Source organism: Linepithema humile, chromosome 8, assembly GCF_040581485.1.
Source record: "Linepithema humile isolate Giens D197 chromosome 8, Lhum_UNIL_v1.0, whole genome shotgun sequence".
In the NCBI taxonomy this organism is placed as follows: Eukaryota; Metazoa; Arthropoda; class Insecta; order Hymenoptera; family Formicidae; genus Linepithema; species Linepithema humile.
In genome coordinates, this window is record NC_090135.1 from 5,437,238 (window position 1) to 5,725,595 (window position 288,358).

Here is a 288,358-nt window from a genome sequence, read left to right on the forward strand (position 1 = left end):
CAGAAAATCATCGTAAAGAATTGTAACTCGATTACAACGCTAACTATATTCAGCCAAGTATAAATATTATTGTTCGAGGACTCGGACCGAGATCTCGGATCGAGTTCTAGCATCGTGGACACAAGGCTTTAGAGAGTTCAATGCACGGACTAAGGAATAGAGGGACTGAGTCTAAAGTCCTAGTTTAGGCGAGAGGGGATGGTAATTCAAGCGTGCGGGGGAGACTGCTTTCCGCCATATTGATGTAGCGATTCTCACACAGAGATTCTGTGTCTGTGACATGGTTACACTCGTGTAGTGGTGCCACTAGACATAACGAGTGACAAGCGTAAAGAGATTAGGCGGTTTTATTATTGTTGTACTATAAATTTTATAAAATACTTTAACTTTTATTACTCTGAGGCTCTGCATACAGTAGACAAAATATTAGAAATAGCAATAATCATTTAATATTAAAAAAAGAAATTATTTTACATCTAACAAGAGAATAAAATATATTAATTAGTTCTAATTCTTATTTCTTAATTCATGCATTAATTTTTTCTATTCTTTTTATTTTTAAAATAAATAATTCCAATTTCTTATTTCTAATATTTAATAATTATTCCTATTTCTATTTCCTATTTTGTTTATTGTGCGCAGGATTTGACTTTCATTTCTCACACATACGCAAATAGTGAGTTCTATGTGTGGTGATTACTAAACGAATATGGCGCCCCCCCTCCCCCCGCCGCAAACGTGCTCCCCCGGTACAGCTTGTGCTTCGTCCCTCTATTCCTTAGTCCGTGGTTCAATGTATAATTTACATTCTAGAATTTTCTTTTTAACATGTTTTAACATCTACCAAACCGATTTTTGATAAATTTCTGTTCTGCATTAATCAGGTAATTTTTCCCTTAGAGCGTAAACGTAAAAAATGAAAATTTTCACGTTTCCAAGGAATCATGATATCATATATCCTGACCACGTGGATTGTACAAGCTCCACGTGCCGAAATATTTGACTATTTTTTGTAAACAAATAAATCGGTTCAGCAGGAAACGCGTTAAAAAAAAATTGTAGAATAAATTGAAATACAAATAAACACTAATTGTAAGCTTTATTTAACTTACCGTTCACGAAATTTTTCCGACACCTGATTCGTAACAAGCAAATGTTCAGTTTTTTTATTTAAAATCTTATATGATATTTCACGAAATTTTCTGCATACCATTTTAATCTGTGATAAAGTATACACATCACAGAAATTGAAAATTATTATCAGTAGCTCATTCGGGAGAATGTACAAAAACGACATATTTGTCTTTCTAATGAACGTTACCACGTGAAAATATGGACGATATCACCGATGTTCGTTTCACTGAACACAATACTATACTAGAGCTTAGGGTCGAAGTTAGAGAATTATTAGAACCAGTAATGCAACTCGAGCTGGTCAGCACCGAAAACACCGTAGTGGAGGGGGCACGCACACAACCAAGAAGGCGTGCATGTGGTTGCGTTGAACGTTTGGCGCAGTTTTTCAAAGATATTGACAGCAAGAAATGAAATTAATAACGATTTTAACAATAGTTTAATTAAATTTTAACAATTATGGCTATATAGAACGTATTGTTAACTTTAAAGTGGTTCGAGCATGACAGTCTTGGTTGAAACTAATGCTTTTATAAGGGGATATGGGTTAAGAAATTCTCATTTGTACACACGAAACTTTTAGCTATGATTGTGCGAAATTCTACAGTCTCATATGTGTTTTAATTTGTACACTATGCATTGTCGTAAATGCAACAACATTGTGTCGATTTATTTATGAATTTATAATCTTTAAGGTTAAGTACTGAGTTCATACATTCTAGCATTAGAAAGATGTAAATACATAAATATTTGCTGATAATGTATTGGCATCATATCCATATCTTCATAATATAAGAGTAACAGTGTTAAAGATAAAAATATAAATATTATAAAATATTAATATATATTGATGGAATTTTAAGAATATATGAATTTTATTTATTAAAGATTTATTAAAAACATGGTAGAAAAAAGACATTTAAGAATTTAAATTTATAAAATTGAAAGTGTTTAGAATTATAAAAAGAGTTGTAGGTATATGTAAAGAGATTGCATTAAAATCTACTATAAGATTTAGAATATCATAAAGTATTATTACTCTACTGATTTTATTCAATATGGATTAAGTTTCATCAAATTAATTTAATTTTATATTCGTTTCATATCTTATACAAATATAGAAAAGATGTTAACAAAAAACATTCTAATTTAAAGTTCTTTGTCATTTAAAGAGAGTGACTTTGTCAAGAAATTTTAGATATATGATGTATTATGTAATATTCTGTTTTTTACTGGGTGATGTATTACGCAATATTCCGTTTTTATTGGGTGTAACTTTCCGTTTTTAGAAATGGATCAGATAAATGACACATGATAAAATAAGATAAAATTAAACTATAAAGATACAATAAAAGCAAAAATGCAAAAAACAAACTAAAGTGTAACCAACTAAACACATTCTTAAATAAATCTGTACGTCTCCCGACGTACGGAAATCATCATTATCTTAGCTTTGTCCGCACTTTCGACAAAAGAAAGAAAGATGTCTTAAGTATTCACAGCTATAAGAGAAATGACTAAGTGATAAAATTATTTATCTATAAACCTGACTAGCCAAGATGAACCTTCTTATACTTCTACACGATACCACTCGTTGCACAGCAATTCGTAGTCTATCGGGTTAACATTTTACACGTACATAAAAACATCCGTCGCACAACAAGCGTGGAAGTGTAGAGAACGTCGCCGTGATCAACGGATTAAGTCGTATTCTCTGAAGCCGCTTAAGAAAATACCCCATATATATAAACGAGAGCAAACTTTCGTTTACATATCTGCAGTAGTAAAAATATAGTAATTTATTATGTCACATTGTCGTAAACGCATGTAGATGTATCTTTAATAACACAATCAACTCTGACAAATTTATCTGCATTATGCTGCCAAAAGTAATGTATTTAACGTTTGCATTTTATTATAATGTAACAGAGTAGAACAATCGATAAAACGGTGACAATAGATAAAAGAGGACTAATTGAAGAATAATCTTCCGATTTAAAAATCGGAAAATAACAATTTTTATATTCTTTTAATACTGCGTTTATTTTATACTGTTATATTATTTTAATACTGCATTATATTTTCTTAATATTGCATTTAAATGAATAATTTTTTTCCATTGATTGGCGACGATCATGACACGCTCTTTTTATATAAAGAATTCCGAAATTTTGCAAATAAAAAATTTGTATTTTCTTTCTTTAATTTTCTTAGCATTAAATCCGCAATTTAAGGTTGTTTTTTTGCAAAAACAATTACATTATGGTCATTCCGAGTTGATGAAGAACATTTCGTTCGCGTGAAAAGATTCACGTGTGACATAAGCAGAGATGGGACAAGGGAGGAGGTTTCAGATCTTAACTGTTAAAATCTTACTGGTGATATGCTGTAATTGTTGACGAGATTAAGCTGACAAGTTTATACTGTTCGTAAACGTAAAAAATTTTTTGTCATATAAATCGTGAATCGTTATTATAGTTGTATTATTTTTAAAATTTAATAATATATAAATAAAATTTTCTATAATCAAATAATTTTTAATTTTAAGTCTTCTTTAGTAAAGTAGAATAGATGATGATACTTTAATTTCACATTATCTGGTTTAATTATATTTTTCAAAAAATTTTTATACTGCTTTCCAGCGAAATGTAATATTAAATTTATCGATGGTATTATCTGTAAAAAAAGTCTGTCTACATCACATCACCAAGATGGGACACATCTATGCAAGGATAGCGCAAACACAGTTTTTCTTGGATATTTCCTCGTTTTGCTTTTAGTATTTATACAATTATCTATGACAACCACGACCATAGATGATCGTCGCGACCGATGATTCTATGAAAATGGCAACGACACGTGCTTGATATACAGAATAGAGTAATACACTAGTAACATTAATAGCACTGTTAAATTTTATTTTGCATTTTGTTTCCTCAAAGAAAGTTCCTCATATATCTTAATCTGTTAATGTACAATATATTTTGAGCAACCTCTAATGCATGTTATGTAATAAATCATATTGGTGATAATAACTTGACGTAAAAATAAAAAATATTGATTTAAACTAATTAATAATTGATGACAATAATTTTATGTTCAAAGTTAATTATATTTTTGTCCTTTTAATGTGATTGACAAAATTTAAATGCCGTGGAACACGGTAATATTATTTTTTTGTTTAAACGATTTGCTTCTTGATTTTCCTCGAAGAGATGTAATGATCATCTTGTACCCTGATCGATGTTCTAACATAATTTAACACGATAAGCGGCGACATTAGACCCGGCAGTACCCGACAATAACCACTATTAAGTAATCTCGCTGTATAATAGGTTGCATAATAGGAGACATACAGTGATCTCCCGCTTTGTTAATGAGAGTAACTTCCATCGATTTTTCTGAAAGTGTTAGACAGAATTAAGGTGAAAAAAGTGAACGAGGAATAGTAATTCCCGGTTGTCGATCTCGTATTTCACAACAAGCTCTTATCAGCAGTCGTTGTAGTAGTTATGCTTGGTAGGATCCTGATTAGGCATACTATTAATTAATAGTAAGATACTATAGTAAGATTAAAGGCATAGTAATTATTTTTATCAGTTTAATTTTTCTGATACGACCCCAATACAGAGAATTCAGATATTGAACTGATTGTTCAGAAATCGGACAGATAAATGTCCGAATGAATAAAAATCGTCCTTTTATTGTATTACTTTGGATGTAGAGTCGAATTTCCATATAAATAAAATTTTATAATATAAATGATTTCAATTTAATTATCTAATTATTTAATTTTTATTATTTAATTACAATGTTTCAATGAAATTATTTTGCAATATGTCTGCAACATTTCTGTGTTGTATAAGCAGAGCCTTTTAGCGATTTGTGTGAAAATCATTTCCAAGTGTCTGAAAGTCTCTGAATATACTATAACAAATTTTGTGAAAATCTTTGAAAATTGCTGAGTTTATCAAAAAGTCTCTGAAATTACATTAAAAAATTCTCTGAAAAACTCTGCAATATGTCCGAAATTACATTTTCAGACTTTTTCAGAGAAATTCAGAGCAATTTTTTCACCAGGGAGGTTTTTTTATCCTATATACACCATAAACCAGTGCTAGACAGGATCTACACATTTCGGTCGATTTTCGTAAGCTAACATCTATCGACTCCCCACTACGCTTGAGACAACGCGCACGGTACTCTGCCTCAAAGACGGGCGCATCTGTAACGCAATGAGATTTGGTGCCCCCGACTGCCAAATCAATGTTTTACACACAATCTTTAAAATCTTTTTTTAATTTATTTTTAATTTAAAATTTATTTAAATTAAACTTTTAATTTTTTAATTTACTAAGTGAAAATATTTTAATAGATTTCCACGTTACTCATGAGGTACTAATGCTGACGCGTTTTTTTTTTTAAGTGGTTTTTCCAGTAGGCCTACTCCACTAAAGATAAAAATAACAAATTCTTAATTTAAAAAACAAGTATATAAAAAAGATTTTCTTGGCCTTTTATGAGAATGAACAATTGATGCAATATCTACATTATTGCATCAATTGTTTATTCTCATAAAAGGCCAAGAAAATCTAATTAAGACGTTATCTCAGGTAGCACATGTTCGTTTTAGAAACGTTTCACAAATGTTTCTTTAAAACGTTTTATAAAGGCTCATCTACAATGTGCTCTTTGCTTCCTATTTTTTGCTTTTTGTCTGTTATTTTTTTGCCTCTTTGAGCACTGTTTTACCGATAATCATGTTTCTTGTCACGTGTTTCTTGTTTCTTACGAAGTTCGTCAACTTTTATCTCGAGCGACAGAAAATAAAGAAACATCGTATGACGTCAATGGTATCGGATATTTATTTATTTTATTTAATCGATATTCATAGTTCATACATTAAAATTATCTTAAAATATTACCTTAAACATCATTAGTCAATAAGAGTGCTGTTGAATATTGATCTATGATTAATCAATGTGAAATAACATTTTTCTTCGGAAATTCAGAAGAAACAAATTGTACATGACAATGTTTCACAGTTCCATATGACAAAAGTACAAGAAACAAACAACAAAAAGCAGAAGGCACAATACAAGACGCAAAAAGCACATTGTAGATGAGCCTTTACAGTTCTTAAAAACGTTTCTTATTGGTTAAAATGTTAATCCGCAAAACGTTAAAAGAAACGTTATTTTTCCGACAAAAAACGTTTAAGAAACGATCAAAAAAACGTTTTTTTTTTTATCCACGCGCAAAAAAAATGTATTTTTTCTCACGGAATTAATAAAATAATACATTTGTACATATACAGGGTGTCTGGCAATAATCGCCCCACCGGTCATATACAGGTAGAGGAGGTCAAATCGAGTAGAAAAGTCCTTTACCATTTTTTGATTTTTGTAATAAGTACTAAGTAATTAACGAAAAAAGATTGGTGAATCCGTGCAAGTAAAGCGCGCGCAGCGAGAAGGACATCCCACTGCTATGCGATCACTAGGCGCGCGATGAAGCGTTGGGAGGAGCGCTCTACAAATGACAATGGCAACATACGAGCGGCGCGTAACGCTAGATCCTTGTGTCCTAGTGATCGCGTAGCAGTGGGACGTCCTTCTCACCGCGCGCGCTTTACTCGCGCGGATTCGCCGATCTTTTTTCGTTAATTACTCAGTACTTATTATAAAAATTAAAAAATGGTAAAGGACTTTTCTACTCGATTTGACCTCCTCTACCTGTATATGACCGGTGGGGCGATTATTGCCAGACACCCTGTATGAATATATTATTATGTATACAGGGTGTTTCATAATGTCCGTGCCAACGCTCGTGTGCGAATAGAGTGCGGTAAACTGAATAGAAAAGTCCTTTACCGTTTTGCAATTTTCGCAATAGTAATTGAGATATTAATTAAAAGGGATTGACGAATAATCGCGCGTTGATCGCAGCTAGATCGTAGGCTGTACGCTCTAGGCGTGACAGCAATAAGAATCGCATGGCAACGAAAAATAACAACGCATATCACTCCTGCTCTCGCTACGTGTTATTTTTCGTTGCCATGCGATCTTCGTTGTTGTCACGTTTAGAGTGTACAGCCCACGATCTAGCTACGCGCAACGCGCGATTATTCGTCAATCCCTTTTAATTAATATCTCAATTACTATTGCAAAAATTGCAAAACGGTAAAGGACTTTTCTATTCAGTTTACCGCACTCTATTCGCACACGAGTGTTGGCACGGACATTATAAAACACCCTGTATATATATATACATATATACCCAGACAGCACAAATACTTAAAGACATCTAAAAGATGTCTAAAATTTTTTAGGCACTTTTAGATATCTAAAAGACATTTGTGCTGCTTGGTACACATATACATATACAGGGTGTCCGATAATTGCTGAATCACCTCTCGGGTGCAGGTAGAGCGGGTTAAACCGAGTAGAAAAGTCCTCTATCGTTTTGCGATTTTTGCAATAATTAATGAGAAATTAATTAAAGAAGATCGGCCAATTTGCGCGAATCTAAAAGCGCGACGAGAAGAGACAGCCCGTTGTTACGTCGCTAGGACGCAAGGATCTAGCGTTACACACCGCTCGTATGTGCCGTTGTCATTTATAGAGCGCTCGTCCCAACGATTTATCGTGCGCCTAGTAACCAAATAACAATGGGCTGTATCACCACGGGTCTCTTCTCGCCGCGCTCTTAAACTCACGCAAATTAGCCGATATTTTTTAATGAATTCCTCATTAATTATTGCAAAAATCGCAAAATGATAAAGGACTTTTCTATTCGGTTTAAACCGCTCTACCTACACCCGAGAGGTGATTCAGCAATTAACGGACACCCTGTATATATATATATACACAAGGTGGCCCCGAACGTAGCGGATTTCCTCTCGATTTAATTTTAGTCGATCAAAAGCCGTGTTTATCAGTTGGATCAGACGCGGATATTCATTACATTTACGGTATTTACTGATATTTGCAAAAATGTATAATATAACCATGATTTCGAAGATTTTTGAGCGCTAACTTTTTAAGTGCATAGTTTGACAGGTTAAAATTATATTGAAGTTGACTTCCAATTGTATCAACCATATCAAATAATTTTTTTTAATTGAATAAAAAAAATTATTTAATATGGTTGATACGATTGGAAGTCAACTTTAATATAATTTTAACCTGTCAAACCATGCACTTGGATGAGCCACAAGTAGGATTATCCTTCGATCTAGACTGGGCAATAACTAATAAAAGATAATCTTACATTACTCCTGAAGAAAAAAGAAGTTTTCTTTCTTTTTTTTATCACAAAACCCATATTGAATGTGGATCTCCTGAATTCCCTAAATTGTATAATAATGAGGAATTAAAACGGTTTTGAGATTATATATACAAATGATACGTAATAGTAGTAGTATTGATTAATACATGGCAATAGTAGTATACAAAAATAATTAATAACATTTAATTATATTTTTAATTATATGCTCAACGATCTGTAACGACAACATGAACTATAACCAGTAAGCCGTTTCAATCAAAAACATCCAATTTCTTCATAGCAGGTTTACACAAAGGTAGTATGTTATTTTGGATAGGAAAGGATGGATTCAAGGTGCATTTAATACAAAATTTAAAAAAAAAAAAATAAATTTTATACGCAAAAAGTTATGACAATATTCATCTGTATATTCATAAATATCTTACACATGTAATTCAAAATTTACTAATTATTATTAAAGCAATAAAACATTGTGAGAAAAAATATTGGATTGCGTCTAATTGTTGAATATGTCTAATTGTTGGATTACATGTCTAATTGTAAGATAAATTATAATATTCTACTTCGCTATCAGAAAATTCTTCATCATTATCGTTGTAATCGCTCAAATCCGGAATAGGGTCTCTTTGGCGTTTCAGTTTGGCATGGTGATCACTGATGATTTTTTCTAATACAGAAACTGAAAAAAAAATTCAATTAAAAAGAAGAAACAAATAACATCCCATTCTTGCTTATTTTGTCAATGTAGTGTTAACGTTCTTTACCTACTTCACAATAATGTATGTTCCATAGATATTTAAAAATAAATAAGAATAAAGTAAAGTTTTCAATATAAGAGGTCTCAGATTTCTTTTTGTAAATTGAATTTAAAAATATCACAGCACTAATTATTATAAAATTAGCAAAAGCTTTTTGTAATATAATTTAAGAAACTAAAAAATAATTTTAAATTAATCTGCAAATATTTTTATATTACATAAAAAATGTGTGTAGAGCACGTGTAAATATGGGCAAGTATGGCTGAACAGCACAGCAAAAAAAAACAAAAAAGAAGTAAAGTAGATTAAGGGGCCTATTTTGTAACTTTTAATGACGTTATCTATCATTACGTATTTATTATATGATGCAAAATATCTGTGCAGTAATACATAATTTTACTAAAAAAAATCTTGCAAAGTTAAAAAAAATATAAACATAAAAAATATTCCAACTTGTACGCAACAAAAAGTTTAAAAAAAATTACCTCTAAAAAATATTATTCAAAAAAATATTACCTCTAAAAAATAATAATTAACAAATAACTTATTCTAAAAAATAGTTTGAAAAAATATTTATATCAAAAGTAAATATGAGATCAATAGTCACTTAGCCAAGTATATAGAAACAATTCAATTTGCAAGGATTTGTAATTTGAAATAATATTTGTTATAAAATCAATCTTACATTTGTAAAAATATTACACATTATAGATTCTCTTCATCAAATTAAAACTTATTTTATTTTTATTAATAGAAATCTGATTTTCAAAATAAGCTCAACTCATACAAAATAGTATTATTTTAATACAAAAACACTGTCATCACTGTAAAAAATTACTGACTGACAATTCAGACAAAAGTGTTTGAAGTTTTCTTACAGTTACATTGTCTGAATTTTCGGACAGAATATTGTCTGAATTTCTAGCGACCGTTGTTTGAATTTCTGATCACAGTTGTCTGAATTTCTAGCTACAGTTAGTCTGAATATTTTTGATCTCAATGCCTAAATATTTAAACACTTTTGTTAGAATTTCTAACCAGTTGTCTAAATATTTCTAATTTTAGTATCTAAACATTTAGACTTGTTATTTTTGTCTGAAATAGAGAAACATAAACATAGCTCATTTAAACATGGCTCCACCACTAACTTAACAGAAAGTATTAAGTGAAAAAGTAATTTATTTTATAAGCGTATAGTCCAATCAGATTTACAATAAGAAATCCTACTCTCCAGTGAAATAATAATTTGCTTTGATTAATTTGCTAAGAGGCAAGGCTTTTTATACTCTACTATAATTCCGACAAGATGTTATACAGCTGACAATATCTGAGCATATATATGAAACATAGCTATCCAAATTAAAAAAAAAGCAGAAAAATTGCAGAGAACATCCACGCATCGGGTTATAAAACCACAGCATGTTTGAAATTTTAGACAGTTGCTGCTTTCAAATATGTTGTTTAATTTTTTGGACACCAATTCTAAATATTTCAGACAGACGCGTCACTATTCTGAACTTTCAGAGAAACTACCCTGATAATTAAGACAGATTGTCTGAAATTACTTTCAGGCACCCAACTCTGAAAATTTAGACAAAAATGTGTCTGAATTTTTAGGCAATTTTTTAGTGATCTTCAAACCAAAAAACTGTTGTACAAAATAGTTGTATTAATTTTCTATTACAACGTAATTAAAATAGTAGAACATATTTAAATATAAAAAGAATTTTAATTATAAAAAGATTAATTATAAAATTTAAATATAAAATAAATTTTTAATTAAAAAAACTTGGCGCTACTATACTGAACATATGCTAATTTAATTAATGTATCTTTTATATTTTAAATTTAGCAGCGCCAAGTTTTTTTAATTAAAAATTTATTTTATATTTAAATTTGTCTTTTTATAATTAAAATTCTTTTTATATTTAAATATGTTCCACTATTTTAATCATGTTGTAACAAAAAATTAATACAACTATTTTGTATAACAGTCTTTTGGTTTAAAGATGACAGTATTTTTGTATTAAAATAATACTATTTTGTATGAGTTGAGCTTATTTTGAAAATCAGATTTCTATTAATAAAAATAAAATAAGTTTTAATTTTATGAAGAGAATCTATAATGTGTAATATTTTTGCAAATGTAAGATTGATTTTATAACAAATATTATTTCAAATTACAAATCCTCGCAAATTGAATTGCTTCTATATACTTGGCTAAGTGACTATTGATTTCATATTTAGTTTTGATATAAATATTTTTTCAAACTATTTTTTAGAATAAGTTATTTGTTAATTATTATTTTTTAAAGGTAATATTTTTTTGAATAATATTTTTTAGAGATAATTTTTTTTAAACTTTTTGTTGCGTACAAGTTGGAATATTTTTTATGTATTTGGCATATTTTTTTTACCTTTGCAAGGTTTTTTTGGTGTGATTGCACTGTTTTTTGTAAAAATTTATATTTTTTCTACAAAAAATATATATGCATCTTTAACATTTTGTATATACAAGGTAATTTAAAATAACCTGATGTCCTTGCAATGCTATATTCTTGAGCAAATTCTGAGACGATTTTTCTTTTTACAAAATTTTGTCCGAAGCTTAGTTTTCGAGTTATAATTGAAAATAGGTAGCAACTTACGAGTTCGGTACAACGGGCAGGCAGGGACGCGCAACGTATAAGACTGTCAAGTGTTTACTATCGTCTCATGACGCATTGCACCGTCCCTGCCTGTCCGTTGTATCAGACTCGTAAGTAGCAAACTATTCTCAATTATAACTCAAAAACTAAGCTTTGAACAAAATTTTGTAAAGGTCTCAAGAATATGGCATTGCAAGGACATCAGGTTATTTTGAATCACCCTGTATATACAGGGTGTCTGTCATAAGATGTCTCACCGAAAAGATACAAGTAGATCTCGTTATTTTGAACAAAAAAGTCCTATACCATTTTGCAAACAACCACGTAAAATTTTGAGTAATTAATTAAAAAAGATTGGCCAATAAGCGCGCGATCGGGCAGTGGGCTGATCGTAACGGCGGTGGCGATCACGCGTGCCGTTGTTGACACATCTGGGTGTACGGCCCATCGCCTGCCCGAAATGCGCGACTGCTGCTCGCGACGAATTGGGCGGAAGACGGCACAAAAAAGCGACGCGACAATAATAACTTTTCATCTCGCGCGCGCTGTCGTGTCCGATCCCACTACTACCGCGTCGTTTGATAACATCATTAAAAGTTACAGAAATCCTTTAGTTAGTTGTAAGTCTAATTACAAGAGGAATCCCAAAGAAAACAATAAAGGAATACTACTACTATTACATAAAGAAAGAGATAATTACTTTGATTTTTGAGAGCAAGATTTTGTCGCTTGAGATTCTTGTTACGCCGCCGTCGCTCTAGGTTCGTCTGCTGCTTTTCTTTGATAAAATCTATTGATTTCTTTAAAATTTTTTCTCTACTTGCAGTTGCTGACAGCGTTGGTACGGTGTCTCTGAGCTTGTCAAACTTGTCTTTGATGTAATCTCTCCGCTTTTTTTCCAAAGCATTGTGGTGTTCTTTTTTCTCCTAATATTATATAAAATATTCGAGAATAAGTCAACATTTTTTATTTTTAAAATAAAGGAAATAAATCATAAGCAATAAAACTAAACAATTTAATAACTTTTAATAAAGTTATTATATTGTTAATATGTATAATAGTGACTCGGCATAAACTTCCGAAAAGCTATCACCTCCGATTTGGCTGATTTTCAGCCTAAATACTTATTTTATCTAGTAAATAATATTCCCAAATGGATTTTTGGCGCAAATACCCCCTCCACCCCCAACTCCCCTCAAAGGTAAAACTGTTTTTGTTAATTATTTCAGAAAATGTTCCTTGTACGGAAAAAGTTGTCAAACAAAAAATGAAGCTCATAAAAAGCTTTACAAATAAGGTCCTATCAGGAGACACGGTAGTGTCTCCGGCCAAGTTCAAAAAATGACACTACTAACCCAAGCAACATTAGTGATTATTTGTCGATTGTAAGTCGACTTTTTCCAGTCAACTATCTGCCGACTGTCACAGTCGACTTGATGCCAACTGCTGCAGTCCTGCAATCCCTATAATCTATATACTCCTCGCTCTTGATGCCATTATTTTTAATTCTTATTCAATTCCGGTGGGTGTGAATTTCGTGTGTATTTCCGAGTATATCCCCATGCCGACTATCAGTCAATTTAAAGTCGGCTTTTAATCAATTTTATGTCGGCTGTAATTATTACTGAATTTTCATTGAATATATTGACATCCCAGCTAAAACACAAAATGTCGAAAACACCAAATGGTCAACTAATTAAATAAAAAAATTATTATTTTACTATTTGGTAACGTTTACATTTTGTGTTTTAGCTGAGATGTCAATATATTAAATTAAAAATCAGTAATAATTACAACCGACGTAAAATTGACTAAAAGCCGACCTGAAGTCGACTAAAAGTCGGCAGTTAAAGTTGACTGGCAATCGACAAGTAAGTCGATTGAGAGTCGTCGAGAAACAGTAGACTAAGAGCCGACTACACTGTCTATAAGCCGGCAATTATCGGGACATTTGCCGACTATTAGTCGACTATAAGTCGGCAATAAGTCAAAACTTACAGTCAACTGTAAGCTTTTTCTGCCGGCTTAATCGATAAACAGTCGACTCGATGTTGCTTGGGAAGTCTCTTATCCTGCGCCCTCAAAGTCGACTTTTCGGGAGTTTGTAACAACTAAAATATAAGAAATTAAAAAAAAATACATAGCATATCCTGAAAGGTGGCATCGCCACGAGTAATTTGAGCGAAAGAAAATTAAAATCGGTCTAGCTGTTCCAGAGATACAAGCGGTCAAAAAGTGATGTTGGTAATATGAAAGTAAGAAACATCGTCTCCTTATTTTTCTCCTCTGTCGGCCAGGGGCGAGTAAATAATTTGCGACGCTTAGGATATTATCATTATCATTAAAATTTACGGGGATTTTCATTTTTCTATTCATAAAAGTATTACGGTAAGATTATCGATAACACTTAATATTTTCAGAGATATTTTAGATTTTATATCGAAATATGTCAGATAAAGATATAAAATAACTCGAAAAGAATGAAAAAAACTTCTGAAAAGTATGAAAAAAAAATAATATTCTTTAATCTTGTTATTATTGTTATTATTGTCAGCTCTGGCTCAGAAGTGTTTTATATTATTATAGAAATAGGCTGAATTGTTTAGGCATCTCTCAGGAAATCGTAACATTTTCTTCGCTACATGAATAATGTTTATTTTCATTAATACATAATATATATATATATTTAATAATATATTAATAAAAATAAACATTATGTAGCGAAGAAAATGTTACGATTTCCTGAGAGATGCCTCAACAATCCAGCCTATTTCTTATATAAAACGCTCCTGAGCCAGAGCTATCGGCGGCTCGGCCGCCAGCGGCCGGGCGCCACAGTGGAACGAATACATGTAAATTCCTGGACATAAATTTAAAAAAAATATTTTTGATTTTGAATATTTCACCATTAAAAATATTAAGCAAAATAGTCATATTTTTCATTTCTATATTAGAATTAACGTTACGAGAAACAGATAAATAAACAAAATTCATCAAAGTAGACCGCTCAAGCATTTTGCTGATTTGGATAAGATACGCTACCTGATTCAATTATAAGATTCTTATGTAAATTCATTTACCTTGCAAATTAGGTTAAATTATCAAGTTATTATTACTATACTATACAATTTTCTCATATAGTTTATCAAAAATGTACACTTTCCTTTCCTTATATTAAATTTTTCTCTATCAAGAATTTCAGTCGATAATTATGACATTTAACAAAGGTTTCAAAAAAATGCCTGAGCTTACCCGTTCTGTACTCAAAATTTTATAAAAGTATAATTCCAGAACTGTTTATACCTGATAAATTCATGTGCATCTAGGTGCAGGTTTACAAAATATATATTTATGCGGATGTTTATTTACATATCATGGAACAAGATATTTCAGGCATTTATTCAAAAAAGCTCTGAATACTAATAAAATAGAAATATATTTTTATAGAGATTTATGTTTCCACTTTATTTGTTGCAAAAAAATGGAATCACATACAGAAATATTAATTTTTCTTTTTATTCCTATGACAAAATCAAAACCATTTTTACTAGGAAAGAAACAAAAAAGACACGAATTATTACAAATTACATTATTAATTGATACCAGATGAAACCAGAAATAACTAAATTTATTTTGCTAGTATATTTCTCCAAAATGTTAATATTGTAATAATAATATACAAGGTGTCCCAATTTAATTGCCCACCTTAAATATCTTGTAAATCACGCATTATTATGTAAAATGTTTCAGACAAAAGTTGTATGGTCTAAAAGGGGACAAATAATGATAAAATTAATTTTTTTTTAAATTGATTTTTCAAGGTCATATAAAGAGGTCATCATCATTTTTTTGAATAGAATAATATGATTTTTTCTACATATGATTCTTCTAATTATACTGCAATAAAAATATTAAAGTAGAGTTATCAGAAAAACAATAATTTGCAAGATATTTTATACTTTATTGTAGCATAATTTGACATAAAATATAAAATATTTCGTGAACTATTAATTTTTGGTAATTGTACTTTAATACTTTTATGCGCAGAATAATGAGATGAATTAATTGGTGTTAAAAAAACACATAGTTACTTTTCGAAAAAATTATGCAATTTGCAACATGCAACTATATATCTTTTCTAAAAAGTTTCATTTAAAAGTCAACACAATCCTATCCAATTTTCTATCCATTATTTGTATTCGTCCCGTGATTTGATAACTTTTCTTTTATAACTTGAAAAATAAGCCGCGGACAAAATTTTTGTAAAGGAAAAATCGTCTCAGAATTAACTCAGGAATACGTCTGTGCAAGGACACCTGGGTTGTTCTGAATCACCCTGTATATCACCAACATGAAAAGTAACTGATATATTATTCAAGATGCAAATTCAAAATAAACATATATGAAATATACATAAAATGTATAAATAAAACTGATCAAAATTTGATTCTAGAAAATAAGTGATATATTATTCTTAGTGCATATATAAAATTTTTAAAAATTTAATTAAAATAACAAAATATTTATTTAAAAATACAAAAAAACTTGGCGCTGCCAACGGGCTTCGCCCATCCCCTTCGAACCCTCCCCTCCTCTTCCCAGCGCAGCCCTTCGTGCCATTTCCCCCTTCCCCCCGTCGTGGGGCCCATCCACCCCTCCACCACTCTTTACACGTCAAAGTATTATGAAACAATGAAAATTAGTAATAATGCAATAATTAGCATGATTAATTGACATAATGTAATTAATTGACATTATGTAAGTTAACATGTTGTTCAGTGTGGCAGCGCCAAGTTTTTTTGTATTTTTTAATAAATATTTTGTTATTTTAATTAAATTTTTTAAAATTTTATATGTGCACTAAGAATAATATATCACTTACTTTCTAGAATCAAATTTTGATCCGTTTTATTTATACATTTTATGTATATTTCATATATGTTTATTTTGAATTTGCACCTTGAATAATATATCAGTTACTTTTCATGTTGGTAATATATTAAAAATTTAGATAATTATTAAAATATAAACATATTGGAGTGTCTTTTTTGGAACTTAGCCAGACTTTATCATTTATGAATTTTTGTGATATACATATTTTACCTAACTCCAATATTTTAGCCGTTATTATCAAAAATCTGGAGGCAGTGTGTTCCGTCTCCCTGCGCGGAGCTCCACTATCAAAAAACTATACGCATAGGGTTTGAATTAAATCTCGCTTTGCGTAGAAATTCGTAAACCCATGTAGAACCTCGTTTCGCGTGGAAAGTGTATGCGTGGAGGCAGTGTGTTCCATCCCCCTGCGGGGGGCTCCATCATCAAAACACTATACACATAGGGTCTGCATTGAATCTCGCTTTGCGTAGAAAGTAAACCTATGTGGATCCTCGCTTCGCATTGTAAAGTGCACGCGTGAATGCAATGGGTACCGCCCCTCCTACGGTGGCTTTTACAAGTTTTTTGATAACAACGACTAAAATATTGGTGTTAGGTAAAATATATATACGACCTTATTTGTAGAGCTTTTTATGAGCTTCATTTTTTGTTTGACAACTTTATCCGTACAATGAACACTTTCTGGAAAAATTAACAAAAATAGTTTTACCTTTGAAGGGGGCTGGAGGCGGAGGGAGCATTTGCGCCAAAAATCCATTTGGGAATATTATTTACTAGATAAAATAAGTATTTAGGCTGAATATCAGCCAAATCGGAGGTGATAGCTTTTTGGAAGTTTACCCGTGACTCATAAAAACTGTGTTAAAAAATGGAGAAACAGATAATTTTTTGTCAGCCATGTTTCTGTAATAAAAATTTTACACACACACACACACACACACACACACTTCAAAATTACAACAAAAAATTTAACAAAATATATTTATAAATCACATTAATTTTGCCAGTTAAAAATATCGTCAAACATTATTAATACCTTCTGTCTATTCATTTTTGCATAACTTTTTGATGAGACAACGTGTACTGCCGATAGCTTATATACTATCGTACTAAGTCCAAGCGTGTAGATAGTATTAAAAGTTACTCGACAAACGATAAAACGACTGGACAAATGTAAATCTAGTTCCGACTATAATTTAACGCTTAGAACACCGCGTGCACTGTAGCAAAATGTCCGTCACTCGTTTGAATTAAACCACGTGCTCCGATTGGTGTAACTCCGACTGTAGTAAATGTATGTCAAGAATACGAATAAATCTCTTTATTAACAGTATGATAAATGGTCTTTATTACCCGATGTAGAATACAATTATTGCAAGTTAACCGCTCGCGAGATTAGATTTAATTCACTGACGACTCTACTTCGACTGACCCTAACGCCGGCTCCGAACAGAATGCCGTTTTACATGTCGCTTCGAAAAGAAAGCCGGATTTATGTTCGAGCATGTTCTGGCACTTTCGTCGCATCCGGCTTCGTACGGAAGTAACGATTAATCATATCGCTCGAGTAGCGATACATCGATGTATCGCTGACAGCCAATTGCTGGCGCTGTCTGTCGAGCGACTATCGAAAAATCTTATGCCCCGTCTACACGTTGTCTTTAATAGCGTTTTCGAATAAACGGGGTTTGAACGATCTAGGGTTGATCAATCACTATTTTACTATAAATGCAAGTCTTTCATTGGTGGAGAGGTTGCAATGACGTCATTAACCAATCTTGGGTCGTTCAAATCCTGTATAATCGAAAACGCTATAAGAGAGTGTGTTGAAGAGATTTGATGTTAAATTGCGTGTGTAGCTGTGTCAAACTATCTTTAAGTAAAATTATCTTCAAGATGTTAAGAATCCCAGTTCAACATTATATATTAGAAAATATCGATTTATATCGATTTCTGATTTATATCGATTTATTTTTTATCTTTTAATCACTTATTATATAATTGTAGCGCCATATTATATATTTATATCCATTGCTAGTTCAGGAATTAGGAAACAATTAATTTTTGACAGGCTCAAATTCTAAAAAAAATACTTTTAGAGGTTATGTATTGCGCAAAACCATTGAACTATATACCATACTGGAAGGAGCACAGACTACCCCCTCCATTCGACAAAACGGTCAGACAAGGCGGCGACTTGGTACCGGATTTCTCTTTCTATCTCGTCTACTCTCTTAGCTGAAAACATTCGCCTTGCGCATACATATATACCATTTATATACATATAGGACAATTTGTTATTTATCTGTCAAGCATGGGAAAAATTTGTGGCCTAAAAAATTGTTTAAACAGCAGCGATAGCAATATGGAATTTTCTTTTCACAGGTATTAAAATTAAAATTGATAAATATATTATTTATATTTTATAATGTATAAATATATATAGATATATATGTATAATTATGTGCGTGTGTGCATGTGCTGTGTATGTACATTTTATAGTATTTAATAAATATTTTTCAGCTTTCCTATGAAAGATAATAAAAAATATAAAAAATGGATAATGTCTATACCAAAAGATTTGTTGGACTTGCCCTTAAAACAGCACACATATATATGTAGCAAGCATTTTTCACATGATTCCTATGTATTACGAACAGCAAAAAATGTATTATTCAAAGATGCAAGTCCGTCAATTTTTTATATAACATCTAGCAATGATGCAGATAAAGAGAATATTGAGGTATGGTTTATTGAAAATATTTTAATTTACTATTGTAAAAATAAATTTTTTCCCAGATACTGTCTATAACAGACACATTTTCAGGATCTCTAGGATCTTCTTCCAATTTTAGACATGCATTCTGTCTGGATTCTTATTATAAAATACACATACATACATATATATATATATATATATATATATATATATATATATATATATATATATATGTATGTATAATCAATGTGTGTATATAATTGAAATCGATTGTGTATATATATATATTTGAATCTGATTAATCGGGATGTATCTACGACTCAATTCAGCGATTGTTTCAATTATCTGAATATTGATATATACACAATTTTATGTATATTATATATATTTAGTTACGCTTTTATACTTGTACATATTGTAAGTTGGTAATATAATTAGAAGCATAAAAGTAAATATATTTGTCATTAAAGTTAATTTGTCATTCATTGCATCTCACAATAGACTGCTACATTTGATGTCACTGAGAAATGAACAATATTGAGAATATACACACTATAGTTTATCCAAAGAGACTGGAGTTTATTTTATGTTACAAATGCTTTGAAATGTGTTTTTTCTCTTTCTTTTCAATAAATAGAAAAGCAGTGAAAGAACGCTTTAAGGCATTTGTAACATTACGTACAGATGTGTGTGATAGCTTTAAATATATATCTTAATATTTTTAATATGTGCGTGTGTGTATAAAATATTTATTTGATTTTGGTAGAGAAAAACAACTAAAAAAATATTAGATAAACAAGTGGATGAACAAATGGATATTTGCATGCTTAATTCTAATGTAATAAAGACGGCAACAGAACAAGAGCGAAGAGAAGGTGAATTATTGAAAAAAATACACATTTTACAAAAACGTTTACATCGTCGAGAAAAAATTATTAAAACAACACGGAACATTGTTGAAACGTTTAAAACGAATCATGACACAAACACAGATCTGGAAAAAATATTACTGAATAATTTTAGTGATTCTAAGTTACAAATTATTTTAAATGAATATCATAATAATAATGTTGTTTCAACGCAAAGACGATACACGCAAGAAATGAAACAATTTGCATTAACACTATATTTTTATAGTCCTAAAGGATATGACACGCTTCGAGAAACATTGTGTTTACCACATCCGTCGATGTTACGAAAATGGCTTGGAAATTATAATTGTGAAGTAGGTTTTCTTTCGGAAATTTTTAAATATTTAGAAACAGAAATACCACAAAAGCAATTTTTGAAAGATGTAGCTTTAATATTTGACTCAATGGCAATTCGTACTCAAATTATACATGATATAAAAACCGATAAAAACAGAGGCTATGTTGATTATGGTGATATCTTAAATATTGATTCTCAAGATTTAGCTACAGAAGTATTAGTTTTTCAAATAGTTTCATATACAAATAAGTTTAAATGCCCAATTGCATTTTTTTATTAACAAAATAAATGCAAATATGCAAGCACAACTAATAAAATGTGCAATTGAAAAATTATATGAAGTAGGCGTAATAGTACGTTCATTAACATGTGATGGAACAAAAACAAACCTTTCAACGTTTAAATTACTTGGATGTAATCTATCTACTGACAATATAAAAACCTTTTTTAAACATCCACAAAATAAGTCAAATGTTTATTGTATAATGGATCCATGTCACATGGTTAAATTAGCACGTAATGCCTTAGCAGAAACAAATATTTCATCTAAAGCTGGCTTAATCTCATTCAGTTATATAAAAAAACTGCATACAATTCAAGAAGAAGCAGATTTAAAACTTGCTAACAAATTAAGTTATAATCACGTTAATTTTTCAAATAAGAAAATGAATGTACTTTTGACAGCACAGGTATTAAGTAGTGGTGTTGCTGATGCAATAGATTTTCTTAGAACAAGTGGAGATAAAAACTTTATAAATAGTGAAGCAACAACAGAATTTATTCGTATCATTGATAGATTATTTGACACGATAAATACAAGAAACGGTTTTGGTACAGGTTTTAAGTCACCTATGACGATTAACAACTTAAAATTAGTCAAACAATTTTTTGATGATAGCATCACATACATTTCGAGTTTAAAAATAAATGACATTAATATTTTTGTCCATTCTCGAAGTACTTTTGCACTAGGATTTGTTATAAATTGTCAAAGTTTTTACAATTTAGCACACGATCTATTGTACAAAGAAGTAAACGCTTTACGATATTTTTTAGCATATAAGTGTTCTCAAGATCATTTAGAATTATTTTTTTCATGCATAAGAGGACGTGGTGGATGGAATGATAATCCTAATGCATTACAGTTTAAATGGGCTTTACGGCAACTTTTGTTTCGTAATTCTGTACGTGCTAGTTTTAATGCAAATTGTTTAAGTGACAATTACGAAGTACCCTCTATTTTAAAATTTCGAACGCCAAAACGTACAATACATGATGATAACTGTATAAATATAAATGAAGAAGAATTGCAAGCCCTATCAAATTTAATAGATAATGTAAATTTATCGTTTCTTCAACAAAATATTTTATATTATATAACGGGTTCTATTATTCGTACACTTCTTACTGAAATACATTGCCATCATTGCATAAATATTTTAATAGAAAGAAATATGGAAAGATGTAATACATTTCATACTTATGCAATTAATATCAATAAATACAATTCATTCACTTCTTTTGTTAATCGAGGAAAACTTTATTATCCGTCAAATGTAGCGTTTCAAATTGTTCAAACTACAGAAAAAGCTTTCAAAATAGAATTAGCTTCAGGTCACATACAGAATAATTCTTTTAAACAAAATATTGTAATCAGAGTCATGCAATTATTATTGCCTAAAATAAAACAATTATTTATACCTGAACATCCTCTTCTTGATAATACGGGAAGTGAAGATTTGCATGAAATTCAAATAATTAAAGTAATAGCAATGAAGTATATAAAACTTCGCATTTTGACTTTTTATAAAAAAATGACAGAACGACATTTAAAAGATCGTGGAACAAAACGCGCAAAATTGCATAAAACTATTTTATTTAGTCACGTATAATCGCTTCTTGTTCATCTTTATTTTGCTTCGTTTTTCTTTAGTCACAATGTGCATTGTGCAATATTTTAATTTGAGGCAATTGTGATTTGTTATTTGATTTTATTTTAATTATATATTTTATTTTAAATGTATATTAATTTTGTTTTACTTTAATTTCAATTGTGATTTAATTGTGATATTATAATTAATAAATGTAACAAAATTATAATATATTTAAACAAATAAAATATAGAAGTGTTTAAATGTATTAAGTTTTTTTATTTAATATATATGTATACATACATGTTATATATTAACAATTTTTATTAAACAATATACATTGTTTTTATTAAATAATTTTATAATATAAAAATATATTTCAACATATAAATTTTATAATTATCCAACAATTTCATTTGAAAGCATAAAATTTTATTTTTATGAAGGCGAATGTTTGTAGAACTAATAGTAGCTGTGAACACGTGACCGAGACTGTTGGTTAGATAGAGAGATCCGGGTCCAAACAGCTATCTCCATCTGACCGGTCGAGAACAAAGGCGTGCTCGTTCCAGTATGGTATATAGTTCAATGCGCAAAACGAAACAAACTATCGATCTTTAAATACAGCGTGTAGCTGAATTGTTGTTTCAAGTGCAGTTTACTTCAGCGTACTATCTTAAGGATAGATTCTTAAAGATAGCGTGTAGACGAGGCATATAACTAGTAAAATAGTAAAAAAACAGCCAATTCCAGAAATTTCTCTCACTAGTCTATCTCAACAGCCTATTGACTGTTTAAAAAAAATTTACCTGCTCCGGATAACCATTCCTTATCTGGCACTCTATTGTCTATAGTACGTTACTTATAACAGAGCTCGGAATTATTTCATTTTTTCGGCCGATTCTCGTAGTATACGCCTCCTTTTCTCTCCTTACCGCGCACGCGGCAGCCACTACCCTAACAGCACATGTAGATACTGAGAACAATCTGAGAATATCGCAAAAGTATAATTGTAATATTCTCAGAACATTCTCAAATGTACTGCGATGTACGTAGTACATTCTAGGAATCATTGTATGTCCGCGGTACCATCTTCCATAGAATTTCGCAGGAAGGTCTATAGTTTAAAGACAGTATCAAGATAGGATAAAAATGGGAATGTTGCAGTAGATCACATATACATGCACACATTTACACAGCCAAGCGCTGAAACGCGCGCGCGTTCATATATTGTATAGGATAATTTAGATTAGGTTAATTAATCAGTCAATTTTTTATTAATTGATATTTTTATTTCAAAATTACGACCGTAAGCGTAAAAATATTTACATAAAACTTACAATATAAAATAAAGTTCTAGAAGCCTAAGCTAGAGAACTTCAAAGGAACGATACTGCGAACTGAAAACAGTTTTATGTTAAATCATCTTTTTAAGACATTGTTTAAAAAATAATTAAGAAAATGTATTGTATATTTAACCAAGAACCCTAACAGCACGAACGTCCATATGCCGACTGTGAGTCGACTTTGTCAAGTCAGACCTTCAGTAGTTGACTGCTAGTCAACTTTATTCAGACGTCTGCAGACGTCCTTCAAATGTCGACTTCAAGACGTTTTGAAGTAGACATTTTAAAGTTGACTGTGAGTAGATTGACTTAAGTCGATTAGAAGACATGGTCAAAAAGCCATCGTGAAATGTCGCTGTCGCGTATGCGCACGATGCAGTGCAAAGCAAATGGCGCGTGATTGCTAAAGTAATAAGATCTGTTCTGTATAGCTGAACTGGCTGTACTAATTCAGAGTTTATCTTTTTCCCTCCATATTGGAAGGAGAAAGATAAACTCTGAACTAGTACAGCCAGTTCAGCTATAAAGAACAGACCTATAGCTTTTGTTCGCAGATGACATCATCATTGCCCCTCTTGCCGCTCGTCCCTCTTTGCATATGAAGTAACTTCTCTCTATAGATCTTGGTGAGATCCAGAGATTCCAAAACAATATTCAGAGGTTTTCCACAGTGAATTAATTAAATCGGTGGTAAATTTATTAGAGTACAACTATGGTATGTATTTTTGCTATGAACTAATATCTTGTATTAAAATAAGGTATTAAAACATATATAGTCAAGCCGGATTTTATAGGTTACATAGTAGCTGTAAAAAGTACGATTACGATAAATCCATATTGAAAATGCCCAAATTATTTTCTGAGCTATCAAAACGTCAAAGAAACCGACAAACTTTACTTTCTTACAATTCTGATCGTGAAGTAGATTCTCAACCGGTTTCACTTTCAAATATTGACGGAAACCCAATCGATGATCCATCATGTTCATCCTTCAAATTTGAAGAACAAGAGATTGAGGATGGCATGATGGAGATCAATAATTCGCAATTTGCTTCATCAGAAACTGGTAGTAGCATTAGTTATGTGGATGATGGCGATGGTGTGTCATCATTATCGGAGACAAACATCGTTAGTGATGAATTTCAAATTAATCCGCATCCACAGGAAAATGTGAATTTGCCTTTGGCAGGTGAACTGTGCAAATGGGCAAATAAATTCAAAATTAATCAAAATGCAGTAACCTCATTATTGCATATTCTTTCGAAACATGGGCATAATAATTTACCCCGGGATGCGCGAACGCTTTTAAAAACCCCAAGACCAGGTACTCACGAAATTAAAACTCTTTCTAAAGGTCAGTACATTCACTACGGCTTATTAAAGACGCTTAAATCGATCGGTAATCGTTTTCCTCATGCTTTTGACCATCGGGATGTAATTCATTTGGATTTAAACATTGATGGCTTACCAATTGCGAAAAGCTCAAAAAGTCAGGTTTGGCCGATTTTAGGCAGAATTTCTGATTTGCCATTTGCACCATTCGTCATCGGTGTGTATCATGGCTACCAGAAAGCTTGTTTATTCGAATTTCTTCAACCATTCATCGATGAATATCTAGATTTAAAAAATAATGGATTCTCCATCAACGAACAGCCCCGACAAGTCAATATCCGTGCTGTAATCTGCGATGCTCCGGCTCGAGCATACGTTACTTGCACAAAATCGCATACTGGATACTTTGGTTGTGGAAAATGTACTGTAACCGGCGAAAGTATAAATAGGCGAATGACTTTTTTGGATATAAGTGCTCCACTTCGGACCGATATCGATTTTTCTAACAGGTCGCAACCCGAACATCACCTTGAAGGTATTTCATCGCCATTTGAACTGGTTTCAGTTCCAATGGTAAGTCATTTTCCTCTTGACTATATGCATAATTCCTGTCTTGGTGTAAATAAGCAGCTTCTGAAGTTATGGATAGACAGGTCAAAAACTTCCAGAGTAGCCAAAGTTCATCTTAACATTTTATCGGATACACTGAAAACTGTGTCAAAATGTATTCCAATGGAATTTGCTCGAAAATCTTTTGACTTGGATGAATATCACAGATGGAAAGCGACTCAACATCGCACTTTTCTTCTTTATTTAGGACCGCTGGTTCTTAAAAATGTTTTGCCGGATAAAAAATATGTACATTTTAATACTTTGAATTGTGCGATGAGAATTTTATGTAGCGTTGACGATTATGACAGAAACAACGAATATGCACATGATCTTCTTGTATATTTTGTTCAAAATATGAGCATTCTGTACAAACCATCGAGTGTTACCTATAACATACATAATTTAATACATTTAGCTGCTGATGCAAAAAGATTGGGCTCCTTAGATTCTTTTAGTGCTTTTCTATTTGAAAATTACCTTTTTATTTTGAAAAAACTTCTCAGAAAGTTTGATAAACCGTTACAACAGATCTGTAGCAGGTTAGATGAACAATCCTTGTTTCCTACTGAAAATCAGCGATTTTATGATCAGCAGTATCCTCAGCTGCAGAAAAAGGTTAATCAGAATTTACCATTGGGTTGCTGTAATGCACACAGTAAGATAAAATTTTCTTCGTTTGTCTTGACAACGAAAAAATATAACAATTGCTGTTACATCGAGGAAAATAATGCTATGCACATTGTTTGCATTTCCAATATTGGATATTATCGTGAAATTCCAATAATTATCGGTAAAAAGTTTACAAATATTTCAATGTTACCTAATTATCCCTGCGATTCAAGAAATTTAGGAATATACGTTGTTGCAGACTTATCTGCCCTGCAAATGTGGCCAGTTTCTTTAATTAAAAATAAAGCATTTCAAATGTATTTTGGAAATGACTCAACATACCTCGTACTTCCCTTATTACATAATGAATTTAATTTAAATTAAAATAAAAAGTAAAATATACATTGTACAAATGATAAAATTATAATTGTTTTGACAGAAAATTAAATAAAAGCTCGATTTTTGTAAAATTGTTGTGCCCGCTTTCTAAATATAAATCATTGTATAAATAAAAATGAATATATTGATTCTGCTCTGCGACATTACTTTTTAAGATGTGGTACGTTGTTATTAGCGACGACTGGTACTCCGTAGTTCCCGACTCGTGGGTCTTCGAAAGCGAGTCGACGATTTGGTGGCCGCCAAAAGGCATCTCCGTCACCACAGCAATATCGAAGGCACTCCAGCCCAGCGATACATGGACTGTAACTTCATACAACGAACTTATTGGCCCAATTGGTGAGTTACACTTTACATACCTATAGCAATGAATATTATATTTGAATTTCATTAGTTTGTTGTTTTTGACAGATTCATACGTCCATGAATTGCACAAATCGCAACTTTCAAAAATATGTGCAGCAATCTATAAAATAATGCATTTCATTATATTAATATTTTTTGTGTATTACCTTGTATTATTGTTCAATAGATTCCTTCCAAGAAGCTCGGCGAATCGAGAAAAAGTCAGTTTACATTTCATCGGGTGCTGACACTGATGCCATGCGTGCTGCATTCGATGAGCCATCCAAACGGCCGAAAAAAGCACAAAAAATTTCCGATCCTCCACCCTTCATTGATGACTCCGATGACAGTTCCTGTAAGTTAAGAAAAAAACCACTTTTTTATTATTTATATAAAATTTTATAATTTATATAATATATGTATTTGTAATTATATTTATATATAATTTATCAATTTTTGTATTGCAGCTAATATTTCACAAATTTCCCATCAATCTAAAGGTAAGATCACGCTAACCTTACATTTTCATTTTTAATGATACTGGGAGCTTTCCATCAAGGCATTTAGGTGACACACATCGACACGGTGTCAGACACGGTGCTTTTCCAAAATCTATAGAAAGAAAGTTATCTCAGTAAAACCGGTTGTTGGCGAGGGACGATGAAGGAAGGAGGGAGCATGATGATCTCATCAGCGAACAGTAACTAAAGTCTGCTCTTTATAGCTGAACTGGCTACACTAGTTCAGAGTTTATCTTTTTCCCTCCATATTAGAAGAAGAAAGATAAACTCTGAACTAGTGCAACCAGTTCAGCTATAAAGAACAGACCTATAGCTTCTGTTCGCAGATGACATCATCATTGCCCCTCTTGCCGCTCGTCCCTCTTTGCGTATGAGGTAACCTTCTATAGATCTTGGTGCTTTCCGACAATGACACGCTCATAGAACTTATACTACTGGAAGAGGAATAGCCCATTCAACGCATAAGAAAAATCTGAAGGAGCCGAACGAGAGAGAAAGATATATATGTGCGAAAGAGAAAGGTATATTCATCCTTTTGGTCGTAATGCGCATGTCAAAAAGCTATATAAAGCGCTCGCTTCAAATTGTTCAGAAAATCATGCAATAAAAAAATCTGAAAATTTTAAAATTGCCTGACTGCAACTCGAACTATGTTTGTAATTGTAAATAATCTCGAAATTATTAAATAAATCACTTTATATTAAAGTACAATAGTGAAGTTTTTATAACTTATAATTAAAATAATAATGCAGTTTATTTACTTGAATTAAAATATTATTAAATATTGTTATTAACCAATTGTTATCAAATAATTATATTATGAAATAGTAAAAGAAAACAATAAATAAATGTATTTAATTAAAATAAATATATATTTTGAAATTAATAATCATTCGATTCATTTTGCAAAGATTACATATGTTTAAAATGTATCATTTTCGAGTATTTGTGCCTAATGTATTCATATTGATTTCGGTGTGTTATACATTTCCCTTCATGAAATAATCTAATTTTTATATACATTTCTGCAATGCTTTTAACTAATTCTGTCTTGTGATTATCTAAAAATTCTTGTTCTGATATGTGTTCCAACATTACGGATTGGTTAAAAACTTTTTCAATGATTTTATTGTACGTTGTGTTGATTAATTTTTGTTTAACATTATTTGTTCCAAAAATAATACTTTTGTTTTCCCTAATCGTTTGTTCTGCTGCAAGTGCAACTTTAATAACATCTTCCGAAGGAATAACTAATCCTCCTCTGCTTTTTAATTCAATTAACTTCGGTGTTATTGTTGATGTTAAAAAAGTTGCACATACATGGCATATATTTTTTTGACGCATTAACTTACGTACTACAAATCCACTGATATACTTGACCACTTCTTCAATATATGGAGAAAGCGTCCACAAAGTAGATAAATAGTCGTGGTCAAATACATCAGCAGATATCGCAATAGAACTATCGTTCAATTCATTGAATAACCCATCTGACGATTTCTTTTTTGCAGAAGATACAAATAGAATCTGTATATCATTAATGAGACAATTTCCGGATTCGGATGCCGATATTTCATGCCTAAGTAGCAATCGTTTATAGCTCCATTCTAACTGTTGGGCATTCGGGTTATTATTAAATCCTCCTCTGCTTCGAAGGGCGCTGAAAAATGTCTCTAAGTGATCCTGATTTAATTTATATGTTAACAAATATTTCATGTTTAAATTTTTCAATAATTGAAACAATTCAAAAATATTTGTTAAACATATAATGAAACCAAGGAATCCTGTTTTGCGATTGCTTTCGACAATCGGCAGATTTTGTGAATCTTTAAGATTTTTAATGTAAGCTATAATGTTATTAGCATACCCTTGCAACTCGTTGAAGTTATTAGTTGTGAGAGCAACGTTAAATTTATTTTTCTTCGAAAATTGAGACCTGACATTTAATAAGTCAAATGCATTATTGAACATTGTACAAAACAATGCTGTCTCTTCGGGAGATTTGAAAGTCTGTGGAGCACATTCCTTTGCGAATCGAAGACCGCAACTAACGCTCTCACTAAGTGTTTGTGCTGCCAGTTTAACATTCATTTTGTTATGGGCATACATGATATGTTTTTTAGTTAGTTTTGTACCAGCCCTTAATCCCTCTTCATCTTGCATCTTTTGTAATTGCACAATATACTCCCAAAATATATTTTGACTGTTGCTTTGTAAAATTAATTTATCTCCCAATGTGTTTCTTACTAACTTAATCATATGACAAGGATCAAAAAAACAAAATACTTTTTTATTATTAGCGGGATTTCTAAAATAAGGTTTAAATTGTGGACCTATCTGAAAATTAGCACCCAAACTATTGCACATGCTAATGTTAACAGTTGCTCCATCAAACGTTAAAGAATGTACTCGAACTCCTGTTTCCTCGATTAATTGCAAGCATTTTTCTAATAAGCTACCTCTTTCTTTACCATTCAACGAATCAATTAAAAAGTATCCAAGAGGAATTTTCCAATGTCCGTTTAAAGCTACAGCCATAAAAAAAAGAGCATTCTTCGCCTGCGGTGGATTGTCCATATCAGTGTTGTTATTGACGCCTAAATCAACACACCCATAAAAACGATTGCCGTCATATGTAATTTGTTGACGAATCGCTATCTCGTCAACTACCAAATTACAAATAATAGGATCTTCATTCATTCTTGTTTTATACTTGAGTGCGGTGAAGACTTCATCCGTAAAACCTGGACGACCATTTATGACTGCATACCATTTGCGAATCGTTGAAGTTTCAGGTAAAAGATTATGAAAAGTTTTCCTTACATAATTGTATGCTTTCGAGGAATAAAAATTTAAAGTTAGCGCAAACGCTCTCAATTCTGCAGAGTACTTTTTTTTCATAGCTTTTCTTCGTTTCAACATTCCTTGCATAACTTCGGGCATCTGGGCCTTTATAAATAAAATACATATAACATATATTAGATTTACATGTATTTAAAATACTTTCTTTTATTAGTTTTCAAATTTCATATACACACAATGTGTTTTGTATATGATACATAGATACATTGTACATAGTAAACATGTAGCGCATAGAGAATTAAGTACAACAATTCAGTATAAAAATAACCCAGCAAACACCAAGTTACAGTTATATAATTGTTAGTTGTAACTTGGTGTTTGCTGGAAATATATAAAAAAGTACTAATAATAAAAATACATTTAAAAATGTCGAAGTGTATATAGTTGTGTATATAATCAACTATATAAAAATGTAATATAACTATATAAAAATTGTAAAAAAATTATTTGTACAAATTACATATATACAGAATTTTAGATACAAGTATATCTATTTTTGTACTTTAGATACAAGTATATTTTTCTTGGAATTTACAAATAAACAACCCAATGTAAAAAAGTATCTAATAATTAATTTTATCGAAACTTACTAATAAACTATCTGCAGCTCCATCTGACACTAAATTTTTCTGTTTTAACATTTTTATTAGGTCTTTCATATGCAATATACGTTTTCTGTATCTTCTATTTGCTTGCTGCAATACCTCAATTTTTCTTCGATACTGTACAATATTTGATTTGGCTAAATTTAATGCCCGCTTAGCTCTTCTTGGTGTAGCGAGATGTGGTGACTGAATGTCTCCAACGAATCGAGGCTCAACATATTTTGGCGGAGTTTTGAGAACATTTATTACAGCAGATGCACCTAATAATCATTACCAATAATTTGAGTTGGATCAAATATCCGATTTCAATATTTTTATTTTATAAAATGCAGAAATATCTAATTTAATTGATACTTAATTCCATTAATGCAGTATTTTAAGCAATAAACTGCAATAAATTATTATAAACTTTCATTTTTCAGTAATTATTACATTGATTTAAATAATATAAAATTATGTTATCATTCTTTAATTTATTGCAATTATTGATTTTCAATGACAATTACCTTCTACAGGTACAGGTAATGTATCTTCATCGCTGTTCGTCATTAACGTTTCATCATGCTCCATAACTAGATCATAGTTATTATCCAATCGAAGTGTTGCATCTCTGTCATTAGTAGTTAATGCATCCTTGTTTTTTACAACAGGATCATTGTTATTATCCGACAATCCAATTGGAATTTCTTTGTTACCGCCCATACTAAATGCATTTTTTACTGCAGGATCGTCGTCAAAATTCAGTTCGAAATTTTTTTCAATGAAGTCTCTGCCAGACTCTTCTTGACTTTTATCCGTTAAAGTCTGATGTTTTGACTTCTTTTTCATTTTTCTTAAGTGGAAGAAAGAAGGAATTGCATTGGGTTTTACTATGCGTTTACCCAATTGTGAAATCAAATCTTCATCCTTAAAATGACTTGAACAAATTGTGCTGACGCTTCTCAAATGATGTTCTTCCATTCCACAAAACTCGAGCCATTTCGTTCTCAACTCAAGATTTTTCGGAAACCTGTAAATTGAAAATATTGTTGAAATCTAAATTAAAAATACAGAGCAAATTTATTAATATATTATCTTCAGAAATATAACATAACCTATTTTATTTTTCATATTACAATAATTTGTATGAGATTAAGAGAATATTTACTAATTATTAATTTTATTATACACTTACCCATGATACGAAATTCCTTTTTGACGGCGACTACCGCATAAAATGCAATAATTAACCATTTCTTAAAAACTCAATAAATATTCGATTATAAACGACTAGCGTGAATATTTTGTCTTCGGCTATGTTTATTTACACAGTTCATTTATTCTCGACAGCCAGTTGAGGATCATGCGCAGAAAACAGCAAAGGAAAGAAAAAGGAGAACACTATATCTTCTGTCTCTCTGTTACACCTTCAAATGTTAAGCTGTATTCCCCTTCCAGTAGTATAAGTTCTATGGTTAAAAGAGTAAGGCTGGTATTACTCTCTATCCAAGACCTTGTTTTATAAAAAGTCAAAATGCGAAGTTTTATATACTTCATTGCTATTACTTTAATTATTTGAATTTCATGCAAATCTTCACTTCCCGTATTATCAAGAAGAGGATGTTCAGGTATAAATAATTGTTTTATTTTAGGCAATAATAATTGCATGACTCTGATTACAATATTTTGTTTAAAAGAATTATTCTGTATGTGACCTGAAGCTAATTCTATTTTGAAAGCTTTTTCTGTAGTTTGAACAATTTGAAACGCTACATTTGACGGATAATAAAGTTTTCCTCGATTAACAAAAGAAGTGAATGAATTGTATTTATTGATATTAATTGCATAAGTATGAAATGTATTACATCTTTCCATATTTCTTTCTATTAAAATATTTATGCAATGATGGCAATGTATTTCAGTAAGAAGTGTACGAATAATAGAACCCGTTATATAATATAAAATATTTTGTTGAAGAAACGATAAATTTACATTATCTATTAAATTTGATAGGGCTTGCAATTCTTCTTCATTTATATTTATACAGTTATCATCATGTATTGTACGTTTTGGCGTTCGAAATTTTAAAATAGAGGGTACTTCGTAATTGTCACTTAAACAATTTGCATTAAAACTAGCACGTACAGAATTACGAAACAAAAGTTGCCGTAAAGCCCATTTAAACTGTAATGCATTAGGATTATCATTCCATCCACCACGTCCTCTTATGCATGAAAAAAATAATTCTAAATGATCTTGAGAACACTTATATGCTAAAAAATATCGTAAAGCGTTTACTTCTTTGTACAATAGATCGTGTGCTAAATTGTAAAAACTTTGACAATTTATAACAAATCCTAGTGCAAAAGTACTTCGAGAATGGACAAAAATATTAATGTCATTTATTTTTAAACTCGAAATGTATGTGATGCTATCATCAAAAAATTGTTTGACTAATTTTAAGTTGTTAATCGTCATAGGTGACTTAAAACCTGTACCAAAACCGTTTCTTGTATTTATCGTGTCAAATAATCTATCAATGATACGAATAAATTCTGTTGTTGCTTCACTATTTATAAAGTTTTTATCTCCACTTGTTCTAAGAAAATCTATTGCATCAGCAACACCACTACTTAATACCTGTGCTGTCAAAAGTACATTCATTTTCTTATTTGAAAAATTAACGTGATTATAACTTAATTTGTTAGCAAGTTTTAAATCTGCTTCTTCTTGAATTGTATGCAGTTTTTTTATATAACTGAATGAGATTAAGCCAGCTTTAGATGAAATATTTGTTTCTGCTAAGGCATTACGTGCTAATTTAACCATGTGACATGGATCCATTATACAATAAACATTTGACTTATTTTGTGGATGTTTAAAAAAGGTTTTTATATTGTCAGTAGATAGATTACATCCAAGTAATTTAAACGTTGAAAGGTTTGTTTTTGTTCCATCACATGTTAATGAACGTACTATTACGCCTACTTCATATAATTTTTCAATTGCACATTTTATTAGTTGTGCTTGCATATTTGCATTTATTTTGTTAATAAAAAAATGCAATTGGGCATTTAAACTTATTTGTATATGAAACTATTTGAAAAACTAATACTTCTGTAGCTAAATCTTGAGAATCAATATTTAAGATATCACCATAATCAACATAGCCTCTGTTTTTATCGGTTTTTATATCATGTATAATTTGAGTACGAATTGCCATTGAGTCAAATATTAAAGCTACATCTTTCAAAAATTGCTTTTGTGGTATTTCTGTTTCTAAATATTTAAAAATTTCCGAAAGAAAACCTACTTCACAATTATAATTTCCAAGCCATTTTCGTAACATCGACGGATGTGGTAAACACAATGTTTCTCGAAGCGTGTCATATCCTTTAGGACTATAAAAATATAGTGTTAATGCAAATTGTTTCATTTCTTGCGTGTATCGTCTTTGCGTTGAAACAACATTATTATTATGATATTCATTTAAAATAATTTGTAACTTAGAATCACTAAAATTATTCAGTAATATTTTTTCCAGATCTGTGTTTGTGTCATGATTCGTTTTAAACGTTTCAACAATGTTCCGTGTTGTTTTAATAATTTTTTCTCGACGATGTAAACGTTTTTGTAAAATGTGTATTTTTTTCAATAATTCACCTTCTCTTCGCTCTTGTTCTGTTGCCGTCTTTATTACATTAGAATTAAGCATGCAAATATCCATTTGTTCATCCACTTGTTTATCTAATATTTTTTTAGTTGTTTTTCTCTACCAAAATCAAATAAATATTTTATACACACACGCACATATTAAAAATATTAAGATATATATTTAAAGCTATCACACACATCTGTACGTAATGTTACAAATGCCTTAAAGCGTTCTTTCACTGCTTTTCTATTTATTGAAAAGAAAGAGAAAAAACACATTTCAAAGCATTTGTAACATAAAATAAACTCCAGTCTCTTTGGATAAACTATAGTGTGTATATTCTCAATATTGTTCATTTCTCAGTGACATCAAATGTAGCAGTCTATTGTGAGATGCAATGAATGACAAATTAACTTTAATGACAAATATATTTACTTTTATGCTTCTAATTATATTACCAACTTACAATATGTACAAGTATAAAAGCGTAACTAAATATATATAATATACATAAAATTGTGTATATATCAATATTCAGATAATTGAAACAATCGCTGAATTGAGTCGTAGATACATCCCGATTAATCAGATTCAAATATATATATATACACAATCGATTTCAATTATATACACACATTGATTATACATACATATATATATATATATATATATATATATATATATATATATATATATATATATGTATGTATGTGTATTTTATAATAAGAATCCAGACAGAATGCATGTCTAAAATTGGAAGAAGATCCTAGAGATCCTGAAAATGTGTCTGTTATAGACAGTATCTGGGAAAAAATTTATTTTTACAATAGTAAATTAAAATATTTTCAATAAACCATACCTCAATATTCTCTTTATCTGCATCATTGCTAGATGTTATATAAAAAATTGACGGACTTGCATCTTTGAATAATACATTTTTTGCTGTTCGTAATACATAGGAATCATGTGAAAAATGCTTGCTACATATATATGTGTGCTGTTTTAGGGGCAAGTCCAACAAATCTTTTGGTATAGACATTATCCATTTTTTATATTTTTTATTATCTTTCATAGGAAAGCTGAAAAATATTTATTAAATACTATAAAATGTACATACACAGCACATGCACACACGCACATAATTATACATATATATCTATATATATTTATACATTATAAAATATAAATAATATATTTATCAATTTTAATTTTAATACCTGTGAAAAGAAAATTCCATATTGCTATCGCTGCTGTTTAAACAATTTTTTAGGCCACAAATTTTTCCCATGCTTGACAGATAAATAACAAATTGTCCTATATGTATATAAATGGTATATATGTATGCGCAAGGCGAATGTTTTCAGCTAAGAGAGTAGACGAGATAGAAAGAGAAATCCGGTACCAAGTCGCCGCCTTGTCTGACCGTTTTGTCGAATGGAGGGGGTAGTCTGTGCTCCTTCCAGTATGGTATATAGTTCAATGGTTTTGCGCAATACATAACCTCTAAAAGTATTTTTTTTAGAATTTGAGCCTGTCAAAAATTAATTGTTTCCTAATTCCTGAACTAGCAATGGATATAAATATATAATATGGCGCTACAATTATATAATAAGTGATTAAAAGATAAAAAATAAATCGATATAAATCAGAAATCGATATAAATCGATATTTTCTAATATATAATGTTGAACTGGGATTCTTAACATCTTGAAGATAATTTTACTTAAAGATAGTTTGACACAGCTACACACGCAATTTAACATCAAATCTCTTCAACACACTCTCTTATAGCGTTTTCGATTATACAGGATTTGAACGACCCAAGATTGGTTAATGACGTCATTGCAACCTCTCCACCAATGAAAGACTTGCATTTATAGTAAAATAGTGATTGATCAACCCTAGATCGTTCAAACCCCGTTTATTCGAAAACGCTATTAAAGACAACGTGTAGACGGGGCATAAGATTTTTCGATAGTCGCTCGACAGACAGCGCCAGCAATTGGCTGTCAGCGATACATCGATGTATCGCTACTCGAGCGATATGATTAATCGTTACTTCCGTACGAAGCCGGATGCGACGAAAGTGCCAGAACATGCTCGAACATAAATCCGGCTTTCTTTTCGAAGCGACATGTAAAACGGCATTCTGTTCGGAGCCGGCGTTAGGGTCAGTCGAAGTAGAGTCGTCAGTGAATTAAATCTAATCTCGCGAGCGGTTAACTTGCAATAATTGTATTCTACATCGGGTAATAAAGACCATTTATCATACTGTTAATAAAGAGATTTATTCGTATTCTTGACATACATTTACTACAGTCGGAGTTACACCAATCGGAGCACGTGGTTTAATTCAAACGAGTGACGGACATTTTGCTACAGTGCACGCGGTGTTCTAAGCGTTAAATTATAGTCGGAACTAGATTTACATTTGTCCAGTCGTTTTATCGTTTGTCGAGTAACTTTTAATACTATCTACACGCTTGGACTTAGTACGATAGTATATAAGCTATCGGCAGTACACGTTGTCTCATCAAAAAGTTATGCAAAAATGAATAGACAGAAGGTATTAATAATGTTTGACGATATTTTTAACTGGCAAAATTAATGTGATTTATAAATATATTTTGTTAAATTTTTTGTTGTAATTTTGAAGTGTGTGTGTGTGTGTGTGTGTGTGTAAAATTTTTATTACAGAAACATGGCTGACAAAAAATTATCTGTTTCTCCATTTTTTAACACAGTTTTTATGAGTCACGGGTAAACTTCCAAAAAGCTATCACCTCCGATTTGGCTGATATTCAGCCTAAATACTTATTTTATCTAGTAAATAATATTCCCAAATGGATTTTTGGCGCAAATGCTCCCTCCGCCTCCAGCCCCCTTCAAAGGTAAAACTATTTTTGTTAATTTTTCCAGAAAGTGTTCATTGTACGGATAAAGTTGTTAAACAAAAAATGAAGCTCATAAAAAGCTCTACAAATAAGGTCGTATATATATTTTACCTAACACCAATATTTTAGTCGTTGTTATCAAAAAACTTGTAAAAGCCACCGTAGGAGGGGCGGTACCCATTGCATTCACGCGTGCACTTTACAATGCGAAACGAGGATCCACATGGGTTTACTTTCTACGCAAAGCGAGATTCAATGCAGACCCTATGTGTATAGTGTTTTGATGATGGAGCCCCCCGCAGAGGGATGGAACACACTGCCTCCACGCATACACTTTCCACGCGAAACGAGGTTCTACATGGGTTTACGAATTTCTACGCAAAGCGAGATTTAATTCAAACCCTATGCGTATAGTTTTTTGATAGTGGAGCTCCGCGCAGGGAGACGGAACACACTGCCTCCAGATTTTTGATAATAACGGCTAAAATATTGGAGTTAGGTAAAATATGTATATCACAAAAATTCATAAATGATAAGGTCTGGCTAAGTTCCAAAAAAGACACTCCAATATGTTTATATTTTAATAATTATCTAAATTTTTAATATATTACCAACATGAAAAGTAACTGATATATTATTCAAGGTGCAAATTCAAAATAAACATATATGAAATATACATAAAATGTATAAATAAAACGGATCAAAATTTGATTCTAGAAAGTAAGTAATATATTATTCTTAGTGCACATATAAAATTTTAAAAAATTTAATTAAAATAACAAAATATTTATTAAAAAATACAAAAAAATTTGGCGCTGCCACACTGAACAACATGTTAACTTACATAATGTCAATTAATTACATTATGTCAATTAATCATGCTAATTATTGCATTATTACTAATTTTCATTGTTTCATAATACTTTGACGTGTAAAGAGTGGTGGAGGGGTGGATGGGCCCCACGACGGGGGGAAGGGGGAAATGGCACGAAGGGCTGCGCTGGGAAGAGGAGGGGAGGGTTCGAAGGGGATGGGCGAAGCCCGTTGGCAGCGCCAAGTTTTTTTGTATTTTTAAATAAATATTTTGTTATTTTAATTAAATTTTTAAAAATTTTATATATGCACTAAGAATAATATATCACTTATTTTCTAGAATCAAATTTTGATCAGTTTTATTTATACATTTTATGTATATTTCATATATGTTTATTTTGAATTTGCACCTTGAATAATATATCAGTTACTTTTCATGTTGGTGATATACAGGGTGATTCAGAACAACCCAGGTGTCCTTGCACAGACGTATTCCTGAGTTAATTCTGAGACGATTTTTCCTTTACAAAAATTTTGTCCGCGGCTTATTTTTCAAGTTATAAAAGAAAAGTTATCAAATCACGGGACGAATACAGAAGATAAGCAGGAGCGGCGCAACTGGGCGCAACTCCATTCGACACGGATGATTACAGGACGCACGTTGCGATCAAACACACGTGATGAAACACGCGCCACACACACACACACACACACACACACACACACACACACACACACACAACTCTCTCTCGCTTTCTTTCTCTCTCTCGCTCGCTTACTTACTTTTACAAATTCGACGTCTTCATTCTGTTTGACGGATGAATAATTTTACCGGGGATAAGCAATAAAAATTTACACAGCACTTGACATGCAACAAATCCATACCGAGATTTATAAGACATACATTTTTTTTTCGTATCACGTATCGAATTTACTCACGTAAATGAATGATTTATAAATCGATTCATTACTATTAATCACTGCCGAATAATCATATACCGCTTACTTTTATTAAGAAAAAAGTACACACTACATGCAATTACAGTAATCAATACTTTTACAGATTTACACACACTCACACACGAATCTATCGGTTTGTTATTACTACCGATTAATTATTCGGTGACTAAAAATTATTCGAAGGATACGCCTAACGTTTACACAACGCACGTAGCTCGATGCGGAGACAGTACTCGATGTAAACAATGAACCAGATTATGTTTTTATTGAAAAGTATTGTTACGCCTGTGCTTTTCGCCGCTGATGCTGTGTGTTACAGCTGACGGACCGATCGATAATATCGATCGGTCACTATAAGTTCAAGCCGTATGGCATTTGTAAATAAACAAGTTGTTGCTAAGAGAATGTAAACAATCGATATTATCGATCGGTCCGTCAGCTGTAACACACAGCATCAGCGGCGAAAAGCACAGGCGTAACAATACTTTTCAATAAAAACATAATCTGGTTCATTGTTTACATCGAGTACTGTCTTCGCATCGAGCTACGTGCGTTGTGTAAACGTTAGGCGTATCCTTCGAATAATTTTTAGTCACCGAATAATTAATCGGTAGTAATAACAAACCGATAGATTCGTGTGTGAGTGTGTGTAAATCTGTAAAAGTATTGATTACTGTAATTGCATGTAGTGTGTACTTTTTTCTTAATAAAAGTAAGCGGTATATGATTATTCGGCAGTGATTAATAGTAATGAATCGATTTATAAATCATTCATTTACGTGAGTAAATTCGATACGTGATACGAAAAAAAAATGTATGTCTTATAAATCTCGGTATGGATTTGTTGCATGTCAAGTGCTGTGTAAATTTTTATTGCTTATCCCCGGTAAAATTATTCATCCGTCAAACAGAATGAAGACGTCGAATTTGTAAAAGTAAGTGAGCGAGCGAGAGAGAGAAAGAGAGCGAGAGAGAGTTGTGTGTGTGTGTGTGCGCGCGCGCGTGTGTGTGTGTGTGTGTGTGTGTGTGGCGCGTGTTTCATCACGTGTGTTTGATCGCAACGTGCGTCCCGTAATCACCCGTGTCGAATAAAGTTGCGCCCAGTTGCGCCGCTCCTGCCTATCTTCTGTATTCGTCCCGTGATTTGATAACTTTTTTCTTTTATAACTTGAAAAATAAGCCGCGGACAAAATTTTTGTAAAGGAAAAATCGTCTCAGAATTAACTCAGGAATACGTTTGTGCAAGGACACCTGGGTTGTTCTGAATCACCCTGTATTAAAAATTTAGATAATTATTAAAATATAAACATATTGGAGTGTCTTTTTTGGAACTTGGCCAGACCTTATCATTTATGAATTTTTGTGATATATCACCTACTTTGTAGAGCATTGAAATTATTTTTCAATTATTTTTGCACATTTCGGATGTAACATTTATATTAAGTCAGTTATACAGGATGATTCAAAATAACCTGATGTCCTTGCAATGCCATATTCTTGAGTGAATTCTGAGATGATTTTTCTTTTTACAAAATTTTGTTCGAAGCTTAGTTTTCGAGTTATAATTGAAAATAATTTGCTACTTACGAGTCCGATACAACGGACAGGCAGGGACGGTGCAATGCGTCATGAGACGATAGTAAACACTTGACAGTCTCATTATACGTTGCGCGTCCTTGCCTGCCCGTTGTACCGAACTCGTAAGTTGCTACCTATTTTCAATTATAACTCGAAAATTAAGCTTTGGACAAAATTTTGTAAAAGGAAAAATCGTCTCAGAATTTGCTCAAGAATATGGCATTGCAAGGATATCAGGTTATTTTGAATCACCCTGTATATTAACTGATTTATTTTATATTCTAACACAAGTTTTTTGTTTCATATCACACTTACATTCTGTGAAACAGATGTTTTATTTCGAATATTCAAACTAAACTATTTTTTGTTGTAACATTTCTTTGTTTTTATTGCTCCATTGATATCAGCCATGGATAGCTGATATGAAATATCTTTGGTTTGATATCACAATTTCGTTAAAATTTTTACAAAATATGCGAACTAAAACTATGATATCAAATCAAAGACATGTTAAACATAAAATAATATAGTTAAAACATTCAAAATGACAGTTACTATGTTTCATATAACGTAATTGTGATATCAAACGCAAGACTTATGTAATTAGTTATTTTCTAATATTACCAATAAAACATCTATTTCACAGAACATAAGTGTAATATGAAACAAAATACTTGTGTTATAATGTGAAATATTTTGGTTAATATGTAATTAAGTTAATATAAAAATGTATAAAAATGTACAGAATTAATTATGTGACAAAATTTAAATTATTTTTCAATTATTTTTATATATTTTGGATGTAACATTTATAGTAACTTAATTACATATTAACTAAATTATTTTACATTATAAGTTTTGCGACTGGATCGACGTCGACGTCGATGAGAGGTTCTTCGTTCATTAATACCAATAAAATTTTATTACATTGCATTTTATTTGTTAATAAAACAGCGCTCGGAATTAGTTACACATTTCGGGCCGATTCCCGAAACGATGCCTCCTGTTCCCCCACTACCGCCCCACAGTGGAGCGAAACATATAAATTCTCGGACATAACAATGATACATTTTTTGTTTTATTGTTTTATATGTTTACTTTATTTTATTAGTATTTTAACTTAAGATTTTGACATAATATGATAAAATACTTTTGTTTTCTAATTTTGAGCTTAACAGATATATAAAAAACAATCGGCGATAATCTAATGAGCATAATTATAAAATATTTTATTGTTTGCATTTGGCATTACCCAGAATTAACAACGTAGTAGGAGCTAGTTCCACTTCATGTTTTTTTTTGTTAATTATGTTTTATAATTTTTTTGTATTTTGTCTTTATATTTTTTTCATCTTTATTATTTTTTTTGAATTTTTTTATCTTATTTGTTTTTATTTAATTACAAAAATAATTTATATATACTCACAGATTAGAACAAAATTATTAATTCAAAGTTCAAAGTTCAGTTTCAGACTCAGAATTTTCTGTATTATTATAACAATCTTCTTCATTTTCTAAATTTTGTCTTCTTTGAAAAAATAATTTTTGTACTTCTGGAAATATTTTTTGTTCTTTTGATTTTTTGAAATCGGGTTTTAGGCTACCTATAATTGGATCAGATGATATTAATAAATGATGCAATAAATCTTTATTTGTTGCTTTCCTACTGATTTTTCTAGTGTTTTCAAGGCGATATTTCCTAAACTGTTTATGTTTAGCTTCAATAACTTCTTCGGAGAGTTGTCCTATTGGTATAATCGCATATTTAATAATTTCTGCACCATGGAATAGAATCTTATGGACAGTAGTTGGCACATAGTACCATCCGTATTTATCAATAACAAGTTTTGCTAAATTCTTGACATAATGATCGAATTTTTGTGGATTAATTTGTCGACCTGATGCGATAGCTTGCAAAACGTCCGCGAATTTTTGTATTATTTGTTCGCCCAATCCGGTAATCTCTGCTGTTACTGAAGGCTTTTCAAAAAATTTCCTAGCAGTATTGCCATCGTTAGTGCTACCGACACCCTGCTTGATTACATCGATTAATAATCCTAATTTCTGTCTAAATTCTCCTTGAATTTTCTTCTTACGTTCTTCTTTACGAAGTTTCTCCTGCAAATCTCGGATTGACCATTTTTTTATTTCGAGATTATAAGAAACGTGTAACAAAAATTCCATACATCTAATCCATCCGTGAAGACTTGACAATCCAAATTTGTAGTGCTCTACGTTAACATTCTTTTTACAAATGAGATCAAAATTATTCATGTCCTTAGGTTTTGCACCACATATGAAACATTTCATGGATGAAAATTCCGTTAATGATGAACAAACTTTTCCATCCACCATGATGAGTAACAGTTGATGTTCCACCGAAACATTGTTCTTGTAATGTATTGGAATTAAAGCTTTTATTTCGGTTGACATTCTTTGATTTTCTTTACGAATGATTTCATCATTCTCTCTTATAAATTCGAACTTGACTGGTCGACAATATTTAATAGAAGAAGGTTTCAAATTTTTCCAAATAATAGTTGAACCATCGACCAATTTCAGAGGGACTAAGCACGTTGTGAAAATTGAATCATCTCTTGGTTTGTCGCAATCATTTGGCAGATCTGCAAATGCTTGTTTGTAAAGGCTTTGACAGCTCGCTCCGTCAACAAATCCTCATTAATTTCAACTTCCGAATTTTAGAATACGTTTCAATATTACATGTTTTAAGTAATCTATGTGTAGTCAGATCGAGGAGAGATTGTAACTTTATTGATGCAAAAGTATCTGAAAGTGTAATTGCTTCTTTTTGGGGATAACAGTCTTTTTTTGCCAATTGAATTTGATAATACGAAGGATACAAATTAATGCTTTCTTCAATAGACATTTTTCGTAGCTTTTCATATTTCGATTTCGATAATCCTAAATTCAACATTAATGCTAAAGATTTTTCTTTGGAGTACATTTTTACTTCAAGTCTTTGACTTTCACAGAAAGTTCTAAATCTTGATGTTTGTTCGGGATGTTCAATAAGAAAAGATAAAATTGCTGCACCATCTACATTACCTGAAGTTTGCATCTTCAGTTTTAAAACGAATGCTAGTTCATCTAATGTTTTCAGCTCTCAATAATTCGGTACGCCTTCTTTTTGTCTATCTGATAAATTCGAAAATGATTTTCGTTTAGATGAAGAAACATCTTGTCCTTGTTTTATATTTACTGATGTTGAAGGCTCTGGTTGGAATGGCTCTGTCTCTGTCGAAATTATAATCAAAGCTTCTTCTGGAAATCGAAATGTTGTTTGCAACCATGATTCGTTTTGTTTTAAAAAGTCTGCATATATGCGATTCGATTTACACCATCGTTCATATAAGTGAAATGAAAATTTTCTTAATGGCTTAGTTAAATGTTTTTCAGCATTTGAAACAAAATTAAATTCCTTTTTAACTAATATATATTTCAAAAGAGTTCTATAGTCTTTTAAATTTTCACCATGAGCTCGCAGAATGGAAAATAATTCAGAATACTCGATAGAATTCATTATAATATTATAAGAAAGGAAACAAGAGCAGTAAATAAAATATCGTGAGAAATAAATCGGCGAGAAGAAATCAGTTAGAGATGAAAATAAAAGAGGAACTTCTATGCACACAAGAATTATAACGTTATAGCGCGTAGTCTTCTAATGCGCGTCCATCACGTATCACAGTGAACAAACTAATTAACTGCCGAATAGCCCAACAATAATTCTATGAAAAAACAAAAGACAATATATGGACGAGGTGAATAAAAGACTGCGTGCTATGAACGTGCGATAAACAAGAATAGAGTTATTAACATGTGACGTTAAATAAAGTTACTAATACGTGCATATTAAGATATAAATAAATAATGTGCAAATAATGGATAGAAAATTGGATAGGATTGTGTTGACTTTTAAATGAAACTTTTTAGAAAAGATATATAGTTGCATGTTGCAAATTGCATAATTTTTTCGAAAAGTAACTATGTGTTTTTTTAACACCAATTAATTCATCTCATTATTCTGCGCATAAAAGTATTAAAGTACAGTTACCAAAAATTAATAGTTTACGAAATATTTTATATTTTATGTCAAATTATGCTACAATAAAGTATAAAATATCTTGCAAATTATTGTTTTTCTGATAACTCTACTTTAATATTTTTATTGCAGTATAATTAGAAGAATCATATGTAGAAAAAATCATATCATTCTATTCAAAAAAATGATGATGACCTCTATATGACCTTGAAAAATCGATTTAAAAAAAAATTAATTTTATCATTATTTGTCCCCCTTTAGACCATACAACTTTTGTCTGTAACATTTTACATAATAATGCGTGATTTACAAGATATTTAAGGTGGGCAATTAAATTGGGACACCTTGTATATTATTATTACAATATTAACATTTTGGAGAAATATACTAGCAAAATAAATTTAGTTATTTCTGGTTTCATCTGGTATCAATTAATAATGTAATTTGTAATAATTCGTGTCTTTTTTGTTTCTTTCCTAGTAAAAATGGTTTTGATTTTGTCATAGGAATAAAAAGAAAAATTAATATTTCTGTATGTGATTCCATTTTTTTGCAACAAATAAAGTGGAAACATAAATCTCTATAAAAATATATTTCTATTTTATTAGTATTCAGAGCTTTTTTGAATAAATGCCTGAAATATCTTGTTCCATGATATGTAAATAAACATCCGCATAAATATATACTTTGTAAACCTGCACCTAGATGCACATGAATTTATCAGGTATAAACAGTTCTGGAATTATACTTTTATAAAATTTTGAGTACAGAACGGGTAAGCTCAGGCATTTTTTTGAAACCTTTGTTAAATGTCATAATTATCGACTGAAATTCTTGATAGAGAAAAATTTAATATAAGGAAAGGAAAGTGTACATTTTTGATAAACTATATGAGAAAATTGTATAGTATAGTAATAATAACTTGATAATTTAACCTAATTTGCAAGGTAAATGAATTTACATAAGAATCTTATAATTGAATCAGGTAGCGTATCTTATCCAAATCAGCAAAATGCTTGAGCGGTCTACTTTTTGATGAATTTTGTTTATTTATCTGTTTCTCGTAACGTTAATTCTAATATAGAAATGAAAAATATGACTATTTTGCTTAATATTTTTAATGGTGAAATATTCAAAATCAAAAATATTTTTTTTAAATTTATGTCCAGGAATTTACATGTATTCGTTCCACTGTGGCGCCCGGCCGCTGGCGGCCGAGCCGCCGATAGCTCTGGCTCAGGAGCGTTTTATATAAGAAATAGGCTGGATTGTTGAGACATCTCTCAGGAAATCGTAACATTTTCTTCGCTACATAATGTTTATTTTTATTAATATATTATTAAATATATATATATATATTATGTATTAATGAAAATAAACATTATTCATGTAGCGAAGAAAATGTTACGATTTCCTGAGAGATGCCTAAACAATTCAGCCTATTTCTATAATAATATAAAACACTTCTGAGCCAGAGCTGACAATAATAACAATAATAACAAGATTAAAGAATATTATTTTTTTTTCATACTTTTCAGAAGTTTTTTTCATTCTTTTCGAGTTATTTTATATCTTTATCTGACATATTTCGATATAAAATCTAAAATATCTCTGAAAATATTAAGTTATCGATAATCTTACCGTAATACTTTTATGAATAGAAAAATGAAAATCCCCGTAAATTTTAATGATAATGATAATATCCTAAGCGTCGCAAATTATTTACTCGCCCCTGGCCGACAGAGGAGAAAAATAAGGAGACGATGTTTCTTACTTTCATATTACCAACATATCTTTTTGACCGCTTGTATCTCTGGAACAGCTAGACCGATTTTAATTTTCTTTCGCTCAAATTACTCGTGGCGATGCCACCTTTCAGGATATGCTATGTATTTTTTTTTAATTTCTTATATTTTAGTTGTTACAAACTCCCGAAAAGTCGACTTTGAAGGCGCAGGATAAGAGACTTCCCAAGCAACATCGAGTTGACTGTTAGTCGATTAAGCCGGCAGAAAAAGCTTACAGTTGACTGTAAGTTTTGACTTATTGCCGACTTATAGTCGACTAATAGTCGGCAAATGTCCCGATAATTGCCGGCTTATAGACAGTGTAGTCGGCTCTTAGTCTACTGTTTCTCGGCGACTCTCAATCGACTTACTTGTCGATTGCCAGTCAACTTTAACTGCCGACTTTTAGTCGACTTCAGGTCGGCTTTTAGTCAATTTTACGTCGGTTGTAATTATTACTGATTTTTAATTTAATATATTGACATCTCAGCTAAAACACAAAATGTAAACGTTACCAAATAGTAAAATAATAATTTTTTTATTTAATTAGTTGACCATTTGTGGTGTTTTCGACATTTTGTGTTTTAGCTGGGATGTCAATATATTCAATGAAAATTCAGTAATAATTACAGCCGACATAAAATTGATTAAAAGCCGACTTTAAATTGACTGATAGTCGGCATGGGGATATACTCGGAAATACACACGAAATTCACACCCACCGGAATTGAATAAGAATTAAAAATAATGGCATCAAGAGCGAGGAGTATATAGATTATAGGGATTGCAGGACTGCAGCAGTTGGCATCAAGTCGACTGTGACAGTCGGCAGATAGTTGACTGGAAAAAGTCGACTTACAATCGACAAATAATCACTAATGTTGCTTGGGTTAGTAGTGTCATTTTTTGAACTTGGCCGGAGACACTACCGTGTCTCCTGATAGAACCTTATTTGTAAAGCTTTTTATGAGCTTCATTTTTTGTTTGACAACTTTTTCCGTACAAGGAACATTTTCTGAAATAATTAACAAAAACAGTTTTACCTTTGAGGGGAGTTGGGGGTGGAGGGGGTATTTGCGCCAAAAATCCATTTGGGAATATTATTTACTAGATAAAATAAGTATTTAGGCTGAAAATCAGCCAAATCGGAGGTGATAGCTTTTCGGAAGTTTATGCCGAGTCACTATTATACATATTAACAATATAATAACTTTATTAAAAGTTATTAAATTGTTTAGTTTTATTGCTTATGATTTATTTCCTTTATTTTAAAAATAAAAAATGTTGACTTATTCTCGAATATTTTATATAATATTAGGAGAAAAAAGAACACCACAATGCTTTGGAAAAAAAGCGGAGAGATTACATCAAAGACAAGTTTGACAAGCTCAGAGACACCGTACCAACGCTGTCAGCAACTGCAAGTAGAGAAAAAATTTTAAAGAAATCAATAGATTTTATCAAAGAAAAGCAGCAGACGAACCTAGAGCGACGGCGGCGTAACAAGAATCTCAAGCGACAAAATCTTGCTCTCGAAAATCAAAGTAATTATCTCTTTCTTTATGTAATAGTAGTAATATTCCTTTATTGTTTTCTTTGGGATTCCTCTTGTAATTAGACTTACAACTAACTAAAGGATTTCTGTAACTTTTAATGATGTTATCAAACGACGCGGTAGTAGTGGGATCGGACACGACAGCGCGCGCGAGATGAAAAGTTATTATTGTCGCGTCGCTTTTTTGTGCCGTCTTCCGCCCAATTCGTCGCGAGCAGCAGTCGCGCATTTCGGGCAGGCGATGGGCCGTACACCCAGATGTGTCAACAACGGCACGCGTGATCGCCACCGCCGTTACGATCAGCCCACTGCCCGATCGCGCGCTTATTGGCCAATCTTTTTTAATTAATTACTCAAAATTTTACGTGGTTGTTTGCAAAATGGTATAGGACTTTTTTGTTCAAAATAACGAGATCTACTTGTATCTTTTCGATGAGACATCTTATGACAGACACCCTGTATATACAAGGTGATTCAAAATAACCTGATGTCCTTGCAATGCCATATTCTTGAGACCTTTACAAAATTTTGTTCAAAGCTTAGTTTTTGAGTTATAATTGAGAATAGTTTGCTACTTACGAGTCTGATACAACGGACAGGCAGGGACGGTGCAATGCGTCATGAGACGATAGTAAACACTTGACAGTCTTATACGTTGCGCGTCCCTGCCTGCCCGTTGTACCGAACTCGTAAGTTGCTACCTATTTTCAATTATAACTCGAAAACTAAGCTTCGGACAAAATTTTGTAAAAAGAAAAATCGTCTCAGAATTTGCTCAAGAATATAGCATTGCAAGGACATCAGGTTATTTTAAATTACCTTGTATATACAAAATGTTAAAGATGCATATATATTTTTTGTAGAAAAAATATAAATTTTTACAAAAAACAGTGCAATCACACTAAAAAAACCTTGCAAAGGTAAAAAAAATATGCCAAGTACATAAAAAATATTCCAACTTGTACGCAACAAAAAGTTTAAAAAAAATTATCTCTAAAAAATATTATTCAAAAAAATATTACCTTTAAAAAATAATAATTAACAAATAACTTATTCTAAAAAATAGTTTGAAAAAATATTTATATCAAAACTAAATATGAAATCAATAGTCACTTAGCCAAGTATATAGAAGCAATTCAATTTGCGAGGATTTGTAATTTGAAATAATATTTGTTATAAAATCAATCTTACATTTGCAAAAATATTACACATTATAGATTCTCTTCATAAAATTAAAACTTATTTTATTTTTATTAATAGAAATCTGATTTTCAAAATAAGCTCAACTCATACAAAATAGTATTATTTTAATACAAAAATACTGTCATCTTTAAACCAAAAGACTGTTATACAAAATAGTTGTATTAATTTTTTGTTACAACATGATTAAAATAGTGGAACATATTTAAATATAAAAAGAATTTTAATTATAAAAAGACAAATTTAAATATAAAATAAATTTTTAATTAAAAAAACTTGGCGCTGCTAAATTTAAAATATAAAAGATACATTAATTAAATTAGCATATGTTCAGTATAGTAGCGCCAAGTTTTTTTAATTAAAAATTTATTTTATATTTAAATTTTATAATTAATCTTTTTATAATTAAAATTCTTTTTATATTTAAATATGTTCTACTATTTTAATTACGTTGTAATAGAAAATTAATATAACTATTTTGTACAACAGTTTTTTGGTTTGAAGATCACTAAAAAATTGCCTAAAAATTCAGACACACACACATTTTTGTCTAAATTTTCAGAGTTGGGTGCCTGAAAGTAATTTCAGACAATCTGTCTTAATTATCAGGGTAGTTTCTCTGGAAGTTCAGAATAGTGACGCGTCTGTCCGAAATATTTAGAATTGGTGTCCAAAAAATTAAACAACATATTTGAAAGCAGCAACTGTCTAAAATTTCAAACATGTTGTGGTTTTATAACCCGATGCGTGGATGTTCTCTGCAATTTTTCTGCTTTTTTTTAAATTTGGATAGCTATGTTTCATATATATGCTCAGATATTGTCAGCTGTATAACATCTTGTCGGAATTATAGTAGAGTATAAAAAGCCTTGCCTCTTAGCAAATTAATCAAAGCAAATTATTATTTCACTGGAGAGTAGGATTTCTTATTGTAAATCTGATTGGACTATACGCTTATAAAATAAATTACTTTTTCACTTAATACTTTCTGTTAAGTTAGTGGTGGAGCCATGTTTAAATGAGCTATGTTTATGTTTCTCTATTTCAGACAAAAATAACAAGTCTAAATGTTTAGATACTAAAATTAGAAATATTTAGACAACTGGTTAGAAATTCTAACAAAAGTGTTTAAATATTTAGGCATTGAGATCAAAAATATTCAGACTAACTGTAGCTAGAAATTCAGACAACTGTGATCAGAAATTCAAACAACGGTCGCTAGAAATTCAGACAATATTCTGTCCGAAAATTCAGACAATGTAACTGTAAGAAAACTTCAAACACTTTTGTCTGAATTGTCAGTCAGTAATTTTTTACAGTGATGACAGTGTTTTTGTATTAAAATAATACTATTTTGTATGAGTTGAGCTTATTTTGAAAATCAGATTTCTATTAATAAAAATAAAATAAGTTTTAATTTGATGAAGAGAATCTATAATGTGTAATATTTTTACAAATGTAAGATTGATTTTATAACAAATATTATTTCAAATTACAAATCCTCGCAAATTGAATTGTTTCTATATACTTGGCTAAGTGACTATTGATCTCATATTTAGTTTTGATATAAATATTTTTTCAAACTATTTTTTAGAATAAGTTATTTGTTAATTATTATTTTTTAGAGGTAATATTTTTTTGAATAATATTTTTTAGAGGTAATTTTTTTTAAACTTTTTGTTGCGTACAAGTTGGAATATTTTTTATGTTTATATTTTTTTTTAACTTTGCAAGATTTTTTTTAGTAAAATTATGTATTACTGCACAGATATTTTGCATCATATAATAAATACGTAATGATAGATAACGTCATTAAAAGTTACAAAATAGGCCCCTTAATCTACTTTACTTCTTTTTTGTTTTTTTTTGCTGTGCTGTTCAGCCATACTTGCCCATATTTACACGTGCTCTACACACATTTTTTATGTAATATAAAAATATTTGCAGATTAATTTAAAATTATTTTTTAGTTTCTTAAATTATATTACAAAAAGCTTTTGTTAATTTTATAATAATTAGTGCTCTGATATTTTTAAATTCAATTTACAAAAAGAAATCTGAGACCTCTTATATTGAAAACTTTACTTTATTCTTATTTATTTTTAAATATCTATGGAACATACATTATTGTGAAGTAGGTAAAGAACGTTAACACTACATTGACAAAATAAGCAAGAATGGGATGTTATTTGTTTCTTCTTTTTAATTGAATTTTTTTTTCAGTTTCTGTATTAGAAAAAGTCATCAGTGATCACCATGCCAAACTGAAACGCCAAAGAGACCCTATTCCGGATTTGAGCGATTACAACGATAATGATGAAGAATTTTCTGATAGCGAAGTAGAATATTATAATTTATCTTACAATTAGACATGTAATCCAACAATTAGACGTATTCAACAATTAGACGTAATCCAATATTTTTTCTCATGTTTTATTGCTTTAATAATAATTAGTAAATTTTGAATTACATGTGTAAGATATTTATGAATATACAGATGAATATTGTCATAACTTTTTGCGTATAAAATTTATTTTTTTTTTTTTTAAATTTTGTATTAAATGCACCTTGAATCCATCCTTTCCTATCCAAAATAACATACTACCTTTGTGTAAACCTGCTATGAAGAAATTGGATGTTTTTGATTGAAACGGCTTACTGGTTATAGTTCATGTTGTCGTTACAGATCGTTGAGCATATAATTAAAAATATAATTAAATGTTATTAATTATTTTTGTATACTACTATTGCCATGTATTAATCAATACTACTACTATTACGTATCATTTGTATATATAATCTCAAAACCGTTTTAATTCCTCATTATTACAATTTAGGGAATTCAGGAGATCCACATTCAATATGGGTTTTGTGATAAAAAAAAAGAAAGAAAACTTCTTTTTTCTTCAGGAGTAATGTAAGATTATCTTTTATTAGTTATTGCCCAGTCTAGATCGAAGGATGATCCTACTTGTGGCTCATCCAAGTGCATGGTTTGACAGGTTAAAATTATATTAAAGTTGACTTCCAATCGTATCAACCATATTAAATAATTTTTTTTATTCAATTAAAAAAAATTATTTGATATGGTTGATACAATTGGAAGTCAACTTCAATATAATTTTAACCTGTCAAACTATGCACTTAAAAAGTTAGCGCTCAAAAATCTTCGAAATCATGGTTATATTATACATTTTTGCAAATATCAGTAAATACCGTAAATGTAATGAATATCCGCGTCTGATCCAACTGATAAACACGGCTTTTGATCGACTAAAATTAAATCGAGAGGAAATCCGCTACATTCGGGGCCACCTTGTATACATATATATATACAGGGTGTCCGTTAATTGCTGAATCACCTCTCGATAATGTTATTAGGAAATATTATATCTGTAATTCATTATTTATAATAAATAAATAATTGTATATACTATTTCATTGTAAACATGATTTTATACTAATTTTAGTGTAAAGATCAATTAGGCTTTGGTTGGAATTAGAATTGATATTAAATGAAAAATTAGTAGCTCTCAATGTTTTATATATCAATATACAATAATGTAATAATGTTTTCTGAAAATTTTATTGTATTTTTATATCCTGTTTATCTGATTATTTTATTAACAGCCATTGCTCATTTTATCGATATAATATTTAAGTGGTTAAAAGTTGTGCGATTTTTTTTATCAAGCATTGAAAATAGAGATTCGGAGCTATAAAATGTTTTTTTTTACCAAGTTAATATGGTTTTTGTTATACAAATGCAGCCTTTATTTGAAAACGTTCTACAACGTAACGCCAACGACGATGTTTTTCATATTTTTAATTGATTTTTTTTAATACATGTAGGATAACCGTGAATTAAGATATGCATAAATTTTATAATTTATTGGTGCAATGATGGCTTCATAAGAAATTCTCTAAAAACATCTGTTTTCGGCCGTCACCATTAGACCAGGGTCGGATGTACGATTTAGTGGCCCCTAAGCTATGATCTTAAGGAGGCCCCCTCTTATTAACAAAAAATACATTTTTAAAAATCTTTTCTATACTAAAGAGGCCCTCTTATAATGTGAGGCCTCTAAGCTGTAGCTTATCTAGCTTATGTGTAGATCCGGCACTGCATTAGACGGAGCCCTTGAATTCAATATAATTTGGTGTCTGACAAAAATTTAATAGAAGCTTTACGTTGCGTCTAAAGATAAGTTTCGCAAGACAAATAGAGTAAGGAATGGTTCTGAAACAATAAAATACTGACGAACAAAAAAGCCAATAAGAACCAAACGCATTAGTGTAAAAAATATTTTATCGACAAAAAAGATATCAAACAAAAAGAGACGTTTTGGTTTGATTCCCGGATTTTTCTTAGTCTGCTGGTGATGTGAACAGTAGTCACGCATAACCACGATACGATTTGCAGTCGTATCGTTTATAAACTTATTTTTTGTTAGATAAAAATAAAAATACGGTAAACGTATCACTTATCAAAAATTCTACCGCATACAGGAAGTTGGTTTTTTTCATATCTTTCCTTCATACTGTGGTTTTGTATAAGAAAATACGCAGTTTGGTAGATTTTAATTGCGCGTCAAATGCTGAAAATTACTTTAGTAAATCAAATATTATTGTCTATAAATAAAATAATTTGTTTTTGTCTCACAATGCAAATTAAACACATTTTTATATATTATATCATTCTATAATATTAAAAAGAACTATATAAGAAAGAAACATTAAGATCGGAAAGACAATGAAAAAGAAAGAAAGGAGGTGTTTGCAATCGCTCAGTGTCAGTTCGTGTCGAACCCGCTAAAGGGTAACAACTCTCCAACTTTATCCAAGACAAAAGTGTTCAGGCTTGAGTCAGCCGCATAACGGACGACTGATTGTAAGTAACGATCATTAGAATTGCATTATTTGTGAAACGCGACTACAATTTTGCAATTAGAACATAATTTTTCTATGATTGTTTGTTCTTTGCTTATTCCAAAATTTTCTAAGAAACATAGTTTACAACTGAAAGAAACATACCTATCGGAAGTTCTGTGAAACGTCGATGCTGTGCATGTAGTGATTTGAATTGCGAAATGTAATACTATTAAACATCACATTTATTACCGTTATTTTTCGTTAGAAAAAAATTAGGAAACAGAGCGTAGCTCATAAACATTTTCAACGTGTTTAATACACTGTTCAAAAAAATTATGGCATAGAAAAATTTTGGGCAAAAGTTGGTCAAATTTGACGGACGATAACTTTGCGAAAAATCATCGTAGAATCTTGATTTTCTTTTTAAATAAAAGCTTGAAATCTTTACTTTAAGATACTATTGCATGATTTTAAGTATAATGCACCCCAACAACTGTAACCCTTTAAATCTGAGGGCATGTTTGTCATATTGAAAATTGCAAAGTTAGACGGAATGCACGGACTTGCTAGAATTTTTTGGGGAAATGCCGTTTGCAGGAGCATAAAGCTGGAAACTTTTTTTTTAATTTAAAAAAGCAGGAGCCTGCGATTTTTTTTCGCAAAGTTACAGCACTTTAAAGTAACTTTAGCATTTTTTACGTGTAGAACGCATTACTGAAATTTACACACAGACTCATATAGCAGAAAGGATTTGGAGTCATTAAATACCGCAGAAGTTACGAACCACGGAGTCCTTATCTCTGCTGTGACACACACACACACACACACACACACACACACACACACACACGCGCGCGCGCGCGCGCGCGCGCGATGTTCAAAATCCGACCAGCAAACTCGCCGTGGTGCACATCCGGTAACGGTAATGCTGGTAATACATGTCAAAAATGCTGGGGTTACTTTAAAGTGCTGTAACTATGCGAAAAAATTGCAACAACCTGTTTTTTTTTTTAACTAAAGGGGAAGTTTTCAGCTTTATGCTACTGCAAACGGTATCCCCCCAAAAAATTCTAGCAAGTCCATGCATTCCGTCAAACATTGCAATTTTTAATATGACAAACACGCTCTAAGATTTAAAGGGTTATAGTCGTTGGGATTTATTTAACTTAAAATCGCGCAATAGTGTCTTAAAATAGAGATTTCAAGCTTTCATGCAAAAAAAAAATCAGGATCCTACGATGATTTTTCACGGAGTTATTGTCCGCCAAAATTAACCAATTTTTGCCGAAAATTTTTCTATGTAATAATTTTTTTTAGCAGTATATAATACAGGCAGTAAATGACGTAGATTTTATTTTTACAAATCGGTTCAGGCATCACCTTCTGTTAATGATAGGTCACGTACATACAGGATTTAATTCTGCATATTTGCGCTGTGTGCGTTTAACAAGTGCGTTTGCAAAACGTGTTCTTCAATTGTTAAGAAATAACTGTGGTTGATATATTCATATTATTCGACATATCGGTGTAATGTGTTTTCTGCAGTAATATATTTTTGTTCTTCTTCTTTTGAACGTTGTTTCTTTTCCGCTATAGTATTTTAAAAATATAAAGAAGAAAGTTGAAATTATTATTTGCATTTAAATCATTGTAATGTGTAAATATATCTTATACAGTGATTGAAAAAAATTGCCGTTTTGTTCATATAACACAGTTTACAATGTGGATAAATTAAACCCAACTATAATATAAACAATTGTCTGTGCAAAATGGTCAACAACAGTCCATTTATTATAAATATACACAATATAATACGGAATGCCATCAAGAATGTATGCATTTTAAATAAAAATTTAACGTAATAAAGCACTCAAAATGTATATTTACTGTTTGTTTTAGCAGTTGTTAAAATAACTATATCTTGGAAAATGAACATTCGTCACGAAACATGCCTTGTGATTTTCTTCATCACCATGCTGGGTGTTTTCGCTTTGGAATGTCCAAGTGCCACAAACAAGTGCCACTGTCGTTTAACAAACGACAAATTGACTGCTAGGATAAGTTGTATAACAACTAGTAATGCTTTATTCCGTATCCTTATTAAAAAAGACACAATGATAAAGGTATGTGTTTATTAAACTATGAGCGTTTTATATCGATTTATACAACATATAATTTCAAAAATATGTGCACTACTAATCAATATTACTGCAAAAATTTGATTGAAAACAATAAATATAAAAAAAATTTAGATGTAACACAGATTGTTTAGCTAGCAACATTATGAGACAGAAACATCGAATTTCTTATTAAAACAATCGTTTCTGTTATTTAATATCGTTTATAAAGTAAAGTGTTTAAAAAAAAATTTTTTTGTGTTGTCTTTTTCTGACAACTTCTTTAATATTTTACTTTAAACTATAATCTTGTACTAAATTTAAGAAGTTTTAGATTCAATTCGTTTCTTATTCTCTTAAATTTCAGTTATTTTAATCACGTTTACATCAGCGAATGTTTCTTTACACAGATTGAATGCTTGGATTCACCAGTATGGTCAGATTTCGATTTGAACATGACACCGTTGGAGAATTACAAAAATATGATGTTCGACAACTGCAATTTACCGAGTAACAACAGTTTGAGTGACATTGCACACATGCTAGGAGCTACAAGCGTAGAAAGATTACATTTTTCTTCGCACAATAACTATAACCTCACCTTGAAAAAGCATCATCTGAACGGTTTTAAGAATTTAATATATCTTAATATATTCCACAACAATTTGTTATATGTAGACAAAGATCTATTAGCCGATTTAAAAAATTTGATAACCTTTCACTTAAACAACAACAACTTACATCACTTGACCGCCGAATTTTTTGATTATACCACTAAATTAATGTATCTTAATTTAAAAGGCAACAAATTAAAATTAATAGCACCAGGCACATTTGATAAGTTGAATAATTTAATACATCTGGATCTATCAAGTAATTACTTAACCGAGCTTGAATTGGGAATTTTTGACAAACTCATCGATTTGCGGTTCCTCAGCCTTCGTCATAATTACTTAGTCTCCTTACGAGAAGACATATTTGTAAAACTGAAAAACCTTGAAGAACTTTATTTAGGTGCAAACTATTTTACAGGTTTTCCAAAAAATCTTTTACAAAATAATAAAAATTTGATTGCCATTGATATGTCAGGCAATATAAATTTAACCTTGCTGCATGGATATTTTAGTAACATGGAGAAATTAAGATTTTTGGGATTGGCAAACAATGGATTGATCGCATTGCCGGAAGATCTTATTTGGAGATCCTTTCAGCTGCTGTTTATTAATTTGAGTAAAAATTATCTTAAATCCTTGCCTAAGCATATATTTCGGGATGCAATAAATTTAAGAATGTTGTTATTGAAGTCTAACAATATCAAAGAATTGTCTGATTATATTTTCAAAAATACCAGTCTTTTAGAAACGTTGGATTTATCAGATAATCGCATTACTTCCATTTCTCGGTACGTTAAAGTCACTGTAACTTTATAAATTATAAAAATTACTTTTGTTTTATACTTTTATTAATATAAAAATTTTTTAATATTTCAGAAAATTGTTTAATGGATTGCACGAGTTGGAGGAACTATACATGCAACAAAATCACCTAAGAAACATTTCCGTCGAAAGTTTTAGTTCTTTAAAATCTTTAAAGGTTGCTAAATTCTCTAACAACCATCTCACATTACAATCTACATTTTTTTATCCAAATATTGTTTCCAAATCGTTTTTTCACTATTGCCGTTCATTGGAAGAATTATATTTATCGCACAACAACATATCTGATATTATTTTAGATGGATTGTCCAGTACAATACAGGTATGTAATTATATTACATATTATAACTAAAATAATTTCAAAAAGACATTAATAATATGTGTAACATCAAAACACATGAAAAGTATCTAAATTTATAAATTTTATCAATTAATTTTGAATTTTTTTGATTGCTATAGAATATTATACAAATAGAAATAAATTAAATTGTAAAAAAAGTTATTTTTTGGAAAATGTAAAAAAAAAAAATTGATTTAACAAGTAAAATATAAAATCGATTTGAATTCCAGATTTTGGAACTACACAGTAACAATATATCAAAAATACGCCCTAATGTATTGGAGTTTTTCCGAAATTCCACCTCTTTAATATATTTGACATTACACGATAATCCGTGGGAATGTAATTGTGATACTGTGGATTTCTTACATTTTATTCACGCTGAATATCGAGAGATTACCAACATATCTGAAGTGTCACAAGTAATGTGTCACGGAACAAATAAATCTGTATCAGATATGAGTTTCTACGATTTTTGTCCGCTTAACACAACAGCGATTATCATTATTAACGTACTGATTACTCTAACAGGATTCATCATTTGCATTTTTGGATTATATTATAAATACCAGGAACACATTAAAATATGGCTATTTGCACACGAATGGTGGTTTGTAACAAAAGATCAATTGGACGAAGAAAAATTATATGACGCGTTCGTGAGCTATTCGCATGACGATCACAGTTTTATAATAAACGAGCTGGTACCGAAGCTAGAGAACGGCCCCACACTATACAAACTGTGCCTGCATTATCGAGATTGCTCAATACATGAGTGTGCATTGGACGTTATCGCTAGATCTGTGCAAAACTCGAGGCGTACGATAATAATCCTGTCACCAAATTTCTTGGATAGCGTCTGGGGAATGATGGAATTTCGAGTCGCGTATTGTCAAGCGTTGAGTGAAGGTCGTGCAAAAATGATACTTATCTTGTACGATGACATCGGACTTTTGAGTGACTTGGATGAAGAATTGAAAGTGATTATAACTATGAGTACGTGCATTCAATGGGGTGATCCTTGGTTTTGGGATAAATTGAGATATGCGCTGCCACATCAGTCCACACGACCAAAAAGTAGCATTACTGAAGAAGTTGTCGAGAATGATGAATTGTAAACAAACAGAGATAAGAAAATGCTCATCTATCCGGTTATAGTATCTAAAACACTTGCGATCATTGTATGCCATGGTTTTCGTTTACGACAAGTACAATTTGTTTTGTTTGATAATTTACTTTGAAGAATTGTAAAACATGGAAGAAAAATTGCAATTAGTTATAACAATATAATGACATAAATATATAGTTGCAAGTTTTCAAAAGAGAACCCTTCAATTAGAAGAAATAACATCGCTAAAATTAGCGATTAAAAAAGCGAAAGTTATAAAAGAAGTGAATAAAAATAGTTTTTCTGAAAAATTTAAAAAAAACACGGAAAAGTTCAATAAAAATAAAAATAAGGACAATAATTATTTGAAAGAAATAAATAAAGAAGAAAAAGTCAAAACGGCGAGGACGCAACAATATAATAAATGAATCCAATACAACCGTACTTACCATACAATAAATTGTCCGTCAATTTTTATAATATATCGTCTTTTTGCCATTTATAATACATATATTGTTTGCTTATGCAAAAAAAAATATCGCACTTAATGCTGGTAGTACACAGTGTGACACTACACAAGATACACAGAGCGTTTAGCGCGTCATATGTGTACGGTTCTCGCTTATGTGCGCGGAAGCCGCAGTAAACGAATCTAGCAGCTCTGGCCGGAATTAAAACAAATAAAATACTTTTAATTCCTTATAAATTCTCGAAGTATTCAAAATACTGAGTCGCAAAGTGTTTATTATAATGAATTTTTGGGGAATACTTCCAGACGAACTGATTGTAGTTAATTCTTTTAGAATTCTTTAGATACTCATTTTTCTAATTTTATACGTATTCTTTAAAATGAACTCTATAAACTTCTATTCATCTCTGTGCTATCGGGTAGTTATATTTTTTGGTGATGTAATATCGGCAGGAGCTAATAAGCATAAGGATAATAAAATCGCAAAAATAAAATAACGTATATCGTAACAATTAGCTCATAAATCAACGTTTTAATTTTATTCTGCATTATTCAGATATTTTGGAAAATGCACATTTATAATAAAATAAAAATGCGAATGATAAGAAAAGTTCTGTTTCATAGTTCTTTTTTACTACAATAAGAGTCTCTACCATCATCATTTTATTGATGTATATATTTCGTTAGGTTAAAGATTAAAAGATTTCGAGCAAACTGTTCGAAGTAATTTGATAGAAGCTAGAGTTACGAATCGACAAAGTAGAAATTAAGACGACACTATTTTATGTTTCAATAATTAAAGAATTTGTATTTCGTGAAACTGTGTTTCTTAAAACATGAGCAACGAAGTAAAATTTTTACTTCTAAGGAATAAATATGGCGGAAGTTTTTCTCTATTTCTTATTTAGATTAATTTTATTATACTATTATATAGAAACATATATATTTTGTAGTAACAACGTATGTAATTTTCGTCCGTTTTAGAAACAAATACGAGAAGAGTTGGAACATACGAGTTTTAAGAAACTGATGAAGTTAAAAGAAAAATTGGAGACTAAGATATATTGAGACGGTATTTGGTAAAAATGCAAAAATAGAAAAGAATTTAATCGGGAAAATAAGAATAAGCCACGTGAGATGTCCGCTAAAAAGTCAGTTTCTAGGTTTAATCCGGCGGTATGGTTAAAAAATTTGTGTTATAATATCCTAGATTTTATAATATGCGGTGCATAGGATGAAAAGGTCTTTAGGTACTCTTATGCATTTCTTAATGAATATCGAGCAAATAATCTTAAAATTTTGCAAAAAGAGTTAAAAGATACAACTGATCTAAAAAATATAAAAAAGATGAAATATCTTATACAAAGGCTTGAAAATCAATTAAGATTAAGAAAGTAACGGAAAGAGAAAAAAGAAGAAAAGCAGCAAGAAGAGAAGGAATCGCTAAAATTTATTAAACGAGGAGAGAAACCAGTTTTTAAGATAAAATGTGGATTAATAAAATCATTAAAATTTAATACACTTCTGATTATTATTTTATTTTATTTGTTTTTTACAGCTGAAAAGGAAATTTTAAATTTAGTCTCACAGTATAAAAAATTGAAGAACACAAAGAAATTAAAGACATATATTCAGAGACTGAGGGAGAAGAATAAACACAGGGACTGAGCAAAGTTAAGAGAGAAGGAATTAGATAAAGAAAATTAAATATATTTGTATAAATGATTAATGTTATTAAGTTTAATGTTATTAAGAAATATTATATCTCTAATTCATCATTTATAATAAATAAATAATTATTTGTATATAAATAATTATGTACAAACGTATAATTATATACAAATTATATAAATAAATAATAATAAAAACAAATAATTGTTTGTATATTTTATTATTAACATAATTTTATACTAATTTTAGTGTAAAGATTAATTAGGCTTTGGTTGGAATTAGAATTGATATTAAATGAAAAATTAGTAGCTCTCAATGTTTTACATATCAATATACAATAATGTAATAACGTTTTCTGAAAGTTTTATTGTATTTTTATTTCCTGTTTATCTGATTATTTTATTAACAGCCATTGTTTTATATATCGATATAATATTTAAGTGGTTAAAAGTTATTGTGCGATCCTTTCATCAAACATTGAAAATAGAGATTTGGATATATAAAATGCTTTTTTTAGAAAATTAATATGTAATAGGTTTTTAACTGATTTTTTTATATATGCAGGACAATCATGAATAAAGATATGCACAAATTTTATAATTTATTGGTGCAATGGTTGCTTCATAAAAAATTCCCTCAAAATACCTTTGTTTTCGGCCGCCGTATTAGACGGAGCCCTTAAATTTAATATAATTTGATGTCTGCAAAATATAATAGAAGTTTTACGTTGCGTCTAAAGATGAGTTTGTCAAGACAAATAGAGAGTAAGGAAGGTTCTGTAACAAAAAAATACGGACAAAAAAGCCAATAAGAATCCAACGCATGGGTATTAGTCTGCAAAATATATTTTATTGACCAAAAAAAAAAATTAAATAAAAACAGACGTTTTAGTTTGATTACCGGATTTTCCTCAATCTGCTGGTGATGTACACGGCGGTCACGCATAACCACAATACGATTTGCTGTCGTATCGTTTATAAACTAATTTTTTGTTTGATAAAAATAAAAATACGGTAAACGTATCCCTCTGTCAAAAATTCTATTGCATACAGAAAGTTGGTTTCTTTTCATATCTTTCTTTCATACCGTGGTTTTGTAAGAAATAACGCAGTTTGGCAGATTTCAATTGCATCAAATGCTAAAAATTACTTTGGTAAATCAAGAATCATCGTCTATAAATAAAATAATTTTTTTATCTTCTGTCTCTATCTTGCAGTCTCACACTGCAAGATAAACACATTTTCTATATATTATATCATTCCACAATATTAAAAAGAACTATATAAGAGGGAAATATTAAGACCGGAAGGACAATGTAAAAGAGAAAAAGGAGGTGTTTGCTATCGCTCAGTGTCAGTTCGTGTCGAACCCGCTAAAGGGTAACAACTCTCCAACTTTATCGCAAACAAAAGTGTTCAGGCGTGGATTAGCTGCATAACAGACGACGGATTGTAAGTAACGATCATTAGAATTGCATTATTTGTGAAACGCAACTACAATTTTGCAATTAGAACATAATTTTTCTATGATGGTTTGTCCTTTACTTATTCCATAATTTTCTAAGAAACATAGTTTACAACTGAAAAAAACGGATGTATCGAAAATGCTGTGAAACACCGATGCTGTGCATGTTGTGATGCTCAACGAAATACATGCACCAATTGAAAAAAATAGTACCATTAAGCATCACATTTATTACCGTTAACTTTCGCTAGAAAAAAATTCGGGAACAGAGCATAGCTTATAAACATTTTCAATGTGTTTAATACACTACTCAAAAAAATTATGGCATAGAAAAATTTTGGGCAAAAATTGGTCAACTTTGACGAACGATAACTACGCGAAAAATAATCGTAGAATCTTGATTTTTTTTAAAATAAAAGTTTGAAATCTCTACTTTGAGATATTTTTGCTCGATTTTAAGTTTAATGAACCACAACGACTGTAACCCCTTAAATCTGGAATATGTTTGTCTTATTGAAAATTGTAAAGTTTGACGAAATGCACGGACGTGCTAGAACTTTTTTTTGGTGATGCCGTTTGCAGGGGCATAAAACTGGAAACTTCTCGAGTCGAAATTTAGCGTCTCTTTTAATGCTCATACAGCCTATATGAACCTATTTTTACGGAATTAGAACCTAGAACTCCTCTTTTAAAACTTGATCTCCTATAATTGGATGTTGAAATACTACTTTAAACCTATAGAGCCTCACAAAATAGATTGTATTACTGCGAGAACTCCTCCATTAAACCTCGAACTTTTATCTAGTATATATATATATACTAGATAAATTCGACCTATAAAAGTTATTATAATGTTTAATCATAAAGAAAAATATTTAATTCGTTGCATTTCCAACTTTTATTAATATTGATACCTTTCCGTTTCCTTCTTCAAAATAGTGATATGATATCTGAAAAAGATTCAGCGCAAAAAAATTTTTTTAAATTAATTTTTTTATTAAATGTTAACTATTTTAGATGTACTCGTTAAAATTCAAATAAGAATGAAAAACTATACGAGCAATATGCATAATGTGGTTGTATTTTGATTATTGCTTTATTAAGTGATACAATATTATCAAACGTTTCAGTCTTAATTTGGACATTTTTCTGTATAAATATTTCTGTCTGAACTTGTTTTAACGTATGTTAACTATACTTAATAATATACTCTTAACTATATGTATTACATATACTTAATAAATAATATTTAATTCAATAAATATTATGTAATGTTTTTAGTATCTTATTTTATATTTAATATCTTAATTTAATATTTTTAATATAATCACAAAGGTATATGGATTTTCAGCACTAGTTTTATGATATTATCAAGAAATTCTAATGATTGCAAAAATCTTCACAATAATAAAAAAAATTACTAACTATATAATTTTAATTGATGATAATTTTTAATAACATAGAATTTTTAAAAATATTAGAAATTAATATTCAATAGTTGAATTTTGATATTATATTTTGATATTATCAAGAAATTTCTAATAATTACAAATTTTCAAAAGATAATAAAATTCAACTAAATGGTATTGATTAATGATATTTTTAAATTGTATGCTATTAAAAATTATCGTTAATCAAAATTATAGTTAGTATTTTTCTTTATTGTGAACATTTGCAATCATTAGAATTTCTTGATAATATCATAAAAGTAGTGCTGGCAAAAAGGAATCTATATATTTTCAGGGTCTAAAGCGGGTCAACGGAGGGTTTTAACTAAACCCTACTTTGAAGCTTTAGCAGGAAAAAAGGAAATTTCGGACATATTGTAGCGCCAAAGTAGGTGCTATTATATACATACGATACAATGCATAACATCTACTTTGATTCTCTTATGCCTACCTCAAAATAAAAGATTAAGGTTCAATATAGGTGCTAAATTTCGACTCGGGTTCCTCTTCAATTTAAAAAAAAGCAGGTTACTGCGATTTTGTTTTGCAAATTTACTTTAAAGTAATGTCTGCATTTTTGACATATATCACCGGCATTACCGGTACCGGATGTGCACCACGGCGAAGTTGCTGGTCGGATTTTGCATATTTTGTGTGTGTGTGTGTGTGGGTGTGTGTATGCGTGTGTGCGTGTTTGTGTGTGTGTATGTGTGTGTATATATATGTCACAGCAGAGATAAGGACTCCGCGGTTCGTCACTTCCGCGGTATTTAATGACTCGAAACTCTCTCTGCTATGTGAGTCTGTGTGTAAATTTCAGTAATGCGTATTGCCTTCGCGTAGCCCGATTATTATTAGCAGCCGCTCTCTGTTAATGCAAGCCCCAATTTCTTCCTGCGGAATGTCAATTCAGATTTAAACTAAGGCTTGTGATAAGTAGCAGAAAGGGTTTGGAGTCATTAAATACCGCGGAAGTGACGAGCCGCGGGGTCCTTATCTCTGCTATGACACAAACATACACACACATGCACACACAAATACACACACTCGCGCGCAAGCACACACACACAATGTGCAAAATCCGACCAGCAACTTCGCCGTGGTGCACATCCGGTAACGGTAATGCCGGTAATATATGTCAAAAATGCAGAAATTACTTCAAAATGCTGTAACTTTGCAAAACAAAATTGCAGTAACCTGCTTTTTCTTTAAACTAAAAGGGAAGTTTTCAGCTTTATGCCTCTGAAAACAGCATCACCAAAAAAAGTCTAACAAGTCCGTGCATTCCGTCAAACTTTGCAATTTTCTATATGACAAACATGCCCTCAGATTTAAGGGGTTACAGTCGTTGTGGTTTATTAAACTTGAAATCGCGCAATAGTAGCTTAAAGTAGAGATTTCAAGCTTTCATGTAAAAAAAAATCAGGATCTTACAATGACTTTTCGCGGAGTTATTGCCCGTAAAAATTGACCAATTTTTGCCCAAAATTTTTCTATGCCATAATTTTTTTGGGCAATATATAAGCAGGCGGTAAATGACATGGATTTTATTTATATGAATCGGTTCAGGCATCACTTTCTGTTAATGATAAGTCAGGTTTATGCAGAATTGAATCCTACATATTTGCGCTGCGTGCATTTAACAAGTGCGTTTGCAAAACGTGTTCTTCAATTGTTGAGAAATAACTGTGGTTGATACATTCATATTTTTCGACATATCGGTGTAATCTATTTTCTGCAGTAATATATTTCTGTTTTTCTTCTTTTGAACGTTATTTCTTTTTCGCTATAGTATGTTAAAAATATAAAGAAGAAAAATGAAATTATTATTTGCATGCAAATCATTGTAATATGTAAATAAATCTTATATAATGGGCTTATATAGTGATTGAAAAAATTGCCGTTTTGTTTATATAACACAGTTTGCAATGTAGATAAATTAAACCTAACTATAATATAAACAATTGTTTGTGCAAATTGGTCAACAACAGTCCATTTATTATAAATATAAAAAATATAATACAAAATGCCATCAAGAATGTATGCATTTTTAACGTAATAAGGCACTAAAAATGTGTATTTACTGTTTGTTTTAGTAATTGTCAAAATAAACATATCTTGGAAAATGAACATTCGTTACGAAACATGTTTCGTGATTTTCTTCATCACCATGCTGGGTATTTTCGCTCTCGAATGTCCAACAAATAAGTGTCAATGTTATTTAACGAGCGACAAATTGACTGCTACGATAAGTTGTATAACAAAGAGTAATGCTGTATTCCATATCCTCATTAAAAAAGACGCAATGATAAAGGTATGTGTTTATTAAACTATGAGCGTTTTATATTGATCTATACAAATGTATAATTTCAAAAATTTGTGCACTCCTAATCAATATTACTGCAAAAATTTCATTAAAAATAAAAAAATTAAAACAATAAGTATAAACAAAAAACCAATAAATTTATACAAAATACAGATTGCTTAGCTAGTAATATCATAAGACAGAGACATCAAATTTTTTATTACAACAATTGTTTTTGTTATTTAATATTATTTATAAAGTATAGTATTTTAAAAGAATTTTTTTGTGTTCTTTTTTTCTGACAACTTCTTTAATATTTTACTTTAAACAATAATCTTGCACTAAATTTAAAAAGTTTTAAACCTAAACCGTTGTTTATTCTCTGAAATTCCACACATTTGAATCATATTTACATCAGCCAATGTTTCTTTACACAGATTTATTGCTTGGATTCACCAGATTGGTCAGATTTCGATTTGAACATGACGCCGTTGGGAAATTACAAAAATGTGATATTCGACAACTGCACTTTACCGCGTAACAACAGCTTGAGTGACATTGCACACATGCTAGGAGCTACAAGCGTAGAAAGATTATATTTTTCTTCGCACAATAACTATAACCTCACCTTGAAAAAGCATCATCTGAACGGTTTTAAGAATTTAATATATCTTTATCTATTCCACAACAATTTGATATATGTGGACAAAGATTTATTAGCCAATTTGAAAAATTTGACAACTCTTTTGTTGAACTACAACAACTTACATCACTTGACCGCCGAATTTTTTGATTATACCACTCAATTAATGCATCTTTATTTAAGAAGCAACAAATTAAAATTGATAACACCAGGCACATTTGATAAGCTAAATAATTTAATACGTCTGGATCTATCAAGTAATCACTTAACCCAGCTTGAATTGGGAATTTTTGACAAACTCATTGCTTTGCAGTTTCTCAACCTTAATTATAATTATTTAAGCACCTTACCAGAAAATATATTTGTCAAACTGAAGAACCTAAAACAACTTCATTTAGGTGCAAACTATTTTACAGATTTTCCAAGAAATCTGTTACAAAATAATCAAAATCTTATAGCCGTTGATATGTCAAGCAATAAAAATTTGACTTTGTTGCATGGATGTTTTAGCAACATGATAAAGTTAAGATTTTTGGGGCTGAAAAATAATGGATTGATCGCATTGCCGGAAGATCTTATTTGGAGATCCTTTCAGCTGCAATTTATTGATTTAAGTAAAAACTATCTTAAATCCTTGCCTGAGCATGTATTTCGGGATGCTATAAATTTAAAAACATTGCTATTAAAGTCTAACAATATCATAGCATTGTCTGATTATATTTTCAAGAATACCAGTCTTTTAAAAGTGTTGGATTTATCAGATAATCGCATTACTTCCATTTCTCGGTACGTTTAAGTCACCGTAACTTTACAAATTATAATAATTACTTTTACTTTTATACTTTTAATATTATAAAAGTCTTTTTAATATTTCAGAGAACTGTTTAATGGATTGCACGCGTTGATGGAACTAAACATGGCACAAAATCACCTAAGAACTATTTCCGCCGAAAGTTTTAGTTCTTTAAAATCATTAAAAGTTGCTATATTCTCCAATAACCATCTCACATTACAATCTACATTTTTTTATCCAAATATCGTACCCAAATTGCCTTTCCACTATTGCCATTCGTTGAAAGCACTATATTTATCTCACAATAACATATCTGATATTATCTTTGATGGATTGTCCAGTACAATAGAGGTATGTAATTATATTACATATTATAAATAAAATACTTTCAAACAGGTGTTAATAAAAGTGTAACATCAAAACAGATGAAAAGTATCCAAATTTATAAATTTTATCAATTAATTTTGGACTTTTTGGTCAGCTATAGAATATAATACAAGTAAAAATAAATTAAATTGTAAAAAAAATTAATTTTGGGAAATTGTGAATAAAAAATATTATTTTTACAAGTAAAATGTAAAATTGATTTGTATTCCAGATTTTGCAACTACACAGTAACAATATATCCAAAATACACCCTGATGTATTGGAGTTTTTCCGAAATTCCACCTCTTTAATATATTTGACATTACATGATAATCCGTGGGAATGTAATTGTGATACTGTGGATTTTTTACATTTTATTCACGCAGAATATCGAAAGATTACCGACATATTCGAAGTGTCGCAAACAATGTGTCACGGAACAAATAAATCTGTATCAGATATGACTTTCTATGATTTTTGTCCGCTTGACACAACAGCGATTATCAGTATCAGCGTACTGATCATTCTAATAGGATTTATCATCTGCATTTTTGGATTATATTATAAATACCAGGAACTCATTAAAATATGGCTATTTGCACATGAATGGTGGTTTGTAACAAAAGATCTATTAAACAAAGAAAAATTATATGACGCGTTCGTGAGCTATTCGCATGACGATCACAGTTTTATAATAAACGAGCTGGTACCGAAGCTAGAGAACGGCCCCACACTATACAAACTGTGCCTGCATTATCGAGATTGCTCAATACATGAGTGTGCATTGGACGTTATCGCTAGATCTGTGCAAAACTCGAGGCGTACGATAGTAATCCTGTCACCAAATTTCTTGGATAGCGTATGGAGAATGATGGAATTTCGAGTCGCGTATTGTCAAGCGTTGAGTGAAGGTCGTGCGAAAATGATACTTATCTTGTACGATGACATCGGACTTCTGAGTGACTTGGATGAAGAATTGAAAATGATTATAACTATGAGTACGTGCATTCAATGGGGTGATCCTTGGTTTTGGGATAAATTGAGATATGCGCTGCCACATCAGTCCACACGACCAAAAAGTAGCATTAATGAAGAAGTTGTCGAGAATGATGAATTGTAAACAAACAGAGATGAGAAAATGCTCATCTATCCGGTTATAGTATCTGAAACACTTGCGATCATTATATGCCATGGTTTTCGTTTACGACAAGTACAATTTTGTTTGATAATTTTACTTTGAAGAATTTCTAAAACATGAAAAAAAATTGTAATTAGTTATAACAATACAATGACATAAATATATGGTTGCAAGTTTTCGAAATTTCTTCACTTTTCTCTCTCTTTTCAATACATATAAAATACAATTTCACATGACTGGTCAAAAGCGATTATTTCAAATATTTTTAAATTTTAAGGTACGTACACAATGTCAAAATTAGGTTTTAAGTTCTTACATTAATGAGATAAGGAGTTCGCGCGATTTATGGCATGATTAGTGTTGCGTTTATGCGTGAAGAAAAGTTGGTAATGTTAGTTACTTTCACAGAATATGTATTTTAAGAGAAACACACGATTGAATAATAATTGAACTGGGTCCACGCTGCCCAACCAGAGAAACAAAATAAAGAGGAACGTAAGAATGTCGCTAGCTGAAGCATTCGCAAAAACATCTACCCAGATAGTACAGTATATTTGCAAAGTATTCTTCAAGTTTTTTTCTTTTCTGACTTGTAATTCTTTAGGAATTCATAGAAAAATACTGGAAGAATGATTCAGGGAGTTACATGCACCATAAATGTAATTCTTGAAAATTTCTTGAAGTATTCATATAGTATTATTCTATGCCAGCGCTCGGAATTAGTTGCACATTTCGGGCCGATTCCCGAGACGACGCCTCCTATTCCCCCACTACCGCTCGGCCGCTGGCGGCCGAGCCGCCGATAGCTCTGGCGCAGGAGCGTTTTATATAAGAAATAGGCTGGTTTGTTGAGGCACCTCTCAGAAAATAGTAATATTTTCTTTGCTACATAAATAATGTTTATTTTCATTAATACATAATATATATACACTCACCCGAAAAAAAAGCGGTACACTGAAAATGTGGGAAAAATTCATCAAATTTCAACTGACGATAACTTCGTAAATAATAAAGATAGAAAGTTCTATAAAATATGGAAATAAAGCTAAAAATCTCTACTTTAAGAATCAATTTATTTCAATGTTGCAAAATAAATTTATTGAAAATAGCGGATGACAAAGCGCGAGCATGCAAAATTGAAAAATAATGGTTCGAGTTTGCGACGGTGCACGGTATAAACAAAAAATTGTAGCTTATTGGGATCAAAAGCGTACGAAAGTACAGAGTCTCCTCTTTAAAATGCTTTTTTATGCATCTCGATACGATGATTTTTCGCCGAGAGATTCGCATTTGAAGAAAAAGGCAGATTTTTACTTCAAATGCGAATCTCTCAGCGAAAAATCATCGTATCGAGATGCATAAAAAAGCATTTTAAAGAGGAGACTCTGTACTTTCGTACGCTTTTGATCCCAATAAGCTACAATTTTTTGTTTATACCGTGCACCGTCGCAAACTCGAACCATTATTTTTCAATCAATTGTTTTGCATCCGAAGGAGATGTCTGCAGATCTTTTGTGATTTCTCCGCCCTGACTTTTTGTTTATGCTCGACCGCACATTGCGAGAAGAGTGCTTGATTTCTCTTGATCTTTTTCTTTCGAGACGCGTTACTTATTCGTACGACTTCGTCAAAGTAAACAATAATTAATCTTTTCGCATTGAAATTATTGGTCAATTATGGCGACGATAAGTCCTGAAAAAGCTGCTCAAGTTGTAGCGTTAATTGAAGATGGGAGAAGTCGAAGGTACGTTGCTGAGGCACTTGATTTATCAGTGTCAACCGTGCAACGTGCTTATGCTAGGTACTTGGAGACTAATTCTGTCCAAAGAAGACCTGGTTCGGGACGTCCTCGTTGTACGAATGAAAACGATGACCGATTTATTGTTTTAAATTCATTAAGAGACAGACATCGAACGGCTGTTCAAATTCGAAACAATTTAAGAGATGTCCGCGAATGTAATGTATCCGTTGACACTATTCGAAACAGATTAGCGGAACACGGTCTTTTTCCGCGCAGGCCAGCAAATGTACCTTTGCTTATGCGTCGCCATCGCGTAACTCGACTCAATTTTGCTGTCGAGCATGCAGGCTGGACATATGCAGAATGGAGTACCGTTCTTTTTAGCGACGAATCTCGTTTTTGTCTGTATTCTTCAGACAGACGAGAACGAGTATACCGTCGCGTTGGAGAACGATTTGCAGACTGTACTGTAAGTGAGAGGCCTAGAAGTAAGAATCTGCCTTTTTCTTCAAATGCGAATCTCTCGGCGAAAAATCATCGTATCGAGATGCATAAAAAAGCATTTTAAAGAGGAGACTCTGTACTTTCGTACGCTTTTGATCCCAATAAGCTACAATTTTTTGTCTATACCGTGCACCGTCGCAAACTCGAACCATTATTTTTCAATTTTGCATGCTCGCGCTTTGTCATCCGCCATTTTCAATAAATTTATTTTGCAACATTGAAATAAATTGATTCTTAAAGTAGAGATTTTTAGCTTTATTTCCATATTTTATAGAACTTTCTATCTTTATTATTTACGAAGTTATCGTCAGTTGAAATTTGATGAATTTTTCCCACATTTTCAGTGTACCGCTTTTTTTTCGGGTGAGTGTATATATATTATGTATTAATAAAAATAAACATTATTTATGTAGTGAAGAAAATGTTACGATTTCCCGAAAGATGCCTAAACAATCCAGCTTATTTCTAATATAAAACGCTCCTGAGCCAGAGCTATCGGCGGCTCGGCCGCCAGCGGCCGAGCGGTAGTGGGGGAATAGGAGGCGTCGTCTCGGGAATCGGCCCGAAATGTGCAACTAATTCCGAGCGCTGTATTATATCATTCTACAATATTAAAAAAAACTATATAAGATGGAAACATTAAGAGCGGAAGGACAATGTAAAAGAAAAAAAGGAAGTGTTTGCTATCGCTCAGTGTCAGTTTGAATCGAACCCGCTAAAGCAGTGTTCGGAATTAGTTGAACATTTCAGCCGATTTCCGTGGTATACGCCTCCTTTCCTGTTCTTACCGCGCACGCTGCAGCCGCTAGGGCCAGTGCCGCCGAGCGCTAGGAGCGGCACTATCTGATTATGAGTAGGTTTTTCTCCCAATTTATTAAAATTAAAAAAAATTTATTAAAATTTATTAAAAATAAATTTTTATTTTTAAATTTATTAAGTGAAAATATTTCAATAGATTTCTACGTCACCCATGAGGTACTAATGCTGACGCGTTTTTTTTTAAATAGTGGTTTCTATCTACATTATATTGCATTAATTGTTCATTCACATAAAAGGCCAAGAAAATGTAATTAAGAAAATCTCTTTTATATATATATATATATTTTTTTTTTAAATTAAGAATTTGTTATTTTTATCCTTAGTGGAATAGGCCTACTGGAAAAACCACTTTAAAAAAACGCGTCAGCATTAGTACCTTATGGGTGACGTGGAAATCTATTGAAATATTCTCACTTAATAAATTTAAAAATAAAAAATTTATTTTCAATAAATTTTAATAAATTTTTTAAAATTTTAATAAATAGGAAGAAATAGGATAAATAGGTGTGCCGCACCTAACACTCGGCGGCGCTGGCCCTAGCGGCTGCGGCACGCGCGGTAAGGAGAGGAAAAGAAGCGTATAGCGCGGAAATCGGCTGAAATGTTCAACTAATTCCGAGCACTGCGCTAAAGGGTAACAACTCTCCAACTTTATCCAAGACAAAAGTGTTCAGGCTTGGGTCAGCCGCATAACGGACGACTGATTGTAACCAACGATTATTAGAATTGCATTATTTGTGAAACGTGACTGTAATTTTGCAATTACAACTTCACTTTTTTATGATTTATCGGAAAAAACAGATTTATCGGAAGTGCTGTGGAACGTCAAAACTGTGCATACGTTGTGATGCGAATTGCGAAAAACAATATCATTAAGCATTACATTTATTACCGTTATCTTTCGCTAACAGAAAAATTCAGAAACAGAGCGTAGTTCATAAACATTTCCAACGTGTTTAATATAATGCTGAAGGTAAGTAAATGGTGTGGATTTTATTTTTATAAATCGGTTCAGGCATCACGTTTTGTTAGTGGTCAGTCACGTATATGCAGGATTTAATTCAGCATATTTGCCTTGTGTGCATTTAACAAGTGCATTTGCAAAACGTGTTTTTCAATTATTAAAAAATAACTGTGGTTGATATTCTTATCTTACGATATATCGATGTAATTTTCTGCAGTAATCGATTTCCGATTTTTTGATGTTACTTCATTTTTGCTATAGTATATTAAAAATATAAAAAAGAAAGTTAAAATTATTATTTGCATGCGAAATATTGTAATATGTATCTATATCTTGTGGCCAGTGTTCGAAAAAATTGTCGTTTTGTTTATATAACACAGTTTACATTGTAGATAAATTAAACCCAACTATAATATAAACAATTGTCTGTGCGAAATGGTCAAGAACATTTAATTTATTATAAATATACACAATATAATACAAAATGCTATCAAGAATGTATGGATCTTTAAATAAAAATTTAATGTATTAAAGCACTAAAAATGTGCATTTTCTGTTTGTTTCAGCAGTTGTCAAAATAACCATGATATCTAGGAAAATAAACATCCGTTACGAAACATGCCTTGTGATTTTCTTCATCATCATGGTGGGCATTTTTGCTCTCGAATGTCCAACAAACAAGTGTCACTGTCATTTAACAAACGACAAATTGACTGCTAGGATAAGTTGTATAACAAACAGTAATGCTATGTTCCATATCTACATTGAAAAAGATACATTGATAAAGGTATGTATTTATTAAACTAAGAGCGTTTTATATTGATCTGTACAAATGTATAATTTCAAAAATCTGTGCACTCCTAATCAATATTACTGCAAAAATTTGATTGAAAATAGAATTAAAATAATAAATATAAAGAAAAAACCAATAAATTTGGACATAACGCGGATTGTTTAGCTAGTAATATCATAAAACAAAGACATCAAATTTCTTATTACAACAATTGTTTTTGTTATTTAATATCGTTTATAAAGTAAAATATTTAAAATATTTTTTTGTGTTTTCTTTTTTTTACAACTTTTGTAATATTTTACTTTAAACTATAATATTGTACTAAATTTGAGAAGTTTTTCAATTCATTTTGTTTCTGAATTTCTTAATTTTTAGTTATTTCAATCACGTTTACATCAGCAAATGTTTCTTTACACAGATTCACTGCTTCGATTCACCAGAATGGTCAGATTTCGATTTGAACATGACACCGTTGGGCAGTTACAATGAGATAACATTCGACAACTGCAATTTACCGAGTAACAATAGCTTGAGTGACATTGCTCACATGCTAGGAGCTACAAGCGTAGAGAAATTATATTTTTCTTCGCACAATAACTTTAATCTCACCTTGAAAAAGCATCATCTGAACGGTTTTAAGAATTTAACACATTTACATCTATTCGACAACAATTTGTTTTATGCGGACAAAAATTTATTTGACGTTTTGAAAAATTTGAAAATCCTTGAACTGAACAAAAACAACAACATTCATCACTTGATGACCGCCGAATTTTTTGATTATGTCACTCAGTTAATGTATCTTGATTTAAGTCGCAACAAATTAAAATTGATAGCACCAGGCACATTTGATAAGCTGAATAATTTAATATTTTTGGATCTATCAAATAATTACTTAACCGAGCTTAAATTGGGAATTTTTGACAAACTCATCGCTTTGCAGTTTCTCAACCTTAGTTATAATTACTTAGTCACCTTACCAGAAGATATATTTGTAAAACTGAAGAACCTTAAAGAACTTTATTTAGGTGCAAACTATCTTACAGATTTTCCAAGAAATCTGTTACAAAATAATCAAAATCTTATAGCCGTTGATATGTCAAGCAATAAAAATTTGACTTTGTTGCATGGATGTTTTAGCAACATGATAAAGTTAAGATTTTTGGGGCTGAAAAATAATGGATTGATCGCATTGCCGGAAGATCTTATTTGGAGATCCTTTCAGCTGCAATTAATTGATTTGAGTAAAAATTATCTTAAATCCTTGCCTGAGCATATATTTCGGGATGCAATAAATTTAAGAATGTTGTTATTGAAGTCGAACAATATCAAAGAATTGTCTGATTATATTTTTAAGAATACCAATCTTTTAGAAGCGTTGGATTTATCAGATAATCGCATTACTTCCATTTCTCGGTACGTCTTTAAGTCACTGTAACTTTACGAATTATAAAATTTACTTTTACTGTTATATTTTTAATATTATAAAAGTTTCTTTAATATTTCAGAGAACTGTTTAATGGATTGCACGCGTTGATGGAACTAAACATGGCACAAAATCACCTAAGTACCATTTCCGCCGAAAGTTTTAGTTCTTTAAAATCTTTAAAGGTTGCTATATTCTCTAACAACTATCTCACATTACAATCTGCAATTTTTCATCCAAATATCGTATCAAAATCGCCTTTCCACAATTGCCGTTCATTGAAAGAATTATATTTATCTCACAACAACATATCTGAGATTATCTTAGATGGTTTGTCCAGAACAATAGAGGTATGTCATTATATTACATATTATAAATAAAATAATTTCAACCAGGTGTTAATAAAAGTGTAACATTAAAACAGATGAAAAGTATCCAAATTTATAAATTTTATCAATTAATTTTGGCCTTTTTGGTCAGCTATAGAATAAAATACAAGTAGAAATAAATTAAATTGTAAAAAAAATTAACTTTTGGAAATTGTGAATAAAAAATATTATTTTAACAAATAAAATATAAAATCGATTTGTATTCCAGATTTTGCAACTACACAGTAACAATATATCCAAAATACACCCTGATGTATTGGAGTTTTTCCGAAATTCCACCTCTTTAATATATTTGACATTACACGATAATCCGTGGGAATGTAATTGTGATACTGTGGATTTCTTACGTTTTATTCACACAGAATATCGAAAAATTACCAACATATCTGAAATGTCACAAGTAATGTGTCATGGAACAAATAAATCTGTATCAGATATGACTTCCTACGATTTTTGTCCGCTTGACACAACAGCGATTGTCAGTTTTAGCGTTTCGATCACTCTACTAGGATTTATCATCTGCATTCTTGGATTATATTATAAATACCAGAAACACATTAAAATATGGCTATTTGCACATGAATGGTGTTTACGGTTCGTAACAGAAGAACAACTGGACGAAGAAAAATTATATGACGCGTTCGTGAGCTACTCGCATAACGATCACAGTTTTATAATAAACGAGCTGGTACCGAAGCTAGAGAACGGCCCTACACCTTACAAACTGTGCCTGCATTATAGAGATTGCTCAATATATGAGTGTGTATCGGACGTTATCGCTAGATCCGTGCAAAATTCGAGGCGGACGATAGTGATTCTGTCGCCAAATTTTTTGAATAGTTGGGGAAAGATGGAATTTCGTGTCTCACATTGTCAAGCGTTGAGTGAAAGCCGTGCGAAAGCGATACTCATATTCTACGATGATATCGGACTCATCAATGACTTGGATGCAGAATTGAAAGCAATTATAACTATGAGTACGTGCATTCAATGGGGTGATCCTTGGTTTTGGGATAAATTGAGATACGCGCTGCCGCATCAGTCCACAATCAAGAAGCGTCCACGATCAAATAGCAGCATTAATGAAGGAGAAGTTGTCGAGAATGATGAATTGTGAACAAACAGAGATAAGAAGAAACATCCATCCGGTTATAATATCTAAGGCACTTGCGAACATTGTATGTCATAGTTTTTATTTACGACAAGTACAATTTTGTTTCATAATTTTGCTTTGAAAAATTGTGAAAGATAAAAGTGAAATTGTAATTAGTTATAACAATGCAATAACATAAATATATGGTTACAAGTTTTTGAAATTCTTTCACTTTTCTCTTTTTTTTTAATATAATACAATTATAAGATACAATTATACATCATTGGTCAAAAGCGGTTATTTCAAATATTTTCAAATTTTAATGTACGTACACAATGTCAAAAATAAAATTACATTTCTTACATTAATGAGATAAGGAGTTTGCGCAATATGTGACATGATTAGTATTACGTATGAAAGTTCAGAGGTAAAGAAAAAATGAGGATGTTAATTACTTTTACAGAATATGTAATTTAAGAGAAGCACACGAGCAAACAGCCACATGAGCAAATAACAATTGAACTGGGTCTAAGCCGCCCCAACAATAAAAAAAAAAGAAACCGTGATAGTATCGCTAGCTGACGCGTTCGCAAAGAGATTCGGAGTTTTTAAATGTTTTTTTTAGAAAGTTAATATGATTTATGTTATAAAAATGCAGCCTTTATTTGAAAACGCTCTACACAACGTAAGCACAACGATGCTATTTTTCATATTTTAAATTGACTTTTTTTTATACAAGTAAGATAACCATGAATAAAGATATGCACAAATTTTATATTTTATTGTTGCAATGCTGGCTTTGGAAAAAATTCACCAAAAACACCCGTTTTCGGCCGCTTTATTAAACGGAGCTGTTAAATTCAATATAATTTGGTGTTTCACAAAAATTTAATAGAAGTTTTACGTTGCGTCTAAAGATGAGTTTGTCAAGACAGATGGAGAGTAAGGAATGGTTCTGTGTCAAAATACTAACGGGCAAAAAAGTCTATAAGAACCATACACATTGGTATTAGTGTGCAAAAAATATGTTATTGACGAAAAGGATATCAAACAAAAAGAGACGTTTTGGTTTCATTACCGGATTTTCCTCAATCTGCTGGTGATGTAAACGGAGGTCACGCATAACCATGATATGATTTGCCGTCATATCGTTTATAAACCTATTTTTTGCTTGATAAAAATAAAAATACGATAAACGTATCACTGTATCAAAAATTCTTCCGCACACAGGAAGTTGGCTTCTTTTCATATCTTTCCTTCATATTGTGGTTTTGTATAAGAAATTACGCAGTTTGGTAGATTTTAATTGCGTCAAATGCTAAAAATTATTTTGGCAAATCAAGAATCATCGTTTAGAAATAAAATAATTTTTTATGTCCCACACGGAAAGTTAAACACATTTTCTATATATTATATCATTCTACAATATTAAAAATAACTATATAAAAGAGAAACATTAAGAGCGAAAAGTAGACAACGTAAAAGAGAAAAAGGAGGTGTTTGGCATCGCTCAGTGTCAGTTTGTGTCGAATCCTTTAAAGGGTAACAACTTTCTAACTATCGGAGACAAAAGTGTTCGGACTTGGGTCAGGCGCATAACGGACTGCTTGTAAGTAACGATTATTAGAATTGCATTATTTGAGAAACGCGACTACAATATTGCAATTGGAACATAATTTTTCTACGGTTGTTTATGCATTGCTGATTCCATAATTTTCTAAAAAACATAGTTAACAACCGAAAAAAACAGATTTATCGGAAGTGCTGCGAAACGTCGAAACTGTACATTCTGATGCAAATTGCGGAAAGTAATAACATTCTGCATCTCATTTATTATCGTTGTCTTTTGCTAGAAAAAATTTCAGAAACAAAGAGTAGCTAATAAACATTACCAACGTGTTTAATATAATGCAGGCGGTGAGTAAATGGCGTGAATTTTGTTTTTTTGGTTCAGGCATCATCTTCTATTAATGATCAGTCACATATATGCAGGATTTAATCCTGCATATTTGCGCTATGTGCATTTAACAAGTGCATTTTCAAAACGTATTCTTCAATTGTTAGAAATATCTGTGATTAATATAATCTTATTTTGCGATATATCGATGTAATTTTCTACAATAATCGTTTTCCGTTTTTTTAAACGTTACTTATTTTGCGCTATAGTAGGTTAAAAATATAAAGAAAAAAGTTAAAATTATTATATGCATGCAAATTATTGGAATGTGTATGTATATCTTATGGGCAGTGTTTGAAAAATTTGTTGTTTTGTTTATATAACACATTTTACAATGTAAGTATATTTAACCCAACTATAATATAAACAATTGTCTGTGCAAAATGGTCAAGAACACTTAATTTATTATAAATATACACAATATAATACAAAATGCCATCAAGAATGTATGCGTCCTTAAATAAAAGTTTAATGCAAAAATCATTAAAAATGTGTATTTTCTGTCTGTTTTAGCACATATCAAAATAACCATGATATCTAGGAAAATAAACATCCGTCACGAAACATGCCTCGTGATTTTCTTCATCACCATGCTGGGCATTTTCGCTCTCGAATGTCCAACAAATAAGTGCGAATGTTATTTAACGAACGACAATTTTATTGCTACGATAAGTTGTACAACAAATAGTAATTCTGTATTTCGTATCTACATTGAAGAAGACGCATTGATAGAGGTATGTGTTTATTGAACTATGAGCGTTTTATTTTGATCTATACAAATATATAATTTTAACAAATATATAATTTTGTAAATCTGCACTCCTAATCAATATTACTATAAAAATTTGATTAAAAATTATAGAAGTAAAACAATAAATATAAAGAAAAAAAAAATAAAAAATATAACTCACATTGTTTAGGTAGCAATATCATAAGACAGAGACATCAAATTTCTTATTACAATTGTTTTTTTGTTTTAATATCGTATATAAAGTAAAATATTTTCAAAAAAAATTTTTTGTGTTATCTTTGTTTGACAACTTCTTTAACATTTTACTTTAAACTGTAATCTTATACTAAATTTAAGAAGTTTTAGACTGAATTTGTTTCATATTCTCTTAAATTTTAGTTATTTAAATCACGTTTACATCAACGAATGTTTTTTTACACAGATCCACTGCTCTAATTCACCAGAATGGTCAGATTTCGATCTAAACATGACACTATTGGGGAGTTACAAAGAGATTAAATTCGACAACTGCAATTTACCGAGTAACAACAGCTTGAGTGACATTGCACACATGCTAGGAGCTACAAGCGTAGAAAAACTATATTATTCTTCGCACAATAACTTCAATCTTACCTTGAAAAAGCATCATCTGAACGGTTTTAAGAATTTAACATATCTTCGTCTATTCGACAACAACTTACACAACTTGACCAACGAATTTTTTTATTATACCACTCAGTTAATGATTCTTGATTTAAGAAACAACAAATTAAAATTGATTACACCAGGCACATTTGATAAGCTGAATAATTTAATACGTCTGGAGCTATCAAGTAATCACTTAACCCAGCTGGAATTGGGAATTTTTGACAAACTCATCGCTTTGAGATGGCTCAACCTTGGTTATAATTATTTAGTCACCTTACCAGAAGATATGTTTCTAAAACTGAAGAACCTTAACCATCTTTTTCTTTATGGAAACAATTTTACAGATTTTCCAAAAAATCTCTTACAAAATAATAAAAATCTGATGCTCATCGATATGTCAGGCAATAGAAATTTGACCTTGTTGGACAGATCTTTTAACAACATGGAGAAATTAAAAATTTTGTGGCTCCAAGTTAATGGATTGATCGCATTGCCGGAAGATCTTATTTGGGGATCCTTTCAGCTGCAATTTATTGATTTGAGGAAAAATTATCTTGAATCTTTGCCTAAGCATGTATTTCGGGATGCTATAAATTTAAAAACATTGCTATTGAAGTCTAACAATATCAAAGTATTGTCTGATTATATTTTTAAGAATACCAATCTTTTAGAGGAGTTGGATTTATCACATAATCGCATTACTTCCATTTCTCGGTACGTTTAAGTTTCTGTAACTTTACGAATTATACAAATTTCTTCTAGTTTTATGCTTTTATTATTATAAAATTTTTTTTAATTTTTCAGAAATCTGTTTAATGGATTACACGCGTTGAAGAAACTATACATGGAACAAAATCATCTAAGAACCATTTCCTTCGAAAGTTTTAGTTCTTTAAAATCTTTAAAGGTTGCTATATTCTCTAATAACCATCTCACATTACAATCTACATTTTTTTATCCAAATATCGTACCCAAATCGCCTTTTCACTATTGCCGTTCATTGAAAGAATTATATTTATCTCACAACAACATATCTGATATTATCTTTAATGGATTGTCCAGTACAATACAGGTATGTAATTATATTACATATTATAAATAAAATACTTTCAAACAGGTATTAATAAAAGTGTAACATCAAAAGAGATGGAAAATATCCAAATTTATAAATTTTATCAATTAAGTTTGGACTTTTTAGTCAGCTATAGATTATAATACAAGTAGAATTAAATTAAATTGTAAAAAAGTTACCTTTTGGAAATTAATAATAAAAAATATTAATTTAACAAGTAAAATGTATAATCGATTTAAATTCCAGATTTTGGAACTACATAGTAACAATATATCAAAAATACGCCCTGTATTGAAGTTTCTCCGAAATTCCACCAATTTAATTTATTTGACATTATATGATAATCCGTGGGAATGTAACTGTGATGCTGTGGATTTCTTACATTTTATTCACACAGAATATCGAGAGATTACTAAAATATCTAAAGTGTCGCAAGTGATATGTCACGGAATAAATAAATCCGTATCAGATATGAGTTTCTACGACTTTTGTCCGCTTGACACAACAGCGATTATTATTATAAGCGTACTAATTACTCTAACAGGATTTATCATCTGCATTCTTGGATTATATTATAAATACCAGAAACACATTAAAATATGGCTATTTGCACATGAATGGTGTTTACGGTTTGTAACAGAAGAACAACTGGACAAAGAAAAATCATATGACGCGTTCGTGAGCTACTCGCACAACGATCACAGTTTTATAATAAACGAGTTGATACCGAAGCTAGAGAACGGCCCTACACCTTACAAACTGTGCCTGCATTATAGAGATTGCTCAATATATGAGTGTGTATCGGACGTTATCGCTAAATCCGTTACAAATTCGAGGCGGACGATAGTGATTCTGTCGCCAAATTTCTTGGATAGCGTTTGGGGAAAGATGGAATTTCGTGTCTCACATTGTCAAGCGTTGAGTGAAGGCCGTGCGAAAGTTATACTCATATTCTACGATGATATCGGACCCATCAATGACTTGGATGCAGAATTAAAAGCAATTATAACTATGAGTACGTGTATTCAATGGGGTGATTCTTGGTTTTGGGATAAATTGAAATATGCGCTGCCGCATCAATCCATACGACCAAAAAGCATTGTTGAAAGAGAAGTTGTCGAGAGTGGTGAATTGTAAACAAATAGAGATAAGAAAAAGCTTATCTATCCGTTTATAGTTTCTGTGGCACTTGCAATCATTGTATGCCATTTCGATTGCGATGAAAAGTGATTTTGTGTGCGAAAAACTTGAGGCAAAAGTCACTAATAAATCATTTCTTGCAAGTATTATGTAAGTTATACTGCGGCAATAATCGTTTCTTTTGAATAATTATTAAAATACAGTCCTAAAATCAGTAATAAATGATTTACTTTGATAATGCAAAGGTAGATAAAGCCATTAAGAATATGAAAATAATTAGCGACTATTGATGAATCCATCTTTTGTAGATATACTACTACTATCGAATTTGATATATATCTTTTTCTCTCTTTTTTAAAAAAAGATGTGATTTTAGTTAAAAAGTTGTACACAAATTGATTAAAATACAAGTTAAACATAAAAAAAATACAAAAAACAAGAATAAATATGCATTAACTACCTAATATTAGGATAAATTTATATAAGTACTATTAGAATCGCAATTTTTCGTCAGCATGTAAATCTTAGTATTTTCCGCGTCATCTGCGATTTTTGTGTTCTTATATGCGTGCGCGAAAGAGAAAAGTTTTATAAGTATTTTATAAGTGAACGTATAAAATAAGTCTTTTTCTTATTAGTTTCTATTTTCTTGTCATTCTAAAGAACCCTTCGCTTGTGAGCTGTTTAATCAAAACCTCTAAAAGATATGTTATTAATATAACATAGATAACATAATTTATCAATTCTTATGAAATATCAGCAAATAAATGTATGTGCAAATTTGTAATAATATAATACTTAATGTTATTTTAGTTTTAATCGAAAAAGGTACATATGCTCGAACGTCCTTATATAGATAGACGTATATAATATTTTGAAAGAAAAATAGGAATACTAAATAACATATGTTCATATATTATACATATGTATTACTACGTAAAATGCATAGGATCTCTAGAGTACTAGAACTATTATATTGTTACGTAATAAATATTTAAAAAATAAAAATAAAAAAGTAATATGTTTAAACAGGTCACGTTTGAAAGTCTTGAGAATATACTTCCAGTTCATCGAATAATCATAAAAGAGTAACTCTAGACACATTTCGTCTCCATTGAAAAAAGATGTTATTGTTAACTAGTTCGCTTTTCGAAAAAGAGAAATACTTAAAAATGCTGCGCATTAAAGAGGATTAATCCTCTCCGTTTTTATATTCAGACTCTCATCGCAAAGTGCCTGGAGTCGCTTATGGAAACTAACAGGTGTCCTTCGGCGCGATAAAAAGCGGTAAGATGCACTCCTGATCTAGAAAAAGACGATTTTGTGGTTGAATGCGAGTGACAGTTAAAAACAACATTCCGTCTGATAAATGTTCGTTTTTTATGAAAGTTTGATAAAAGCTTTCACTTATAATGCGGCGTAAGCAGCATCTAATCGCTTCTGTTGAAAATACTTTTGTAATTTTAAGATTTAAATAGAGCAATATTTGTATATTTAATCGATAATAAAATATATAGTAATACTGTTTAGTTTTTAAATCTTTTTTAATTGAATTTCTTTTAATGTACTCTAATGCGACATGTAATATAATAATGTAGTAGTTCTCTATACATATTATTATTACATTAATAGCAATAACAAGCGAAAAGTTAATAAGCTATTTTACAACTTGACATTTGGCCTTATAAATATACATTTCCAATGATTAGTAAAATTTTAAAACTTGTTACTGATATCACAGAACAATGACATTGTTATTTAACAATTACTAATGCTATTTAAAATTATTTTAATTACACAAGTTTGTATAAATCAATACTTGTGTTTATTTAATAATAAAATTCACGTCAGCAACAGTCATGTCTAACATCATTATAGAATCAAATACTTTTAGAAATTTAATTTTGTAGTATTGGTAATAGTACGGCTAGTAAATAATGCAGCACGCATTCCAAATTTCTAAATACATATGCGCATGCAAGTATTATATGTACATTTGTTAACTTATCGCTCACTACTTACCATGTAACAGTTTTAAAATACGTATTTACAAAATCTAGAAGAAAAACAATTGCAAGAAATAAAAGTAAAAAAAAACTGCTGCGTAACAGAATACATATTGTAACATTTCAGACACATATTTATAAACGCTTCTTCGTCCAAGTCATTACATAGAATTGTTTTTTCTCAAATACGTGAGGTAATCAAAAGTACACGTAAAATTTGTATCATAGCGTGGCCACACACATTCTTGATATTTCACTCTTCTCTGATTTTTTTTCATGTAAGTAATATCTGCTAAATCATATTATTCAATCAATATATCTGTGAAAAATAATAGTCAGTAATTCCCATGAAGCCGTTTAAAAAGTTGAACAAGTTAATCGACTACAATAATGGCTTGTTAACGAACGAGGAAGAAAGACAACAATTGATGCAGTTATTAGTTTATAACATGAATGAATAAATGAATAAAGTGAAATAATTGATGAAGTGTCTGATGGAAAAGAGTTCATTTTTATACCACACAACGTAATTGATTCTGATTCGATTTGAATATATATTCGTCATTTAATTAATATGTCTATAATGTAATATATTTTTGTGATATACATAGTATATCTATTTTTTGTTATTTATATGGGTTGTATATTTATCTTTCAATTATCTCACATTTTGAATTATTAAATTTTTTTGAGAATTATAAAAAATTGAATTCCTATTATATTCCTGTATATAATAAATAGTAAATATTTTATTCCATACTGAAAACTATATGTGTTCTGTTTTTCTTGTGTAGGAGACATTTCTGTATTTATTGGGAGGTACCTCTCCACAAGAGCAGATACGGACTGCTTTGGAAAATTGTTTTCCAACAAGTTGAGAAAAAAATGTTCATGGATGGGAAGAAGCGGAAATTTCCAATTGAGTAATCTCATTATTATGGATATTTTGAAACGTATGTCTTATATATTATATTATATTTATATACTTTACGTAATATAATTATTCTTCCATTACTAATCATAATCATTTATATTTATATTTAAATTTCTGTAGTCGCAGTTTGTCGACACTTTCCTGCTGTGACTGATAAAGAATATAAAAGCTATGTGTCAGATTGGTTTCGCCATGCGAATACGTGTTACAAAAGAGATGAAAATAAGGTATATATTTATTTTTGATTCGATACTCTATTATTAACATTTTCAATATAAAAAATTTTTATTATTTACAGGAAAACCGACAGATATGAAAATTTCAAGATATATATATATATATCTCTTACATAAGGAAAAGATTGCCCCGGTAATCCTCTGCTGGCGAAACTTCATGTGCAAAGTGACTTTATTTATTTATTATGACATTTTTGTCATATTTTTTTAATTTCAGAGGTTTTTTAATTTTAGTCATATATATATAATATATATTTTATAAAAAGGTATTTTGTCATGTTTTTTTAATTTTGTAACAATAAATAAAAATTTGTTACAAATAATAACGAAATTGTTTCAATTAGTGTTTAGCTGATATATTTATTGTAATGCATTATTTTAATATATAATGAATATGATAACTAATATTTTTTCAATTACAGATAAACAAGTATTATGCCTGGTCTAGACTGAAGGATGATCCTCTACTTGTGACTAAACAGTTTAACGGGTAAAAATTATAATAAAGTTAGAGCTTTTAATCGTATCAATGTAAATAATTTTTTTAAAATAAAGATATTTAAGATAATTTATTTAAGATAAAGATATTATTTGATACAGTTGATACAATTAAAAGTCAACTTTAGTATAATTTTCACCTATCAAACTCTTTAGCCACAAGTAGGATCATCCTTCAGTCTAAACCAAGTATTATAGCAATGTTTCGTTGAGGAACGGTATTGAAATGTTTCCTGGGCATCCGATAAACGTTTCAGAAACGTTACACACAATACTGCAAAAGATGTTACGCAAGAAATGTTTTTCTAACGGTGTACCTATGTTATTGGAATGTTGTAAATGAAATGTTTCATATGAAAAGATAATAAGGCAGAAGTTTTCTAGTTGCTAGAATGTTACCTAGATATTGTTGAATTGTCATAACTGTAATGTTTCCGTAATGTTGCATAAATGTTTCCTGCATGTTACAAGCAACGTTACAAATGAAACGTTTCATAGGGGATATTGCGGAGGTAGGACATTTCGGGTTACCGAGTAGTTGCAGAAATGTTTCTGCGACTTTATGAAAAACGTTACACTGTCAACATGAGATGTTACAGAAACGTTGTTGTAACACAATTTTGTTTAGTGGGATATTAGACAAAAATAATTCTACATATTCTCTTAGATATTATAAAAACTACAAGATTTTTAACAATGCAATTGTTATCATTTAAAATCTATACATATTTATTATAGGCGGAACTGATAGAACATCAAATTTTCTACATAAAAACAGATAAAGTGCAATTCATAAGAGCAAAAGTATTGCCCATATTTACATCAAGCAAACTTAAGAACATGGTTCCTTTATTACTGCAACGCTCGGAGATTTTTACGGATTGGTTGGACACGCTGTTATTGCAAAATGAGCAAATAAATTATAGCCAAGTGGTGATAAAATATACCGCTGACTTGAGTGCTACTTGTCTGTTTGCCAACGGGCTTCGCTCCTCCCCTTTGAGTTTCCCCCCCCCCCAACCACAACGCAGCCCTTCGCACCATCCCCCCTTTCCCGTCGAGCGGCCTCTTCACCCCTCCATCCCTCTTAATATAATGTATTATGAAACAATGAAAATGAGTAACAATGTAATAATTAGCATGATTAATTGACATCATGTAATTAATTGACATTATGTAAATTAACATGTTGTTCGATATAGCAGCGCCAAGTTTTTTTGTATTTTTAAATAAATATTTTATTATTTTAATTAAATTTTTAAAAATTTTGTATCTGCACTAAGAATAACATATCACTTACTTTCTAGAATCAAATTTTGATCAGTTTTATTTATACATTTTATGTATATTTTATGTATGTTTATTCTGAATTTGCACCTTGAATAACGTATCAGTTACTTTTCATGTTGGTAATATATTAAAAATTTAGATAATTATTAAAATATAAACATATTGGAGTGTCTTTTTTGGTATTTCACCCGACCTTATCATTTATGAATATTATATTATATTCATAACATTTAAATTCATCAACCAATTAAAAGGTGACTGCTGTCCGTCAGCGTTCTCACATGCGCGAGAATTTAATACATAGAGTTTCTTGTTATATATTTGATCCAAGTCTGATGTTAGCAGTCTAGTATACATTATAAATGTCAATGATCAGGTCGGTGTACCGTTCTAGCAAATCTGGTTCTAGGTTCTAGTGTAGCGTTCAGTGCACTTACCGATTGTTATACTATAATGTTCATATTCTCGTGTGATAGCGTCCAATTAAAAAGACAAATATGTCTCTCTTAGACATTTTTCCGGACGAAATATTGCTAATAATTTTCAATTTATGTGATGTATATACTTTACTACAACTCAGAAGTGTATGCAAAAAATTTAATGTAATATCAAGAGAGGTCTTAGATAAAAAAAGTAACCATTTGCTTGTTACGAATCAGATGTCGGAAAAATTTCGTGAACGGTAAGTTAAATATAACTTAATTCTTATTTGTATTTCTATTTATTCTAGAATTTTATTGGTAACACGTAATCTATCGAACAGATTTTTCATAATTTTTGCTTTATAGTATTGTTCCTGCTCTGTCTTAAAATCACATGCTCGCTAATGATTCTCAATACTATATTTCTCCAAGTAACGACTTTTGCCAGCATATGTATTTTCGACAGTTCTTCTATCTGTCTTTGCCGCGGATTATTTACATCACATCTCCATTCTCTCATACATGCCCATCAGCAATAATATGCTTCCTTTTTCATTTTTCAATCAATCAATTTCTATCAGAAATTTATACATTATAACTGTCGACGTTACAATCTTCTCTGTACTTTTGCACAAAATAAATCGATAAAATCACACTCTTAATCTTCATTAAAGCAATTATTAAAATAAAAGTGTTCTCAGATAACAAAAATATTTCTTTTTCAAATAAAGTACAATATATGTTGATAAATCTTTTTCATGCATATAAACGTTAAGTCATAGCTTTTGTCATATTTTTAATTGTGCAAAACTTGATTTAACTTTTTAAGCATGTTTTTTTAAAATACATTTTAATATTTACATATTATCAGTACATAAAATATTCACGATTTTACACAAGATCACATTAAAGAACGTACGTCTTACTTTCTTTTACAGATGTAAACCACTATTATTTTCGTATAATTCTAAATTTTTTATGCATTACAACTGGAAAAATGAAATAGCTTATAGGCCTCTCATATATAAATTAGTTATAAATTCTACAGAAAATATGAGAGCCATGAGAATAAAGGAAAGATGCCTAAAAATGACCAAAAATGCAATTTGGTTTTATTACAACAAGACTCTTTCAGTTTGTAATCGAGCAGAGGACGGTAGCATTACGCGAAACATGATTCATGGAACTTGTAACTGTCAATTTTCAAGCATTGCTTATTGCAATGATATAACTATAAGCGGCCACGTGTAAATATTTATTTATAAATTTTGTTTTATGTTCATTTCTTTTTTTTATTTTTCACAAAAATTCTTGCAGAGATGGTAGTATTCGGCACTGGAGAATTGAATCACGGAATAACATTAATTATCTCCAACATTTAAAAGCACATTCCAATGTATATGGTGAACACGTTTCGAACATAGAAGCAACAACGCAACATATTATATCAAGTTCTTCAAATTTAATAAGAGTAAGATTGAAAATTTTTAATTATGCTATGTTAATGTAGTATGTAAAAAGTTCGTTTTTGTTTAGATACAGAAAAATACACTTGACGATGATGGTTCTGCGGAAGAAAACGAAACAATTTATAGCGGTAAGAAATTGATTTAGTCAATTTCATTAGACCCTACAGAAACAAAAGTAGCTGCTAGTGCAGAAGGATCGCTTCTAATTTATGATATTAATAAAAAGTAAGCTATGTTTCAATTAATTAATCGATTTCTACAAATGTTCGATTAAACGTTGACTATGTTTATACAAACACTATTATATAATCCAATTTAGTATTTTTAATTCGTAATTATAGCTAAATAGGTTATATAACATACTGGTGAGAGCCATAAAGGAGCGGTGGTTGTCCACTGCGGAGAAGAAAGATTTACATTAGACGAGAAAATCTGTTTGATGTCTGTCTTTTTTATAATATCTCCCATCATAATGGTGGTAAATGTGGAAAGATCACAGACGTCTGCTATTGCATTTCTTTGGCCGCAAACTACATATTAGTTCTTACGCGAAAGGCTCACTCCAGTGTATTATATAGCCCGATGACAAAATAGGAGTTTAGTCTGCTTTCTCTAGTCTTCTAGATTTTCATGTATGTTTGGAACAATATGCAATAAATTAATGTAAAGCTATTTTAGTTATCAGGTAATGGAAGACTGTATAGATGGTAATACTGTTTCCCAACTACTATGGGAAGATCCTTACGCTATTCTCATGCTGTATAAACGTCAAATAAAAAAAATGGATATAAGGTAATAAATGTTATTGTCGACATTAATTGGTTATTCAATTTAGTTATATTTGTTTCTGTGATTTTAGAACATTAAAATTTGTACGTACATGGAATGCTTCAATGCTAAACAAAAATCATGGATTATGTAGTTTCTCTTCAGATAATTTTTATACTATTATGTCAGGGACGGATATTGGTACAGTAATTTTATGGGATCAAAGATTAAGTGATTGCATTCAAGTTTGTATTACTTTTAAAATTTATGTATCTTGTAATGACCTTGATTAGTAACCTATTATTAACTGTCTTAAAAATTTTCAGACCTATAATATATATTGTATAAATCATACTTCTCTCAACCCTGTATTTTCTGTGCAATTTGATAGCACCTATATGTATGCTATTACACTACTAGAAGGTGTGTTTGAATTTAATTTTAAGAGAGAAGACTATTATAATCGCACTAAAAAAAAGAAGTAGTATTTTAGCAATTTAATTTAAATAAAAAAAGTTTAATAATTTTTCTTCTGTTTTCTTCTATATACTTTGATTGTTTACATAAATTATATACTTAATGTCATGAAATAGAAAATAAATATTAAATAATTTTATGTAATATGTTTGCTTCAAAAGTTCATATTTCTCAAGACATAATATTAGTGTGTGAAATCTATTAGTCCAAATTAAAAAAAAGATTTATAATGTTTTGCGCTGGTAATTAATTCATAGATAAGCATGTCCAATCCGCCCAAAAAATAACGTCAAAAATATTTATAAAATTAATTTAAAATAATGCAATAAACTTGTTTGTTTTAAAAAATTATTATGAAGACTACGTGTTACGCTCGTTATTTCTACATTTGGAAACAACAATTAACGTGCTATGCGCGTTATTCTCGCGTAAGAGATAAAAACAATATTTATAGTCGTACGTAGAGAATTTAAAATTTCAAATATTATAAAAATCACGCATGTTTGAAAAAAAATTTTTTTAAGAACAAATTGCTATAAAGTAATGATTGTACGTATGACGATAAAACATACTGTCAAAATTAATGTAATAAAAATTTTAAATTAATTAGACCAAAATTGACTGGAATATGTTGCACATTAATTTAATAAACATAATTTTGAAAAAAACGCGATTAAAATTTTAAGGCCGGTTATTACCGACTTTCTGGTAGACTTTAGAAACAAACATCATTAAATATCAGTAACTGGTGCATCAATAAATATCAGTAATTTGTTGATAATATTCACATACAAATTAAATTATTATTACCAAGAAATAATTTTACTTGTTATTCCAACCATCGAGTAAGGATTACTAATATTTATTTTAAGTAACCAAAAGGCAAAGTCGATCAAAAACTTGAAAAAATCGACCCTTAATCAAAAATTGTCAAACCAAACTTAACATTAAAAAGATATGTAAAGATATTAAATATTCTCCAAAGATCCTTAAGAATTGCAACATTACTGTATAACTGCGTAAACATTGCTAAATAAATACAATTCACACACAGTAATTATTTTATACATTTTAGTTTTTACCTTAAAAGTTGTATTTTTGCATTTTTAATTTTTTATTTCTTAATAGTATAAGTATAAATAAATAAATATATACTATATATATATATATATATATATATATATATATTTATTTATTATAATAAAAATAAATTATATTTTTATAATCTTGTGATTTAAATTATATTATATTCATAACATTTAGATTCATCAATCAATTAAAAGGTAACTGTTATCCATCAGCGTTTTGACATGCGCGAAAATTTAATACGTAGAGTTTTTTCTTATATATTTGACGCCAGTCTGGTATTAGCAGCCTACAGTATAGATGTCAGTGATCAGGCCCCTCGCTCTAGCAACTCTGATTCGAGGTTCTAGTGTTCAGTGCCACACCGATTGTCATACTGTAGTGTTCATATTCTCGTGTGATAACATCCAATTAAAAAGACAAATATGTCTCTCCTAGACATTTTACCGGACGAAATATTGCTAATAATTTTCAATTGTTGTGATGTATATACTTTACTACAGCTCAGAAGTATATGCAAAAAATTTGATGTAATATCAAGACAGGTCTTAGATAAAAAAAGTAACCATTTGCTTGTTACGAATCAGATGTCAGAAAAATTTCGTGAACGGTAAGTTAAATATAACTTAATTCTTATTTGTATTTCTATTTATTTTAGAATTTTATTAGTAACACGTAATCTATCAAACAGATTTTTTATAATTTTTGCTTTATAGTATTGTTCCTGCTCTTAAAATCACATGCTCGCTAATGATTCTCAATACTATATTTCTTCAAGTAACGACTTTTGCCAGCATATGTATTTTCGACAGTTCTTCTATCTGTCTCTGCCGCGGATTATTTACATCACATCTCCATTCTCTCATACATGCCCTGGTAGAAAGTGCCACGCTAGATCCTGATGTCTAGCTAGCTCCTATCTTGACTGTCATGTTGTATCCCTATTTAATATAATAAATTTAGTTTTGAAGTGGCGCGAATCAGCGTCAAGCTATTTCTAACGAGGTGCTAGAAATATACTATGTTAATAATGTCTAATTAGAAGTAGTCTGGCGCTAGTTTTTTCCAGACTACTTCTAGTCAGGGCTATTCAAGGCTGGGAAAAGATCATTTCTGACATGAAATATGACATTTCTGGCATAAAATATGACATTCGGAATTAGTTAGGCTAGGAATCGAGAGATTTATGTACTGCAGTCTGCAAATATATCTAAATAATCTAGACGTTTTAAAATGGATAAAAATTTGAAATTATTCTCTGCGAGATACAGAGCTTCCAAATATAGAAATACTTTAAAATTGAAAAGACACATTAAACAAATTAGTATTAATAGGCAAAACAAAAAATTGAGGAGCGGCGTGGAATCAAAAATAAAAGAGCATTGTGGCAATTCCAATGATTTAAGAAAAGAACCTGTATTTGACACCCAAGAATCTATTTCAGTTTCTGAAAATAAAATTAATAATCAAGACACTAATAGTGATGATTCTAGTGAGTGTAACAACGATGAGATATATGAAGAAAACGAAGATAATGATGTTAATGATCCTGAGACTCACGTAGAAACTGAACCCACTGATGCAGACAAAGAAAAAAAATTAAGAGCATGGGCTTTAGAATGTCAAGTTCCGCAATCAACTTTAGATAAGTTGTTAAATATTTTTCGGACTAGGTTAATGCCTTCATTGCCAAAATCCGCAAAAACCTTTTTGCAGACAAATACTGCAACATACAAAATAATTACAATGACAGATTCTGACGGCACTGAGGGACAATTTACTTACTTTGGTATTAAACAAGGCCTACAGTCTTGTGTAAATAACGATATACATAACAGCAATACTTTAAATTTAATTATTAATATCGATGGCATAAAACTATTTAAATCTAGTGCAAAAGTTGTATGACCTATACTCGTAAAAGTTTACTTTGAACCTGACGTTTATTCTCCATTTGTCACAGCATTATACTCAGGAAATCATAAACCGAAGGATGTAGAAGAATTTTTATGTCAATTTATTTTAGAAATTAACGATCTTAAGCATAGTGGCATAGATATTAACGGTAAACAATATGAAGTAAAAATCAAATGTTTTGTATGTGATACACCGGCTCGATCATTCTTGAAAGGTATAAAAGGACACAATGCTAAATATGGCTGTGAACGGTGTACAATTGAAGGAATAAAAATTAATAATACAATGACATATACATAACCAAAGATAATTGTGAAAAACGAACTGACGAAACTTTCAAAAATTTCAACGATATCGAACATCACACAATTGTTTCTCCGCTTGTATTAATACAGCCATCATTGAATATGATAGATCAATTTATTCTCGACTCAATGCATCTTTGTTTTTTAGGAGTCATGAAAAAAATATTGGATGCGTTGATGTCTAATGATTTAAATGTTAAATTAAGTCAAGAGCAGAGAAGCGAATTATGCAAGAAAATGGAAATTATAAAACACCAGCAGCCAATCGAGTTTGACCGAAAAATTAGACCTGTATCGTGCCATTTAAATTATAAAGTAACTGATTATAGATTTATTTTATTATTCGGCGGGCCAATTCTATTTAAAGATATTCTTGATAAAAATATGTACAAGCATTTTCTTCTTTTACATGTAGCATGTCGAATGTTATGTTCAAAAAATGCTTTAAACTATGTCGATTACGCCAGAGATCTGTTGCAAAAGTTCATTTTAATATCAAAAGAACTGTATGGTCCAGAATTTGTGATAATGAACGTACACAGCCTTCAACATATACCAGACGACGTACAGAATATGCAATGTAACTTAAATTACATAACTGCGTTTCCGTTTGAAATTTTTTTAGGAAAAATAAAAAACACATTACGTTCACCACACAATGTTGCTCCTCAATTAGCTCGAAGAATGCACGAAAAAAAATTATGTCTTAATGAAAAACCGTCTCTCCCTTCAATAGAAATTCTACAACAGACTAATGGAGAAATAAAAAAATTAAAATATAAACAAATAACCATTACAACAAAATCACCCGACAATACTGTTATTTTAAACAATAAAAATATTTGTCGTATAAAAAAAATATATGTCACAGATGGTATTTTTAAAGCAAACGTCGACATTATGAAAGTAAAGGATTTCGTGTACACATATCCGTGTAATTCTGCAAATGTAGATATTTATGAATTAAATCCTAAACCAGCATCAACAGACAAATCAATTTTAATTAATACAATTTCAACAAAATTAATGATTTTAAAACCAAATAAAGAAAATACAAAAGTCTTTGCTTTGGAACTTTTGCATTAATATAAAAGCGAATATTTAAGTTTACAATTGGCTTAGTGTGATGTGGTGCGGTGATAAGTGCAGTGTGCAAAACATGAAAATATGGATTCAAATAGAAAGGTTTATAACAATGTAGTGTGGTTGGCAGTGATAGTCGTGTAGAAGCTTGCAATTTCCAAACTTTTGCACTCTAAGCCACTACACAAAGCAAATGCTTTGTGTATACCGCAGGCTAACGTCTGCAGAATTCGAACTGAAGAAAATAGTGTCTATCTAATGTCAAAATAGACGGTGTCAATATTCATGTGTGAATGTCGACAATGTTGTCATAGAAACGCTACCAAGGCTCGAGAAACAAAAAACGTTGCAGAAAACACGAGCACGAACAAGATGGCAGGACTACTGAACGAAAAGTATTTACAAGATTGAACATTGCTATTGATAAAAATCGAATTTTCACAGTAAGTGATATTGTAACATAGCCAGTGACATAATTTTTCTACAGGTTGCTGGGTATATTTAAATTTGTTTATCTTATATTTATAGATGTCTGACACTAGTGATAGTGACGACGAAAGTCGTCCATACGTGATCGTCCAATTCGTGACAAGAGGAAGAAAAGGGTCCATAAAACAACTGGACATTGTGCCAAGAAATTGGCTCGACTGGAACGCGAAGACAAAAAAAATAAAATGTAAATTTCTTCCGCCACCATACACTGAGAGAGATTCCGAACTGTTACATAACATTGTAAAGAATTTAGACACTGCACCAACATCATGGCCGGAGTACACCGTGGAAATTAAAGCACATGGAAGTATGAATTTATGTAATTTTACTATTAATTATATAAGAAGTTAATACTGTAAAATATTACCAAATTTTTATTATTGTTATTATTGTAATAAACTTATTACAGAAACGTATGCCGATGCTCTGCTTAGATTACAATTATTAAATGACAAGGAATTTGCTTTTACAAGTAATTCAAATGAAGATCAAAATGAAAAATCAAAGAAAGTAGAAAATTCAATTCGCAAAAAAAAACTTTTAAAAAATGAAGAACAGATAAACGAACTATTCAATTCTGTCACGACAGTGGAAGAATTTCTTCACGAGGATCGTCTTCCAAACGAATGTATTTGTAAAATGTGTATTTAAAGCATAATTAATAGGATGAGATGTATTAATAATCTATTTTTATATTCAATAATAATTTATAATTATTAATTATTTTTAACATTTTCAGCTTTTAAAATATTAAAAAAGACTGGCGAAAAATCATATGCAGAAAAAATTGGTTCTTCCAAATTATCTAGCTCATCTAAATGTACTTTGTGATTGTCTAAGTTTAATAATTAATGTATCTATTTAAATTTTTACCGCATATAATTACATTTTCTTATTTTTTTAGGCGAAAATTTATCAAAAAAACTTGAGAAAAAGAATAAATGCACGGACGAATCTGCAATATGTGATACCTTATTCGAAGGTAACTTTATTTGAATGCATATGTATCATATAATTCAATTATGTATGTTACTTTTTTATTATTGCCACTACATTTACATCAATTGCTCTACATAACTATATATTATTATATTTTTATACATTACAATCCACAACGCCTGCAACATAATTAAAAATTTTTTATAATTTTATACAACATAATTTAACATTCATTTTGGTATAAAAATCATTTGATGTTGATGAATATAGTAATTCTTCCTGCTCAGTCTATTTGTTTAAGAATAATATTTTAAAATTGATTATATTGCATAATTAGTTAAATAATATATTTAATTTTCTTTACTATACGTATTATTTTAATTGTTGTAATATACAGATGAGAAATCTAATGAAGTTTGTAAAAAATGCTAGTAATTCTCAAATTAATTCACTTGAACAAACATCATTTTTCTGTGTTTACATTCGTAATTAAATACTTTGCATCATTTATTATAATTTTACACATTATTATTTTTATAATTATTTTCCAGATGAGTGTATGTCACAGCAAACCAACGACAAAAATTACACTGCAATGAAAAATGATTCTTATGAAGAATCTAGTAAAGATAAACATGACAAAGGTAATTTATAAAATTTCTTATTTATATTCGTTTACATTCAGATTAGATTTGTTCACAACATTAAATGTTGATATTCTTAATTATCTTGAATTACAGAAGTAAATGGCAAATGAGAAATCGTATAATTATAAATAATAAAATACGTTTCAATGATTTCATAATGATGAAATGTTTCTTTATAGAATACATTATTTACGAATTCTTTAATTTTATGGTGTATTTTTTTCAGATGAAAAATTCTATGACTTGGACTTGTTTTCAAATAATTTAGGTATGGTATTTTTAGATAAACTTATACTATATATTTCTTGACTAATTTTTACTAGAAGTTTGTATATTTTTCAGATCAACAGTGCCAGGAGGAAAATGTCTTACTGTTTGAAAATGAAATACCCGTCATATCAACTATTCCGAATATTTTAACAAACCAGCTAAACGAGGGTTCCGCTGATGTTATACAACAGTTGAAATCTGCGATTGAAATAAATGATACAAGTTAGTTGAAATTATAAACGCAATCGAAATTTTCCACACACACACACACACATATATATATATATATATATATATATATATATATATATAATTTTTTATGTATATATGTTTCGAAATTTTTTAAAATAAATTTTTATTTACAAAAATAAATTTGCTACTTTCAAAAGTAGAAAATATCGCATTTGATATAAAAAAAATAAAAAGTGTTCTGATTAATCAAACGGCTGCTTGTAATTTAACACAAAATTAAAAATGGAAAATTTTTGTTCTGAATTTGTAAGTGCTTCTGGTATAAGTATAATAAATCTGGTATAAGTATAATTAAAATGTGTGTAGTATGTGTGCGTGTGTGTGTGTATGTAAAATATAATAACAGTTCTTTGATAGTGTTTTGCATAGTCTAACAATTTCTATGTTTATATTTTCAGTGTGCTTATTTACGTCAGTACATCGATGTAGATCAAACATTATCGAAAAACATTAGCAACAAATTAAAAATAATTATGTCAAGAGAGATTGCATTAAAATACACGGCAATTAAAGAGATAAATGGGAAAAAAGTTTTCAAAAGAACTCGTCTGTATCAGTATATTGAAGGTAAAATAACTATATTATTTAATTATTATCAGTAAGTAACTGAACTCATACCGTGTATGTGCATAATTTATTATTTCTATTTACAATTATTTCAGACATATATATCGGATTAAATATAAAGGGAGAATATATTAAAGAATCCCACATTTTGAAGACAATCAGCAATACTTTGTCGAATGCAAAAGACTGGGAGGGACACCGAAAGGATCGAATTAAAAACCAAACTCTAAACGCCTAATAACTGTCTTTTCAAGTTGTTAATTTTTTAAAATTATTCTTAAATTATTCCTTAATTGTATTTCTCATTTTATCATCCATATAGAATAAAAAGTTCACACAATAGTTGAAACAATTTTGTTCAATGTTTTAACATATTAATACTTTCATATAACTTCCATATTTAAATGTCCAGATTAACAGTGCTTAAAAAATTTATGTTAATATAATTTTGGATATAAAACATTGAGTTTCTATTGAATATCATTTTCTGTGAACATTTAGATCTTTTCCGAACATTGCAACGTCAAATTCTATACGGACATGTGTATGTAAAAATATTAAGAGAGAATTATCGAAAATTAAATATTTTATATTTTGTTATATATATTTTTAATGAAAAATATTAAATTTTATTTTTAACGTCTGGATGTCGATTATAAAAATAAGAACTGCGTGAGAACTAGCTATCGCCACATCATGGCTAGATAGTACAACATCAGAACTACCGTGCGCCACACCACGGCTAGATAGCACTACACTAGAGCTAGCTAACGCCTGACTAGTCGATTAAATCGGGTATTAAACTGGAAGAATGTGATGATTTTATGTCTGGCGCTAGTCTGCATGCCATACTAGCTCCTTATCAGGCAGTGGGGCAAGTAAGTTAGCGCCAGCCTAGCACCATGGTGATTTTTCTACCAGGGTGCCCATCAGCAATAATATGCTTCCTTTTTCATTTTTCAATCAATAGCTATAAGAAATTTATACGTTATATCTGTCGATGTTATAGTCTTCTCTGTACTTTTGCACAAAATCAATCGATAAAATCTCACTCTTAGTCTTCATAAAAGCAGTTATTAATAGAAACGTGTTCTCAGATAACAAAAATATTTTTTTTTCAAATAAAGTACAATATATGTTGATAAATCTTTTACATACATATTAACGTTAAGTCATAGCTTTTTGTCGCATTTTTAATTTTGCAAAACTTGATTTAATTGTTTAAGCATTTCATTTTAAAATACATTTTAATATTTACATATTATCAGTACGTAAAATATTCACGATTTTACATAAAATTACAATGAAAAATGTACGTCTTATTTTCTTTTACAGATGTCAACCACTATTATCTTCGTATGATTCTAAATTTATTACGCATTACAACTGGAAAAATAAAATATATCAAAGAAATGACATATCTGCAATAAAAACAATTTTCAAAAAAGATAAGAGAGCCAACAGAATGAAGGAAAAATGCCTAAAAATGACTAAAAATACTATTTGGTTTTATTACAACAAGACTCTTTCAGCTTTTAATCGTGCAGAGGACGACGGTAACGTTACAGGAGACAAAATTATTGGAACTTGTAACAGTGAATTTTCAAGCATTGCTCATTGCAATGATATAATTATAAGCGGCCACGTGTAAATATTTATTTATAAATTTTGTTTTATGTTTATTTCTTTTTTTTATTTTTTACAAAAATTCTTGCAGAGATGGCAGTATTCGGCACTGGAGAATTGAATTATGGAATGACATTAATTATATTCAACAATTAAAAGCACATTCCAATGTATATGATGATTACGTTTAGAAGTAACAACGCAACATATTATATCAAGTTCTTCAAATTTAATAAAGGTATGATTAAAAAATCTGTAATTATGCTATGTTAATGTACTATGTAAAAAGTCCGTGTTTGTTTAGATACAGAAAAATACACTTGAAGATGATGGTTTTGCGGAAGAAAATAAAACAATTTATAAAGGCAAGAAATTGATTCAGTCAATTTCATTAGACCCTACAGAAACAAAAATTGCTGCTAGTGCAGAAGGATCACTTCTAATTTATGATATTAATAAAAAGTAAGTTATGTTTCAATTAATTAATCGATTTTTACAACTGTACAATTAAAGGTTGACTATGTTTGTACAGACACTATTATATGATTTTAATTTGTAATTATAACTTAATGAGTTATATAACATACTGGTGTGAACTTTAAAGGAGTGGTGGTGGCCACTGTGAAAAAGAGAGGGCGGTATTAGAGAAAATTTGTCTGATGTCTGTCTTCGTTTTTATAATATCTCCCATCATAACGGTAGTAAATGTGGAAAGAAAACGGATACTCTACTATTGCAATCCTTTGGCCGCAAGCTACATATTAGTTCGTACAGAACGACTCACTCCAGTATATTATATAGCCCGATGACAGGAGAGGAGTTTGTTCTCCTTTCTCCAGTCTTGTAGGTTTTTATGTATATGGAGAATAATATGCAATAAACTAATGTAAAGCTATTTTAGTTGTATGGTAACGGATGAATGCATAAGTGATGATACTTGTTCCCAACTACTATGGCAAGATACTCACACTATTCTCATGCTATATAAACGTCAGATTAGAAAAATGGATACAAGGTAATAAATCTTATTGTCGACATTAATTGGCCATTCAATTTAGTTATATTTTAGTTATATTTGTTACTGTGATTTTAGAGAATCAAAATTTGTACGTACATGGAATTCTCCATTCCAAGGCAAAAATTATGAATTGCGTTGTTTCTCTTCAGATAATTTATATAGTTTTATGACAGGGACGGGTATTGGTTCAGTAATTCTATGGGATCAAAGATCAAGTAATCGCATTAAAGTTTGTATTACTTTTAAATTTTATGTATTTTGCAATGATCTTTATTAGTAACTTATTATTAACTGTTTTAAAAATTTTCAGACGTATGGTGTATATGGTATACATGGTATGTATGTTTCTATCAACACTGTACTTTCTGTGAAATTTGATAGCACTCATATGTATGTTACCATGGACGTACTAATATCTGGACGGAGCGTTACGGCGCGGGGGGTGAAGACTTTAGGGAAGGGAGGGGTCGCCATATTGGTTTGCGACACTAGTGCTGCTTTCTAGTGGTAGAATAAAAAGACGTTCATGTTTACACGTATTAAATTTTGGATTGTGTGGCAGTTAAATAAAATATTTGCGGTATTATTAAAAATTGGAAAAATGCCACTTTGTGCAGCCATCGGTTGCCGCAATAAAAGCTACCGAAAAAGTAGAGAACAAATTAATGTTGAAGAAAATCTTGAAATAACATTTCACAAGTAAGTATTACATTATAACCTAAAAATTAAATTTGCTTTTAATAAAATAAGATTTTTTAGCAGTTAAAGTTATAAAAATTTAATGTAAAAGTTAATCCCCTCTTAATGTAAAAGTTTTTGCTGCTTATTTATTGTAGTTGCTTGCTTGTTTTATATATTATATATACCTATATTAATACTAAAAGACATAATTTTAATATTTGATATGTTGCATAATGTAATTTTATATATTTACATCTCATAACATTTTTCAATTATATTTTTCTTAACACTAAATTAAATTTATATGAAATGTATATTTGTGTAACATTAAATTGATGTATTTTACTAGATTTCCAAAAGAAAAAACTAAAAAATTAGCTTGGGCTGAAGCGATGGGCCTTCGTGTGGAATATTTACCTAAATCTGCATATTTATGCTCATTGCATTTTTTAGAAGCTGATTTTGATCGTACTTCTGTTACATGTACAAGATTAAGAGAGTTTGCGATTCCACATGTAAGTATAATTTTATTTACAATTTTATTATGCTTTAATTTTATTGTTTGAAATCTTTGAGTTTTATAAATTTAAATGCATGCATATCTTCTTAAATATTTCAATTACAAATTCGTCTGTTGAATATTGTGTTATTCTGAATATTTTTTTTTAGTATAAAATTAATTGCATTTCACTATAATTGCACATTTAATATAATTGCATCAATATAATTTTGAATATTACATTCACAGTCAAGTACTTTACATGATAAAATTGAAGATCATGAAACTAATAAAAATAATGAAGCAATGGAAAGCGAATTGCCAGTGGAAATGTCATTTGAAACAACTGAAAATAATGAAGCAATTGAAAGCGAATTGCCAATGGAAATGTCATTTGGAACATCTGTTGTCAATGATGAATTGGCAGTAAGTATATTTCAGTTACACACTCCACGTATATGTAACAAATAATTATTATGAAATTGTGTTTGTTATAATTTTGATTTTTGTATCTCTTTTGTATCTCTTTGACATTTATATAAAAAATGTTGTAAAGTGTTTTTATTTCTCGTGCACTATATAATGAATAACATTTTTAATTTTATATATAATTACAGTTGGAGTCGGAATCAGAAATTCAAACATGTCACATGGAAGAATGTGAAAGAGATACCAAAGAATTAGAGGACACACCAAGAAAAAAATTATTGCGTAAAACATTAGTCAACCAAAGAAAGTTTTATCAACGACAAGTACGAACATTAAAGCAAAAAAACAAGCGTCAAGAAGAACGAATCACAAAGTTAAATACAATATTAAAGGAGTTAAAACAAAAAAGTTTATTAACAGATGAACATGCAGATTTATTAAAAACAATTCGTAAGTGTGAAATACCATTATTTAAGCGTGTAATAGCAAAAAGTAATGCATCTATTAATAAGAAAAAGCATCTTTCTAAAGAGTATTCGCCTGAAATTAAAAAATTTGCATTAACTTTACATTATTACTCACCTAGAGCATATAATTATGTACGCAAACATTTTAATGCATGTCTGCCACACCCAAAATCTATAAGTAAGTGGTATAAATCGATCAATGGAAATCCCGGTTTTATGGAAGAAGCATTAAACAATATTTCTGAACGAGTAAAAGCTACAAATTATCCACTTTTTGGTACCTTAATTTTTGATGAAATGTTAATTAGACAACATATTGAATATGATGGTGAAAAATTTTGTGGCTATGTAGATTTTGGGGATGAAATTATAAGTGATAATACCAACATTGCTAAAGATGCTTTGGTTTTTCTTTTTGTTTGTATGAATGCTGCATGGAAAGTACCTGTCGGCTACTTTTTAATTAATGGAATAACGGCAGATCAGAAAAGTAGTCTGATTAACTGTTGCATCAGCTTGTTGCATGATACTGGTGTGAGAGTTGTTGGGTTGACTTTTGATGGTGCTAATACTAATTTAAGTACTGTAAAAAAATTGCAATGTAATTTAACACCAAGTTGTTTACAGACTTGGTTTCCTCATCCGGTTACGAAGGAAAAAATATTTATTTTTCCTAATCCATGTCACATGATAAAGCTAATTCGTAATATGTTTGGAGATTGTAAGATTATTTTAAATGGCTCCAAACAGCTTATCAAATGGCAGTACATTATACTCTAAATAATCTACAAAATAAAGAAGGTCTCCATCTAGACAATAAGTTAAGATCAGCACATATTGAATATAAAAAACAAAAAATGAAAGTTCGTTTTGCTACTCAGTTATTTAGCAAATCTGTAGCTGATGCACTTGAAGTTTGTAAAGAATACTTACGTCTTCCACAATTTCAGGATTGTTCAGCAACAATAGAATTTTTATCTATATTTAATGATTTATTTGACATATTTAACTCCAAAAATATGAGGCAATTTAATTATAAGCAACCTATTAATCGTTTAAATTATACAAAAATAATGAATAAAATAGAAGAATGTAAGACTTACATTTTAAATTTACGGCTTCAAGATGAGATTCGAGTTATTGATTCTGCAAGAAAAACTGGTTTTCTTGGATTTTTGATATGTATCGAAAGTTTAAAAGAGTTATATAACGAACTTTGTGATAAAACCAACAATTTAAATTATATTCCAACATACAAAATAAGTCAAGATCATATAGAATTGTTTTTTGGTTGCATTAGATCCAGAGGAGGTTACAATAATAATCCCACAGCTCGCCAGTTTAAGGCAGCTATGAAACAATTATTAATTCATTCTGAAATTAGCAGTTCGGGTAATGGTAATTGTATACCTCTTGAAAATATTGAAATTTTGCACGTGACTTCCTCACAAAATAGTGAGCATATAATTAACAATTCAACTCCATTGATTGATAATCTGCAACTAAATTATAATGTGTCTCCAGACATAAACGATCATGACTACTTTTCAGACATTCGTACAATCACTGAATTTTCAAGAATTTTCTTCAAGAATTATTGTATATATTGCCGGTTTTGTAGTACGACACTTAAAAAAATCATTGTATTGTGAGGAATGCGTTTATGCACTAACATCAGGTGAAAAAAATGTAAATTCTATTTTAGTACAAGTAAAAAGTCGTAATAATTTACAATATCCATCATCTAATGTGACAAAAATTTGTCATGAAGCAGAAAGAGTCATACGTTTTGCTTTAGCAGAAAGTGGAGGAAAATTTATGAAAAATAAATTTTCGAAAGCTTATCTTGTAAATTGCGTTCTTGTAAAATTCACAGAATCGAATAATTTGTTTCTAAACTTAAAAGAACATTCATACGATCAAAATCCTTTGGAAAATCATATAATACATTTAATCAAAGCAATTGCCTGTAAATATATAAAAATTAGACTTTATCATATTGGCAAACAAGCTATGGATAACGTAAGAAGTGAAAGACACTTTCGCAATAAATTAACACTGTTTCAGGGACAATAGCATTTTAAATTTACAAAAACATTCGATTTTGTTAATTTAAAAAAAATGTGCTACTTTATTTATAAAGATCTAAGAATTACAGTATACGTTTATATTTTATTATATGTTTATATTTTTATTATATGTGTATATTTTTATATCTGCATACTATACAAATATTATATAAGAATAAATATTGGAACTGTTCTATATCTAAAAAATATTATTTTAAATTATAAGACACCATGCTCTTTTTTTCTTCAAACCATGAACTTTTTTCCTCTAATTCAATAATATATAAGACAAATGTTTTTATTCAGAAAATGTTTTTACATAAAATGATATATTTACATTTGATTATATTTATATGTATTTACATTTAACCAACTAATGCAGTAATGTTAAACTACAGTTCAATTTATTGATTATTTTTTGTGTTCATTAAAATTCTATTAAAAATATATACTAATTTAATATAATAATTAGACACCACACACACATACATACACACATATTAAATATTAAACAAAAATAAAAATTATATATAAACAGAATATATGTAAAAAATATTGTATTTAATCAATTAATTTTCGTATAAATCCTATTCTCATATATTGGAAATAAAAGTAATATATTTCAAATAGGGCGCTAAAATGTCGCCAACCAATATGGCCGATCCCCCGCCCCACTGATATCATTCCCCTCGCCATGAAATGAACTTTACGCTCCGTCCAGATATTAATACGTCCATGTATGTTACTTCACTACAAAAAGGTGTGTCTGAATTTGATTTTAAGAGAAGAGACTATTATGACCGCGCTTAGATGAAGAAGTATTTGAGGAATTTTATTTAAATAAAAAAAGTTGACTAATAATTCTTCTTCTATTATACTTTGATTGTTTACATAAATTATATACTTAATGTCGTGGAACAGAAAATAAATGATATCTTTGTATGTAATATGTCTGCTTCAAAAATCCATATTTCTCAAAATATAACATTAGCGTGTGCAAAAACTATTTGTCCGAAACAAAAAGAAGATTTTGAATCAATTTTGCTGGCAATTAATTCAGAGGCAAGCATGTCCAACCCGTCCAATGAACAACGTTTAAGTATTTATAAAAATAATTTTAAATAAAAGCAACAAGTCTGTTTATTTAAAAAAATTTTTATATAAATTACGTGTTACGATCGTCATTCCTACATTTGGAACAAATAACAATTGACGTGCTATGCGCGTTATTCTCGCGTAAGAGATAAAAAACAATATCAAGAGACACGGTAGTGTCTCGCGCCAAGTTCACGCGCAGCGCGCAACGCAAGCGCAAGACCGACCGTGTATCTTTACGCGAGCCCGAAAGTTGAGACAAGCCGAGATTATCGGATCTCGATAACGGCTGGGCCGATTGAGTTGGCAATAGGCTCAATCGATAGCGCATACCCAAATTACATAAGAAAAGTCTGCTTGTTTTTGCTCTGTGTGCTTTATAAAAATAAATATATGCATTCAAAGTCGAGAAATCTAGAAAATCATCATCTCGCTAGGATGTCGCGTTGAGATGTATGTCGCTCGTGTCTTATTGGTCAGCGTCATTCTAACATGGTGGCGCTCAGACCTGTCAGCTCGCAGTTTTGATGTATATATTAATTACATTTATATATTAGTATCGGTCGTAAAATGTATAATAACGTGTTGTGGAGACGAATAAAGATAGTGTATATCAAAAATAATAGTATTCTTCATAAAAAAAATTTTTTTCGATCTTAAAGTGCAGAAGTGTACACTCTCAGTATTCTGTAGTTAGTTAATTAGTGGACAGAAAGTGTACTTTGTGCAGATGGTGGAATCTGCAAGTTTCTGACGTTAGGTGCGCTGATGGCGCTGAGAAGCCGCGCGGCGCGCGCTTACGTTTGTTTGGTCCAGAGCAGTGTAGTGCGAGTGACTAAATTTGTTAGAAATTCGTATTAAGTGAAATAAGTGTATAAGTGTATATATATATTACGAACTTCGTAATACGAGATACTAATTTTGTTACATGGTATCCTATGATTAAAGTTTTCGAATCTTTTACTTGTATGTTTCCACTTGAATATGGTAATTTGATAATGGTAGGTAATGATAGATTTCCATAAAAAAAAGTTACATTTTACATACTAAATAAAATAAAATATATTAAATAAACGAAAATAAACAGTGTTAAATTGAAGTTTAACGATTTTTAGAAAACAATGAAAAACAGAATAGATGGACTTCTTACAAAAATAGGATACTTTGACGAATGGACAGACCATACTCTCACTATATATTTAAGACAAGAAGCTGTAAAATGGGCATGTATTCTTGGTATTTCTGAGTGCCGAAGAAATGCTGCTTCGAAATTATTAGAAGAGTTTAAATATTCTGAAGACAACTCGTAAGCTACTTTATAAGTATAATATTTATTTCATCAGAATGTTGTTGCATTTTTGTATCATGCTGAATAAATTATTTTATAATTAAAATTTCAAAATGTAAGCAAATTTGTAGCAATAAGATATTTTTTTGTAATGCAGAAATTCGATGGAGATGAAACGAACATACTGTCATAATTTAATACCAATGAACCACGCTATTTGGAACGAGATATGGAAGAAATGGAATGCAACGTTTGATGAAAGATTTTTAGAATACCTATCTTGCTCTGAAGATCTTGCTATCATTCGCCATTATTTAACGGAATTAATACAGCGCAGAGCTCAGCCCGAATATGTTAATGCATTTTTTTTTAGTGTTGCAAAACATGCAAAACAAGTTGAACTGTATAATTTTGTTTTCAGTATTGTTGAAAAAGTTACTTTCGATTCAAATAGGTAATAACATTTTTCTTTAAATATACGTCTCTGTATATATTTCTTAATTATTTAAATATATTATAATAATTATTTATTAATATTTGTCACAACTATTAAATTTATCAGTTTTTTAGTTTTTCTCTGTTTTTGTAGAAGAAATGACTTAATTGCAACATTCATTGTAATTATTACACATGTGCACGAGCAAAAGCACATGAGCGAGGTATACTTTCTGCACTTTACACTAACATACCCATTTCCTGGTATCTAAATATAAAGCTTTATGTCTACATATATTTATTACATATATGACATATTTGATGTGAATTATATATACAATACTATGCACTGTACTCTATCAAATTGCAATGTAGAGATCTGTATGTATTGATATTATTCAAAAAATTTGTTTTAGATAACCAAATATTCATCGAAAAAGCGATATCAAATAGCAAGAGATGTTGAAAAAAAAATAAAGAAACGAAAATTGGAATACGTAAGACTTGTCAACAACTACGGGTATTACTTAAGTATCAGTAAATATAATAAATAGCGAAACATTTAAGAGTCAGTGGAAGACTTACTTCACTGTTTCTCAGCCATAATCATGTATCGGTAATTGTTGTAATTCTCTTTCTTCGATTTTATTAAATAATATCTAAGTATTTATAATTATTTAATTTTTGTTTTTAATTATTTTTAATACCTTTATATTATTGCTATTTCTAATACTATAAATTTTGAATAACGCAGATATTTGCATTCTTTGATGAGTAATGAAAAAGGATTACGTTAGTGACAAAAACAATTATCATTTAAAATACGTATACAAAGGACATGGACGGACATCTGACAATGATAAAATAGCCCATTTTCATTAGAATTTAATTTTATAATACATAATGTATTTGTATTATATTGTAAAAACTAAGACTATCTACGCTCTCAGTCAATAAAGAAATTGAATAAATTAAATTTTTTTGTCATGAATGATTATTTTATTATATACACAAAACGTTAATTTTATTTGAATACGTATATATGTTCATTACAAATCACGCGTATGGTATTGTTTTACTTTTCAATGTTATGTTAAATATTACATATTAAAAATAAATGTGCGTCCACCGCGCTTTTTGTAAAAATTTTTATTATTGCGTTGACCCCTACCACCTCTGTTCCATCTTGGTCCTATAAAAAGTTTGTTATTAATATTTTATTTATTTTATTATTTGTTATTTATTTAATATTATATTTATGTATTACTCACTTGTGAATCTATTTTCCATTTTACTCTTTTCTTCTTCCTTTTTTTTTTCATCTTCGTTTTCCTTCTTTCCTTTTTCTTCGTTTTCCTTCTTTCCTTTTTCTTCATTTTCCTTTTTCTTTGCTACTGTAAATTTTGAAAAAATTATTTAATTAGTTATATATACATATATATATAGTCTTGCGCAACGCGCAATTATTCGACAATTCTTCTTAATTAATATCTCAATTATTATTTTGAAAATTACAGAATAGCAAATGTAAAAATATAATAATAAATAATCATTTGCTATTCTGTAATTTTAAAAATAATAATTGAGATATTAATTAATGATTGTCGAATAATTGCGTGTTGCGCAAGACTAGATCATTGTGTGTATTAATCCTGATATTTTTTGTTATTTAACTCAATAGCAAAAAGTAAAAAATCTGTAGTTAAATAAAATGCGTTCAAACATTTGTATTAATATGTGTAATGTATTTACCTATTTTTTTTAAAGATTCTAACTCTTCTTCAAGTTTTTTTATTTTTTCAGCTGCATCGTGCAGCTGAATGTCTTGTTCCACCATGTCTACGTCTTTCAATAAGTCGTCTTCCAATAATTCTTTATCCGGATTTATTTCCAGTTTTGACATTCTGAAAAATAAAGATGTACATAATGTTGTATTATAAAATGTTGTATTATAAAAGTTGTATTGTAAAATAATATTATTATTTTACTTACTTTTTTCTTATTCCTCCCTTATTAATTTTCGAGCTGGTGGCTTGTGCGCTTTCCATGTTGATTAACAATGTTTGTTATTTTACTATGACAACATTTACTATGACAACAAATCGATAATAAACAAAATTGTTTTCGCGGACATTATTTATTCTGCTCCCTGACAATATATATTTGTCACGTCAGATTTGACACTTATTGGAGTAATTGGCGTATATATATTATATTATATATATATAATAATTAATATTTTGGAAAGAGAAAATAGAAGATAGAAAAGGGAAAAAGAGAGAGAAAGTCGAATAAAGAAGGTAAATAAAATATATGTATGTATATATATATTAGGTACCGCGGAAAGTTCGTGTCGTTTTTCTAAGAGATGTCGTTCATCGGAAAAAACGACACGAACTTTCCGCGGTACCTAATATATATTTAATAAATTAAGAATTTTAAAATTAATTTTATATTTTAAAGAAAAAAATGATATAAAATGTTAAAATGTACATTTTCTTAATTTTTTTATTAAAATCTGACAGAATATAGAAGAAAATAAAGAATATTAGTGAGAGAGAGAGAGAGAGAGAGAGAGAGAGAGAGAGAGAGAAAGAGAGAAAAAAAGAGAATAGAAGACAGAAAAAGGAGAAAAAGAAAGAAGGAGAGTCAAGTGAAAAAGGTATATAAAATTTATATATACATTTCATACAATAAAATCTTATATTTTAAATAAATACTAAAAATACTATTTTAAATTATTATACTATTTCTTTCATAATCTGACAGAGTATATAGGAGAAGACAAAGAATATTGGCGAGAGAGAGAGAGAAAGAGAGAGAGAGAGAGAGAGAGAGAGAGAAAGAAAGAGAGAGAGAGAGAGAATAGAAGATAGAAAAGGAAGAAAGAGGAAGAAGGAGAGTCAAGTAAAGTAGGTAAATAAAATTTTATATACATATATAAAGATATATATATATAAATATATATATAAAAAATACATATTTTTTAAAATATATATACATATATATAGAAATACATAATAATATACACATGTATATCGTTATCTCCAAAATAGAAAACGTCACAAATAATTTTTACATATATATAAATTACGATTTTGCAGTCAATAGAAGTTGTAAAATTACCAATCTGCGCATTTAACCTAATCTGTATTTATGAAGCCGAATTGCGTTTTGCGCGTAAAAGTTAGCCTTTCAATACAATCCTAATACAATACTAAGATTATACTTCGTCTAGAAAACTGAGTTTCTATTTCGGTTTTACGTTATTTTTTACGTTTCGTGCATCATATATAAGTTGGAGTCATGTGGAATGAAAGTTCTTCGAATCTTGGAGGCGGATTTTTGGATGACAGCACACAGGCCGAAGGATCTGGCAAAAAAAGTTCGCAAAGTAATGAAAAGAGCATCATTCCCGTATGGATAAAGCATATCACGTCTACAACGGGAGATTTGCATATTTCTAACAGAACTGTAAATACTCTGACATTCGTCGGAGTTGTACGTCATATCGAACAAGATACGACAAAGATGTTTTTCAGTATTCAGGATGATACAGGTATTTTACTTGTATAAATTATTTCAATTTTAATGTAATAATGATAACATGTAAAATTACAAATACAAATAAAAAGTTTGGTCGAGTTGCTATGCCATGTATTGCATAAATTTGTAAAAATTTTATATAATCAAGAAATCTGAATATTGCATACAATTATTATTTTCAAATTATTATCATTGCTAAGAGTAAAACTTATTTTGATTTTATTTTATATTATAGGTACTCTCACTGCTTTCATGTGGTTAGAAGCAGACAAGAATCCTGCAGAAAATGCTTGTGTACAACTTAATACATATGTAAGAGTTTATGGTTTGATACGCAATCAAAATAATGAACGACATGTGTTGATCTTGCGTATGTATCCTGTGGAAGACTTAAACGAGGTGACATGTCACTTTTTGGAAGTTATGTATTTTATATTGAATGCTGGCAAATCTGAAAAAAACCTACTGTATCTAATACATTAACGTTCGATAATACAATGAGTGGTATGTCACCTGATCAAGTGGCAATTCTTGAAATTGTTCGATCAGCAAATGAATCAGAATGCAGTATTAAGAAACATGATATTTTGAGTAAAATGCCTAAACACATCAAACCACGTATCGATGAGATATTAGATTTTCTTCTCTGTGAAGGACATATTTACACAACCAGTTCAGAAGATTTCTTTAAAGCTACATGAGTTATATATTATATGTTAAGAAGTTTACAAAACATTAAATTTTGTATCATATATATATAAAATAACATTTACAATTAAATAAAATTTATATATACATTTCATACAATGAAATCTTATATTTTAAATAAATACTAAAAATACTATTTTAAACTATTATACTATTTGTATAACCGGTATTAGGATTGTATTGAAAGGCTAACTTTTACGTGTGAAACGCAATTCGGCTTCATAAATACAGATTAGGTTAGATGCGCAGATTGGTAAAATATAAATACTAAAAATACTATTTTAAACTATTATACTATTTCTTTCATAATCTGACAGAGTATATAGGAGAAGACAAAGAATATTGGCGAGAGAGAGAGAGAGGAGGAGAGAGAGAGAGAGGGGAGGGAGAGAGAGAGAGGGGAGATAGAGAGAGAGAGAGAGAGAGAGAGAGAGAGAGAGAGAGAGAGAGAGAGAGAGAGAGAGAGAGAGAGAGAGAGAGAGAGAGAGAGAGAGAGAGAGAGAGAGAGAGAGAGAGAGAGAGAGAGAGAGAGAGAGAGAGAGAGAGAGAGAGAGAGAGAGAGAGAGAGAGAGAGAGAGAGAGAGAGAGAGAGAGAGAGAGAGAGAGAGAGAGAGAGAGAGAGAGAGAGAGAGAGAGAGAGAGAGAGAGAGAGAGAGAGAGAGAGAGAGAGAGAGAGAGAGAGAGAGAGAGAGAGAGAGAGAGAGAGAGAGAGAGAGAGAGAGAGAGAGAGAGAGAGAGAGAGAGAGAGAGAGAGAGAGAGAGAGAGAGAGAGAGAGAGAATAGAAGATAGAAAAGGGAGAAAGAGGAAGAAGGAGAGTCAAGTAGAGTAGGTAAATAAAATTTTATATACATATATAAAGATATATATATATATATATAAATACATATATAAAAGATACATATTTTTTTAAATATATATACATATATAAATATATATATATATATATATATATATATATATATATATATATATATTTTATATTTTATATAAACAATTAAATTATATTAACCAATAATTAATTAATGTTTGATAATTAATAATGAAATTAATAATTGTTTGATTCTCATGTTATTTAACTAGCATAATTACAATTTTTATGAAAAATATATTAGAAATTAAATTTTAATTTGCTCTTTATTCACCATTTAAAAAAATAGTACATTCAACATGGTGTATATCACCAAGGTCACCTTTAATTTCTTAAATGGAAATCCCCATTTTTCATTGCATACGACAGTTAGTGTTACAAATTTATATCTTGGAAACAAAGCATTTTAAAGAAATTATTTTATACAAAAGTTTTGCGACTTTAGGTGACTTTGTCCTGATCTTGAAAAGATTATTCAAGGTCATGTTTGTATTTTCATCATGTGTCCTCCTTCAAATATTTTCATCATGTATTTCCCTTCAAAATATTTAAATATTTAAATATTTTCACTGGAATTATTGTTATAATTTTTTTAATTCTTGTTTTTAAAAAATATTTTAAAAAATTGTGCTAATGTTATGATTAAGCATCTTAGAGGTAAATTATGTTGTCACATTTGTTCCAATAATTAAGTTATTTTGTTATAAGACTCTATATTCTAGTTTTTATATAGATGTTGTCTATACAGTGATGGGAGAAAGTTCTGTAACGATTAAATATCTTGGAAAATAATGATTATGGAAGAAAGTGTTCAATACAAAAGTTTTAGTATATCAAGTGGTCTATTATATATCAAGTGGTCTATTATATGGTTATATTTATTGAAATGACCTTCATGTGACCTTGAAGGACACCGCAAAGGTCAACTTTGAAATCTTAAATGGAAATGGAAATGGACTCCTATTTTTTATTACATATTCTTAAAGCTGGTGTCAAGACATTTCCGAAACACTATAATAGTTATTTTTCATTAAGTACTTTTCGAGTTATGAGGCTTGAAAGTTACAGCATTTTGACATAAAATACAAAATATATTGTAAAACATTAAATTTTCAGGAATCTTACCTTAATACTTTTATGCATAAAATAATGAGACGAATCAATTGATATAATAAAGAAAACACATTGTTGCTTTTAATAAAAAGTATGTAATTTGCAACATGTAGCTGCATATTTTTTTTTGAAAGCAACAATGTGTTTTCTTTATATTATTTTATGTATAAAAGTATTAAGATAAGATTCCCGAAAATTGAATGTTTTACAAGATATTTTGTATTTTATGTCAAAATGCTGTAACTTTCAAGCTTCATAACTAGAAAAGTACTTAATAAAAAATAACTTCAGTATAGTGTTTCGGAAATGTCTTGACACCAGCTTTAAGAATATGTAATAGAAAATAGAAGTTTCCATTTAAGATTTCAAAGTTGACCTTTGCGATGTCCTTCAAGGTCACATAAAGGTCATTTCAATATAACCACTAATATTATGTTCCGCAATCAATTTAATGTTTTTAAATAGAAGTTTGATATTATGTTTATTAACATAAATTTAACAGTTTATCTCTAAGGTGTTTATATGTATAAATATATAAAATTAATATAATTTTTTTATATTTCAGAATTTAAAAAGAAGGTGCACATTAAGAACGTTTGGTATAAAGTTTGGCTGCTGTGCGCCGATACAAGGCTGTTGTGCGCCTGTAAAGACCGGTTGCTGTGCGCCGATACAAGACTGCTGTGAGCCTGTAAAGACCGGCCGGCTGCTGTGCGCCGATACAAGGCTGCTGTGCGCCTGTAAAGACCGGCTGCTGTGCGCCCATACAAGGCTGCTGTGCGTCTATAAAGACCGGCTGCTGTGCGCCCATACAAGGCTGCTGTGCGCCTATAAAGACCGGCTGCTGTGCGCCCATACAAGGCTGCTGTGCGCCTATAAAGACCGGCTGCTGTGCGCCTATACAAGGCTGCTGTGCGCCTATAAAGACCGGCTGCTGTGCGCCCATACGAGGCTGCTGTGCGCTTATAAAAATTGGCTGCTGTGCGCCTACAAAAATCGACTGCTGTGCGTCTGTAAGACTGTTGTGTGCCTGTTAGAATATAGAAAATATAGAATAATTTTAATAATATTAATAAAACAAAAATGTCTATCAAAATAGAAAAACAGATGGTGTTAAAATCAGATCAAAAAAATATTATTGTTCAAGGTGATTGGTTAAACGATGAACATATGGATCATTTTAACCAACTTTTAAAAAATTGTTCAGATTATAGACCTGAAGAGGTATGGAAATTGCAATGCCTTGAGTATATAAAACCTATACCAGAAGATAAAAAACATATACAGATATTACATAGCACAAATCATTGGATATGCAGTTATTATGATAGAAAAAATTTATTTATCTATGATTCATTAAATAACAAAAAGTTGCACAGTGATTATGAAAAGTTTTTAAGACAATTATTTCCAACTTATCCTTTTAATGAGCGGCCTGTCAAGTTTCCTACTGTACAAAAACAACCGAATAGTAATGATTGCGGTGTTTTTGCTATAGCTTTTGCAATTTCATTATTATTTAATATTAAACCTGAAAAAGTGAGATATGATCATAGTTTAATGCGCTCTCATTTAATAAAAATTTTTGAATCTAATGTGATTGAATACTTTCCTCAGGATTTAAATAATACTCTTCAAAAAGTGCTTCCATTAGCAATGATTCAAAAGAGAGAAGCTTTAGCAACTCGTGCACGTATGAGACGTCAAAAAGAGACGGAGCAACAAAAAGCAAATTGATTGCAAAAAAATCGTGAATTTATTACAGAATTACGAAAGAAAAATGAAAATAAACATGAAAATCAAAAAGTTAGTAAGATAAAAACAGAAATTGTACAGATTACGCAGTTATCAGATCAGAAAGATATTATTGTTCAAGGCGGTTGGTTAAACGATGAACATATGGATCATTTTAACCAACTTTTAAAAAATTGTTCACATTATAGACCTGAAGAGACATGGAAATTGCAACGTCTTGAGTATATAAAACCTATACCAGAAGACAAAAAACATATACAGATATTACATAGCACAAATCATTGGATATGCAGTTATTATAATAGAAAAAATTTATTTATCTATGATTCATTAAATAACAAAAAGTTGCACAGTGATTATGAAAAGTTCTTAAGACAATTATTTCCAACTTATCCTTTTAATGAGCGGCCTGTCAAGTTTCCTACTGTACAAAAACAACCAAATAGTAATGATTGCGGTGTTTTTGCTATAGCTTTTGCAATTTCATTATTATTTAATATTAAACCTGAAAAAGTGAGATATGATCATAGTTTAATGCGTTCTCATTTAATAAAAATTTTTAAATCTAATGTGATTGAACACTTCCCTCAGGATTTAAATAATACTTTTCAAAAAGTGCTTCCATTAGCAATAATTAAAAAAAGAGAAGCTTTAGCAACTCGTGCACGTATAAAACGTCAAAAAGAGACGGAGCAACAAAAAGCAAATCGATTGCAAAAAAATCTTGAATTTAAAGAATTACGAAAGAAAAATAAAAATGAATATAAGAATCAAGATCAGTATAAACAAAATGTAGAAAATGTCTTAAAACGGCGTCAATTTGAAAATAATTTGGAAGAAAATTGCGCTAAAAAACGACGTCTATATAAAAAGAAAAATAATTTAGAAAGATGTTGCTCTGAAAAACGGTCTCAAGATAAAAGTGATTTAAAAAATGATTGCGCTAAAAAAAGATTGCGATATGAAAAAGATTTTGTTGAAAAAAGCACACAACAATGCATATTTTATGCTATAGGCTCGCAAAACAAACAAAGTAGAAAAAAAATATTACAGCGTAAATGTTGTAACAGACAATATTACGAGAACAAAAGAGAAGAAAGAAGAAAAGAGAATAAAAGCAAATTTGTAATAAATAAATGCAATGTTGCAAATAAAATTGTTAAAAAATATAAAAATTTTCGGTGTCAGAATTCAACAATAAAACTTCATACTTCTTTGACAATAATTATTAAAAATATTTTAAATAAATTAAATATTATAGGTCAGATCGAAAAACAATTAGAAGCCGAGAAAATAATACGTTGGTGTATACATATTAGGAACAGTTATATTCGTAAGATGTATAATATATTAGCTGTACTTAAAAAGAAATCAGAAGTATGCTTGACTCTTATTGATAAGTGTTGTGGAATTAATGAAAAATTAGATGTGTTATGTGGGATATCTAGACACACAGCATCATCTGAAAATTATTTTGTAGAGTCTACATATCGTAATGCAATTTTGGAAGAATCTTTAGTAATGAACATGGAAGGGCAAATTGTAAATGTGTTACCTTTGATAACAGCACTAACAAAAAAATCGTGGTCGTGCAGTACCTCATGTAAAATTGACAATCCAGTTTTGATTGAACGATATGAAAAATTTCTTGAAACTGTTAGTACATGTACTGTAAAGAATGTTCCTAGATTGATAGAAAGTATTCGTACATGTACAGTAAAAACATCAAATACGAAACTTGGTCATGCACAGAGTTGCTATATTAATTTCACTATTTGTGGAGCGATGTTTCTACCAATTCTATTGTTATCGCCCCATTTTCCGAAAGTGAGAAATATAAGGCGTTTGATTTATCAACTTATAAATTTGTATCAAAAAATGTTGAATTTAGATGAAGCATTAAATTGTGCTGATTTGGAAGCATTAAATAAAACTGTTATTGCTGCACAAGAGAAAGCAGATATATACAAACATCAACAAACCGATGCAATTATAAGTGATGATGATATCTTTTTTAAGTATAAGAATGCGTTTAAAGCCTTGAAAAAACGTCTAATGGATACACCGCGTTATGCTTGTGTATCGTGCGAAAAGCTTTGTTATAAAAAAAATGTTTCTGAAATCATTAAAGCAAAAATAGATAATCCAGTTTGGAAAGATTTAATGGTACATGTGAAGAAACAACAAATTAATGCACAATATATATGTATTTATTGTAAACAAAAATTTTGTCAAGGTTTAATGCCTGCGTATTGCATTTTGAATAATCTTTTTACAAATAATGTGCCTGAAGTAATATCATCTCTTAATACATTTGAAAAGATTCTTATACAGAGAGCTAAAGCATTTCAAACTGTTGTTAAAATGACATCTGTTATGAACAAAAAATTACCTGAAAGGCAAATGATACAAAAAGTTAAAGGTAGAACATTTCATTTACCACTTCCTATACAAGAGACATTAAACAAATTATGTTCTAATACCGATGCGATAAATATTAATCATGAATTATATATCTTAGTCAGAGGTATTCCCACAAAATCAAAAATTATATGGGAAGAGATGGTAAATGTTAAAAAAGTATTTGATGCATTAATATGGTTAAAGAATAATAATCCTTTGTATTCTGAAATAATATTACCAAATAGTCATAATGAATTATCTTTGGAAAAATTAAATAATCTGGAATTCCAGATGCAAGAGGATGAAAATGTTGCAAAAGATGTATTGGATGAGGAGCATGTGTCATTAAGTAATAATTTAGAAACCGAAATACAGGGAACAAAAAATCTTGGAGATGCTGCATTCAATCAGCATGAGGCAATGCTAACTCAGGTTATTAATGATGAAAATGATGGTTATTATGAGCAATATACTATATATCCATTATATGAAAAGAGAACAAATAAAACTGCAACAGCTTTATATCAAATGTTAAAAGTCTATGATTTACCTTTGGATAATCGTGAGAAATCTTTGGATTTATTATGTTTTCCAGATTTATATTCTTTTGGTATTAATGGACAGCACGAAACTAGGCAGGTCAAGCTTCATGATCATGAATTTGTTAAATGTCGTTTAATGTCTAAACATCCACAGTATAGATTAAATCAACAATACCTATTCTTTTTGTTAAATAATACGAATATCCGTCAATTAAATCGTGGAATTTTTCATAAGATGAATGTAACTAATCCACAAGTTCGTTATACGGCTGCGGAATATTTAGAAGCAATGTCCAAAGAATTGTTAGAATCCGATTTAACCACAATATTTTCGACACTAAGGAATACGGAACAATTTTGGAGTAAACCGCGAAATAATTTAAATTGTATGACACAACATTACGGACCTGCAACATGGTTTCTAACATTAAGTCCCGCTGAATGGTTATGGGAAGAGTTAGGTGAATATATTCGTGAAGTAAATGGATGGTGCGATTCTTCGGCATGCACCAGTGTACTTGTTGCTAGAGATCCTGTGTCAACATCGAGATTTCTCGATAATACGTTTCGTGCGATGCTTGACTTTATTTGTTCCAAAGATCATCCGATCGGAGAAGTCACTCATTATTTTTGGCGACGAGAATACCAAGGTAGAGGCATACAACATTTTCATTTATTAATTTGGATAAAAAATGCTCCAATTCTTGGTGAATCTTCTATTGAAGAAGTTTCCAAATTTATTTTAAAATATATAAGCTGTAAAATGCCAGATAAAAATATTTCACCATTATTGTATAGACGTGTTAATACGCATCAACGACACAAACATAATGATTACTGTCTCCGTTCTAAAAAAGTTGGACGTAAAGTTGTTCGGAGATGTCGTTTTGGATTTCCTCGTCCTGTCACTGAGACGTTAAGTATAAGAGATGTCACAACTGCCATAGCAGGTAGAAAGCAATTAAAACATAGAAGCAGGCTTTATGATCTTCCGCGAACTGAAGATGAAAGTAATATAAATGATTATAATCCTGTTCTTCTTACTGCATGGGAAGGAAATATGGATATACAATTTATTGGCGAAAAGTCGTCACTGCTTACCTGGTACATTACTAAATATATGAATAAAGCGGGAAAATGTGAGTTGTCTGATACTATTATTAATACGAATAAATCATTGATGAGCTATCTTTGGAGTATTGCCTTGCGATTTACGAGTAATAGAGAATGTGGAGCTCTTGAGGCTGCTGATACATTACTGGGTATTGCTTTATATGGAACTGATCCAAATACAACTATTAGATGGTTAGATGTTAATCGAATAAGATGTAGAAAATTGAAAACTCGTAAAGAGATTGAAGTACTTGATGATCAATCGACAGATATATTTTGTGAATCTTTGATAGATAACCACTATCCACAGAGACCAAAAGAATTAGAATGTATGTTTCTTTATGAGTTTGCAAAATGGTATGATATTACAAAAATCAAACCACAAAATAAGTTTGTTGAATTCTATAAATTTAAAAATGGATATCTTAGACGACGACAGCGTGGATATCTTATTAATCATTATAGATATAATGTTAATACACAACCGGAAAAGTATTTCTTTGCGTTATTACTTCTGTTCGAACCGTGGAGAGAATTAGAAGAGCTTAGAAATGGATGTGATACTTATGCAGAATCATTTCACAAGGTAAAACTACATTTAACAGAAGCATTACAATATCACGAAAAACTAGAAGAATTGCAAAAAGCATTTGAAAATGCTAAAGAGTTAGTGCAGCAACATTTAGATGAAGTACAAAAACATGAGTCGCAAGATGATCCTGACAATCCAATAGGTGTTCAAAATATAGAAGCTGGTGAAGCGATGCAAGATTTTAAGGATCTCGGTGATAAAAATATTAAAGATATTGATGTATCAGAAATGATTGCGAAATTAAATATAGATCAAAAAAGAGTATTCGATAGAGTTATTACTATTATAGAGTCAGATAAATCAATATTGCGATTATATGTTAGTGGAGAAGGTGGTACTGGAAAAAGTTATTTAATTAAAACTGTTAAGTGCTGGATAAAACAAAATCTCAAAAAAGATACTGCTGTAGCAGCACCTACTGGCATAGCAGCGTTTAATATAGACGGTTTGACAGTTCATAGATTGCTTCAATTACCTGTTGAACATGGTAGTACTCCTAAATATAAACGATTGTCTGATCATGTGTTAAAACTTTTACGAGCGAAACTTAAAGATGTTATTCTTTTTATAATCGATGAAGTATCAATGATATCTAATTTGACTTTAATGTACATACATCTTCGATTGTCTGAAATATTTGATTCAAGTGATTGTGATGATGGCTGGTTTGGTAAAAGGCATATTCTTTTGTTTGGAGATTTGCTTCAATTGCCTCCTGTACATGAAGATTCTGTCTTTAAAGATTTGTCAAATGAAAAAGTTAACAAATATATCGGTTGCCTACAGACTGTAAATTTGTGGACTACATTATTTGATTACGATGAGTTGACAATTAATATGCGCCAGCAAGAAGATGAGTCTTATCGTGAATTATTGTCAAGAATTCGTATTGGTTTATTAACAAAGTCTGATTATGAAATTTTGGAAAATAGGAAAATATCTTTTACAGAAGATTCCTTCGAATTTAGATTAAATGAATTATGTGATTTTATTAACAATTTGCCATCAGATACCGTTTGTTTATTGCCCACTTGTCACATGTGTGACGTTTTGAATGCTGCAATGTTAAGTCGTATTGCTTCGAAAGAAATATTATTAATTGCTGAAGATACAATCGAATGTATTCCATATATAAAAAAGAAAATATTAAAAGTGTTGGAAAATAATGATGATGATAATTCTAAAACAGCTGGGCTTTCGAAACAAATTGTTATAAAAATTGGGGCAAAAGTTATGATAAGGCGTAATATTGATGCTAGTTTGGGTCTTGTTAATGGTACAATTGCTAAAGTCATTTCAGTTGTACAAGATATTTCTAATGGTTATATAGAAAAAATTAAGCTTCTTTTGCCATCAGGTTTAGAATATTTAATTGAAAGAGTAAATGTCAAATTTGCGGTGATGGAGAAAGCATATGTTATTCGAAAACAATTTCCATTGTGTCTAAGTTACGGAATTACTGTTCATAAAAGCCAAAGCCTGAGTTTGCAGAATGCTATTATGGACATAGGTAATTCTGTATTTAGTCACGGCCAAGTTTATGTTGCATTGTCACGAGTAACATCTTCAGATGGATTGCATTTGATCAATTTTGACCCTTCATCTATAGAAGCTAGTGAAGAAGCTATTGTTGAATATAATCGATTAAAACGAATACACAAATCCAAAACAGATATAATTTCTGTTTCAAAAGAAAAGTATCGTAAAATAAAAGATATTTTATGGGTACAACCCAAAATAATTTGTTCTGTTCAAGAATCACATAAAAAAGTTCGAAAAAATATTACTTGGGTCACGCATGGTTTTCAAAATATAGATAAGGGTTCGTGTTATGCAAATGCAGTATTGCAATGCTTTTTACATTTAAATGTTATTAAAAAATTAATATTTGAGTATGATAAATTAAGTATTTTAGGTATTTTAATAAATCAATATGAAAACAAACTGCCTAACTTGAATACATATGTAATACGACAAAGTTTAGGAGAATTTTTCTCCAAAAATGTTAAACGAGATGCATGTGAATTTCTTATAGCTCTTTGCACGAAATACGATTATATAAAAAATTTAGTTGAGCATCAAGTCACTTCCATTAAACGATGTAAAAATTGTCATAATACGACGACTATTGTTAATAAAAATATCCTTCTTTCAATTCCTGTTAATAAACGGAAGAAAAAAAGTTTTGATCTTAATGAATTATTAAATGTAACATTTTCTCATTGGTGTCAATTACACAACGAATCATGTGAAAATTGTACAGGAAATGACATATTATGTAAAAGTGAATTAATATTAACCGGAGATATAATTGTCATGCATTTAATAGCAATTCAAGACGGTATATCAACAAAAACAGATAAGTTTACTTTACGTGCTGTCCCAACAACTAATATAAATATTGCTGGACAATTCTACAAAGTTATGAGTGCTATATTCCATCATGGATCATGTATCGAAAATGGTCATTACACAAGTATATGTAGAGAAGAAATGTCTAATACTTGGATTGAAGCTGACAATGCGCAAATTAGAAAAAAACAATGGCCTAGAGGCGCTAAAGATATCTGTATCATTTTCTTACAGAAAATTGATAAGTAATTGGTGGTATTATTTGATCATATCTTTTGATAATAAATGGTAAAAAGAATTGTCATATATAATCAAATATTTTATTAAAATATGTTCACTGATGACGAAAATCTTTATGGATAATCAAATATATGTAAAAAAAAGAAAATAAAGGAAGTTAAACCAATGACGCTTAAATTAGACAAATACAATGGCCTAGAAACGATTTGTTTGATATTTATATAATTATATATAACTTTATATTATTACAACATTAATCAAAGAGGACCGTTTTATATGACGGGGGTGGTGGTGGGACTCTTTAGCAAAATCTAATTAATTATTTCGCAATTGTTATTTCACTCTGAAATATTAATATAAAGTTTATATATTTAGTAATATTTTTACTGAAAAAAAGAAATGATATCCATCAATCAACAAATTACCTTTTTAAAAAAAGGTAAAAAAAAGGCGCCAAGTACACGCAAACCTTCCAAAAAAAAGTTGTTGTATACACGCAAACCTTCCAAAAAAAGTTGTTGTATATATAAACACGCAAACCTTACAAAAAAGTTGTATATTTTAAATCTTCCAAAAAAAAGTTGTTGTATACACGCAAACCTTCCAAAAAAAGTTATTGTATACCAAAAAAAAGTTGTTGTATACACGCAAACCTCCCAAAAAAAGTTGTTGTATATATATACACGCAAACCTTACAAAAAAGTTGTTGTGTATTTTACCCTTTACAAAAAAGTTGTTGTATATTTTAAAATCAACAAATTACCTTTTTAAAAAAGGTAAAGAAAAGGCGCCAAGTGCACGCAAATCTTCCAAAAAAAGTTGTATACACGTAAACCTTCCAAAAAAAGTTGTATATATAAACCTTTCAAAAAAAAGCTGTCGTATATATTAACCTTCCAAAAAAATTAATCTTCCAAAAAAATAAATGTCGTATATATATTAACAAACCTTCCAAAAAAAGTTGTTTATATAAACACGCAAATCTTCCAAAAAAAAAGTTGTATATATAAACCTTTCAAAAAAAAAGCTGTCGTATATATTATATATTAACCTTCCAAAAATTTATCTTCCACAAAAAAATGTATATATATTAACAAATAACAAACCTTTCAAAAAAAGTTGTTGTATATATAACCAAATAAAAATTCGCTATATATTCTGCCTATAAAAAAGGTGATATCAGATCAGAAAATGACGCCAAGTTTAAATAAAAAACCTTTCAAAAAAAAACTTGTATGTATATATTTTAAAAAGTTGTATATACCAAATAAAAATTCGCTATATATTCTGCCTATAAAAGAGGTGATATCAGAAAATGACGCCAAGTTTAAATAAAAAATCTTTCAAAAAAACTTGTATGTATATATTTTAAAAAAAGTTGTATATACCAAATAAAAATTCGCTATATATTCTGTCTATAAAAGAGGTGATATCAAAAAATGACGCCAAGTTTAAATAAAAAACCTTTAAAAAAAACTTGTATGTATATATATTACGAAAAAGGATTATATTTATTGCGCTTATTGCGCTTACAGCTTTTTAACCAATAAGCATCGATAAGATTGTATTTAGTTATTTTTGCATCTTTTTTTTTTTAAATTATATTCATATCTACAATTAGTTAATTTTTCTTAAGTATACTTTTTAAAATAATTGCATCTGTATCTAGTTATTTTTTTTATATCTGTATCTAGTTAAATAAAATAATTTGTTAAATAAAAGTATTTAATTCAAAAATAAAAAAATTTTTCAAATTTAATCAAAATAAAAAAATATTACAAAATTTCGCAAAAAACTTGGCGCTGCTGTACTGAACTACATGTTAAATACATCTTAAAATATTATAAAGAATGAAAATGAGCAATAATTTTACAATTTACATGATTAAGTGTTATAATGACTCAAACTGACCAGAGCGGCAAACGGCGACGCGATAGCCAATTAAACTCTTGTTCTTACGGTAAAATTGTAAGTTGATTGGCTATAGCATCGCCACTTGCCGCTTCGTCGCTCTAGTCTGTGGGCTTGTTCGTTTTAGCTACACTGGGGCTGCTCTGGGGGCGGTATTCATAGTCCGTTCTTATATTCAAGATCGTCTTAAGAACGAACTTATATTCGCTCTCTTCGTCAGACACAATCTATGTGTGACGAAGAGAGCGAATATAAGTCCGTGCTTAAGACGATTTTAAATATAAGAACGGACTATGAATACCGCCCTGGGTCTGCTCTACACAGGACAATAAGGACAGATAAATAGTTTGTCCTGTATTATCTTGTTTAGAGTAGACCCAAAGCTGCCCCAGTGCAGCTAAAACGAACAAGCCCTGTTTGAGCCGAAATTTGTTTGCATCGCTTGCTCTAACATGCTCCTACTCGCTCTAATACTCCAAACTAAACTATAGTATTACGTCACATATACTATAGATTAAAGTATGTTGGAATGATTAGGAGCATGTTAAAGTATTGCGATGCGAATCTTATGTAAGTTAATAGTTCAGTACAGCAGCGCCAAGTTTTTTGCGAAATTTTGTAATATTTTTTTATTTTGATTAAATTTGAAAAATTTTTTTATTTTTGAATTAAATACTTTTATTTAACAAATTATTTTATTTAACTAGATACAGATATAAAAAAAATAACTAGATACAGATGCAATTATTTTAAAAAGTATACTTAAGAAAAATTAACTAATTGTAGATATGAATATAATTTAAAAAAAAAAAGATGCAAAAATAACTAAATACAATCTTATCGATGCTTATTGGTTAAAAAGCTGTAAGCGCAATAAGCGCAATAAATATAATCCTTTTTCGTAATATATATACATACAAGTTTTTTTTAAAGGTTTTTTATTTAAACTTGGCGTCATTTTCTGATATCACCTCTTTTATAGACAGAATATATAGCGAATTTTTATTTGGTATATACAACTTTTTTTAAAATATATACATACAAGTTTTTTTGAAAGATTTTTTATTTAAACTTGGCGTCATTTTCTGATATCACCTCTTTTATAGGCAGAATATATAGCGAATTTTTATTTGGTATATACAACTTTTTTTAAAATATATACATACAAGTTTTTTTGAAAGGTTTTTTATTTAAACTTGGCGTCATTTTCTGATCTGATATCACCTTTTTTATAGGCAGAATATATAGCGAATTTTTATTTGGTTATATATACAACAACTTTTTTTGAAAGGTTTGTTATTTGTTAATATATATACATTTTTTTGTGGAAGATAAATTTTTTGGAAGGTTAATATATAATATATACGACAGCTTTTTTTGAAAGGTTTATATATACAACTTTTTTTGGAAGATTTGCGTGTTTATATAAACAACTTTTTTTTGGAAGGTTTGTTAATATATATACGACATTTATTTTTGGAAGATTAATTTTTTTGGAAGGTTAATATATACGACAGCTTTTTTTTGAAAGGTTTATATATACAACTTTTTTTGGAAGGTTTACGTGTATACAACTTTTTTTTGGAAGATTTGCGTGCACTTGGCGCCTTTTCTTTACCTTTTTTTAAAAAGGTAATTTGTTGATTTTAAAATATACAACAACTTTTTTGTAAGGTAAAATACACAACAACTTTTTTGTAAGGTTTGCGTGTATATATATACAACAACTTTTTTTGGGAGGTTTGCGTGTATACAACAACTTTTTTTTGGTATACAATAACTTTTTTTGGAAGGTTTGCGTGTATACAACAACTTTTTTTTGGAAGATTTAAAATATACAACTTTTTTGTAAGGTTTGCGTGTTTATATATACAACAACTTTTTTTGGAAGGTTTGCGTGTATACAACAACTTTTTTTTGGAAGGTTTGCGTGTACTTGGCGCCTTTTTTTTACCTTTTTTTAAAAAGGTAATTTGTTGATTGATGGATATCATTTCTTTTTTTCAGTAAAAATATTACTAAATATATAAACTTTATATTAATATTTCAGAGTGAAATAACAATTGCGAAATAATTAATTAGATTTTGCTAAAGAGTCCCACCACCACCCCCGTCATATAAAACGGTCCTCTTTGATTAATGTTGTAATAATATAAAGTTATATATAATTATATAAATATCAAACAAATCGTTTCTAGGCCATTGTATTTGTCTAATTTAAGCGTCATTGGTTTAACTTCCTTTATTTTCTTTTTTTTACATATATTTGATTATCCATAAAGATTTTCGTGATCAGAACATATTTTAATAAAATATTTGATTATATATGACAATTCTTTTTACCATTTATTATCAAAAGATATGATCAAATAATACCACCAATTACTTATCAATTTTCTGTAAGAAAATGATACAGATATCTTTAGCGCCTCTAGGCCATTGTTTTTTTCTAATTTGCGCATCGTCAGCTTCAATCCAAGTATTAGACATTTCTTCTCTACATATACTTGTGTAATGACCATTTTCGATACATGATCCATGATGGAATATAGCACTCATAACTTTGTAGAATTGTCCAGCAATATTTATATTAGTTGTTGGGACAGCACGTAAAGTAAACTTATCTGTTTTTGTTGATATACCGTCTTGAATTGCTATTAAATGCATGACAATTATATCTCCGGTTAATATTAATTCACTTTTACATAATATGTCATTTCCTGTACAATTTTCACATGATTCGTTGTGTAATTGACACCAATGAGAAAATGTTACATTTAATAATTCATTAAGATCAAAACTTTTTTTCTTCCGTTTATTAACAGGAATTGAAAGAAGGATATTTTTATTAACAATAGTCGTCGTATTATGACAATTTTTACATCGTTTAATGGAAGTGACTTGATGCTCAACTAAATTTTTTATATAATCGTATTTCGTGCAAAGAGCTATAAGAAATTCACATGCATCTCGTTTAACATTTTTGGAGAAAAATTCTCCTAAACTTTGTCGTATTACATATGTATTCAAGTTAGGCAGTTTGTTTTCATATTGATTTATTAAAATACCTAAAATACTTAATTTATCATACTCAAATATTAGTTTTCTAATAACATTTAAATGTATTGGAGTTACGTTACAGTCGTACGTTCAGCATTTAAAAAATTTAAGAATTATAAAAATTACGCATAATTGCAAAAAAATTAATTAAAAAAATTTTGTATGATTAAATTGTTATAAAGTAAAGATTGTACGTATGACGATAAAACATACTGTCAAAAATGATGTAATAAAAATTTTAAATTAATTAGACTAAAACTGACTGGAATATGTTGCACATTAGTTTCATAAACTAAATTTTGAGAAAAACGCGATTAAAATTTTAAGGCCGGTTATTACCAACTTTCTGATAGACTTTAGAAACAAACATCAATAAATATCAGTAACTGTTGCATCAATATATATCAGTAATTTGTTGATTATGCCCTGGTAGAAGTTGCCAGTTTAACGCCAAGACAGAAGTATGGGCCTCATTTGTTTGCCGAGACGTAGCCTATCCAAAATAATTTAGAAGGGCTATAGTATGGCCCAGAATGATATTTAGTCTGGCGCTATGTTTAATCAGTAGCGTTCGCCAGTCTTTGCTGCCAGGAAAAAAAAAGTTTGGACCTTACTTGTTTAACAAATCATAGCCTATCTAAGAAAATTAGAAGGGATAGATAGATAGATAGTGCCAATTCACAGCCCCAGTCGTCCCAGTATTGCGGTGAATCTGTGGCGCTAGCACAGCCATTTATGACGATTTCGTGTGTGGCCCCGACTAATTCGCCAGTATCACGCCCGAGTTGGTGACTGACGAGCTAATCAAGGCCATAATAAGACCCAGAGTGAATTTCTACCAAGGCCTGTATTGGAGTTTTTCCGAAATTCCACTAATTTATTTTATTTGACATTATACGATAATCCGTGGGAATGTAACTGTGATGCTGTGGATTTCTTACATTTTATTCACACAGAATATCGAGAGATTACTAAAATATCTAAAGTGTCGCAAGTAATATATCACGGAATAAATAAATCCGTATGAGATATGAGTTTCTATGACTTTTGTCCGCTTGACACAACAGCGATTATCATTATAAGCGTACTGATTATTCTAACAGGATTCATCATCTGCATTCTTGGATTATATTATAAATACCAGGAACACATTAAGATATGGCTATTTGCACATGAATGGTGTTCACGGTTTGTAACAGAAAAACAACTGGATGAAGAAAAGTTATATGACGCGTTCGTGAGCTACTTGTATAATGATCACAGTTTTGTAATAAACGAGCTGGTACCGAAGCTAGAGAACGACCCTACACCATACAAACTGTACCTGCATTATCGAGATTGCTCAATAGACAAATGTATATCGGACATTATCGCTAGATTCGTGCAAAATTCGAGGCGGACGATAGTGATCCTGTCGCCAAATTTCTTGGGTAGCGTCTGGGGAAAGATGGAATTTCGAGTCGCACATTGTCAAGCGTTGAGTGAAGGCCGTGCGAAAGTGATACTCATATTCTACGATGATATCGAACTCATCAATGACTTGGATGCAGAATTGAAAGCGATTATAAGTATTAAAAATTAACAGATGTCCTTTGGCGCGATAAAAAGCGGTAGGATGCACTCCTGACCTAGAAAAAGGATTTTGTGGTTGAATGCTAGCGACAGTTAAAAACAACATTCCCCTGGTAGAAATTCACTCTGGGTCTTATTATGGCTCCGACTAGCTCGTCAGTCACCAACTCGGGTCAGATACTGGCGAATTAGTCGGGACCACACACGAAATCGTCATAAATGGCTGTGCCAGCGCCACAGATTCACCGCAATACTGGGGCGACTGGGGCTGTGAATTGGCACTATCTATCTATCTATCCCTTCTAATTTTCTTAGATAGGCTATGATTTGGTAAACAAGTAAGGCCTAAACTTTTTTTTCCCTGGCAGCAAAGACTGGCGAACGCTACTGATTAAACATAGCGCCAGACTAAATATCATTCTGGGCCATACTATAGCCCTTCTAAATGTTTTTAGATAGGCTACGTCTTGGCAAACAAGTGAGACCCATACTTCTGTCTTGGCGTTAAACTGGCAATTTCTACCAGGGTCCGCCTGATAAATGTTCGTTTTTTATGAAAGCTTGATGAAAGCTTTCGCTTATAATGCAAAGTAAGCAGCATCTAACCGCTCCTGTTAAAAATACTTTTGTAATTTTAAGATTTTCACAGAGCAATATTTGTATATTTAATCAATAATAAAATATATAGTAATACTATTTAATTTTTTTATCTTTTTTAATTGAATTTTTTTTAATGTACTAATGCAACATGTAATATGATAATGTAGTAGTTCTCTATACATATTATTATTACATTGATAGCAATAACAAGCGAAAAGTCAATAAGCTATTTTACAACTTGACATTTGGCCTTATAAATATACATTTTCAATGAATAGTAAAATTTTGAAACTTGTTACTGATATCCCAAAACAATGACTTGTTATTTAACAACTAATGCTATTTAAAATTATTTTAATTACACAAGTTTGTATAAATCTATACTTGTGTTTATTTAATAATAAAATTCACGTCAGCAACAGTCATGTTTAACATAATGATAGAATCGAATACTTTTAGAAATTTAATTTTGTAGTATTGGTAATAGTACGGCTAGTAAATAATGCAGCACGCATTCCAAATTTCTAAATACATATGCGCATGCAAGTATTATATGTACATTTGTTAACTTATCACTCACTACTTACCATGTAACAGTTTTAAAATACGTATTTACAAAATCTAGAAGAAAAACAATTGCAAGAAATGAAAGTAAAAGAAAACTGTTGCGTAACAGAATACATATTGTAACATTTCAGACACATATTTATAAACGCTTCTTCGTCCAAGTCATTACATAGAATTGTTTTTTCTCAAATACGTGAGGTAGTCAAAAGTGCACGTAAAATTTGTATCATAGCGTGGCACACATTCTTGATATTTCACTTTTCTCTGAATTTTTATCGTGTAAGTAATATCTGCTAAATCATATTATTCAATCAATATATCTGTGAAAAATAATAGTGAACTATCAATAATGTAATTTAAAATCTTTGCATTTATTTTCTAATTATGACAAATTGTTTCCAACAGACATCAAAGATGTTAGGACTTCTTGAACTATTATACGGATTCATCGCCTTCTTCCTTGCGCTTTATTATTATTACAAGATAAAATTTAATTTCTGGAAGAAGCGTGGTGTACCCGGGCCCGAACCCATACTATTCTTTGGCACTATGAAGGATGTCATATTACAGAGAATGAGTAAAAAAGATTATCACAAAAAGATATACAATACGTATAAAAGTGAGCCGTTGATAGGATTTTTCGACCAAACGGTGCCGATTTTAATGGTCAACAATCCTGAATTGATCAAGGATGTCTTAATTACAGACAGTGCAATATTTTCAAGGCGAGGCTTTAATTATTCTAAAAAGGTACGTAAAGTGTTTACAATTATAATTTTTATTTACTAGCTATTACTTGTTTATTTTTTTATTAAATCTCTTAAATATTAAATTGGAAATGTAATATTAAAAAATAGTTTTCATCGCTAAAAAATTTCTTAAAGAATTTTAAAAATTTAATTTAAACCATATAGAACCATATAATGCTAGTAAGCCAAATGTTCAAATGCGATCAAATTTGCTGTCAATTAATATTCTAATGTAATTCTAATACGGCAGATTAAGAACATATTGGACAAAAATAATTCTACATATTCTCTTAGATATTATAAAAACTACAAGATTCTTAACTATAATATTGTTATCATTTAAAATTTATACATATTTATTATTAATGTTTCATCAAGACAGGATTCTTTGTCTTGAAGAACATTTCTTGTCTTGTCTCGATTTGCAAGACAAGAAATTTCGTTTTTCTTTAAATAGAATCAATAAGAAGCATAAAAAGCCAAAATGCTAGGTCTACGTGCGAAGGTTATAATATATTCTTTAAAAGTGTTTACAGACGTTTTGGCCTGTTATCAGGCCTTCTTCAATGTAACAATAAGTAACAACAAAATAACGATATATTCGCAAATATTACAAGAAAAAACGATGTAGGAGACGTAATAGCAATCCTTTCTCGACCATATTGTAGTTCGTTAATTATATAGGATTGTGTTAATACATGATGGCGAAGCGCTCGCTCGAGTAAACGAGACGAGGTGGAAAAGTTAAAAACAGAAGACTTTCCATGTTGAACTTCAATTTCATACTCCTTTTCCTAACTTTTCCAGGCCGAAACGTCTGTAAACACTTTTAAAGAATATATTATAACCTTCGCACGTAGACCTAGCATTTTGGCTCTTTATGCTTCTTATTGATTCTATTTGATTTAAAAATCACCAGAGCTTTATATTCTATTTAATTCATTTTTCTTGTTTTGATCATTTCTTGACATTTGTATTTCTTGTCTTGAATTCAAGAATCTTGAATTTCTTAAAATTTCTTGATATTTTTATACATATTACAATTTGTAAAAAAATACTTATCTATTTTATGTTAATATTATCAAAACTCCCACCATAATGTACAAAGTATAATGTACAATAATTACGTAATAATAGAAAAATAGTATTAAACACATTAATGGTATATTCTTTTCTTTGTTTTTTATAGAATAAAATGGTGTATTTAATTTTATCAAAATTTAGCTATATAGTAATGTAAATACAAAATCCTAGTAAAATATCTAAGCACGTAAAAATGACGGTTTTTTTGTAATTTTTATATTATTAAAATTGTTATCTTATGTTTTAATTTTTGATAAAAAATGGTAATGAGGTATAGATATTTTCTAGTAAAATTAACTGCACTATTTTATGATAAATACACTCCTGATAAAATATTAAAACATCTTTTTTTATTTTATTGCTTTTATGTTAAAAAAGAGGTGCTTGTGTCCATTTGATAATAGTGCAGCAGGGCCCTTCTGTGGCTCGCTACGTCGCGTTGCAAGTGTTCGACTTTTGTTTAGCGCCGAGTGGTACGCGAAAACGAAAAAACAAATAAAAATCGCAAATAGCGAGCCGTACTTTAATGTCATTTTCATTTGCTTTTTTGCTTTAATCTTCGACAAACATTCGGAGTGTCAACGTCTTGAGCGCGTAATAAAAAACGACCGAACAATGACTTCAAAAAGAAAAAAGGACAACATGAGTAGTGATAGTGAAAGTGACTCGTCAGAAAATTGTCCTTACAAGATTGCAAAAGACAATGGTACTACGCACAAGACAGTTTCAAAAAAATTACAAGAAAAAAATAATCAAGAAGAAATCAAAGAGAAAACAGTCAGTACTAACACTAGTCCTATTGATAATACATAATACATAATACAAGAAAAACGTTCTTGTAAAAAAATTAAAAATTTTTATGAAATAACAACAATGGATAAAAAACAAGACAAAATAGGATTATGCAAATTATGTGGAGAGAAAGGAGAAAATACGGTAATAAAAATGAGTGATACTTCTGGCCTTATACGGCATCTATCAGCCAAGCATGAGAAACAATTTCAAAGTTATTTTCCCAAGAAAAATTCAAGAAAAAATGACGCACAAGGAAATCGAACAATAATTCATTTATTTAACAAAGAAGACAAGGATAATGTAAGTACGCCCGTATAACTGTAAAATCGTGAATACGGTGCCTAATAAGGCTAACGCACAAACTTTGATATAAAGTTGTAGGAGTAGAATTTAGAATAATAATAATTATTATCATATTATTGATGTTGTTATTGTGTTTGTTGTATTAAAATTGATTTTTTATTTCCTTTACTTTTCAGAAAATAACAGCATTTAACCAGACAAAATTTCATGATCTTTTAGTAGAATATTTAGTTAACAAATATTTGCCATTTAATTTTTTTTAAGATAAAGCGACGAAAAATTTATTTTTGTATATAAACAATTATGCTGTTCTACCAAACAGGAATACTATGCGATTACTGATGTTAACTAAGTTTAAATATGTTCAAGACGCTGTTAAATTGATTTTCAATGACCAAGTAAATAAAAATCAAACTAAAATATCATTTACAATAGACGAATGGACAGCAATATCGAACAAATCATTTTACGGAATTACTACTCATTACATTGATTGTAATTGGAAAATCCAGTCCTTTGTATTGGATTTTGTTCCCGCAAAAGGTCGACACTCTGGTAAAGAAATTGCAGCGCTATTTCAAAACACTATGGCAGAATACAATATTAAGTCATCAAAAATTCAAGTAATAACTACGGATAATGCGTCCTCAAATTTTACATTTATGGATCATCTGAACACCTTATTAGAAGATTTTGACAGCAAAAATAAACACTTCGTGTGTTTTGCTCATATTTTAAATTTATCAGTACAAGATTTCTGAAACTACTCAAAATAAAAGATGTTGAGATTGTCTTTCTTGGACGATTCCAAGAGAATCCGGCAATGAGAGAGGATATTCCAAGACAATTATTCCGTTATAAAAACAAATATTGTTTACTATAATAGAATTCTTGACAATACTGGATAAAACAAAGTTTTATACTTAACTAGAAAAGCGGGGCACGACAGACAGACGAAAGCCCCGCAGCGCGCAGAGAGAAGAGTAAGAGTAAAAAAGGAGGGATAAAACAAAAATAACGGAAATTCACACTTAGAACCACGCTCGCATCGCAACATTAGGGCGCGTACGTAACATTATGCTTTTACAGCCTTAAGGAATATATACAGGGTGTCTGGCAATAATCGCCCCACCGGTCATATACAGGTAGAGGAGGTCAAATCGAGTAGAAAAGTCCTTTACCATTTTTTGATTTTTGTAATATGTACTAAGTAATTAACGAAAAAAGATTGGTGAATCCGTGCAAGTAAAGCGCGCGCAGCGAGAAGGACATCCCACTGCTATGCGATCACTAGGCGCGCGATGAAGCGTTGGGAGGAGCGCTCTACAAATGACAATGGCAACATACGAGCGGCGCGTAACGCTAGATCCTTGTGTCCTAGTGATCGCGTAGCAGTGGGACGTCCTTCTCACCGCGCGCGCTTTACTCGCGCGGATTCGCCGATCTTTTTTCGTTAATTACTCAGTACTTATTATGAAAATTAAAAAATGGTAAAGGACTTTTCTACTCGATTTGACCTCCTCTACCTGTATATGACCGGTGGGGCGATTATTGCCAGACACCCTGTATATATGCTTTACGGAACATGAAACAAAGAAATAGGCATGCAGAATTTAATACTCAATACTCCCACTATTCAAGTGCTTCTTTTTTTTGTAAATTTAATATTGATATCTTATGACCACTCTCGCATTCCAATTGTTCTCAACAGCGTGTTTAATCTGTCTGCACTGAGTGCTTTTGTCAAGAAATTGGCACACTGCTCATTCGTGCTGACATACTTTACAATCAATTCGCCACTGATAAATTTCTCTCTTATAAAATGAAATCGAATGTCAATGTGTTTCGTTCTTTTATGAAACTCTGGATTTTTAATCAATTTTATCGTACTTTGATTGTCCACAAATAAGACTGATGGTTCATTGCATTGACAATCGATATCACCCAATAATCGTCGCAATCACACTAATTCTCTACTAGCTGTGCTCGCCGCGATGTATTCTGCCTCAGTTGTGCTTAATGAGACCATACTTTGACGTTGCAATGTCCATGACACAGTTTGAATAAGTACAGACTTACAAATGAAGAATGGGCTCTAAACATCTTGGTAACAAACTACTTGCGTCCATTTCAATGTTTATCGATCTTACTTTCGAATGAAAAATACTGCACGCTGTCAATGGTTGTCATTGATATTAATCTATTATTAGACAAACTGGAATCATGGACTCAGAAACTGAATAATAAAAACGATAGATGTGCAGTAGATGAACAGTTGATTTTTGTCCTGCAATCGGCGAGAGATAAAATTTTAAAGCACTACAAAAAATCCAATTGGATGTATTGTGTTTCATTGATACTAAATCCTCGGCATAAAATTGAAGCTTTTGACAAAACAGCGTGGGGAAGGGACTTGAAAGATCTATCTGTGGCAAAATTTGAGGAAATTTTTAAAAAACAATATTATGTTAATTCTAATAGTACCAATGACAATAATAATGGATGTACTGATCAAACTGCAGAGACAGATGAATTTGATTTGGACATAAGTTTTTTATTTTTAAAAGAAACGGACAATGGCGACCGAAGTAATTACTGGAAAAAAGAGCTTACGCAGTATTATGCACTTTATCGAGTTGACGAAAACATCGACATTTTGAATTGGTGATCAATTCATGAAAGATCTTTCCCTCTCAAGGATGGCTAAAGATTTTTTAGCCACAATGGCAACATCGGTTCCAGCGGAGAGACTGCATTCGAAGGCTTCTCTGACAATAAAAAACAAACTAAATGCCGAGTCGTCTCGTAGTTTACTATATTTAAATTCGTGGTTTAAAAGTAAACCTATAATGTCTATTATGCACAAATTTATTAATGTTCAATAAAGATTAAAAATATTTCTCAAATTATCATTTTTCATATCATGAGGTTACTGCCAAATGTAACTATTTCAGATCTTTAGATTCCTGACATAAATCATTTCCTGTGACATTTAATGATAATTAATATAATAATAATTATTATTATAATATTATTATACTTAATATATATTTTAATCATTCCTGATTTTCATTATTCCGTCACGAAAATTCAAGAAATTTCTTGATTTTGTGTCAAGAAATCTTGATCTTGATAACAATTTCTTGTCTTATCTTGAAATCAATTTCCAATTTCTTGTCTTGGTCTTGTCTTGACTTAAGACAGGATCAAGACAAGATTTCTTGAACTTTCTTGATCTTGATGAAACACTATTTATTATAGGCAGAACCGTTAAGCCATCAAATTTTCTACATGAATACAGATGAAGTGCAACCCATAAGAGCAAAAGTATCGCCCATATTTACACCAAGCAAACTTAAGAGCATAGTTCCTTTATTACTGCAACGCTCGGAGATTTTTAAGGATTGGTTGGACACACTGTTATTGCAAAATGAGCAAATAAATTATAGCCAAGTGACGGCAAAATATACCGCTGACTTGAGTGCTACTTGCCTGTTTGGTTATGATATGCAGACTTTAGGAGATGGCGAAAGTAAAGTTTTACAATATATTAAAAAGAAGATGAACGCTAATAAATTGAAAATAATGTTGATAGATTTGCTACCAGATATAGTAATATACAACAAATTATACGATTTACTCGGTTATTATATGTTTAACAATGCGGAAGAGTTGCATTTTTTTACCGAATTAGTCAAAGATATTGACGGTTACAGAAAAAAATATGGTATTGTTAGGCACGATATTACCGATGCCGTTATGAAACTCCAAGAAAATGGAAAGTTGATTAAACCAGGTATAAAAACTTCTTATAATTCTTAAAATTTTCAGAAAAATAATAAAAGGTTGACAGAAATACTCTTATTTATTAAACATTGATGCTGTAAGTATAAATATTTAACATACAATTTTTCGCACTTTTTTCTATAGAAAGTACAAATAACTTTATTGCTGCAAATATGTTCGCATTTTTCTTTGCCGCATATGAAACATCTTCCGTAACAATGACTCACACAATGTATGAATTGGCTGTAAATCAATCGATCCAGGACAGACTCCGCAAAGAAATCAAAAGTGTACGCGCAGCCAATAACAGAAAAAAAGCAGAAGAAATAACATATGATGATATAAACACAATGTCTTACTTGGACGCAGTATTTAAAGGTAAATTTGATTATTATCTGAGAATTATTCGGTAAAAAAAACAAATATGGCAAACTCAAAAACTGTCTAATAAATAATAAATGTCTTATTTTACAAATATTTACTCATTAAATCATAATCTTGTTCATTTTTAGCTGTTTGATCTTAATAATAACTAACATAACTTCTATTTTGTTTATAACAATAAGAAATCTACTTAAAATTTTATTATCATTATCTTCAGACATTCTTTTCTATAAAAAAAGTGTCAACATTATTTACTAACAGTTAAATTTTTCCAAATTACTTAACATTGGTCAATTATTTAATAAATTGGTAGCTACATTTGCTGAACAAAAAAGAACAAACACACAAAATAGACACTTAACATATGCAAAAAAATTTACAGTTAAGAGATAAGGAAAAAAGAAGTTGGACTTCGGTTATAATTATGAATGATTTCCAGAAACGTTGCGAAAGTATCCGGTAATAGAACTATTAAAGAGACAGGCTTCATCGGCCTACACTTTTAGAAATTCTAAAGTCACTATTCCGAAAAATCAATTAATCGGTATACCTGTCCATGGCATTCATTATAACTCAGAAATATATCCGAAACCAGAAGTCTACGATCCTGAAAGATTCATGGGTGAAGCGGCCAAATCAAGACCTTCAATGTATTTTTTACCCTTCGGACATGGTCCAAGAAATTGTATTGGTATGTAAAAGCAATATTTAGTTATTTCAATAAACAGAATATTGTTGATTATTGTAATAATTGAATAATCAGCAGAGAATAATATAAAAATTATTTTCTTTTCTCTTATTAATGATATTCCGCAGGTGAACGGTTTGGCATACTGCAAACAAAAATATCGCTCATTACTATTGTGGAAAATTACAAAATTGATACTTGTGAAAACACACAAATAGTACACAACAAAGAAATAATAGTTCAACAAACAGCACGCATGTATCTTAAATTGACCAAGATCAATTGATGCTTATGCGTAATCTTTATATCTTGCACTAATGTGTCAACTATTATATTTTCAAAAAGTAATGTACTTTAAACAGATATGACAAATATAATGAGAAATTGAATATTAAAAATTTCTTATTATATATTTTTTTAATACTTTTTAAAGTACATTATTTTTAAAAATATATTATATATATTTATTCCTGAATTCTCACGTCGACAAGTTACGCTTTTAATACATTATATTTATTAATAATGGTTATTATATGCTATTATTAATAAATATAATGTATTAAAAGCGTAACTTGTCGACGTGAGAATTCAGGAATAAATCATGTCTAATTGGCTGCGTAAAAAGCAGCGTTACTATGTCAATTAATACAAATTTTATGTAGTATTTTATAAGCTATTATATCATGATAACATAATTATATAATATTATTATTAATGTCACTAAAATAATAACAAAGTATTAAAATTTCTGTTGTACACTTAATTAATTATTAATTCCGCTACATGCCAAAAATAATGTTCGCAATCAATGAGATAAACTTCTATTGTTTAAAATCTAAGCGATGAGAAATATATATTTGATAAGTACATTCGGTAAGATACATTCAAAAAATTTAATATAAGAATGAAGGATCGATATTCCAAATTTGAGTTTTGAGGGATCTTCTAATCTACGTTCTAAATTTCTTAAGCTATTCATTTCAATAATTTTAGCTCCACAAATATAACATTGCGCACTGGATGTTTCAGTCAAAGCGTTACATATCTGTAAATATAAAATTTTAATTATCAAAGCCATAAATAAAAAATAAATTACAGCTATAAAAGATAAAATTACCTTTCCATCGATCATAGTCGAAGTTAAAGAAAATTTTACTTTACAGTTATTCGATATGAAAGGTTCCAGAATATTTATTTGTTGATTTATATATTTTTCTTCTTCCTTTGATAAAACAACAGTTTCTTGAAGCCACTGTAATCTCATAGGTCTACAAAAGCGAGTGGAAGATGGACGAGGATTTTTCCATAGGATTTCTTTTGTTGTATGTATCATTGATCAATTTTAAGGGGATCCTGGAGTCTGCTTTACCAATTTGAGATTTTTAAATCTGTAGATTTAAATCTTCTTTTTGTCTCTTAATATAAAGGACTTCCGAAATTAGTCCCTTAAGATTGTTCTTCATCTAATATACGAAAATTATCCAAATCGATTTTATGCGAAGAGTTTAATCTTGAAATGACCGAAGGAGACACACCATTTTTATTTATATCCTTAGATCTGCGTTCCTTAATCCTAGTAATAAGTTTTCTCTTTGTCTTTGCCCACATAGGTAGCCTCACAATCGCGGCATAAAATCTTATATACTACCACACAATGAGAAATTGATCACAAAAAATGTACAGAGAAATTTTGATACATGTTACGTAATAACGACAATAACACAAAATGCATTTTTACATATTCCTAATGTACTAGTTTCTTCTTATATAGTCTTCTAAATAAGAAGAATACTCCATGTTAGTAAAAAAAAGTAATTACGATATTACAATACATTTTTAATAAAATAAGAGAATTTAAATTGTTTATTTCTCAAAATTAAACACTTTAACATAATATCTTAGACTCAAATGAAATAGTCGTTTTGATATCTAACAGAAATTTTTAACAGATATGATAGCAATTATTACAAATTTATAATTGGGAAACTTGTTTCTTGCATTTTGTCCTTATAAAAAATAATTTTATTGGTTTCACAAAACGTAAAAACTATTAAAGTAAAACGTTAATATTATTTAAATTTAAATTTAATTACTTATTTTCAGTTTAGTAAATCTCTCATATTTTACTGCTGTGTATTGCACAAATATGTATTATTAGATTTACAATCTTAAATGTCTGACTGCACAATAACTTAATACAATTTTACACGCAAAGTTAATATTTTTTATGTATTTATAAGTATTTTAACAATTTTGTTTGTTAGTAACTAAAAACTGTACAATTTTGGTTTCTATACGCACACTTTGATGATGAATTTTAATTTCTGTGCTCTTCTAGCGACGAGTAAAGTGTTTTCCTGTTAGGTGACCTCTTAGTAACTGTTTGTATGACATAACATATATATTATATCAGTTACGAATATGCTTCTTAGTCTTCAGAGTCTTCTCCGAGATAACAGTGAATCGCAGTTTGATTTATATACCTTTGGCATTCACGATTTGTGTGTAAAGTGATGTGAACTGTATTATTATTACAAAACTGTAAATTTTCACGTAGCGTTGAATTTTAATTGATGATTTTAATATATGTAGGTAAGTGACCGTATATAATATTTCTATTTCAAAATGTAGAAAAATTTATAAAGCACTATAAATACAACTATATCTTCTTATATCTCTTTCTGAATAAGTAATTGTGTCACTAATTTCTTTTTACTTTTACATTTTTTATCTTGTACAGTATTAGTCTCTTCATGTGTAATGATTAATCACCATTTCTGCGAAGTAACAATTAACTTTGTGTGTGGGCGTGCGCAGCATGCTTGCGAGTATTTGAGAGATAGATATCATAACTAATTAGAAACATAATAATTTAATATGTTAATGTTTCTCGGCTTACTAACACTGTCAGTTATAATTTCGTCTTTGTTTTATTTTTGTATTCTAACAGGCATTTTTAAATATTTAATATGTCTTCGATAACAGTTATGAAATTACTCATATACAATATTACTATCTTCCTAAATACTGATACTATCAGACATATTTTAACAATTTTACTTTTCCATGTTTTTTGTCACTTTATCTTACACTGAAAGAAAAGAGCAACAGCAGTAACATTAATCAATGGTGTTTTTTGGCGTCAAATAATTTTTTAAATGTTCTATAATAACTTTATAGGGTGGTCCATTTTAGTCCATCTACTAAAATATCTTAAAATCTTTAAGTTTGAGAGAAAAATGTTTCAGACCAAAGTTGTTCAGTTACTAAGGGGAAAGAAAATGGTAACATTCGTTAAGAAGATGTCCTTAAAGACAGAACAAGATCTCTTACAATTTTTTAAATTGAAATAAGGATTTGGGATGTTCTAATGGATTGATTAAAATAGACCACCCTGTATAATTGGCTATATATTTGCCAATACTATACGCATAAAATTATTATTGCTAACATTATACTGACAATTTTTATAAAATTGAGTATTGTGACTATAATTGTAGTACCATGCAATTATAGTCCAAGACATGACACACTTTTCTTTTAGTGTATCACGGTTTTTTTCTATATTTTTTCAGTCTAAATTCTAATCGTTATTATGTGCCTTTCTCTGTTATATTAAAATTAAAAACTATGTGTTGCAAATGTATATGTTTAATTGCCAACAAATATTTTTTTCAGACATTTTTTTGTACATAAAGAAAAATGAATATGATATTCCGAAAGCTTTTAACAAATGGCAAAATAATGTTAATCGCTACAATAGCACTTTGCACTGCTATTGATCCCGAAAATGAGACTGCAATTCATTTATCATATTTAACACCGGTTATAACACCACTACAATATGATGCCAAAATAAGATTTAGTTACAAAACAAATGACATTATTGGTGAATGTAATATAACTATACTTATTAATCGTCAAACAAAAAATATATCTATGCATCCAGTGATTTTTGCTATAATAAAAATTGTTTTGTGTGACAATCTTTCTAATGAACAAATTAGTATTTCAAGATATTCATTTAATAATAAACTAAACATGCTTACGATTGATTTTTCCAACACGCCAAAGCTTCCAAAATTTTTAACACCTGGAAGATACACTCTAATAATAACATATATGCGTCACATAAACAATGACAAAAAATACATCTCAGCATTTTCATACTTTAATGAAAATTCGGACAATATGTAAGTAAAAAGATATTTGAAACAAAATTATACTATACCCATACAGCACACAAAGATTGCATACACATTGCATCAATCTTTCATCGCAATGTTGCAATATTGCAAATTCACTGTAAAATGTTGTTGCATCATTGCTGTGGGATTGCAGCAACGTTAAAATGTCCGCTTTTAGGAAGATTGTAACGAAATATTACAGTAATATTGCAATGTAATGAATTTGCAATAATGCATTGTTATTGCAATCTTAGAATAATGTTGCATATATTTTTATTTATTCAGACATTTATCTGTCCGATTTTTGAACAATCAGTTCAATATCTGAATTCCCTGTGTTGAGGTCGTATCAGAAAAATTAAACTGATAAAAATAATTACTATGTCTTTAATCTTACTAGCCACTCTTTGCAAGTTTCATATAATCATAATGACTAAAACTTAAATACGAGATAGATTTTGCAACGCGCGTCGCATAGCGGTAAACAAACGAACTAGCGATTACCGAATATTGCTATTGCAATGTTATTGGAATGTTGCTGTTACATTCTCATGAAATATTACAATTACAGGTTGCAATAATGTCTCAACAATATTACATTGCAACTTGCAAGATTGTAGCATTGCTGCAATGTAATTGCAATGTTCTGTGCTGTATGGGTAAGGACTATTTTCGCTAATATTCTTTTCAAAATATATTTGTTAAATACATTCATAAACGAGATGATATCTCTAGAATTGCGTATTGCTTAAAATAGTCATAATAGTACATAAATGAATAACAATGAATCAACACTGCATTTCAAATTTATCAATTTTAAAATTTAGAAATATGTGTCAAAAATTGCTACATTCAAAACATTCTGTACAGTGTTACAAACTGTGATTTAATTTTTTTTAGTCTATCTTTAGTCGATCTTTAAATATAATTATTCTTTTTAATTTTATAATTAACATATTGTTAATGAATAATGAAAATACGATAGATTAAATGCGACAGGTGTTGATATAATGACTGCTCGACAACTATTCCCATGTTGGGACGAGATAACACTTAATTCCACCTTCAAACTTTCCATCAAGCATCATAAAAAGTACTCAGTTTTATCAAATATGCCTGTACAAAGGACAGAAAATGATGACAAACGTGACATGATGTGGACACATTTTGAGAAATCACCTTCAATGTTCATTAAACATATAAATGTTGTGATAACCACATTCACTAATATTTCTACTTCGGTTGCAAACATCACAGTTTGGGGTAGAAAAAACGTGACATACTATTTACAATTAGCAAAATCTATTGCCCAACAAGTCCTATACTTTTTGAAACGTGAAAATAGTATTGACAAATTACCAAAAATAGACTATGTTGTACTTTGGGATACTCAATACAATACCATTGTGACATCGGGACTGATTTTACAAAGGTAATATTCAAAACTAAAATGAATTAATCAAAAATAATTATTAAATAAAAAATGTAAAACTATTGAATAATGTAATTTTAAAACTGAAAGGTATACATATTTTCATGCCACAATGTATAAATTAGGAAATAACTGAAATCTATAGATTTTTATTTGCGCCATATTAAGAAGATATCATTATCTTTAGTTTAGATAAAAATTTGAAATAATTATTTTTTGTGTCAAATCAGATTTTGATTTAACTTCAGTTTAAGAAGCATGCAAAATATCTGTACGATTTAAGTTTCACAAATAAATCGATTGTATTATTTATTATATTAATTATTTTATCAAAACTCATCAGAGTTCTTGTCTTCTGTCTTTTTATATTCGTGAAATTATTACAAAGAATAAATTTTTTTATAATTGTTTCTTGCAAAAAATGTATTTTTGTAATAATTTGTTATATCTACAATACAAAGACTCATTATATTAAAGACTTATATTATTGAATTGGTTAATAACAGTAAACATTGTCGACAAACTTTTTATATTTGAAAACATTTTTCAGAGAAGTCGATATTATTTATGATGAAGACTTAGATTCTATTCGGCATAAAATAAAAGTGTCATATTTTATAACATATCAAATAGTATCTCTTTGGTATAGTGATGTGTTGCTGCGCTCGAAAATAGGTTTTGATACATTGCTTGCAACGTATATCTTCCATCAGGTTGTTATAAATTTTTATTATTAATATACTATATTTAGTAAGTATTTATATTTACGCAATTAGATCCAATCGTCTTAACTTTGACATATGCCACCAAAGTCAATTGTTTAAAGTAATAAAAAAAAAGTTTTAGTCGTCGCTCGTTATTTATAAAAAAATTATTAACAAAACAAGTTTACCGAATAGAACGTAATTTTATGACACTATTTAAATTTAATAAAACAAACTCTTATTGTTAGCAGCTTTATTTATTTAATAAATAGAAGATTAAACGTGTGGCGGAAAAGGAGCTCTGTTTCTCTCTTTCTGCATCCACATTCCCAGAAAATCTTATCCCCTATCCAACCTCTATATCTTTCGGAGAAGAGTTGAGCGCGGAGCTTCTTCCCATCTTATAACCTCGGACTTGTTTGTAATTATTAAGGCCCGTTTATACATATCCGTATTGTATCCGTACTGTATCCATACCGTACCGGCAAAATTGGATATGAATATTTACACATATCCGGATCGCATCCGTGAATGTTTTGAATGGTTTGAAACATCAGTCTTCAGACATACATCTAACTGTGAACATGGCAGAGCTATCGGTAAACAAATGGCATTAATTTTAGACGAAGAGAAATCTTAAAAAAAAAAAAAAAAAAAAAAAAGAGACGGATTTTATGGGTTCATAAAGCATGGAGAAAACAAAAAACGGAAGGTGAATTTTTCACATTATATAAAGAATTGGTTGATGATGCATCCAAATTTTATCAACATTCTAGAATGTCAGAACATGCTTTTAATGTATTACTCAATTTTATTGATAATAAAACACGATAACAATACAAGATGGAGAGAACCGGTTAGCGAAAACACGTTCCTACATTTGTATAAATTTTTGAAGAGAATTGTGTATTTTTTCTGCAAGTAAAATGATGTTTATAATAAACATAAAAATTTATATGTAAAATAATATTTATTATGAGTAAAATTACTTGGTTGGTCAAGTTCTTGAGAAATACTCTGTTACAGTTTTTCTTTATAAATTCCATCAAGATATTTTGGACCTTTAAGACCTATTTATGGTGGCAGTGTGTGCCACCGCCCTTTCCCTACGAGGAGGTTTCACTACCAGAAAACTAGACACATAGATTTGGATTGAATCGCGCTTTGCGTAAAAATTCGTAAACCCATACGGTATCTCGCTTTGCGTGAAAAATGTACGATAATATATTTAATAAATGTTTTTAATAGCTTTTAATAAACAACGAGCGACGGCCAAAATTTTTTGATTGTTACTCGGGGATATGTCCTTGACAACATATGTCAAGGTCGTTGACTTTTGAAGTTGCTGACCTTATGTGAATATTTACGATTTACATTGTATTCATTGATTTTCTTTTGTTAACTATTTCATAAACAATATATTTTATGATAAAAAACAAAAGTTTATTTGCAACGGTGGCGTATTGTTTCAAATATAATACCTTGACTAAATATTTATTTCAATATTTTAAACTTTTTAGATTCCTCCGGATTATGATATAATGAATTTATTTATCGCCGAAACACAATGGGAATCTCTTCTCTTTGATACTGCTTCGAATGCAAATGAAACGAATTCACTTAGCTATCATCTAGATCATGTAAAACGTAAGTTTAAAAAATTTATCTAAAAGCCTACGAATGATTAAAATAAATATAATTAAATAATAGTGTAGAATAATACGTCCATTTTTATATTTTATAAAAAATATAGAAAACTCTCTCTCTCTCCCTCTCTCTCTCTCTCTCTCTCTCTCTCTCTCTTTCTCTCTCTGTGAACTACACAGAATTTAATATACAATGTATTGATATATCAATTTCATTATAAAAGAAGTATATCTTAATTTTCAAAAAAAATATATATTTTAAAGTACATAACAAGCACATTATAATTTTAACTGTTTCAGCATCCAATATATGGCGCATGATACAACATTTGATAAGTGCTGATGTGTTCTGGACTGGTATCCGCACATATGTTAATAGCAAACAGTAAGTAATATCTATTTTTCTCTTTTGCTTGATAATAATTACATGAATTGAAGAAGAATGACGTATTTGAAATTCTACCATCTAAAAATATAAATCTATCTTCAAACCTATGTAGTTATTTAAAAACTGCGATTATCTTCAAACCTATCGATTTAACTTAAAATCTACAAAACATCATAACAATGATTTTTCAAAGAAAGACACCACAACAGACCATTTTGTTTTTAAAAATTACCTCTTAGCTAATAACACAAAATAAAAATTTATATACCAGACATTGCCCCCTATTAAATGTCATTGTATTTTTTATATTATTGTTTCTAACTTTTAAGAAATTAACGTTTTTCTAAAGCACACGAAAATTGAAAATATTGGATTCCAAAACCGACGTATCTACTAGAAATTATAGAGCATGTTAGAAATATAAAAATGTACTGCTATAAATTCTTGAATAATGTAATAAGTTATTTATTATTACAAATCTATTCCAAATTTTTTTGCATTACAATACATAAGAAATTCGTAACATCGTTAATATATTAATAATATAGTAATACCATTTTTTTTGTGTGTTCAAAGACATCTATAAAATACTAGATAGATACAATTCAATTTTTTGTTTTTAAAGTGAAATTTACGTATGTCAATTTATATTAATTTACATATCAATAAATCGCCCACTGTAGAATATGCTGGTTTTCGGTACACCTTAATAAAATATCCTTCTAATCGTACCAAGAGAAAAGCAATAAAAACAAAAGTTAAAGTGAAATACCTTTAAGAAGCTACTAGTATGTAGAATAACGTAATATTATTAAGAAATATAATTATTGTTATTTAGATTAAATAATTCTCCAAAAAAGTTATAAAAACGAAGATTTCAAAGTTAAAGAATATGATGTGAATATATAAATGATGTAGTACATAAATAAACAAGAAATATATACAAACTATAAATTTTGAATGAATTAACTACTTGAACAAATTACGTCTATATTATTTAAATTAGTTTTGATAAAACGTAACATTTCAATTCTGGGAAATATGTTACTTTAAGAGGCCTAAATCAATTTTGATTCTCAACCCCTCCCACTCTCTCTCTCTCTCGCTCTTTCTCTCTATCTATCTATTTACTTATCTATCTTCTAAAATCGAAATACTATTTCTATTTATGTAAATTAAAATTGATTTTGGAAGTTCGATCGAATTAACTTTGATAGTCTTTTAAAAACTAATATTCGAAATATATAGATACATAGATAGAGAAACTTTTATTCTTTATATTATAGTCAAAATTTATAATATAATTGTAAGTTCCAGTTATACAAAATATAAGTGTAAATGAAAGAAAATAAGATATTTTGATAAGTAGTGATTTTTATCTACAATTTAAAGAACAATTTTAATTTATTGCAAATATAAGACTGCATAAAAGAAGACTTTCCAAATCCAAAAGGATATATCCCACATATTATCCTTCATGTACAATTACACAAATATATTACTAATTACTAATTATACAAACATATTGTTACGTTCATCGGTTCGATTTATATCGAAGCGCATAACACAACCGTTCACTCACACTTTCACTCCGAAATAAGAGACACTTTTAAAGAATAACTATAACTTTAATAAAACTCAACGAATAAGAACAGAACAAGAATAATTACAATAGTAATAGCCGTCGTACAAACACGTCTGTACGAAACGACAGCTGTCGCGAGACTCTCTTGTCGTTGTTATCAACAACAACAACATGACAACGAGACGTTCGATGTTCTTTTAATAAATTTCCATGCTGACTCGATGAACGATCGGGAACACCGCAGGGACGTAACATTGTCCCCTCCTTATTAAATTGTCGTCCCGACAATCGCTGGGTTAATCGTTGTCCTCTCGTTCCAAGGCGTTGACTTCAAGGAGCCATAACGACTTCCTGCTCTACCCTGAGCTGCTGCTGCAGGTTACCGAGCGCCGTTATTTTTTGGCCCCAATCAAACACTCTTTAGGAATATGCAGGATACTGCCGTCGAGCCCAAGCAAGGCCGAAATTCTTTCAGCAATCTCGTCGAATCCAGAGCATCTGATGTGTCTTCTTGTCCTAACTGGACGGCACATCTTAGGCCCAATCGACTTTACTGGTTCCAGATAAATTTTTGTTGTCCCAATGTGCGATCTTCAGGCAAGAGGGGGAAAAACTTTCTGTGGACCCTCCGTCCTCCAAAGAGGACTCCTCAAGCTCCTGCCTCAGCATTTGCCCAAAGATCCCCGGAAAAACCACAGATAAAAAAAAACCGTGGATGAGGCAGTCTTCATTTAAAGATTTCAATTTCTCGTGAGTCTTTCTCTCCTCTCTTCGTTTTCTCGTTGTCATTCTTCAAACTTTTCCTGTAAAACAAATGAGTATGCAAGATATTTTTTTTTTAAATAACTTTCCTAAACTCTCCTAAACTCTTCTAAAACTCTCCTAATTCAATTTTTGTCTCATATAAAATGGAGCCAATCTATCGGCGTGGACTATTTTACTTTTATGCCTATACGATTTCTGAATTCCAAAAACAACATCACTAAGTTTTCTAATTATTTTATAGGGACCTTCCCAATTACTCTGTAGCTTCCGCTACCGTATTAGCTTTAATATTCTTTAATGGAAGAGTTTCAACCCATTTGGTAAAACAATCAATTATTACCAATAAATATCGATTTCCAACCGAAGTAGTAGGAAGAAAACCAAGTATATCCATCTGAACTCTTTCAAATGGAACTTCTACATTATAAATTTGTAGTGGGGATTTTCCTTTTCCCGAAGGACCCTTCTTTGCTACACAGATTTTGCACAAACGGCACCAATCTTCCACATCATGTTTACATGTAGCCCAATAAAAACGTTTTCGAATTTTTTCTAATGTCCTGTTAACTCCAAAATGTTCACCAGACGCGGAGTTATGAGCTACTTCCAATATTTAAAAAATACACTTTCTAGGAACAATAATCTGGAAAACAACAAATTTAAAATTTGGGGATTCCCATTTCTTAAAAAGAACACCATCTTTCACAACTAACGCATCCCAATAAGATAAATAAATTTTTGCTGAAACATCCAGCATAAAAATTTTTTGTCGAAGAGGACAATTTCCCGATTCTTTTCCTTGTAGGAAAACCGAAATAACGGGATCTTCTAATTGTTTTTGCCCCCATTCTTCCAAATTATCTTCCCCTAAAACTATTCGAGCAACTGCATTTTCTTTGGATTGTACTTTGGCACAATAAACACATCCTAATTCCTCACAAGGACGTCTTGATAGCCCATCAGCATTTTGATGTAGTCGTCTTTTCCGATAAACTATTTCGAATTTATATTGTTGTAACCTTTCCAACCATCGGGCTAGTTGGCCTTCCAAATCCTTAAAAGACATTAACCACCGAAGAGAAATGTGATCCGTCCAAATTAAGAATTTTCTTCCATATAAATAATGATGAAACGACTTCAGTGATTCAACAATAGCCAACAATTCCCGTCGTGTTACACAATAATTCCTTTCTGTCTTACTTAAGACTCGGCTGAAATAGGCAATCACTTTCTCAGTACCACCCTGAACTTGTGATAAAACTGCTCCAATTCCGTGATTCGAAGCATCAGTATCAAGAATAAACTCTCCTTGTTCCATAGAAAAAGAAAGGATCGGTGAAGAAATTAAATTCCGCTTTAACTCTTCAAAAGCCTCTTGACAAGATTGAGACCATTCAAATTTGACTTGTTCCTCGGTGAGCATAAAGAGAGGTTTTGCTATCAAAGAAAAGCTTTTTACAAACTTCCTATAGTAGGAACAAAATCCCAGAAAACTTCGAACCTGTTTCTTAGTTCGAGGGATAGGCCAGTTTTCCACGGCAGTAATTTTCTCGGGATCCGTGGTAATGCCTTGTTCAGATACAATATGTCCCAAATACTTAATTTTCTTTCCAAAGAGAGAACACTTTTTGAGATTAATCTTCAGATTTGCCAAACGTAAGCAAAGAAAAACCTTTCTTAAATTGGCCAACATTCCCTCAAATGAATTGCTGAAAACAATGACATCGTCAAGATACACTAAACAGATTTTAGATAAAATATCTCGTAAAACTGTCTCCATTAATCGCTCAAAAGTAACTGGAGCATTACACAAACCGAACGGTATAACCGTAAATTGCCATAATCCGTTCCCTACGGAAAACGCCGTCTTTTCTCTATCTTCAGAACGAACTTTTACCTGCCAATATCCACTCTTTAAATCTAGAGTGGAAAACCAGGAATTTCCTGATAACCGATCTAAAATATCTTGAATGCGTGGCAATGGATAAGAATCTTTGATTGTGACAGCATTCAACTTTCTATAGTCCACACAGAATCTTAATGTTCCATCCTTCTTTCTCACCAAAACCACAGGAGAAGTCCATGGACTTTGAGATTCTTCAATTACTCCTTGCGACTTCATTTCCTGAATAATTTGATTTACATCTTTCCTAAGATGTATAGGAACTCTACGAAGAGCTGTTTTATAGGCCTTAGGATCATTTATATTAATAGCATGTTCAAGAACCTCACAATTTCCTGAAATTAAATTCTCCGAAAATACATCTTGAAATTCATTCAAAAAATTCAGTAAAAATGTCCTTTTAAGAAAAATCAAGATTCTTAGAATTTTCCTCAAAAAATGTTTCCAAGAAACAGGGAACTTTGTCTTTAGAAATCATGCGCGAACATGGAAATTCAACCACATCTTTAGAATATTCAAAATTCCCAAAGACAGGCTCAAAAATTTTTTCCAAATTAATTTCTTGAAGAAAATCAGTGCCTAATATACAGTCATCTGAAATACTAGCAACCAGTATTGGAATATCTAAAGAATACTTTCCCAAATCTACTCTGACAATAACTTTGTAACAAATTGAAACAGTTTCTCCCGTTGGATATTTAAGAAAACAATTATTTATTTCAAATTGCCGCTTTGGCCCTTTGATTAATTTTTCATTTAAAATTGAAACATCGGAACCCGTATCTATTTTAAATTCACAATTTTTACTATCAAGTTTACCATTATAATAAAAAAAATTTTTTTTAACGCTATTTATCCTATAACAATAATTATACATTTTTTCCGGGGCAGTCATTTTATTAGTCGAACCTGCCCCGCAAAGCTCGACTAACCCTTGTTTTCCGCAACAAATGAAGGACATTCTGACCGGAAGTGCCCCTGAGCACCACATTGCCAACATTCTTTATTCCGCGGCACAAATTTATTTTTCTGATATTTATTAAATTTATTATAATTAAAAAATTTTTTTTTATTATTGTTATTCACATTATTTTTTTTAGATTCATTTTGTTTATTATATTGAAATTTATCGAATTTATTTGTGTTTTCTTGAAATTTATTTGAATTAAATTTATTTTTTGGAAAACTATTTTCCTGTATAACTTTTACGGCCATAGCTCTTTCCATCGCTAATTTAAAGGAAGTTACACTTTCCAATTGTAATGTGTGCTTTATAAATCCGTCTGATAATGCAGCGATAAATTGTGCGCAAGCTATTTTGTCTCTCACTTCATGAGTGCATTCCGGATAAGCCAGGCGAGACAATCGTTCAATGTCCGCTCCCAGAATAGCTAAATCTTCCAAAAATTTTTGTTTACGATTCGTGAACTGTGTGTAATAAGTTTGTGCCAAATGACTCTCCCCAAATCGCAATTCTAATTTTGACTTTAATTCTTCAAATTGAAGATTCTCGATTTCCAAAATTCCGTTTAATACTGAACGCGCTTTTCCCCTCAAGCACGATGCTAAAACTACCGTTTTTAACGAATTATTCCATGCGTTTGCTCGCACTATCAAATCGAATTGCGTCAAAAATTCTCTTAACGAACCCGTTCCATCAAACGTGTCTGGTTTTAATTTATAACCTAATTCTTTATTAATTGATTCGCGCGCACGGCACTCCTCAAAATTAGCTACTCTATAATCGCCTCTCTCTCTTTCTTTATTATCAGAATGACTTAGCTGGTTAATCTCCTGTTCCAAGCGATGCAGCGTCTCATCTCTCAGTCGGAGCTCCGTCTGCATCTGCTCTCGTTCCGTTTCCCGTTCTTCGCGGAGCTGTCCAAGCTCTTGCAGGATCGCACGCAACGTCTCCGACTCGGCTGTCATCGCTGGAGTTTGTGAACGAATTCTCCTCGGAGAATGAACAGTTGTCATTCCTTTCATCTATTTCGTTCTTTGCCGAACTATCCCGGACGAGCCTCCAAAATGTTACGTTTACCGGTTCGATTTATATCGAAGCGCGTAACACAACCGTTCACTCACACTTTCACTCCGAAATAAGAGACACTTTTAAAGAATAACTATAACTTTAATAAAACTCAACGAATAAGAACAGAACAAGAATAATTACAATAGTAATAGCCGTCATACAAACACGTCTGTACGAAACGACAGCTGTCGTGAGACTCTCTTGTCGTTGTTATCAACAACAACAACATGATAACGAGACGTTCGATGTTCTTTTAATAAATTTCCATGCTGACTCAATGAACGATCGGGAACACCGCAGGGACGTAACAATATAAATTGACATTTTCACCACCGTTATATATTTGGTAGTGCACAACGCTTGAAGAACTGATGTAAAATTCGATATATCATATTACAAGACCTAATACCATGATTTAAAAAACAGAAAACGTAAAATTACGTGACCGGCTGCTGACTTATAAAAAAAAATGATCGTAAAAATACGTGAGCGGTCGCGAAAGTGTTAATATCTTAATATACTAAATATACAAAATAAATAAATTTTGAGTATTACAAACAAACAATTTTTTCAAAAATTTGTACAATGCTTCTATAAAAATGTTCTACTTTACAGATATAATCAAACAAATGATTTATGGAACATGATGCAAACTATTATACCAAATAACGCAACCGCATTTATTGTAAAAAGACTTATATCTATTTGGATAGCGGAAAAATATTATCCTGTACTGTATGTGACACGAGATTATTTGACTAATACGACAATATTTGAATATCTTAATTTCGATTTTATTGACGAGGATACAGAACATCGTTCAACATTCGTGACATATACGACAAAATCAATCATGAACTTCCAAGACATTTATCACAATAATTCCTTTTGGTTATCACCGCAAAAACCGGTAAAATTAGTGCAAGAGTTTGATAAAGATGATTGGATTATAGTTAATTTACGACAAATAGGTAAATATAAAACATTACATTTATTATGTATTATCTTCGTATCTTTTTTGCTTTTTTTAATCCTACACACCTTAATACTTGTGACACACGCACTCGCACTGGCAAGTGTGCGTGTCATTCAGGAAAACATTTTTATATGCTAATCGCTCTTACATTTTTTTCAAACAAATTGCTTAAATTATTTTGTTAAAAAATAAATAATTTGAGGAAATGTTTTACAAAAAACGATACAAATTATTTAAAAACTATTTTTTGATAATTTCTATCAAGATACTTTAATGATGAAAGCTTTCTTTTTTATAATAGGGTATTATCGTGTTAATTATGATACTGAAAATTGGCTTAATCTTGCGCAATACATGAATTCTGTGAAATATGTCGACATTCATGTTCTCAATCGGGCTCAAATCATAGATGATGCATTTTACTTCTTTATGCATGAACAAATTGATTACGTTACGTTTTGGAAAATTTCTGCATTTTTATCACGAGAAATGAATTATGTAGCATGGTATCCTATGTTTAAAGCTTTTGAACATATGAGTGTTATAGTTTCAATTAAAGATACTGATGACCTAAAGGTAGATAACAGGAAGTTTCTATAAGAAGCATTGCATCAAAACATTATGTATACAGAGTAATACAAAACAATTTCCTTAAAATATCATATTGAGTGATTTTTAAGATAATTTTTCGTTTAGCAAATCTTTGTTCGAAGTTCTTAGTTTTAGAGATATAATTAAAAATTGTTTGCTACTCGTACACAGCGGACAGGCAGTAATTGTGCAATGCATCATAAAAGTAACGTAATACTTTACAGTCATAATGTGTGTGAGTGTGAGGAGTGAACCATTTTCAATTATAACAGTAAAAACTAAGTTTCGGACAAAATTTTGCAAGAAGAAAAACCGTTTTCGGAATCGCTCACATATGATATTTCAAGGACATCAGGTTTTTTGGAATTACTTTGTAAGTTCACTTTGTAATATAGAAAGTTAAAATAACTTTATATATGTATAAATATACATACATATTTTTTGCAAATAGCAATAGAAAATTAAAATTTATATTACTTACCAATTTTTAGGAAAAAATGGAAAAAATATTGGGTGAAGTTTTGTATGCAATAAGATATTTTGCACAACAATACGAAAGCGATCTCACCGAATGTTTAAGAGAGGAAGCCATAAAATGGGCATGTATTATTGGTAACAAGAAATGTAGAGAAGTAGCCAATATGGAAATGACAAGATATCTACATTCTGAAAGTGGCATGTAAGAAGTTGTACAACCACAATATTTATATAGACAATTTCTGTTGCTTTATGTATATTTATTTTCTATACATCAAATACTGTACTACATAAATTACTTTATCATAAAATGAAATAAATTTTTGCAAGAAATACTTTTTTCTGGTAAAGCAGGTTTGTAATGCAATCGGAATGGAAAAGATGGATGTATTGTAATGGTTTGGTATCAGCGAACAAAACCATATGGTACGCTGTATGGTACAAATGGGCAGTTACTGGTGATATAAAATTTTTGGAATATTCAACTTGCAGTGAAGATCCTGGAGTCATATCTCATTATTTGTGGCTAAATTTCGTTGATAGTATTTTAATAAAACACAATACACGTGCTCACATATTTCTTCTTACCGTTGCGAGACATGCAAGAAACGATATAGTTTGCAATTTTATATTGCAAAATCTCAAAAATATTACATTTATGTTTACCTCCAACACGTAATAATAATTTTTTTATAATTATATCTCTATATTTAAATATATATAATATTTTAAATTTAAATATATGTATGTATATATAATATACCGGGTGTTTCAGACCACCCGTCCCAACCTTTTAAAACGTAGAGATGTGCTTGTACAAAAAAATAGCTCAGACGAAATTTGCATGATTTCGAGGGATCTATCTGAGGGTGACCTTGACTTTGACCTCGCAGTTGATTTTCAAGGTCATTTGAAGGTCAGAGTAATTTTTTTAAATGGAAACCCCTATTTTTTATTCCAAAATCTAATAGCTGGTGTCAAGAGCTTTTCAAAACACTATAATAAAGTTATTTTTCATTAAGTACTTTTTGAGTTATGAGGCTTGTAAATTACAGTATTTTGACATAAAATACAAAATATCTTGTAAAACATTCAATTTTTGGGAATCTTACTTTAATACTTTTATGCATAAAATAATGAGACGAATCAATTGGTATAAAGAAAACACATTGGTTTTAAAAAAAAGTATGCAGTTGCATGTTTTAGTGTTTTGAAAAGCTCTTGACACCAGCTATTAAATTTTGGAATAAAAAATAGGGGTTTCCATTAAAAAAAATTACTCTGACCTTCAAATGACCTTGAAAATCAACTGCGAGGTCAAAGTCAAGGTCACCCTCAGATAGATCCCTCGAAATCATGCAAATTTTGTCTGAGCCATTTTTTTGTACAAGCACATCCCTACGTTTTAAAAGGTTGGGACGGGTAGTCTGAAACACCCGGTATATATATATATATATACATATACATACATATTTTTTAAATTTATTATATTTCTTATATTTTTTATAATTATAATTTTTATCCACCCGCGTCTTTTTTATGCTTATTGCCTTTTTGAATAATAATGTTTATCACTTTACTTTTTCGCAGGCAAGCCGACATAATTGCAACATTAATTGTTATTATTACGCATCAACATGCTGCAGAGCAATTGGCTAAGGTATATTTTTCTGACTTAAATAACACTCATTTCTTAATTACTTAATATTGAGCTTTTTATTTTACTTTTATTTGATTTTTTTGTACATGATATATCCTATCCGATTACCATTAACACAGCAACTAATGCACTCATAAACTGTACTCCGCAAAAATTTTATGTTTATTGATATTGTCGAAATAATTTGTCCTAGGTACTTGAGTTTGCGAAAGTTAATTTGAGAGAAAAGCGATTAGTTGATGCTGTTCAAAAAAAAAATAAAAAACGAATATACGAGCACGCAAAAAAAGTCAAAAACTTGGGACTAATCGGTTTGCGTCGGTTTAAATAATATTTGAATAATATTAAATTAAAAATGTTGCACTAACATCCTGCGATGGCTCTGGATGCCCCTTCTATTATATTTGTTAAATAATATTTATTTAATTTAATTATTCCTTCTTACACTGCAAATTTTTGTTGGACCAGATATTTGTCTTCTTTAATTTTCAATAAAAAAGTTATAGAAAGTTGCTTTACAACTAGAAGTGCCTTATAGTCGATGAGAACAGAATCGGCTCCGAAATACAAAATATATCTAGGAAAGTGTAATGTAACTTGCAAAAAAATTTTTGTCAAGAATAAAATAATATGGAGTAAAATATTTTGAATGTTTGTATGCTTATGTCAAAAAGTTTTAAATATCAAAAGTAGTAGGAAAGGTAATATTAATATTTGCGTTTAATTGTTTATATGGACGGTCGAAAAGCAGAGCTATCATAAATGAATTAAAACTTGTTTCTATCTTAATGATATCATATTATAAGCGTTGTTTTTATTATATTATATTGATATCATATTTTAAGCAATTTTTCACTATTGGCAATCGCCGATGTGCCGAACTAATAATTTAACATAAATAATGCATTTCTTAAGTATTATATATAATTATATATAAGTGCGCTTTATTAGATATCCAAAAAATAAAAAATTCTAATTGTAAGACATTTTGTATATGGTTATCCTTGGTGGCAATAATACTCATGGGTAGAAAATAGATAACGGTATTCTAAAGACTGAAGGATCATCTTCTTAGTGACGCCGAAAATTGCTCATAAATATACATACTTGTTGCATATTCAAGTAAATTGTACGAAGGTGTACGTGTCATTTTCGCGATAACGAAAATCATTGCAAACAAAACGCCAAATCTGTCACTATACAATATATATTTTTATATAGTGTTACGTCCTGAGTTGGAGAGGTCAGGAAGATAGTAACAGTCGCGTATCGCCGATCAGATTTCAAGGGTCTGAGCCAGTGGCCCGAACGGTTTATTTGGATCTGAAAAACGAGTCAACGGCTGAAGGTCGCTCTTACTTTGTTATTCAGTATCGCCGTTCGGATGGTTCCCTTTGGTCTGAGATAGAGATCTCAATTACCAGGGACGAAACCAGCGCAAACCCTTAAAGGAGGGATGAAAACGAGGTGTTGGTATTAATTAAAATGAAAGTCCCAATATAAGATTTAAAGTACATTTAATCAAAAAGAACATAATTTCTAAGTTTATTGATACATGTGGTAATGAGGCTATAAATACGTAACTTAATCAGGTTTATCATATTAATTAATTTTTTAAACTTATAAAAATCAATACAAATTCTGAATATATACTCATAGGTGATTATAACGTAACACAAACGAAAAATATAACTTATCATTAATGTTAACAATCTGTAAGTAAAGTTACAACTACAAGTGTGAGTGTTATGTGTGTGTGTGTGTTACTCTTCGTGGGGACTAAAGTAATTTACATGGTACTGATATTCTGGAGGTAGCGGGGAAAGGGAGGAAGGTGGAGATAAAGTGGAATATCTTATAGGTGAATTGCGGCGAGTGGGTGTCAAATGAAAGTCTGAAAAGAGGAGTTCGTTAGGAAGAAGATTCTATTACCCGATCGACATAATCGGGGAAGGGTTGATTTGGGGATGGAACCCTAGGCTCAGGAAAAACAGGTACAGGGATTATTTGTTCGAGAAACTCTACTGAAGGAACTGGAAAGAAGGACTGAAGTCATGATGCGGGGGGGGCGGAGGAGACTGTATGTCATGTCGGTTATTTGTGACTTGTGTCGATAGTTTGTGTGTGTATGTGTGATGGGTGTTGCGGAATGACGAGTGGAGCGACGGAGGCGGTCAATTCTAAATCTAAAATACGGTGACGCGAGCGATGTTAATCCGGAGATAAATAACAAATGTCTCAATGTTTGAATTACTCGAGATCGAGCCGGGCATAAACAGCGGTCGGGTAGAAAAGTTGAACTGGAATCGTAGTTTACTATAATGAAGAAAAAAAAAACTGAACTGAATCTGGTTGTATAACTCGAGGAGGAGGGGGAATGTATACAAGAATGTATAAAAGAAAAAAAATTTTGACAGAGGAACTTACTGGTTGAAGATTGTCGCAAAGTCTCGGAAGTCCACATAACGCTAATCGGTTTAGGCTCGGAGGCCTCTAGCTCCGGAAACAAAATCAGCAGTTTGTTAAGTTGCTGCTTACTGATGGTGATGTGTAAGGAAAGAGTCTAAACACGTCCACTAATATCTCCACTCGATCTTAGCCGCGAATGTTAGCTCGTTCAGCAATAGAAAAAAAGTTCAGTTTATATTTAATTGACCCTCGTAAAAAACTGATATATTATATTTATAAAAATAAAAATAATTAAGACTCGGTAAACAAAATTCATGAAAAACTTACCAAAATTTTTTAATTTAACAAGGAACAATTTTGAATAATCTACGTGATTATTTCAATATTTATTTGCTAAAATTACAGCATTTTGATTTTTTTAAGTAAATTTATGATGTAAATTCTGTTTTATCACATAAAATAAAGACGTATAAATAAAAATGTAAAATTTATTATCCACACCCTGTTTTGATGATATAACTGATGTACGATATCGATTTTATCTCGAAGAAGATATTATCGCAATAGTTTTAAGCAGAAAAACTGTTATCAAATAAAACTAAATTAATATTTACATAATAAACAAATGGCATAAATCTATATTTATATTTTTGAAACAATGCGCTGTACTGAAGAAATTTGATTTTAAATTAATTGAATTGTCAATTAAAGATTTGTAATATTATTCGGGATAAAAAATTCAGAATCTTTTGTATTACTCTACTAATAAAATCTGATTAATTGCATATTTATATTTTTCTGGTGTATTTTTTTTAACATGTGTATATCAAAACCCGTTGCTTAAATTTCTGGTTTATACATATAATTATGACAATTATTTTTAATTCAATTCTCTGCGAGAGAATCTAGTCGTACTTTTTTCTTAAAAATAAAATATTAATTTCTACTGTTTATTCCCACATTTTCAAAACGCATATTTTGGATTGTAGATTTTATCTACTACTTGTACTGTTCCTGCGTCACATGTTTTCCTTGAAACACTTTAAGACCATAGATATAACCAACCAGCTGAACGTCATGCCGATCAAAGTCAACATGAGTTTTAACGCTTGATGCCACCAATATAATCTGTAATATGAATAATCCACAAATTAAGGTATATATTTTTTTTAATTGGATAATAAAAGATTAAATATAAAGTACTATATTTAATATTACTTCCTATTTATGAAGAAACGCAGTAAAATAAAGTTTTAAATATATGGTTTAAATTTTGTTCAAATTGGACATTAAAAATTTTGTAATATTTTTACGAATTTTTGTCATAATTGCAATTCGGAAATAAATGTATATAAATTTTCATAAAAGCAAATAAAAACTAAACGGTTATTTTTTAGTTTATTATCGAGTATATGAGTAAAGATAAACTTTCGCGTAGTTTTTTGAAAAATTTTGAAAATCTCATACCTTCGCCATTTAGCGCGTGCTTGCGGCAAAGTGTGCAGAGGATCCTTAATGAGATGCACTCTCATTCCGCGCACGTATGTCTTGGAATAAACTTTCCAATTGAGATTCTTCATATTGCAATCAAAGTTTTTACGATCATTGAACGTTAACTTTGCAATCATTGCACGTACTCGATCATTAGTAAATATCCATTCTTGCATGGAGAAATAGTTCAACATATCTATGGATGTGTGTATCCTTTTGTAATACTGAAGTAGTCTTTAATAAACAATCCATAATAAACAAATGTTAAATAAACAATTATTAATATGTATTATATTTAAAAATAATTTACTTTTCCATGTAATTATCTTAAATTGCTCTAAATTATTCTAAATGATTCAATACTGTTTGATTGATTTGAAAAATTTAAACAAATTCTAATGTATAAAAAAACACTCATTTTATTTTACTTGCTATAAATATTAGCATTAATGGAATTAATTTTCTCTCATAGTGTAATAAATATATGTAACTGTTCTTAATAAAAAATTGCTTTGAGAATATATTGAATATGCAAAAATCCTATAGATTTTTTTATGTCAAATCTTTGATTTGATTTGATTATTACCTCGGTTTCTTTCCCAGACCAAAAATATAGATGTCGACCAGCAAAGCTGGGAATAAGTGGCAGAAATATATCAAAAAAAGATAAACAAATCTGTACTTCGTGCATCTGAGACTGTAATACCAAATTGCTTTGTTAGAGGGAAATTCGGAAAGCTCCTTTTCCGAGAATTTCTTCAGATCATTATAGATTATCGGGTTGTCCTTAGACACGTAATTATAAATCGGAATGTTACTAGATAAATCGTTGTTTAATCTGAAACAATGACATTACGAGATGACATCACCATGTTTACAAATGTAGTAAAATTTCTTAAACTAAATTAATTACTGTTAGTTATACATTAAAATAGGTGAATACAAATAGAAACGCAAAAATATATTAAACAAATATAATCTCTCAAAAAACCGTTTTTAACGCTGTCAAAATTAATTTGTATACGAAGATACGCTATTTTTACCCATATAATAATTCAATATTTTTAAAACTGTGTATCCTGTTTACTGACACTTTTTTAAAAAATTTTTTATTATTGTTAGTTTATGTTATAATGAAAATTATAACATAAACTAAAAATTTTAGCTTATGTTATAATAAAATGAAACGTATGCTAATTAATGGCAGGACGAAAAATACCGATCAGCCAGTCACCAGCCTGCTTCCTAATCACGTATATGAAGACGTATATGAATATTAAAATCATATGTCTAATGACACTTTTGTCGGAATGTCAAATGCCGAGTTGCATTTTCAAGCATTGAGATTAATTTATATTTGATAATATTTAATTACATCGATCGAAAATGACAATAATAAATGTACCTTATATTAGCTGTATCCCATGCGCACGCAATAAGAGCGTTGATTACTAAATCAGCGGGTACCGCATTTATGGATATCGAATCATCGCAATGAACCAGTCGCAACAATCCAATATTAGCACCAACAGCAATTCCCGTTGGACCGTATAAATTGTCAATCCAACCTTCTATAGGTTCCCGATACGTTGAAATTACTAAAAGTAACAAGATAATAATCCATAATTTTCAACTTAAGATTTATCAAATTTCTGTATGTATTATTATTATTAATTATAATTAATTACTATTGTGTGATGATAATTACTATATTTACAATCATTAATTATTAATAACATAATTAATCATTTTTATCCAAATACTAATTCAATATTTTTAAAACTGTGTATCCTGTTTGCTGACACTTTTTAAAAAAATTTTTATTAATTTTAGCTTATGTTATAATAAAAATGTTAAACTTAAGCTAACTAATAGCAGGACGAAAAATGCCGATTGGTAAGTCACCAGCCTGCTTCCTAATTACATCCTCCGCTACTGCTTTTGTAAAGGTATAGGTATTTGGCCATTTTCCTAATAATCTGTAAAAGATAAAAAAATAAGATTTTCTTTTCGAGAATTTAAACAAAGAAAAATTCACGTACTGCGGTGTTATATACTCGACTAATTTATCCTCCATGCATTTCATCAAAGTGAGTAATTTGTCGGAATCCATTGGCGCGTCGTAAAATTTTTCTTCAATCACGTTTTGTGGACAGTTTGCATACGCGGTTGATACATACACAAATGACTGAAAAAATTGAACAAGTAAAATATCAATCGCGTTGTTTTACTATAACATTTTAACTTTTAAATTTCCGAGAAAAGTCATTTGATTGAATAAATAATAAATAAATAATAAATCATAAATAATAAATAATATTATATAATAATACGGTAAAAAGGTTCAAGAGAAGCAAAACAGCCAGTGCTGGATGTATCGTGCCTATGTATTATACAAACATATAATAAACAACATTTCGACCTATATCAGGTCTTCTTCAGGTTTCAACATTAAAATAATCGTACATTAAAATTTTAAAAGAAAAGAAAAATGCTTTTGACTGAATTAAAACGCTCAAATTATCTTCGTACGCAAAGTCTTCAATATTCGTACGGTGTTTCAATTGATGGTATCCAAGATCAAATGGCCAATAATTAACTATTCTTAGTCGTAATGAATCAAAAATTGCCATCATCTCTGATTGGATTCACATGCGGCGAGAAGACATTCTTATGGAGAAGTCAGACCTCATTGTTTAGTTTCAGTGAAAACTTGAACATTACATGTCGAAAAACAGATCACGAAAAAAAATATATATATATATAATAATAAATAAATAAATAAATAATAAATCATGAAATAATTGTAAGATGCTTCTTATAGGCAATTCTTATTATTTTTTGTTTCTTAAATATATTTAAATACCTTCAGATTATGGATTTCCTTGCAAAGATTTAGAACGTCTTTCGTACCTCCGACATTAATTGTAACTGCTAATTTCAACTTCTCATTAAATTTCACTGTTGCCGCGATATGAAAGACAATGGAAACTTCTCGAATGAGAGTAGCCCGATCTTCCGAAGATATTCCGAGATTCGGCTGGCTACAATCTCCCGTTATAGCAACGATTTGATCCCGAAAGTTTGGTTGCTTGTCTTTAAGTCTTTCAAATAGCTACATAAAATAAATAATGGTAAATCCACAAATAATTAAATTTAAAAAAATTCATTATAAAAGATTAATAAAAGTTGATAACTTTTATCATTTATAATAAATCTACGACTTTAATCTTTTTTTTTTAACAAATGGTAGGAGTTTTTACTCCTGTTAGCTTTTTTTAATAAATTTTATTTTTATTAAAATCCAAGTTTGGATTTAAATTAAAAGAAATAGTTTCTTGTTATTATTGTTTTAATAACGACATTCATAATAAATGACTATATAAATAGGTTTCAAACTATTTTTGTTAATCAAAATATTAGATAACCCCAAAAACTTTTTGCCATTTTTTATTAGTCATAATTCTTGGAATTGTTTATGTCAATCATGACTAGTTGTGCAAGGAATTTGTTTTTTATCATAAAATACATACATTATTTTATTTCAAAACTTCATCACATTTTCAAGTTGTAAAGTTTAAGGTTTAAGTTAAATAAATATTTTAACTCCTTAAAATGAGCTCTATTAAGAGTGAGCGTGATTCGTGCTTATTTATTATTGTCTCGTGCGATGAATTTGGTGTTATCACCACACCGTGGAAGGAAAGAGTGATAGAAAGAGTGATAAATTGATGAATACAGAAAGAGATAATATATTAAGAAGATACACTGATAACTAAGGCACTAGATATGTAGGTATTCTTATCCGCCATTTTGGTTCCTACTAGATGGAGAATTATAGCGTATATAGTATAGCTTAGTATAATATGGCGTACATGTGTAACATGTCAATTATTTGGTAAGAGACTAATAATTATTTTGATATTTTCGTAGAATTGAGGCAATCGAAACTTTAATTATGTCATTTATATTATACTCGTTATTGTGTGCATTGTGAAACATTGATATTAATTTTTTGCAGGTCTATTTTAAAGATTGTCAGAATTGTCAATGGGCAAATTAAAATGTCAAAATGCCTTGCTGCGTTGCAATTAATTGCAGCAACAGGTCCGAACAAGGATATAAACTGTTCAGATTCCCAGAGGGTTTCCGGGGAGCAACGTGGGTGGAAAATGTGCGGCGTGGAGATAAGTGGGCACCAACGGAGACTTCGCGCTTGTGTGAGGTACATTACTGTTAAAATGTTTGTCGCTGTAAAACTAAGATGAAATATGTAACACTCCTCACATTTTTTCTAGAAACATTTTGAAGATTCACAATTTGAAGCCCGTCGAGCAGATGGTTGAAAGAAATGGAAGCCGAATGCCATCCCAACGTTATTCGATATACCAAATCCGCCATCCATCATCAATCCACTTCCGCGGAAATCACTGTGCAAGGTAATTTTATCGAACAAACTGACAGTAATCAGAGAGTAAGGTTTTGCTTTTTCCAGAATCGTAACAATAATATTGCTCCTGTCCCTTCCAAAGCAACAGTAAACGAATTTGTACCGGCAGTTGAACATAATTATTCAATTCGACCTCAGGAAACACGGAATGAAGCAAGTAATTCTCGATCCATCGACGAAACATTGGCTGTTCATTCGAAAACAGCGGAACCTATAATATTTCAACAACCGGTACATTTGCATAATTTCATTCATATGCAATACAGTATTGCGAAGAACGGAATGCATGTATGAAGATATTAATAATTTGTGTTCTAATATCTTAGAATTTGGTTAATGCTGAAAACACAATCCATAATATGATAGGACAAGAGCTCAATCCCGAGCCAGTACAAGTAGATGTATCGATAATCCCAGAAAGCGAGGTAATTCAAGAATTATTCATCGATTATGTTTGTTGTTACATGGTCGTTAAAAAATATAATAAATGACAAGGCCCAATTTGTCATGAATCTTAATAACTCTTGAGGGTACTATTTCAAAAAGCATATCAAAGTTTTGTTTCGAATAAACTTTTTATTACCATTGGAATTGATTGTTAAGTTACATTGGTTTTTTAATTCTTTTTTTTCCATCACTCTGCGTAACTCTAAAGATTTCCATGCTTCGAAACATTTTTTTTTTATTTTTATTAATCGGCAGGCAGACGAGCTAGCACGGCTGAGGTGTGAGAATCAAGAGTTGCAGACAGAACGAACAAATTTAAAAAAGTTATTGGCAGAGAACCTGAAATTACGTGACCAAATAAACGCCATGGACAGAACAAGACGATCGTTCTTAAATGACGATCAAATAAAAATGTTAGAACAAGGTCGTGTGTCCAAATGGTTTCATGATAGTATTGTAAGAGGTCTCAAATTTAGATTTGCCCTCTCTGTCCATGGCTACCAATATCTTCGCGGTACTGGTTATCCATTGCCCTCGTATGCCACAATTATGCGACGAATACAAGACTTCAAACTCGATTTCGGGATTTTTGAGGACATTTTACAACTACTTAAATTTAAAGTTGAAACTATGGACCCAACAGATAGATTTTGTGTCTTATCGTACGATGAAATCAAAATTAGCAAACAACAAGATTACAATAAAAATCTTGGTAAATTTCTTGGTCGTGCAACTTTGGGTAAAAATCTTGATGATCTCGGCGAAAAAGTATTTGCAGTTGTTGTTCGAGGAGTGAAAAACCGGTGGAAACAAATTGTTGCGTGTCATGTAACTCATACAACATCGATCGATCCCCAACTTTTAAAAGATTTCATGCTCGACTGCATCACATCTGTAGAATCATGTGGTCTTTATGTTGTAGCACTTTCGTCAGATTTAGACAGTAGGAACAGGGGGTTATGGACGTCTTTGAACATCCAGGCTTCGAGACATGGGACTATAAACAATTTTTTTGTTTTCAATAATTATCCAATATACGCTATGCCAGACGCTTGTTATGCGCTAAAAAATTTGAAAGCTGCTATGTTGAGGCAACTCATTTATTTACCTGAAGCGTATGTCGAGTTAGAGAAACTTCCAACACATAGTCGATGGGTCTTATATTAAAAAATTGTGGGAATATGAAATATCAAAAGGGTTAGAAAAGCGCCTGCTACATCATCTTCGAGCAGAAGATATTGAGCCTACGACTTTCGAAAAAATGAACGTTGGCGCAGCTATTCGATTTTTCTCCCTTAAAACTTTAAGCGCATTGAAAACTGCAGTTCAAAATGGAATATTACCTCTGGAAGCTCTAACAACTGCTCAGTTTATTCTCACAATACAGCAGTGGTTTTCTCTCATGTCCTCCAAAGTTAGGAAAACTTCGATCACTTTGCGAAACTGTGACCGGAAATTATTTTCCTGCACACGATTATTGATTTGTTCCAAAATGCTGTATTCAAACAGGGCTGGAAGCCATTGAATTACGGGTTCGTTATTGCAACTTTGACGTTTTGCGATGTTTCTGAATTCTTGATGAAAAATGGATTCGATTTTATCTTAGGGCACCGATTTACTCAAGATGTAACTGAGAACATTTTTTCGCAAATTCGACGTAAAGAAGGATCTATGCCTAGTGCACTGAAAACCTTGCAAGCGATTAGACTTATCTCTATATCGCAATATGTATCTGAGGTAAAATGCAATAGTTATATGAGTGAATCTGATGAATTTTTGTTAGACTTTTGTGAAAAGAAAAGGAAGACTGCTCGTGAAAGGTCCTCTGCTTGCATTAATAAATCTGTGGATACTTCAGTCGTAAATATTACGTCCTCACTTGTCGATTTCCAAGTGCAGACTTTCTCTCTCAGCGATTTCAGTCAAATTGTGTCCCAGTATGATGCCACTATTATATTTCATATAGCCGGTAGCACCACAAACGCTATTGCAAAGCATGTTTGTTCCGACTGTCTTGAATTTCTGTCATCAAAAAATTTGCCCGACATCGAGTTTATCAATAAAGCAAAGTCTTACACTAATGGAATGAATCAAGGTGGCCTGAGAGAACCTCGTTTACAAACATTGTCTTTGATCTTTCATTGCGAACATTTTTTCACAGTATACAAAAATTACATTTTAAGAAATTGTAACTTTGCTTTGATTAAACGTTTGGTGGAAAATATTGATATTGTCTTTCCGACGTGTTGCAATATGAAAGAAAAAATTGTTAAACATTTTTTTACCGTCCGTTCTTCTGTGTAAAAAACTTTTCAGAAAACAGCAAAAAACGACAAATTATTTTTGGAACTGCATCTGCCAAACGAAGGAAAAATTGAATTAGCTTTTACATGATATTCGGCTGTGACAAAAGTATCGTCCACGCAAAGTAAACTGATATCGATAACAGCGCAATGTACATCATGTTAATGTGCAATTTATTGAGGTGCTTATGTAGTACATATGTTGTTCCAAAGAAAACAGATAAACTTAGTTTAAGATAATATATATGTATACATATCAACATGTTATGTTTTATATTGTTCAATAAACATAAGAGTATATTGAAAATCATTTTTAATTCATTATTTCTGAGCCATTACAAAATTGATTTTTAGGTATATATAAATTCTGATTGCCTGAAAATTATATAGAAGATTACACATTTTGTTTTGATTTCAGTGATCAGTGAGTTGAAAATTCATGATCTTATATATACAATTTTAAATTTATAATTTCAATCTTACAAACACATTCACATGATTTCATTTTGATAACTTCAATTCGTTTGCATTATTAAAATAATACATTATTTGACATTGTATTTATGCAAATATTCAGCAACTTGTGGGTAAAACGAATACAATTTGAAAATAGCATGCCATCTTTCTAGCTTCTCTTTCATGGCCTGGTTTTCAGTAAATAAAGCTAATGTTTCGTCGATGGATCGAGAATTGCTTGCTTCATCCCGTGTTTCCTGAGGTCGAATTGAATAATTATGTTCAACTGCCGGTACAAATTCGTTTACTGTTGTTGCGGAAAGGACAGGAGCAACATTATTGTTACGATTCTGGAAAAAGCAAAACCTTGCTATTACTCTCTGATTACTGTCAGTTTGTTCGATAAAATTACCTTGCACAGTGATTTCCGCGGAAGTGGATTGATGATGGACGGCGGATTTGGTACATCGAATAACGTTGGGATGGCATTCGGCTTCAATTTCTTCCAACCATCTGCTCGACGGGCTTCAAATTGTGAATCTTCAAAATGTTTCTGGAAAAAATGTGAGGAGTGTTACATATTTCATCTTAGTTTTACAGCGACAAACATTTTAACAGTAAATGTACCTCACACAAGCGCGAAGTCTCCGTTGGTGCCCACTTATCTCCACGCCGCACATTTTCCACCCACGTTACTCCCCGGGAACCCTCTGGGAATCTGAACAGTTTATATCCTTGTTCGGACCTGTTGCTGCAATTAATTGCAACGCAGCAAGGCATTTTGACATTTCAATTTGCATTGACAATTCTGACAATCTTTAAAATAGACCTGCAAAAAATTAATATCAATGTTTCACAATGCACACAATAACGAGTATAATATAAATGACATAATTAAAGTTTCGATTGCCTCAATTCTACGAAAATATCAAAATAATTATTAGTCTCTTACCAAATAATTGACATGTTACACATGTACGCCATATTATACTAAGCTATACTATATACGCTATAATTCTCCATCTAGTAGGAACCAAAATGGCGGATAAGAATACCTACATATCTAGTGCCTTATGATAACTCGACGTTGCTTGCGCAAGCACATAACAGAGTCGACTGCAGGTTACAAATTGAGCCCGCAGTGTGGCGCGAGCGACGCGAGACAGAGACGGATGAGAACGGATCAGAAAAAACCCGGAAAAGAATCTACTTTAACATTTATTTTACGTATTTAAACTTGTGTCCAAGGAATTCAAACTTGTATCAGAAGCTTACTGAAAAATTTGCTCTGTATTTGAAAAGGATGCAAAAAAAAACCGGTTTGCATTGATTTTAAAAGGTGCATCAGGACATAAATCTTTAAGCATCGTTCAAAAACCACATCCGGGTGCACTCAAATACCGTTTAGAAACCAACTGACAGTACCTCAACATTACCGTAGTGCCACTATCTAAGTGGCTTGTTCAGAAACACTTCGGGTGTTCTCGAGAGACTTTTATACCCTGCGAAAAAGTTGGCACACAAAGTACGAGAAAACACAGAAAAACAATAAAAGCGAAATATGGCTACAGATAAGAATCCAATTATACAGTTAAATAATAAAAATAAAATTATGTTCTGGAATCTGAAAATATACATATTTTACATTAAAGCTGAAAGAAAATAAAAATATTTTATATTAATCGATTGTAATTTATAAATATTGAAATAGTCTATTAAAGACTATTCAACCCAGCAATGTAAAAACACAAGGTTATATTTTATACAAGTATTACGTATACAGAAAACCAAAACGAAAAAGATTGAGTATGAAATATATAAAGAACAACTAAACTAAACTAAAAAAAAAACTAGAACTCGTCGCATAGCAACAAACCTAACTAACTTTATTGCCAACTTATAATTTTAATTTTACTTTTCAACAATAAATCACATCCATCTTCATGAAAAATTAACGATAAATGCTACGCAAATAGAGACCTCAAACGAAAAGAATATGACGACAAACAAAATATATTATAAAAAATCGTAATTACTAGAAATTCTAAGCTTTTTTATTAGTGTCATGTGTGATAAAATATTTCTTTTTTGCAATTAATCTTTAACCCAAAAAACCCTCCTTTTTTCTTTTTTGTTTCTAGAATTATATATAACAGAGAGCATATTTTTCTTCACGACAGGCCCATTGCTGCCCATTGTGCGAAACACAAATAGTTATCGGGTTCGTTCCAGCGTTCCAATTCTTGTCCTGTTCATGGGCCCCTCGATTGTGAGCGTGGAGACCCAGGACGAGAATTGATAACGTTGATTCGTGCGGTTTCGTGCAATTTGAGTGAATTTTGGATAAAACATTCATCAGTTTATAATTTCTCTCGTAAAACAACATACACATACAGTTTTTAGTAAGTCGTGGCCTGTTTGAAAACTACGTGTGAGTAGCGATTGTGAGACGACAGCCTTTTTGACAACTGAAGAAATTTAATCTTCAGTTATCAAACTGATGAAATGTGTGTCGGTGTTCGATCACCATCTTCTGGCCTGCCTCTTCAAAAACTGTAAATGAGTGATTCCTTTAAGTAAAACCATCAGACATGCCATTTACATAAGTTCTTAAACAATTCCAAGAAATATAAAAATATGGAACTATCGAAGAACGGTAAGAATTTTTTTTGATTATCTAATAGTTACTAGATTGGCTTTACATGTATTTTTTTTAATTCAATTTTTCTACGTTTAATTTTAAAAAACACCAAGCTTTTAAAATACAAATTATGCAACGTCTCGTCCGGATGGATTTAATTGTAGTAGCGTTCCACCGCGCTATCCTCAACAGGACTTTATCTGAAAGTTCAAAGAGCGCGCTGCCCCACCTACAACCGTCATTGTTTTCCTGTTGTGCGTATTCTCAACACGTAGTGTATTTTTCTTCCGTACCTAATATTTTTACAGATTTCTCAGCGATGGGAAAATCATCCCATAAATCTAGAAAGAGAAGGAGGTCTCCATCCACCGACCGGATTGCAGGTCTAGAGGAGAAAATGTCACGTTTAATTGACATCCTCTCGCAAAGCGAGGTTAAGGCGCCCCGTCGCCCCTCCCCGCAGCTTACTGTCCTTCCTGCATCTCCGCAGATGAACCATGGGTCACGCACTGAGACAAATTCGCCTTTTCTGAATAGATCTCGCTTGGATACAGATCCAAGGCGGTTAACCCCTCAGGCGGTTTTAGCGGACCCACCAGGTGTGTATGAATACTGCTGGATCCGCATTTGCGAAATGCGGGCGACATGACGACATGACCTGTTTTTTCTCTCATAATCACGGATCTCTATGTTCTTCTCCAGTGGTAAATGACACAGGCGAGGGTAACACACTCCCTACGCAACCTAAGCATGTCTCAATGCTAGATAGCCCATTACCTGATATCGAGGCCTCAAGCGAAGACGACTCCGTCTCCCTGATTAGACAACTTTTTGGAGACCAAATTAGTGAAGTAGTTTCACCCTGGGACGAAATTGTGACTCAAAAATGGCGTGACTTAACGTGCGGTGGTACCCACAGATCAGCGTGAGCCACTTTTAAAAAAGTGCTCCCCTCCAGAGGCGGTGGCATTTCTCAAGGCACCGACATTGAACCAAGAATGTCGGGTGGCCCTTAAGAGTAATTCGATGCTCAAAAGGGACGATTTTGTCTGTAAGAATCAGGACCAAGTGGGTATGGCCCTCTGTGCCTTCGGCGAGGTCATTTCTGACTTCCTCAGGCCGACAACGCAGAAGTTTCTCAGCTCCGAGGCTCGCTTAGCAGTGGCTAAAGTCAATGACGGTGCCAAGATCCTGGCTGATCTTTTTCACCAGCTGTCTCGGACCAGGCGGGCACAAATCACGCCTGCCCTTAATATCATTACCAAGAGCACTGCGGATGCCATTCCGTCAGATGAACTCCTCTTCGGCTCTTCTTTCGGTGAGCAAATAAAGAAAGCAGCCTCCATGCAAAGATCATTCAAAGAAATTATCAGACCTCCACTGCAGCCGTCTAGAAGGCTGCAACAACCTATCACGCAGCCGTTACAGGTGGCCCCTACTAAGTCGGGAAACACCCGAGCCCCTGCGTCTCGCCCAAGAACGGCGACAAGGAGACCAGGGGCAAACGAAAGCCGCCGATCATACCGGACCAGATTCCAATCGAGGGCGAGGAGGCGCTGAGCAGCGAAGAGGTAATTGTTGGCGGTAGACTAGCCTTTTTCTTTTCCAACTGGAAGGAAATTTCATCAGATCCAAGGATCTTAGAGGCTATCACAGGCTATAGGCTGCCTTTTATTCAACAACCGCCCCCTCAGACCTATGAGCTCTCTGTTCGCCTGTCCAGTCTTGAAGAACAGATCTGTTCTCAAGAGATCTGTAGGCTTTTATCTAAGGGAGCGATCGAGCCGGCTGTAGACTGTGGGGACCAATTCCTGTCCTCATTCTTTGTTATTGAAAAATCTTCAGGTGGTTGGAGATTTATTCTAAATCTAAAACGTTTAAATCGTTTTATCGTGGCTCCACATTTCAAGCTGGAAGATTGGAAAACCGTAATTCGTCTCATTTCACCGGGCGATTACCTGGCTTCTATTGATTTAAAAGATGCCTATCTTCTTGTGCCTGTTCACCAGGAGGATAGAAAATTCTTGCGTTTTCGTTTTTTAGGCCAACTCTATCAGTTTAGAGTCTTACCTTTTGGCCTCGCTTCAGCTCCTTATACATTTACGAAAATTTTAAAACCGGTTGTTTACTCCCTAAGGGAGAGGGGTTTCTTTTCTGTAGTTTACCTGGGCGATTTTCTCCTAGTTGCGCCTTCGTATGGTCAGTGCCTAAAAAATATCAACACAACAATAAAGCTTTTATCATCCTTAGGTTTTCTTATAAACAGAAGCAAGAGCGTTATTATCCCGTCGACTTCTTGTCGTTTTTTAGGTTTTATATTTAATACTAACTTATTTGCAGTTTCCATCCCTTCGGACAGAAGAGAAAACTTACATCAAAGTACTATGGACATGCTTACCAAAAGCCGTTGAAAACTTCGGCATTTAGCCAGCTATATAGGCTCTTTAACATCGATTTGCCCAGCAGTTCAATATGGCATGCTACACACAAAAATAATAGAAAGAGAGAAATTTTTAGCTCTCACATCTGCGAAAGATGATTTTGAGGCTCAGATGTCCCTCCCTTCATCGATCAGAGAGGATCTTTTATGGTGGAAGACTATTTCCTCGGATAAATCTCAAAGGAACCCCAGATCAGGTCTCTTTGCCCTTGAGATTTTCTCGGACGCATCTCTTACAGGCTGGGGAGCCGTATATGGCGCAAGGCGTACTCATGGATTCTGGTCATCGGACGAGAAGCAGTTTCACATTAATTATTTAGAACTTTTAGCCGTATTTCATGCTTTGAGATGCTTTGCGTCTCATTTGAGAAACTCCGAGATCCTTCTAAGAGTTGACAACTCTACCGCCCTGTCCTACATCAACCGTATGGGCTCAGTAAAATTTCCTCGATTATCCAATCTCGCCCGCGAGATCTGGACTTAGTGTGCAGACAGGAATATATTTATTTATGCCTCATATATTCCCTCAGCTCAGAACATAGAGGCAGATGCCGAATCGCGCTTTGTTTCAGAGGAAACGGAGTGGTCTCTGAGTCAAGACTATTTTAATACGATCGATCGTTATTTCGGGCATTTTGATATTGATCTCTTTGCTTCAGCTATCAACAGTAAATGCCCTCGTTTTATTTCATGGCTTCCGGATCCTCTCGCGGAAGCAGTTGATGCATTTTCTCTAGATTGGAGTAAATTTTATTTTTATGCTTTCCCTCCTTTTATCTTAATTCTAAAGGCTCTGCGCAAAATTATCACCGATAAGGCGGAGGGGGTGGTTGTTGTGCCTTGGTGGCCAGCTCAACCATGGTTCCCTTTATTTAATCAAATCATGATAGATCAACCGATTCGTTTCGATCCAGACATTAATATGTTATCGTTTTCTTTCAGGAATGTTCACCCAGCTTGGAGCAGGATTTCCCTGGTTGCCGCAAGGTTATCCGGCAGGCGTTTTTACGCAAAGGGATTTCAAGACAGGCACTAGTCACAACCCTCGCCTCTCTCTCGGAAGCTACAATAGCCCAATATGCAAAGCCCATTAAGCTTTGGTGGCTTTTTTGCAAGGAGAGAAAAATTAGTTTTTTTCGCCCCATCAGTGGCCTCTTTTTTAGATTTTCTCTCTTCGTGCCTTACAAAAGTGGGCTCTTATGCTTCTCTGAACACTTACCGTTTAGCTATTTCGCTTATTTCTTTCGACGAAATAGGCTCTCATTCTCTCGTTAAGAGGTTCTTTAAGGGTGTTGCAACCTTGAAGCCTCAACGCCCACGTTATGATTATGTATGGGATCCTTCCCCAGTAATAGACCATTTGGCCACTTTATATCCTCACGAGGATCTTTCATTGGAGCTTTTATCAAGGAAGCTTATTACTCTCCTTGCACTTACTACTGCACAGAGGATGCAGACCCTTGCAGCCATCCAAATTTCTAATATTCATTTTTCTAATTCCTTGATTATCAAGATTCCCTCTCATTTAAAGACCTCTGGGATCGGGAGATCTCAACCACTGCTCTCATTCAAACCCTTTTTGAATAAGCCGGAGCTCTGCATTTTTACCTTAATGCGAGTTTATCTTAGTTCTACTGCGGATCTTCGTAAAGAGAGTTGCAGATCTCTATTTATCTCCTTTCGGGCCCCCCAGAGTCCAGTTTCGGCTCAAACATTAGCCCGATGGGTAAAAATGGAGCTCGGTGCAGCAGGCATTGACACAAATGTCTTCTCTGCACACTCGACCCGTCATGCTTCAACATCTCTCGCGGCAAGCAGGGGGATTAGCTTGGACGAGATCAGGCGTACAGCTGGTTGGAGTAGATCATCGAACGTCTTTGCACACTTTTATAATCGCCCGATACTCACGGGCGCTAGATTGCAAGATACGATTTTAAATAGAGTCTAATACTTGATTACATTTATTTTACTTAATGTTACGCTTTATGTTAACGCCTCAGCGTATTATTGCTGTTTGGTTGCGTACTCTATTTCACATTTTTTTTTTTTATATATATATAACGTTCTATTTTCATGCCTTGTAAGCACATAATTCATTTTACTTAACGTTATGCATTATCCCAATGCCTTGACATATTGTTCTCTATATGGTATGTATCCTGGCTCATATTTTCTTATGCTTGAAGTTATGATCTCAATGATTTATTTACTTTTTAACTCAGTTAATCCTCTATGGTTGAGTATGAACGAAATAAAACTTTTTTCTGTAACAAATCTAAGCTTTGAATATCTACAATTAAATCCATCCAGACGAGACGTTGCATAATTGTATAATTAAACGAACTTACAGTGAAGTTCGATTTCAATTATGCTGTCTCGTCCGGATGGAGAATCCCACCCGCCCTTATCCCAAATTTTTTCAGATTTGTTATCTTTAAACTAATGACGGTTGTAGGTGGGGCAGCGCGCTCTTTAAACTTTCAGATAAAGTCCTGTTGAGGATAGCGCGGCAGAACGCTACTACAATTAAATCCATCCGGACGAGACAGCATAATTGAAATCGAACTTCACTGTAAGTTCGTTTAATTATACAATTAATGACACAAGAATAAAAAAAAGAGCTTGAAGACTAATTAGCAAGATGTGACAAGTAGCAGTTATATAAATTTTTTTTTTTTTTTTTAATCAATCGAGCGAATCGCCCGCTAATGATAATAGCAACATCTACAAGAAAATAGATTATAAAATATTGAACAAAATACAATTTGATAATGTAATTTTTTTGCAAATTTTACAGCACATTTACTTAATTTTTTATTTTATGACACAACACAATTTGACTGAACTTGGAGTTGTAAAATGATCGAATCCCACGAATTTGTTATTTGTCCAATGGCTAATCCGTCAACATTTATAAAACATTGGAGATGGTTATAAAGATGGATCAAAACGTTTGAAGAATAAAGAGAAGCAAAATTTAACGATTGCTACTTTTTACATCTAGTTAGAGGCTTTAAGCTCTTGTTTTAATTATTGTGATATTGAATTTTTCTGTAGGTTTATAACATAACGTTTTGTTTTGGAAATTAACAAATTCGAAACCAATTTTCATGGAAAAACGATAAATCTTTTGGATTAATCAAAGATAAAGACGTTAAGACATATATTAAATTATTAATTAATGTCTATCAAGATAATGTTTAATATGTAATGTTTAATGTCTGTTTGATATAATATTCCATTTTTTGTTTTTTGTGTTTGTATTAAATTAATTTTCTTTATAGTGTTAATATCTATAAATAATATGTAAATAATAAAATATAAGCGTTTTACATAATTTATATTTTATGAAGTTTTATATAATAAAAAATAAAAATGTGACTTAATTATGTATTGTATATTGTTAATTGATATCTCAATACAGTAACCATTAACATTCTGTATTTAACATTTTTTTAATATCTTTTATGGTTTCACGAAAATATTAAGATTTTTTTTGAAGGGTACTTCTATCTTTATAACAGTTTTCTAGCCAAAACAAAAAATAGCTTTTTGATTAGGTTTATAAATATGTATTATATTTCTGGAAAGTTTCAGATTTTTTATAGCGATTTCGGCTGGTCTGCACCGATTGCACATTTTGGGTGTCGTATGTTCGGCTGGTCGAATGGTGCAGTCCCTCACTGGAGCTGCGTATTCGTCTGGGCTCAGTACACCGCACAGGTGCATGTTGGGTGTACACAAAGTGGCTCTCACAAATTTGTTGGAGCCAGTTAGTGTAATCGGTAATTGTCGATAACATTGGTGGTAATTTAGGTGAAACTACCGACAAGAAGCTACTATTATAAAAGACGGTCAGCCTTATCTCGTCGGTGGGTGAACTATCATGATGAGTGATTTATTTGTGTTAATGGAATTATTAACATCATCGTCATCAAGTTATGAAGACGAATTAATGTATTTGGATGTAGTACAACGTAAAGAAAGCAGAGCGAAAGTGAAAAATTACATAGAAGAGGTTGTGCGAAAAATGTCCGATAAAACGGTGAGTTTTGTAGGTTAAGTTTACTATTAATGTGAATTTTATTATACAGAAAATGTTTACTTACAGTTTAAAAGTCATTTCCGAATGTCACGGGAGACGTGCTACGAAATAATTGAGAAATTCGAAAGATCAACATTCTATCCGAGTGACAGGTCTCATGGTGGAACGCCAATTTCATCAGCAGAAAAACATGTGTTATTGTTTATATGGTTAGTGTAATAATAGTAATTTTTTATGGTTAGTGTAATAATAATAGTAATTTAATATAAAAGAAAATGAATTGAAGAAATTAACATCCATAGACATTGATTCTTTTCGTGACTCGTGAGTTCTTAGCCTTAATGATTTAATTAAATTAATAAATAATTTTTCTAAGCGATGTTCTTTCTGATATCGTTTCTATTGACATTTTCCATGTATGTAGCTTACATACATAAATTGTTTTATTTTCTTAAAATAAACGACAATTTCTTTTTATTTTCAAGGTTTACGGGAAACAAATGCTCGCTTCGGCAAGTAGGAGATCGGTTTGATGTAAGCATCTCAACTTGTGAATGTGTGCTGCAAAGGGTGATGGATTTTCTGTACGATATATCTAAAGACATAATTACATTCCCACTTACTTCAGAAGAGAAACATACTGTTGCCGAAAATTTTAAAAAGGTATAATATATATTCTGTTTTTAATTAATTATCTATTATACAAATAACTGTACTGTTTTTCAATCATTTATATCATTCAATAATTAAGAGGATGCTGAAGTCATATTGTTACCGACCGAACTTCTAATTTTCTGGAAAGTATGGCATTTTTTATTGCTTTGATAGAATTACAAATCCTTTGGTGTAAGTAAAGTGCACATGCTAATCTTTCGGTGGATAGTGAAATTTAAACCAAAAAATAAAAAAAATTTTTGAAAATTTATCGACAATGTCACCTCAAAGAATTATATCTTTTATATCAAAATTATACTGCTTCAATCTGCAAAACAAGAGTGTGTGCCGAAGAAGAGCGTATGAAACAATAATGGAAAACCAAAAAAATAGAGCTTAGAGACTTATTTTCAAAATGCCATACTTTTCCAGATTTATGCAAAGCATGCGTGCAATATAGAAGAAAATGGTAAAAAAGAGCTATAGATTAGTTCCGCGATTTTGGGATAGAGGCGCTATACAGTTCTCAGTGCTATCTGTCATATGCAGAATCTTTTAGGTTAGTTATGTGTGTTAGTTGTGCGTGTGTGTGTGGGTTTGTGTTATGTGCTACAAAACCCGGCTGAAAAAAATGGGTTGAAGGCACTCTGAAGGATAAAAAAGTGTATGTATTATACATAAATTTTGCAACATTTTTGCAAATATTTATATTATTTAGTTACATACATTCATATTCTAATTTCTGTAAAATACTTTTATTCATGTGCTTCATGTGTTTATATTATATATATTATGTGCTCCATATTATGTATATTCACATCAAAGTATCTATGTAAAAAGTTAATATTATTTTGTATATTGTATATATTTTTATAATAAATGTATATGTCATATAACTTATTTATAAAGCATGAAATATAAAGGTATTTTTAGTTTCTTGTATGTATCACTTGTAAAAAAATTTGGATAAAAAAAACATTAATTTTGTGACTTGCAATAATCTGTTTCAATATATACTTCTTTTAAATACTTACAATTAGCCTTATTTTATGCGTTTACCTTGGTATCTAAAATACACATCAAAATGTAAAATTAATTTCTAGTTCAGTAGAAAAAAAACATTGTAGTCTTACACCAGAGAGGAATGATAAAATATCATGTATATGTAATAACAAATAAATCACTTTTCCACTGACATTATACACAACTTTGCAGAAATAATTTTATTCTGTGAATTTTGAATGTGTGGTGCGGTTTAAAACACACAGTCGAAATATGTTTATATTTTTTAAATAATAGTTCTGATTTTTCATGAATCACAGTGGTTTTATAAAATGTTCAATTTTAACAGTTTTTATTAGACTGTACTTTAGACAATATTATATTTTGCCATTTCTCTCTGTTGTAAGACAAGAATGTTTCGTTTCTACTGTAATACAAATACATTTTCGATTTTGATACGTATTTTAAATACCAAGTTAATCACATAAAATAAGGCTAATTGTAAGTATTTAAAAGAAGCATATAATAAAACAGATTATTGCAAGTCGCAAAATTAATGTTGTTTCTTTTATCAAGATTATTTTACAAATAATAGACACAAAAAAATAAAAATATCTTTATATTTCATGCTTTAGAAATAAAAAATATGGCATATATCATACATTTATTGTAAAAAAAGTATACAAAATGATGTCAATTTCTTAGAAAGATATTTTGATATGAATATAGATAATATGAAGCATATAATATACATTATATATATACATAGAGCATATGACGTAATAAAAGTATCTTACAATAAAGAATAAGACAAGCCAGAAGCGGTTTTCTCGTGGACTGGCATTAGAAAATTCTTATTCTTGTCTTCAAGCCAGAGACGGTTTTCTCGTGGACTGGCATTAGAAAATTCTTATTCTTGTCTTCAAGCCAGAGGCGATTTCCTCGTGGACTGGCATTAGAAAATTCTTATTCTTGTCTTCAAGCCAGAGGCGATTTCCTCGTGGACTGGCAATATAAAATAAGACAAGCCAGAGGCGGTTTTCTCGTGGACTGGCAATATAGAATAAGACAAGTCAGAGGCGGTTTTCTCGTGGACTGGCATTAGAAAATTCTTATTCTTGTCTTCAAGCCAGAGGCGGTTTTCTCGTGGACTGGCATTAGAAAATTCTTATTCTTGTCTTCAAGCCAGAGGCGATTTCCTCGTGGACTGGCAATATAGAATAAGACAAGCCAGAGGCGGTTTTCTCGTGGACTGGCATTAGATAATTCTTATTCTTGTCTTCAAGCCAGAGGCGGTTTTCTCGTGGACTGGCATTAGAAAATTCTTATTCTTGTCTTCAAGCCAGAGGCGGTTTTCTCGTGGACTGGCATTAGAAAATTCTTATTCTTGTCTTCAAGCCAGAGGCGGCTTTCTTGTAGACTGGCAATATAGAATAAGACAAGCCAGAAGCGATCTAACGTCAGCTAACAATTTTTAATAAATATAGTCAGAGGCGATCTATTGTGAGCTGACAATTTTTAATAAATATAGCCAGAGGCGATCTAACGTCAGCTGACAGTTTAGAAAAAAGAGAGCTAAAGGCGATTTATTCGTGGACTGGCAAATTGTAAGAAATATTGTCAGAAATGATCTAACGTCAGCTAATAATTTTTAATAAATATTGTCAGAGGCGATCTAACGTCAGCTGACCGTTTAGAAAAAAGAGAGCCAAAGACGATTTATTCGTGAACTGGCAGATTTTAAGAAATATTGTCATAGGCGATCTATCGTGAGCTGACAATTTTTAATAAATATAGCCAGAGGCGATCTAACGTCAGCTGACAGTTTAGAAAAAAGAGAGCTAAAGGCGATTTATTCGTGGACTGGCAAATTGTAAGAAATATTGTCAGAAATGATCTAACGTCAGCTAACAATTTTTAATAAATATTGTCAGAGGCGATCTAACGTCAGCTGACCGTTTAGAAAAAAAAGAGCCAAAGACGATTTATTCGTGAACTGGCAGATTTTAAGAAATATTGTCATAGGCGATCTATCGTGAGCTGACAATTTTTAATAAATATAGCCAGAGGCGATCTAACGTCAGCTGACAGTTTAGAAAAAAGAGAGCTAGAGGCGATTTTATACGTGGACTGGCAAATTGTAAGAAATATTGTCAGAAATGATCTAACGTCAGCTAACAATTTTTAATAAATATTGTCAGAGGCGATCTAACGTCAGCTGACCGTTTAGAAAAAAGAGAGCCAAAGACGATTTATTCGTGAACTGGCAGATTTTAAGAAATATTGTCATAGGCGATCTAACGTCAGCTGACAGATTTGAAGAAATACGTATTTATTTTAGTTAGCAATTTACTGCACGTGTGGTCTGTTTATATTTTATCAGATAATTTATAAGGTCATTTAACCTTTTTTCTCGCAATTAAAATTCTAGCGTATGGCTGAATGATGTACATACGAGACAAAATAGACTTATACAAGGTGTCTAATAGATATAAGTTAGATATGATAAAATATTTTATTTGAAAAATGTATGTATAATACTATATATCTAATTGGAAAAATATGTTATATGCTTTTCCTAAATTTATTCTTATGTAATTAATACAAAATAAATAAATAAGTTAATTAATTATTGAATACATACATATACATATTGAATATAGTTATCTTTATTTTGTATTTTATATAACTGAAATGATATATACTTCCATTATTTCAGTCATTATCATATAAAATACAAAATAAAGATAACTATTTATTGATTATATGTGTATATGTATATATTAATTAATTGATTAATTAGTTATTTAGTATTTACTACATAAGGATAAAAATAAGAAAAGTATATGACATTTTTCTTCAGTGATATATATAGTATTATATGTATATTTTTTATTTATTATTTTGTCATATTTAGTTTGTATTTATTTGACACCTTGTATACGCTTATGTTTTCTCGGACATTATATTGCAGCCTTGCAACGAAATTTCAGTCGAGGAAACAAGCGCAAGCATCGTTTGTTTACAAACTTCCGATGACACACGTACACAGACCACACGTCAGTGTAGTGAGTCACCACTACAAACAAATGCGTACACACAGACCTACGCGGCATAGGTCCGTAGGCTGCGCCGATAATGTCATTTCATTTTTAGTACCATCAAAATGATGGCGCTTTCGCGTCGGAGTTCGCCCGTCACTTCAGCATCCTCTTAAGGCCAGAATTCCCTTTTTTGTGTTTACAACAAATTAATTTCTTTCTATTTTACATTTTCTTAAAGTTTATCTTGAAAATATTTCCTCTAAATATTATTTGGAAGAAAGTCGTGAGCGTACAGGTAGAAATTATTGATATTTTTTTTTTATATATCCCCAAAGTTTAATATAAAAAACTCAGTAAAAGAAATAAAAATATGCCTGAAAAAAGGGAAGTGTGGCTTTAACACATATCGATATCATTAAAAAAAGTGTTATACATTTAAAAAACAAACGCCGATTTGTTTTAGATTTTTGGTTTTGATAGAGTAATTGGATGTATCGATGGTTCGTACATCAACATTCGTACTCCTGCACATAAATCGCGGACGACATACGCAAACAGATATCATACGACAAGCATAGTTTTGCAAGCAGTATGCGACGACAGAAAAAGATTTCTTGATGTTTTCACAGGAGTTCCTGGAAAACTTCATGACAGTCGAACTTTCAAATTATCATTTTTAAAACAGAATATAGAGGAGATTTGCGAAAATGGAAGTTTTCATTTATTAGGTGACAGTGCCTATCCTATAAGAGAATTTCTCATGACACCTTACAAGGATTTCGGAAATTTAACACCGTCACACATAAAATTTAACGAAAAATTGTCAGCGACTAGAGTTAAAATCGAAAATGCATTCGGATTGTTAAAAGGTAGATTTCGGCAACTAATGTTATTGGATTTTCACACTGTTTATAAAATGAGTCGTTTCATTATAGCGTGTTGCGTATTACATAACATGTGTATTGATTCGAACGATTTATTTCGATGTGATGACGTGTTAAACGAAGAACAGTTTAATGAGCCAGTAGAACTTGAAGATAATGAAACTATATTAAGGCAACAGGGTGAAAGAAAGCGCGATGAAATCCGCAACCGAATGAATAGATGACTGCAAATAAATATTGTTATTTTATGTTTATAAATAAAAATATATTTATAAATAACGTCATGTTTATAAAAAAAATACACTGCACTTACTATTCACGCATGTGATGTATTATTTATTTCAATGTGCCGAAGAGATAGCATCGCAAATAAAAATTAATTCTCAAAAATTTAATAACATTTTTTTTCAAGGTACAGAAGTCTTAAACATACATTTGGAACACTTTTTAAACTCTTAATTCTATAGAATCTTTAAAAGTCTATCCAGACAAATTTGCATAGTATGCGATTATGTTGTTAATAAATTTGTCTGGATAGGTTCTAACACCCCTACAAACCATTTGATTGCAACGGGGATTTCAACTTTTATTTATATACTTATAATCAGGTAACATACAATTTGCTGTGTTGACTAGCATTAAGAGTAGTTAAAGAACAATTTGCAACCAAACTTAATTATGCTGGAAAATTAAAACTTAACTTCTTAAATTTCTTAACTATTTAAGTTCTTAAATTCTAAATCACTTTTTTTATTGCAACTAAACAAAAATTACAGCCTTCTGCAGAATGTATATATTACTGAAAAGAATTTAGAGAACACCTAATTTTTCATATTATTTTAAAAGCCATGTAACGCGATAAAAAATAATAAAACAGTGAAATTAAAAATCAACATCCACTCTAATTTCGTCTTTTTTTACATTTGTTTTATAGTCATTTTTCATCAAATTATGTATGACTAACAACTATAATATAATTATAACTATAATAACTATTATTATAACTATAAATATGAAAAGTTAGGCGTAAAATCTAAATCTTGGATCTTAAATCTTTTCTTTTCTTACTATACTAATCTTTCTCAATATACTTATAACTATAAATATGAAAAATTAGACATAAAATATAAATCTTTAATTTTTTTCTTAATATTAAATCTTAAATCTTTTCTTTTCATGCATCCAAAGGACCAACTTGTTTTTCTACAAATTTCATTAAGAGTTCCATTTTTTCTTTGTGCCTTTTTTCTTTACCTTCTTCTTTTTTGGCGTAAGCTTCTTTCAAAATATTATTAATGGATGTTTCCTCTTTTTTCTTCCTTTTTATCTTTGATTGATTCTCGACATTGTTATTTATATTTTCTAGCAAGGAATTATCAGGAGTCTTTTTGTTAAGAATTGTACGTTTTGTACCCATCAGTACCTGTAACATAAATATAAAATGCAGAATAGAGGACATGTATTTTGCAAGAAAGTAAGAAAAATATGAATGAAATGACTTTTAGATTATTGGGCAGTGAAAGACAAATTAAAAGTTCATAAAAATAAATTATTAAATATGTATATATCAATAACAGTGAGTTTGTATAGTGAATATACATATAGTATATACACTTATGACATCACAAATTCTTTAATAAATTCATTTAGAATTAATTACTTTTCTTATAATTAATTATTTTTCAGTACAATACAGAATTTTATGATTGCCTGTTATTTTCATCAACTAATCAAATAATTTCAAATGAATTCTATTCAAATATATTTAAAATTATGTGAAACACAAAATAAAACATTACAAAATGTAACTGGTAAAACTAACTAAAAACATTATATAATGATATCTGTTTACAGGATTCTTTTACTTGATATACAAATATGTAATGTTTTAGCATGCACAAAAAAATAAAAAAAAATTTCTTGTGTTTTAAGTACCTTATATCTTCAACTTAAAACATTACCTCTGGTAGGATACTATCATCCTTAGCCGCTATATCTGATAATTCCGCTTCATAAGGTACAGTTATACGATTTCGACCCGTTGAATTATTATTATTAATAGCGTCTCTCTTACGTCGCATTATAGTTTTATAACGATTTTGGCATTGCCAACCACCAACTTCGAGTAATATCCAACTCTTCTTTCAAATCTTCCGATATGCGTTGGAACATACTTTTCACTGTCCTGAAGGTCTTGCGAGGGCCGACGGATATCATGTAGTCGTTGTATTTTGATAGCAAGAATTTTGTTTCGGGTTCACCCCATTCATCGACCGATCTTCCTGTTATAACATACATTATTTATAGTGTAGTTAGTGTTCAATTCCTTATAAAGTAACTAATAGTATTAACAATATCTATTCTTTATCTTACCAGACTTTATTTCGTCAGAGTTTGTAGTTTTGATGTTATTTTCATGATTCGACTCGTCGCTGTCTACGATGTCGTCATCGAACGATTGAGGATGTTCCTTTTTCATGTGATTAAATATTTGGACCATTGTTCCCCACATATCGCAGAAACCACATTGCAGGATATCGGAATCATTATTATCTGAAAGCAATGATTATTTGTAGATATTTCTGTACAATTCTAGAATTTTAGGTTAGGAAAATAAATCTCTAAATACTGAATGCGTATTAAATTTTATATATTAATATAAGTATTAATGTTTTTATTACGTATATTTATATACTCACTACTCAAAGACGAAGATGAAGCCATCGCGATAAATTTTGCAATTTTATATTTTACTTGTATCATACACGTTGTATGCCGATTCGCGTCTCATGACTCTGTGTTCGGCTGAAAAGATATACACTGCCGTGGTGGTAGTCGAAATATCGAGTGCAACACTGTATGGGTGTACGCACTGCACACACTTCCACCAACTCTACACAGGTGGTACACCAGTGCAGACCAGCCGAAATCGCTATTAGAAAATCCGAATTGCCAAACCTTTCTTGTTAGTTTTAGAGCGCTCTGCGCTCAAAGGATTAAAGACTCACCACATTATCAAAGATCTCTTCAATGCGTTGTTGCACATTTTTGCACTTTTTGGGACGCACTAGCAAATAGATAGATCCCAATCCAGGACACATTCTAAGAAGTTTCTCGATCACCAGCTTGCCTATAAAACCGGTACTGCCAGTGATAAAGATGCTTTGGCCATGATAAAACTCCTGAATCGGCGATAGTTTTTCATTGACCGCCGATAAATTCTCTATTGGTAAGCATTCCATCAGCGAGAGTTTCATGCGTGATTTTGATTTGCATTCCGATTCGATAACAGCCATTTCGTGGTCGTCGATTCGATGTATGAACACTTTTATTATCTCTTCTCCAAGCTTTCACCTTTAACAAATGAGCTTCGTTATTAAATCGATTCACCTTATATTCAATTTGCAATGTGTTACGCGACGGCCTCCATTATGTATCGTAATTTACGTATCCATATTTATCGATTGTTTTATAATACATCTTTAAATTATCATAATATATTCCAAATGTTATTTTTTTTTCGATAATACAAAAACTATTAAAATTATACATAAAGTATATAATACATAAGGTGATTCGAGCGTGACAGTATTGACTAAAAATAACCCATAAAGCATATAAAACTAAACAATGACAAAAAGATTTCTTTTTTAAGTCATCTTTTCGGCAAGGCTAAAAGACGTTTAAAGGATGTCTTTCTAATTACACAAAAAAATCATAATTAATTTTAGTTGACGGAAAGACATTCCAGGTGGCACATGTTCGTTTCATACATGTTTCCTAAACGTATATAAAACCACTGGATACATTTAAGAAACATATATGAAACGAACATGTACTATCTGGGTACCTTTTTGGTCATCTTTTTAATCATTTTTTTGGCAAGACAAAAAAATATCTAAAAAACATGTCTCTCTGACTAAATAAAATGTCTTAGTTTAGTTGTTTTTCTGCCACAGCAGAGATGTTTAAGGGCCACTATTTTTTCAATGTCGGTTAACTTTAACCAATGGTTTAAATTTATCGACAAAATTACCAATATGAATGGAGGTTACGCCCACACGTATTCCATAAATATTTAATTCGTGCAGTCGCATGTCGAATGCTGTTAACGAATTGCGAGAAATAGATAGCGGACTGTTGACATAATATCTATGATCATGTAGCTTTGTTTACATTTTTCAACAGATTAGTACGACATACACAAATTTCACTGTTCGTAATATCAGCTTATAACACCTAAAGTAGAGTATTAAATTTTTGAAACTTTAATTTGTTATATCTCCTAAACCAGCGCTCGGAATTAGTTGCACATTTCGGGCCGATTCCCGAGGCGACGCCTCCTGTTCCCCCACTACCGCCTGGCCGCTGGCGACCGAGCCGCCGATAGCTCTGGCTCAGGAGCGTTTTATATTAGAAATAGGCTGGGTTGTTTAGGCATCTCTTAGGAAATTGTAACATTTTCTTCGCTACATAAATAATGTTTATTTTCATTAATACATAATATATATATATTTAATTATTCTATACGCACGCACGCACGAGAAGTAGTCTAAAAATATTTCCTGAATTAGAATTTATGCAAAGCATGCGTGCAATATAGATGATAATGAGGTAAAAAAAGCTATAGATTAGTTCTGGATTATGATCTAGAGGCGCTATACAGTTCTCAGTGTTATCTGTCATATACATCAAAATCTTTTAGGTGAGGTGTGCGTGCGCGCGCGCGCGCGTGTGTGTGTGTGTGTGTGTGTGTGCTAAGAAACCCGACTGAAGAAGATGGGTTGAAGGCACTTTGAAGAATAAAAAAAGTATGTATTTATTATACATTCAATTTTGCAATATTGTTGCAAACATTTACATTATTTAATTACATACATTCATATTCTAATTTCTGCAAAATACTTTTATTCATGTGCTTCATGTGTACATATTATGTATATTATGTATATTCACTCCATATTATGTATTCGCTTATGTATTTGCTTCATATTATGTATATTCACATCAAAGTATCTACGTAAAAAGTTAATTATTTTGTATATTGTATATATTTTTATAATAAATGTATATGTCATATAACTTATTTATAAAGCATGAAATTTAAAGGTATTTTTAATTTCTTGTATGTATCATTTGTAAAAGAATCTTGATAAAAACAACATTAATTTTGTGACTTGCTATAATTTGTCTCAATATATACTTCTTTTAAATACACTCATCCGCAAAAAAAACGGGTCACCAAACTTTAGCACAATTTTTCAACATCTTTGAATAGCGATAACTTAGCAAAAAATCATTGTATTGGGATGAAAAAAATCGCAAATTAAAGCTTGAACATTTCTCTTAACAGCCAAAATTGAGTTATGCAAAATGTTTTACAAAATGGCAAATTTTGAAGATAGACTTTGAGAAATGGGAAAAAAATTTTTTTTTATTTTTGTAATAAGTACTGAGTAATTAACGAAAAAAGATTGGCAAATCCGCGTGAGTAAAGCGCGCGCGGCGAGAAGGACGTCCCACTGCTACGCGATCACTAGGCGCGCGATGAAGCGTTGGGAGGAGCGCTCTACAATTGACAACGGCAACATACGAGCGGTGCGTAATGCTAGATCCTAGCGACCACGCAATAGTGGGCTATCTTTTCTCGCCGCGCGCGCTTTACTCGCGCGAATTTGCCGATCTTTTTTCGTTAATTACTCAGCACTTATTTCAAAAATTAAAAAATGGTAAAGGACTTTTCTACTCGGTTTGACCTCCTCTACCTGTATATGACCGGTGGGACGATTATTGCCAGACACCCTGTATATCACTGAAGAAAAATGTCATATACTTTTCTTATTTTTATTCTTATGTAGTAAATACAAAATAACTAATTAATCAATTAATTAATATATACATATACACATATATTGAATAAATAGTTATCTTTATTTTGTATTTTATATGATAACGACTGAAATAATGAGAGTATATATCGTTTCAGTCATTACATAAAATGCAAAATAAAGGTAACTATATTCAATATGTATATATATGTATTGAATAATTATTTAACTTATTTATTTTTTTGTATTAATTACATAAGAATAAAAATAGGGAAAGCATATATAGGCGTATAGCCTAAGGATTGTGTTCGACTTGGTTGAAAGATATTGAGACCAATTTCTTAGAAAAATATAATTTATTTTTCTTCGTCAGAGAAGTAGAGTAAAGTACAAGTTTTGTGTTTGATTTGATTAAGGGCGCCAGAGGCGCTTTCTCGGCAAGAGTGTAAGGCCGAGAATCAAAAGAAAAATTGACGGGCGCGGTAAGAAATTACCGGCCGCGTCTTAGTGTGTTGAACGGGTCCTAAAAAGGACGGTTCAACTGAGTTAGCTCGTTGCAGCCCCTTTCCCGGCGTCGGTGGAACGCCGTTCGGGAAGTGGTCTTCCGTCTGACAACTGCTCTCTGAGCAGGCTCTGGGCGGTGAAGTCTGTACTGCGATGGATCGAGTCTCTGGTGTGCTGGTGGTGGCAACCGTCTCGGCTCTCGGAATTACGGATTGCTCCGTGTACCGAGGAGAGAGAGGTCTCCGAATTCGGATGTCGCCTTGAGTGAGCGTGTCCCTTGGTGGTCGAGTCAACCGGACGCAGAACTCTAGTGGGATTAATTTCCACACTAGAGACTGAGGAGGTGACGGCGAAAGTGGAGTATCCGCGGGCCGCTTGGTTGAAGTGTGTGGCCGATGCTGGGACTCTGCTTTCTTTTTACACGCCTTGCGAGGCAGTGTGAGAAAAACGGCGAGACTATGTGTCTCTGGTTATCTTCTGCCGAGGCAGAATACGACTCAGTTCAAGGGCCCTTGAGAGAGCTCGCCTTGAAGCGAGTGAGTGAGGAAAGATCTGCGGAGCAGCTCTTTTATATCTCGTCGATCGAAGCTTGATCGCGAGAAGGTTCTTCACCGCCTGCGCAACCTGGCGGTGGGTCCGCAAGCTTGTAACTGGTAGAAGGCCTGCGGCGCGTAGCGGCGCCGCGATGTATTATACCGCGTCAGTGCAGCGGTGTGGCGGTGAGCCGCCACAGGACCCCCTTGGCAGTTTTTAAGCCTGGAAACGCACGGTTGGTTTTGAAGTTCTGCCGCTCCTCGTCTTGTTGGTTGCGGAGGGCTTTGGTTGGTCGGCTGGTGTTGGTTCGATTGGTTGCTCATCGTCGTCCAACGTGTAAGCCGGTTTCAATCGGTCAATCGAGACGTTGATTGGCTTGCCGTTGACCAATAGCCTGTAGACTTTGTCGTTTCTGCTTAAAACGTTAAATGGTCCGTCGTACGGTTGCTGTAACGCTCTGGTCGGGCAATCGTGTCTGACGAAAACTTTTTCCGATGTGGCCAGGTCCTTGTGTACGAAGGTGCTGCGGTGGCCATGGCGTCGCAGGTGTGGACGGAGTTTGCTCATTTTTTCCTGTAAACGACGGACAAACTCGTCCGTTGGTTGCTCGTTATTGGTTTGGTCCAAGAATTGTCCGGGAATCCGAATAGTCTCTCCGAAAACTAATTCTGCTGGTGTGGCTCCGATGTCCTCTTTTACTGCGGCGCGGATGCCTAATAAAATGACTGGAAGAATTTGCGTCCATGCTTCTGTTTCGTGGCTTTTGATAGCCGCTTTGAGTTGCCGGTGTAGTCTCTCTACCATGCCATTGGCTGCCGGGTGATATGCGGTAGTTCGGATGTGTTGCGATCCGGTCAGTCTGGCCAACTGCTTAAATAGTTCCGACTCAAACTGCCGTCCCTGGTCCGTGGTGATTCGTGCCGGCGCTCCGAAACGCGCAATCCAGTTTTCAAATAAGAGGCGAGCCATCGTTTCTGCGGTGATGTCGGACATCGGGTATGCCTCTGGCCATCGTGTGAATCTGTCAATGATTGTGAGGCAGTATTTCTTCCCTCGAGATGGAGGCAAAGGTCCGACGATGTCCATGTGTATGTGCTGGAACCTGCTGGTAGGCCCCAAGTAGTTTCCTGTTGGTGAAACGGTGTGTCGGTGGACCTTTGATTTCTGGCAGGGAACGCAAGCCTGTGCCCATCTGCGGCAATCCTTTTGTATTCCGGTCCACACGAAGCGCTGCGTGATTAATTTGACGGTGGTTTTTATCCCGGTGTGCGCGAGTCCGTGCAAATGCTTAAAGATTTGCTTTCGGAACTGTTGCGTGACGTATGGTCGTGGGATGCCCGTCGATGTATCACAAATTAGTTTGATATCCGTGCCGGGAATTACGGTTTCTTTAAGCTGCAACTTCGTATTCCCTTTGAGTAATGCTTGTATTTCGGCGTCGTCTTTTTGAGACTTTGCGAGCTCTGCAAAGTTTACTGCTTGCTGGACAGCCTGCGTCCTCGATAGTGTGTCTGCTACGATGTTATCCTTTCCCGCCACGTGTCTGATGTCGGTTGAATACTGCCCGATCAGCTCCAAGTGCCGTGTCTGCCGCGGTGAGCTCTGCAAAGGATCTTTTCGGAATGCGTACACGAGCGGTTTGTGATCCGTGTAAATGATGAACTCCCTTCCTTCTAACCAGTGCCGGAAATGTTTAATTGCTGCGTATATCGCCAAGAGCTCTCGGTCGTACGGACTGTACTTTTGTTGCGCGGTGGTCAGCTTTTTGCTGAGGAACGCCACCGGTTGCTGTCCGAGTTTTCCATGTTGGTGGATTACTGCTCCAATTGCGAAATCTGAGGCGTCGGTTGTTAAGGAGAGTTCTGCTTTCGGGTCCGGATGTGCCAAGAGCGTTGCCCGTGCAAGGCTTTCTCTGCACGTTTCAAACGCTGCCTCTCGTTCTGCGCTCCATTCGATTGGTGTTTTCCCGGGTCTGTTCCCTTTTAGCGCGTCATTCAAAACTGCTTGGTCTATGGCCGCTCCCGGGATGAATCTCCTGTAAAAATTTAAGGTTCCGAGAAACTGCCGCAGCTGCTTGACGGTGATTGGTTTTGGAAATTTCCGAATGGCCTCGACTTTTTCCGGTAGTGGTTGCGTCCCTTCAGCTGAGACTTGGTAGCCCAAAAATGCTACGGTTTCTTTTCCGAACACGCATTTTGCTGGGTTTAGTTGAATTCCGTATTTGCTGAGTCTCTGGAACAAAGCTGTTAAATGCGCTTTATGTTCGTCTACGTTGTGAGATGCTACCAGGATGTCGTCAATGTAGGCGTAGCAGAAATCGAGTCCGCGTATCACCTCATTTATGAATCTCTGGAACGTTTGCGCTGCGTTTCTCAAACCGAAAGGCATTTTGAGAAATTCGAACAGACCGAACGGTGTGGTGATTGCCGTTTTTGGCACGTCTTCAGCGTTTACTGGAATCTGGTTGTAAGCTCTAACCAGATCCAGTGTAGAGAAAATTGTTTTCCCGTGAAGAGCCTGTGTAAAATCCTCGATGTGCGGAATCGGGTATCTGTCCGGCACCGTTCGGTTGTTGAGCTTCCTGTAATCGCCGCATGGTCGCCACGTGCCACCTTTCTTCGGTGCCATATGCAATGGTGAGGCCCATGCGCTCTTGGACGGCGCGATTACTCCTTCTTGCAGTAAAAGATCGAACTGTTGTTTTGCTTCTTTCAGTTTCTCCGGCGCCAGTCTCCTCGGCCTGCATGCTTCCGGTGGTCCCGGTGTTGTTTCGATGTAATGCATCGTTGAGTGCGGCGCGGATTCCGTCTTTCCGGTTGGTCTAGTGAGCTGTGGAAATTCAGCCAATAAGGCGTGAAAAGCTGTTTCCTGCAGTAATGTCTTAATTGATGTTTGTCCGGTTCTGCTCTGCAGGCTGTTTGTGGCCAATCCCGTCGTAGCGTCCAAAAGTTTGCCTCTCCTTACATCCGGCAGGAGATGGAAATGCCCAAGGAAATCGGAGCCGATGATTGGCTGTGTGACGTCAGCTACGATGAATTTCCATTGGAAGGCGCGCCTCAATCCGATGTTGAGCTGAAGCGCGATCCACCCGTAGGTGTGAATGACAGTTCCGTTGGCTGCAAACAGGGCTTGCGTTGCTCCGGACATCCGTCCGCGTACCATCGAGCGCGGGTAGACACTTATGTCTGATCCCGTGTCGATGAGGTACCGAACTTTTGTTTGTCGCTCGGTTATTACAAGGCGGCATGGTTTCGGGTCCGGGCCGTCTGCCGCCATTGATTCCGGACCGTCTAGTTTTCCGTTTTGTCCTTCTTCTTCTCCTTGTATGTACATGGCTCTGTACACTTTCTTGCCTTGCTGCCGAATCGCCGGTGGAAAAAGCAAAACTCGCTGTCTTCTTCCGAATTTGATTTGGTCCGGCTGCGGCTGCGCGATCTGTGGCGCTGTTGTTTGTGGCGGTGTTCCTGCCGGCCCAATCGCGTGTTGAGTGCGGCGACTTGTTTGACCAATGCCTGAATCTGGTCCTCGAGCGAGCCGGTAGGTTTTGATTTCGTCTCCTTAGGCTTGTCCAAAACTGCGACTGTTCGGCATGTGACTTCGTAGACACGGTCGGCCTGTTCCGCCACGTCCTCGAGAAGATCGTCAGCTCGCGTCGCTAGTATGATCTGCATTTGGGCCGGTAAACGCCCCAGCCATAGCGTGCGCAGGAGTTGATCAGGCACGGCATTGCCCGCGAGCGTCCTTAGATGGCGCAGGAACTGCGATGGCTTTCGGTCGCCTAGTTCCTCTCGCTCTAATAATTGGCGGATGCGGTGTTCCTGTGAGTCGCTCAGTCTTTGGATGAGTGCCCTTTTTACGGCTTCGTATTTCCCGCATGGCGGAGGATTCGTTATCACATCTTTGATTTCCTTAATGTATTTTGTTTCGATTTGCGAGATTGCGTATGCGTACTTGGTTGAATCCGACGTGACGGCGCTCAGCAGGAACTGGCTCTCTAATTGGGCGAACCATAATTCTGGTTCCTCCGGCCAAAAAGGTGGTACTCGCACCGATACTCTGCCGATTTGTGCTGCGTCGGCGCCTGGCATATCGCCGGCCTTCTCTGATTGGCTCATTTGCTTTAACCAGTCGTCGGGGTCACCAGTTTATAGGCGTATAGCCTAAGGATTGTGTTCGACTTGGTTGAAAGATCTTGAGACCAATTTCTTAGAAAAATATAATTTATTTTTCTTCGTCAGAGAAGTAGAGTAAAGTACAAGTTTTGTGTTTGATTTGATTAAGGGCGCCAGAGGCGCTTTCTCGGCAAGAGTGTAAGGCCGAGAATCAAAAGAAAAATTGACGGGCGCGGTAAGAAATTACCGGCCGCGTCTTAGTGTGTTGAACGGGTCCTAAAAAGGACGGTTCAACTGAGTTAGCTCGTTGCAGCCCCTTTCCCGGCGTCGGTGGAACTCCGTTCGGGAAGTGGTCTTCCGTCTGACAACTGCTCTCTGAGCAGGCTCTGGGCGGTGAAGTCTGTACTGCGATGGATCGAGTCTCTGGTGTGCTGGTGGTGGCAACCGTCTCGGCTCTCGGAATTACGGATTGCTCCGTGTACCGAGGAGAGAGAGGTCTCCGAATTCGGATGTCGCCTTGAGTGAGCGTGTCCCTTGGTGGTCGAGTCAACCGGACGCAGAACTCTAGTGGGATTAATTTCCACACTAGAGACTGAGGAGGTGACGGCGAAAGTGGAGTATCCGCGGGCCGCTTGGTTGAAGTGTGTGGCCGATGCTGGGACTCTGCTTTCTTTTTACACGCCTTGCGAGGCAGTGTGAGAAAAACGGCGAGACTATGTGTCTCTGGTTATCTTCTGCCGAGGCAGAATACGACTCAGTTCAAGGGCCCTTGAGAGAGCTCGCCTTGAAGCGAGTGAGTGAGGAAAGATCTGCGGAGCAGCTCTTTTATATCTCGTCGATCGAAGCTTGATCGCGAGAAGGTTCTTCACCGCCTGCGCAACCTGGCGGTGGGTCCGCAAGCTTGTAACTGGTAGAAGGCCTGCGGCGCGTAGCGGCGCCGCGATGTATTATACCGCGTCAGTGCAGCGGTGTGGCGGTGAGCCGCCACACATATAACATTTTTCTCCAATTAGATATATAGTATTATACTATATACATTTTTCAAATAAAATATTTTAAGTATCTAATTTATATCTATTAGACACCTCGTATAAGTCTATTTCGTCTCGTATGTATATCATACAGGCATACGAATTTTAATCGCGAGGAAAAAGGTACGAAAATATAAACGGACCACACGTATAGTAAATTAATAACTAAAAGAAATACGTATTTCTTAAAATCTGCCAGCTCACGATAGATCGCCTCTGACAATATTTCTTACAATTTACCAGCTTACGAATAAATCGTCTTTAGCTCTTTTTTTTCTAAACTGTCAGCTGACGTTAGATCACTTCCAACTATATTTTTTAAAAATTGTCAGCTCATGATAGACCGCCTCTGGCTTTTCTAATTCTAAATTGCCAGGATACGATAGATTACCTTTGGCTTTTCTAACTCTACATCGCCAGGATACGTTAGATCGTCTCTGGCTTTTCTATTTCTATATCGCCAGGATATATAAGATTGCCTCTGGCTTTTCTATTTCTACATATATATATTATCTATATTTATATCAAAATATCTATGTAAAAAATTAACACCATTTTGTATACCGTTTTTACAAGAAATGTATATGATATATGCCACATTTTTTATTTCTAAAGCATGAAATATAATGATATTTTTAATTTCTTGTGTCTATTATTTGTAAAAAAATCTTGATAAAAGAAACAACATTAATTTTGCGACTTGTAATAATCTGTTTTAATATATGCTTCCTTTAAATACTTAAAATTAGCCTTATTTTACGTGCTTAACTTGGTATTTAAAATACATATTAAAATTGAAAATGTATTTCTATTACAGTAGAAAAATAACATTGTTGTCTTATAACAAAAATGGCAAAATATAATATTGCCTAAAGTACAGTCCAATAAAAACTGTTAAAATTGAACATTTTATAAAACCGCTGTGATTCATAAAAAATCAGAACTATTATTTTAAAAATATAGACATATTTTGACTGTGTATTTTAAACTGCACTACACATTAAAAAATCATAGAATAATTTAATTTCTGCAAAGTTGTGTATAATGTCAGTGGGAAAGTGATTTATTTGTTATTACATATACATGACATTTTACCATTCCTCTCTGCTGTAAGACTACAATGTTTCTTTTCTACTGTAAAGAAATAAATTTTATATTTTGATGTGTATTTTAGATACCAAGGTAAACGCATAAAATAAGGCTAATTGTAAGTATTTAAAAGAAATATATATTGAAACAGATTATTGCAAGTCACAAAATTAATGTTTTTTTTTTATCAAAATTTTTTTACAAATGATACATACAAGAAATTTAAAATACCTTTTATGGGGCGTAATGCCTTTAGGATGTGTTCGAACTGGTGAGAAACTTGTGAGAACCAATTTATTAGAAAATATATAATTTATTTTCTTCGTCAGAGAAATATGTACAAGTTCTTGTGCTAAATTGTATTTGAGCGTTTATTGCGCCAAAGGCGCTTTCTCGGCAAATGTGTAAGACCAAGAAGTTAGAATAAAAATTGACGGGCTCGGTAAGATATTACCGGCTGCGTCTTAGTATACTGAACGGGTCCTAAGTAGAGACCCTATAGCAGGGTTCGGAATTATTTCATTTTTTCGGCTGATTCTCGTGGTATACGCCTCCTTTCCTCTCCTTACCGCGCGCGCGACAGCCGCTAGGGCCAGCGCTGCCGAGCGTTAGGAGCGGCGCTATCCGATAAATGTTAGGTTCTTCTCCCTTAATCATTAAAAGTTAAAAAAATTTATTAAAGATATTTTTTTCATTTTTAAATTTATTATGTGAAAATATTTCAATAGATTTCCACGTCACCCATGAGGTACTTGTTTTGTCCAATATGGGGAAGGTCACTCCACATAATAATTTCGAATTCATGGATGTTAATTACTGTTTATTAGTGACTTATTGTAAAGTTGTATGTATGTAGAAGACTCGGCTTCTTAATGTTAAACTGAGAAGACTCGGCTTCTTAATGTTAAACTGAGAAGGCTCGGCTTCTGAATGTTAACTGTGAAGGCTCGGCTTCTGAATGTTAACTGTGAAGGCTCGGCTTCTTGTGACAGAATGGGTAAACAAAAATTATGCGGCTGCCTTTATAGCAAACTGTCGAGCTAGCCGGGACCAATAGAATTGCTGTCTCGAACAGAGCGACTATTGGTTAACGCTTATTGCATCTATATTATGATGCGTTGTATAAATGTTGCGCTTGGCGTAGTGGGCCCACACATATAAATTATAAATGCTTAATATAGAATATATATTATTGTAAGTTGGTTTTTAGTCGCAACAGTACTATTGCTATTAAAAAAAAAATAATTTTTAATAAATTTTTTTAACATTAATCGGATAGCGCCGCTCCTAACGCTCGGCGGCGCTGGCTCTAGCGGCTGCCGCGCGCGCGGTAAAAAGAGGAAAGGAGGCGTATACCACGAGAATCGGCCGAAAAGATGAAATAATTCCGAGCCCTGCCCTATAGTAAGAAAGGATTTGCAAGAAAATTGCAGAAATTATGTATACAGGGTGTCAATTAAGTCCCGGGACGGCTGAATATTTTCTCATGTAAGGTATTTTTGAAAAAGGTCAAGGTTATTTCTGAAGTAATTTTCAACGAGGAATTCAACGGTGACCTTCAATTTGACCTTGAGCTTGACCTTCAAGGTCATTTCAAGGTTAGGTTAGGTTTTTTAAATAGAAACCCCTATTTTTGATTCCAAAATCTAATAGCTGGTGTCAAGAGCTTTTCAAAACACTATAATGAAGTTATTTTTTATTAAGTACTTTTCGAGTTATGAGGCTTGTAAATTACAGTATTTTGACATAAAATACAAAATATCTTGTAAAACATTCAATTTTTGGGAATCTTACCTTAATACTTTTATGCATAAAATAATGAGACAAATCAATTGGTATAAAGAAAACACATAGTTGCTTTCAACAAAAAATATGTAGTTTGCAACATGCAACTGCATACTCGAGAAAGTCAGTTTAATTTTATTTTCCAGCTATTCACACAACTGATAGCTGCAGTCTCTAATATAAACCCGTCATTGTATAATCATCTTGTTAATAGACCCCCTCAGCCTTATCCTTCTTGTCAGAATAAAAATTTTTTCAATCCCTACAATAACTCTTACAATGGATAAATCCTCTTATAACACCATAAAAATTTTCCAATAGAATGCTAGAGGACTGATTTCTAAAAAGGGCGAACTTCTTAAGATTATCAATAAATACGATATTATTGCCATCTCTGAGTCCTGGCTAAATCATAACTATCATCTCTATATTCCAGGATTTACGATCTACAGAAGAGATTCATCTCGACATAAATCAAGTGGGCTATGTCTCATGATCCGTGATGACATCCAATCTATTGTTGACAAGGAGATTATACATTATGAAGGAGCTTTAGACACTCTTGGCGTTTCTCTTTCAACCACACAATCAGTTGCTCATTGTGTCTCTTTACAAGCATCCAGAGACTCGTATTGGATACGATCAATGGAATACGTTTTTTTCTTCTTTTACGAACTTTAAGAATGTAATAGTTCTGGGTGATTTTAATTCACATAATCTCTCTTGGGGTTGCGCTTTTACCTCCGCAACTGGCAGATCACTGGAGGAAGCAGCATTTGATCATAACCTTGCTATTCTTAACAATGGATCGGCTACCAGACTGACATCTCCATTTCAAAATAAAAGTGCTGTTGACCTCACCTTTGTTAATCCAGATCTTATTCCAGTTTGCTCTTGGCAAATTTTAGAAGACTCCATGAATAGTGATCATTTCCCTATTGTTACTACTGTCAATATTACAATCTTCTACTCCAAAAGATTCTGTCATAAAATAGACAGTAACACCACTGATTGGAAAACTTTTAAAGGATACTTTGTTCTCATGGAAGATGAAATTTCAACTAGACTTCACTGTGAGTACTTTGATGTCTCTGAACAAATCCATTACCTCTCTACTCACTTCAAGGAGGCAGTCAGTTCAGCTAATGGTAAACCTCTTCATACCAACTCTCAAGCAACCTATCGTTCAGTTAAAGGCCCCCCACCAGCTCCTTGGTGGAACCTTGACTGTAAATTAGCCGCTTTGGAAAGGAAGACAGCCTTACAAAATTTTAAAAAGTTTTTTTTCTTCTCAAACTACATCGTTCTCAAAAAGAAAGAAGCCTTAGCCAAAAAAGTATTTCGTAAAGCTAAAAGCGAATCCTAGAGGAAATTCTGCAGTGAAATTGAATTTAAAACAGCTCCTGGAAAGATCTGGAAGGTTATTAAATGTTTTAAAAATCGTAATCTCTCCGATATAAACTATTATCCTAACTCTAGCCAAAAAAATGAGGAACTCAAGGGCATTATCCACTCTTTCTGCCCGGACTCCTGTGCTCTTCCTGCTCCTTTCAAGAATTCAAACTTTTCTTCAGGGGAATGTATACTCTCTCGACCAATTTTAATCTCTGAGATTTCGAATGTTATAGCCAGGCTTAATTTACGTTCGTCCCCGGGTATAGATGGCATCAGCTATCGCATAATTTATCACTTACCTAACTTCATGCATGACCTAATCTGTAATCTCTTTAATCAAATTTTATCTTCAGGATCTTTTCCTCATGACTGGAAGAAAACCTTGGTTTTTTAATCCCTAAAGCCACACCGGGTAAATATCGCCCTATATCGCTGACCTCATGTCTTCTTAAAATCATGGAAAAAATCATCGCCTCAAGACTTCATTGGTGGTGTGAGCATAATAAAATTTTCGCTAAATCTCAATTCGGATTTCGTAAGGGTAAGTCATGTTACGACAACTTAGCACTTCTCTCAACAGAAATTTCTACAGGTCTTGCTCTGACACAATATACGCCATGTCTTTTCCTCGATATCGAAGGAGCGTTTGATAACCTTCTTCCCAACATCCTAATTCACATCTTAAGGGAGCTAAAAATTCCGGAGAGACTTTGTAAATTCATTTATAATCTCACCTCCTTTTGCACTCTCTTTTTCAATTTGAACGGAAAATTATCTCAACCATTCTATACATACAAGAGCGCGCCCCAAGGATCAGTACTAAGCCCTCTTCTTTTTAATCTTTATATTAATAATTTACGTAAACAACTATCCAACAACTGTCGCATTCTTCAATTTGCAGATGACACGGCCATCTATATAACAGGAAATAATATTGAGGAAATACTCTTCAACCTGTCTTTATCTGCAACCAAAGTTGTTAGATACCTTGAAGACATTGAACTGGAAATCTCCCCTTCCAAATCATCTCTAGTTATCTTCGCCAGGAAAAGGATTGACCCCTTCTTCTGTTCTATTGATGTTAATGGAAGCCTTATCGACTCGATGGATAGAGCAAAATTTTTGGGAATTTTCTTTGATTACAGATTTACGGGACATTTACATGTTAACTATCTTCATTTCAAAGGTATTAAATTGCTAAACATACTCCAAATGCTTAGAGGAGTATGGTGGGGAGCTCATCCCTCTGCTTTGTTAAATATCTACAAAATGGTTATACGTGCCTCCTTAGAATATGGAAACTTCGTCTTTTCCGGTGTCCCTTATAATCTATTTCAAAAACTTGAGCGCATTCAATTTCAGGCTCTAAGACTTGCACTTGGATTTAAGAAAACCACTCCTAATATTCTGGCTGAGGCATGTGTACTACCTCTATCTACTAGATTCCTGCTTCTTACTAGGAGATACCTCATAAGGGTCTTCTCGCTGAACAAACATCCCTTAATCACCAAATTGGAAGACCTTTCTAACATAACTTCTACTCACACCAGACACAACATTTCTAACTCTTTTCTTCTACTCAAGGCTTTTTATTACTGTCGTACTTTTAAAAATTGTATCCAATCGGAACCCATGGCTCCTGCTCACTCAATACCTTTTAACGCCTTACTTTGGACGCCTAACATCAGGATCACTGATAGATCTAACTTCAGTGAGAACTCTGATTCTAATCAGATCTTTAAAATGATTTACGACAATATAATCAGAGGGAAAAACGTCTTCTATACCGATGGATCCAAAAAATCCGATGGCCTTTATGTAGGGCTGGCTGTATATGCCCCTTCTCTAGAACATTCACCTTTTTATAGAATAACATCTTATGCCTCCATATTCACTGCCGAAAGCATGGCAATTGACATTGCAATCGATCTTATTATTTCCAACCACTTCAAGAGTTCTGTTATTTTTACTGACTCGCAAAGTATTGTCCGCTCTGTTGCTAATTGTTCACCACTACACTGCAAAAATGAGCTTGTCATCCGTATTAAAAATAAACTTTACTCCGCACACGAAGAGGGACTGAATATTGAGCTTATCTGGATTCCCGCTCATATAGAGATAGCAGGCAATGAAATGGCTGATTGCCTTGCAAAGGAGGATGTTAAATATAGGTCGATTTTGGCCCATGGTGTGGAACCAAAACTACACATGGTTTCTTATAGATTTCATACCGTAGAATCACGTGGTAAAGTTTGTTTTCCTCTAGACACCGGGGAAAGTACGGAAAAATTGAAAAAAGACCATGAAAAATGGAATTTCCCGAGCTGGTTGAAGCTTGAAACATTCCTGCAGCAATTTTAAAAAAATAATTTGTCGCTCTTGTCTTTTTGCAGGGAGGAAGTTCTGAGGCCCTCATATGACATACAAAAAAGACCGATCCGATACATGTGTCGGAAGACACCCTTATACCCGAAAAACCACCCCCAAAATCATAAGTGCTTCCGACGCATGTATCGGATCGGTTTCTTTTGCATGTCGTGTGAGAGCCTCGGAACTTTCTTAGTGCAGAAGAAAAAAAACGACAAATTATTTTTTGCTAGGCGAGAATTTTTTAGGCACTCTGGGGTGGTTTTTTGAGTATAAAGGTGTCTTCCGACACATGTATCAAATCGGTCTTTTTTGAATGTCATGTGAGGGCCTCAAAACTTCCTCTCTGCAAAAGGAGAAGAGCGACAAATCATTTTTAGCTTGGCAAGAATCGTTTAAGTAATTTTGGGGGTGGTTTTTCGAGTATAAGGGTATCTTCCGACGCATGTATCGGATCGGTCTTTTTTGTATGTCATGTGAGAGTCTCAGAACTTCCTCTCTGCAAAAGGACAAGAGCGACAAATTATTTTTTTAAAATCGCTGCAGGAATGTTCCAAACTTCAACTAGCTCGGGAAATTCCATTTTTCATGGTCTTTTTTAATTTTTTCATACTTTCCCCGGTGTCTAGAGGAAAACAAACTTTACCACGTGATTCTACGGTATGAAATCTATAAGAAACCATTTGTAGTTTTGGTTCTACACCATGGGCCAAAATCGATCTATATTTAACATCCTCCTTTAGCCATAAGATATGGCAACAATTTAAATTGCGCCTATTCCTTATTCTGATTTACTACCACTTCAAAGAAAAAGCATACTCAAGGTTCTTTTCTTTTATTGACCGTTGGAAAAATATAAAAGGTTGTCATTACTTTAAACATTATTTTAGCAGAGCCAAAAAACCTTGGTTCCACTCTTTTCAATCTTCTGATCGTAAATTAATCTCTTCCATATCTCGCATAAGAAGTAACCATTATAGCTTAAATGCATCTCTAGCCAGATGTAATATTGTCGACTCTCCGAGATGTCAATGTGGCTATCAGTCTGAAAATATTGAACATATTCTGTGGAACTGCCCACTTTATAATCCTGCTAGAGCGGCCTTTCACTTGAAATTATTAAAAGCTGGAATCAATCACCCTTTTTCAACAACTACTCTACTAAAGAACCCAACTATCGAAACCTTACATGCATTTGAAATTTTCCTTAGAATGTCTAACCTCTACTTTTGAATCTTTCGCTTCCTTTATCACTCCCTTCCACCGAACCAGATGGTTGTAAGAGGGGAGACCCCTCGGAGCCACGCCATATTAAACTAAACTAACTCAGCTCAAGGGCCCTAGTAAAAAGCTCGCCTTGAAGCGAGTGAGTGAAGAAAAACTTGCGTCGACGCTCTTTTATACTGCGTTGATCGATTCTCGATCGCGAAAGAGCCTCACACCGCCTGCGCAATCTGGTGGTGTATTTGCAGGCTCAGAACTCGGTAGAGGCCCTGCGGCGCGTAGCGGCACCGCGGCGTACTAGGCCGCTTCAGTGCAGCGGTGTGGCGGTGAGCCGCACATTGCCCGGTATCGGCAATAAATGCTCGATTCGGTAACTCGCGGTAACAGCGGTAACTCGACGAAATCGGTATCCGGAAATGGGCGCCAGGTGCGTATAATCGTACCGCAGTAACGGTTCAATAAATGACTCGATATGTCCGGCCGCTCCCCGCTCAGTATATGGCAGAAGGGCGTAGTTTTTTTATTTCTATTGGAGATTCTGGAGAGGAGAGGCCGTCAGAAAAACACTACGCTTAACAGTAAAAGTTCATAACACTTATTATTAAAGAATCATTGAGAATTAACATTGCAGAGCAGGCTTTAGAATCTCTTTAAAAAAGACGGTATCGCACGCAAATCAAACTACTATATTCGCCAAACAATGCGTCAAACAGAAAACAATACTCAAAAGGATATTATTCGGAAAACGATAACTAAGAACGAAACTTCAAAAACGATACTCTAGACCAGTGCTCGGAATTAGTCTGAACATTTCAGCCGATTTCCGTGGTATACGCCTCCTTTCCTCTTCTTACCGCGCGCGCCGCAGCCGCTAGGGCCAGCGCCGCCGAGCGTTAGGAGCGACACTATCTGATTATGAGTGGGTTCTTCTCCCTATTTATTAAAATTTAAAAAAATGTATTAAAATTTATTAAAAATAAATTTTTTATTTTTAAATTTATTAAGTGGAAATATTTCAATAGATTTCTATGTCACCCATGAGGTACTAATACTGACACGTTTTTCAAAAAGTGGTTTTTATCTACATTATTGCATCAATTGTTCATTCTCATAAAAGGCCAAGAAAATCTAATTAAGAAAATCTCTTTTATATATATTTTTTTTTAAATTAAGAATTTATTTTTATCTTTAGTGGAATAGGTCTACGGGGGAAACCACTTAAAAAAAAACGCGTCAGCATTAGTATCTCATGGGTGACGTCAAAATCTATTGAAATATTTACACTTAATAAATTTAAAAATAAAAAATTTATTTTTAATAAATTTTTTTAAATTTTAATAAATAGGGAGAAGAACCCACTCACAATCAGATAGTGTCGCTCCTAACGCTCGGCGGCGCTGGCCCTAGCGGCTGCGGCGCGCGCGGTAAGGAGAGGAAAAGAGGCGTATACCACGGAAATCGGCTGAAATGTTCAGACTAATTCCGAGCACTGCTCTAGACGGTATCCAAAAACGATACTCGAGAAACGGTACTCAAAGACAACAGTCGAAAACGGTACTCAAAACAATATTTGGAGCGATACGCAAAAACGACAATCGGCAACGATACGCAGAACGATACTTAGAATCGGCAATCAAAGCAGTACTCAAAAAGATACTCAGGGAACGATACGCAAAACGGTAGCCGAAAACGTTACGTACGACGATATTCAAACACGATAATCGGAACGCAAACGACAATCAGAAACGGCAGTCGGAACGATACGCAAAACAATACTCAAAAAAACGGTACGATAAACGATCCGGTAATAGATTTGCCAGATACGCTCCAGTCTCCTCCCAAAACTGCGACCTCCGAGATTTCGCCAAGAAACGACGCTCCAGGACAGGCCCCAAAACGATAACACCGAAAGACACGGAGACAGAGGGAGTCCTGCCAGAGACGTCCAATTTCTTTAAAGGCGTGAATACGGAATCTCGCCCAGAAACGACGTTCCAAGGCCAAATCCGTACTAACGGTAATACATAAATTTCAGTAGCCGACAAAAAGATAATCTCAACGGTAATTTCAATAGAGGCACTCAAGTTTCCGCGACGAGTTGATTGTTACGCCACCAGGCCGATTTCAAACTCTCGCTGCAAAATGGCACTGCACTCCACGCAAATTCCGCAACTCGAATTCTCTATTAACTTTATCAAACGGTATCTTCTCAAAACAACGGTAACATACGGTAACGTCAACAGTAACAGATAACTGATAACTCCGGTAAGACGGAGACGGTAACGATATAAGTCTTTCTAGGATTACGAGCATTTGGACTGTCGACGGCTCAGCGCCTCGAAGAGGGCTACGGTAACACGGTAACCGGGGCCAGCCAACTTCCGGCTCTTAAGCTCACGGGAACGGTATCGGCACTTCTCATTTCAATAATTAATACAATCGCGGCATTTTAACGGTAACTGAATTTGCCGGAGGCGTCGGTTTTGACCGGAATTATAAAAGTATAGCTACCCTGGGTGATGGCCTTACAAAGACGGTATGGCTACGCTCGTCGGGACCCTCTGGTTGGAGCTGCTCCTTCCCGGTTGCTGGCTCGTCGAACAGTGATTTCTCTGAGGTCCCCCTGGTTCATGTCGAGCAGTGCTGCAAGATCGAGCATCCTGCAACAGAGCAACATGAGGGGAACGGCCCCCACCATACGGGCACTACACAAGCGAGAACCGCACGTTACGCGTCCGTGTGCGCCAGAACTGCCAGTTTTCTCCGGAGAGCTTCATACGCACATAACCGAGACCCGCTGACGTCACGTGTCCGTGTGCGCTTGGCTGTCGACTGGTAGAAGTGAACGGACCTATGTCTTGCATCTCCTTCCCACCAAGCCTAGCATCAAACCGGTTTTGAGACTCGTACGATTTCTTCTGCCAAGCGTTGGCAGCAAAAAAGCTTTCCCGAATTTCGCTCCACGCAACTAAGTCGACTAGCGACGTGTTGCTTTCGCTCGATGCAATATTTTTTCTGAGATTTACAGTCTTTTATGAAACATATATCATATTCATATTAAGGTAAATGGCCAATGTCCCAATGGCCGGACATGTCCTAGTATCCGACCACATTAAAAAAAAATATTTACTGTTTATTTGAACAGTTATGAATAAAAATAATAATTATTGTAAAAAAAACTACATTTGACGATTAATTGGGAAAAAAGTTTTAAAAAATTTAAAATTTTTGTATTAAAAAAAATTTATTAACCCTAATTAGTCACACGGGGTGGATTTCACCCCAGCCTTTTTTTGATCTGGAATACGGCCCATTAAATTCGAGAAAATGGGACTTGTTCCGCCATCTACCGGTAGTTTGAACCATTAACTACAGATTCAGGTAGGTATTATTTGAATTGACTCTTTCATGCTTTTCTGACAGCTATCCGAGCGGAGCATTTAAAATTGTGGGGTGAATAACACCCCGGTGTGACTAGTACGTCAAAATTTTGATTTTTACAGCAATTTTTTTTTTTCTTTTTTTTTTGGTGCAACATCAAATTGTAAGTATATAATTAATGATTCTAAAAGTTAGAATTATCAAAAAAATTTTTATATCGTTATTTTATCGATTTTTAGATGGCTTACAATTTACGTGCTCGAACTATTCGAGAGCAGTTGTTCGAGGAAGTCGAGGAGTCACCTCCTATCGGAGGTGAAGACTCAGATGAAGAGGATCATGTTTCGGAGCAATCGGAATATTCCGAAGAAGAAAGTGAGGAGCTCGACTCCGACTTGAAAAATTGTGCGTTGAACAGGAGACTATTGCAGTCGCGGGCCCGTGGGCGGCCGGCAACAGTTTTGAGGGGCGTCAACGGTTTCAAGTGGTCAACACAATGCTCATCTCGTTTTTCAGGCCGGCTCAGCGACAGTGTACCAGTTTTTATTCCTGGGCCAATCAACACCAACGCCTCGACAGTCGAGGAATATTGGGATTTGCTGATAAACAATAAAATGATTGAATTGATTGTTGAGCATACAAATAAAAAAATTGAAGATGTCTGCGCTAAGGATATGGTTGCTGACAAAGACATACAGACGTACTATCACTTGACTGATGTTGCGAAAATAACAGCATATATGGGAATGCTCTATTACAGCGGATTATGGAAACAGTCATCACTCAATTATGAGCGGCTCTGGGACAGAAGCAACGGTACGACTGTATACAGATGCGTTATGTCTCGAGCAAGATTTATGTTTCTGTCGGCATGTCTGCGATTTGATAAAAAAAATATTAGAGATAATGCGGACAAATTCGCTCCAATTCGCAAATTATGGGACAGCTTTATAAACAATTGCCAGCAGTATTATAAGCCCCACAATAACTGCACTGTCGACGAGCAGCTTCTCGGTTTTCGAGGCAGATGCTCGTTCCGCATGTACATTAAGTCGAAGCCCGATAAATATGGCTTGAAAATAGTCAGCTTGAACGACGCATCTACATCTTATATGTACAACGCTATGCCTTATTTAGGGAAAACGACGACGCCTGCCAATGAGTCTGTGTCTGAGTATTTTTTCAAAGAAATAACAACACCGATTCACGGCTCTGGGCGCAACATTACTTGCGACAATTGATTCACCTCTATTCCACTTGTTCAACGGATGCTTGAGGCACCTATAAACTTACGCATTACCGGAACGATACGCAAGAACAAGCGCGAAATTCCGCAAGAGATGAAAGTTGCTGAGAAACAAACTCCGGTAACCAAGTACTGTTTTGCAAAAGATCTCACGCTGCTGTCATACAATCCCAAAAAAAATAAAGTTGTGTTATTAGTAACCTCTTATTTGCACGGTAGTACCCGGAAAATTGATGGAAAACCCAAAATTATTGATTATTACAATAAAAATAAAGGCGGAACAGACTGTTTTAACAAGCTATGCCACTCATTTACCGTCAGCCGAAAGACGAATAGGTGGCCTATGCGTGTGTTTTTTGGCATTTTGGACCAGGCAGCAGTAAATGCGCGAATTTTACTAAAATGTAAAAATAATATTCATGGCATCGCAGAAAAAGTTACACAGGAAGCGTGCCTTCACCAACTATACTTGCATCTGACCAAGGCCCATTTGCGAGAAAGGTACACCACTGTAACAATCCGAAAGGAAATAAGAATTGGCATTGCAAATATTTTAGCGTCAAGAGATTTGCCAACGACCACCGAAGACCGCCCGAAACTAAAAAAGCATAAACGGTGTTAAGTGTGCCCCAGAAGGATCGATAAAAAAACATTTCTTGAGTGTCCGAGCTGCAAGCGACCAATGTGCGATAAACATTGCACATATTTATGTGTTGAATGCACGGGCATTGAATAATTATAAATGATATATTTACTCTTTTTTTACATTATTATATTTTTTTTATAATTTTTATGTTAATTTTATGTTAATGTTATTTTTTCAAAATAAACAAAGATTCTTCCATGAATTCATGGGTATCATTCTTTCGTCAAAAATCCTAACTTTATTCGGCAAAATAAATATACTTTTTGGAAAGACCATAAAAGTAATAATATCTGTCTGAAAGCATGTCATTTTAGGTTTATAAAACCATTTTTTTTTTATAGGTTAAAAATAAAAAAAGTTATAACAATTTTTGTGAAAAAAGTCATTTTCAAAACGGTTTTTTTTTCAACATTTTTTTTGCATATGTAAAATTAAATTACTTATATATGTATAATAGACATGCTCTTGTAAAAAAGGGTCAAAACTTATCTCAGTATATTTTTTTTTTTTTTTTTGCATTTTACAATAATTTATTGCAGTGCAAAGGTGCGGGGATGGATTTCACCTAGTATGACTATTACGTCATTTTTTGGAAGTGTGACTGAAGAGGGTTAAAGAAGCATGCGTCTATGATTTGGCAAAATAATGGCCAATCGTTAACAAATTCGTTAAGCGTAAACATCCAGCTTATTGTATAAAAATTAGATAGTTAATTATATTTGTGAATAAATAATTGTGAATATCTTATTTTAAAAGTTAGTTAGAAACTCATTTTGACGGAATTTATCATAAAAATCACAATTAAAACAATATTTTTAAGCGGTCGGAGACTGGTACATTAAAAGTACCAGTGGTCCCAATCGCCGGACGCATATGCAAACCCAGTTTGTAAACAAATGTGAGGTTAGTGTCACGTAGTGTCGCTTTTATAAACAAACGGATTTTTTTGGTAAATATAATAATTGCATATTTTTTAAGACTTTAATTGCATGTAAGACTAGTTAAAACTATTCCTCGATAATTTATCTTCTTTTATAAATGTTAAAATAAGATATTAACTTTTAAAGTTAGTTAAAATAAGTTATTAGTTATTAATTTTAAGTTATTAATTAATAATAGCTACTATTATTACAATCCGAGTCAAAAATTTTTTATAACCTCATTGAGCATGTAGAAAAAGTCTTTTTAAAATCATGCATGAATAAATTACTTACAAGGAAAGAGACCCAAGTGTCCCCCTCCGATTTTGACGAGCTTTAAATATGTAAGGTAGCTCAAAATAAGACTTTTTTTTTATGTGCTTTCTCGCACGTTTAGGGTTGAAACAACCCCTACAAGCTAAAACGGTTTTTTTTATTTTGACTGAATATCGTCAAAACTGTAAAGCCTTGTGTCCACGGTGCTAGAACTCGATCCGAGATCTCGGTCCGAGTCCTCGAACAATAATATTTATACTTGGCTGAATATAGTTAGCGTTGTAATCGAGTTACGATTCTTTACGATGATTTTCTGATCTATGTTATAGAAAACTCATATCTTCAAACAACCACCAAGTTGGTTTATAGATATCATCAAGTGATGCACCGCTTGATTTCGAATGTTTTATTTTATTTAGATGGTCCAGATATTGTGATCTTAAATTATTAATTTTTTTTTTTGCAATTTCAGTTGTTAGTGGTTGTCCTGTTAATTCTTTGTACTGATTACAGATTATCTGTAAAGCTTGATCTCGTTTCATACGATTATGATAATCAACACTTTTTGTAACATATAAACAAGAATGTTGTTGATATAACATTAATAAAATTTTAACATTTTCCTTATTATCCATTTTTTATTATAAAAGAAGTTTTTTCTGAAAATCAATTTTATATATTATTATACTTTTCTTGAAAAATAATATGTATATATAGGTTATAATATATTTTTAATGTCTAATTTAATCTGCATTAAAACTAATAATAACTACTTATGTAAATCTTATTAATTAATTTTATTTAAGAATTATATTTCTCTTATTTTTTCAATTCTATAATTACTTACTAAAATATAATTTATATTGTTCACAGTATCTCGTATCACTATAAATATCTTATATTTTGTCTTGACAGATAGTAAAAGAAACTAGTAAAATCTAATAACTCGTAATAACTCGTACCGAAAAATGGGACGCAACGCATTTTTTCGTTTGAGCTTCTTATTCGAGTTTTGCATCCAAATGCAGTGTGTACATGATCCGAGTTCTAGTAACTTTCCCTCAGTCCGAGATCTCGGACCGAGTTCTAGTATCGTGGACACAAGGCTTAAGAGATATAAAAAAATGTTTCGAATAAAAGTTGCATGGTCTTTTATGAACTTTATAACCGCGTAGCTCGATTTAAAAAAAATTTTATATTTCTTAATTTACCCCTACCCTACCCTTTCTTATTATTTTTACGAATTTCAAAATTTTTGTTATGACAAAAGTTGTAGCATTTTTTACGCTAAATACAACCATATATGATTTTATTATGTTTCGAAATCGCATCTTTCAGGAATGAGCTGTCAATGAGCATGTCGCACTATATGCATCGTGCTGCGATATATGCATATATATGCATAACGCATCGTTTTTGCCGCGCTTGTGTAATCGATAGAACGAATAAAATTAGAAATAAAGATTAGCATGTTATGAAGTATTCGAAAAAATGTTCTGATCAAAGAACAAAGTTTACTAAAGTTGTTGCCAAGGCATCCTCTCTATTTTACACTTTTATAGTCGCATTTCGAGCGCATTTATAGCGCAGCGCGTTGTCATATCCCGTCAGTGCATATTACGCTTTAAAGTTGTGCGCTTGTTAGTGATTACGGAAAAACAATATATAAAACAGCATTAAAAAAAGAACAGCAAATTCACTATAAAGTATTATTTTTTTGTACACAAATAAAAAAAGTATTTAATTGTTATTTTTTAATTATTATTTTTCAGAATGGTTTAATTAAATCCATTTAACGTAATAATGTTAGTATGCGTAACTTTTTCGGCCCTTAATTTATCAACAAGTCCGATAACATCTGAAGAACGAGAAATGGCACGTAAAATAGAATCTATGCTGAAAGAAATGCGCGATGAGAGATACGAAATGGAAGTAGAAGAATCTTTAGATTATGAAAACGATAATGATATTCCAACAGCAGAGCAATTCGAACTAAGAGATGAAGAGGAAGAAGATGGGGTATTTGACACAAATCCTAAAGTTATATGTACTACAGATAAATGTATTCCGTATGAATATAAAAAAAGTACAGTCAAATTTTGGAAAAACAGTACAACAAGGTCAAGAACATTAGAAGGAGTAAAACGAATATTTCGGAAAGTATATTCATTACGTCAATTACGACGATGGGAAATTCAAGTGAATCAAGGTGGCAGTAGATTCAAAAAATTAAAACAAATTTCGGAATATACATTAAATAATTTTCTTACAGCTCTTGAAAACAGAATTATTGTTCACGACGCTGATTTAGCTCGATGGACTGTTCGGGTACAGGAAAATTTTAATTCTCACCAAGATTCAAAGCTTCATCGCGATGGATACGAAAATTTAAAATAATACATAATATTGTATCTCGTAAAATAACAAAATTTATAAGGAAAACATCTATAATGTCTAACGTCGATTTTGAAGAAAAATGTAACACATTTATTGAAAACGTTAAATGTCAAATAATAGAATATGGAGTTGAAAATATTTGCAACAGTAATCAAAGCGGATTCCAATTAGAACTTTATGCCGGTCGTACATTGGCATATAAAGGAACAAAAAAGATTGAATCTGCAGTATAATCCGTATCGGCAATTACGCATAGCTATATTATACAACCTACTGTTTCAGTCGATGGTAGAATAATAAGTGTGCGCGCACAGCGCGCGCTTGTATTGTTCTAATATAACTATAAAAGTGTAATATAGAGGGGATGCCTTGGCAACAACTTTAGTAAATTTTGTTCTTTGATCAGAACATTTTTCCGAATACTTCATAACATGCTAATCTTTATTTCTAATTTTATTCGTCTTATCGATTACACAAGCGCGGCAAAAACGATGCATTATGCATATACAGGGTGATTCAGAACAACCCAGGTGTCCTTGCACAGACGTATTCCTGAGTTAATTCTGAGACAATTTTTCCTTCACAAAAATTTTGTCCGCAGCTTATTTTTCAAGTTATAAAAGAAAAAAGTTATCAAATCACGGGACGAATACAGAAGATAGGCAAGAGGCGGCGCAACTCCATTCGACACGGGTGATTACGGGACGCACGTTGCGATCAAATACACGTGATGAAACACACACACACACACACACACGCGCGCGCGCACACACACACAACTCTCTCTCTTTCTTTCTCTCGCTCGCTCACTCACTTACCTTTTACAAATTCAACGTCTTTATTCTGTTTGACGGATGAATAATTTTACCGGGGATAAGCAATAAAAATTCACACAGCACTTGACATGCAACAAATCCATGAAAAACGATCAAAAACATCACGTGTGTTTGATCGCAACGTGCGTCTCGTACTCACCCGTGTCGAATGGAGTTGCGCCGTTCCTGCCTATCTTTTGTATTTGTCCCGTGATTTGATAACTTTTTTCTTTTATAACTTGAAAAATAAGCTGTGGACAAAATTTTTGTGAAGGAAAAATCGTCTCAGAATTAACTCAGGAATACGTCTGTGCAAGGACACCTGGGTTGTTCTGAATCACCCTGTATATGCATATATCGCAGCGCGACGCATATAGTGCGACATTGACAGCTCATTTCTGAAAGATGCGATTTCGAAACATAATAAAATCATATATGGTTGTATTTAGCGTAAAAAATGCTACAACTTTTGTCATAACAAAAATTTTGAAATTCGTAAAAATAATAAGAAAGGGTAGGGTAGGGGTGAATTAAGAAATATAAAATTTTTTTTAAATCGAGCTACGCGGTTATAAAGCTCATAAAAAACCATGCAACTTTTATTCGAAACATTTTTTGATATCTCTTACAGTTTTGACGATATTCAGTCAAAATAAAAAAAAACCGTTTTAGCTTGTAAGGGTTGTTTCAACCCTAAACGTGAGAAAGCACATAAAAAAAAATACGTGTCTTATTTTGAGCTACTTTACCACATATTTAAAGCTCGTCAAAATCAGAGGGGGACACTTGGGTCTCTTTCCTTGTTAGTAACCACAAAGTAATAGTAACATAACATTAATGTTATTATTTCCTATTCAACAATATAACTACAATGCCTTGTACGTAACAGTTACATTATTGGGAAATTATAACATTAATGTTATGTTACTATTACTTTGTGTTTTCTGGGTAGTGATTAAAAATACTTACAATTAGAGTTGTATTTTGTCATTAAATATCTATTTTATTAATATTCCCTGTCATATACTAATTTTCTAATTATGATCGAACACTAGAACTTGTTACGTCCGGATATTGGATTGCGACCTATATCGGTTGTCCGGCCACTGGTACATTTGACGTACTCTTTTACTTATTTAAATATTTCATTAATAATTGTTATAGGAGGGTTCAAATAATTTTTCTCTGCTTAAAGAAATCTTAAATTTTCCAATAAATATAAATATTTATATTAAAAACCTTTCTAATATTGTAAATTGTATTATTTGTGACGATCTACGCTTAAACGTCCGGCCATTGGGACATTTACCTTAATAAAATATTTTAACATTATGTATTTGCAGAATATGATTTTTCACGTTAATGTATAAAATAAGAATAAAGTAATAAAAATTATATATCGCAATATATAAACAAAACAAGTAACATTTCTACAATTTTAGTAGAAAAACATTTTTCCTATTAAAACATATTAACATGAGTTAATTGCGACGAAAATAAGCTTTAAACATATTTAATATATTATTAATTTATTTATATGTTCCAATTTTATACATTAACGTGAAAAATCACATTATAAGTGCATAATATCTTTTGTAAATAGCAAGATACATTGAGGAGTAAAGGAAAGAATTGATTGAAAATAAAAAAAACATGTTTTTATTTAAAAAACTTAAAATATTCATGACTATCTTATTTAACACAAAAGTAATCTGGACAAAGCATACCAATATGATTATACATTGGATAGTTTAGTATTTTAACTTTATTTTAACCATTTTAATATAGTAGTCTTCCGCACCACCCAAGAGGTTCCACTAATAGTGCGTTAGATTTTTTCAAGTGGATCTTTGCCAGGAGCCCTGTTGTACCACTTTTCATTTTTCTTTATACATTACCTTTATATAGATATGGTGTCGTTTGCAGACAAGATACTTATCATACAATTGTCGGTCATAAATGTGGTGTTATTTGTAGACAAGATATTTGTCACATATCGTTTACAAGTGTGTCATTTGCAGACAAAATATTTGTTACATTCCTGTCGTTTATAAATGTGGTGTCATTTGCAGACAAGATACTTATCATACACTTGTCGATCATAAATGTGGTGTCATTTGCAGACAAGATACTTATCATACACTTGTCGATCATAAATGTGGTGTCATTTGCAGACAAGATACTTGTTATACCTCTGTAATAAAAGTAGCACACAATTACTTTTCTTGTATCATATAAAAAATATTAAATTTATTTGAAACATTATTATTGCGTATTAGACGTCGAGAGACTAACTATATCATTAACATCTGCAGCATATAGATGTAGGATCATTGACGGAAACGTTATAACTTTATAAAATACTTTATTGTAAAAAGGAAACAAACAGAAAGCGCGTTCCTTTACCGCGAGATCTTACTATCACACTACTAAGATTAAAACTAAAACTAAACTCATCGTTATTCTAATCGCCGCTAGGCGCGGGCGCGCAGCGTGCGCACGGCAACCGGATTTCCGATCCCTACATAGATTAAGAAAACTTTTCTGTTTCTTAGGACAATGTGTATATAAGTTGTCTGTCGACATGAGAAATAAGGGCTTTTCATTAATCTCCATGTCTAAAACAGTCTCTTTTCTAGCTTTTAAAGCTGATTTCAAATTTCACGCAAGTGACATTTACAGAGACGGACGAAAGGCTATTTCGTTTTTTTGTTTTAAGTCTGATAAAATTGAAAACATTCTTTCTGGATCGGCATTAGAATTTGGAAGTGATCTAACAGCATTCATAAGAGATTTGAGTTTGGGATATCTATCAGTATTTCTGGAGTTTTCACTTTGTAAAATCTGTTTCCACATGTCATCAAAATTTAATTTTTTTGAATTTGTTTTTTCTGCTATTGTAAAATCTAGATGTAGGTACAATAAGCCATTCTTTCTTTAAACCGTTTTCGTCAAAAAATCCGAGAGTTTGAGCGATAAAAGAAACATCATTGAATGATGTTTCTCTGTCAAAATCAAATAAAACAACATCTGCATCAAAAACTTTTAATTTTGACAAAAATTTGTCATTAATTGGTAATCTTTTTCTAATTTCCTCGGCAGCTTTACGTAAAATTGCAAACAATTTTCTCGGACATTCGCAACTAGATCTGCATGTCCGTTTTTTGTCAATTCGTCTAGGTATTCTTCATATTCTAATCCTAAATTTATTTCACTTAAAGATTTTTTATTATTTTTTTCAAAAAATTGGATATTATTGCATACGTTTTTTAAGAACTCGGAGTTTAAAAAGTGTTTACAGACTGTAGTCAAAAACTCTACTGCTTTTGATTGTAATAAATGGATTCCTGTTTCCACTGCTTGAAAGAATGCATTAAATAAATTAAAGAAATACAAAATATGTTTCAAAAATAAGAAATATGCTTTGATATCTAACTTTTGCATTATGGTTAATAAATGTTCTCCAGATATTGTTTTTTCATCTACAACTCTTTCGATCAAAAAATGTTTAATAGCACCCCAAGACTCAAGAAGTCTTTCCACACACGTATGGTGAGAAAGCCAGCGTGTATCAGCCAATTTTTTAATTTTGCGGTTTGTTTCCTGAAAATATTCCGTAAATTCTTGAAAAATAGCTAAACGCTTGGGACTACCGTTAATGTAACTTGCGATTTTTTTTAGAAATTCCTCACAATATTCGGGTATTTTTGTACATGCATTATGCGCAATTAATGCAGCGGAATGGCACGGACATGGAAATGTTAATAAATTTTTACAAATTTTTGCTAGCTTTGTGTTAAATGATAAATTTTTTCTTATCATGACAGATGCATCGTCGCATGACAAGGCAATAATATTTAAAAATGGAATGTTAAGACTATACATTTTTGATCTAAATGCATCAAATAATTTTTCTGCGCTACTATTTTTTGCATCAATCCCTGGTAGAAAGTGCCACGCTAGATCCTGATGTCTAGCTAGCTCCTATCTTGACTGTCATGTTGTATCCCTATTTAATATAATAAATTTAGTTTTGAAGTGGCGCGAATCAGCGTCAAGCTATTTCTAACGAGGTGCTAGAAATATACTATGTTAATAATGTCTAATTAGAAGTAGTCTGGCGCTAGTTTTTTCCAGACTACTTCTAGTCAGGGCTATTCAAGGCTGGGAAAAGATCATTTCTGACATGAAATATGACATTTCTGGCATAAAATATGACATTCGGAATTAGTTAGGCTAGGAATCGAGAGATTTATGTACTGCAGTCTGCAAATATATCTAAATAATCTAGACGTTTTAAAATGGATAAAAATTTGAAATTATTCTCTGCGAGATACAGAGCTTCCAAATATAGAAATACTTTAAAATTGAAAAGACACATTAAACAAATTAGTATTAATAGGCAAAACAAAAAATTGAGGAGCGGCGTGGAATCAAAAATAAAAGAGCATTGTGGCAATTCCAATGATTTAAGAAAAGAACCTGTATTTGACACCCAAGAATCTATTTCAGTTTCTGAAAATAAAATTAATAATCAAGACACTAATAGTGATGATTCTAGTGAGTGTAACAACGATGAGATATATGAAGAAAACGAAGATAATGATGTTAATGATCCTGAGACTCACGTAGAAACTGAACCCACTGATGCAGACAAAGAAAAAAAATTAAGAGCATGGGCTTTAGAATGTCAAGTTCCGCAATCAACTTTAGATAAGTTGTTAAATATTTTTCGGACTAGGTTAATGCCTTCATTGCCAAAATCCGCAAAAACCTTTTTGCAGACAAATACTGCAACATACAAAATAATTACAATGACAGATTCTGACGGCACTGAGGGACAATTTACTTACTTTGGTATTAAACAAGGCCTACAGTCTTGTGTAAATAACGATATACATAACAGCAATACTTTAAATTTAATTATTAATATCGATGGCATAAAACTATTTAAATCTAGTGCAAAAGTTGTATGACCTATACTCGTAAAAGTTTACTTTGAACCTGACGTTTATTCTCCATTTGTCACAGCATTATACTCAGGAAATCATAAACCGAAGGATGTAGAAGAATTTTTATGTCAATTTATTTTAGAAATTAACGATCTTAAGCATAGTGGCATAGATATTAACGGTAAACAATATGAAGTAAAAATCAAATGTTTTGTATGTGATACACCGGCTCGATCATTCTTGAAAGGTATAAAAGGACACAATGCTAAATATGGCTGTGAACGGTGTACAATTGAAGGAATAAAAATTAATAATACAATGACATATACATAACCAAAGATAATTGTGAAAAACGAACTGACGAAACTTTCAGAAATTTCAACGATATCGAACATCACACAATTGTTTCTCCGCTTGTATTAATACAGCCATCATTGAATATGATAGATCAATTTATTCTCGACTCAATGCATCTTTGTTTTTTAGGAGTCATGAAAAAAATATTGGATGCGTTGATGTCTAATGATTTAAATGTTAAATTAAGTCAAGAGCAGAGAAGCGAATTATGCAAGAAAATGGAAATTATAAAACACCAGCAGCCAATCGAGTTTGACCGAAAAATTAGACCTGTATCGTGCCATTTAAATTATAAAGTAACTGATTATAGATTTATTTTATTATTCGGCGGGCCAATTCTATTTAAAGATATTCTTGATAAAAATATGTACAAGCATTTTCTTCTTTTACATGTAGCATGTCGAATGTTATGTTCAAAAAATGCTTTAAACTATGTCGATTACGCCAGAGATCTGTTGCAAAAGTTCATTTTAATATCAAAAGAACTGTATGGTCCAGAATTTGTGGTAATGAACGTACACAGCCTTCAACATATACCAGACGACGTACAGAATATGCAATGTAACTTAAATTACATAACTGCGTTTCCGTTTGAAATTTTTTTAGGAAAAATAAAAAACACATTACGTTCACCACACAATGTTGCTCCTCAATTAGCTCGAAGAATGCACGAAAAAAAATTATGTCTTAATGAAAAACCGTCTCTCCCTTCAATAGAAATTCTACAACAGACTAATGGAGAAATAAAAAAATTAAAATATAAACAAATAACCATTACAACAAAATCACCCGACAATACTGTTATTTTAAACAATAAAAATATTTGTCGTATAAAAAAAATATATGTCACAGATGGTATTTTTAAAGCAAACGTCGACATTATGAAAGTAAAGGATTTCGTGTACACATATCCGTGTAATTCTGCAAATGTAGATATTTATGAATTAAATCCTAAACCAGCATCAACAGACAAATCAATTTTAATTAATACAATTTCAACAAAATTAATGATTTTAAAACCAAATAAAGAAAATACAAAAGTCTTTGCTTTGGAACTTTTGCATTAATATAAAAGCGAATATTTAAGTTTACAATTGGCTTAGTGTGATGTGGTGCGGTGATAAGTGCAGTGTGCAAAACATGAAAATATGGATTCAAATAGAAAGGTTTATAACAATGTAGTGTGGTTGGCAGTGATAGTCGTGTAGAAGCTTGCAATTTCCAAACTTTTGCACTCTAAGCCACTACACAAAGCAAATGCTTTGTGTATACCGCAGGCTAACGTCTGCAGAATTCGAACTGAAGAAAATAGTGTCTATCTAATGTCAAAATAGACGGTGTCAATATTCATGTGTGAATGTCGACAATGTTGTCATAGAAACGCTACCAAGGCTCGAGAAACAAAAAACGTTGCAGAAAACACGAGCACGAACAAGATGGCAGGACTACTGAACGAAAAGTATTTACAAGATTGAACATCGCTATTGATAAAAATCGAATTTTCACAGTAAGTGATATTGTAACATAGCCAGTGACATAATTTTTCTACAGGTTGCTGGGTATATTTAAATTTGTTTATCTTATATTTATAGATGTCTGACACTAGTGATAGTGACGACGAAAGTCGTCCATACGTGATCGTCCAATTCGTGACAAGAGGAAGAAAAGGGTCCATAAAACAACTGGACATTGTGCCAAGAAATTGGCTCGACTGGAACGCGAAGACAAAAAAAATAAAATGTAAATTTCTTCCGCCACCATACACTGAGAGAGATTCCGAACTGTTACATAACATTGTAAAGAATTTAGACACTGCACCAACATCATGGCCGGAGTACACCGTGGAAATTAAAGCACATGGAAGTATGAATTTATGTAATTTTACTATTAATTATATAAGAAGTTAATACTGTAAAATATTACCAAATTTTTATTATTGTTATTATTGTAATAAACTTATTACAGAAACGTATGCCGATGCTCTGCTTAGATTACAATTATTAAATGACAAGGAATTTGCTTTTACAAGTAATTCAAATGAAGATCAAAATGAAAAATCAAAGAAAGTAGAAAATTCAATTCGCAAAAAAAAACTTTTAAAAAATGAAGAACAGATAAACGAACTATTCAATTCTGTCACGACAGTGGAAGAATTTCTTCACGAGGATCGTCTTCCAAACGAATGTATTTGTAAAATGTGTATTTAAAGCATAATTAATAGGATGAGATGTATTAATAATCTATTTTTATATTCAATAATAATTTATAATTATTAATTATTTTTAACATTTTCAGCTTTTAAAATATTAAAAAAGACTGGCGAAAAATCATATGCAGAAAAAATTGGTTCTTCCAAATTATCTAGCTCATCTAAATGTACTTTGTGATTGTCTAAGTTTAATAATTAATGTATCTATTTAAATTTTTACCGCATATAATTACATTTTCTTATTTTTTTAGGCGAAAATTTATCAAAAAGACTTGAGAAAAAGAATAAATGCACGGACGAATCTGCAATATGTGATACCTTATTCGAAGGTAACTTTATTTGAATGCATATGTATCATATAATTCAATTATGTATGTTACTTTTTTATTATTGCCACTACATTTACATCAATTGCTCTACATAACTATATATTATTATATTTTTATACATTACAATCCACAACGCCTGCAACATAATTAAAAATTTTTTATAATTTTATACAACATAATTTAACATTCATTTTGGTATAAAAATCATTTGATGTTGATGAATATAGTAATTCTTCCTGCTCAGTCTATTTGTTTAAGAATAATATTTTAAAATTGATTATATTGCATAATTAGTTAAATAATATATTTAATTTTCTTTACTATACGTATTATTTTAATTGTTGTAATATACAGATGAGAAATCTAATGAAGTTTGTAAAAAATGCTAGTAATTCTCAAATTAATTCACTTGAACAAACATCATTTTTCTGTGTTTACATTCGTAATTAAATACTTTGCATCATTTATTATAATTTTACACATTATTATTTTTATAATTATTTTCCAGATGAGTGTATGTCACAGCAAACCAACGACAAAAATTACACTGCAATGAAAAATGATTCTTATGAAGAATCTAGTAAAGATAAACATGACAAAGGTAATTTATAAAATTTCTTATTTATATTCGTTTACATTCAGATTAGATTTGTTCACAACATTAAATGTTGATATTCTTAATTATCTTGAATTACAGAAGTAAATGGCAAATGAGAAATCGTATAATTATAAATAATAAAATACGTTTCAATGATTTCATAATGATGAAATGTTTCTTTATAGAATACATTATTTACGAATTCTTTAATTTTATGGTGTATTTTTTTCAGATGAAAAATTCTATGACTTGGACTTGTTTTCAAATAATTTAGGTATGGTATTTTTAGATAAACTTATACTATATATTTCTTGACTAATTTTTACTAGAAGTTTGTATATTTTTCAGATCAACAGTGCCAGGAGGAAAATGTCTTACTGTTTGAAAATGAAATACCCGTCATATCAACTATTCCGAATATTTTAACAAACCAGCTAAACGAGGGTTCCGCTGATGTTATACAACAGTTGAAATCTGCGATTGAAATAAATGATACAAGTTAGTTGAAATTATAAACGCAATCGAAATTTTCCACACACACACACACACATATATATATATATATATATATATAATTTTTTATGTATATATGTTTCGAAATTTTTTAAAATAAATTTTTATTTACAAAAATAAATTTGCTACTTTCAAAAGTAGAAAATATCGCATTTGATATAAAAAAAATAAAAAGTGTTCTGATTAATCAAACGGCTGCTTGTAATTTAACACAAAATTAAAAATGGAAAATTTTTGTTCTGAATTTGTAAGTGCTTCTGGTATAAGTATAATAAATCTGGTATAAGTATAATTAAAATGTGTGTAGTATGTGTGCGTGTGTGTGTGTATGTAAAATATAATAACAGTTCTTTGATAGTGTTTTGCATAGTCTAACAATTTCTATGTTTATATTTTCAGTGTGCTTATTTACGTCAGTACATCGATGTAGATCAAACATTATCGAAAAACATTAGCAACAAATTAAAAATAATTATGTCAAGAGAGATTGCATTAAAATACACGGCAATTAAAGAGATAAACGGGAAAAAAGTTTTCAAAAGAACTCGTCTGTATCAGTATATTGAAGGTAAAATAACTATATTATTTAATTATTATCAGTAAGTAACTGAACTCATACCGTGTATGTGCATAATTTATTATTTCTATTTACAATTATTTCAGACATATATATCGGATTAAATATAAAGGGAGAATATATTAAAGAATCCCACATTTTGAAGACAATCAGCAATACTTTGTCGAATGCAAAAGACTGGGAGGGACACCGAAAGGATCGAATTAAAAACCAAACTCTAAACGCCTAATAACTGTCTTTTCAAGTTGTTAATTTTTTAAAATTATTCTTAAATTATTTCTTAATTGTATTTCTCATTTTATCATCCATATAGAATAAAAAGTTCACACAATAGTTGAAACAATTTTGTTCAATGTTTTAACATATTAATACTTTCATATAACTTCCATATTTAAATGTCCAGATTAACAGTGCTTAAAAAATTTATGTTAATATAATTTTGGATATAAAACATTGAGTTTCTATTGAATATCATTTTCTGTGAACATTTAGATCTTTTCCGAACATTGCAACGTCAAATTCTATACGGACATGTGTATGTAAAAATATTAAGAGAGAATTATCGAAAATTAAATATTTTATATTTTGTTATATATATTTTTAATGAAAAATATTAAATTTTATTTTTAACGTCTGGATGTCGATTATAAAAATAAGAACTGCGTGAGAACTAGCTATCGCCACATCATGGCTAGATAGTACAACATCAGAACTACCGTGCGCCACACCACGGCTAGATAGCACTACACTAGAGCTAGCTAACGCCTGACTAGTCGATTAAATCGGGTATTAAACTGGAAGAATGTGATGATTTTATGTCTGGCGCTAGTCTGCATGCCATACTAGCTCCTTATCAGGCAGTGGGACAAGTAAGTTAGCGCCAGCCTAGCACCATGGTGATTTTTCTACCAGGGACTATTAATTAATTTTATTAACTGTGAGCGAATGTCTAATTTTTCTGGATTAACATACCGCACAAGAAACGTCATCCATTTTTCATTACAAATATCAGACGTTTCGTCAATAAAAATAGAAAATCTGGTATTTTGAATTATGTTTACCACACGGTTTGTTTCAACGGGACACAACACATTTGAAATAATACTTTTACATTTTGTTCGACCCATAGTCATACTTTTTAATATGTTATAATCTTTTCCTATTTGTTGAAAAAAACTAAAAATATTTGTTGCCGTTTGATGCGAAATATTTTTATCAGCGATCAATGCGGCAAATCGAATTTCTACTGATTTTTTTCGCTCTTCAAATGTCAAAAGTAATTCATCATTTGTTACGTTGTTAGTTTCATTCGTTTTCTTGATTTCTGTATTATTTTTTTCAGATATCCTTCTGTGCGCTTTGGATTCTGAGTGATAATATGTGCGATAAATCACCAATCATAGTTTTTTTTCAAAACAAGCAAAAAAATGAATTTTTATTATGTGACACCTCGCATAGCCATGGCTTAAATTGCTCAATATCTAACCATTGTTGTCGAAATAGATTTTTTTTACGTTTTCTTGTATTTGAACTTACATCGTTATTATTGAATAATGTATCATTCAATGACGTATTTTTTATATGACATGCAGAATTCGCATGACTTGAAACACGAGTATTGCATGAAAAATCTTTATTGCACATAATACAAAGGCTATCATCATTGAAAAAGGCTATCATCATTGGATACTTTACGTATCTAAGATGTGTATTTATAATCACTAAGCCAAGCTTCTGAAAAGCTTCTCTTTGGTTTTTTTCTTAATTGTTCACACATTTTTATGTATAAACAAAACAAAAAATAAAAACAAAAAATATATAATATATAAAAAATATATATATATGAAAAAATATTTTTAAAAATATATTTTTTTACGTGTGAACAAAACAAAACCAAAAATTATAAGACAAAAAGAATAAAAAACAAGGAAAAAAAAAAAAAATATATATATATATATATACAGGGTGTCTGGCAATAATCGCCCCACCGGTCATATACAGGTAGAGGAGGTCAAATCGAGTAGAAAAGTCCTTTACCATTTTTTAATTTTCATAATAAGTACTGAGTAATTAACGAAAAAAGATCGGCGAATCCGCGCGAGTAAAGCGCGCGCGGTGAGAAGGACGTCCCACTGCTACGCGATCACTAGGACACAAGGATCTAGCGTTACGCGCCGCTCGTATGTTGCCATTGTCATTTGTAGAGCGCTCCTCCCAACGCTTCATCGCGCGCCTAGTGATCGCATAGCAGTGGGATGTCCTTCTCGCTGCGCGCGCTTTACTTGCACGGATTCACCAATCTTTTTTCGTTAATTACTTAGTACTTATTACAAAAATCAAAAAATAGTAAAGGACTTTTCTACTCGATTTGACCTCCTCTACCTGTACATGACCGGTGGGGCGATTATTGCCAAACACCCTGTATATATACAGGGTCATCGAAAAGTATCGGACCCCCCTAATATCTTCAGTTAGAATGCATTTTGGAGAAAATGTCCCATAGCAAAGTTGTATGATTTCAAGCGGGGAGTAAGATGATGACCTTGACTTTGACCTTGACCATGTCCTTCAAGGTCATTTTAAGGTCAACCTTATTTTTTAAAATGGAATTCCCTACATTTTATTGCATATTCTTAGAGCTTATCTCGAGAGCTTTCCAAAACACTAAGTTAACAATTTGTTAAGTGGCGTGTGATTCCGGCCAGTTAAGGCAAGAGTGGCGTGTGGGTCCGGCCAGTTTAAGGCAAGAGTGGCGTGTGGGTCCGGCCAGTTAAGGCAAATTTCATTCTAATTGGTCAGCTTGGGCAAAATATTCAATTGTACCAAACAATTCACAACAAATGTTCAACAAATGTTGTAAATTGTTTGGTACAATTGAATATTCTATCCTGTATATAAATAAAAAAATATTTAGGCAAATATACTAAAATAAACTAAATATACTAAAATAAACTAAATTATATTAAAATATATATTATTAAATATATGTTATTAAAACTGTGTTAAATCATTTTTTCGAAAATTGAGTCATTGTTATTACAAGACTCTATACTCCAATTTTTACCCAATGGCAAATGTTTTCAATAAATATTTTTATTTCAATAGATATGTGAATTAATAAGATTAAATCACATTTACCGGTAAAGTGTTGATATATACAGGATGTCCCATTTTAAATTAAGCATATCTCGTCAGGGGAGCCACCAATCCGAAAATAACCCTTAAAAAAGTTGTTGGGTTTGGAGGGGGACATCCAATGTTGACATTGGTTTAACCTAGGGTGTACATGCCAAAGTCATATGGAGGTCAACTTTGTTTTTTTTAAATGGAACACCCTATTTTTGATTCTAAAATCTAATAGCTGGTGTCAAGAGCTTTTCAAAACACTATAATTAAGTTATTTTTCATTAAGTACTTTTCGAGTTATGAGGCTTGAAAGTTACAGCATTTCGACATAAAATACAAAATATCTTGTAAAACATTCAATTTTCGGGAATTTTACCTTAATACTTTTATGCACAAAATAATGAGAGGAATCAATTGATATAAAAAAACACATAGTTGCTTTCAAGAAAAACTATGTAATTTGCAACATGCAACTGCATACTTTTTTTTAAAACCAATGTGTTTTCTTTATACCAATTCATTTGTCTCATTATTTTGTGCATAAAAATGCCGTGCTCCCTCTATCTAGACCTTCTCGGGGCTCCCCCGTAACCTCGGTCCTGTAAAGTTGGAGGATCGATAATTGCTACTATGACAATGTTCAACGCAAGACTCGATACATGACTTTGGTTTCGTATCTTTTTCGGGCTTCCTCTCCACTGTCGAGGTCAACGATTTCTTCCGAAATCCCACGGCGTTCGCTTCTTCTTGACGTTAGTTACACAAGACGATAAATTGGCCATAAAACCTAACGCTAGAATTCTAAGTTTGTCGGTAAATTATTTACAATTTAGATAAGAGCGCGAGACCCGTTGAAGCGGGAGAAATCGCTCCCTCCTCGATCGGGGGAACGCAACTCCAAATTTCGCCTCCTTCGGCCGGGCTACTGCCCTGTGACGGGCGCGACGCAAAGCGTCACGTCACAACACAAATAGACTTTAAAAATTTTTTTTCTTTCTTTGCTTAAAATTTGTACCTTACGCATTGTATTAGTGTATATACTTCAATCTTGGAAAAGGATATATCATTCTGTACAACCAAAAAAAGATTAGTGTTCCTAAAAAATCTAAAATTTCGATAAAACAGGCACTCCAGCATTCTCTTAATGCATTCCAGCTAAACTAACAAAAAAGTAACAAAAAAAAAAATAAACAAATCATGTAATCAAAGTAAGTACGTGGTTATAAAATTATAATAAATAAATTAAAGAACAATTAAACTGTAATAATAATAAATTAAAATTACACAATAACGTAACTCATGTGAGAATAGTGTATCTGAACAACCGATGCCTCTTAAGATTCATACTTAAGATTCATCAAGCGAGGTTTCGCTATAACTACACGCTATTTACATAAACACTATTCATGATGATATACAGGGTGTCCCATTTTAACTTAGACAACGTAATATCTCAACTGATTCAGAAAATTGGAACTTCCAAAGCTGATGCACAGTGGCCAGCCTTTAAATTTAAAAATAAATAGTTGTGGATAAAGAAGGATCGAAGGCCAAAACAGGATCTCAATTGCCAAATTTCTTCTTTAAAAATAAATATGTGACATTGAATTTTGAAGGTAGTGTATGTTCAACCGTGTGCAAAAAAGCGAGGTTTCGCTATAAACTACACGCTATTTACATAAACACTATTCATGATGATATACAGGGTGTCCCATTTTAACTTAGACAACGTAATATCTCAAAAACAATGCGTTATCAAAAAAATGTTTCATATAAAAATTGTAAGGTTTAAAGGAAAAAAAAGATAAGGATATTAGTTTGACCTTGGGTGGAGGTGCTTCGGAGATGTGAAAGTCATCTTCATTTTTTTAAATAGAACTATCCTAATTTTTTTATATAAATTGATTCCTCGCAATATTTATCGTAAAAAGTTATTAGAGGGTAGGATGGTCAAAAATTAAATAGTTTACGAGATATATTTTATACTTTAATTTAACATAATTTTACATAAACTATGCAATATGTCGTTAAATATTTATTTTGCAATTATTTTACTTCAACACTTTTATGCGCAAATTAATGAGAGGAAAGTGAAAAGGTAGACGTCGCCCGCGACATTTCAAGCCGATAAATTTTGTATAATATGTAAAATATTTATATTAAATCATACATCGTTGTATTTTCTTCAAACAGCGCTACAATTTTCCTTACATCAAAATATCCACAATATTATAAAAAAATTATACATACCTCTCCGTTCGTTAACACGAATAGCTTTTGTAAGCAACTATTATGCTCACAATAGAATGCACGTTCAACCATTTAAATATATATTTGTTATGTACTATCTCTTTTAATTTAAAAGATAAAAGGAGGTGGCCACTTTTGGTGGGACACCCTGTATGTTAATATATGTACATAGTTTTTGGCTTATTTTTAAAAGGATAATAAAAATTAAGATTTATCCTCTTTCCTATACTTTAATTATAATAAAAAGCACAAAAATTTATAAATAATAAGGTCTGGCCAAGTTCCAAAAAAGACACGCCAATATGTTTATATTATATTTTAATAATTATCTAAATTTTTTATATATTACCAACATGAAAAGTAACTGATACATTATTCAAGGTGCAAATACAAAATAAACATACATAAAGTATATATAAAATGTATAAACAAAACTCATCAAAATTTGATTGAAAAAAATTTAATTAAAATAACAAAATATTTATTAAAAAATACAAAATATCTACTTATCTATCTTCTAAAATTAAAAAAAAAAACTATTCTTATTTATGTAAATTAAAATTGATTTTTGAAGTTTGATCGAATTAACTTTGATAGTCGTTTAAAAACTAATAATCGAAATATATAGATACATAGATAGAGAAACTTTTATTCTTCATATTATAGTCAAAATTTATTAATATAATTGTAAGTTAAAGTTATACAAAATATAAGTGTAAATGAAAGAAAATAAGATATTTTGATAAGTAATGATTTTTATCTACAATTTAAATTTATTTACACGTTAAATTTATTATGTATTATCTTCGTATCTTTTTTGCTTTTTTTAATCTTACACACCTTAATGCTTGTGACACACGCACTCACACTGGCAAGTGTGCGTATCATTCATGCTTCCAAGAAAACATTCTTACACGCTAATCGCTCTTACATTTTTTCCAAACAAATAGTTTAAGATATTTTATTAAAATATAAATAATTTGAGAAAATGTTTTACAAAAAACGATACAAATTATTTAAAAATTATTTTTTGATAAATTCTATCAAGAAACTTTAATAATGAAAACTTTCTTTTTTACAATAGGATATTATCATGTTAATTATGATATTGCAAATTAGCTAAAACTCGCGCAATACATGAATTCTTTGAAATATGTTGACATTCATGTTCTCAATTGGGCTCGAATCATAGATGATGCGTTTTACTTCTTTATGCATAAACAACCATTGACCTTAGAATACATGGACGGAGCCTATACTGCCAATGAGGACGAAGGGGGTAACGAGATTAGGGGCAAAGAGGGTCTTGAGGAACTACATGCAGATCGGCTCATTTCGGATTGACTCGGTATCATTCGGTTCACAGCTTGTCTATTTTTGTACGATTCAAGTGCATGAGTACGATACGAGTGCGGCGAGTAAAATTACATTTATATCTTACAGAATTAAATAATAAAATGAGTTATTGCATTGCATTTGGTTGCACTAATCGAAGCAGTTTTAAAAGAAAAAATTGGGAACAATTAGAAAAAAAAAATCAAGATAAAAAATTTTTATTTTACTTGTAAGTAAAATATACAAAGTCTACCCTGGTGAAAAATATTCTCAGAATTTTTCATAAAAGTTCAGATTTTTTACAAAAATTTTATAACTTTTTCAGAAAATTTTAAGATTTTTTATATGAATTGGCACACTTTTCAGAAAAGTTCAAAAAAGAAATGAAAATATATGAAAAATATATTATATGAATAAATTCATTATTTCTCATATTTTTCAGATCTGTATATATTAAAGCCCGTGTCCACGATGCAAGAAATTGGTTCGAGTTCTTGGCCCAAAATGGTTGGATTGCTTCAAGAAATGTGTAACCAATTAACTTGCTGTTTTTCCATAAGAACTTCAATTTAATTGGCTATACATTTCTCGGATCAAGAACTTGGACCAATTTATTGCATCGTGGACACAGGCTTTTAGAAATATCAAATATTTTTACAAGTTGAAAAATATACGATTTATCAGCTTTTATTTTTCTACCTTATTTTTGAATGCATTTCATTTAGCAATGTAAAAACGTGTCATTCTATATTTATTTTCTAGTAGATATCGAACATAGAATGTCACGTTAACATACCTATGTGAACTTGGCACCCGACTTTTAATAAATAAAGTTTTAAATAAATAAAATGATAGTACTTCGTTTGTAGTTATTTGTAGTAAAAATATTTTCGTTTGTAGTTCAACCCATTATCAAAAAAAAATGTTTAAAAAATGACTGTCACCCGACTTTAAGATTTTTTAAATCCGCTTCTTCCAAGTGATTCAGAATCGTTTGTAGTTGTTTGTAGTAATTTTCCTTTCGTTTGTAGTCGAATAGTTTAAAAGTTATAACATATTTGCAATAAACAAATAATGTAACTTTGTCAATTTTGAAGATTTTTCAAATCCGCTTTTTCCACGTGATTCAGAATCGTTTGTAGTTGTTTGTAGTAATTTTCCTTTCGTTTGTAGTTAAATAGTTTAAAAGTTATAACGTATTATAATTAACAAATGACGTAATTTCGCGGGAGAGTGAAGAGTGGAGAGTCACTTCTCTCTATACTCATATATGTAATACTCTTATATTGCTGATTGAGTTCGAGAGTTTAAGAAAACATTACAGTGCGGATGATATTTGTTTTTCACTCTGGAGCAGACTGCGTTGTGCGTATTGTACATACCTGTACACATATTCCCTACACTCAAAAAAATATTTCGCTGATGTAGTTAGATTTCTAGATATCGCAACAAGAATGTATCGCTATTTTTCGTATCTGTGAAAACATTGTTTGTCACATACAGAATTTATAGCAGTAATGTTCTAGCAATAGCTTCTGAAAAATTTAGGTACCATTGCTAAATGTTATTCATTGCATGATCTAACACGTGATTGATCTTATATAGATAGGCGCTTTAGAGAAACTTTCTTTTTAAAGTTCACAAACAATACAGATATATATTCTGTTTCTGTCATCTAAACTGATTAAGTAATTACATATGCAATATCACAACAGTTGCTAATCATTTATCTGTTTTAGTTAATTTTTTACACCTAGAAAATTTTAGCTATTATTGCAAGATCATTTTTTTGAGTGGTCCATGGAAAGTAAGCGAGGCTAACAATATAGGAGCGTTATATATATATATGCCTATACTGCATTTTCTCTCCACTGCACATGAGTCGTGCCCCTCCAACTGATACGGAGGAGTATAAATAGGAAGCTCGGCCTGCGAGAGCATTTCTTTCTGCATTCATCTCGTGAGACAATCTCTGCGGAAATTAAAATGCCTCGCAAACCGAGGAAGAGCGTATCTCAGATTTATGAAGCTCTAAAAGAGTTACACTTTCTTTACGAAGATAAGTTTAAACCATATAATGATCCCGTCTGGCAAACTGCGTCAGACATATTAGATGGGTCGATGACGAAATGTTACATATATATGTATATCACACAAAATAGAAATGGCATTTTGGATAAATTATATGGAAAGAATATTGTTGACTCTAATACTTCGAAGAACAATTCGGATCAAAGTATTTATTCAAATTGGTCTATGAATGAATCGAACCACATTTTACCACCATTGCGTGCAGAAATTCACATGTCAAAATGCGAGTGGGATAAGATCGATCCGTGCATTATTTCCTATAAAAATCGCACGTACGAAGTATTAAAGCCTGGGTGGACCGATATTATTTATGAGCATGTATGGAAAGAGTTAAAAATTCCATGTGTTTTCCATTTCAAAAATGCTAAAATTAGTCATATTCCCGGTGATATTTTTTTGAAAATTAAAGGGAGATGCTCAGAATGCAGTACTGAGATTAATATTTATAGCACCGATGAACCGACTGCTGAAGGCATACATTTATATATCTCTACTTATGACACCCGAGATGTTATTCATGTAAAAAAACGACAATTACGAGGAAATAACAGAAAGAATGTTGTAAAAGAAGTGCTTGAAAAATCAACATATACATGGCGTAGAAATAAGGCCAATGAATTGATGGATTTCGGTGATATGGAGCCTGCGAACCTATACTCGGAAAGTGTTCTGCGCAAAGCAAAACAATTGTATCGCGATGAAGAATTAGGAGTTTTGAAAATAAAGGATCCAATCTCTTCTCTAATAGATGTTAAATATAGTTTAGAGTTTGCTGGCTGTATCCAGCAAATAGGAATTGATAAATTTTATACCATTTACTGGAGTCCGGAACAAATATTTTTATTTAAACAATTTATGAAAAACGATAAAACCAGTAGTATAAGTATTGATGCAACTGGGGCTTTAGTAAAGTCGCTTCTGAAACCGGACAGTTCGAAAGCTTCCATATTCTTGTATCAAGCAGTTACAGCATTCAATGGCAAAATATTGCCTATATTTCAAATGTTGTCTGAAAAACATGACACAAATATGTTAACATATTGGATGCGGGAGTGGCTGCGTTCAGGTGTGCCGTGTCCTAAACAAGTAGTGACGGACTATTCATTGGCGCTTCTTAATGCTGTTGCTCTCGCATTTAATAATACCGATCTGCAAAGTTATGTTAACAATTGCATGAGGATGCTCTCGTTACCAACACATAAAACATTAATAGCCTGCATAATATGCATCGATATTGCACATATAATAAAATTAGTGTGTCGATGGCCTTGTTTTATTCATAAACCAGCCAGTGTTAAGGACTTTTTTGTTCGATGTGTTGGTATCTTATCGAAATGTTCCACAATTAACGATTTTAGTCGTATATGTACAGATGTATTGTCTGTATCTTTTTCTAGTTTAGAAGACGTAGAAAATATTAACAACCACTGTTACAGTAGGCTTATTGAAATCATCAAGCTAGATACGAACGTATACAATGATACAGAATCTGATTTATTTGTTACGTTCACGGATTCTGAGGATGATACAGATGTGACATCCGGTAGTAAAATTTATGAATTTTTACAAAATATTGAGAAAAATAGTAGGAAAGAAGACAGTGGAACTCGTCCTAATCCGTATTATTGTCCTGATTTTGGAGTTTGTCTTCTCAAATTGAGCAGACATTTCTTATTGTGGACTGCTGTTATGTCCACAACAGCTGAAAATTTGATTGCGTCTTTTGCTCGTAGCGAGGAATATTTTCGAGAAATAAAAAGTTTGATATTTAAAGGTGCTACATCAAACCGAGTGGACAAATTTGTCATTTTGCATTTGAGATCATTGGCCGGGACGATGAAACTTTTAAATGCACCTAATAATTTTCTATCGCAGCATAAAACTTATTTAGATTATAACAACCTAGCAGCTGTTGAAAAAAAGATATCTCATGATTGCAATGCTTTCAACGATCCCTGTATTCCCAATATTCACAACGAACAGAGTGACATCGCCGATGCGAGTGATGATTGCAGCCTACAACTTAAAAATGAAGAAACTTTTATGGAGATTACAGAACTAAATAAAAATAGCAGTTTACACGTTAACGATACGCTGCAGAATACGGCAAGTAATGCAAATTTCCTAAATGAAATGGAATCATAGAGAGACTTAAATAAAATAAAAAAGCGAGAAAAATATTTAACCGTATGTCCAGAGGTCGAAAATTTACATAAATGACCCAAATGCAATAGCGTTGCACCTTTATTAATAAATGGTAATGCTTTGCCTCCAGTTAGAGTAAATAATAAACGCATGATGGTTAAAAACACATGTCCTTTCGATGCGATTGCACAATGCATTATTGGCGGCTATAGCGAATGGTCCGAATACAATAAATATGTAGAGCAATCTTGTAATTCAATTTTAACATTGATTAAAAACATAAGCATGGGAGGAATTACACAAAAAGTATATCGTGAAAGAGCTGAAATAATGAATCGTACTGTCTCTTCGAAGGACAATGTTGTAGATTGTGCCATGAATGTGTCCTCTTTGATATCTAAATTAATGCATGATGTGCCATCATTAGAATATACATGTGATTGCAACGATTGTGAATTCCAAAAAAAAAAATATAATTCCTGTATTAAATGTGAATACCATTCCATTGTACAAACAGGGTATAAGAGGATTGCAAGAAGCAGTACATCAATGCTACAAAATAAAAAATCCTATTTGTGATCGTTGCAAAGGCTCCAAAGTCAATTCGACTAACATTGGCGGAGAGCATATATTCATAGATACTGAATGCCTTGAAAATGAATTATTGGCCTCACGACTTGGATATCCAGACTCGTCTAAACAATTTACGTTGGCTGAACTATCCACCAAATTGTATTTTTTTGAAATGCAATATAAACTTGTCGCAGCTATAATATATATTCCAGGTGAAATTATAGGCCATTATCTTACAAATGTACGTAAAATAACTGGTAGATGGCAAAAGTATGATGATCTCTCAACGAATAGAAAACCGTGTCTTATAAGCAATCGTGAACTTCTCCAAAAAAAGAGCATACATATATTATATTATGTTAAAAGCCAAAACCAGACCCAAATTTAAGATTAAAATATCCACATGGTTTATTGATCCATATAAGTTATTAACATATTTATTTTAACTTTGATTTTTTAAATTTATGTTTAACTATTTTATTTTATGTGTTTAATACGTTTTTATGTGTTTTTTATATGTTTAAGTATCTTTTGTTTTTATCTATTAATTTAGATATCAAAGAGGACACATTCATGGCACAATCTATAACATTGTCCTTCGAAGAGACAATACGATTCATTATTTCAGCTCTTTCACGATATACTTTCTATGTAATTCCTCCCATGCTTATGTTTCTAATCAATATTAAAATTGAATTACAAGATTGCTCTACATATTTGTTATTGATAATTCAGCCAACGTTAATTGAAAATAAAAATTTAAAAATACAAAAAAAAGAAACAAAAAATTTAATATTAAAAAAATGTTAACTGCACACACACACACACACACGCACACGTGCGCGTGCGCGCGCAAGCACACTCACATGTGATTTATTAATTAATATAAATTATTAACATTTATTTTTATTTATGTTCGAGTATTTTATCTTATGTTTTTATATGTTTAAGTTCTTTCTGTTTTTATCCGAAAAAGATTCTTTTGGATTTTTTATTAATAAAATTAAAATTTTTACTTTTGGTTTTAAAACCTTTTATAGTATAGTATAGCGTATTTTAAGTAGTTAAAAAATTAAGCGTATTAAAAATAGTTAAAAAACCTACTAATATATCAAAAAATTTAAAAATACAAAAAAAAGAAACAAAAAATTTAATATTAAAAAAATGTTAACTGCACACACACACACACACACACGCACACGTGCGCGTGCGCGCGCACGCACACTCATATGTGGTTTTTTAATTAATATAAGTTATTAACATTTATTTTCATTTATGTTCGAGTATTTTATCTTATATGTTTTTATATGTTTAAGTTCTTTCTGTTTTTATCCGAAAAAGATTCTTTCGGATTTCTTATTAATAAAATTAAAATTTTTATTTTTGGTTTTAAAACCTTTTATAGTATAGTATAGCGTATTTTAAGTAGTTAAAAAATTAAGCGTATTGAAAATAGTTAAAAAAACCTACTAATATATCAATAACCTTTAAAATACAAAAAAAACAAAAAATTTAAAATAAAAAATTGTTAACTGCACACATACACACAGAGCGCACGCACAGAGAAAAAGTTTATACATAAAAATGGTTTGAAACAATTACAAACCGGATAACTCCGACATATCCAGAAACATGTTAACCGGTTCATTGCAAGGTCTTTAAGTATATTTAACATATCTTAAAAAGTGGCGAAGTATGTATTTTCTCTATCCGTTTTACTACTGTAACTTCTCAACAGTGCAACTACAAACAAAAGGAAAATTACTACAAACAACTACAAACGAATCCGAATCACGTGGAAAAAGCGGATTTGAAAAATCTTTAAAATTGTCAAAGTTACATTATTTGTTTATTGCAAATATTTTGTAACTTTTAAACTATTTAACTACAAACGAAAGGAAAATCACTACAAACAACTACAAACGATTCCGAATCACGTGGAAAAAGCGGATTTGAAAAATCTTCAAAATTGACAAAGTTACATTATTTGTTTATTGCAAATATGTTATAACTTTTAAACTATTCAACTACAAACGAAAAGAAAATTACTACAAACAACTACAAACGATTCTGAATCACGTGGAAGAAGCGGATTTGAAAAATTTTAAAGTCGGGTGACAGTCATTTTTTAAACATTTTTTTTTTGATAATGGGTTGAACTACAAACGAAAATATTTTTACTACAAACAACTACAAACAAAATACTATCATTTTACTTATTTAAAACTTTATTTATTAAAAGTCGGGTGCCAAGTTTACATAGGTCGTTAACATACATGTTAATACATGTTTTATTCTGTGTTTGACATCCAATGAAAAAGATAGAATAGAAATATATACTTGCGTTAATTTGTACCGTTAAATAAAATGTACTTAAAAGCAGGACAAAATATGGAAGCTGATAAATTGTAAATTTTTTTTAGAAATATTCCGTTAAATAGAATACAGAAATATGTACCTTATTACAACACATACTCGCATACATATACATTTAAAAATTCTATAAAAAATATACAGGGTGTCTGGCAATAATCGCCCCACCGGTCATGTACAGGTAGAGGAGGTCAAATCGAGTAGAAAAGTCCTTTACCATTTTTTGATTTTTGTAATAAGTACTAAGTAATTAACGAAAAAAGATTGGTGAATCCGTGCAAGTAAAGCGCGCGCAGCGAGAAGGACATCCCACTGCTATGCGATCACTAGGCGCGCGATGAAGCGTTGGGAGGAGCGCTCTACAAATGACAATGGCAACATACGAGCGGCGCGTAACGCTAGATCCTTGTGTCCTAGTGATCGCGTAGCAGTGGGACGTCCTTCTCACCGCGCGCGCTTTACTCGCGCGGATTCGCCGATCTTTTTTCGTTAATTACTCAGTACTTATTATGAAAATTAAAAAATGGTAAAGGACTTTTTTACTCGATTTGACCTCCTCTACCTGTATATGACCGGTGGGGCGATTATTGCCAGACACCCTGTATATATTTGACATGTTTTAAACATATATTCAATGCCATTGACATTATCGTCGTTTGCCTCGGATGCTTAAGAAACATCAATTTTTTCACAATGTTTCTCTTTCGTATTATTAAAAATTTTATTTTTATCAAAGTCTGATATTTCCTTTCGTCAACGCCATTGTTGAGATCGAGAAAGATCAATATATTTTTTACGCTTCGGCATAATTTTGGCCGTTCTAAAACTTTAATGTTAACAAATCATTAATCATCGATTATTGATAAGCAAATATTTTAAATAACAAATATAAAACTAAATGTAAATTTTTTTTAAATATTTGCTATTATCGATTCAATAACTTCAATGTTAATAAATTTATAATAGCAAATATTTTAGAAAACCAAAATAAAGTTTAATGTAAATAAGACTTTTTAAAAATATTTTCTCGTTTTTTAAACAGAATTGTTTTCTTTTAAAACGTATGGTTTGAAACACACAAAGTGTCATGCGAAAGACTATAGCGCTAAAATAAAGCTAAATATATTAACGTTATATAAACTTATGTATTTAAAATTTTTTTAACTGAAGGAATAATCGCCAATAAATATTGTATGCCAAAATCATGCCAAAACAGTAGAGTAAAAAAATTAAGTTAGCTTATTGTGACATTTGATATTATTAATATAACATGTTATTTATTGCATAAATCTAATATTTATCATCAATATTTATTTATCCATATTTAAGGTAAATGTTTTAATAGCCGGACATCTAACGATTAATATAAATTTGATTAATTTTTATAAATATTTACTGTTTTTAATTATCTAATTATGTAACCAATTGAGAAACAAACTATAGCTTGCTAATATGTAGATTTGATGCCAAAAAGTATGTATTATATTTTTATGTATTATATTTTATTGTATATATTATATTTATTGTTCTTAAACTGTTTATCTTGAACGACATTTACTTAGAGATCCATATTATTAACTTGTTAACATTACTTTATTTTGCTGAATTGTTTAATTGTAAATATGATATTTCTTTGATAAAGATTTGTTGAAAAATTGTCTACGTTAACATGTAAGAAATATATATTGTTGTCGCAGATGGACAATACTCTTTGATGGTTATATCCTGAGGAGCTTAAAGGTTAGAAAATGTACAGATTTAGTTATTTCAAAAAATCTTCGTAACAAAAAAAATTTGATTAAATAATGTTTAGCTGTTTGTAAATTTGTAAAGGTATATATTATTTATCATATCAGATTAATCTTCGCTTAATAGGAATTAAAAGTCTTGAATATCAAATCTAGTATACATTCTCCTTCTCCGAGGAACATCCCTGATCATAAGAGTAACGTAATACTTTACAGTCATAATGTGTGTGACTGTGAGGAGTAAACCATTATCAATTACAACAGCAAAAACTAAGTTTCGGACAAAATTTTGCAAGAGGAAAAACCGTTTTCGAAATCGTTCAAAGATATGATATTTCAAGGACATCAGGTTTTTTTTAATCACTTTGTAAGTTCACTTTGTAATAAAGAAAGTTAAAATAAATTTATATATGTATAAATATACATACATATCTTTTATAAATAACAATAAAAAATTAAAATTTATATTACTTACCAATTTTTAGAAAAAGATGGAAAAAATATTGAGTGAAATTCTGTATACAATCGGATATTTTGCACAACAATACGAAAGTGATCTCACCGAATGTTTAAAAGAGGAAACCGTAAAATGAGCATGTATTATTAACAAGAATGTAGAGAAGTAGCCAATATGCAAATGACAAGAGATCTACATTCTGACAGTGGCATGTAAGATATTGTACAGCCACAATATTTATATAAACAATTTCTGTTGCTTTATGTATACTTATATTCTACACATCAAATACTGTACAAGATGAATTATTTTATTATAAAATAAACTAAATTTTTGTACGAAATACTTTTTTCTGGTACCGCAGCTCTGTAACGCAATCGGAATGGAAAGGATGGATGTATTGTAATGGTCTGGTGTCAGCGAACAGCACCATTTGGTACGCTGTATGGTACAAATGGACAACAACACCTAATGATATGAAATTTTTAGAATATTTAACTTGCATTAAAGATCCTGGAGTCATTTTTAATTATTTACTGCTGAATTCAATTAATAATTTTTTATTACAACACAACAATACACGTGCTCACATATTTCTTTTTATCATTGCAAGGCATGCAAGAAACGATATAGTTTGCAATTTGATATTGCAAAATCTCAAAAATACTACAATTATGTTTACCTCCAACACGTAACAATAATTTTTTTATAATTATATCTCTATATTTAAATATATATAAATATTCAAATTTAAATATATGTATATATATATATATATATATACATACATATACATACATATACACACTAGCGGATCCTGATGTCGATAATAGGGGAGGTTTTGACTTGCTTTAATGCATTTTTTATCAAGATTCTTGAAACGGATCCAGCAAAATAAATTTTTTTTAACTTGGAAGGGGGGGTTAAACCCCCCTCCCCCCAGGATCCACCAGTGCATATACATATATATTTTTTATATTTATTTTATTTCTTATATTTTTTATAATTATAATTTTTATCCACCCGCGTCTTTTTTAGGCTTATTGCCTTTTTGAATAATAATATTTATTACTTTACTTTTTCGCAGGCCAGCCGGCATAATTGCAACATTAATTGTTATTATTACGCACCAACATGCTGTAGAGCAATTGGCTAAGGTAAATTTTTCTGACTTAAATAACACTTATTTCTTAATTACTTAATATTGAGCTTATTTATATTTGATTTTTTTGTACATGACATATCCGATCCAATTACCTTTAACGCAGCAATTAATGCACTCATAAACTGTACTGCGCAAAAATTTTAGGTTTATTGATATTGTCGAAATAATTTGTTCTAGGTACTTGAATTTGTGAAAGTTAATTTGAGAGAAGAGAGATTAGTGGATGCTGTTCAAAAAAAAAAAAAAAAATAAAAAACGAAGAGACGACTACACAAGAAAAATCATAAACTATGGATCCATCGGTTTTCGTCGGTTTAAATAATATTTATTTAATTTAATTATTCCTTCTAACACTGCAAATTTTTGTTGAACCAAATATTTGCCTTCTTTGATTTTTAATAAAGAAGTTATAGAAAGTTGCTTTACAACTGAAAGTGCCTTATAGTCAATGATGAGAACAGAATCGGCTCCGAAATACAAAATATATCTGTGAAAGTGTAATGTAATTTAAAAAAAAATAATTTTTTTTAAGTATAAAATAATATGAAATAAAATATTTTGAATGTTTGTATGCTTATGTCAAAAAATTTTAAATATCAGGAGTAGTAGAAAAAATAATATTAATATTTGCGTGTAATTGTTTATATGGATGGTCTAAAAGCAGAGCTGTCATAAATAAATTAAAACGTGTTTCTATCTTAATGATATCATATTATACCCTGGTAGAAAGTGCCACGCTAGATCCTGATGTCTAGCTAGCTCCTATCTTGACTGTCATGTTGTATCCCTATTTAATATAATAAATTTAGTTTTGAAGTGGCGCGAATCAGCGTCAAGCTATTTCTAACGAGGTGCTAGAAATATACTATGTTAATAATGTCTAATTAGAAGTAGTCTGGCGCTAGTTTTCCAGACTACTTCTAGTCAGGGCTATTCAAGGCTGGGAAAAGATCATTTCTGACATGAAATATGACATTTCTGGCATAAAATATGACATTCGGAATTAGTTAGGCTAGGAATCGAGAGATTTATGTACTGCAGTCTGCAAATATATCTAAATAATCTAGACGTTTTAAAATGGATAAAAATTTGAAATTATTCTCTGCGAGATACAGAGCTTCCAAATATAGAAATACTTTAAAATTGAAAAGACACATTAAACAAATTAGTATTAATAGGCAAAACAAAAAATTGAGGAGCGGCGTGGAATCAAAAATAAAAGAGCATTGTGGCAATTCCAATGATTTAAGAAAAGAACCTGTATTTGACACCCAAGAATCTATTTCAGTTTCTGAAAATAAAATTAATAATCAAGACACTAATAGTGATGATTCTAGTGAGTGTAACAACGATGAGATATATGAAGAAAACGAAGATAATGATGTTAATGATCCTGAGACTCACGTAGAAACTGAACCCACTGATGCAGACAAAGAAAAAAAATTAAGAGCATGGGCTTTAGAATGTCAAGTTCCGCAATCAACTTTAGATAAGTTGTTAAATATTTTTCGGACTAGGTTAATGCCTTCATTGCCAAAATCCGCAAAAACCTTTTTGCAGACAAATACTGCAACATACAAAATAATTACAATGACAGATTCTGACGGCACTGAGGGACAATTTACTTACTTTGGTATTAAACAAGGCCTACAGTCTTGTGTAAATAACGATATACATAACAGCAATACTTTAAATTTAATTATTAATATCGATGGCATAAAACTATTTAAATCTAGTGCAAAAGTTGTATGACCTATACTCGTAAAAGTTTACTTTGAACCTGACGTTTATTCTCCATTTGTCACAGCATTATACTCAGGAAATCATAAACCGAAGGATGTAGAAGAATTTTTATGTCAATTTATTTTAGAAATTAACGATCTTAAGCATAGTGGCATAGATATTAACGGTAAACAATATGAAGTAAAAATCAAATGTTTTGTATGTGATACACCGGCTCGATCATTCTTGAAAGGTATAAAAGGACACAATGCTAAATATGGCTGTGAACGGTGTACAATTGAAGGAATAAAAATTAATAATACAATGACATATACATAACCAAAGATAATTGTGAAAAACGAACTGACGAAACTTTCAGAAATTTCAACGATATCGAACATCACACAATTGTTTCTCCGCTTGTATTAATACAGCCATCATTGAATATGATAGATCAATTTATTCTCGACTCAATGCATCTTTGTTTTTTAGGAGTCATGAAAAAAATATTGGATGCGTTGATGTCTAATGATTTAAATGTTAAATTAAGTCAAGAGCAGAGAAGCGAATTATGCAAGAAAATGGAAATTATAAAACACCAGCAGCCAATCGAGTTTGACCGAAAAATTAGACCTGTATCGTGCCATTTAAATTATAAAGTAACTGATTATAGATTTATTTTATTATTCGGCGGGCCAATTCTATTTAAAGATATTCTTGATAAAAATATGTACAAGCATTTTCTTCTTTTACATGTAGCATGTCGAATGTTATGTTCAAAAAATGCTTTAAACTATGTCGATTACGCCAGAGATCTGTTGCAAAAGTTCATTTTAATATCAAAAGAACTGTATGGTCCAGAATTTGTGGTAATGAACGTACACAGCCTTCAACATATACCAGACGACGTACAGAATATGCAATGTAACTTAAATTACATAACTGCGTTTCCGTTTGAAATTTTTTTAGGAAAAATAAAAAACACATTACGTTCACCACACAATGTTGCTCCTCAATTAGCTCGAAGAATGCACGAAAAAAAATTATGTCTTAATGAAAAACCGTCTCTCCCTTCAATAGAAATTCTACAACAGACTAATGGAGAAATAAAAAAATTAAAATATAAACAAATAACCATTACAACAAAATCACCCGACAATACTGTTATTTTAAACAATAAAAATATTTGTCGTATAAAAAAAATATATGTCACAGATGGTATTTTTAAAGCAAACGTCGACATTATGAAAGTAAAGGATTTCGTGTACACATATCCGTGTAATTCTGCAAATGTAGATATTTATGAATTAAATCCTAAACCAGCATCAACAGACAAATCAATTTTAATTAATACAATTTCAACAAAATTAATGATTTTAAAACCAAATAAAGAAAATACAAAAGTCTTTGCTTTGGAACTTTTGCATTAATATAAAAGCGAATATTTAAGTTTACAATTGGCTTAGTGTGATGTGGTGCGGTGATAAGTGCAGTGTGCAAAACATGAAAATATGGATTCAAATAGAAAGGTTTATAACAATGTAGTGTGGTTGGCAGTGATAGTCGTGTAGAAGCTTGCAATTTCCAAACTTTTGCACTCTAAGCCACTACACAAAGCAAATGCTTTGTGTATACCGCAGGCTAACGTCTGCAGAATTCGAACTGAAGAAAATAGTGTCTATCTAATGTCAAAATAGACGGTGTCAATATTCATGTGTGAATGTCGACAATGTTGTCATAGAAACGCTACCAAGGCTCGAGAAACAAAAAACGTTGCAGAAAACACGAGCACGAACAAGATGGCAGGACTACTGAACGAAAAGTATTTACAAGATTGAACATCGCTATTGATAAAAATCGAATTTTCACAGTAAGTGATATTGTAACATAGCCAGTGACATAATTTTTCTACAGGTTGCTGGGTATATTTAAATTTGTTTATCTTATATTTATAGATGTCTGACACTAGTGATAGTGACGACGAAAGTCGTCCATACGTGATCGTCCAATTCGTGACAAGAGGAAGAAAAGGGTCCATAAAACAACTGGACATTGTGCCAAGAAATTGGCTCGACTGGAACGCGAAGACAAAAAAAATAAAATGTAAATTTCTTCCGCCACCATACACTGAGAGAGATTCCGAACTGTTACATAACATTGTAAAGAATTTAGACACTGCACCAACATCATGGCCGGAGTACACCGTGGAAATTAAAGCACATGGAAGTATGAATTTATGTAATTTTACTATTAATTATATAAGAAGTTAATACTGTAAAATATTACCAAATTTTTATTATTGTTATTATTGTAATAAACTTATTACAGAAACGTATGCCGATGCTCTGCTTAGATTACAATTATTAAATGACAAGGAATTTGCTTTTACAAGTAATTCAAATGAAGATCAAAATGAAAAATCAAAGAAAGTAGAAAATTCAATTCGCAAAAAAAAACTTTTAAAAAATGAAGAACAGATAAACGAACTATTCAATTCTGTCACGACAGTGGAAGAATTTCTTCACGAGGATCGTCTTCCAAACGAATGTATTTGTAAAATGTGTATTTAAAGCATAATTAATAGGATGAGATGTATTAATAATCTATTTTTATATTCAATAATAATTTATAATTATTAATTATTTTTAACATTTTCAGCTTTTAAAATATTAAAAAAGACTGGCGAAAAATCATATGCAGAAAAAATTGGTTCTTCCAAATTATCTAGCTCATCTAAATGTACTTTGTGATTGTCTAAGTTTAATAATTAATGTATCTATTTAAATTTTTACCGCATATAATTACATTTTCTTATTTTTTTAGGCGAAAATTTATCAAAAAGACTTGAGAAAAAGAATAAATGCACGGACGAATCTGCAATATGTGATACCTTATTCGAAGGTAACTTTATTTGAATGCATATGTATCATATAATTCAATTATGTATGTTACTTTTTTATTATTGCCACTACATTTACATCAATTGCTCTACATAACTATATATTATTATATTTTTATACATTACAATCCACAACGCCTGCAACATAATTAAAAATTTTTTATAATTTTATACAACATAATTTAACATTCATTTTGGTATAAAAATCATTTGATGTTGATGAATATAGTAATTCTTCCTGCTCAGTCTATTTGTTTAAGAATAATATTTTAAAATTGATTATATTGCATAATTAGTTAAATAATATATTTAATTTTCTTTACTATACGTATTATTTTAATTGTTGTAATATACAGATGAGAAATCTAATGAAGTTTGTAAAAAATGCTAGTAATTCTCAAATTAATTCACTTGAACAAACATCATTTTTCTGTGTTTACATTCGTAATTAAATACTTTGCATCATTTATTATAATTTTACACATTATTATTTTTATAATTATTTTCCAGATGAGTGTATGTCACAGCAAACCAACGACAAAAATTACACTGCAATGAAAAATGATTCTTATGAAGAATCTAGTAAAGATAAACATGACAAAGGTAATTTATAAAATTTCTTATTTATATTCGTTTACATTCAGATTAGATTTGTTCACAACATTAAATGTTGATATTCTTAATTATCTTGAATTACAGAAGTAAATGGCAAATGAGAAATCGTATAATTATAAATAATAAAATACGTTTCAATGATTTCATAATGATGAAATGTTTCTTTATAGAATACATTATTTACGAATTCTTTAATTTTATGGTGTATTTTTTTCAGATGAAAAATTCTATGACTTGGACTTGTTTTCAAATAATTTAGGTATGGTATTTTTAGATAAACTTATACTATATATTTCTTGACTAATTTTTACTAGAAGTTTGTATATTTTTCAGATCAACAGTGCCAGGAGGAAAATGTCTTACTGTTTGAAAATGAAATACCCGTCATATCAACTATTCCGAATATTTTAACAAACCAGCTAAACGAGGGTTCCGCTGATGTTATACAACAGTTGAAATCTGCGATTGAAATAAATGATACAAGTTAGTTGAAATTATAAACGCAATCGAAATTTTCCACACACACACACACACATATATATATATATATATATATATAATTTTTTATGTATATATGTTTCGAAATTTTTTAAAATAAATTTTTATTTACAAAAAATAAATTTGCTACTTTCAAAAGTAGAAAATATCGCATTTGATATAAAAAAAATAAAAAGTGTTCTGATTAATCAAACGGCTGCTTGTAATTTAACACAAAATTAAAAATGGAAAATTTTTGTTCTGAATTTGTAAGTGCTTCTGGTATAAGTATAATAAATCTGGTATAAGTATAATTAAAATGTGTGTAGTATGTGTGCGTGTGTGTGTGTATGTAAAATATAATAACAGTTCTTTGATAGTGTTTTGCATAGTCTAACAATTTCTATGTTTATATTTTCAGTGTGCTTATTTACGTCAGTACATCGATGTAGATCAAACATTATCGAAAAACATTAGCAACAAATTAAAAATAATTATGTCAAGAGAGATTGCATTAAAATACACGGCAATTAAAGAGATAAACGGGAAAAAAGTTTTCAAAAGAACTCGTCTGTATCAGTATATTGAAGGTAAAATAACTATATTATTTAATTATTATCAGTAAGTAACTGAACTCATACCGTGTATGTGCATAATTTATTATTTCTATTTACAATTATTTCAGACATATATATCGGATTAAATATAAAGGGAGAATATATTAAAGAATCCCACATTTTGAAGACAATCAGCAATACTTTGTCGAATGCAAAAGACTGGGAGGGACACCGAAAGGATCGAATTAAAAACCAAACTCTAAACGCCTAATAACTGTCTTTTCAAGTTGTTAATTTTTAAAATTATTCTTAAATTATTTCTTAATTGTATTTCTCATTTTATCATCCATATAGAATAAAAAGTTCACACAATAGTTGAAACAATTTTGTTCAATGTTTTAACATATTAATACTTTCATATAACTTCCATATTTAAATGTCCAGATTAACAGTGCTTAAAAAATTTATGTTAATATAATTTTGGATATAAAACATTGAGTTTCTATTGAATATCATTTTCTGTGAACATTTAGATCTTTTCCGAACATTGCAACGTCAAATTCTATACGGACATGTGTATGTAAAAATATTAAGAGAGAATTATCGAAAATTAAATATTTTATATTTTGTTATATATATTTTTAATGAAAAATATTAAATTTTATTTTTAACGTCTGGATGTCGATTATAAAAATAAGAACTGCGTGAGAACTAGCTATCGCCACATCATGGCTAGATAGTACAACATCAGAACTACCGTGCGCCACACCACGGCTAGATAGCACTACACTAGAGCTAGCTAACGCCTGACTAGTCGATTAAATCGGGTATTAAACTGGAAGAATGTGATGATTTTATGTCTGGCGCTAGTCTGCATGCCATACTAGCTCCTTATCAGGCAGTGGGACAAGTAAGTTAGCGCCAGCCTAGCACCATGGTGATTTTTCTACCAGGGATAAGCGTTGTATCTATTATAATATATTGATATCATATTTTAAGCAATTTTTTACTATTGGCAATTGCCGATATGCCGAACTTACAATTTCTTTAGTTAATCTTCATTTCTTTGTAATGAAAGCACATCTAGGTTTCGCCTAGAAAATATTGCAGTTTTTCCGAAAACGATTTTTTTACGATTAATTTATAAAGGAGCAGCCATGTAATAGAAATTTTTAATAGATATGATAGAAATTATTACAAATTTATGATACGAAAATTTGTTTTGTGCATTTTTAATTTTTTTTTTTTATATATAATTTTATTGCTTCCACAAAACGTAAAAACTATCAATGTAAAACATTAATATTATTTAGATAAAACTCAATTATTTATTTTCAGTTTAGTAAATCTCTCATATTGCATTGCTGTATATTGTACAAATTTGTATCATTACATTTGTAATCTTAAATGTCTAACTGCATAATAACTAAATACATTTTTACACGCAAAATTAATTTTCTATTTATTTATAAGTATTTTATTTTAATAATTTTGTTTATCAGTAGCTAAAAACTTTACAATTTCGGTTTCTATACGCACACTTAACTGACAATGAATTTTAATTTCTGTGCTCTTCTAGCGTCGAGTAAAGTGTTTTCCTGTTGGGTGACCTCTTAGCAACTGTTTGCGTGACATAACATATATATTATATCAGTTACGAATATGCTTCTTAGTCTTCAGAGTCTTCTCGGAGGTAACAGTGAATCGTAGTTTAATTTATATACCGTTGGCATTCACGATTTGTTTGTAAGGTGATGTTAACTGTATAATTATTACAAAATTGTAAATTTTCACATAGCATTGCATTTTAATTGACGATTTTAATATTATATGTAGGTAAGTGACGGTATATAATATTTCTATTTCAAAATATAGAAAAATTTATAGAACACGATAAATACAACTTTATTTTCTCAAATCTCTCACTGAATAAGTAACTGTGTCACTTATTTCTTTTTAATTTTACATTTTTTATCTTGTACAGTATGAGTCTCTTTATGTGTAATGATTAATCACTATTTCTGCGAAGTGATAATTAATCTTGTGTGCGCAGCTTGCTTGCTTGCGTGTATTTGAGAGATAGATATCATAATTAATTAGAAACATAATAATTTAATATTTTAATGTTTCTCGACTTATTAACACTTTCAGTTATAATTTCGTCTTTGTTTTTTTTTGTATTTCAATAGGCATTTTTAAATATTTAATATGTCTTTGATAACACTCTTTGAACTTATTCATATACAATATTACTATCTTTTTAAACACTATCAGACATATTTTATGAATTTTATTTTTTTCACTTTATGTTTTTTTCACTTAATGCGTTACACTGAAAGAAAAGAACAATAGCAGTAACCACAATCAATGGTGTTTTCTGGCGTCAAATATTATTCTAAATGTTCTATAATATCTATATAATTGACTATAAGTTTGGCAATACTGTACATATAAAATTATTATTGCTAACATTAGGCTAACAATTCCTATAAAATTAAAAATCAAAATTACAATCATAGTACCATAGTCCAAGCTATTAAAGTCGAAAATATCACACACTTTTCTTTCAGTGTTTCATGATTTTTTTCTATATCTTTTTTGTGAAAATATTGTGTAAATATTTATAATGTGTAAATTATTATGTGTCTTTTTCTGTTATGTATATTTACTAATCTGTATTAGCGTTTTGTCGCGCTTTGTTTCTCTCGCAATTTCTACCGCATTTAGAGTTTCGATGCTTTCTTGCACATAATTTATCGCAGTGAACTCATCTTCGAACACTGGTATTACATCGTTTATCGGAAGTCTCGAAAATGCGTCACAATTACCGTTTTGCTTTGATTGAATATATTCTACTTTATATGAGAATCTTGATAAAAAATAAGCCCATCTCTGCAATCTGCTTGCTATCGTTAATGGAATTTTCTGTTTCTGGCCAAAAATGAATATCAAAGGTTTATGATCAGTTTTTAAAATAATATTTTTTCCGTATACATAATTGTAGAACTTTTTAAAAATACAATTGCACTTGCTTCCTTATCAATTGGTGCACGATGCAGCTCCTTTTCCGGAATGATTTTAGACGCGTAAGCTATTGGTTTTTCGCTACCGTCTGCGTATTGATGTGACAAAATCGCTGATAATCCGTACGCTGAAGCATCGCATGCTAAGATAATTTTCTCTTTCAAATCATAATGCGCCAACACTTTTGGAGATGTTAATTCAGTTTTTGTCCATTCGAATGCTTTATCGCAACTTTTCGTCCATACGAATTTATTTCCCTTTGCGCACTCATATAGAGGTTTTAGCATTTTTGCTCTATTGGGGAGAAATCTTGCATAATACGTAATTAATCTTATAAAAGATTGTAATTGTTTAAGATTTCTTGGCTTCGGTGCCTTAATCATCGCTCTTACTTTAGTCATTGATTTATGCAAGCCCTTTTTATCAATCACGAATCCGAGAATATCTAGTCTTTCCTTAAAGAATTTGCATTTCTTTATATTTACTTTAAGACCACAATTTTCGAGACGGTTAAATACTTCTTTTAACGTTTGAAAGTGCTCTTTATCGGTTGCTCCGGTGCAAAATATATTATCTAAATATGGAAATATACGCGCTCCATCAAAGCAGCTAATTATTGAAAAAGAGTAAACTTTACGGAATTTTATATTTCAATTCATTGTCAAGTCAAGAGGGTAGAGTCGGAGTGAATATACATATAAATTAAGAACTGTGTGTTGCAAATGTACAATGTGTTTTATTGTCAACAAATATTTTTTTCAGAATTTTTGTTTTGTTTTATAAAGAAAACTAAATATGATATTCCGAAAACTTTTAACAAATGTCGAAATAATGTTAATCGCTACAATAGCACTTTGCATTGCTATCAATACCGAAAATGACACTACAGTTGGTTATCATTTACCGGATTACATAATACCATTGCATTACGATGCCAATATAAGATTTAACTACGAAACAAATGATATTATTGGTGAATGTAATATAACTATAAACATTAATCATCAAACAGAAAATATAACTCTGTATCCAGTGACTTTCGCTATAATAAAAATAGTTTTGTATGACAACCTTCTTAGTCAAAAAGTTTACGTTCCAAAGTATTCGTTTAATGAATTAAACATGTTTATGATCGATTTTACCAAGACGCCAAAACTGCACAAATTTTTACCACCCGGAAGATACATTTTAATGATAGCATATATGAGTCACCTAAATAATAATGAAGAATACTTTATACAATCTTTATTCTCCGATAAAACACTGGACAACATGTAAGTTAAAAAAGTATTTGAAGCAAAATTATAGTATAAAGAATATTTACTAATGTTCTTTTCAAAATATATTTACCTATTAAGTACATGACATAAGTCATTAACCAAAAGACATTCCGAGAATTGCTTATTACATAAAATAGTCACAATAGTGCTGAAATATAATCAATATTTTCAAAATTGTCGATTTTTTGATGTAGATATAAGTGTTATACGTTCTCTCTCATAAAATTCTGTACAATGTTATAAACTATCATTCAATTTTTTAAATACCCAATACTTCTATCCTTAGTCGATCCTTGAGTATAATTTTATTTAAAATTTTATATTTACCATATTATTAAAATATAATAGGTTAATAAAGACAGGCGTTGATATAATGACCGCTCGACAACTATTCCCATGTTGGGACGATATTGCACTTAATTCGACCTTTAAACTTTCCATCAAGCATCATAAAAAATATTCAGTTTTATCAAATATGCCTGTACAAACGACAAAAAATGATGACATACGTGACATGATGTGGACACATTTTGAAAAATCACCTTCAATGTTCATTCAACATATAAAAGTTGTGATAACCACATTCACTAATATTTCTACTTCGGTTGCAAACGTCACATTTTGGGGTAGAAAAAACGTGACATACTATTTACAATTAGCGGAATCCATTGCGCAACAAGTCCTATACTTTTTGAAACGTGAAAATACTATAAACAAATTACCAAAAATAGACTATGTTGTACTTTGGGATACTCAACACGATACTCAACACATTGTGACATCGGGACTAATTTTACAAAGGTAATATTCAAAACTAAAATAAATTAATCAAAAGTAATTATTAAATAAAAAATGTAAAATTATCGAATAATGTAATTTTAAAACTGAAAGATATACATATTTTTATGTCACAATGTATAAATTAGGAAATAGTTGAAACCTATAGATTTTTACTTGCGTCGTATTAAAAAGATATCATTATCTTCAGTTTAGATCAAAATTTGAAATAATTATTTATTATGTCAAATCAGACATTAACTTTGCTTCAGTTTTAAAAGCATGCAAAATAACTGTGCGATTTAAGTTGCACAAATAAATCGACTGTTATAAAATCATTTATTATATCAGTCATTTCATCGGAACTCATCAGAGTTCTTGTTTTTCAAATTTTAATGTCTTTTCTATTTGTGAAAATATTTGTGCAAAATTTTTCTTTTCTAACGTTTTGACATAAAGTCTGTATGTGACTGTATAAGTAAACAGTTAATACTTCGTCGCTTCTTAAGTGAAATATATTACATTGTTAATAAAAATTACATAACGGCCCAAAATTTTTAAAAGTCACTATTTCTAGTTATTACGATATTCAGCTCAAAAAATCTTAAATACTTTTTTGCAAAAAACAGTTATAAAAAAAATTTATTCGTGGCTTTGTAATAATTTGTTATATTTACAATACAAAGACTCATTATATTAACGACTTATATTATTAAATTGTTTAATTACAACAAACATTATCGACAAATTTTTCATATTTGAAAACATTTTCAGAGAAACCGATATTATTTATGATGAAGACTCAGATCCCATAGGACATAAATTGAAAGTGGCATGTCTTATAACACATCAAATAATATCTCTTTGGTACGATGATGTGTTGCTGTGGTCAAAAACAGGTTTTGTTACATTGCTTGCAACATATATCTTCCATCAGGTTGCTATAAATTCTTATTATTGATATGCTACATTTAGTAAATATTTATATTTGCGCAATTAGATCCAATTGTCTTAGCTTTGACTTAAGCCATCAAAGCCAATTGTTCTATGTAACAAGAAAAAAGTTTTAGTCGTCGCTCATTATTTATAAATAAGTTATTAACAAAACAAGTTTACCGAATAGAACGTAATTTTATGACATCATCTAAATTTAATAAAACAAACTCTTATTATTAGCAGCTTTATTTATTTCAAGATAGTAGATTAAATGTATGGCGAAAGAGGAGCTTTGCCTCTCTCTTTCTGCATCCTTGTTCTGAGAAAATCTTATCCTCTATCCAACTCCTATACCTTTCGGAGAAGAGTTGAGCGCGGAGCCTCTTCCCATTTTTTAACCTCGGACTTGTTTGTAATCATTATTCCTACTTTGTAAAACTATTCCACTATAAACGTGAATATTCTCATCTGCGCCATTTTTGCCCCATTCCCCCACTCCTTGCCCTCTTGCTTGCTAAGCTGCTTAGAAGACATTGGAAGACATAACCTAATCATCATAAACTTCTCAGCTCAGCGACAAAGAGCGAGAGAGCAAGGAGTGGGGGAATGGGGCAAAAATGGCGCAGACGAGAATACCTGTATCTTTAGTGCTCTAGTAAAATAAGTGATGACGATCTGTAATTTGTGTGTATATTTAATTATATGTTACTTTTTGACACCGAGAGCACATAATTTCTCGTCATAGTGCATGCATTTGATACAAATAATTGATTAGACTTTCATCATTGTATGTCAAATAAAGAAATTCGTGTAACAACATTCAACGCTATGAATTGTAACAGAAATACCATATTTTATATTACTTTTATAACACAAGTAAAAGGGAAACATTTGTTATATGACGACAATATTGTAAGGATTTGTTAGAGATTTGATGAGGGCAATTAATTAAAGAAAAGATTTAAAAGAAAAAAAAACTTTATATAAATGTCGAAATAAACAAGTATAGTTCGTCAGCCGAACAGATCGAAATTACAAAGAGTTTAACACAAGCTTTCTTTGTACCAGATTCCTACTCGAATCCCAATATCACTTTCCGCGCTAACACTGCGATAATTTCGATCTCTCTTCTCAATCCATTTTACTCAGTGGCTAGAGATTCCTATTATCCTTTTCCAGCGCTTCTCCGAAAAATCTCCGAAAACTCTGTCTCTCCGTCTCATGCTTGCGGTAGTCATACGTCCTAAAGCCTGATCCGCAATATTAAGGCCTATTCTTAATCTTCGACTGCGCTGGCCAATCTTTCTGCCTCTTAAGCTGGTTCTACAATAAGTTGCAAATGCCCCGTCACCGGTCGCGAAGGATGGCAACTACTAATTGGAAAGCGCTATTTCTAGTTATTTTTAGTAAGACGGAGCATTCGCGACTGGCGACGGAGTATTTGCAACTTATTGTAGAACCGGCCTTACAGTATAATAACGTTTCTTCAAAACTCCTGGGCAGGAAAAATTAGAGGAACATTTATTTAAAGTACTAATTTTAATTGTTAATTACTTTTCGAATTGTTCGAAGCTTTTAAACATAGAGTTTTTAAACAACGACTAAAACTCATACACTCAATTTACCACGTTTAAATAAATAAATCTGCCAAGAGTTATCCTATTCAATATACATGGTGTCAGAAAATTACATTGTATTTATTGATATTCTTTTGTTAACTATTTAATAAACAATATATTATATAATAAAACACAAAAGTTTATTTGCAATGCGATCCCTGGATAGCACAAGACATTCTATAAACGTTCTATTTATATTTTAAACATATTCCGAAAAGAAATATTTCTATTGAATGTTCTACGTACATTAATAGAACGTTCCAGTTATGGCTAATAAAGGACATTCCCAAAGATTGTTCTATGAATATTCTATGAATATGCAGGTTTTAAATGTTCTCTATGATGTTCTCTATATATGTGGTACCTTCTCAGATCATTCACAGAACTCAATATACCGTACACAGTATCACTTATGAATGTTCGCTGGATATTCTTTGAATGTTAGCTGAATGTTCAGTGAATGTTCGTTAAATATCCACCGAATGTTCCTTGTATATTCACATATGTAAAATATGATAAAATATAGTATATAATATAATTAATTATATATACGACAGCTTTATGTACAAGAGTTTTATAGAAGAGTTTTATAGAAATAGTGTACAAGTTTTTTCAAAGTTCTTTAGTCCCACTTGGTGCCATTTCCTGATATCATATTTTTTTGTAAGAAGTATATAGGATAGCTTTTTTTGAAAATTTTAATATATATGACAGGTTTTTTTGAAAAATTTAATATATACGACAATTTTTTTGAAAAGTAGAACAATACTGTTTTGTTTTAGTTGTGACAAGAACGTGTACTTGGCGCCTTTTTTTTACCTTTTTTTAAAAAAGGTAATTTTTTGATAGATATCATTTCTTTTTTTTAATAATATATATACGACAGTTTTTTTTTATTTAATATATACAACAATTTTCTTGAAAGATAAAACACTGTTTTGTTTTGATTGTAATAAAATTGACTGGAAATTATAAATATTGTTGGAACTAACTTAGTATACATAGAACAGAAATATTAAACTTTGAGTTATTTAATTTTATTTATTTTAGACAAATCATACACTAAAGTCTCTAAACAATTGTCACATAAGGCATAGTGATAATTAGTATGATTGTATAAATTTTAATTTTATCATACTTTCTGTCAAAAAAGCACATGATTCGAGACTTTAGTGTATGATTTGTCCAAAATAAATAAAATTAAATATCAAATTTTAATATTTCTGTTCTATGTATACTAAATTAGTTCTAACAATATTTATCATTTCCAGTCAATTTCATTCTGTTCTGTCTGTCCACTAACCACAGAATACTGAGAGTGTTGTCAACATGTCTTGCTACACTTCTGCACTTTAAGATCGAAAAAAATTTTTTTCATAAATAATACTATTATTTTGATATACACTATCTTTATTCGTCTCCACAACACGTTATATATACATTTTACAACCGATATTAATTATATCAACGTTAATTAATTTTATCAAAGCTGCGAGCTGACAGGTCTGAGCGCCGCCATATTAGAAATCTGAGTTGAGTGCGTTCTGATTGGTTGCGTGCTGACGACGCTGACCAATAAGATATGCGTTACATTTTAGCGTTACATTTTACGCGACATCCGAGAAAAATGATGATTTTTTAGATTTCTCGACTTTGGATGCATATATCTTGATTTATAAAGCACACAGAGCATATTTTTCTTATGTAATTTGGGTATGCGCTTTCGATTGAGCCTATTACCAACTCAATCGGCCCAGCCGTTATTGAGATCCGATAATCTCGGCTCGTCTCAACTTTCGGGCTCGCGTAAAGATACACGGTCGGTCTTGCGCTGCGCGTGAACTTGGCGCGAGACACTACCGTGTCTCTTGATTGTACAATTTTGTGCATGCGCATTTTTTGTTTTGTTTATATATTAATTAAGACTAACCTAAGAAATTCATTACATCATTGAATTTAGTTCGTTGCCGCCCGCAGACGGGATACTTAAAAAAAATACATCATTAAAGAAAGCATAAAAAAATAAGTTATCAATTACGATGAAACGCAAGCCTTCAAATACAATTTTCTACAGAAAAGTAGCACAAGGCACGCAAATGTGTTCGGAATTTGGAAATTTTAAGAAAAATGTGAATAATACTTTGGAAAACGTTCAAGCACAGATTTTTCCATGTAACGAAGAATCATCATCTGACACTTCTGATAGTGAAATGCCAGAACCACCAAGAGTACATATGAATACTACAACAAATTGTAATACAGAAATTCCAGAAGAAATTAATACCAATGATGAGGTAGTAATTGTCCCAACATCTGTCAATAACGATGAAGATCTTCACCTAAATGAAAATGTGCAAGTGGCTAAGCCGGGAATTGAATCCGGGTCTTCCGCTTGCCGGGCAAATGTTCTGACCACTAAACTACTCAGACCCCACCAGAGATCGGTGTACAACTTAACTGTCTCACGTAGACTAATAAATTAATTTCTTTAAGAAAAATGAAATAATTTTGCACTAACATCCCGCAACGGCTCTCAATGCCTTTCTATTATATTATTTAATAAATAATAATATTGCTGATTAATTTAAAATATATTATTTACAGGCGCTGTAGAAAAAATCCATAGATGTACCCTGGCAAAAATACAGTCAGTTGTATCAAATTGGCTTGTAAAGGCCACAGAACATGTAAACAAGACAAATACACAAAAAAGATAGAAACGGAAATTAAAAATATGACAGATGTACAATGAATATCGCGACTTTTATGCATGTATATTTGTATAATTATTATAAAAGATGTTACACCCCAGTCAACAAAATGTTAGCAACCTGCTGGCAGTTTGCGAGCAGATTCGCTCAGAACTTGGCAGCAAATACGGTGCCATCTGTGTCCGCATTAAGCTCGTGTTCTGTCGACAAAAACTGTCGACATAGGTTGACAGCAGATTGGCGGCAGAAAACGAGCAGGATCTGCGCAGTGTAATTTGATGTCAGATTGTCGGCAGAAATCGAGCGGAATCTGCCGTCACAATTTAAATGGAATAGCGGCATTTAATGCTTCATTACAATTTTACATTTCTCGTTTCGCTTATCAAAAGTAGTAAATGAGGTATGTAAAGTATATAATATATATTTGCTTTATTGGGACAAAAAAAAATACTTTTGTTTTAATAAATTTATTAGGCAAAATCTCGAAATCACTGGAATATTGGGTCAACTTGCAGCGCATTTTCAATTTCAAAAATCAGTTTAATATTCTGAATCTCTTATGGGGATTGTATCAGATTATTGTATTAAACTGTTAAGCTTCATTAAGCCACTGGCCACACTTTATATGCACTGTAGATGAATTTTAAGTACGAGTTTATATATGAAGAAACATGCCGCATAGCGGCAAACAACATCAAATTGCATTGCGCAGATTTTGCTCGATTTCTGCCGCCAATCTGACATCAAACTGCATTATACAGATCCTGCTCGATTTCTGCCGTCAATCTGATATCAAACTGCGTTGCGCAGGTCCTGCTCGGTTTCTGCCGCCAATATGCTGTAATAATTCCGAGCAAATCCTATTCGGTTTCTGCTACTGATCTGCTGTCAAATTATGTCAGTAGGTTTTGTAACATTTCTGCTGACATTCTGCTATCATCATCTGACGTAACAGATTTTGTATACAATCTGCAGTCTTTCTGCTGACAAAAATTTGTAGCAGACGTTTGGCAATATCTGTTCGAACAGACTTTGCTGACTGGGACGTTACGACCGATACAACCAAAGTGTATTTAATATTAAGGTTACAATAAATATTTAGAGTGTATTTACTATTAAGGTCTCTTTTCTTTCTCTGTATACAGGGTGTCTGGCAATAATCGCCCCACCGGTCATATACAGGTAGAGGAGGTCAAATCGAGTAGAAAAGTCCTTTACCATTTTTTAATTTTCATAATAAGTACTGAGTAATTAACGAAGATTAATTAAGTACGTAATTAAAAGATCGGCGAATCCGCGCGAGTAAAGCGCGCGCGGTGAGAAGGACATCCCACTGCTACGCGATCACTAGGACACAAGGATCTAGCGTTACGCGCCGCTCGTATGTTGCCATTGTCATTTGTAGAGCGCTCCTCCCAACGCTTCATCGCGCGCCTAGTGATCGCATAGCAGTGGGATATCCTTCTCGCTGCGCGCGCTTTACTTGCACGGATTCACCAATCTTTTTTCGTTAATTACTTATTACAAAAATCAAAAAATGGTAAAGGACTTTTCTACTCGATTTGACCTTCTCTACCTGTATATGACCGGTGGGGCGATTATTGCCAGACATCCTGTATAATGAATAAAAATTTCTTCCGTATTTGTGGCAGTTTCGGTGAAAAATGAATTAATCAGTATATGATTTAATTGTAATTTAATACAATTCAGCTATTGGCAATTATGAGGGCTAGTGTCAATAGCCGTAACGTATTAAATTTAAATTTAACTATATATTGATTTTTTTGTTTGACCAAAACCGCCATAAATAAGGCAGAAATATTTATTCACAGAACATCCTCTGAATATCCTACTGGCATTCTCTGAATGTACTCTGAACATTCTGTACACATTCTCTGAACATGCTCCAGACATGCTAGGAACATGCTACGAAAAACCATGAACATCTGTTTGAACACTCTATGCACTTGTATAACATCTTCGAAAGAATCCCATTCGTATGTCCTATGCACATTCTACGAATGTATTGTATATTGCGATTATAGGAACGTTCTATAAATATTACAATAAACATTAGATAATGTTCATAGCACATTCACAGAATATTATCGTGCTATCAACGGTGGTGTATTGTTTCAAATATAAAATCTTGACCAAATATTTATTTTATTATTTTAAACTTTTTAGATTCCTCCGGATTATGACATAATGAATTTATTTATCGCCGAAACACAACGGAAATCTTTTCTCTTTGATACTTCTTCTGATGCAAATGAAACGAATTCACTTAGCTATCGTCTAGATCATATAAAGCGTAAGTTAGGAAAATATCAGTAAAATCCTACAAATGGTTAAAGTAAATATAAATAATAAGTTAAATAATACTGTTGAATAATATGCAAATTTTTAAATTTTATAAAAGAAAATAAAAAATTGAACCACACATAATTTAAAATACAATGTACTGACATACATAAATTTCATTATAAAAGAAATATATCTTAACTTCTAAAAAATATGTATTTTAAAGTACTTAACAAGCACATTATAATTTTAATTGTTTCAGCATCCAATATATGGCGCATGTTACACCATTTGATAACTCCTGATATGTTTTGGACTGGTATCCGCACATATGTTAATAACAAACAGTAAGTAATATTTATTTATCCCTTTTGCTAGATAATTATTACATAAATTGGATATTGAAGAAGAATGACGTATTGGAAATTTTACTGTCCAAAAATATAAATATGAACTTCTTCAAACTTTTCTTAAGAAATTATCTTAAATCTTTAAAGCTGTAAACAACAGAACGTTGATTTTCAAAAAAAGGCATCAAAACTGATATATCCTTTTTTTGTAAGTTATCTCTTAGCTAAAAACACAAAATAAAAATTTATACAATAGATACTGCTTTGTATTAAATGGTATTATACTTTTTACATTATTGTTTCTAATTTTTAAATGATTAACGGTTTTCAAAAGCAAACAAAAATTGAGTCTGAAAAAATTGAGTTTTAAAACCAATCTACTGGAAAATTATAGAACATGTTAGAAATATAAAAATGTACTGCTATAAACTGTTTGATAATGTATTAAGTTGTTTAATATTACAAATCTATTCTAAATTATTTTTAACTACAATACACAAGAAATATCGTTAATATATTAATTATATACTAATGCTATTTACTTTTTGTATGCAAGGCATCTATACAAAACTAGATAGATATAATTCAATTCTTTGTTTTCCGGAAATTCTGTAATTATAATGGAATTTCTGTATGTCAATTTATATAAATATACATATCAATAAATCGCTCACTGTAGAGTATGTCGGTTTTCGGTACACCTTACTAAAATATCCTCCTAATTGTACCGTGAGAAAAGCAATAAAAGCGAAAGCAAAAATAAAAAGACTTTTAGAAAGTTATACAAAGAATGCAAAATAACTTGATATTATCAAAAAATATAATTATTGTTATTTAGATTAAATAATTCTCCAAAAAAGTTATAAAAACAAAGATTTTAAACTTAAAGAATTTGATGTAATCTGATGTAATATATAAATAAACAAGAAATATGTACAAACTATGGGGTTTTAATGAATTAACTAATTGAACAGATCACGTTTATATTATTTAAATTAGTTTTGATAAAACGTAATATTTCAATTCTGAGAAATATGTTACTTTAGGAGGCCTATATCAATTTCAATGCCCCCTCCCCTCACTCTTTCTCTCTATCAGTTTATCTATCTATCGATCTATCTATCTTCTAAAATCAAAATTCTATTCTCATTTATGTAAACCAAAATTGATTTTTGGCGTTTGATCGAATAAACTTGTTTAGTCTTTTGAAAACTAATACTTAAGAGGATGCTGGAGTGGCAGCCGAACTCCGACGCGAAAGCGCCATCATTTCGATGGTATTAAAAATGAAATGACATTATCGGCATAGCCTACGCCGCGTAGGTCCGTGTGTATGCATTTGTTTGTAGTGGTAACTCACTACACTGACGTGTGGTCTGTGTACGTGTGAGCGGATAGTTTGTAAACAAACGATGCTTGTGCTTGTTTTCTCGACTGAAATTTCGTCGCAAGGCTACAATATAATGTCCGAGAAGACATAGGCGTATACAAGGTGTCAAATAAATATGAACTAAATATGACAAAATAATAAATGAAAAATATACATATAATACTATATATATCACTGAAGAAAAATGTCATATATACTTTTCTTATTTTTATCCTTATGTAATAAATACAAAATAACTAATCAATCAATTAATTAATATATATATATATATATATATATATATATATATATATATATATATATATATATACAGGGTGATTCAAAATAACCTGATGTCCTTGCAATGCCATATTCTTGAGCGAATTCTGAGACGATTTTTCCTTTTACAAAATTTTGTCCGAAGCTTAGTTTTCGAGTTCTAATTGAAAATAGTTTGCTACATACAAGTCCGATACAACGGACAGGCAGGGACGGCAATGCGTCATGAGACGATAGTAAACACTTGACAGTCTCATTATACGTTGCGCGTCCCTGCCTGCCCGTTGTATTGAACTCGTAAGTTGCTATCTATTTTCAATTATAACTCGAAAACTAAGCTTCGGAGAAAATTTTGTAAAAGGAAAAAGCGTCTCAGAATTCGCTCAAGAATATGGCATTGCAAGAGCATCAGGTTATTTTAAATCACCCTGTATATACACACATATATTGAATAAATAGTTATCTTTATTTTGTATTTTATGTGATAATGACTGAAATAATGAGAGTATATATAATTTTAGTTACATAAAATATAAAATAAAGATAACTATATTCAATATGTATATGTATGTATTAAATAATTAATTAACTTATTTATTTATTTTGTATTAATTACGTAAAAATAAAAATAGAGAAAACATATAACATATTTTTCCAATTAGATATATAATATTATACATAAATTTTTCAAATCAAATATTTTATCATATCTAATTTATATCTATTAGACACATTATTTCGTCTCGTATGTACATCATACAGCCATACAATAGAATTTCAATTGCAAGAAAAAAGGTTAAATGACCTTATAAATTATCCGATAAAACATAAACAGACTACACAAATTACTAACTAAAAGAAATACGTATTTCTTAAAATCTGCCAGTTTACGAATAAATCGTCTTTAGCTCTCTTTTTTTCTAAACTGTCAGCTGACGTTAGATCACCTCTGACAATATTTATTAAAAATTGTTAGCTGACGTTAGATCGCCTCTGACAATACTTCTCAAAATCTGCCAGTTCACGAATAAATCGTCTTTAGCTCTCTTTTTTTCTAAACTGTCAGCTGACGTTAGATCACCTCTGACAATATTTATTAAAAATTGTTAGCTGACGTTAGATCGCCTCTGACAATACTTCTCAAAATCTGCCAGTTCACGAATAAATCGTCTTTAGCTCTCTTTTTTTCTACACTGTCAGCTGACGTTAGATCACCTCTGACAATATTTATTAAAAATTGTTAGCTGACGTTAGATCGCCTCTGACAATACTTCTCAAAATCTGCCAGTTCACGAATAAATCGTCTTTAGCTCTCTTTTTTCTAAACTGTCAGCTGACGTTAGATCGCCTCTGACAATATTTCTCAAAATCTGCCAATTCACGAATAAATCGTCTTTAGCTTTCTTTTTTCTAAACTGTCAGCTGACGTTAGATTGCCTCTGACAATATTTATTAAAAATTGTTAGCTGACGTTAGATTGCTTCTGACAGTGTTTCTTAAAATCTGCCAGTTCACGAATAAATCGTCTTTAGCTCCCTTTTTTCTAAACTGTCAGCTGACGTTAGATCGCCTCTGACAATATTTCTCAAAATCTGTCAATTCACGAATAAATCGTCTTTTGCTTTCTTTTTTCTAAACTGTCAGCTGACGTTAGATTGCCTCTGACAATATTTATTAAAAATTGTTAGCTGACGTTAGATTGCCTCTGACAATGTTTCTTAAAATCTGCCAGTTCACGAATAAATCGTCTTTAGCTCCCTTTTTTCTAAACTGTCAGCTGACGTTAGATCACCTCTGACTATATTTATTAAAAATTGTTAGCTGACGTTAGATCGTCTCTGGCTTTTGTAATTCTAAATTGCCAATCCACGAGAAAACCGCCTCTGGCTTGTCTTATTCTATATTGCCAGTCCACGGGAAAACCGCCTCTGGTTTGTCATATTCTATATTGCCAGTCCACGGGAAAACCGCCTCTGGCTTGTCATATTCTATATTGCCAGTCCACGGGAAAACCGCCTCTGGCTTGTCATATTCTATATTGCCAGTCCACGAGAAAACCGCCTCTGGCTTGTCTTATTCTATATTGCCAGTCCACGAGAAAACCGTCTCTGGCTTGTCTTATTCTATATTGCCAGTCCACGAGAAAACCGCCTCTGGCTTGTCTTATTCTTTATTGTAAGATATTTTTATTACGTCATATGCTTTATATATATAATGTATATTATGTACTATATTATCTATATTTATATCAAAATATCTTTTTAAAATGACATTATTTTGTATACTCTTTTTACAATAAATGGATATGATATATGCCATATTTTTTATTTCTAAAGCATGAAATATAAAGATATTTTTAATTTCTTGTGCCTATCATTTGTAAAAAAATCTTGATAAAAGAAACAACATTAATTTTGCGACTTGCAATAATCTGTTTCAATATATGCTTCTTTTAAATACTTACAATTAGCCTTATTTTACGTGATTAATTTGGTATTTAAAATACGTATCAAAATCAAAAATGTATTTCTATTACAGTAGAAAAAAAACATTCTTGTCTTACAACACAGAGAAATGGCAAAATATAATATTGTCTAAAGTACAGTCCAATAAAAACTGTTAAAATTGAACATTTTATAAAACCATTGTGATTTATGAAAAATCAGAACTATTATTTTATAAATATAGACATATTTCAACTGTGTGTTTTAAACTGCACTACACATTCAAAAATCAGAGAATAATTTTATTTTTGCAAAGTTGTGCATAATGTCAGTGGAAAAGTGATTATTTGTTATTGCATATACATGATATTTTACCATTTTTCTATGGTGTAAGACTACAATGTTTTTTTTTTACTGAATTAGAAATTAATTTTATATTTTGATGCGTATTTTAGATACCAAGGTAAACGCATAAAATAAGGCTAATTGTAAGTATTTAAAAGAAGTATATATTGAAACAGATTATTGCAAGTAAAAAAATTAATGTTTTTTTTTATGAAGATTTTTTTACAAATGATACATACAAGAAACTAAAAATACTTTTATATTTCATGCTTTATAAATAAGTTATATGACATATACATTTATTATAAAAATATATACAATATATAAAATGATATTAACTTTTTACATAGATACTTTGATGTGAATATATATAATATGGAGCATATAATATACATAATATATACACATGAAGCAGATAAATAAAAGTATTTTACAGAAAGTAGAATATGAATGTATGTAACTAAATAATGTAAATGTTTGCAAAAATGTTGCAAAATTTATGTATAATACATACACTTTTTTTATCCTTCAGAGTGCTTTCAACCCATTTTCTTCAGCCGGGTTTCCTAGCACATAACACACACACACGACTAATACACACATAACTAACACACACATAACTAACCTTAAAGATTCTGATGTATATGACAGATAGCACTAAGAACTGTATAGCGCTTCTATGCCAAAATCCGGGAACTAATCTGCTGCTCTTTTTAACCTTATTATCGTCTATATTGCTCGCATCCTTTGCATAATTGTAATTCGCGACGCATTTTAAAATTACATTTTTGAACTCAATTTGAAAGGTTTCCTGTTAATCTTTGATATACTCTTTTTCGGCCAGCACACTTGTTTTGCATGTACAAACTGTATAATTTTTATAAAAAGTAAATATTTATAAGCATCGACAGCTTGTCGGTAAAATTTCCAAATTTTTTTTCTTTTTTTCGTTTTAAAACTAGTGCTTGCCGATGTATTAGAGTATGTACTTTAACCACATAAGAGGATTTGTAATTCTATTAAAGCAATAAAAAATGCCGTGTTAATTACAAAATTGAAACTCGATCGGTAAGAAAGTGTAAATTCAGCATCCTCTTAACGTATATAGATACATAGATAGAGAAACTTTTATTCATTATATTGTAGTGAAAGTTTATTAATATAATTATAAGTTCAAGTTATATAAAATATAACTAAAAATGTAAAAAATAAAATATTTCAATAAGTATTGATTTTTATCTACAATTTAAAAAACAAGTTTAATTTATTCCAAATATAAGACTAGATAAAGAAAGACTTTTCAAATCCGCAAAGATATATCCAACATATTATCCTTCATAATTACACAAATATATTATTACACTAATTATACAAACATATAAATTAACACTTTTGCGACCGTTATACAGGGTGATTTAAAATAACTTGATGTCCTTGCAATGCCATATTCTTGAGCAAATTCTGAGACGATTTTTCCTTTTACAAAATTTTGTCCGAAGCTTAGTTTTCGAGTTATAATTGAAAATAGGTAGCAACTTATGAATTCGGTACAACGGGCAGGCAGGGACGCGCAATGTATAATGAGACTGTCAAGTGATTACTATCGTCTCATGACACATTGGCCGTCCCTGCCTGTCTGTTGTATCGGACTCGTAAGTAGCAAACTATTTTCAATTATAACTCGAAAACTAAGCTTCGGACAAAATTTTGTAAAAGGAAAAATCGTCTCAGAATTCGCTCAAGAATATGGCATTGCAAGGACATCAAGTTATTTTGAATCACCCTGTATATTTGCTTGTGCACAACGCTTGAAAAGCCGCTCTATTATATTAAACTGATGTAAAATTCAACATTTCATATTACACGACCTAACACTATGATGCAAAAAACAGTAAACGTAAAATTACGTGACCAGCTGCTGACTTATATCGAAGCATGAACGTAAAAATATGTGAGCGGCCGCGAAAATGTTCATATTTTAATATACTAGATAATAATTTTGAGTATACAAACAAAAAATTTTTGCTAAAAATTCGCACAATGTATGCTTTTACAAAAATTTTCCATTTTATAGATATAATCAAACAAATGATTTATGGAACATGATGCAAACTATTATACCAAATAACTCAATCACATTTATTGTAAAAAGACTTATATCTGTTTGGATAGAGGAAAAATATTATCCTATACTGTACGTGACACGAAATGATATGACTAACGAGATAATATTCCAGTATCTTACTTTCGATTTTGACGAGGATACAGAACATCTTTCAGCATTCGTGACATATACGACAAAATCAAAAATGAACTTTCACGACATTTTTGCCAATAAATTCTGGTTATCACCGCAAAAACCGAAAAAATTAGTGCAAAAGTTTGATGAAAATGATTGGATTATAGTCAATTTACAACAAACAGGTAAATGTTAGACATTAACTTTACTATTGTAAAATTATTACAGTAGAAAACAATTTTTGATAAATATGTAGGACAATACTCGGAAGTAGTTGAACATTTCAGCCGATTTCCGCGGTATACGCCTCCTTTCTTCTCCTTACCGTGCACGCCGCAGCTGCTAGGGCCAGCCCCGCCGAGCGTTAGGAGCGGCACTATCTGATTATGATTGGGTTCTTCTCCCTATTTAATAAAATTAAAAAAAATTTATTAAAATTTATTAAAAATAAATTTTTTATTTTTAAATTCATTAATTGGAAATATTTCAATAGATTTCTACGTCACCCATGAGGTACTAATGCTGACGCGTTTTTTTTTTAAGTGGTTTCCCCCGTAGGCCTATTCCACTAAAGATAAAAATAACAAATTCTTAATTTAAAAAAAAATATATAAAAGAGATTTTTTTAATTAGATTTTCTTGGCCTTTTATGAGAATGAACAATTGATGCAATAATGTAATAATGTAGATAGAAACCATTTTTTTAAAAACGCGTCAACATTAGTACTTTATGGGTGACTATGGGTAGAAATCTATTGAAATATTTCCAATTAATAAATTTAAAAATAAAAATTTATTTTTAATAAATTTTTTTAAATTTTAATAAATAGGGAGAAGAACCTACTCACAGAACCTCATCAGATAGTGCCGCTCCTAACGCTTGGCGGCGCTGGTCCTAGCGGCTGCGGCGCACGCGGTAAAAAGAGGAAAGGAGGCGTATACCGCGGAAATCGGCTAAAATGTTCAACTAATTCCGAGCACTGATGTAAGATATTAATAGCGCGTGTTTTACGACTATAACTCACTAACTACTACTAAAACTAACTCATTCGCCACCTCGCGGGGTCCCATAGGTACTGAAGTGGGGAGGCAAGGACGGTTCCCAACGCGATTCAAGGCGCGCAATACAAAATAAACAAATAAATAACATATTGCCATGACTAATCGAGATTAGTTCTCTACACTCGGCCGTCCTGAATAATCATTTAGCCTAAGTGATTACAATACGTTAGCCCATGGCTTCATGTACTCGGCACATGTGCTGGTTTTCATGGGTCCTTTCCCAAGCACTTCGCGTTTAACATCATAAGAATTGTTTGGTTTAATTATTACAACCTTATAAGAACCAAAATATTTGGCACAAAGCTTTTTGCCAAGTCCCATCTGTACTCTCTTAATCGCAACTAAATCGCTAATTTTGTACTTACAAGTCGGTTCACGCCTTATTAAATTGTAGGTCTTACGATTTTTGTTTTGTACTTTCAGAATCTGATTCTTAGCTTGAAGTCTCAGTTGGTTACAATCCTGCTCGAAATGCGACTGGAATTCTTTTTCGAGGGCATCTTTAACTGCTAAATTGTCTTTTTGCTTTATTTTAATTCCAATTAGCAATTCGAACGGGGTCATACCAATGCTTCTCTGAAGTAGTTTTTAAGTTTGTTAGTAGTGTTTAAGTATTACGACCTAAAATTATAGCAACGTCTAAGGCTTTTGAAGGAATCACATGAAACGTTAACGGAAAATTAAAACTATCTACTACGATCGTCGTTTGAAAATGTCCGAGCGTCTTAACTTGACCTTGAGCAATACCGGTCAAAAGCACTTTTGACTCACACAGCCTTGAGGCATTAATAGACGTAAAAGTATCCTCGTTCATCAAAGAGAGATGACTACTTGTGTCTAATAGTGCATAGAAACTTTTGCCTTCAATCACAATTTCTTTAAACATTTGACTTACATTGACAGATTTTAAAAGAACGTTAGTTGTTACCTGCGTATTTTTTGAATCACCTTTATCCGGACAATTCTTAGACTCATGACCAAAGCTATTGCACTTAAAACATTTTTTCCCTTGGTTCTTAAATTTACACGTGTTCGCTTTATGTCCGCTCTCACCGCAGTTATAACAACGATCTGTCGCCCTCGTCTGCTTCTTCTGGTCATTCTTCGTTGGCTTAACGTCGTTCTTGGCTGGTTTACCTGCTAATTCCTTCATTTGATTCTTCTGCTGCTGATGGCACCTCGTTCCTGTATTCTTTCGTACATACGCAGGCGAGCTCTAAATTTGTTATAGTCTCGAGCCTCGTACAACACTACTTTGCTGCTATTCTCCGAGATACAATCGACAATGAACTGGATAACTGACTCGACATCGATATTTCCTTGAAAAGCCAATTCCCTCATGGCCAAATAATATTCTTGGAGATTCTCATCTTTCTTTAACTTCCTTTTGGCCAGTTTCTTATAAATATCGGCACTACTCACTTTGCGACTGAATTCCTTTTTTAACGCAGTTTTCAATTTTTCCCAGGACTGCGTGACACTTAGCCCACGGACAAATACTTTAGCAACACCCTTGAGAGACTTGCGGGCGAACACTAACTTTTGTATATTATTCCACTCAAACAAAGCTGCCAACTCTTCGAAATCTAAAATCCACTTTTCGATAGGATAGTGGTCGCTCCCATCGAATGCACGAATAGTGTCCTCTACATCTTTAAAGTTAAAGGTGATCCTTGAGCTATTTTGCCCTCTACGTCTCGGTATGTTTTGGTCACTGCCCTCGGAATCATTGCCCCTAAGCGAAGAAACATCGTTCGTTCGTCGACTGCCTACGTCACCAATTCGCTCGACTCTTATTTGTCATCGTTGTTGCGGCTCTTCTGGTGCTTCTGGTTCGTCAAATTTATCTTCGGCTTCAGCATCATCGTCGTTTTCTTGTAATGTTAACGAATGTCTATTAGCGCCCGTATAATTTTCTGTCGCAACTCCTCCTTGGTACCGACGTAGTCCAAGCCCAGAATATTGCACATGGATGTCAAATCACCTATCGAAAAAACAGCGGAATACTCAAGTTTTGTTCGGAATCTATCCGATGCATCGTCAAAGTCAAAGCCGCGGAAATTACGCAACTGTTTACGACTGGTGCGGTCACCATGCTTTTCGAACACGAGCCGATAAAGCGCGTATATAGCTAGGCGTGGCGATGTTCGTATTTTGTCAGCCACCGGCTTGATTTGTCCAAGTGTCTCCATTACTTCTTGATTATAGTTCATATCGTACGTAAGCGATCGTCATCCTGTCTTGTTATCACTAAACAATGGCTGTGCTTGCACTTGCGCACACGTCTTTTTGCAAATATAGCGGTTATATGTCTTTCGTAACCTTTCGGCGTAACGTAAATCAACCGGCGTTTTTGTCGTTCCTGACGTCGTACCTCGTCGTTCCTGACGTCGTACCCCGTCGTTCCTGGCGTCGTACCTCGTCGTTCCTAGCGTCGTACCTCGTCGTTCCTGGCGTACCCCGTCGTCTTAGGCACAACCAGCTTCTTTTCGTCTTTTTATCCACAGCGTCGTTAATCGTCGCAAAGCGTCGTATTCGTCGTAAGTCGTCATAACCGTCTTAAATCGTCGTAACCGTCTTACGTCGTCGTAACCGTCGTAAATCATCGTAACCGTCGTAAATCATCGTAATCGTCGTAAATCGTCGTAATCGTCGTAAATCGTTGTAACCGTCGTAAATCGTCGTAATCGTTGTAATTGTCTTCAAGCACGTGGCACTCTGCGAAAGGTCTGGTTACATCGCGGCAGAGCCTCCAATTTATGTAGGATTCATTAAGTAGAAAACAATTTTTGATAAATATGTAGGATATTAATAGCGCGTGTCTCACAACTATAACTCACTAACTACTATTAAAACTAACTCATTTGCCACCTCGCGGGGTCCCGTAGGTACTGGAGTGGGGAGGCAAGGACGGTTCCCAACGCGATTCAAGGCGCGCAATACAAAATAAACAAATAAATAGAATATTGCCATGACTAATCGAGATTAGTCCCCCTACACTATATTGTAGGAAGAATATGATTTATTCAAGAAGTATTAAAATGAAACAAGTAAGGCGGTGTACAATCGTTCGCTTTCAACGCTTTGCTTTTCTCCACTGACTCTTTTCCCACTGCTCGGACAGCGCCTCACGTCTACTCTCACAATAATAACAAAAAGCTAGTGTTTCTAGGCGTGACAATTTTCTATCGGTCAGTGCGGGAATATTCGGATCCCACAATATTTTATCTTTGTATATTTTTTGCTTTTTTAAACTTACACACCCTGATGCTTCTGACACATGCATTCGCATACTGGCAAGTGTGCGTGTCATTCATACTTACAACAAACATTTTTACGCGATAATCATTCCTACACTATTTTCACAACAAATGTAAAATATTTTATTAAAAAATAAATAATTTGAAAAAATGTGTCTCAAAAAAAAAAAAAAAACAATAAAAATTATTTAAAAATTATTTTTTGATAAAATCTATCAAGAGACTTTAATGATGAAAGCTTCCTTTTTTATAATAGGGTATTATCGTGTTAATTATGATGTTGCAAATTGGCTACAACTTGCGCAATATATGAATTCTGTGAAATATGTCGACATACATGTTCTTAATCGAGCTCAAATCATAGATGACGCGTTTTACTTCGTCACACATAAACAACTTGATTACATTGTGTTTTGGAAAATCTCTGAATTTTTATCACGAGAAATAAATTATGTGGCATGGTATCCTATGTTTAAAGCTTTTGAACATATGAGTGTTATAGGTTCAATTAAAAATACTGATTCCCTAAAGGTAGGTAACAGGAAGCTTCTATGAGAAACATGGCATCAAAACATTATGTACACAGAGTGATACAAAACAATGTTCATAAAATGTCATATTGAGCGATAATTAAGATAATTATTCCTTTAGCAAATGTTTGTTCATAGGTTAGTTTTAGAGATATATGTAAGTGAAAATAGTTCGCTACTCGTACACAGCGGACAGGCAGAGATTGTTCAACACATCATAAGAGTAACGTAATACTTCACAATCATAGTGTGTGTGTGAGTGTGAGGAGTGAACCATTTTCAATAATAGCAGCAAAAACTAAGTTTCGGACAAAACTTTGCGAGAGGAAAAATCGTTTTCGAAATCGCTGAAGAATACGATATTTCAAGAACATCAGGTTCTTTTAAATCGTTTTGTATATATAAAAAGTTAAAATAAATATATGTATATGTATAAATATACATACATATCTTTTACAAATAACAATAGATTAAAATTTATACTACTTACCAATTTTGGAATTTATACTACTTACTTTTGGAATTTATACTACTTACCAATTCAGGAAAAGATGGAAAAAATATTGAGTGGAGTTCTGTATCAAATAGGATACGTGCCAAAACCATACCAGAGCGATCTCATCGAATGTTTAAGAGAGGAAGCCGTAAAATGGGCATGTATTATTGGTAACAAAGAATGTAGAGAAGTAGCCAATATGCAAATGACAAGAGATCTACATTCTGACAGTGGCATGTAAGATATTGTACAGCCACAATATTTATATAAACAATTTCTGTTGCTTTATGTATACTTATATTCTACACATCAAATACTGTACAAGATGAATTATTTTATCATAAAATAAACTAAATTTTTGTACGAAATACTTTTTTCTGGTACCGCAGCTCTGTAACGCAATCGGAATGGAAAGGATGGATGTATTGTAATGGTCTGGTGTCAGCGAACAGCACCATTTGGTACGCTGTATGGTACAAATGGACAGAAACACTTGATGATACAAAAATTTTAGAATATTTAACTTGCAGTGAAGATCCTTTAGTTGTTTCTAATTATATACAGATGATTTCGGATGATGATGATTTATTACAACGCAACAATACACGTGCTCATATATTTCTTCTTACCGTTGCGAAACATGCAAGCAACGATACAGTTTGCAATTTTATATTGCAAAATCTCAATAAAAATATACCTATGTTCACCTCTAACACGTAATAATAATTTATATATATATATATATATCTATATTTATTTATATATATATATATATATATATATATATATATATATATATATATATATATGTATATATATTTCTAATATTTATAATTTTTATCTATCCGCGTCTTTTTTATGCTTATTGCTTTTTTGAATAAAAATATTTATCACTTTACTTTTTCGCAGGCAAGCCGACATAATTGCAACATTAATTGTTATTATTACGCACCAACATGTTGTAGAACAATTAGCTAAGGTATATTTTTCAGATTTAAATAACACTCATTTCTTTATTACTTAATATTGAACTCATTTTTATTTGATTTTTTTGTACATGACATATCCGATCCGATTACCTTTAACGCAGCCATTAATGCACTCATAAACTGTACTGCGCACAAATTTTAGATTTATTGATATTGTCAAAATAATTTGTCCTAGGTACTTGAATTTGCGAAAATTAATTTGAGAAAAAAGCGATTAGTTAATGCTGTTAAAAAAAAAATTAAAAAACGAAAAGACGAGTACGCAAGAAAAGTCAGAAACTTAGGACACATCGGTTTGCGTCGGTTTAAATAATATTTATTTAATTTAATTATTCCTTCTTAGACTGCAAATTTTTGTTGGACCAGATATTTGTTATCTTTCATCATTTCTTTACCTGTTCATCAACATGACATAAGAAAAGTTTCACTAAATGTGGCTTGTTTTAAAATGCGATGATGTTTTTGTCAAACAATGTATATTAATAAATTTATTAATTTTTTTATACTTTTATCGTATTTTATTTATTTCACATTGTCAACACTAGACTATTTTAATTCGAAAGATATTGTACTTGAATAATGTAAGATAATCTAATTTAGACTTATGATAGGTTTGCATACGTAATGTGAAATCCAAAATCATACTCTAATTGCTATCTGAATTATATTGTGACTTATTGACGCAACTTTAAAATTGGTTCTTTCGAGCAGTATTTCCGAGTTACAATAGTCATATTACAATCCGACAGAGCAATTTAACACACTTCATAAATAAAAAACTTCTTAAATATTATATATAATAAATATAAATTAAGATATTTGTGTTAATAGATTCGTCGATTTCACAACGCAAATTGTTGTGCGCTTTATTATATATCCGGAAAATAGAAAATTTTAATTGTAAGACATTTTGTATATAATTATTCTTGGTGGCAATAATACTGACGGGTAGAAAGTAAATAACGGTATCCTAAAGACTGAAGGATCATATTTTTAGTAACGCCGAAAATTGCTCGTAAATATACATGTTTGCTGCACATTCAAGTAAATTGTACGAAGATATACGTGTCGTATTCGCGGTAACGAAAATCATTGCAAACAAAATGCCAAATCTGTCACTATTTAATACATGTTTTCATCTAGCGAGGGTGTTAGTTTCCGAGCGCGAAATAAAGAAGCTTCTTAAGTTGAGAAATAAACTTTCGAATGTATTCATTGATGGGTAGATCTGATTTTTTTCACTCATAAATATTTTCGTCATCGGTTCAAGGTTCGATTAATCATCTCAAATATCTGCCAAAAAAATTCCATGCTTATGTGCTCAAATCAGTGGAAACACTGGATGGTTTCTTTATTTGAGATTATCAATATATTCAGGAACGGCGTCGCCGCCGCCATCGTCCTACGCCGTGGAGTTAAAATTATGATTAGCCGCAGGACATCCGAAACCTCAGACTTCTTGTCAATTTTTAAATATGTTTTTTTTTACGGATTATGTATTTATTGTAAGTATTGAATGATATTGAATTTATTACACGTATTAAATTTTTATTTTACTATTTTGTAATTTCACGAATTTCTTCTAATCTTGCAATTTGTAATAAATTCACCTCTCTCAAGCTAGCAAGACCAAATCAGCAAAATCAAATCCGACCTATCGGAATTTTTAGTACCCATTTTGTACTATTTTGTACCACAAAAAATAATTTTGTACCTCATGCCATTACAAAAAAAATCGTGGCGCTGCTAACTTGATATCAAGCTAGCAGGACCAGAAAAAAAAAATTAATAAAAATAAAAAATATAACATATTCTTTTAGTGCAGAATTTGTACTAATTTGTACCATTCAAAAAATATCAAAATATTTCCATTAACCCCTTAAAACAACCCTCATTTCGTTTAACCTACAAAATAGTCCATTTCACTTTCAATTTCTTAGGAATTTAATTAGCGAAATTAAACTAAATTTGTCCCATTATTTACTACCCATTATGTATTACTTTGCACCACCAGAAATAATTTTGCACCCCTCGTTATTTAAAGAAAATTGTGGTCTTGCTAACTCGACATCAAACCAACAGAATAAAAATCTTTCAAAAACCAAAAATAAAAGGAGATTCTATTAGTATTTAATTTGTACCAATTTGTACCACCCCAAAAAACATTAAAATATTTTTATTAACCCCTTAAAACAACCCCTATTTTGTCTAATCTAAAAAATAAGTCTTTTTTTCCAATTTTTTCAAAATTTTATTATCAAAATTGAACTAAATTAATTGTATTATTCATTATTTGTCGTGTACTAATTTGTACCACCAGAAATAATTTTTTACCCCTCGTTACTTAAAGAAAATTGTGGTCCTGCTAACTCGACATCAAGCCAACAGAATAAAAATTTTTAAAAAACCAAAAATAAAAGGAGATTTTATTAGTATTTAATTTGTACCAATTTGTACCACCCCAAAAAACATTAAAATATTTTTATTAACCCCTTAAAACAACCCCTATTTTGTCTAATCTAAAAAATAAGTCTTTTTTTCCAATTTTTTCAAAATTTTATTATCAAAATTAAACTAAATTAATTGTATTATTCATTATTTGTCGTGTACTAATTTGTACCACCAGAAATAATTTTGTACCCCACGTTACTTAAAGAAAATTGTGGTCCTGCTAACTCGACATCAAGCCAACAGCATAAAAATCTTTAAAAAACCAAAAATAAAAGGAGATTCTATTAGTATTTAATTTGTATCAATTTGTACCACCCCAAAAAACATTAAAATATTTTTATCAACCCCTTAAAACAACCCCTATTTTGTCTAATCTAAAAAATAAGTTTTCTTTTCCAATTTTTTCAAAATTTTATTATCAAAATTGAACTAAATTAATTGTATTATTCATTATTTGTCGTGTACTAATTTGTACCACCAGAAATAATTTTGTACCCCTCGTTACTTAAAGAAAATTGTGGTCCTGCTAACTCGACATCAAGCCAACAGAATAAAAATCTTTAAAAAACCAAAAATAAAAGGAGATTCTATTAGTATTTAATTTGTACCAATTTGTACCACCCCAGAAAACATTAAAATATTTTTATCAACCCCTTAAAACAACCCCTATTTTGTCTAATCTAAAAAAAAAGTTTTCTTTTCCAATTTTTTCAAAATTTTATTATCAAAATTGAACTAAATTAATTGTATTATTCATTATTTGTCGTGTACTAATTTGTACCACCAGAAATAATTTTGTACCCCTCGTTACTTAAAGAAAATTGTGGTCCTGCTAACTCGACATCAAGCCAACAGAATAAAAATCTTTAAAAAACCAAAAATAAAAGGAGATTCTATTAGTATTTAATTTGTATCAATTTGTACCACCCCAAAAAACATTAAAATATTTTTATCAACCTCTTAAAACAACCCCTATTTTGTCTAATCTAAAAAATAAGTTTTCTTTTTCAATTTTTTCAAAATTTTATTATCAAAATTGAACTAAATTAATTGTATTATTCATTATTTGTCGTGTACTAATTTGTACCACCAGAAATAATTTTGTACCTCTCGTTACTTAAAGAAAATTGTGGTCCTGCTAACTCGACATCAAGCCAACAGAATAAAAATCTTTAAAAAACCAAAAATAAAAGGAGATTCTATTAGTATTTAATCTGTACCAATTCGTACCACCCCAGAAAACATTAAAATATTTTTATCAACCCCTTAAAACAACCCCTATTTTGTCTAATCTAAAAAATAAGTCTTGTTTTCCAATTTTTTCAAAATTTTATTCCTTTCCAAGCTTTTGAAAATTTTATTAGATGAATGGAATTAAATTTATTACATTATTAATTATTTCTCATACTACTTTGTACTATTAAATACTATTTTGTACTACTAAAAATAATTTTGTAACTTGTTATTTAAAAAAACCTTTATTAAATATGTTTTATCATACAAATTATAAAAGAATAATTATATCTTAAAATAGTGTAAAACTTTTAATTCGAAACGCTGTAAATTAATAAAGCTGGTGTCACGGAAGATTTTTCTTTAACATTTCTTTCTTTTTGTTCTAGATCGTTATATTCGATCCATGTCTGTCCTACTCTTAAACACATAGCTGTATAGTGCCCGATTGTTCGTATACCTCTTGTTCTAATGGGTTTTTTGTATACAACAACGCCAAGTAATTTATATTTTACTCCATTTAATGGATTTTGGAACGATTTATGAATATCGTTCAATTTAATATGGAAGTCCATATTTGTTGATGAGAAGATGTTGAAAATGACAATATCTCCTGAAAAATAAATATCGGTTTAATAATAAAGGTCAGTACAGCAAATGTGTCGGAACACAAAAATATTTTATTATGAAGAAAGAAAAAAACAAAATAAAGAAAATATTTAACCAAATTTTGAATTTCTTTCAGTCTAGCAGTACTACAAGTAACGCAATATTTTCCGTTCCAACATGTGCGTTTTGTTTCTTATAATCTTTCTTTTACTAATATTTTTTTAAAACAATGTACTACTTTATGTTTAATAATTCAAATCTTGTCTGTTTTAGATAGCGTTGTCGTTTCAACACCGGGACAATTTTTTGAGCAACAAGGATGTTCACCTTTTAAGTAAATGCTCTCTTTTATTATTTCATCGAAATTATTATTAATTGATGCTTTCGCAATTTTTAATTGATCTATTTGAATTATAGATAATTTCTTATATTGTGGCAAGCAACCAGAATTGCAACGTGATGTCTCTTCAAAACTTGGAACTGGATTGAACAGGATACCTGCTAGATAGCCTACATTTGTATAACAATCTACATATTTGCAATCACCAACATCAGAAACCGGGAATATTTCTAAAAGTATTTGCGCGCGCAATTTATATGAAGAGAGAGTAATTCCATTATTTATAGAATTAATAATTAATTTAAAGAATGAATTTGATTCTGCTATTTTGTTCATATATGTTAGCATGTTTTCAAAATCATGTCCTGCAGCAAGTAATATTTGAAATATACTATCAAATGCGCAAGTATTAGTGATAGTATAGTTATCATCATTTATACTTATAGATTTTAGACATAAATTGTTACCGTTTTTTAAAATAGGTATCTTTACTGCTTTTTTACACGTCAAAGAATCTATTAATTTGTGTTTATTTTTACCTAAATACAATGCATTACTTTTACATGATTTTGTTGTTTCTAAATTTCGCCAATTCTCCACTTCACGACTTGCCAAAATATCTTTTATATTTTCAACATTTTTGCACGTCATGCATATACGACGTTGACCGTGACCTTCTTCGTCGTCATTAAATGATACAGAACATTGAGGTAATGCATGAACATATTTTTCACATAAACAACAAATATGTGCACCTGTTGGCTGATCATTATTTTGGCATGCAGGACATGAAATATCTTTATCTAATAAATTATTATTAATTGTAGGCTCTTTTATAGACGTGTTAGTTAATGATACATGAAATTCATCATGTGCGTTTACAGGAGGATTCTTGTCACATGTATCAACTACTTTCATAATACCATGCAAATAATTAACATGCTTTTGAATAAAAGCATCAATACGCAAAAGTGGACAATTTTTTAACAGTAAAGATTTTATTTTATTAAATTCACTTTCCACAGATGCACTAGACGCAGGTGTGCGACCATAACCGAATTTATCAGTGTAAATATTCGTCCAAAGGGGTAATAATCTAATATCAATCATAAGACGATCAACTAATTGTGGAAAATAAAATGGATTTATTCTATTACCTTCGTCCGAAGTAAGTGACGATCTAACATTCTTTAAAATTTGCTTACCCCATACAGACCATAAGTTTTCAAATGGATTGCTCAAGCTACCTACTTCAGTCGAATTTTCTATTTCGAATAGAGTACTATTATTGTCAGTTTCACTATTATTGTCAGTTTCAAAATGTTCTATTTGTAATGTATCAGTCATTAATTTTGTTAATTTAATACGTGCTTTATCGCATTGCGTAAGCTCGCCAGTTTCTAAATTTCCATCCGTTTCTGCTAATGCTATTACAAAAATAAAATGTATTATTTCTATTGCATTTGTAAGATTTCTACATAGTATTAATTGGCCAATCGCACCAAGATAAAATATTTTTATTCTTTTATTTAATAATTTAAAAAAATTTGAATATTTTTTTATAAAATGTGCTACATCTATTCTCACATAGCATTTAGGTAAATTAGAATTTTTACATGCATCCGCGTAATCTTCGATGGTAAGATAGCCTGTAAATGCACGAACAATTGCAATTAATAATTAATACGATATTATTATTTTTTTCACAATATCTTTATATTTTAATATTGCTTTTTTTATTTTCTCGGGATGAACTTTTTCCGGTCTGCCACGAACGGGAGGCATGATAAAAATTATGCACTTCACTATTTGTTCGCTATTTGTTCACTATAAGTTGTTAAAGAACGAATAATATCGTACTGATCTCTTGTCTAACAATAAGCTGTTACTAACAATCACTTCTTAACAACAGTGCCACTGTGCAGTAAAGATACACTTAAAACAAATGCTTTACTATATTAAATCAAAATTTATTTCAAAATTATGCACTGCTTAGCTTTTGATATAAAACAGAAGAAAGCGCGCGGTCGCGCTGCGCCGTCATGAAACGCAAGAAGCGCGATTCTGCTGTGTAGCATTTGTTTTAAGTGTATCTTTACTGCACAGTGGCACTGTTGTTAAGAAGTGACTGTTAGTAACAGCTTATTGTTAGACAAGAAATCAGTACGATATTATTCGTTCTTCAACAACTTATAGTGAACAAATAGCGAACAAATAGTAAAGTGCATAATTTTTATCATGCCTCCCGTTTGTGGCAGACCGGGAAAAGTTCATCCCGAGAAAATGAAAGAAGCAATATTAAAATATAAAGATATTGTGAAAAAAAATAATAATATCGTATCAAAAACACATGATGTATGGACCACTATTGCGCAAGATTTAGAAAATAAAGTAACTTCTAATAATTTGTATGTATTTACAATGTGCACCCGACATCATATAAAAGATATTATTTTTGATAAACTATGCAAAAATATTTCCGCAAATGAAAGTACATTAAGTACAATAAGTGACTCGAACTTTAATGAAAGTTCTACATATATTTCGGATCATAGCAGCACGGAGAATTTTTATGTCATTTCTCTATTAAGAGAAGAATTTATAAATCTTTTGACGGAAAAAGTATACAAACGTCATTATAATAACAAGGCAAGAACATATTACCGTTTACGCAAGGTTTTACAGCCTGGCAAGTGGCAGGAAGTAATAACTGACAAATTTTGGGAAGCTACACGTATGAAATGTGGGTTTCAATTTAAGAACCATTATATTTCTGCAGATGCTAAATCTGGTGTTATTAATGGTAAGTTTATTATATATTAATTGAATTTATTTTTGTTAAATATATTCTATTAAATTTATAAGTAATAAACTAGTAATTTTTACTTAAAAATTTATAAATGTCAAAGAAATATAAAAAATTAAATAAAGTTGTTTTTACTTTCATTTATACTTGCTTTAGGTTGTAATTTTAAATATAAATATATATAACACAACAGAAACATAAATAAATATATAAATGTACACACACACACACACACACACACACACACACACACACACACACACACACACACACACAATTATAAATAAATTTGTGCGTTATATGCTTTCTAATATAATTACATTATATACAGTTATATACATAATTGAAAACATTCTTAATTAAAAAATGTGTATTTTAGGATCTTGTAAATGTGGCAGTACATTAAAATGCATCACAGAGGATACTGATCCATCCAATAATTGTGTAAAATTAAATTGCACATATACATCTGGTAAAGGAAACCGCAAAAAACGATATTTGAGAAATCCGACCAGAACAATTATTGGAAAGGAATTGCAAAATAAATCGGTTCATATTTATCGTGCAGAAAAAGCACACATGCTAATGGCTGAGGGAGATCCAGAGCCTCCTCACTTATATAGTTCTGCTGTTTTACAAGAAGCAAAATCAAAAATAACGATGGCAGATTATATAGATCCTGATGCTTTTAAAGCTTTAGTTATTTTAAAGTCATCATCATTGCAAAATATAATTCATAATATTGGATTAGATTCTGTTCTTCTCCATTATTGGAGCAATCACCAACTAAACGTTTATAAAAAATACGCCAGTCAAAATGATACATGTGTATTTATCGACGCAACTGATAGTATTATTAAACATTTGTGCAAAGCAGATGGATCAATATCAAAACATATTTTTTTATATCACTGTGTTATCAATAGCAAAAGTGGGCAATTTTCAGTTTGTCAAATGGTAAGCGAAAGTCATAATGCAAATTCCATTCATTTTTGGTTGGCAGAGTGGATACGATCTGGTGCACCGGTGCCCAAAGAAGTGGTATGCGATTCATCTAGAGCATTATTAATTGCAATTGTTCGTGCATTTACAGGCTATCTTACCATCGAAGATTACGCGGATGCATGTAAAAATTCTAATTTACCTAAATGCTATGTGAGAATAGATGTAGCACATTTTATAAAAAAATATTCAAATTTTTTTAAATCATTAAATAAAAGAATAAAAATATTTTATCTTGGTGCGATTGGCCAATTAATACTATGTAGAAATCTTACAAATGCAATAGAAATAATACATTCTATTTTTGTAATAGCATTAGCAGAAACGGATGGAAATTTAGAAACTGGCGAGCTTACGCAATGCGATAAAGCACGTATTAAATTAACAGAATTAATGACTGATACATTACAAATAGAACATTTTGAAACTGACAATAATAGTGAAACTGACAATAATAGTACTCTATTCGAAATAGAAAATTCGACTGAAGTAGGTAGCTTGAGCAATCCATTTGAAAACTTATGGTCTGTATGGGGTAAGCAAATTTTAAAGAATGTTAGATCGTCACTTACTTCGGACGAAGGTAATAGAATAAATCCATTTTATTTTCCACAATTAGTTGATTGTCTTATGATTGATATTAGATTATTACCCTTTTGGACGAATATTTACACTGATAAATTCGGTTATGGTCGCACACCTGCGTCTAGTGCATCTGTGGAAAGTGAATTTAATAAAATAAAATCTTTACTGTTAAAAAAATTGTCCACTTTTGCGTATTGATGCTTTTATTCAAAAGCATGTTAATTATTTGCATGGTATTATGAAAGTAGTTGATACATGTGACAAGAATCCTCCTGTAAACGCACATGATGAATTTCATGTATCATTAACTAACACGTCTATAAAAGAGCCTACAATTAATAATAATTTATTAGATAAAGATATTTCATGTCCTGCATGCCAAAATAATGATCAGCCAACAGGTGCACATATTTGTTGTTTATGTGAAAAATATGTTCATGCATTACCTCAATGTTCTGTATCATTTAATGACGACGAAGAAGGTCACGGTCAACGTCGTATATGCATGACGTGCAAAAATGTTGAAAATATAAAAGATATTTTGGCAAGTCGTGAAGTGGAGAATTGGCGAAATTTAGAAACAACAAAATCATGTAAAAGTAATGCATTGTATTTAGGTAAAAATAAACACAAATTAATAGATTCTTTGACGTGTAAAAAAGCAGTAAAGATACCTATTTTAAAAAACGGTAACAATTTATGTCTAAAATCTATAAGTATAAATGATGATAACTATACTATCACTAATACTTGCGCATTTGATAGTATATTTCAAATATTACTTGCTGCAGGACATGATTTTGAAAACATGCTAACATATATGAACAAAATAGCAGAATCAAATTCATTCTTTAAATTAATTATTAATTCTATAAATAATGGAATTACTCTCTCTTCATATAAATTGCGCGCGCAAATACTTTTAGAAATATTCCCGGTTTCTGATGTTGGTGATTGCAAATATGTAGATTGTTATACAAATGTAGGCTATCTAGCAGGTATCCTGTTCAATCCAGTTCCAAGTTTTGAAGAGACATCACGTTGCAATTCTGGTTGCTTGCCACAATATAAGAAATTATCTATAATTCAAATAGATCAATTAAAAATTGCGAAAGCATCAATTAATAATAATTTCGATGAAATAATAAAAGAGAGCATTTACTTAAAAGGTGAACATCCTTGTTGCTCAAAAAATTGTCCCGGTGTTGAAACGACAACGCTATCTAAAACAGACAAGATTTGAATTATTAAACATAAAGTAGTACATTGTTTTAAAAAAATATTAGTAAAAGAAAGATTATAAGAAACAAAACGCACATGTTGGAACGGAAAATATTGCGTTACTTGTAGTACTGCTAGACTGAAAGAAATTCAAAATTTGGTTAAATATTTTCTTTATTTTGTTTTTTTCTTTCTTCATAATAAAATATTTTTGTGTTCCGACACATTTGCTGTACTGACCTTTATTATTAAACCGATATTTATTTTTCAGGAGATATTGTCATTTTCAACATCTTCTCATCAACAAATATGGACTTCCATATTAAATTGAACGATATTCATAAATCGTTCCAAAATCCATTAAATGGAGTAAAATATAAATTACTTGGCGTTGTTGTATACAAAAAACCCATTAGAACAAGAGGTATACGAACAATCGGGCACTATACAGCTATGTGTTTAAGAGTAGGACAGACATGGATCGAATATAACGATCTAGAACAAAAAGAAAGAAATGTTAAAGAAAAATCTTCCGTGACACCAGCTTTATTAATTTACAGCGTTTCGAATTAAAAGTTTTACACTATTTTAAGATATAATTATTCTTTTATAATTTGTATGATAAAACATATTTAATAAAGGTTTTTTTAAATAACAAGTTACAAAATTATTTTTAGTAGTACAAAATAGTATTTAATAGTACAAAGTAGTATGAGAAATAATTAATAATGTAATAAATTTAATTCCATTCATCTAATAAAATTTTCAAAAGCTTGGAAAGGAATAAAATTTTGAAAAAATTGGAAAACAAGACTTATTTTTTAGATTAGACAAAATAGGGGTTGTTTTAAGGGGTTGATAAAAATATTTTAATGTTTTCTGGGGTGGTACGAATTGGTACAGATTAAATACTAATAGAATCTCCTTTTATTTTTGGTTTTTTAAAGATTTTTATTCTGTTGGCTTGATGTCGAGTTAGCAGGACCACAATTTTCTTTAAGTAACGAGAGGTACAAAATTATTTCTGGTGGTACAAATTAGTACACGACAAATAATGAATAATACAATTAATTTAGTTCAATTTTGATAATAAAATTTTGAAAAAATTGAAAAAGAAAACTTATTTTTTAGATTAGACAAAATAGGGGTTGTTTTAAGAGGTTGATAAAAATATTTTAATGTTTTTTGGGGTGGTACAAATTGATACAAATTAAATACTAATAGAATCTCCTTTTATTTTTGGTTTTTTAAAGATTTTTATTCTGTTGGCTTGATGTCGAGTTAGCAGGACCACAATTTTCTTTAAGTAACGAGGGGTACAAAATTATTTCTGGTGGTACAAATTAGTACACGACAAATAATGAATAATACAATTAATTTAGTTCAATTTTGATAATAAAATTTTGAAAAAATTGGAAAAGAAAACTTTTTTTTTAGATTAGACAAAATAGGGGTTGTTTTAAGGGGTTGATAAAAATATTTTAATGTTTTCTGGGGTGGTACAAATTGGTACAAATTAAATACTAATAGAATCTCCTTTTATTTTTGGTTTTTTAAAGATTTTTATTCTGTTGGCTTGATGTCGAGTTAGCAGGACCACAATTTTCTTTAAGTAACGAGGGGTACAAAATTATTTCTGGTGGTACAAATTAGTACACGACAAATAATGAATAATACAATTAATTTAGTTCAATTTTGATAATAAAATTTTGAAAAAATTGGAAAAGAAAACTTATTTTTTAGATTAGACAAAATAGGGGTTGTTTTAAGGGGTTGATAAAAATATTTTAATGTTTTTTGGGGTGGTACAAATTGATACAAATTAAATACTAATAGAATCTCCTTTTATTTTTGGTTTTTTAAAGATTTTTATGCTGTTGGCTTGATGTCGAGTTAGCAGGACCACAATTTTCTTTAAGTAACGTGGGGTACAAAATTATTTCTGGTGGTACAAATTAGTACACGACAAATAATGAATAATACAATTAATTTAGTTTAATTTTGATAATAAAATTTTGAAAAAATTGGAAAAAAAGACTTATTTTTTAGATTAGACAAAATAGGGGTTGTTTTAAGGGGTTAATAAAAATATTTTAATGTTTTTTGGGGTGGTACAAATTGGTACAAATTAAATACTAATAAAATCTCCTTTTATTTTTGGTTTTTTAAAAATTTTTATTCTGTTGGCTTGATGTCGAGTTAGCAGGACCACAATTTTCTTTAAGTAACGAGGGGTACAAAATTATTTCTGGTGGTACAAATTAGTACACGACAAATAATGAATAATACAATTAATTTAGTTCAATTTTGATAATAAAATTTTGAAAAAATTGGAAAAGAAAACTTATTTTTTAGATTAGACAAAATAGGGGTTGTTTTAAGGGGTTGATAAAAATATTTTAATGTTTTTTGGGGTGGTACAAATTGATACAAATTAAATACTAATAGAATCTCCTTTTATTTTTGGTTTTTTAAAGATTTTTATGCTGTTGGCTTGATGTCGAGTTAGCAGGACCACAATTTTCTTTAAGTAACGTGGGGTACAAAATTATTTCTGGTGGTACAAATTAGTACACGACAAATAATGAATAATACAATTAATTTAGTTTAATTTTGATAATAAAATTTTGAAAAAATTGGAAAAAAAGACTTATTTTTTAGATTAGACAAAATAGGGGTTGTTTTAAGGGGTTAATAAAAATATTTTAATGTTTTTTGGGGTGGTACAAATTGGTACAAATTAAATACTAATAAAATCTCCTTTTATTTTTGGTTTTTTAAAAATTTTTATTCTGTTGGCTTGATGTCGAGTTAGCAGGACCACAATTTTCTTTAAGTAACGAGGGGTACAAAATTATTTCTGGTGGTACAAATTAGTACACGACAAATAATGAATAATACAATTAATTTAGTTCAATTTTGATAATAAAATTTTGAAAAAATTGGAAAAAAAGACTTATTTTTTAGATTAGACAAAATAGGGGTTGTTTTAAGGGGTTAATAAAAATATTTTAATGTTTTTTGGGGTGGTACAAATTGGTACAAATTAAATACTAATAGAATCTCCTTTTATTTTTGGTTTTTGAAAGATTTTTATTCTGTTGGTTTGATGTCGAGTTAGCAAGACCACAATTTTCTTTAAATAACGAGGGGTGCAAAATTATTTCTGGTGGTGCAAAGTAATACATAATGGGTAGTAAATAATGGGACAAATTTAGTTTAATTTCGCTAATTAAATTCCTAAGAAATTGAAAGTGAAATGGACTATTTTGTAGGTTAAACGAAATGAGGGTTGTTTTAAGGGGTTAATGGAAATATTTTGATATTTTTTGAATGGTACAAATTAGTACAAATTCTGCACTAAAAGAATATGTTATATTTTTTATTTTTATTAATTTTTTTTTTCTGGTCCTGCTAGCTTGACATCAAGTTAGCAGCGCCACGATTTTTTTTGTAATGGCATGAGGTACAAAATTATTTTTTGTGGTACAAAATAGTACAAAATGGGTACTAAAAATTCCGATAGGTCAGATTTGATTTTGCTGATTTGGTCCTGCTAGCTTGAGAGAGGTAATAAATTCAATATTTTATTCTCAATAATAAAATAAACAATTCTTTATTTATATATTATGTTTGAGAATATATACTTGCAGTTCTTTGGATTGTTGGAAGCTCGCTTGTATAATTCAAGTGTTTCTTTTTTTTATAAATAGTTAATTGCACATCATGCAAGGTTATCTCATGTCGTTGATCGCAATTTCGTTATTCTGTGTAGAAAGAAAGCTCACAATAATTAGAGTAGAATGTATAATATAGAATAAAATGTATGATGTATTAGGTCCTTGAATAAGTTCTCGCTGTTTCTTAAAAGATGGCGTAGCGGCACTCTGTGCATGGAATTTCGTACGGAAACGCATCAGCTAAGTAGTACTATATGTAACCTCAAATTCTAGTAGATACAGTTTACCACAGTGTCAACCACGCGTGTTTAATTACCTATTGCGAAAATGTCTACTTTTGTGCCAAATAAAGTGTTTTTGCGGGGAATTTTATTGCACTGCTTTATTCAAAAGAAATCTGCAGCTGAAGCACACAGAATTCTTGTTGAAACATATGGTGACAATGCTCTGTCGAATACGACATGCAGAGACTGGTTTAGGCGCTTTAAAAATAATGACTTTGACCTTGAAGATAAAGAACGTTCTGGAGCACCGACAAAGTTTGAAGACGAAGAATTGGAGGCATTGCTTGATCTAGATCCATGTCAGACGCTAGTAGAGCTCGGGAAAACATTGCAAGTAGATGCGTCAACAGTTTCAAAACGTTTAAAAGCGTTAGGAATGATCCAAAAGTCATTTTGTTACATGACAATGCTCGGCCACATGTGGCAAAACCAGTCAAAACTTACCTGGAAACGCTTCAATGGGAAGTTCTACCTCACCCGCCGTATTCACCGGACATAGCCCCCTCGGATTACCACTTGTTTCGGTCGATGGCGCATGGTTTGAGCGAGCAGCGCTTCCATTCTTTCGAAGAAACCGAAAAATGGGTCGATTCATGGATTGCGTCAAAAGATGAATCGTTTTTTCGACGGGGGATTCAATTACTGCCAGAAAGATGGGAGAAAGTGGTCTCTAATGATGGACAATACTTTGAGTAAAGTTATTGTAAGCCTTATATTTTAAATTAATGTTTTTTTTTAACAAAAAAAACAGCGAGAACTTATTCAAGGTCCTAATAATATAATAAATGATTTTTATTATAACAACTAAAGTTTCAGAAAATACATGTACAATTAGACTGAGCTCAAGATATAATGGTTTTCTTAAAAAAACTAAGCGACCGATTGTATTGAAATCTCAAAGTGTTCTGAGTAATCGCCTTTTGTTTCCTAGAAGCGAAGCATTGCTCGCAGGTTTAATTAATGATCTATGATCACGATGGCATCACTTATCAGGAGCGATCAACATCAAGTACCAATGACTTGTATTTTATTATGCGAAATTCGGTGTATACGTTTTGAACATATATTAAGCGAAGAAAATGTTGGATTTTAATATAATACATTTATTTATTCTATACATATTTTTATATTTAAAAATATTTTTACTTTGTAATTCAATAAATTATTCACATCAAGCGTAAATTAATATCTAAAATTATAAATTAAAACGTTATGTTGCGATATATCCCGAGAAATATTTACTACTTCTTACTATTCTTTTAGCCACCATGAATTACATAAAACTTCGAAATTGATTCAATTAATTTGACATTTTGATCAAAGATGTGATTATCTTTAGTACAATGTTTAAATGAAGAGAGGTCATATGAACAAAGCTAAATGATCAAAGCTGAATGTACATAAAATTATGTAATTAATTATGTAATAAAAGTCAAGAAATAAAATTGAACTGCAAGTAAAAAACTCTGCGTGATATAAAAAATTTAGACTAAAAGAGTTAAAACAAGAAATAAAACAAAATGTATACCTAAAAACTTGTCAAAATCATAATTCGAGAGTTATGAGATGTATTGTAATGTCATATGTTGTCAATGTTAAGCTGGTTGAAGTTTGGAACGTTCCTGGAACGATTTTTTAAAAATGATTTGTCGCTCTTGTCCTTTTGCAGGGAGAAAGTTTTGAGACCCACAAACAAAGTACAAAAGAGACCGATCCGATACATGCGTCGGAAGACACCCTTATAACCAAAGAACCACCCCCAAAATCACTTAAACAATTCTAACCAAGCTAAAAATGATTTGTCGCTCTTTTCCTTCTGCA

General features: G+C 31.3%; 20 protein-coding genes, 5 long non-coding RNA genes and 1 pseudogene across 38 annotated transcripts in view; 21 read left to right on the plus strand and 5 right to left on the minus strand.

The window, feature by feature from the left end:
* Nucleotides 1-1,381, minus strand: part of LOC137001537 (F-box/WD repeat-containing protein 4-like) — a 22,348-nt gene extending 20,967 nt beyond the window's left edge. The window contains exon 1 of one of the 2 annotated variants that reach the window (XR_010891519.1): nucleotides 1,113-1,381. Coding sequence is in view for 1 of the 2 variants with exons in the window: in XM_067360594.1 (XP_067216695.1) it covers nucleotides 1,113-1,297 (185 nt within the window). In the remaining variant the exon portion in view is untranslated. The remainder of the gene's footprint in view (nucleotides 1-1,112) is intronic. The other variant, XM_067360594.1, reaches the window with a different exon arrangement.
* A 7,393-nt stretch (nucleotides 1,382-8,774) lies between these two features.
* On the minus strand, nucleotides 8,775-18,213 carry LOC137001542 (protein max-like). Its single transcript, XM_067360602.1, has 3 exons — nucleotides 17,763-18,213; nucleotides 12,531-12,756; nucleotides 8,775-9,103 (listed from the first exon to the last, which is right to left on the minus strand). The coding sequence occupies exons 1-3, from the start codon at nucleotides 17,775-17,777 to the stop codon at nucleotides 8,958-8,960; spliced, it is 387 nt and encodes a 128-aa protein (XP_067216703.1). The 5' UTR covers nucleotides 17,778-18,213; the 3' UTR covers nucleotides 8,775-8,957.
* A 5,120-nt stretch (nucleotides 18,214-23,333) lies between these two features.
* Nucleotides 23,334-27,827, minus strand: LOC137001543 (uncharacterized). Of its 3 annotated transcripts, XR_010891521.1 has the most exons (6): nucleotides 27,690-27,827; nucleotides 27,336-27,521; nucleotides 26,971-27,182; nucleotides 26,293-26,418; nucleotides 25,340-26,201; nucleotides 23,334-25,065 (listed from the first exon to the last, which is right to left on the minus strand). It is a non-coding gene; the product is annotated as an uncharacterized lncRNA (long non-coding RNA). The 3 variants fall into 3 exon arrangements; XR_010891520.1 differs by having other exon boundaries at nucleotides 23,334-26,201; XR_010891522.1 differs by having other exon boundaries at nucleotides 23,334-26,201; nucleotides 27,685-27,823.
* LOC137001540 (uncharacterized) lies at nucleotides 26,809-27,771 on the plus strand. The gene is made up of 3 exons (XM_067360600.1): nucleotides 26,809-27,162; nucleotides 27,356-27,523; nucleotides 27,636-27,771. The coding sequence occupies exons 1-3, from the start codon at nucleotides 26,979-26,981 to the stop codon at nucleotides 27,701-27,703; spliced, it is 420 nt and encodes a 139-aa protein (XP_067216701.1). The 5' UTR covers nucleotides 26,809-26,978; the 3' UTR covers nucleotides 27,704-27,771.
* Nucleotides 27,828-36,907: 9,080 nt separating the features above from the next.
* On the plus strand, nucleotides 36,908-52,884 carry LOC137001541 (protein max-like). Its single transcript, XM_067360601.1, has 3 exons — nucleotides 36,908-37,356; nucleotides 48,204-48,429; nucleotides 51,864-52,884. The coding sequence occupies exons 1-3, from the start codon at nucleotides 37,342-37,344 to the stop codon at nucleotides 52,007-52,009; spliced, it is 387 nt and encodes a 128-aa protein (XP_067216702.1). The 5' UTR covers nucleotides 36,908-37,341; the 3' UTR covers nucleotides 52,010-52,884.
* A 986-nt stretch (nucleotides 52,885-53,870) lies between these two features.
* On the plus strand, nucleotides 53,871-59,708 carry LOC105674703 (protein toll-like). Of its 2 annotated transcripts, none has more exons than XM_067360588.1 (5): nucleotides 53,871-54,531; nucleotides 56,412-56,635; nucleotides 57,040-58,031; nucleotides 58,120-58,387; nucleotides 58,636-59,708. In XM_067360588.1, exons 2-5 carry the CDS (start codon nucleotides 56,441-56,443, stop codon nucleotides 59,521-59,523), a joined length of 2,343 nt encoding a protein of 780 aa, XP_067216689.1. In that variant the 5' UTR covers nucleotides 53,871-54,531; nucleotides 56,412-56,440; the 3' UTR covers nucleotides 59,524-59,708. The 2 variants fall into 2 exon arrangements, with proteins under 2 accessions (XP_067216689.1, XP_067216690.1); XM_067360589.1 differs by having other exon boundaries at nucleotides 56,415-56,635.
* Nucleotides 59,709-60,818: 1,110 nt separating this feature from the next.
* LOC105674704 (ribosomal RNA processing protein 36 homolog) lies at nucleotides 60,819-61,692 on the plus strand. Its single transcript, XM_067360854.1, is given in 2 exon segments — nucleotides 60,819-60,830; nucleotides 60,967-61,692. Coding segments are annotated over 2 exon segments (696 nt in total). The 3' UTR covers nucleotides 61,651-61,692.
* Nucleotides 61,693-62,549: 857 nt separating this feature from the next.
* Nucleotides 62,550-70,486, plus strand: LOC105674705 (protein toll-like). Its single transcript, XM_067360590.1, has 5 exons — nucleotides 62,550-63,104; nucleotides 66,662-66,879; nucleotides 67,308-68,299; nucleotides 68,390-68,657; nucleotides 68,905-70,486. The coding sequence occupies exons 2-5, from the start codon at nucleotides 66,691-66,693 to the stop codon at nucleotides 69,790-69,792; spliced, it is 2,337 nt and encodes a 778-aa protein (XP_067216691.1). The 5' UTR covers nucleotides 62,550-63,104; nucleotides 66,662-66,690; the 3' UTR covers nucleotides 69,793-70,486.
* Nucleotides 70,487-73,243: 2,757 nt separating this feature from the next.
* LOC105674719 (protein toll-like) lies at nucleotides 73,244-84,615 on the plus strand. Of its 4 annotated transcripts, XR_010891518.1 has the most exons (7): nucleotides 73,245-73,580; nucleotides 73,676-73,847; nucleotides 74,408-74,625; nucleotides 75,050-76,047; nucleotides 76,140-76,407; nucleotides 76,655-79,148; nucleotides 80,010-80,224. XR_010891518.1 is itself a non-coding variant. In XM_067360585.1 (5 exons), the coding sequence occupies exons 2-5, from the start codon at nucleotides 74,422-74,424 to the stop codon at nucleotides 77,561-77,563; spliced, it is 2,379 nt and encodes a 792-aa protein (XP_067216686.1). In that variant the 5' UTR covers nucleotides 73,245-73,847; nucleotides 74,408-74,421; the 3' UTR covers nucleotides 77,564-80,002. The 4 variants fall into 4 exon arrangements, 2 of the variants coding, with proteins under 2 accessions (XP_067216686.1, XP_067216688.1); XR_010891517.1 differs by having other exon boundaries at nucleotides 73,244-73,847; nucleotides 74,405-74,625; XM_067360585.1 differs by lacking the exon at nucleotides 80,010-80,224 and having other exon boundaries at nucleotides 73,245-73,847; nucleotides 76,655-80,002.
* A 280-nt stretch (nucleotides 84,616-84,895) lies between these two features.
* On the plus strand, nucleotides 84,896-87,054 carry LOC137001544 (uncharacterized). The gene is made up of 3 exons (XR_010891523.1): nucleotides 84,896-86,045; nucleotides 86,147-86,253; nucleotides 86,325-87,054. It is a non-coding gene; the product is annotated as an uncharacterized lncRNA (long non-coding RNA).
* A 1,803-nt stretch (nucleotides 87,055-88,857) lies between these two features.
* Nucleotides 88,858-92,235, plus strand: LOC137001545 (uncharacterized). Its single transcript, XR_010891524.1, has 3 exons — nucleotides 88,858-89,719; nucleotides 89,790-90,166; nucleotides 90,620-92,235. It is a non-coding gene; the product is annotated as an uncharacterized lncRNA (long non-coding RNA).
* Nucleotides 92,236-93,138: 903 nt separating this feature from the next.
* LOC137001364 (RE1-silencing transcription factor A-like) lies at nucleotides 93,139-99,086 on the plus strand. The gene is made up of 10 exons (XM_067360065.1): nucleotides 93,139-96,020; nucleotides 96,106-96,376; nucleotides 96,479-96,697; nucleotides 96,809-96,889; nucleotides 96,974-97,051; nucleotides 97,560-97,652; nucleotides 97,882-97,923; nucleotides 97,998-98,147; nucleotides 98,576-98,744; nucleotides 98,840-99,086. The coding sequence occupies exons 2-9, from the start codon at nucleotides 96,106-96,108 to the stop codon at nucleotides 98,629-98,631; spliced, it is 990 nt and encodes a 329-aa protein (XP_067216166.1). The 5' UTR covers nucleotides 93,139-96,020; the 3' UTR covers nucleotides 98,632-98,744; nucleotides 98,840-99,086.
* A 151-nt stretch (nucleotides 99,087-99,237) lies between these two features.
* LOC105668603 (THAP domain-containing protein 1-like) lies at nucleotides 99,238-105,049 on the plus strand. 2 transcript variants are annotated; one of them, XM_067360067.1, is made up of 6 exons: nucleotides 99,238-100,391; nucleotides 100,462-102,087; nucleotides 102,419-102,584; nucleotides 102,818-102,994; nucleotides 103,186-103,447; nucleotides 104,092-105,049. In XM_067360067.1, the coding sequence occupies exons 2-6, from the start codon at nucleotides 101,915-101,917 to the stop codon at nucleotides 104,139-104,141; spliced, it is 828 nt and encodes a 275-aa protein (XP_067216168.1). In that variant the 5' UTR covers nucleotides 99,238-100,391; nucleotides 100,462-101,914; the 3' UTR covers nucleotides 104,142-105,049. The 2 variants fall into 2 exon arrangements, with proteins under 2 accessions (XP_067216168.1, XP_067216167.1); XM_067360066.1 differs by lacking the exon at nucleotides 104,092-105,049 and adding an exon at nucleotides 103,584-104,081.
* Nucleotides 105,050-107,654: 2,605 nt separating this feature from the next.
* LOC137001365 (uncharacterized) lies at nucleotides 107,655-109,219 on the plus strand. Of its 2 annotated transcripts, none has more exons than XR_010891401.1 (3): nucleotides 107,655-108,370; nucleotides 108,506-108,967; nucleotides 109,106-109,219. It is a non-coding gene; the product is annotated as an uncharacterized lncRNA (long non-coding RNA). The 2 variants fall into 2 exon arrangements; XR_010891402.1 differs by having other exon boundaries at nucleotides 107,669-107,934; nucleotides 108,074-108,370; nucleotides 108,506-109,155.
* A 524-nt stretch (nucleotides 109,220-109,743) lies between these two features.
* On the plus strand, nucleotides 109,744-112,925 carry LOC105677709 (replication protein A 32 kDa subunit-like; annotated as a pseudogene).
* Nucleotides 112,926-118,749: 5,824 nt separating this feature from the next.
* LOC105674707 (uncharacterized) lies at nucleotides 118,750-130,137 on the plus strand. The gene is made up of 2 exons (XM_067360855.1): nucleotides 118,750-122,907; nucleotides 129,755-130,137. The coding sequence occupies exons 1-2, from the start codon at nucleotides 118,905-118,907 to the stop codon at nucleotides 130,135-130,137; spliced, it is 4,386 nt and encodes a 1,461-aa protein (XP_067216956.1). The 5' UTR covers nucleotides 118,750-118,904.
* Nucleotides 130,138-131,425: 1,288 nt separating this feature from the next.
* LOC105674709 (probable cytochrome P450 6a13) lies at nucleotides 131,426-139,601 on the plus strand. Of its 2 annotated transcripts, XM_012371215.2 has the most exons (6): nucleotides 131,426-131,573; nucleotides 131,700-132,044; nucleotides 137,486-138,020; nucleotides 138,155-138,388; nucleotides 138,834-139,085; nucleotides 139,211-139,601. In XM_012371215.2, the coding sequence occupies exons 2-6, from the start codon at nucleotides 131,709-131,711 to the stop codon at nucleotides 139,366-139,368; spliced, it is 1,515 nt and encodes a 504-aa protein (XP_012226638.1). In that variant the 5' UTR covers nucleotides 131,426-131,573; nucleotides 131,700-131,708; the 3' UTR covers nucleotides 139,369-139,601. The 2 variants fall into 2 exon arrangements, with proteins under 2 accessions (XP_012226638.1, XP_067216694.1); XM_067360593.1 differs by lacking the exons at nucleotides 131,426-131,573; nucleotides 131,700-132,044 and adding an exon at nucleotides 133,985-134,221.
* Nucleotides 139,602-141,464: 1,863 nt separating this feature from the next.
* On the plus strand, nucleotides 141,465-160,956 carry LOC105674711 (aminopeptidase N-like). 3 transcript variants are annotated; one of them, XM_012371217.2, is made up of 13 exons: nucleotides 141,465-141,674; nucleotides 142,761-143,275; nucleotides 144,255-144,701; nucleotides 145,252-145,414; nucleotides 146,926-147,052; nucleotides 147,352-147,436; nucleotides 154,340-154,695; nucleotides 155,002-155,276; nucleotides 155,783-155,970; nucleotides 156,123-156,443; nucleotides 157,359-157,428; nucleotides 157,622-158,897; nucleotides 160,827-160,956. In XM_012371217.2, exons 2-12 carry the CDS (start codon nucleotides 142,785-142,787, stop codon nucleotides 157,757-157,759), a joined length of 2,661 nt encoding a protein of 886 aa, XP_012226640.2. In that variant the 5' UTR covers nucleotides 141,465-141,674; nucleotides 142,761-142,784; the 3' UTR covers nucleotides 157,760-158,897; nucleotides 160,827-160,956. The 3 variants fall into 3 exon arrangements, with proteins under 3 accessions (XP_012226640.2, XP_067216685.1, XP_067216684.1); XM_067360584.1 differs by having other exon boundaries at nucleotides 144,269-144,701; nucleotides 156,120-156,443; XM_067360583.1 differs by lacking the exon at nucleotides 160,827-160,956 and having other exon boundaries at nucleotides 156,120-156,443; nucleotides 157,622-160,157.
* Nucleotides 160,957-165,194: 4,238 nt separating this feature from the next.
* On the plus strand, nucleotides 165,195-168,835 carry LOC105674715 (uncharacterized). Its single transcript, XM_067360856.1, has 5 exons — nucleotides 165,195-165,199; nucleotides 165,350-165,553; nucleotides 165,655-166,009; nucleotides 166,105-166,203; nucleotides 166,481-168,835. The coding sequence occupies exons 1-5, from the start codon at nucleotides 165,195-165,197 to the stop codon at nucleotides 167,390-167,392; spliced, it is 1,575 nt and encodes a 524-aa protein (XP_067216957.1). The 3' UTR covers nucleotides 167,393-168,835.
* Nucleotides 168,836-177,609: 8,774 nt separating this feature from the next.
* On the plus strand, nucleotides 177,610-184,084 carry LOC105674714 (putative nuclease HARBI1). The gene is made up of 4 exons (XM_067360857.1): nucleotides 177,610-178,110; nucleotides 178,177-178,319; nucleotides 178,596-178,776; nucleotides 183,274-184,084. Exons 1-4 carry the CDS (start codon nucleotides 177,952-177,954, stop codon nucleotides 183,916-183,918), a joined length of 1,128 nt encoding a protein of 375 aa, XP_067216958.1. The 5' UTR covers nucleotides 177,610-177,951; the 3' UTR covers nucleotides 183,919-184,084.
* On the minus strand, nucleotides 184,071-186,723 carry LOC137001539 (uncharacterized). The gene is made up of 4 exons (XM_067360599.1): nucleotides 186,394-186,723; nucleotides 186,068-186,247; nucleotides 185,656-185,976; nucleotides 184,071-185,117 (listed from the first exon to the last, which is right to left on the minus strand). The coding sequence occupies exons 1-3, from the start codon at nucleotides 186,455-186,457 to the stop codon at nucleotides 185,783-185,785; spliced, it is 438 nt and encodes a 145-aa protein (XP_067216700.1). The 5' UTR covers nucleotides 186,458-186,723; the 3' UTR covers nucleotides 184,071-185,117; nucleotides 185,656-185,782.
* A 7,127-nt stretch (nucleotides 186,724-193,850) lies between these two features.
* On the minus strand, nucleotides 193,851-194,675 carry LOC105669037 (uncharacterized). Its single transcript, XM_012361775.2, has one exon. It carries the CDS (start codon nucleotides 194,673-194,675, stop codon nucleotides 193,851-193,853), a length of 825 nt encoding a protein of 274 aa, XP_012217198.1.
* Nucleotides 194,676-217,183: 22,508 nt separating this feature from the next.
* On the plus strand, nucleotides 217,184-224,722 carry LOC137001538 (RE1-silencing transcription factor A-like). 2 transcript variants are annotated; one of them, XM_067360597.1, is made up of 10 exons: nucleotides 217,184-220,060; nucleotides 220,146-220,416; nucleotides 220,519-220,737; nucleotides 220,849-220,929; nucleotides 221,014-221,091; nucleotides 221,600-221,692; nucleotides 221,922-221,963; nucleotides 222,038-222,187; nucleotides 222,602-222,770; nucleotides 222,866-224,722. In XM_067360597.1, the coding sequence occupies exons 2-9, from the start codon at nucleotides 220,146-220,148 to the stop codon at nucleotides 222,655-222,657; spliced, it is 990 nt and encodes a 329-aa protein (XP_067216698.1). In that variant the 5' UTR covers nucleotides 217,184-220,060; the 3' UTR covers nucleotides 222,658-222,770; nucleotides 222,866-224,722. The 2 variants fall into 2 exon arrangements, with proteins under 2 accessions (XP_067216698.1, XP_067216699.1); XM_067360598.1 differs by lacking the exon at nucleotides 220,849-220,929 and having other exon boundaries at nucleotides 217,185-220,060.
* A 14,170-nt stretch (nucleotides 224,723-238,892) lies between these two features.
* On the plus strand, nucleotides 238,893-240,000 carry LOC137001623 (uncharacterized). The gene is made up of 2 exons (XR_010891582.1): nucleotides 238,893-239,089; nucleotides 239,242-240,000. It is a non-coding gene; the product is annotated as an uncharacterized lncRNA (long non-coding RNA).
* Nucleotides 240,001-243,505: 3,505 nt separating this feature from the next.
* LOC137001622 (RE1-silencing transcription factor A-like) lies at nucleotides 243,506-246,617 on the plus strand. Its single transcript, XM_067360734.1, has 10 exons — nucleotides 243,506-243,634; nucleotides 243,720-243,990; nucleotides 244,093-244,311; nucleotides 244,423-244,503; nucleotides 244,588-244,665; nucleotides 245,174-245,266; nucleotides 245,496-245,537; nucleotides 245,612-245,761; nucleotides 246,177-246,345; nucleotides 246,441-246,617. The coding sequence occupies exons 2-9, from the start codon at nucleotides 243,720-243,722 to the stop codon at nucleotides 246,230-246,232; spliced, it is 990 nt and encodes a 329-aa protein (XP_067216835.1). The 5' UTR covers nucleotides 243,506-243,634; the 3' UTR covers nucleotides 246,233-246,345; nucleotides 246,441-246,617.
* Nucleotides 246,618-247,543: 926 nt separating this feature from the next.
* Nucleotides 247,544-273,760, plus strand: LOC105672328 (aminopeptidase Ey-like). Its single transcript, XM_067360733.1, has 12 exons — nucleotides 247,544-248,148; nucleotides 250,099-250,610; nucleotides 250,965-251,417; nucleotides 252,168-252,330; nucleotides 258,847-258,973; nucleotides 259,226-259,310; nucleotides 265,825-266,174; nucleotides 270,568-270,842; nucleotides 271,387-271,574; nucleotides 271,727-272,053; nucleotides 272,247-272,316; nucleotides 272,502-273,760. The coding sequence occupies exons 2-12, from the start codon at nucleotides 250,132-250,134 to the stop codon at nucleotides 272,637-272,639; spliced, it is 2,655 nt and encodes an 884-aa protein (XP_067216834.1). The 5' UTR covers nucleotides 247,544-248,148; nucleotides 250,099-250,131; the 3' UTR covers nucleotides 272,640-273,760.
* The last annotated feature ends 14,598 nt before the right edge of the window (nucleotides 273,761-288,358 follow it).

Coding starts and splice junctions, on each gene's coding strand:
- LOC137001542 (XM_067360602.1), bottom strand. Junction 9,104..12,530: donor TCTTGCTCTCAAAAATCAAA/GTAATTATCTCT, acceptor TTTTTTTTTCAG/TTTCTGTATTAGAAAAAATC.
- LOC137001540 (XM_067360600.1), top strand. CDS start 26,979: ATGTGGTACGTTGTTATTAGCGACGACTGGTACTCCGTAGTTCCCGAC. Junction 27,163..27,355: donor CGAACTTATTGGCCCAATTG/GTGAGTTACACT, acceptor ATTGTTCAATAG/ATTCCTTCCAAGAAGCTCGG. Junction 27,524..27,635: donor TGACTCCGATGACAGTTCCT/GTAAGTTAAGAA, acceptor TTTGTATTGCAG/CTAATATTTCACAAATTTCC.
- LOC137001541 (XM_067360601.1), top strand. Junction 48,430..51,863: donor TCTTGCTCTCGAAAATCAAA/GTAATTATCTCT, acceptor TTTTTTTTTCAG/TTTCTGTATTAGAAAAAGTC.
- LOC105674703 (XM_067360588.1), top strand. CDS start 56,441: ATGAACATTCGTCACGAAACATGCCTTGTGATTTTCTTCATCACCATG. Junction 56,636..57,039: donor AAAAAGACACAATGATAAAG/GTATGTGTTTAT, acceptor TTCTTTACACAG/ATTGAATGCTTGGATTCACC. Junction 58,388..58,635: donor GATTGTCCAGTACAATACAG/GTATGTAATTAT, acceptor TTTGAATTCCAG/ATTTTGGAACTACACAGTAA.
- LOC105674705 (XM_067360590.1), top strand. CDS start 66,691: ATGAACATTCGTTACGAAACATGTTTCGTGATTTTCTTCATCACCATG. Junction 66,880..67,307: donor AAAAAGACGCAATGATAAAG/GTATGTGTTTAT, acceptor TTCTTTACACAG/ATTTATTGCTTGGATTCACC. Junction 68,300..68,389: donor CGCATTACTTCCATTTCTCG/GTACGTTTAAGT, acceptor TTAATATTTCAG/AGAACTGTTTAATGGATTGC.
- LOC105674719 (XM_067360585.1), top strand. CDS start 74,422: ATGATATCTAGGAAAATAAACATCCGTTACGAAACATGCCTTGTGATT. Junction 76,048..76,139: donor CGCATTACTTCCATTTCTCG/GTACGTCTTTAA, acceptor TTAATATTTCAG/AGAACTGTTTAATGGATTGC. Junction 76,408..76,654: donor GTTTGTCCAGAACAATAGAG/GTATGTCATTAT, acceptor TTTGTATTCCAG/ATTTTGCAACTACACAGTAA.
- LOC137001364 (XM_067360065.1), top strand. CDS start 96,106: ATGTCTGACACTAGTGATAGTGACGACGAAAGTCGTCCATACGTGATC. Junction 96,698..96,808: donor GGATCGTCTTCCAAACGAAT/GTATTTGTAAAA, acceptor TAACATTTTCAG/CTTTTAAAATATTAAAAAAG. Junction 96,890..96,973: donor ATTATCTAGCTCATCTAAAT/GTACTTTGTGAT, acceptor TTATTTTTTTAG/GCGAAAATTTATCAAAAAAA.
- LOC105668603 (XM_067360066.1), top strand. CDS start 101,915: ATGTTTACACGTATTAAATTTTGGATTGTGTGGCAGTTAAATAAAATA. Junction 102,088..102,418: donor CTTGAAATAACATTTCACAA/GTAAGTATTACA, acceptor GTATTTTACTAG/ATTTCCAAAAGAAAAAACTA. Junction 103,448..103,583: donor AGATTTATTAAAAACAATTC/GTAAGTGTGAAA, acceptor TTACTCACCTAG/AGCATATAATTATGTACGCA.
- LOC105674707 (XM_067360855.1), top strand. CDS start 118,905: ATGGTAAATGTTAAAAAAGTATTTGATGCATTAATATGGTTAAAGAAT. Junction 122,908..129,754: donor TGATAAATTAAGTATTTTAG/GTATTTTAATAA, acceptor GGTTTGTAACAG/AAAAACAACTGGATGAAGAA.
- LOC105674709 (XM_012371215.2), top strand. CDS start 131,709: ATGTTAGGACTTCTTGAACTATTATACGGATTCATCGCCTTCTTCCTT. Junction 132,045..137,485: donor GCTTTAATTATTCTAAAAAG/GTACGTAAAGTG, acceptor TATTTATTATAG/GCAGAACCGTTAAGCCATCA. Junction 138,389..138,833: donor CTTGGACGCAGTATTTAAAG/GTAAATTTGATT, acceptor AATGATTTCCAG/AAACGTTGCGAAAGTATCCG.
- LOC105674711 (XM_067360583.1), top strand. CDS start 142,785: ATGAATATGATATTCCGAAAGCTTTTAACAAATGGCAAAATAATGTTA. Junction 154,696..155,001: donor AGTTAATTTACGACAAATAG/GTAAATATAAAA, acceptor TTTTTATAATAG/GGTATTATCGTGTTAATTAT. Junction 155,277..155,782: donor AAGATACTGATGACCTAAAG/GTAGATAACAGG, acceptor ACCAATTTTTAG/GAAAAAATGGAAAAAATATT.
- LOC105674715 (XM_067360856.1), top strand. Junction 165,554..165,654: donor AGACTTCGCGCTTGTGTGAG/GTACATTACTGT, acceptor CACAATTTGAAG/CCCGTCGAGCAGATGGTTGA. Junction 166,204..166,480: donor CGATAATCCCAGAAAGCGAG/GTAATTCAAGAA, acceptor ATTAATCGGCAG/GCAGACGAGCTAGCACGGCT.
- LOC105674714 (XM_067360857.1), top strand. CDS start 177,952: ATGATGAGTGATTTATTTGTGTTAATGGAATTATTAACATCATCGTCA. Junction 178,111..178,176: donor GAAAAATGTCCGATAAAACG/GTGAGTTTTGTA, acceptor GTTTACTTACAG/TTTAAAAGTCATTTCCGAAT. Junction 178,320..178,595: donor CATGTGTTATTGTTTATATG/GTTAGTGTAATA, acceptor TTTATTTTCAAG/GTTTACGGGAAACAAATGCT.
- LOC137001539 (XM_067360599.1), bottom strand. CDS start 186,457: ATGATACAAGTAAAATATAAAATTGCAAAATTTATCGCGATGGCTTCA. Junction 186,248..186,393: donor TTCATCTTCGTCTTTGAGTA/GTGAGTATATAA, acceptor CATTGCTTTCAG/ATAATAATGATTCCGATATC. Junction 185,977..186,067: donor CTCTGACGAAATAAAGTCTG/GTAAGATAAAGA, acceptor ATGTTATAACAG/GAAGATCGGTCGATGAATGG.
- LOC105669037 (XM_012361775.2), bottom strand. CDS start 194,675: ATGAGCCAATCAGAGAAGGCCGGCGATATGCCAGGCGCCGACGCAGCA.
- LOC137001538 (XM_067360597.1), top strand. CDS start 220,146: ATGTCTGACACTAGTGATAGTGACGACGAAAGTCGTCCATACGTGATC. Junction 220,930..221,013: donor ATTATCTAGCTCATCTAAAT/GTACTTTGTGAT, acceptor TTATTTTTTTAG/GCGAAAATTTATCAAAAAGA. Junction 221,092..221,599: donor ATGTGATACCTTATTCGAAG/GTAACTTTATTT, acceptor ATTATTTTCCAG/ATGAGTGTATGTCACAGCAA.
- LOC137001622 (XM_067360734.1), top strand. CDS start 243,720: ATGTCTGACACTAGTGATAGTGACGACGAAAGTCGTCCATACGTGATC. Junction 244,666..245,173: donor ATGTGATACCTTATTCGAAG/GTAACTTTATTT, acceptor ATTATTTTCCAG/ATGAGTGTATGTCACAGCAA. Junction 245,538..245,611: donor CTTGTTTTCAAATAATTTAG/GTATGGTATTTT, acceptor TATATTTTTCAG/ATCAACAGTGCCAGGAGGAA.
- LOC105672328 (XM_067360733.1), top strand. CDS start 250,132: ATGATATTCCGAAAACTTTTAACAAATGTCGAAATAATGTTAATCGCT. Junction 266,175..270,567: donor AGTCAATTTACAACAAACAG/GTAAATGTTAGA, acceptor TTTTTATAATAG/GGTATTATCGTGTTAATTAT. Junction 270,843..271,386: donor AAAATACTGATTCCCTAAAG/GTAGGTAACAGG, acceptor TTACCAATTCAG/GAAAAGATGGAAAAAATATT.